The 288,358-nt window shown below is 37.6% G+C and overlaps 2 protein-coding genes and 21 gene segments (V, D, J or C); 22 read left to right on the top strand and 1 right to left on the bottom strand.

Annotated features, from left to right (window-relative positions):
- The window catches only part of LOC128612729 (AT-rich interactive domain-containing protein 1B-like), a 226,431-nt gene extending 161,403 nt beyond the window's left edge, over nucleotides 1-65,028 (bottom strand). Inside the window, exons 1-3 of the mRNA XM_053633101.1 lie at nucleotides 63,068-65,028; nucleotides 31,553-31,744; nucleotides 12,057-12,194 (exon numbers count right to left, since the gene is read on the bottom strand). Of these exons, the coding sequence (XP_053489076.1) occupies nucleotides 12,057-12,194; nucleotides 31,553-31,744; nucleotides 63,068-64,153 (1,416 nt within the window). The 5' untranslated portion in view covers nucleotides 64,154-65,028. The remainder of the gene's footprint in view (nucleotides 1-12,056; nucleotides 12,195-31,552; nucleotides 31,745-63,067) is intronic.
- A 50,703-nt stretch (nucleotides 65,029-115,731) lies between these two features.
- Nucleotides 115,732-116,612, top strand: LOC128613229 (T cell receptor beta variable 24-1-like). The segment is given in 2 exon segments: nucleotides 115,732-115,848; nucleotides 115,982-116,612. Coding segments are annotated over 2 exon segments (465 nt in total).
- Nucleotides 116,613-116,965: 353 nt separating this feature from the next.
- LOC128612591 (T-cell receptor beta chain V region C5-like) lies at nucleotides 116,966-117,405 on the top strand. The segment is given in 2 exon segments: nucleotides 116,966-117,017; nucleotides 117,119-117,405. Coding segments are annotated over 2 exon segments (339 nt in total).
- A 4,678-nt stretch (nucleotides 117,406-122,083) lies between these two features.
- Nucleotides 122,084-123,091, top strand: LOC128613074 (T cell receptor beta variable 12-4-like). The segment is given in 2 exon segments: nucleotides 122,084-122,244; nucleotides 122,373-123,091. Coding segments are annotated over 2 exon segments (441 nt in total).
- Nucleotides 123,092-124,856: 1,765 nt separating this feature from the next.
- Nucleotides 124,857-125,574, top strand: LOC128612288 (T cell receptor beta variable 6-1-like). The segment is given in 2 exon segments: nucleotides 124,857-124,985; nucleotides 125,117-125,574. Coding segments are annotated over 2 exon segments (423 nt in total).
- A 539-nt stretch (nucleotides 125,575-126,113) lies between these two features.
- LOC128612269 (immunoglobulin kappa variable 4-1-like) lies at nucleotides 126,114-126,944 on the top strand. The segment is given in 2 exon segments: nucleotides 126,114-126,230; nucleotides 126,335-126,944. Coding segments are annotated over 2 exon segments (357 nt in total).
- A 3,084-nt stretch (nucleotides 126,945-130,028) lies between these two features.
- Nucleotides 130,029-131,021, top strand: LOC128612816 (T cell receptor beta variable 6-1-like). The segment is given in 2 exon segments: nucleotides 130,029-130,215; nucleotides 130,335-131,021. Coding segments are annotated over 2 exon segments (426 nt in total).
- A 7-nt stretch (nucleotides 131,022-131,028) lies between these two features.
- Nucleotides 131,029-131,761, top strand: LOC128612818 (T cell receptor beta variable 12-3-like). The segment is given in 2 exon segments: nucleotides 131,029-131,216; nucleotides 131,356-131,761. Coding segments are annotated over 2 exon segments (372 nt in total).
- A 2,988-nt stretch (nucleotides 131,762-134,749) lies between these two features.
- Nucleotides 134,750-135,636, top strand: LOC128612915 (T cell receptor beta variable 24-1-like). The segment is given in 2 exon segments: nucleotides 134,750-134,867; nucleotides 135,026-135,636. Coding segments are annotated over 2 exon segments (414 nt in total).
- Nucleotides 135,637-139,188: 3,552 nt separating this feature from the next.
- Nucleotides 139,189-139,924, top strand: LOC128612590 (Ig heavy chain V region-like). The segment is given in 2 exon segments: nucleotides 139,189-139,467; nucleotides 139,578-139,924. Coding segments are annotated over 2 exon segments (396 nt in total).
- Nucleotides 139,925-157,470: 17,546 nt separating this feature from the next.
- On the top strand, nucleotides 157,471-159,315 carry LOC128612913 (T cell receptor beta variable 30-like). The segment is given in 2 exon segments: nucleotides 157,471-157,964; nucleotides 158,205-159,315. Coding segments are annotated over 2 exon segments (429 nt in total).
- A 1,736-nt stretch (nucleotides 159,316-161,051) lies between these two features.
- LOC128612917 (T cell receptor beta variable 14-like) lies at nucleotides 161,052-161,930 on the top strand. The segment is given in 2 exon segments: nucleotides 161,052-161,305; nucleotides 161,417-161,930. Coding segments are annotated over 2 exon segments (384 nt in total).
- Nucleotides 161,931-173,530: 11,600 nt separating this feature from the next.
- On the top strand, nucleotides 173,531-174,633 carry LOC128612908 (uncharacterized). The gene is made up of 2 exons (XM_053633401.1): nucleotides 173,531-173,837; nucleotides 173,932-174,633. The coding sequence occupies exons 1-2, from the start codon at nucleotides 173,789-173,791 to the stop codon at nucleotides 174,546-174,548; spliced, it is 666 nt and encodes a 221-aa protein (XP_053489376.1). The 5' UTR covers nucleotides 173,531-173,788; the 3' UTR covers nucleotides 174,549-174,633.
- A 13,403-nt stretch (nucleotides 174,634-188,036) lies between these two features.
- On the top strand, nucleotides 188,037-188,987 carry LOC128612914 (Ig kappa chain V region BS-1-like). The segment is given in 2 exon segments: nucleotides 188,037-188,272; nucleotides 188,367-188,987. Coding segments are annotated over 2 exon segments (417 nt in total).
- Nucleotides 188,988-204,536: 15,549 nt separating this feature from the next.
- On the top strand, nucleotides 204,537-205,858 carry LOC128612916 (T cell receptor beta variable 29-1-like). The segment is given in 2 exon segments: nucleotides 204,537-204,610; nucleotides 204,691-205,858. Coding segments are annotated over 2 exon segments (411 nt in total).
- A 3,524-nt stretch (nucleotides 205,859-209,382) lies between these two features.
- LOC128612909 (T cell receptor beta variable 29-1-like) lies at nucleotides 209,383-210,792 on the top strand. The segment is given in 2 exon segments: nucleotides 209,383-210,135; nucleotides 210,220-210,792. Coding segments are annotated over 2 exon segments (534 nt in total).
- A 6,678-nt stretch (nucleotides 210,793-217,470) lies between these two features.
- LOC128612921 (T cell receptor beta variable 4-1-like) lies at nucleotides 217,471-218,125 on the top strand. The segment is given in 2 exon segments: nucleotides 217,471-217,527; nucleotides 217,615-218,125. Coding segments are annotated over 2 exon segments (384 nt in total).
- A 459-nt stretch (nucleotides 218,126-218,584) lies between these two features.
- LOC128612920 (immunoglobulin kappa variable 3D-11-like) lies at nucleotides 218,585-219,163 on the top strand. The segment is given in 2 exon segments: nucleotides 218,585-218,715; nucleotides 218,799-219,163. Coding segments are annotated over 2 exon segments (384 nt in total).
- A 2,348-nt stretch (nucleotides 219,164-221,511) lies between these two features.
- Nucleotides 221,512-222,872, top strand: LOC128612922 (immunoglobulin kappa variable 3D-11-like). The segment is given in 2 exon segments: nucleotides 221,512-222,147; nucleotides 222,239-222,872. Coding segments are annotated over 2 exon segments (378 nt in total).
- Nucleotides 222,873-223,094: 222 nt separating this feature from the next.
- On the top strand, nucleotides 223,095-223,943 carry LOC128612919 (Ig heavy chain V region 108A-like). The segment is given in 2 exon segments: nucleotides 223,095-223,476; nucleotides 223,563-223,943. Coding segments are annotated over 2 exon segments (384 nt in total).
- Nucleotides 223,944-226,501: 2,558 nt separating this feature from the next.
- On the top strand, nucleotides 226,502-227,429 carry LOC128612911 (Ig heavy chain V region 108A-like). The segment is given in 2 exon segments: nucleotides 226,502-226,656; nucleotides 226,743-227,429. Coding segments are annotated over 2 exon segments (429 nt in total).
- A 1,855-nt stretch (nucleotides 227,430-229,284) lies between these two features.
- On the top strand, nucleotides 229,285-230,258 carry LOC128612918 (immunoglobulin kappa variable 3D-11-like). The segment is given in 2 exon segments: nucleotides 229,285-229,791; nucleotides 229,878-230,258. Coding segments are annotated over 2 exon segments (384 nt in total).
- Nucleotides 230,259-242,865: 12,607 nt separating this feature from the next.
- On the top strand, nucleotides 242,866-244,336 carry LOC128612910 (T-cell receptor alpha chain V region RL-5-like). The segment is given in 2 exon segments: nucleotides 242,866-243,042; nucleotides 243,188-244,336. Coding segments are annotated over 2 exon segments (480 nt in total).
- Nucleotides 244,337-288,358: the final 44,022 nt, after the last annotated feature.

Genomic DNA, 288,358 nt, shown 5'->3' with positions numbered 1-288,358 from the left:
ATGGAAAAACTTTACACAGTAGTGAACCTTCCCAGAAGTGACCAGACCTTCCAAAATTCCTCCAAGAGCACAGCAACGACTCATCCAGGAGGTCACAAAAGAACCAAGGACAACATCAAAGAACCTACAGGCCTCTCTTGCATCAGTAAAGCTCACTGTTCATGTCTCCACTATCAGAAAGACACTGGGAAAAAATGGCATCCATGGAAGAGAGGCGAGGTGAAAACCACTGCTAACCCAGAACAACATTAAGGCTCGTCTGAATTTTACCAAAACACACCTTGAAGATCCTTAAACCTTTTGGGAGAATGTTCTGTACATTGATGAGTCGAAAGTGTAACTGTTTGGAAGACAGGGGTCCCGTTACATCTGGTGTAACACAAACACAGAATTCCACAAAAAGAACATCATACCTACGGTCAAGCATGGTGGTGGAGGTGTGATGGTGTGGGGATGCTGTGCTGCTTCAGGGCCTGGGCAACTTGCAACAATTGAGGGAAACATGAATTCTGCTCTCTACCAGAAAATCCTAAAGGAGAATGTCTGGTCTTCAGTTCGTAAGTTGAAACTCAAGCGCAACTGGATTATGCAGCAAGACAATGATTTAAAGCGTAGGAGTAAATCCTAGTCCTAGAAGTAAGTGAAAGTCTGATCTCCAGTTATCATAAGCGTTTGGTTGCAGTTATTGCTGCTAAAGGTGACACAACCAGATTTTAAGTTTACAGGGGCAATTAGTTTTTCACATGGCTGACAAGTGTTGGATAACTTTTTTTTTTTGCTTCAATAAAATAAAAAAAAAAAATAAGGACAGGGGAAATACTTTTTCACAGCACTGTATAAGCATTCGTTTCCAGATAAATGCCGATGATGTATGGTGTAATTCCTAAACCAGTGGCAGGATGTGTTTTCAAGGCTTCTACTGAGTTTGCTAGCTTCACATTACTGAGACAGAAAATGTAGTCAGGTGGTGTGTAAAGTTACAGTTGAATCAGTACACATCTAACTCATTCTTGCCCTCGAGGCAACGTCTCGGAGAATACACGGTGTGATGTCGAGGCTTTGTAAACGGCCCGCATGTAAATATTTGAATAAAGAAGTCAAGATGCCTCGAGGCCCGGTTTGTAAAGGTTACTTTTATCCTCAACAACAGTACAACACTACTCCTGGCCTCTGGCACAGCGTGTCAAAGATTTTCATGTATAACCTTACCTCTTTTATGATTTCCACGAATGATAGCTTTTATTAAATGATCATACACCCGATAATTTGTGAAGTAATGCTCTAGGGGGACGAAATGACACATAATGCATGTGCGCACCTGCAAATGTGTCCCGCTGCTGCTTATTGTAGAGGACTCGGAACGGGACTGGGAGAGAAATGGCACAAGTGGGTGGTGGGAATGTTAAAGGTAAAGAGAATTTAATCACATTATATGAGCACAATGACGGGGAGCAGTGTGATATTAGCTTATGTAAGGTCCCGTCAATGGGCCGATTTTCCAGCATTCACAGACGGAAAGTGCTTTAATGAAGGTATTAGGGGTGAAATGAGCGGAGGAAGTGATTCCTCTTTTATCATTTTCCCTCAGCTGTAAGTGTACAGTGTATGGATCGTTCATGAGGGCCTTTCCTCCCTGTATTCATCCATCTCTCTCCCTCTTTCTCTCTCTCTCTCTCTCCGTCACACACACTATACTCCTGTATCTCGCTCTCTCATGTCCCCTTGACAGGCGCCTCATGACTACCAAATGAATTAGTCATTCCGGTACCTTCCGTTGCAGATCCCAGCCAAATCTGCCACTAATTCCATTAATATTCATTAAAAATTAAGCTTAATTGCATGTCTTTAAAAAGCCCCGTGCCCCTTACTGCCCTGAAGCGCTGCAGGACAGCCATTTCTGATTTCCACTGGGCAGCTCAGCTCTTCGCCTGTCAGCAAGCAAGGGACTGCGGTGCCCTCTGTTTTTTTATTTTTTTCCTGAGATGCTCCTTCTGTGTGTGTGTGTGTGTGTGTGTGTGCAAGAGAGAGAGAGAGATAGTACGAAAACAGCTCAGGCTGAAACTGAGGAAGAGTGAGACTGACACGCGACGAGACACAAACATGCGTATTTCACACATGAAAGGCAAAGGAGCGATGGGAACGCGACGGAGTGCCGCGGCGCCAAAGCCGGCGTGCTGAGACGACACGTCGACCGCTCTCATCTCGCATTCAGAGCGGCGGCGCTCCTATTGAATGGCATATTTTTAGTGCGTCGCGCATTTAAGGGAGCAAAGGATGCAGGAAAAGTGGAGAGTTTAAAAATACAAATATGCGTCTGAAGAGAACGGAGCATCGGCGTCGGAGTGCGAGTGAGACGCCTGATAAGCAGGAGAGAGAGATTTAGCCCATTCATATTCATCCTCACGCTCCCTGGGTGTCATTAAACCAGACAACAATGCCACTTCAAATTGGGCTTTTATAATTAAAGCAATCAGAGGGTTGCCCAATATTACTGGGTGTCGAGAGGATACGAAACGAAAGGGGGGAGTAAAAAAAAAATAAGAAATCGCCGTGACTTATTAAGTCAGCAGTGTTGGGGATTGAGGTCTTCAAAATATGAAATGACACGTCGATATAACCTGGCTCTGCTGTGAGAGAAAGATTTTAAATGACTTGATAAACAAACTGTGTACTGAAGTAACATCCCCTCCTGCCAGATTCGCATTTGTTGTATTGATCCAGAGCTGTCAAATTGGCATACGCATATGCAGCATTTGTCAGATTAAGAGATTTCTGCTTCAATTTACATAAGCTGTCTATTACGTTCCACACTGCCTACAAAGTCCTGCTTATGGCATTTAAACCTCGGAATGCTTCAGCAGCTGTGTATCTTACTGAGTTCCTGGAGCAGTATAGCCCATGCTGAGCACTTTGCTAATCAGGCTCTTGAGGATCTCAAAGATAGTTTTTCTTACATCGCATCTAAAACCTGGAATAGTTTAACAGAAAGCACTCGATAGCTCAATTTTCATAGATTTGAGTTATTTAGTTGTTTCATTAACGAGTATGTAAAGTAGGGTTAGCTAATTGGATAAAATCAGTGTATTATATTAAGAAAGCTCTTCCACGTGAATGAATGAATAAGTTGACTTTTTTGTTCTTTGACGCTACAACGTATTAAGATAACCTCATCAAGAATTATAACTAGGACAAGTTAAACAAGTAGGTTAAACTATCTGTACATTTCAAATGACAGTAAAGCATAATAAATGAATTTAAATGTGTAATGTAATCTTTGTGTAGAATCAGTATAAACCATCCATCCGTTTTCTATACCGCTTATCCTACACAGGGTTGTGGGCGGAGCTTGGAGCCTTTCCCAGGGAACTCGGGGTACGAGACGGGGGATACCCTAGACGGGGTGCCAACCCATCGCAGACACCCATTCACACACTGTGGACGATTTGGAAATGTTAATCGGCCTACAGCGCATGTCTCTGGACTGGGGGAGGAAACCGGAGTACCTGGAGGAAACCCCCGAAGCGCAGGGAGAAAATGCAAGTTCCACCCACAAAGGACGAAGGCAGGATTCAACCCGCCAACCCTAGTGGCGCGAGGCAAACGTGCTAACCACTACGCCACCGTGTAACCGCATAACCAGACACAATATCTCAATGATTGCAGTACATACACTCATTAATACATGTACGTCTTGTAGAAAATACAGCGTACCAGTCAATAGTCCTCCTCTCACTAGTGTAGATGTGTGCACTCCTCTGGGTCACCTTAATGGCTACATCTGTACTGCCGTGTTCCAATACAATGTCTCACAGATTGGATTCTTAACCAAGCAATCCCCCTGACCTTTTACACGGAGCAGGTACAATAGTGACCCACTTCCCCCTGGAGATAACACACACCTCTTGACTCATGCCCGGAGCACGTCGAGAATAAAATCACATCATCACGTCACGGTCCCCTGTGCGCACGCCTGATAAAGAAACAATTGCAGCTCTTTCCGTTGTAATGCTTGTGCGTTTCTTTTCGTCCCGATCACGGGACTCCTTGCTCGTCTCTGAGAGAAGAGGAGTCCTGAGGAGTCCCGAGTCACGACTGTGCGCAGAGGACAGGACGTTATGACTAATTACCCACACACTTTCCAACAGGAAGCGCTTCACGTCACGCAAGACTAGAAAATGGGCACCGAACAATGTTTGAAAATCCTAAGTCTGGGGTGCGTAGACGCAACATCAAGCTAACAAAATGAAATTTAGCCCCTATTCAGCTAACATTTCCTAAATGAGGCCCCAGAGGAGAGCAGCTTGAAGCGCAACCCGCTTTCAGCTCCCTGCTTGATTAAGACTGGACAAACAATCAGAATTTGCATATGAAATGCATCGCAAAACAAATAAACATGCCTCTAGAAGCAGAGCAAATCCACACTGCAATTAGCAGGTGGCAGTTTGCAGAAGGAAATGAAGAAAAACAGAAAGAGAAGAACAAAAATCCTTCTATCAATCATCTTGCTTGAAGATTTTTTTTTTCTCCCTCCAGCCAATGGAAGCAGAGAGCTCGTTACCATGCGCTGTGTCGCATGGCAATCCGGCAGGACATTTAGAGGACTCTGATAAACTATGCCATTTAAAAGGTTATGACAATTAAAAGCAGCTCACGCAAATTACAGTGCCTGGACCTTTCACACGGATGGATCGCTCTTATCGCCTGGCGCCAAGCTCTCGGCACCGCATGCCCTCTATTTCCTGCTGCCTCCTCCTGCTCCCTCCGTCTCGCCTTCCCCTGCCCCTCTCCACTTCCTTCTCACTCCCCCCTCCCAGCTCAGGATGCTTTTATTATCCTGTTAATTAAGCCTGCTCTTAGCTAATATTCAAATGCTGACCAATTAATGACATTGAACTTTGGATGGTATTGCCTTTCCTCCCCGGTGCCGAGGTAGCAGCGTCCTCGTGCTGCCTCCCCCTGTCTGCTATCCTGGGGTTTTGATTAAAAACGCTGGCTCGGGGAGGATGATACGGCCGGGCGCCGCTGCCATTGCCACACCGTTTTAATTAACCTTGCGTGGTTTGAATACAGGAGGAAAGACGTCACAATGCGCAACTGTAAGGGGTAAGCAGACAGAGGCTGACTCAAAATAGTATGTCACTACACTCGAAATGTAATGTATGTTCACAGTCTATCTTTACGCATACCTATAAAGCAAGGACATTAAACAAAATGGCCTCCTGATTTAATCTGGTGTGAACCCATGTTTCATAGTGCAGTCTGGTGTTTGATTTACACAGGATATTTGGGCTGCAGAAGCAGAAAAAGGATCAGGATGAATCAGGGAGGTTTGGAGGTTGAAAGGAGCCACAGCAGTAGAAGTATGTCAGGATCTGGCACCAACATTACATCAAGCAGCAGGCGTACATGTACATGTCTCCAGAATAAGGAAATCAACAAAAAAAAATTGAACTTAGAAGCATTCAAGGCTGTCTTAAAATATCTTAGGTATCTGACATCAGCAGCAACATGTCATCAGGATCAGGCTGGAGTCTCAGCAAAGGCATCTCCATAATATTAAACCATACTAAAGACTAAAGAATCAAAGCAGGAGCCTAAAAGATCTCCGGAGACAGTACTGTACTGTAATTTGATTGGCTTACATCCTGCACAGCTAGTTCTTTAGATATTGCGAATTACTCCACAGCGATCATATGTGAAGGTTGAATCCTAACACACGTTTTCTCCAAGTCTCATGAAGTCTTTTTAAACCGCTGCTCGTGTAACACACAGCAGCAGTTGAACGCACTTGGAGGAGAGCACTAACTGCCCTCTTCCTCATTCCCTTCCACTAAAATATGCATGCGCAATGTAGATACAAAATCAGGAATGGTATTATCAAACAGGTTTAATAAGTGAAACATCAGCTGACACACTACTTTAATGACAATTAAGACTAGCATTTAACAGTTAAACTGATTTAAGCTAGCTTATACTGTAACAGACTAGGCCTTGACATGTAATGTTATTAACTTCTGGTTCTGTTGTTAAACCTCTCGGACAGGGCTTGTTTACGTAGGCAGTTTAGTTAGTTCCTTTATTTAGAAAGGAAAGGGTTGTTACAGATTTTCATAGATTTACTCTCTCTGGGATAGTTAGTGAAGTAATGAGCAATTGCTTGTTTAAAAACATCGACGGTGAAAACACAACATAAAGGATGCGGCTATGGCTCAGGTAGTAGAGCGGGTCGTCCACTAATCGTAGGGCTGGCGGTTCGATTCCCGGCCCACATGACTCCACATACCGAAGTGTCCTTGGGCAAGACACTGAACCCCAAGTTGCTCCCGATGGCAAGTTAGCGCCTTGCATGGCAGCTCTGCTACTGTTGGTGTGTGAGTGTATGTGTGAATGGGTGAATGAGACACAGTGTAAAGCACTTTGGATAAAAGCGCTATATAAATACAGACCATTTACCATTTAAAGGTGACTGGAAAGAGACGTAAGCAGTTATTCTCTGTTCCAAGTTTAAAACTGATATATGATCTGTTCAGAGTTTGTACCATTAGTCAAAAGTGGTAACATAATGTTTCCTCCTACTGTCCAAAAACATGCATGTCGGCAGATTGCCTATGCTAAAATGCTCCAAGGTGTGAAGGAGTGAACGAGTGTGTGAATCTGTGTGTGCACTGGACTGGTCTCCTATCTGGTCTGAGTTCTACCGCATCGTGCCCAGTGTTTTCGGGTACTGGCTTGGGACTCATCGCAAGCCTGATCAGGACGCAGAAGACGAATGAACGAATGCATGAGAAAAGCAAAGCAGAATTAAACGTAAACATAAATGTTTATGTAAAAACTGTGTGGATTTTAACAGAGCAATCAATAATAAATACAACGTTACGAAGGAAAAGTAAAAATAAATAAATAAATAAATAAATAAGAGAAACATAAAAAACCCGGCAGATTTCCTGCACCTGCACAACCTTCAGTAAAAAGAACAGTCTGATTGGTTTAACGCTGACAGTATGGTGATGCACCGTGTCAAATGAATTATTCCACCACTCACTCTTTAGTTGGTGGAGAGTCGGATCCAGCGTTTGTTAGATTACACTGGACAATGGATTTCTCCTGGCTTTCTGACAATTTACTCGTCCATTTCAGTCTCGTTTTGTGTATAATTCTCCACATTCCATGTTTCCCTGTTTTACTGCTCAGTGTTTGCTATCCATTAAAACCTCGAGCTTTTGTATCATCACCCCGTGCGTGAGTTCTTGACAGCTGGAGTGTGAGTAATGCATTTTGACTCGGGGTTGCGCATTTACTTGAAGTACTAGAACACAACAAGCTTATATCTGAAAGGACTTCATGCCTGAAGCCAAAAGCGTGGTTTATGGTGTATGGTTTGAAGATTCATGTCTAAAACAAGACAAGCATTTTTTTTTTTTTTTTTTTGTAGGACTTGCTCAATATATGACACTGATCAAGACCCTGTCATACAATCAGAAGCTGAACAAAACAGGTAATGATGTTCCTTGCATCCCAATAGCTTAATGAAATGCGTCTCGAGCGCTCGTCTGTTCATGTGATTGCCACGACTACAATAAGAGGACGCTTCTCAGGGAAGCCTACCTGTCATCAGAAAAAAAAAAGGCTGTCACTTCGTTTTTGTGGACTGTTGATGATTATTTTTTTTTTTTTAAGCTGACGCAACACTTCTCATTGCCGAGAACTCGTGTACGTTTGAGCGCTGACAGCTGAGGCTGCGAGTGAAGGAAAAAGTAAGGACACTCTCAAAGAGGTGGCTGATGCATGATGTGTGAGGAAGCCTGTGACAAGACATGGCAGCGCTCAGATAGCAGACGCGTACAAACACAAAGTCACTTTGTGAATTCAAACGCGCCGAACATGTCAGAGACGACACTCGTGGAAGCTCTGTGATTCCCGAGCGCCATGCCGAGCTGGACACATGAACTCAGGAACAAAGCTGCCCTGTTCCACCTCTCGGTTGCTTCCTGCCTCTGGCTATCGCTCGTTTTCTTTCTGTGTCTGCTCGGCACGGCCAAAAATAGTACAGCAAGGGCTGCAGAGGCCATCGATACGTCAATCAGAGAAGAAAAAAAAAGCCAAAGACTCTGGGTTTTTGCAGAGGAACAGTATTAAGACGGTAGCTCATATGGACACTGCAGAAAATGATACAATTAAACAGAGCCATAACGTTACATCAATGTCAATACAAGTTCATTAATAATCAATACACTGAAAATATAATAATTCAAATAAAGCTTGATTACATAACTGAGTGGATTATACGACTAATTATGATGAATTATGAATTTCTTTCCCCACTGGAATAAAATTACTGACATTTCACCGCAAGCACATGATACAGAGAAAAAGTCAGCACAGAGAGAGAGCATAGCAGAAATCAATACCTCAAAATGGAAGAGTTTGGCTGTGTGTGGAGCTTCACAGTAGAGATAAGAGTGGCCTCAGAAATAAACCTGTACCTGGCTTTCAATTCACACACGCAGCTTCCCGTGAAGATAAAGAAAGAAAGGTCAGGCTAAAAGCAGAGCGCCTTCACACAGCCCAGCGGCTCTTTGGAGAAAAGCTCCTAGTCCCCTGGCCAAGGCAGGGCTAACCTAATGTCTAATCTGGCCCAGCGCAATAGAAAGGAAAAAGTCACATTCCATATCAAGCTCTCTTAAGAGGTCGACTTTGGGAGAAAAGAGGAGAAAAGTTTAGCGCATCTGCTGAACCAATCCAGGAGATCAATAAGGATGTTTCTTAGCTCTTAGGAGCCCAAGCTCTTATAAATTTCTCGAGTGATGAATCCAGTGCTATAACCCATGCAAAACATACTTTTATTATACCATTATGCATTCAGGGCCATGAAAAAAAGGACATATTAAAAGGTCTGGGGCAAATGAAAACTTGTCAGAGATTGAGCCAATGAGCAGGGAGCCAGCCTACTACCACCCCACACACCCAATTCATCCACCCAGTAAGAGATGTGAAGAAGACGCTGAAGTTTCAAAATCACAACCTCCATGACAAGTGTGGCACGAAAGAAGCCCTTCAGAGCAACCTATACAATTATAGTTCCTGAACTTTGTCAAGTATCATCAGAGCTACACTTGAATTTTCATTTGGTGGTAAGACTGATGAAACCATGTGCACATTTGTCCAAATAAAGGAACTACATCCAAGGAATGCCTACTGTAAATGATGCCGGATCATTGCTGCTTTAGGGCTCTATATGGAACGATCATAATTTGGAGAAAACAGCGTTAACAGCATCCATGGGCCAAACCTGAATTGTGTCAACACTTCAGGCTGATGGAAGTAGTGTAATGGTGTGGGGAATGTTTTTTTTAGCACACGCCTCCCCTTAATATTGTTTGAAATATCATTTGAAAGCCAAAGCCTGTATGTGTATTACTGTTGACCATATGCGCCACAATTTGGCGGCTGTGGTTCAGGTGGTAGAGCGGGTTGTCCACTAATCGTAGGGTTGGCGGTTCGATTCCCGGTCCACGTGACTCCACATGCCGAAGTGTCCCTGGGCAAGACGCTGAACCCCAAGTTGCTCCCGATGACAAGTTAGCGCCCTGCATGGTGGCTCTCCTACCATTGGTGTGTGAGTGTGTGTGTGAATGGGTGAATGAGACACAGTGTAAAGCGCTTTGGAAAAAAGCACTATATAAGTGCAGACCATTTATGTATGGTTCACATAGACAAACTATGGAACTGTCTTGGCCCTGAGGACAGTACCCTCCCATGCCCTGCTGGCTTTGGAACCGCTAAGGTTAAAAAAGCACTATATAAGTGCAGACCAGACCAGACCAATTTTCATTCCAATTCCAGCATGATAATGCACTATGTCACAAAGCACAAGTTGTCTCAAACTGGTTCCGTTAAGTGACCTCCCCAGTCACCAGATATGAATCCAGTAGAGCACCATTGGGGTGTAGCAGAAAGAGGTATTCAGTGCATGAATGTGCAGCAGACAAATCTGCAGCAAGTTACGTGATGCGGTCATCTCATTGGAATGTTTCCAACACCTTGGGGAATCCATGCCACAAAGAATTGAGGTTGTTCTGAGAGCAAACAGTGGATCTTACTCAGTATTAGTACGGCGTTTCTAATAAAGTGGCCAGTGAGTGCAGATCTGTATATACAGAATAACTCATTCAATACCAGTCAACCATTTAAATCCCATTTTTGACTGCAGATGTATTTTATAAAGAGCATCTACCATAAAATTTACAATCTGCTCCCAACTTACAACAGTTGTCTAAAACCATTTGCCACAAAGTACCTCTATATTACTACTCCTGGGCGACAAGAACATGATCAGACACTGCAGACCAGGCATTAAGACATATAGGATGCGGATTTAGAGAGTGAAGCAGTCCACCTGATCTTCTGATTTATAGCTGGACCTTGGCAGGATCATAAAACTACTCATATAGGTCCATAATCCTCCAACACTTGTCGATATATCCACGTTTCAAAATGAGGTCTGGCTTTTCAGGCAGTGCGTGATCAAAAGGAGGGTGATGGTGGGAGATTGTCAAATATAACGCCTCCATCATTAAACTTGATGTGATTGTGGAGTAAAACTGTCCCCTCTCCAATTGAGCCTTCAATTTGCTGGCAAACACAAAAGCAGAGGAGCAGCTAGACAGAGCAATCAGACGAACAATGTCCCATATCTGAGGTTAATGGTGGTAGAGGAGGTCTAAAAATTGGGAGGCAGACTTCCAAAATGATATATATATAAAAAAAGACTTTTCATCCCAAGCTCACCCCGAAAAGACAGAGTAATAAACGTACTATAGAACCGACCCCCACATAAAGGGACAGTGTAATGTTTTGTTGTATCGGGGAGGGATAAAGCTGCTTTAAAGCATGATAATTCACCTCTTTCAGCTTAGAAAAAGGACAAACGCAATTGTTAACACTCACAATGGCTCACACCCAATTTGAATAAAGAGGATCAGTCCAAGGTGTTATCCAAAGGTCAAGTTTGCCTCTCTGCTCTCAGGACTCCTGTGGATAATTTACTATTCCAGAATACAAATAGCCTGGAGCCGACCTGACCTACATCAGCCTTCAAGTATGGGCAGCAAGAGCAGAGAGAGAGAGAAAGAGAGAGAGAAAAAACGCAGAGATAAAGAGCTGGACTTGATTAATGCAATCGCCCTTTGAGTAGGAAGGCAAGGGAGCACTAGCCTGGAGTCCGGCGTTGGGAAAGAGTCGGCTGCGTTGTGAAATAAGGAGTGGCTTGGAAACAAACCTAGCATCAATATAAAAATGCTTGCAGATTTCATCAGACCGATTTCTGCTGAAGATTACACATGATGGGGAAGTTGCATGATGTCTCCAGACCCTCCTGAATGTTACCAAACTTTGCCTTGAGCTTTCCCAAAGTCCCTGTACCTCCCACTCGCTTTCCTGTGACGCCCCGGAGACTGCATTTCTGCCTCCACCGGCCAAATTCCCCTCCGTCTGCAGCTGGAGCTCAGTTAAATCAGGCAGATTCCTCTCGAGCCATGAACGATGAGAACCACATGGCCTTCTCCCAGGCTTGCAGCACAACGGCACTTCTTCACGTCGCTCCCTTTTTATCGGCATGCCTGTTTTCCCAAATGAACTACATTTCTTTGTTCGCACATAACCCGTCAGTGAGACGTAGATTAAAAGAAAAGTAATTGTTTTTTTCATAGCTAATTTGGGTAAATTAACTGAAATTAAAGCACAAATATGAGCGTTTCCACTGGTTTAAAACAACAGATCTGCTATTAATGGGCTATTCATATGACTGATTTTTATTTTTTTTTTTGCATGTCTAGAAAATAAAACCACAACCCCTCAAGCCATGCCGGTGAGAGTCCAGAACCCTGAGGAGGCCAGTTCTGCCTACATGGTAGAAACTCGTGAACGATTGCAGAGCAGGAAACGGCAGAAATAGAACTCGCTCATAATCAGGACGACTAATCAGTAGTATCAGCCCACGGGCAGGCGACTCGGCAGGAGCCGCAGGGAAATAATGGGAGGACGGAGCAATGCTTTACCTGCTGAGTGGTAGTATGAGGCTGGCTGTAGGGTGCCTGCTGCTGAGGCTGCTGGGATTGCTGAGACTGGCTGTAGTACCCAGGCTGGCCCTGAGGACAGTACCCTCCCATGCCCTGCTGGCCAAAATGAGCAGGTACCTACACAGAAAAAAAACACATCATCATCAGAGATCGTCATACACTTACTTTTCAATAAAGGTACACACTAGGGATGAACGATAATATCAGTGCTTGAAGAGATTTTTTACAATGTTTAAGATTTCTGTTAGTTCAGTATTAATATAATTTACTACAGGTTCTAGAGAATTAGGGATGCTTGTAGTTTTGCAGAACAGATGAGTAGGTTACATTTCCATAAATATTGGAACACTTTTCTGCATCAGCCTCACTATAATACTAGTCTAAAATGTTTCTAAATGGAGTTTAATAATATCTCATTATCACCTTATTCTTTCACTCAAACAAATCACAGTTTATTTACACCTCCTTCAGACTAATCTCAGAGGTTGTACAGGAATATGTCATTATTATATTCTATTTTTGCCCACATCAATAAGAGCTATTCTACAATATGCCTCCATAATACCTACAGTACAAAGTCAAAACATTACAGTTTAACGGAATTTGGTATTTAAATTTAAAAATCCTTAACACACACACAGTAGGTTCTCAATCTTGGGGTCATGACCCCACACGGCATCTCCTGAGATATAGATTGGGTCTCAGGGTATTTTTACCAACCCTAATAATAATAATAATAATAATAATAATAGGAGTGTAACAATCAGAGAATTTGGATGGATTTAAAAGGTGACAGTTTAAATAAATCAGTTATAATTGTTATCAATTATAATTGATTATGACTCAATTACTATCGACCCTTAACTCAGTACCCCAGATTTTGAACAAACTTGATCAAATCTCACCATATCGTATCATATCATATTACACTGTATCACATCGCAGCAGATTCAGTGGTATTGTCAACTATCAAATCATTTACTTGTGAATCAATATATTAAATATATATATATAATATTTCTCATATATAATAATCTGAAGGTCAGTACAGATATCTCCACACTATATTTACTAAACCAATGTAAGAAAGCAGAAATGAATATTCCACACCCCGATGTGCATGACTCTAACCCAACAAACCCAACTGTTTGTTGTTTGTGCTGCACAGGGTTCAGTGCCCTCGTGTGTATTAAATCACACAGGTTGTTTGTAACAGCCGGGATTAAATATGCAATCTCAACGACGTTGTATGATTTTAATAAGCTGCATTGCGTCACACAAGCTCAGTCCTGTCATTAGACTCTGTGAGTGCAGAATGCCTGCAGTTGTGAGCTCTTCCATGCAGCCATTTATCAAAGCATTGTTAAATGTGGAACAAAAAAGAACACGTGTGCGCCGTTTCACTCTTGTGTGTAATGGTTGCAGGAGTGATACTGTATACGTGTAGTATAAGAAAGAAGTAATTAAGCTGATTTGTTAATAAGAAAGTAACCTATATTCTGCACACTGTCCAGTATTATACAGGGTGTCCCAAAAGTCTCTATATACAGGGGACTACAGGTATGTACACCAGCAAACATCGGTCGTGCCTTCGTTTGGTCTGTAACACTTCCAGTATTTTTTTTATTTGTCAATAAGGTGACTGTTGAAGTCCATCGCAACCTTGTGACAGCTTCCTGATCCAAACATGAAAATAATTTCAATACGTTCTTCCTCTGTTAAAGGCATTCTTAAAGGCTATCTGGTTATCTGGTTAAAGGCTATCTATATCTATCTTTCTATATACACATATACATATACATACATACATACATACATATACTTTATATATATATATATATATATATATATATATATATATATATATATAAACTAAGTATGAAAGACATATATCTAAAAAGTGTTAGTTTCCCCTATGTATAGTATGGAGACTTTTGGGACACCCTGTAGAGTAATGCAAAGTAAATTTCTAAAATAGCAGGCCTATAATTACAGGAATACTTAAAAAAAAAAATAATAATAATAATAAAAACATGTAGCGTTTTACCTGCCTTCCTTTTCTACAAAATTCCATTATTAAGCATAAAACAACACAGCAAAAACCCCAGTGGTGAATGAACACCTACAGTGTTAAATTAACCCCTGCAGTATTTATTTGTGTAGAAGCGCTGTAGGTGTTCTTTCAACACTGCGGGTTTTGCCATGTTTCATACCGCTCACTTCCAGCTGCACGCTATGTAAAAAAGAAGAAAAATCACTGTGATAACTTTTTAGCGAAACACATGATTATATGATTATCATTAGAAAAATGACGGTATTGATTACAAACTGTCTTTATTATCTAAGTTTGTAGCCACACACTGATTAAACGAAGATGCGGATTAACCAGGAGCAGATGAGAGATAAGCGGGTACCTAAAAGTGCCTTACAAATAAATACAATAGTGCAATTCCCTTATAGTAGATAATAATAGCTAGCTCTTTTTAATTCCTTCATATATAACCCAATGGTGAGTTTATTTATTTGTAATAAAACCTAAGGCACTATGGTAGATTACATCTAACAAATTGAGTGTAGTTTGGGAAGCATAAGCTAATATTTCCATAATCCAAGAACAGTTATTTTGGGCAATGTGTTTTCTAGTGGATGGAGAAAAACAAGGCTGATTCCTGTACAGAAATTCAATTTGAGCCTTTTAGTATTATAGGTAAAGTGGGTTTTAAAATATATGCACGTGAAAGAAATGATAGTCCTTTTGATCAGAAAATACAAAAGAAGAAATCTCCAACCCATTTGATATCAAAGTGAAGCCATGCGCAGTGATTTTCTTGATCTGCCTTATTCAGCTTCAATCAGCCACACGGTGAGAAACACTGCCGAACGATGTGTTACGGCACAGAAGTGGTCCAGCGGATCCAGAAAGCTCATGTTGTCTTGGGAACGTATGATTGCCCTTGCGGCCTGCTCACCATCACACGCAGCTGGGACCATTACACTTCACATAACCCCCCACCTCCCAACCTCTTCCTGCTTACGCAACAGCTCTTGATGAGCAGCTGCTGCAGCTCGGCATGGGCCGAACGCACTCTTTACTCTGGCAGGGAAAATGTGCTCTAGCCATGTGGCCAGGCTTCTTTTTCATTCTAGTTCAATGCTCCTCCGTGCGAGCCAAAACGTATGCTGTGACTCATTTGACATGGCAGAGGAGTGCGGCTGGAGCAATTGCAAAGCGCTGCTCAATGGAGCCTGTTACTGTAGATGGCTGAACGGCTCGTCTCTTACACAACGGCCAAACCACCAGGGCATTGAGAATTATTTTAAGAATGAAATTGCTGTGAAACCACTGATAGCCACTACGTTGCCAGATTTTACTCCAAGCATTTGCAAGTATTATTAGTACAGCGCACTTTCCTCATCAGTCATGGCCTCCATATGTTTCTGCTTATGCTCAACAATAATGGTTTGATCCAATACTGAGAGCTGATTAAAAAGAGCTATTATAACAATGTCACATGACTCTCTTTCCCTCTAGGCTAATTTCACTTAAACATTCTTAACCACGTTCAGGCGAATATATGACTGACGTATTGGGCGTGCAATCATCGCTCATGTTTTAATGTAATGATGCTGAGATTTCTTTAATGAAGGAGGGCTATTGTTAGCCATGATGAGCAATGCTGCTTGGCTGCATGCTGTAATGAATGAAGCCGTGCTGCTGGCATGAGCTGAGCGAGGCTATTAACCCCAATGCCAAGTCATCTGATTCCACAGCATCTCCTCCGCCTAATGAGACACTTGTTGGTCTGTCTGCTTTCAGCTGCAGCACTGATTCTCAGCATAAACACACAAGGATCAATATGCCAGGGGGAAAAAAACTGAATCTTGGATACCTTGAGAGAGGCATTTTTGAAGTTTAATGCTTAATAATGAAAACAGATAATTAAGCGTTACAGTAATACATGGATTTTATATTACTCCATATCATATTGTACTGGAGTACTGTTGGCACAAAATATGATGAAATATGAACAAGCTGCATCTAAAAACATCAGTTACCCCTACTGGCTTTTCCTAAACATCAGTGATCCTTATTGGTTATTCTGAGACATCGGTGATCCCTATTGGTTATTCAGACTCATCGGTGATCCCTATTGGTTATTCTGAGACATCAGTGATTCCTATTGGTTATTCTGAGACATCAATGATCCGTATTGGTTATTCTGAGACATCAGTGATTCCTATTGGTTATTCCTAAACATTATTGGTCCCTATTGGCTGTTCTGAAACATCAGTGAGTCCTGTTGCCTATTCTGAAATATCTTTTATCCCTATTGGCTATTCTGAAACACTGGTGATTCCTATTGTCTTTTTGTAAACATCAGTGATCCCTATTGGTTATTCTGAAACGTCAGCGATCCTTATTGGCTTTCCTAAACATTATTGGTCCCTATTGGCTATTCTGACACATCGGTGATTCCTATTGGCTATTCTGAAACATTATTGGTTCCTATTGGCTATTCTGACACATCGGTGATTCCTATTGGCTATTTTGAATCTTGCTGATGTGTTTGATTATTCGGCTTATTTATAATGTCAATAAATACGTTATTAACAATGAAGTGATATTTTGTTAATGTTATTTATGGTATATCAATGGTTCATAGTTTTTTCATGTTAACTAAAAATTGCCAGTTAAAGAAAACTTAAAGTAAAGTGTTACCAAAATATTATATAATCCTAGTGTGCAAAGACACTTCTGAGAAACTTACTAACCTTAACTTATGAATGATTTTTGCCAACTTAACTGGTAGCTTACAGTTATATTATTCGAACATCCTCCTCCTAAAAATTTATCTGCACGTGGTACTGAGGTGAAGCATTAAGTGTCCATCCGAGCCAAAGAACACAGTTTTTCATGTACACTTTGGTGGACTTAAAAATTGACGACTAGTGACCCAAATAAATAAGTAAATAAACAAAAGATAGTTACGAAAATCAACCGCTGGTCTAGACCTTAACAAACAAATTAGATGTGACAACAGCATAAGATGCCCTACAGCTACAAGCACTCACATTTCTGTTGTGTAATGGCAATGATTGACCCAGCAGGAGGGTCAGTTCCAAATGGACCCTCACTTCACCATCCAGGTGTGTTTCCTGTCCACGGTACAAAACACGGACAAGGAGATGATGGGCATGCTTCCAACTCAACTCATCAACATCATCATGGATGCAGGTGCAGACCTGACAAATGTGTTCCTATAGCATCAAGGAATATAAACAGCCTGTCATGCATCCCAGCTGCAAGGCAACAACATGACATGTCTGTTTTGGTGTTCTTTAGTCTGGTCGTGTGTGGAAAAGGTGGAGTTGCTGTGCTTTTAAATCGAATGAACCCAATGAGCAGAGACAGCCTTTTTTTAATAATTTTCGTATCAAGCATCATGGCCCGCTGCATGTCGGACTGGCTCCAGAGCACACACTCCATCTCCAAATGACATATGGGTCCAGCCAACCAGAGAGATGTTAAACATTAAACAGCCTAAACGGGCATGACAGGACTATAGAGCAGCATATTAGCATTCGTATGCTTGTGTGCTGAGCGTCTCATAGGAGAGACATTGCAAACAAATACATATGTGGTGGGCCAGAGTGTGTAATATTGATACTTACACAACTTACACAGACTGACATATAGTACGTTTACATAAACAGCCATTTTTTATTACGTTAATCCGATTAAAGTCATACTCGAAGTAAACACAATCGAATTAAGACGTGTGGAGTATTCCTGTTTTAGTCTGTTTTCACCGCATTTTTCGACAGGATACGTACACACACAGCAGTGCTCAACTGTTTTACTGCAAACAAAAGAGCACGGCTGCGTCCGAAACCGCGTACTTACCTACTATATAGTAGGAGAAATACATGTATGTAGTAGGCGAAATACATGTATTTCTATATAATATATAGTACGCGGTTTGGGACGCAGCCCACGGCTTCAAGCAGTCGTCTATTTGCACGTATAGCGTGACAAATAATTAACTGCACTTGAAGCTTTCATAAAATTAAAAATAAAATCAACGAAAACTGTATACGGTCCCATAACCGTATGCTGATACGTGAAATTCTGGAGGGAATGACGGACGGTGTGGCGCGGTGACGTAATGACGTGTGCCGTTACTCGATCTATGTCCTATAACATGTAAAACAGGAACATGAAAGGAATATTCTAAACGCAACTCATGTAAATGTCTTATTCAGAATATTGTCTTATTCAGAATAAGGTTATTAATTAGATAATTGTTGTGCATGTAAACATAGTCATAGTGTATAGTGATCTTCCTGCGAAGATCATGGAGCCATCCATCCATCCATCCATCCATCCATCTATCCATTTCCCATACCGCTTATCCTATACAGGGTCGTAGGGGAGCCTGGAGCCTATCCAAGGAAACTCGAGGCACAAGGCAGGGGACACCCTGCAACCAATTGCAGGGCACAATCGCACATACATTGACACACTACGTACAATCTGGAAATGCCAGTCAGCCTACAATGCGTGTCTTTGGACTGGGGGGAGGAAACCGGAATACCTGGAAGTAAGAGCAAAGCGTGCACTACTGAAACGGGTGTGGTTTTGAGTGCATGTTAACAGTGTGGCTTAGTGTCAGACATTTATTGCCATCTTCTACAACATAACATCTTGTGTTCCTGCTCTAGCGGTGAATCCACCCACACCACGACTGCTTACATGATACACGAGGTTATGAGTAGAGAACCCATTGTCACCTTCAGAGTTTCCTCATTCTAGATCTTTTCCAAGGCCACTGTTTATGTTGTACTTTTCAAATCAGCATCACACACACAAAAGCAGGAGGTCTGAATGAGATGCAAGCCGACGTGACGATAAACAGTCTCCGTTCCAGATTAAACGCAGGGAGAGATTACATCGCTGCTGGTGTGAGGTGACTGAGCCCAGACTGGCATGTTTGATCTCCTTTCCCCATACACACACACACACACACACACACACACACACACACATCGGCACTTGACACTTCAAGAATGTGCTGCCCTTGGAGAGCTTCATCAAACAAAGAGACGGCACGGGCACAGGCGAACACGTAGGCATGTTAACAAGCGACGCGGCTGCACGTTAAGTGGGACAGCGTTTCCCCTGCACACACGGCTCACCGCGCTGTCACGAGCAGCGCTCTCAAAAAATCATCTGTGCATGAGAGAAAACAATTGTAATATGTATGAATGGGGGAAAGGACTGTGGAGAAAAATGCCGCTATCATAATTCAAGCAGGCCGGGATCACGCCAGGGCATGGTGCACAGTGTGTGTGTGTGGGGGGGGGGGGGGGGGCGGGGTGTAATGGGGGATTGGGGGGAATTTTTCAGGTCAGGCTTTCTCACTAATGTGTCTCTCTGCCATTCAGTGACACCGTCCACTCAGGTAAACTGCGACAATGACAAACAAATGACCAGGAGGGACTCGAATCAACTTTAACCCGATGAATACGACCACAGACTTCATTTTAGCTCAGCTCTTCATCTAATAATGGCTCGCCTTTAATCAGAAGTCTCTGTTGTGGCCACGTCACAACCTCTTCACCAGCCCGGTGCTTAGCTCTGTTAACTCAGCACTCTGATGCATCAAGGCCACCGTGCCATTTACACAGTCCAATCAATGGCAACAAACGACAGCACTCTGCTCTCAAATGGCCTTTTTTTTCTTTTTCATCATTTCGACGCGAGCCGTTTTCGTTTTCAGTAGAGGCCGCCAAGGTGCCGAGGGTTAATGTGCTCTAAAATGCGCCAGCTCTTTCGCCGAGGCTCCGGTTTTAGTGCCACCGCTTCAAATGTTTTCCCCATTAAACTCCTGACCTCACTCCGAGGCCAAGAGCAAGCAAAAGGAAATAAATAAATAAATTTTAAAAATCAGAGGGTAAGGTTGATTCGTATTTTAAAATACAGACTGTTTCCCCAGACAAGTTTGAATACAGCAGCATGTCTGGGACAAAGAATTCTCACCTCTGCTCCTGAGCGCAGGCTTCCTCGGTCTCAGTTCTGAGGTCCCAGAGGATACGCAACCTGGACCTGACTACCAACCTGTCCCCTGTTCAAGAGAATTTAATGCCGATAATACAGGGTGTCCCAAACGTCTCCTTACACAGGGGACTACGTAGGCCAGCACCTCTTCTCGGGTTGGTCCGCAACACTTCCAGTCTTTTTGAATTTGGTCATACGTTTGTTGTGTGTGATGTCGCAATGTTTCCTGTTAAAGTCCAGCGCAACCTTGTGACAGCGCCCCGATCCAGGCGTGAGAATGATTTCAATACGTTCTTCTTTCGTCAAAGGCTCTCTTAAAGGCTGTGTGAAAAAATTCCAGGGTCCTGGGTTCGATCCTGAGCTCGGGTTACTGTCTGTAAGAAGTTTCACAGCTTCTCTCTCTGTGTTTGTTTGAGGTTCCTCCCACTGTCCCAAAACATGCTGGTAGGTGGATTAGTTTTTGCCCCAAGGGATCAGTGTGTTGTAAGATTTGTGGTTTTAACTGGCACAACATGGATCCTTCATCTTAAATCATTTTAAAGTGCACCACCTTCACCTGTGACACTTGGCACGATGCTTGCAGTGAATTGGTGCAGTTCCTGTGAGAATATTGGTATATGAACAGTATTGGAAGACACTTTGAGCTGATTATATCTGAACTGAACAAACAGGACTGGAGCATCGCTAATAACAATCTGAGGGCTAATTAAAAAAATAATACATCAAGGGTAATATTTGTAATCAAGCAATAATGTAACAAAACTGTATCAACACAAGAAAAATCCAGTGCTTAAACATTTGTTCTCTCTTTCTTTCTTTGTTTCTTTCTTTTATACCATGGCTCAGGTGGTAGAGTGGGTTGTCCATTAATCGTAGGGTTGGCGGTTCGATTCCCGGCCCACATGTCTCCACATGCCGAAGTGTCCTTGGGCAAGACACTGAACCCCAAGTTGCTCCCGATGGCAAGTTAGCGCCTTGCATGGCAGCTCTGCTACCATTGGTGTGTGAGTGTATGTGTGAATGGGTGAATGAGACACAGTGTAAAGCGCTTTGGAAAAAAGCACTATATAAGTGCGCCATTTACCATTTACATTTGTTCTTTCTTTCTTTTATACATTTTTTCTTTTATGCATTTGTTCTTTCTTTCTTTCTTTTATACATTTGTTCTTTCTTTCTTTTATACATCTTTTCTTTTATGCATTTGTTCTTTCTTTCTTTCTTTTATACATTTGTTCTTTATTTTATGCATTTGTTCTTTCTTTCTTTTATATATTTGTTATTTCTTTCTTTCTTTTATGCATTTGTTCTTTCTTTATTTTATACATTTGTTCCTTCTTTCTTTTATACATTTGTTCCTTGTTTCTTTTATGCATTTGTTCTTTCTTTCTTTTATATATTTGTTCTTTCTTTCTTTCTTTTCTGCATTTGTTCTTTCTTTCTTTTATACATTTGTTCTTTCTTTCTTTTATGCATTTGTTCTTTCTTTCTTTTATGCATTTGTTCTTTCTTTCTTTTATGCATTTGTTCTTTCTTTCTTTTATATGTTTGTTCTTTCTTTCTTTCTTTTATGCATTTGTTCTTTCTTTCTTTTATGCATTTGTTCTTTCTTTCTTTCTTTCTTTCAAAAAGGGTGCATTTTTACATAACCTCCTCCTCTGTGTGTGTGCGCGCGTGTGTGTGCGCGCATGCGTGTGTGTGTGTGCGCGTGTGTGCGTGTGTGTTGTGGTATGATCAGAATTTATTGGTCTGACATGAAGAAATATTAATATTATAAGACTTGGTGTGTAAATCTCATGAATGGAATTGTCATATATAAAACAAAAGCAATCTCAATATAACAGCATTAACCAAAAGGGGATAAAAAAAAAGAGAGATTCCTATTTTACAATGAGGATGACATGCACTCTTCATTTCTCTGTGGTTCAGGTGGTAGAGCGGGTTGTCCACTAATCGTTGGTTTGGCGGTTCGATTCCCGGCCCACATGTCTCCACATGCCGAAGTGTCCTTGGGCAAGACACTGAACCCAATGGCAAGCTAGCGCCTTGCATGAGTGTGCAGCTCTGTGTGAGTGTGTGAGTGTGTTTGAATGGGTGAATGAAAACAATATAAAGCTCTTTGTAGAACCGCTAAGGTTAAAAAAGTGCTATATAAGTGCAGATCGTTATCACTTACTAACGTATTAGTTACTTAGTAATTTACACTGTAATGCACATATAGATTATTTATCACTGGTGTAGTAAACACTACCCTAATAAATAAACATGCTTATCAACGGCTACACATTCCAATGTTGCATACATCACAAGTCTGGCTATCAGTATAGAAATGCAATACTTCCTTTAATATAATCCAACATTAACAGAGCGAATACATCTCATTATGAGGAAATGCACAGACACAGGAACAGCTCACTCGAGGCTGGTTCCTGCACTGGATCTGTATTAATCACCCTCATGCAATGAGCATTTTTGTGGCCACGTTTCGCTAGTCAAATACCACACCTTATAATTTGTGGCTTGAAATTAGGTGCATAATGACACCCTACTAAAAAATAACGACAACATGAGTTGTGTGAGCCGAGTTCACGGCACTGCCAAACAACTTTTCAGTCTTTAATGGAAATATTATGGTTTGAAAGCAGAAGGCGGACCGTGTTATCTGTACCGTATTTCACAGGGTTTGCTGTTTATCTATGGGGGAAGAATGTTATTTTAATAACCACATACCCATGAAACGCAGCAACAAAAGCATTTTTAAAGGTTCGGTTAGTTATCAGAGGCAACGACTTGGGATATAAATTGCATGCAAGCTCTAAACACAGCCAGTAACTTACTTACTAAAGAATGGGTATTTCTTTAATAAGATGTGTGCGAGACTTCGGAGACTTATGCGAGGTGATGGTGAGAAGTTCATTTAACTCAAAACATTTGAGGAAACTAATTACCTCAAAATTTTTAAGTTGATAAATCAATTTCTTTAAGCCAAATACACTTAAATATAACAAAAATGTATTTTAAATGACAAAGTTTGAGTTAAATTTTTGTTATATTTAAGTGTATTTGGCTTAAAGAAATTGATTTATCAACTTAAATATTTTGAGGTAATTAGTTTCCTCAAATGTTTTGAGTTAAATGAACTTATCCGGTTTTACAGTGCAGCAAAGCTATGTGTTGTCATTTTTATATTAGGCTAAATGTACTATGCCAATTTATTAGTGATTATATATTAACATTGGACCGAAACAATCTACTTATAAAACATATGCTATGTAAAACAATGCTAGGTAATGGCTTATTTGCAAGGATGTACACTGTAAAACCGGAGAAGTTCAGTTAACTCAAAACATTTGAGGAAAATAATTACCTCAAAATATTTTAGTTGATAAATCAATTTCTTTAAGCCAAACACACTTAAATATAACAAAAATATAACCCAAACTTGTTATATTTAAATCTATTTGGCTTAAAGAAATTGATTTATTATTTATTTAAAAATTTCAAGGTCATTAGTTTCCTCAAATCTTTTGAGTTAAATGAACTTATCCGGTTTTTACAGTGCGGTTTTTTCAGGGTTATCAATAATAGAGTAACACTAAATGGTCAAAAAATAAATTAAACTGCACCGATAAAGGTCTATGATGTGTACAATAAAATGTACGGTACAAATAAAATACAATTAATACTGAAGCATATCACACAAAAGCTAATAAAGTAAAGCTAATTCTTGAAAAATGATCATCAAACATCAACAAAAACATCCCTTGCAAGCCGTCATTGAGTGATTACAGGAATCCGTTCTGCTTCTAATAAATGAATCACGCTTCTTCAACACAGCTGATGGACTCCACCAACAGAAGTCCAAAGTAATAAAAGTTACAAATGAGAACAAGTCAATAGAGCCATTGATGCTCATTGGGTTTCCTAGTAATTAATTGATCCTGAAACTTCATCTATTCTGGAGCAAGGTGCTATCATTAATCAGTTACAATTTCAAGACTACGTATGTCCTCTATTTTCTTTCCTAATTCACTTATCTACTTCTTACCTCTGAGCTCATAAGGTCTGCTGTTGTGACTGTTTAGAAATTTCTGGGCTTTCTCCCTCACTCGTTCATGCAATTATTATTACCAAACAGGCAATTCTTTGGCGGTAATGCAATGCATAAAATCATGCAGATACAGCTCAAGAGCTCAGGTTAATCCTGACATCAAACCCGCTGTAGTCTTCATCGCAAACTTTGACGTGTTGTGCCTTCTGAGATGTTTTTCTTGTTCACCGTGGTTGCAAAGAGTGGTCATTTGAGTTACCTCAGCCTTCTTGTCAGTTCGAACCAGTCTGGAAATTCTCCTCTGACCTCTCTCATCAACATGGAGTTTCTGCTCGCCGAGCTGCCACTCACTGGATCCCCTCCCCCGAAACCCCCAACCCCCCAACCTCCCAATCATTCTGTGTAAACTTTAGAGACTGAATTGTGTGTGAAAATCCCAGGAGATAAGCAGATTCTGAAATACTCAAAGCAGCCAGTCTGGCACCAACAACCATGCCAAGTCACCAAGATCACATTCTTTCCACATTGTGATGATGGATGTGAACATTAACTAAAGCGCTTGACCTGTATCTGCAGGATTTCATGCACTGCGCTGCTGCCACATGATTGGCTGATTATATAATTGCATGAACGAGCACATGTACAGGTCTACAGGTATCTAATAAAGTGGCCAGTGAATGTATTTTTTTTTTTTAAATGCACACTGGAGACATGTCAACATTTTTCTCCAACTATCCTGCCTAGTATCAGTTATCTAATCAGCCTAGCTAGTTAGACAGATTACCTTTATTAGTAGTAGTAGGAAGGAAATCAAGAAAATTTGCGCTTCTTGTGCTACTGTATGTGACTGTATGCGGCCCCAGTTAAAGTGAGACATCACATAAATTCGGGTGGCTGAATGTCCCTGAAATAGCCAAAGTTGGAATATTAGCAATTATTTTCATGCATGACCAACTGACACATTTTCACAGTCGTCCATGTTTGTTTTTCTCATGACCTTATTAGTCAGGAGGTAATTTTGTTTTTTTTTTTTTAAATGACTTTTTGTCACTTTTCTCAAAAGTTTTTTTTTTTTTTTTTTTTTTTTCAACTTTGAATGCGTTCTGCAGTGGAAAAGCTATTCAAACGCAGACCCATTCTTCACACCTTGAGGCAACTTTCTCAAGGACGACGTTTAAAATGTGCTGTTGGTTGAGAAAAACAAGTGTTGAAGCACCCTTAAGTCCTTAAGTGGCTCCACAGACCCAGGGTCCAATGTTATTGTAAATGTTATGGAAAAGCAACGCAATCAATTCCATTAATTAAGCAATTATAAACCTGCTCGGTGTTCCTTTACACAAAATGGCAGGACTCTGTTCGTTTTGGTGCCTCTGAGTGTTTTTATGACAGCAAAAAACCCAGAACTATGATGCTCCAAGGTCACACCTGTGGAGAAAGAAGTGTGTACAAATGCACTCGCAGGTTTTCTTTCAATAAAAACCCATCAGAGATGGCCTCAGCCTGCGGACTCAAAGAGAATCAAACTAAAATGGCCCGGGCTGTTATTGTACAAGAACGGCGGAGAACAAGACAACATTTCCACTCCTGTGTAATGGTCGGATTCTATTAACTTAGGCGAATGGGCAAGAAAGAAGCAGCAGCAGCCAGTAATGGTCCCTTTCCTGGCTTGTTGACACATTTTCCCTCTTTCATTTCACAGGCCGTCTCTCTCTTCTCTGCACATCAAACGCTAATGTTGCCTTCAAATTCTTTTTCCTTTCTGTCTGCCAACACTGACATCACAGGAAATTGCACTGGAATTGGCAGGCCCTTTTGCTTTCAAGTTCATTCCACTTCCAAACAAAAAGCCCGACTCCTGTCATCAGCGCGGGCGCTCGTGTTGCTTCCCTTCTGCTTGCTCTCCATTTCCTGATCATTCTGACACAAACACGAGACATTTATCTAAATCAGAGCATCTTAAAAAATTTGCCCAAGGCCTAATTTTCTCTCCACAGATGACTGCATGGCTGGTGCTTGTATACTTCTTGAGCAGGCAGCAAAAATTAATGAGAAGGGGGAGAAAAAGAAAAAAAAAAAAACTGGGTAATGCTCTAATTGAGTGTGATGTCCTGCAGATTCTGCACTAAAAGCTTGGTGTAAGAACAGACTGTTGTCCTGTTGCAGCTCATAGCAGCTTTATTTACAGCAGTATGGATGGTGAGGTCTCCTCTGAGACTCTGTGAAAGCAGACTCACTGCATGCATGTCATGGTCTGGGAAAGACCAAAGTCTGACATGTTGCTGGAAAGAGCAGGGGGAAAGGTGAAATTTCTCCAGCTAGCGGATCAGTCAGACAAGAGGAAGAAACCTGAGGTAATACGGGTTCACGGTAGAGAGACTAAAACCTCAGCGTATACTATAAAATTTTTAAAAGCTGCATGAGCTGAATATAAGGCAGAGTGCTGAGAATATTCTTCATAGTAGTAAACATGGGATCGTGGTTATGATGTGATGTCGATATCCTGATAAATTACAGCTCAATACGGTTTATCGAAAGTATCATTGGTTTATAACTGATTGTCTCAACTGCTAGCCGGCGCCCGGTCGCATGAGACGTTTGTACGAATTTGAACGGGGCAACAGCGACGTAGTTTCGTTTCATTTATCTTCATATGAATGAAATCAAGCTGATAGTCACTGCGGAAGAAATGGAACAAATGATAGCCCCATCCCAACCGTGACTGCGATCTTCATAACTTTCCACAGTCAGTACGTTTACATGGACAACAAGAATCCGATATTAACCCGATTAAGACGATACTCTGATTAAGAAACTAACATGTAAACAGCGATTATTGATTACCTTAATCCGACTAAAGTCATACTTGAAGTAAACTCAAATCGACTTAAGACGTGTGGCGTATTCCTGTTGTACTCCTGTTCACATTATCGAAGTGCGTTATAGACATGTACACGCCTTAATCACACTATTAACATCGTGTGGGAGTTTTCACCGCATCGTGACAGGACACGTACACACACGGCAGTGCTCAACCATTTGATGGCAAACAAGAGAGCACGGCTGCATCCGAAACTGCGTACTTACCTGCTATATAGTAGGCGAAATACATGTATCTCAGCTACTATATAGTAGCTAAGTATGTGGTTTCAGACGCAGCCCACGGCTTCAAGCAGTCGTCTATTTGCACGTATAGCATGACAAATAATGAACTGCACTTGAAGCTTTCGTAAAATTAAAAATGAAACACTCAAGACTGTACACGGTACCATAACGAAGACGAACTGTATGTTGATACGTGAAATTCTGGAGGGAATCTTATTATTCAGAATAAAGTCAGTAATTAGATTATGGCTGTCCATGTAAACGTAGTCAGTCACCGCGTTTATCCATTCATCCTTAGGCTGGTTTAAATTATTACCTAATTTAGGTGGTGTACATTGGGCTACTAGTTTGTTTAGATTTTGGGAACAGAACCAGCTAAATATGTTTATACAAACAAAAATAATAACCACGTGAGATGCATTTCAAAAACAGTCCCGTGCGTTTCACGATTTAAGACCGATACTTGAACTCGTACTTGAATGATGTAGCGGAGTTTGAGGAACTGTCAGTTCACACACCATGCTGACAGTGCTGGTATTTTTCTACAGTTTTTCATGATTTCGATGGGCATGGTGGCAGCGCTCATATTTAACCCCCCACACCCGCATGAAAAATAAAACCTCAAAAATACAGCAAAAATAAATAAATAAAAACACCTTCTGGCTTAGGCCATGCCCATTTTGTGTTTAAATCTGAATACAGATGGTGGAATTGCCTCACACCCCAACATTTTAAACCTAAATTATACCTAAATATCCCAATACATCAGATTTTTAAAAATGTCTTTGAAGTATTGTCATAGTTTCCATCCCTACCCTTAACTACACGACCTTCCAGTTGATTATTCAGCTGTGTTACTTTCAAAGCTCTCCGCATATACATTCTCCTCCGAGCTAGCTTAAGTGCTAAACCTGCTTACTCCAAAGGTGTTGTATAAATTACGGCTTTGAGGAGGGAATTTGCATTCAGTGGCTGAGTGTCTAGCTTTGTCTTTGTGTGTGTCTTTTCTTGGCTGTGTCCCTGCCCAAGCTGAGGGGACACACACACACACACACACACACACACACACACACACCTACACACCTACACACACACACTACACTCACACAGCAGGCAGCAGGGAGGTCAGCAGGCAGCAGGGAGGTCACCGGGGTCACCGTCAGATGCCAGTGACGTAATCCGTTCTTGCAGGTCCAAGCGAATGTCTGAATGTACCAACCCGAACAAACACCCGTTTACAGCGCATCCACATCTATTTCTCACCAGATGCCAGCTCCATTTGAATAAATTCCCTAAAGCGCTGGAGCTCTTCATTTGAAAGGACAGACAGTATTCTTTTTTTCATCTTAATTCGCTTCATTCCGATGGTGCGCTTTTAATAACGCAAATAACAAAACGAATTTATGAACTAATGATTTTCTACGGCTGTAGCGCCACCGTATTCTCAAGGATTGTTCTCCCTAAATACAATACAAGTGTAAGACAATGGGTGCGCCAGTTCATTTTTCCTCAGGACTCCAATCTTACTCAATTTAAACGGTACAAACTGATGCCAAATGACAGCCTGAAGCAGTCTTTGTGAAGATCAGAGGAGAACCTCGAGAACACTGGCAAGCGCTCAATCCAGTCAAAGCCAAAATATCACTCATTAGAGGTCTAACTTTAATCAGAGATACAACGATAATCCTCCGGAGGGACAAATGCCAAACACACTGACATGAGTAAGCAAACATTGACATTATTCCAAGAACAGCAATGGTCTCGTGCCAAACTGCTGGATAAACCACATGCTACATTAATGTTACTTAAGCCGACTGTGTGCATGGATCAGGTTCCTCTTAGTTTTGTAGTAAGATATATATATATATAAATAAAATTTTCACAGTTTCTACTTTCTCTCATCTTTGTAGGGATTATGAGAGGTCAGGTTTTCTCAGGAGCAGGAGGCCTTGTGTGCCAACAGCTCTCTGGAGACACATTAAATCTATGAGCAACAAGCCTGGCTAAATATAGCAGTGTGTCAGGGGGACACGGAGCGAGGCTCAGAATAACCCAGACATCTTCAGTGGACCAGGCAGGCCAAACATAGCAAATTGGGTGACAGGACGTACAACCTCATGTAAAATAATAAAATTAAATTTTAAAAAAATCTGACAGGAAATGTTAAACAGCAATATATGAGACGTGTAGCATGTGTCAATGTTTCTGCTCTGCTTCTCATATATAAAGACAGAAAAAAAAAATGTCCCCTGTTGCCTGAGTGACAAGATGATCAACCAAATTATAGTATAAGTTACAGGCAAATTAATGCTCTCTTGAACAGTCTTGGACAAAGAACGAGATCTTCTCGTAAAAAATTGTAATTAAATAAATTATAGTATATGTGTGGAATAAAACACAATAAGTAGTAGTTAAGGAAAAGTATGACCAAAAAAAAAATGTTTGTCGACAACCTTTTTTCCCACGACGAAGAGGAGACGAAGACGACGCCGGCGTCATTAAACACTAACTGTGACTAAAATGTAGTTTAAAAAATAAAAACTTTACCAAAATCCCTCTATATTTTCGTCAACAAAAAAAGAAGAGGCAAAATATTACAGTCTGGTTTTTTTTTTTCTTCTTTTTTTTTCCCGAAAGCGAGTTCCCAACATTAATGCGAGTTCCACACATAAGCCTTGCAGGTATATTCTGTGTGTTGTTGCGCAATGTTGACTTTCATGCTTGGCCATAACAGCTACAGCCTGCAGCCAATGGGAACGCTTTTCAATCAGCGTGCGTCCTCACAGGACCGATCAGACCACCTCGGGGAAGTTAGCGGAGTCTTAATGGAGCTGAAAATGTTAACGGGAACAGTTATTTTAACAGATGCGATAGTAGAAACTTTGATATGGATAAAGCTGCGTGCACGTACCTGAAATGATCCAGGTTTAATCTATTTTGAATGCCCTTATTCATTTTAAATTATTTTCACTATCACAGCTTGCTAAGTTTTATATCCAAAGTTATGTTAGCCTGCATGTTTATTACAAATAGAAACTTGGTCAGTAGTTACATAAAGAGATATGTAATGTTTGTAAAGTGTTTTAAATGTCATTTATGCAGATTCTAAAGCCACTATGGGCTTTTATTGTAACAATTTCATTTGTTATTGCACTGACACAGGTTGTCACTCTTATTTTTGTTGATAGATGTGTACAGTTTTCAGTGACTAAAATGCTCACGGTTTTCACTGACCAGACTAAAATGCCCAGACTTTTAGTCTTCTAAAACTCAAATAAAAAAAATTTAAAAAACAGGATGAGTTTGACGAAAAATGACAAAAACTATCAAGGACATTTGACACTAGACTAAGACTAAGACTAAATTAAAAAATAACTGACAAAATGAACACTAACAATACAGCAAAATAATCAACGATGTAGTAGTGTGATGCAGCCTGACGTGACACGATGTTAATTATTTTTCAATAACAGTACATCCCGAAATATTTTCATTCCGCTTATATGACAGCAATTTGCTATCGATTACATTTTTTAATTTTAATACGACGTGTCAATTAGTATCCGTTTACATGGAATGTTCATGTTCAAGTTTTCTCTCTCTCGTAGTCGTGAAGACTTCCCCCATTACAAAGCGCTGACACTGGAGACTCCTTCCATAAATGGTAATAAATGATTCCTTGTGGAAAAACTTCTCCATATCAACAATTACATACTGTGATTTAACATACAGCTGAATCTACAGGCTGTTATAGGCTACGTTTACGTGCACATCAAATTCTGATTAAGGTCTATATTCGGGTTGCAGTCATATTCCGAATACGATGTTTATATGCGTACAGGCAACCAGTATACATGGTTGTTGTAAGTAAGCCTGAGTTGCCATTCCTAAAGACGTATCCCACAATCACCCATAATTCCTTGCAGACTGAGCAAGCGCATATATTTCCTTTCAGTGGATTTTCTGAATAAGATGTTTACATGCGACAAATTTCCGATTAAAACAGGCATATTCCATGGGTGGGAATCGGAATTTGGGGAATCAGAATATTGCCTTAATCTGAATCGGGCAATCGGATTGCGGCGTTTACATGACTCGATGCTAATTAGCATATTGCCAAATTCCCATTAATATAATATTGATGTGCATGTACACGTAACCAGTGAGAATTAATCCCCACCTTCCGTCCAATCAGAGTTGAGAATTCGACAGTGCTGGGGTAGAAACATTATTAACCAAACACTGAAACGATAAAAAAAAGCATACCTGTTGTTGAGGATATGGCATCGAACCCATGTTCATTTGCCCTCTGCCCTGCATGGCCATCGGGTATCTATGTGTAGAAGGAGATCCATATGGCTGGCTGGGATAGGGGACACCCTGCTGCTGCTGAGAGTATGGACTACTGCTCATCCCGTACATCTGAGAGCGCTTCATCACCATGAAGTCCATACCCACCTGAAAAAGACAGAGCACGAGACGCTGCTTTTACCTAACCAGCCTCGAACCTCTGCGACTCTGAATACTGAAAAGAAAAGGTGAAAAAAATATGAAAAGACAGTTCCTGCCTGGGGCGCTTTACTCCACACGAGCATTAGATTTATTTTAGGGTCCCCCCCATCAACCCCCCCTTATGACTTCGTGAGTCAACAGGAAAAATCCGGCATGTCGGGTTAACATTAATCTGTCACCCAAAGTGTGGAATCCACTACAGGGTGGATTATGTCAGGTCTGATGTTTCTGCGCCGTCGTGCTCGATCTCAGATGATTTACGGCATTTGTTCCCACTGTCTTTTTCAGTCAGAGTCAAAGTGCAGATCTTTTCCTGCATCCCTAAGCAATACCTGCACTCAATATGATGAATCCTGCTGTGCACGCAAAGAATGCCACATGCATTTCCATGTAGGAGATTAATCATGATCCTCAATCTTCTAAAACTTTTGTTGCATTTACAATCCTCCGTAGAGAGATTTTAGAAGAGAAATGTTAGATGTGCAGTGCGTGTAGGACAGCACGAATGATGGAGCTCTTGTATGCTCTGAATGCACTCAAGTACAGATCATCTACCAACACATACCAGTGACACAGCTTAGTAAATCAACTTATACTGTATTTACTCACATCCACATACTTTTAGACATACCAAGTTGTGGGTGAATCCCTTAATTAATGCAGCATTATGGCCAAAACAATAATACAGTTGTCCCATTTTCCCTAAATCTACTAACTCAAGCTTCTTTTGCTTCTTTAGTTTTGTACTGGAGCTGATGTTGGGACGAAACAAAGACACTAAGCTACCAGTTTAGCACTGTGCAAAATGCACGTATAAACCATCACCCACTTCAGACATCCACATTTTAGCCAGTAGCATTTACTGTTTAGCCAATTTCACCAGTAAGAACCATCAAACAGAAGCTATATTATCATGTGAATCAGTTCTAATGCACTCTCACCTCCCCTTTACACTTTAGGCCATGCCTCCTACCTAGGGCTGAGCGATATGGACCAAATCTTATATCACAATATGGATCATTTCATATTTTGAAATGATATGTATCATGATATACACCAATCAGCCATAACATTAAAATATATTGTTTAGGCCTAATATTGTTTAGGTCCCCCTCTGACCTGTCGAGGCACTGTGCGTTCTGACACCTTTCTATCATAACCAGCATGAACCTTTTCAGCAATTTGTGTTACAGTAGCTCTTCTGTGGAATCGGACCAGGTGGGCTAGCCTTCACTGCTCATGTGCATCAATGAGCCTTGGGCATCCATGACCCTGTCACTGGTTCACTGGTTGTCTTTCCTCAGACCACTTTTGGTAGGTAGTACCCACTGCATATCAAGAAAATCTCACAAGACCTGCCGTTTTGGAGATGCTCTGACCCAGTCGTCTAGCCATTGCAATTTGGCCCTTGTCAAAGTTGCTCAGATCCTTACGCTTGCCCATTTTTCCTGCTTCCAACACGTCAACTTTGGAAACTGACTGTTCACTTGCTGCCTAACATACCCCACACCTTGCCAGGTGCCACTTTAACGAAATAATCAATGACTGGTTTTAATGTTACGGCTGATCGATATATTACATTATCTCTAAAATTGACGAAAGAACTGATCTATACAAATTAACTGCATGCATTCATGACTGCTTTTTGATAATTCTGTGAACTGAACACTAACTAAAAGCCACATTATCTTTTCTTTTATTTGGAAGCGACACTGAACAGAATGATCACGAACGAGAACAAGAAAAACAAAATGTAAGAAGAATATATTAAAACACACTGTTCAACTTCATGTTTCAGGAATCCAATTGACAGAAGTACATCCCTTTTTAGGGTCCTCATGTTTTAGCTGGGCTGATATCTGTACTGTGACCGAGTATTGCGAGGTGTTTTGCTCTGCGTCATGCTCCTCTATGCTTGTTTTTGGTACAGTAACACCACTAGTAGCTCCTAGCTCCAACCTCAGTGACGTAAACTGGCTTTTTCAACATTGGCAGTATAGACAATATAAGAAAATATCTATCAATAGACATTTTTCAACTGTCCTATGATGTGTATCGACATATCACACAGCCTTACTCCCACCCAAGTGATGCTGAAATTATGAACAACTGGTTGAGGAATATGTGTGATTATTTAGAGTTTGCACGAAGCTAAACTGGTAGCAATAAGCAACATTAATCTAAAAAAAATGGCTGGTGGATTACAGTGGTGTACAAATGAAATATTCATTACCTAGCCTTAGCTGCATGTGGAATCTCCAGTGTGCTGCCCAATCTCATGTTTTGGTTGGCTAAGTGAATTCTAATTGGCTAAAAAGTGGTAGCTAATGTAATGTAATAACGCATAGCCTGTTAGCAAGTTAAGTGCATTAATACAGACTAAGAGAAATAAAAAAGTATATGAATTCCCGGGAAGGGTAACAACACTGTAGCTACAGTAAGTTCTTGATGTAGCATATTGTGTTTGTGACCTCGTTGTCGGCAGACATTTTGGCTACATGGAGTTGTCATGAAAACATATTATTTGAGTCTGGCTAGCATATATTGAAAATATTTAACAGTGAGATGATGTTGTGATATGTACAGGAGAGTTATACGTAAAACTCGTATATCATCAATCAGACTGCGCCTCAGGCGATGTGTGTAGTGCGGCAGGCAGTAGGATTAGAGACTAAACACTATAGTTCTATGTTGCATCATTGTAAAGTGCACTTTACATAATAAGTAACATATACGCACGAAATGATTTTTTGTTTTGTTTTGCAAAAGTCAACAGGAAGTAGAGTTTTATTCTTTTTTTCTCATGTTGTTAAACCTACTTGTCTGACAAAATCTGGACACGAAATTATCCAGGCACCCAGGCTTCAGGTTTGTCCGGGGTAAAGGCTAAATATGTGTCATACTAAGCCTTTATTTCTAAGCATTTGGATATTGGATATGCATTAATACATTACCAATGCAGTAGCACTGTTCTAATCCACCAGCTCTAAACAATTAGAAGTCATGACATAGTCAAGCGTGTAAAAATTCGGCTTTCGACAATCCATTCATATATGTAGCACCATTAATTAGTGAGGTATCAGCAGCTGAAAGGCAGCACTGATGAAAGACGGAATGCAGGGCACTGTGCCATTTGTAATATGGGACACGGCCGAGGCGTTTGCTCAAGAGGAATTGCGTTGCCAAAAAGAAGAAGAAAAAAAAAACATTAAGTACAAGCAAAACACAAGCACACAAGTAAATCTTATTGCGTCAGTACCAAGTTCCCAGTGTGACTCTGTCTGACGCCAGGCCAGGACATGAGCTTGGAAATCTCCCAGATTGAAGAAAGGGTTTCTGACAAGGAAGTGAGCCCCTATTTGCCTTTAGCATTTTCAAGCAGTCAACCAACACACAGGCTATCATTACAGAAGAAAGGAGTGTTTTTTGTGGAATATCTGTGTAGTTGAAGGGACTTCAGATACAGTATGTGAGATGAGGGCAATTGCAGGGAAGCAGCAGCAGAACCAATCTGTCTATTTGAAAATGCTTGGAAATCCCAGGTCTAATCTACTGCCACTTCAGCAAACCATGATACGGCCCTGCTGTAAAAACAGCTGGCGTAGCAAAGATGGCAACAGGATTACACCCGGATGACCGCTGTACAGATTTCAGCTATAAAACGCTATGTTAAAGGAGGCTTTGATGAGGTGTGGGGTGTTCTATTATTGTCACTTACAAAAGCCCAGAGACACCATGCATAATATATATTTTTTCTTGCAAGAACACAAAGGTTGATTATAGGACATAATAACTTACTTTTCTTCTAATTTAGAAATAAAAAAGGGGCTTTCTTAAGAACACATAAGCAGCATGAGCTTTATTGTGTGCTACCTGGCTAAACAAATAGCTAGCTAGTTAACTAGCATAATGCCTTATGCATGATTATCTGTATTGCTAACACAAAGGTCTGCGCTGTCTTTTTTTTAATTATTATTTAAACCAGCGTTTTAAATCATTGAATAAACAGGCAATCCTATATCAAATCTATCTAACAAGCTTTAGGTGGTTATTGAAAAAAGCTAGTTTGTGCTGCAATGAAGGGGTGTCCTGGAGTATGTTATCAAAAGGTATAAGCTAACATAGCTATACATAAATTGATAGCTATCTATGCAGTTACATGCATTCACTATATTGAATTAAATATTAAATAAGCTGTCAAATAGGCTATTCATGCAGTAGCTAAATAGTACCTATATAGCTTGACTAACTAGTAAGCTTGTAACAGGTCCACAAGGGTCCTTTTTTAAAGATGTCGTCAAGGGGGACTGACTTGGACACCACACCTGGTATAAACACTATAACTAATTACTCCATAATAGACGTTTTCTCCCTGTTTGCAATTATTGGGCAATTATTCAAGACTTGTCACATTCTTAAGAGGGTGGGGGGGCTCGCACCTCTGGGCTCAGGGGTTCGATTCCCGCCTTCACTCTGTGTGCGCAGAACTTGCATTCTCTTCCCGTGCCTCGGGGGCTCCACCGGGTACTCCAGTTTCCTCCCTGAGTCCAAATACATCCGTCCTAGGCTGATTGGCATTTACAAACTGTCTATAGTGTGTGAGTGGGTGTATGAGTGGTGATACAATTGTGCCCTGCGATGGGTTGGCACCCCGCCTTGTGCCCAGAGTCCACTGAGTGCATCTACAAGCTGAATCAATTCGTTCAATATCTTAATTAAAACCACGGTTATTGGTTAATAAATCTACCATCTCTGGAAAATATGTTCTTGAGCTCACAAAAAATCTCAAGATAATACTAACAAATGTCCCCTCTAGAGTTCCATAGTAACTACAATAAGCATCACACATATAAACAACCTCCAGTTTTGCAATGCACTTTTCCATAAAAAAAAAAAGAAGAAGAAGAAGATAAAATAAAGAAAAGCATTTGAGCAGATTAGGAGTGAATAAATCTGAAGCAGGAAGCCATAGCTCAAAATTACAAACGTGATCTCGGCTCTGCCTGAATAAGGAAGCCATCCGCTCTGTGTTTTAATGTAGGTCTACATAAGGCAGTAATAAAGCTCAAATTGAATTTATGAACTCGCTCTGTTTCAAAGTCTTGCGTGTATATTGCAAAATAAAGCTATTATCCAACAAACTACAAAATTAGGTCAGGAATGTGCCACCAAATTTGATTAAATTGCTTCTCCGAGTTGTTTCGACTCTGATTTTACGACTTCAAAACGCTTTAAATCTGTTCATTTTAATACGCAAAGTTGTTAATCAGCAAACAAGAAAACACTTGGTGCAAAAAAAAAACCCCTCAAAAAAACCAAAAAGCGAAATAGATTACGAGGTAGCAGACTGCATATTGAGATCAAATGAGCATTAAAATGGTAATCTGCAAACGGTTATTATCATAATTCCATTTGGACTCTACAGAAATGTGGCTTGATTGTATATCAGATTTTAGTGGGTGTCTTTTTCATGAAGCTGCTCATTCCAGCGCTGTAAAAACTGTGAGCCTGCGTGTTCACTCTGTGTTTTATAAGAGCCGGAAATTATCAGCTCAGAAAGCCGGTCTTCGGCTCGATCGACAGAGAACACACACGTACAGTACACAAGCACACACACACGTGCGCTTTTCCCATGAATGCTGGATGGCTGTGTATGGAAAGACAATAACTACTGTTATAGACGACTCATTGTATACCGAGATCAAATATCTATGTGTGTATCTATGTCGTTAGAGTTGTCTAACTAGAGAAAAGAAATAAAATTATACGTTCGTTAGAGAAAGCTAAATATTGTCTAACGACTCCAGGACCTATTTTGATTCCTGTTATCAAATATTCTGAATGAGGGGTAGATGATATGTAAGGAATGAAACGCTTGAGGGTGTGCTGTTATAGGACTACGTTTACATGGACAGCAGTAATCTAATTATTGACCTTATTCTGAATAAGACAATATTGTGATTAAGGTGTTTACATGAGTTGCTTTTAGAATACTCCTTTCATGTTCCTATTTTACATGTTATAGAACAGAGCTCGATTAACCGCACACGTCATTACGTCCCCACGTCACGCCGTCCGACGTTCACTCCAGAATTTCACGTATCAACATACAGTTCGTCTTCGTTATGGTACCGTATACAGTTTTGGGAGTTTCATTTTTAATTTTACGAACGCTTCGAGTGCAGTTAATTATTTGTCATGCTATACGTGCAAGTAGACGACTGCTTGAAGGGCTTGGGGCTGCGTCCCAAACCGCATACTTCTTTAGCACATTATTCTTTATATTGGATCTATTATTCTATTTCGATCCATTCATTTTTATCAATCAATGGGGTATCTGAGAAGTGTAGTGTGAAGTAAGTGTGTGTGTGTGTGTGTGTGCTTGGTGAGCTGATGACATTAGCATGGTTCATCAGCATCATGAGAAAATGGGTTGAGTAAATTGTAACAAGCACTGCTCGTTTTTTAAATAGCGACTCATAACTTAAAAATAAGAATACAGTTCATAGAACTATAACAATCATTCAATTTGAAATCTACCTCAGTAAAACTGTAATTCGCAATATTACCATCTACTTTTATTTATTTTTTTCCCCCATGTATGGCTCCTGTTGACATTTTTCCATCCCAGAAAACTTTCAGCTCTGTCCGTTTTTGTTTAAAAGACACTCCACGAGGCATAAATCATTTCAACAGGAGGTTGACGGAAAAGGGAAAGGATTGTCAATGTTTTAATTGCATTTGCGAATCATCTCACGTGAAGTAAAGAGCTATAGAAATGACAACGAGCTCCATTAATAAAAACGGGTTTAATAATAGTGATATGATTTCAAATCATTTCAACAGTACCTTATATTTTTTTTTAAATATTTTTCTAATATACACAAGGGTGACAAATTAAAGGAAAAGATAGTGGATTTATTATGCCGAGGCATTTTACCGGAATGCTTTGGGTCCACGTTTATCCCATTCCTACTCTTGTCTGCTGCACCCAAGCAAACGAATTGGACAATTCGCAACGTTAATACTAATCAAATGAAAAGGTTAAATGGAGAGAAAAAAAAAAAAAACACTTTCAAAAAAAACGTCATGAAAAGTAAACCACACAGTTGAAATTAACAATTCCTAGCAATCACACAGACTCTTTTTTAGAAACGAGGGCAGCTATTACCAAACGATCCTTGCAGCTCAATAGAAGCTAGGAAACAAAGATGAGGCCTAATTCATACACAAGCGAGAGAAAAATGAGCCACTGTTTCAAACGAACTGCGAGCACGAGACAGCATGGGGATGAGATATGGCTCGCTATTAAATCTGTGCAAATTCCATGCTCCTGCTGACTAAGATTAGAAAATTAATTTCATGGATGCAAAGGCAATACTGATGTCATCAAAGGGAATAGAAGGAGAGGTTTAACTCTTAGCTGGCAAAAATAAATAAATAAATCAATCAATGAATGTTGTCGTGTGTGTCACAATAACAAGATCTTCCATGCACAGTCCACTTTCTAAAATAAGAAATAAAAGAGAACCGGTAAGAAAAAGAACGAGCTTTAGTGACGCTGCAGTTAAGAGTTATCGGTATTCGACAATAGATTTGGACATTTCTTAGTGTTCAGGATATTGTGGATTCCATGATTGGGCTGCCTTGGAATTCATAAAACTTTATTCTAGTAAATAATTTTTCAACATTGGATCAAAGAAAAATACGCATTTAACTGTTCGACAAGGGTTTATTTTGTTTAAACAGGGTTGAAATTGTTAGCATAGAATTAACAAATAAACAATACGTGGTTAACTAGCATCCATGGACATTCCAATGACTGACTTGTTTGTGTAGTCAATAATTTACTTTCCATATCTATAATTTGACTAACAGTGTTGTACTTCCAAAAGTGTTTTCACACTGAACGTGTTTGCTGCGTTCACATTCACGGGAATCGCCGCTCGGACCGCCTCCTACAGGTCGGGTTCGGTACTATGGTGCGCTTCCCGGTCCGCATGACAAGCTTTTCACGTTATCAATTTTTCATGCAGACCGTGCTCTGTTTCGGACTAAACTGCCAGTGTGAAAGCCCACAAAGACGAGAAAACTTATATTTATTCAGGAAATTTGACTGATTCAGCTTCTGGTTGAACATGTGACTTGTGGAATGTTCCAAATATTTTATAATGGTGAATGTGTTCAGGTAACAGGGTTGAGGGAATGTTGTGGGACACTGAAATGTACGTTTTTACGACCTATAATGGATTTCTGGAAAAGAATGTTCCCGGTATGAGATTTTTTATGAAAACAAATATGATTTGTGAAGTATTTTAATGACTATATGTCAAAGTGTAATTATAGTGGCTGGGACAAGCAAGAATCATGTTTTTTAAGTACTGTAGAGGTTTGTATTCATTTCTTAAAAGATATCTATCCAAAATATGTTTTTGTGTAGGACAGTTTTACTTTGTGACTGTCTTTTACATTTACTTTACACATAAATATTTGTAAATGTAAGATCAGTGAGACACAAAATAACAGCCCAGTTGTGGAATCACCTATAGGTTTGTGCCTGTAGCTTGGATTGTCATTGTCTTTTTACACATCATTCATCCGCTGTGTTAAATGGTGGGTTTGCCGAGGTTTAAAACAAGAATGGTGTGTGTAACCTGCCAGTGTCATAGTTCCTGTCGAACGTCTCTCAGTAAATGTCAGTGCTCACATGCACGAGTCCGAAGAGACCTTCTGCAGGGGAAATTGCCTTCCTGCAAAACACTCCAGTCGGAGGTTGCCAAGGCAGCTATGCATGAAGGCCAGGTAGAGATGGGACAACATTAGAGAGAGACAGAGAGGGAGAGAGATGGAGAGAAAAGGAGGGCAAGTGTCACAGTCTCTCCTGATATTATACGCAGCAGTGTGTGCGTTTTGGTAGCAGAAAGATGAAGAATGACGACATGTTTAGTAGACATGTCTGGTGTTTACTACACATGACCTGTGTTTTTAAAGTGCTCATACACTTAGCATTTACTGAGAGAGTGTGTGAAAGAGACAAAAGACTAAGAGAATGGGAAAGACCTGAAAAAACAGAATTGTACAAGGGTTTTTGGGGTTGTTTTTTTTTTTTTTTTTAACTGTAAACCATTAAAAATGATATAAATTGACTTAGAGACAGATATCACACAAAGAATGTGAGACAGACACTGAGAAAGATACGGGTGAAAGACAAATACAGAGAATCAGGAAAAACAGAGAGACACATGAACAAACAGAGGGACAGACAGGTACAGAAAAAGAAAGACAGACAGACAGAAACAGAGAAGTAGAGAAAAAAGCTGAAGAGAGAGCAGCAGAGTGAGACAGGCATAGAAAAAGAAAGACAGGTCAGGAGAGGCAGGTATAGGAAGAGAAAAGCAGATAGAAAGGCAGACAGGTAGAGAGACACGGTATGCATAGAAAGATGGGATAAGAGACAGACAGGTACAGAGACAGGATAAGAGACAGACAGGTAGAGAGATACAGTATGTATAGAAAGACGGGATAAGAGACAGACAGGTACAGAGACAGCATAAGAGACAAACAGTTAGAGAGATACAGTATGTATAGAAAGACAGGATAAGAGACAGACAGGTACAGAGACAGGATAAGAGACAAACAGGTAGAGAGATACAGTATGTATAGAAAGACAGGATAAGAGACAGACAGGTAGAGATACAGTATGTATAGAAAGACAGGATAAGAGACAGACAGGTAGAGATACAGTATGTATAGAAAGACAGGATAAGAGACAGACAGGTAGAGATACAGTATGTATAGAAAGGCAGAATAAGAGACAGACAGGTAGAGATACAGTATGTATAGAAAGACAGGATAAGAGACAGACAGGTAGAGATACAGTATGTATAGAAAGACAGGATAAGAGACAGACAGGTAGAGATACAGTATGTATAGAAAGACAGGATAAGAGACAGACAGGTAGAGATACAGTATGTATAGAAAGACAGGATAAGAGACAGACAGGTAGAGATACAGTATGTATAGAAAGACAGGATAAGAGACAGACAGGTAGAGATACAGTATGTATAGAAAGACAGGATAAGAGACAGACAGGTAGAGATACAGTATGTATAGAAAGACAGGATAAGAGACAGACAGGTAGAGATACAGTATTTATAGAAAGACAGGATAAGAGACAGACAGGTAGAGATACAGTATGTATAGAAAGACAGGATAAGAGACAGACAGGTACAGAGACAGGATAAGAGACAAACAGGTAGAGAGATACAGTATGTATAGAAAGACAGGATAAGAGACAGACAGGTAGAGATACAGTATGTATAGAAAGACAGGATAAGAGACAGACAGGTACAGAGACAGGATAAGAGACAAACAGGTAGAGAGATACAGTATGTATAGAAAGACAGGATAAGAGACAGACAGGTAGAGATACAGTATGTATAGAAAGACAGGATAAGAGACAGACAGGTAGAGATACAGTATGTATAGAAAGACAGGATAAGAGACAGACAGGTAGAGATACAGTATGTATAGAAAGGCAGAATAAGAGACAGACAGGTAGAGATACAGTATGTATAGAAAGACAGGATAAGAGACAGACAGGTAGAGATACAGTATGTATAGAAAGACAGGATAAGAGACAGACAGGTAGAGATACAGTATGTATAGAAAGACAGGATAAGAGACAGACAGGTAGAGATACAGTATGTATAGAAAGACAGGATAAGAGACAGACAGGTAGAGATACAGTATGTATAGAAAGACAGGATAAGAGACAGACAGGTAGAGAGATACAGAACATATGGAGAGGGAGGTGGAGAGATATGTGTAGAAGGAGAAGGATTGACAGACTGAGAAAAAAAGAGAAGAAGAAAGGAGAAGGGGAAAAAAAGAAGGCAGGCAGAGAAGAGAGAGAGAAAGAGAAAGAGAGAGAAAGAGAGAGAAAGAGAAACACACTACATTATTTAAATAAAAAAAAAAGTCTACACCAATTTCACATAGAAGAAAAAATGTGTGTGTGTGTGTGTGTGTGTGCAGCATGGCGTCAGCACAAGCACAGAACAGTCAGCAGTTAGAGGCATCACGGTTCCGCCAGACGTACATGTCAACACTGCTTCTGCTGACCGGCGTCTGAGAACGAATCAGGCGACAGTTCTCCAGTTCCTAAGAAGAGGCGTCCCGCGTCAGCACGATGAAAATGAAGGCTTTCCACATGTATGAATTAAAGGGAAAAGGAGAGCTGCCGTGGTGTTTTTCCCCCTCTCCGAGGGCAACCACGGCACGCCAGGAATGCCTTCCAGTTGCACTTTAGTGCCGAGACACGTCCAGCTTGTACGATCGGCTCGTGAGAATGAAAACAATAATTCTCCTATCAATCAGACAAACACTCCTCCTCTGAGACCTCTAAGGTAATTTCAGTTGTTATTTCTTAACACACATTGGGAGACAACGAAATAGTTTCTCATAAATTTACATTCAGGACAAGCTATTAAGGAACCATACTCGCTTTATTAGTCGAACCAGTGTAATAACTATAAATGACGCCACACCATCGAATGCACTTGTGAATTAATTCGAGTCACCCTAACGCTTAAGGGAAAGAAACAGCTAATATTAGGTTTAATTAGAAAGCCAGAACACCCAGTGCAGGATTCATCTGGGCAATACTACTGGCATCTCCATTAACAGTCAGCTTTCGTCTGGTGGTGTAAAATAATAGTCAGTTCTCTGCGTGCCCACGGGATAAAAACACCAGGCAGAGCTCGCAGCCTTCTATTCAACATTAAGAGCCATTCAGAGCATTAAGATAAAATATGCAGCCACTGTGCCACGGGCAAGGCAGTCTTGGCCTTTGATGTGGAGAGCAGGCCGGCCTTGCAAACATCCACTTCATTTCACCGGCGCCATCTATCAAGTGAGCTGCAACAAACACATCTCCTGACCTTCAATCTTCCTCCGGTTATTAGATACTCATTTAAAGTCACCTGAAACAATCCAGACCAAATTGATTTCATTATTGGACTCTGTGTGACGACTCCCTGATTGCTCAGCAGGAAATATTAAAAGTTAATTAGGAAAAAAAATTGATTTTAATTTTTTTTTTTTTTTTTTTTACACTCTCTCTACCGCAGCTTTGACATTCAGTGTACAAGAGCATCAGATTTGGATTGTGGAAGAGTCTGAGTGACGACCTTCCTATTCGGGGACAGCGCTGATGAGAGATGATGGTGTGGTATAGTGCACAAGAACAATAAGACAGGCTTTGTGAAACCTAGAGCAGCCTGAGGAAAGCGCTCTCAAGGGTTGATTGGCCTTTAATGTCTTTGCTCCCAACAGAATGGGCCTGTCGACCTGAGGATATGGGCTGCTTTTGACCTCCTGACCTATCAAGGCCGGTTCATGGTAGAGTGCTGGGCAAAGGCCCTTTTCCAATCTTTTAAGATCTCCGAATCAATCTGAGTGCCAGATGTGAACATGTGGGGCCAGCACTGTGCAATCAGGAAATCCTGGCCCCGAGGGTAATTCATGTCCGGCATCAGACTTTGGTCTTTCACATCCCAATCACTGTGACTCTGTGGGTATAACTAAACAACAATTCTAAAATTCAAGGCCAAAAGCTACAGAACAGAGAAGCATGGTGGCACATTCACCTGGTCAGAGAAACCACAACCTGTTGTTAAATAATGCAGCATTTAATACAAAAATAATCACTGCAAGAGGTTTGATGCTATTTTGCTATTTAGACAGTATTTAAATGAGCCTTTTCCAATAAATATCCAATGGAGTGTTTAGATATCGTTCGTCTTGATCAGTTAATAAGATATTATACTTCTTTCAACATATTTCATACACACTTTATTAGGGAAATCCAGTACACATGCTCATTCATGCAATTATCCATTCAGACAGTTACGTGGCAGCAGAGCAATAAATAAAATCATGTAGATACAGGTCAAGTTCTTCCATTAATGTTCACATCAAACATCAGAATGGGATTAGGAAAAATTTAATCTCAATGACTTTGACCATGGCTACCGTGGATGTTGGTACTAGACAGGTGAGTTTGAGTATTTCAGAAACCGCTGATGAACCAATAATTTCACACACAACAGTCTCTAGAGTTTACACAGCGAAAAACATCCAGTGAGTGGTAGTTCTGTGGTCTTGCTGAAAAAGTCTTGTTGATAAAGGAGGTCAGAGAAGACTGGTTCTTGAAGTCTACAGTAACTCAAACAGCCACTCTTTACAACCGTGGTGAGCAGAAAAGCATCACAGAACGCACAACATGCCCCAACGTGAAGTGAATGGGCTTCAGCAGCAGAAGACCACATTAGGTTCCACTCCTGTCAGCCAAGAACAGGAATCTGAAGCTATAGTGGGCACAGGCTCACCGAAAGTGGGCAGTCAGGTTTCCTAGAAACAGCACAATTTTAAAGCCTCTTGTCCTTTCATGATCATAAAATAATTATTATACGTAAGGGTGGACAAATCACTAGCCTGGGTTCAAGGGATTTTTATGTCCGGTTAAGTTACTATTTAGTACAATTTTTTCCCTACTGGTATAATGAGTCCCCGACATCAAAGTTGTATACAAATGGCTATTTAACTTTCTATCCATCCATTTTCCATACCGCTTATCCTACACAGGGTCATGGGGAGCCTGGAGCCTATCCTAGGGAACTCGGGGCACAAGGTGAGTGGTGGGTGCCAACCGATCACAAGGCACAATCACACACACTACAGACAATTTGGAAATGCCAGTCAGCCTACGATGCATGTCTTTGGACAGGGGGACTAAACCCGGAGGAAACCCCCAAAGTACAGGGAGAACATGCAAGCTCCGTGCGCACAGGGTGAAGGCAGGACTCGAACTCCCAACTCCAGAGGTGCGCAGGAAACGTGCCAACCACTAAGCCACCCTGCTATTTAATGTTATATATATATAGATATATAGATATATATAGATATATATAAATATATATATATATATATATATAAAAAACAAATGAGGAACAGCTACCAAGACCTGTTCCGAAGATCTCAGATTCCTGCTGGAGTTATAAGGTTGCAACAACTCTTTTATATAAGCAGGAGCTTGGCAATGCAATGCTCTAAACACCATCCCAAGAATTTTATTCATAATGGTGCAATTGTAAATGGTGCATTTGAATGCAAATATTTCCTTATGACCATGCATGTAAGAAATAAAACCAAGGCAACAAATCATTTGTGTGTCCAAATATTCAGACATATAAGGTTTCGAACACAGACTAAACTAAACTAGACTACAATTACAAGTAGTTACATTACATTATTTAGTGTTACAAAACAGTGGCAGTTCATGTGTCAGTCAGTGCTGGATTGTAGACATGCTAATCAGCCACTGCTTTCACACTCCATTCAACACCGTGACAAACCAGGTCTGTTTTTCCAACAGCTGATCACAACTGAAATATTAGCGAGGCTGGTTGACTACAGCAGCAGCAGCCCCGGGACAAAGAATTGCTTCAAAACTCCAAATATAGACCATCTGTTATCCTAACCCAAGTTCACATCATCCCGATTGTGGAGAACTATTACCAGACCTCAAACCACAAAATATCTTTTTTACAAGGCTTCTTCATGAGTCATGGTGGAGGCAAAGTTTTATGGAGAGCGTATTTTTTCTAAAGCTTTGATCCATAGGTCTTCCTTTGCTGGAGATGCTTCAGCCTGACTCATCTGGCAAGCAGCATGTTTTAAATGAAATCACACTGCGCTGCTGCAGCACAAACTCTACATGGCCATGACTGTAAAGCTTCTAAAAAGCCAATTACAGACTTTTCGAGCAGGATAGTTTGAAGCCAGCTAAATAAACCGCACGACATATACATACTGTATATGGTATATGACACCCATTATGTTAACAAAAAACATTTTCTCTGTACCATGGGGTTTTGTTTTTTCCCTAGCATGGGTATGGTGCGTCCAAATTGGACATACCTTCAAACAGTCATTTTTTAAGTATGATTACACTCATGGCATTTGCAACTCATATCACAGGCCCAAATGACATTCCTGAAAGCACAACGAACTGAACATGGCAACATCAAGGACCCATAGTTACTAGGACTATAACAGACCGCCACTATCTATACAGTATCTGTACCTGTTTAGTGCTCCATATATCCATATTCGTATATAAACACAAAATGGGTGTGGCCTAATCAGGAAGAGTATTTTTTGTTGTTGTTACACATAACACAGTTATTTTTGTTTGTACCAGCCTGCGACATGTTCTACCAAATAAATTTCCCAAAATATAAACAAACTAGCACCACTGGGACTCTGACCAAGTCGTTACTAAGGATGAAGAAATGAACGATGTAAATGCATCAGTGGAAATACACCGTTCATGTTCACATCAACAAAAGTGGTCTGTCTTTGTCCAGTGAGCTTCGTATCAGACCTTTCAGTCTCACCCACAAGCTTCATATTTAAACACTCACTTGCATGAAAATAAGAGTGTCCTGCACACGTGACTTTTTTGTTGTTGTGTCCCATGGGATTCCAAGCCTGGTGCACACTTTTAGTTTTAACCAGATGCCCCCTTCAAACCTTTCTGGCAAGTTAAAACCTCCTCCTATTCATATCTGCATTTGTATCACATATCTAATGCTTTCTCATGAATGTTCGATTGAGCAAACTTCATTCAAATCCATAGAGACCAATTCTCATGACTCTTTTATAATATAATACCTTTACCTCCATTTGAAAATTGGCTCTTTAAAAGAAAGTGTGCAACAGTTCTGCTGCAATGGGAGGCTTTTTTTTTTTTTTATGAACATGTAATTGTTTTTTTTTTATTATTATTATTATTTTGGGTCGCTTATTATCAAAACATAACATATGATTTTGTTTCCCTCAAAATATACCTGGTTAATATTTAATATATTAAGTTATTACAAAATGGCAAAGTCCCCAGGCAATTGATAGGAAGTGTACATTATTAAAAAAGTTATTAAAGGCATTTGCTACTAATCAGTAAGAAAAACAGTTTAACACTTCTCATAACAGTTGAACATATAATTGTATTTTAGATTCATGTTCATTGCTTGAATTATTTTACTTTTGAAAGAGTTCTTTGAAAGATGCAGTCCCGTCCAAAAGTATTGGAACGGCAAGGGCAATTCTATTGTTTTCGCTACACATTGAAGGCATTTGGGTTTGAGATCTTACATTTCCTCATATATACATCTAGACGTGTTAAACCACTTAGAACATGGCACCTTTTGTTTGAACCCACATCAAAAATATTGGAACATGTGACTGTTAGGTGTTTCTCGCTGCCCGGGTGTACCCCGTTAGACTGATTGTTTAAAGGATGAATAGCTCTGAATGTCTACTCTTGGTTTGAGCCCTAGGTTTTACCTATGAAGACTGCATGTGTTATTAAAAAGGATAAACCAACATGTAGACCAGAGAGCTGTATATGTATATACTGTACTTAGCTGCTTTTTGCTAGCTGAGAAGATTGGAACAATCCTTTCTTTGGCCCAACAGATATATAACACAGTATATACAGTAGAGTTAAATTAGCTTTCAAAATGTACTTAAAAGCACTTTTAAAATCAGTGAAGGATTATACAAGTTTTGTATTTGCCTCTAGACCACAAAAGACATGGAGAATGATTCTGATGGAATTGACTGGAATTAGTTTTGCAAGAACCAAAACCAATCCCGTCCTAACAAAAGTTGATACCTATGTAATAAATAACATGAACATCAAATGATATTTAATATAAATTACATAATCAATTTTATCTTTCACGCCACTTAGCTTACACTTGATCTGGTTTATTTTTCTACTCTTGATTCAATCTGCTTCCACTGTGAGGAAAAAAAATGTTATTGATGGATTTATCTGCCTCGAGATATGTAACCACATGAGTTCCATTGCCAAAATGTCAAAGCATCCGTTCATGGACCCCCACTGCCTTCAGAAAAGCGCTGAGAATGAGCGCCGTGCCTATTGACTCATCCATAGAGTGCATACAGAGCGGATGAAAATGCAATACTCTTCCCTCGCACCGCTCCCTAGATTTTATGCCTCTGAAAGTATTCATAGCTTATGCAGGATTTATGCATTTCATTCTGTTTACTTTGTTACTCAACATTCTACACATTTGTTTACAAGGCAAAGAGGCCATATTGATGGAATTGCCTACTCATAGACAGATGCCTGACAGATCCTATCTCAGTCATCACAACATGGCATTTATATTCAAAGAAGAAAAATGAATTATAGATGCTTGTTTTTGTTTTTTGTTTTTTTCCCCCCCCTCACTATGCATATCATTTCTCTCTCAGCTGCCAATAAGCACGATTTTGGCTCCGAGAATGGGAACAGGCTCATAGTAAAACAGGACGTGTCCTCCTTCCCGGACCTAATTTAAGATTCAATTACAATACTCTTTAAAAGCGCCGACTTCTCAATTAATTATCTTAAGATTAGCCTGACAGTAATGGCCCTCCCACCATCTCGGGTTGGAACGACTCGGCGTGCCCCGACTGCTTTGCTTGCTCTCGAGGAAAGACAAATAAATCAGCTCTCCTCTTCTACATCCTGCATTTAGTCCTTTTTTTTTCCAAACGCTGTTGTTTTATACCACTTTTTGCCAGGCGTATTCTTTCCTTGGTGCGCGATTGATATTCATGCGCCACGGCGGGCTGCGTTTTTATGAGCCACTGGGGCCAGCACAGTCGCTGACTGATGGCTCTGCCGCCACCGCTGCTGGGTGTGAGTGAAAAAACACCCAGTCGTCGGGCGCTTTGATTGGAGCCAAGCGGAGCATTTCTCTTCACTGTGTCTAGCATTCCGCCTCCCTCTACCACACACTCACGACCGACCCGTATGCTGTCTCCCGCCGCCTGGAAATGAATGGCTCTCCCCTCCGGCAGCAGCCAGCCCCCCATTCTGTTTATTTAAATATTTGATATGTAAGCAGTCATAAAATAAGTGTCATAACATGCAGAGAATGACGTGCGTGCAGAAGGCCGTTATGTGTAATGGGTTCTGATGCGTACGGGACGCGGAGTTTAGCCCAGTGGGGACACGTGACGTGCTGAGAAAAGATGCCGGTGGGAATAAATGAGTGTGTGAGTGAGCATGGTACATGCAGAAATAATGCACAGCACAGCAAACACATCAACATGCCTATGCCAAAACTCAGACCGAATAATGGAAATGTATGCATGCTGGAACGGTCTCGTGAGAAATGCATTAATATGTAAAAGGGGATATAAGTCTTCTATGACAACTCACCACCGGCGTTGTCAAAAGAGCTAAACAAAACCTAACCTGATCCTCGTTCGGGAAAAACACACAAATGCTCAGATTTATTTATTTATTTTTTTTATGGCTGCACGTTTAACATCAAAAACTGAAAACTGAGTAGGTCTAAAACAGATCTATAGAAATTTCCATAGAGAAATATTTGTTGTGAGTAATACAAACAGTATGAATTGCAAATACATGTATTTACATGAATACATAGCTACTGAACATTACAGCAGTAATGTTTTTTCCAAAAATTAAATTTACAGAATTTTTTTTTTCATCACCCAAATGTAGTCGATCAGACAGAATGTGTTTGCTGTCCAAAGTCGGATTCTCATAGCACAGCTATGAGACTAATCTACAATAGCTACCAGGACAGGTACGTTTATAGCCACCAGGTAAGCAATGTGCAAATTCCACATCCTTTGCAACATCATCGTCAAGTAATCTCAAGTAGACAACAACACCCAGGGCATGTGCTTCCAAATACAGTACATTCAAAGGTGGCAGACATAACATGATTAAAATAAGAGGGTCTACACTAGGGGTGGACAATATGATGAAAATATCATACCACAATTCTCATAGACATTTCTACAATACGCAATATGTATCACGAATGATAGGTTTGCTAACCAACAGCCGGCAAAACATTAGCGTCACATTAAAAAAAAATTATACTTTATTTAATGTCTACAAAAAAAAAATTCTGTTCATAAAATCATAAAAACTTTTATTTAATTGACATGATTAAGAAAAAATATATACAATAATATATGACGATATCTTAGAAAAGCATACTGTGGATATTAACTTTACATGATATTGATATTATATCATCGTATCACCCAGCGCTATTCTGAACACTCCTAGTCTCCCATAAATATAATGTATTAATCACATAAAATTGTACATAATAATTTATCAGTAACGCACACACACCAACCAACAGGCGGTGAAGACCCGTAAATAAGCATAATGTCACATGACGCGTCCTTTGACTACAAAACGGTGGCTGTGGCTCAGGTGGTAGAGCGGGTTGTCCACCAATCGTAGAGCTGGCAGTTCGATTCCCAGCCCACATGACTCCACATGCAGTGGACCTTGGCAAGACAAGTGTCCTTGGGCAAGACTCTGAACCCCAAGTTGCTCCCGATGACAAGCTCCGCTACCATTGGTGTGTGAGTGTGTGAATGGTTGGGTGAACGAGACCCAGTGTAGAACCTCTAAGGTTCTATAACCGCTATAGAAGTGCAGACCAAAAAGCTGATGAACGTCAGGCCGAAATAACCTTCATAAAACTCTTAAAATAATAATAATAATAATAATCACCTTCATAAAACATTAAACTCTGGCTCACACTGAAATCACTCATCAATTATGAGTTCACTATCACATGTGATATTTTATCATGCTGCCCTAAAATAACCTAATACAGTAATTATTTATCACAGTGGTGTTGAATTCTTGATCCTGTTTAGTTTGAAGGTATTGATTAATCTTCTATAATAGCAACTCTGACGATAATTCAGGCTACAAGACAAATTACATGCTTATATCAATGCGCTCATTTTACATATGATCACTTCTATAATAACAAGTTATAAAGGGACCTGTATGGTGCACGAGCCACATACTCTACGAGCAATTATGTCATTTAACAAAGTATAATCATTGACATGTTGATGCTTTCTGTAAGTAGATGTTTATTTAACATTTATGGAAGGAGTCTCCAGAATCCAGCGCTTTGTAACAGTTAGTAGTTTTTCCACCATGGGAGAGTCTTCAGGACAGAGGGCTTTCCAGTTTCTGGGTAATGTCGAGATACTTTTTTTGTCTTATTAAATTCGAGAGGGTGAAAACAAAGGAAAGCGGCTAGTGAAGGTCAGACTGTGTATAGCTTCTAAAACTTAAGTGCCGTTCCATAACATTACATGAATTGATCAAAAGTATGTGTCATTTTATAATAAATAAAAATAAATGTGATCACTGACAATATGCTATGCACTGGAAGAAAAAAAAAAAAAGAAAAGCTGATTTAATTTAAAATTTGAGTTTATACAACTTAACTTCACTTAACTCAATTATTAACCTGAAATTTTAAGTTGAGTCAACTTCTCTTTTTTTTACAGTGTGGTATAAGAGCAATAATCAACTTTGGGATGGTAACTCTGACTTGCATGCCCTCGAGTTTTTTATTGCTTACTTATATTCATTATAATGGGAGTTTATTGGCTATTCTGATACTAGTGAGCACGGTGGCTTAGTGGTTAGCACATTTGCTAAGCGTGTGCACGTTTGCTAAGCACCTCTGTGGTTGGGGGTTTGAATCCCACCTCCGTCCTGTGTGAACATGTACATGGTAAATGGCAGATGCCCTTATCCATTTATACAACTGAGCAGTTGAGGGCTAAGGGCCTCGCTCAAGGGCCCAGTGGTGGCAGCTTGGCAGTGCTGGGATTTGAACTCATGACCTTCCAAGCAGTAGTCCAACGTCTTAACCACTAAGTTATCACAGAGTTTGCATGTTCTCCCCTTGCTTCAGTAGTTTCCTCTATGTACTCCAGTTTCCTCTCCCAGTCCAGAGACATGCATTGTAAGCTGGTTGGCGTTTCTAAATTGTCTGTAGTGTATGAATGGGTGTGCAATTCTGCCTTGTGATGGGTTGGCCTTGTGCCCCGGGTTCCCTAGGAAAGGCTCCAAGCTTCCCTGCGACCCTGTTTAGGATAAGCGGCACAGAAAATGGATGGATGGTTCTGATACTCAGAACATGTCGATTCAGAAATGCTCATCCTAGCATAGTAAACATACTGTATGTACAACATGGGAGGAAAAAATCCAAGACAAAATATCTTCTGTTTTGTTGCCTCTCGGATATGCTCTCAGATGTTCCTCATAAGCAGAAGGCACTGAATCAGAGAGCCTTCAGAACAGATCCCATGACATGCAAATCCATACTACCTTATAGAGCACCAGCATTTTTGGACCTGGGATCTGCTAGCACAGCGCACAGATGGGTTTTAATTCTTCTTGCTTCTACAGGTCTTAATTACCACTAATTGGACCAAATCACTTTTTTTCTGCTGCACTGACATAATGAAACAATTCATCATTAATGCTTAATGACTTGAATGATGGTTCTCTGCAGATAGGCTGAGGGAAGGTCAGCGAAAAGGACACGGCCGACAAGGAGAGTGAGGCGCTGACATTTAGTAGGAAATGTAAAAAAAAAAAAGAAAAAGAAAGAAAGAAAGGAAAAAAAAAAAAAGAAATGCTGAGGGGCTAAAATGAGTTAATTGGAGTTCTGTACTTTTACTCTGGCATCTTGTAAGATGGTGAGATCCAGTGCTGTCCATGATTTCTGCGCATTAGCATTGTGAATTGGTGGCGTAACCAAATGCACAGGGCTTAATTAATTACAGCACCAAACTTCAGAACGGCGAAGAGCTGACTGTGCAAGATCCCAGCATAAAAGCAAGTAGTAGGACAACAGGAAAGAGATAGAGAAATATATCATCGTTAGACAGGAGAGGACTACAACGCATTGTGCTTGGCGTGAAAAGCTTTTCTCTACGAGTCGTCTTAATTTAGCTAAAAGCTCACAAGTGTAAGAGCGCCGTCTCTCTGACACATCAATTTCAGCCCAAAATAAAGACGCAGCAGCAGTTTGAAAAAGAGGCACAATTTTCCACTGGGAAATAAAGAGTTCAGCTGGCCAAACGATTGATTATGGTAATGTGATCTACAAAACCGTAAACAGAGAAGCCACTGACATACAGTTGACATTATAGTAACCTTTGCATGCTTATCCTATAATGCAAGTGGATGTTCATCAAAAGACCATCTCATAGGTGAAATAAAAGGAGCATTTCCTCTTCTATTTACACGAATGGTTATTAAATGATCTAGAATCAATAAAAATATTCTATTGTTCATAATCAGTGCCTTGTTTCATTTTGTAAAAAAACTTTTTTAGCATAACCATGAAGATAGAAATATATCTCGAGACATTTATGGATTAGCATCCCCACTGATTAGTTCTAGCTGCCAGAAGCACAGGGGGAAAAGCTAATACAGTCTGGAAACTAACAACTTGGCACTGTGAGTGACTATAATTCTGCAGCCCATTAATTAGGTCATGATATGAGCTGAACAAAGAGGTGACACGTACAAGGTGTTACTCCGACTACTCGGCATTTGCATCATAAATGCAAACACTTTTTTTAAAAAAAAGGGTGCTAAAAGGAGTGGTAATCTGAAGGGTACATATTTTTTCCCTTTAGTACGTTTCTGTCAGCATATGATATAGATATGGTGCTCGCATGTTCTTGCTGGCTAATAAATGGTAGAAAGGTAACTGTAAAAAATTAGCTAGCTGACCAGCTAGTTACCAAATGCTACAAACATGGGCCTTATGTTTTAATTATATATCTTAAAAATGTACCGCCTTAGTGACGAGCAATGGTACGGTATGAAATAAAACCCCTAACTCTTAACTCTAGCCCCTAACCTGTAACCATAACCCCAACACGTAACCCGTAACCATAACCCTAACATGTAACCTGCAACCCTAACCCCTAAACAGTAACCTTAACCCCTAACATATAACCTGTAGCCCGTAACCCTAACCCCTAACCTGTAACCCTAACCCCTAACCTCAATATGTAACCCGTAACCCTAACCTGTAACCCTAACCCCAACATGTAACCCGTAACCCTAACCTGTAACCCTAACCCTAACATATAACCTGCAACCCTAACTCCTAATGGTTATTAAAAATGAGTGTAACATGCCATGAACTGTGCACATACAAAGGTATTCATGAGTGTGGTGCAACGAAGCAAGTGTGCAGAGAAACTGTTGAGTGTGAGAGAGCACTTCAGTTCTGCAAGCACTGAGCACTAGAAGCACGCATGCGTCCTTTACACTTGGCTTATGAGTCAAGATGCAAAGTATGGAATCTTATGTTAATAAGGGCCATGCTCACTGATACTGCTCTGCATGCTCAGCTCGGCCACCCTCACGCTCTCTGTTAAAGAAATATTTAAACACCATAAGATCTAGCATATAATACTCAGCAGGAGTCCATCGCTAGCAGCACATGGCAGCAACCAGTATATAAAGAGCTCAATAAAAAGTTCCATACCAACCCTGATTGATCACAAGTCCAGAAGGTTCCTCATTTCGGTATAAGTGTCACGGTATTACTTCATATACAGTTTAGTATAATTTTTGTCTAAATGTAAAACATATCGTATCTATTGGCGTTAAGGAATGTTTTCTATCTATGCTGTTTTCTGTGTTCCACCGGTAAAATGCACGTCAGTATAGTATTGCTGAAAATGAAAGGTTTATTGACACAGGTGGCTGACAGCCATGCTCATTCTCACACACAGCATCCGAAATCAACACCTTCATCCATGACCAGTCACACTAATCAATGCCTGTCATTCTAAAATTGCCCAATTTCGAGCTCAGATTCTGTGTCACTATTCTTGGCTGAAGATACAGAAAAGAAGATTCAGGGATGGGGGAAGGGGGGGGGGGCACACTTCAGACATGAAATATTACAGTATATAACCAGAAATAAGGAAGTGTGATGCACACTATCTATAGCATGATGCTACAAAAGAAGCAGATGTTCAAACACAAACCCTCTGGGCTTCAGAATACAGCTCTCTCCTTGGCTGCCCGCTGTGCACCGTCCTCCCTCTGGACCGAGGATGAGCTTTTCCTGGATCTGCCTCTCCTCTCCTGTCCTCTCTCCTTTTGGAGGACGTAAGGGCTTTAGAAACGCTCGTGGGAGTAGGAAAAGTGGAAAGGATGAAAAGAATTTTTCCTTTTCCTTCAGGGAGGTAGCTCCCATTCAACAGCAGCACGTGGCTAATTTCCATGTGTGAAGGTCAGAGAGTGACTGAGAGGTGAAGCCACAGGGCTGGCTCACTGCCAAACACACAAGTGACTGACAGAATCCAAAATCAAAGCAGAGAGACAGAGGGAGAGAGGGAACGAGAGCAGAGCACAATGTAGCCTAGTCTTCCTATGAGAAAATTACTCAAGTTGTGTAGGGCCTGCCTGTTTCCTGAGACACCACATGCCATTAACATAATGGTTTTTTTTTTATTATTATTATTTAGCAAGACTGTTATACATACTATATTTGTTTTTTTATTGAAAGAACATGACAGACAGAGGTTTCTCATGAACTAAATGTCATACAGCTACAATAGTACACCATTTGTCCCATGATATGAAGGTCATGTGGTGTCCAAGAGAAATTTCAGCTAACAGAGAACATTCGGTATTTCATGAAAGGTTCTTAAAATACAAAAATAACATTCTGCAATGTTCTAAAAACATGTACATTTTGCTCCAGGGCGTAAAAAAAAAAAGGCTCATGGAAATGTCAGTGTTAATGTTCCTACAGCTAAAAATGTTTTAGCAACACTATAGGAGCTTAAAATGTTCTGTAAAATGGTTCTCAGAGCTCCCAGAAAATCTGACAGAGTTTTAATTTTCTAGAACTGTAACATTTAAAAAAAAAAACATTTTGCTATCTGCTAACTTAAACTTGTTGGCTGTGTATGTTCATAAGATGTAGGGAAACAATAGAAAACGCACATTGAGAGTGAGATCATCAGAGAAAATCATACCGCAGGTTTTTAGTGTTTTTATAACTTTGAATCTGGCACCAAATAGCAAGTGAGATTCCAGCTGATGTTTCTAAATCATCTGAAAGAGATCAGTCTCACTTGCTGGTCAATGCTAGCTACAGAGTTCAGTATGAATTAGCTATGATGAGCTAAACAGCCTAGTGTTGCATGGCTATGGTAAATAGATATGGTGCTAGCTGGCTAATAAATCTCAAATTTTAGAAGGTTAGATGTAAAAACAACAACAACAACAACAAAAAAAAATTATATAACACTGGTTTCTGAAAATTAGCTAGCTAACCAGTTGGCTAGCATCTTGTATATAAAACAACTAAAACAAACTGTGTATAGTTTGCTTGTGAACTGTATATAGTTTGCTTTTGATATTGATATTTTCATATATAGATTAAGACTATTGCACGTTGCTAAATATTCAATTCAACTGTAATCAATTTTATTTGTACAGTGCCTAAGATACCTATTAATAGACATTGTCATAAAGCAGTTTTTACAGAAATCTGGATGTAGATCACTAAGAGCAAACCAGAGATGACAGTGACAATTAAAATTCCCTGAGGTCAAATGAGGAAGAAACCTTGACTGGAAAAAAGTCTCAAAAGGGAACCCATCCTATTCTTCATTAGAGTATACAGGTGTTGAAAAGTAAAGTCAAACAGTACTAAGTGTGCTGAAAGGATGTTCAGTATAAAACATATTGTGAATAAGAGTCCAAGAACGAGCACAAGACAGTCTTTATGATTACAGCAGGAACAAATCTACAGTGATATTATCTACTGAAGCAAGGGTGAGACTTGGGCATAGACTGTGTTTGGGAATTGCAAATCTTTAGGGACCATCAACAACAGCATAAAGAAAGGCCCTGTTTACACTAGTTCGTTTTTGTTTTAAAATGGCATTTTTAAATGAAAACGATCCTCGTCCACACGCATGTCACATGACCATCCATGCACACTGGGCATGCGCATACAAGTGTAAACAGGAAGTTGGTTGCTAGTCATCGGCAGGCACAACAAACTGGCGTTCCATGTAGGGCTTACGCCGCTTGAAATGAGAGTTGTTGCCGATTTCTCTAATCATAGCTCGCCTCTTGCGCATGTAGGCAGCTGCAGAATTATAAAATACAGAATTTAACTGTACAATGGCTACCTAGAATGACGACAAAGCCAGCAAAGCTTGCGGTTCATTCTCCGTGTTGTTGTGTAAACAATCAAGGTAGTGTAATGGTCATATGGTAGGGGCTTGACGAATCAGGGAAGGATACGCAATGATCCAGAAGACCCAATCAAGGGGGCGAACGTGGGCGAAGCCACGCCTTCATTTGCAAAAGTCTTCATTTTGGTTTGTTTATACGGAAACGTGAGCCCGGAGTTTTCAAACTAAAACGGTTCTTCAGCGTTTCCAAAAGTCTCCGTTTATGAGGGGCGAAAACACCGGAGTAGTGTAGACGACAGGTGTAACCGTAGCAAAAGTTATGTGTTTTAAAACGAAAACGCACTAGTGTAAACAGGGCCTAAGTCACAGGACTCATCGGGATGAACAAACAAGATAGATAAATAGACATACAAGATACATCAACTAACGGAAGGAACTATCACAAATGGCATTTTGCAATCTAGGTGCTAAAAACCATGGAGAAACCATGGCTACAAACCAGCAGGAAACATGAGGTGAAAAATGTCTGCCAGTGTGAATGAAGGATAAGGCTCCAGGAAGGCTAGGACTGGCACTGAGCCAAGTGCACATGGGCAATTTACTGCAATTTATTGTAAACACCTTTTATTGCACTCATTCCAATGAAACATGGAAGACCGTGTGATATTCTCAAACCCGTAGGAATTCAGCACTTTGGTTATGTGATGTGAAGTAAATGATAATACTTTATGGTGCATGAGGTCTTCCAGTGCGACTGCCCTCCAGAGTTCAAATACGAGCCTTTTTTCCATTACTCTCCACCATCAGCTCCCCAGAAGCAGCACTCAGCAGCTTCTATTCACACCCCTGTGGAGAGCAATAACCAGAGAGACACAGCACTGGCAGTGCAGGCCGGAGTGCTGCTCAACCACACACAGTCACAGACACATGCTCTCTCTCTGTCTCTCTTTCTCTCTCTCTCTCTCTCTCTCTCTCTCTCTCTCTCTCTCTCACACACACACACACCTTCTTTTTTTTTTTTTACAGTATCAGAGCACCCCAAAGTCAGTTTTTCAGCATGGCCGAGCTCTCTGGCACAACCTGCCAACAAGCTGTTACAACATGCAGGCTACCACAAAACCAGCAAAGAAATCACAGCTGGATTAATTTAGAGTGATTCAGAGCAAAAGGCAGGCAGTGTCTGGGTGGTCCATATAAATCTACTCCACAGCTCATTTCAGCTGTATATAAATAATTTGTCTTTGATAAACTACATTTTATGTTTTACTAACCAGCTTCATTTACTCTTATATCGCAGTGCTGTTGAATTCTGGATTCTGATTGGCCAGAACGTGCTGATTAATTTTCTGGCAGTAGCATCGGCTGCAAGGTTTGTAGTGATGCACTCGTTTTAATGTTGTAGTTTCTATGGTAACAGTTAATTTAAGGCTAAGCGATATGTTCAAATCTATACACAATAAACAGCAATATTACGAAACACAATACGTATCACAATATTTAGGTTTGCTCACAAACTGCCAGCAATACAGTAGTGTTGTTGTTTTCTTTTTCTATTTTAAATTATATCAAATGTTTGTTAAAATAAATGACCATAAAAAACTCAAACAAATTCTAATAATTAAAAAAAATTACAACAACAACAACAATAATAATAATAATAATAATAATAATAATAATAATAATAATAATAACAATAATAATACAATATAAATCTTGCAAGGTTCAAAGTAATGCACTCATATATATACACGAGTGTATTACTATACATGTACACACACCCACACACACATATGAAGGTGAAGGTGAAGGTTTCTGTAAGGAGAAGTGTAGCATAACATAATTAATAACATGAACTAATGCTCCACGACATTAATGTAAACATAAACTGATAAAATATAGGAATAATTATCTATTGCTTCAACAATTTATATTGGGTTGTGTCCTTCAGTGATTCATAAAAGTACTGCTTTATAATGCTTTATATTCAGACCAAACCTAAGCCAAGATAAGAAATAAAAAATGTCCTCTAATCACATTGTCATTCATTATGAAAAAAAAAGGTGGGGGGGGGGGGGGGGGGGGTGAGAATTGCTGTGATATAAGAGGAGTAAAACATCAGGAGGCATGCTGTTAAAAGAAAATAATCAACTTCTGGGTGACAACAGTAATTCCTATAACAGCATGCCCTGTCATGTTTTATCTCTTACTTATTATATTCACTTTTGGCAGTGGGAGGTGTATTTGTTCTGATATTGTAACAAACAGCACTGAGAATTAAGTGTCTGGATGGTCTATAGAAATAAGCAGTACCTTTGTAGCAGCTCTAAGCTTCTAATTGAAATTGGCAACCAAATACCCGATTTCTGCAGAATGCACAGGGTTCCAGTTTCACTCAGTGTTCAAAAACACTATTTTGACAGAGCTCTTAGCAGGCAATTATGAGCAACAAGTCTACAGGATTTCACTGATTCTAGTCACTGTCTCCAGGAACATATGGAGTTCATACGGTATATTATATGCCTGGCTAGGCCCATTGGTTGCAACCAATTTTAGAGAGTTCTGAAAAAAAAAAAACAGCAAACAACTATTAATTTCAAATTAACCATCTTCATTTTCAGTACTATCAGCTCTATTGTAATTGCTTTTTCCCCTCTGTAAATACACACTATGCAGATCATCTACGAGATCATTATGCAGAAAAATCAACACACCATGATCTTGTTATGCAAGAAAATGTTAATGCGAGCCTTAATTCTGCTGAGAAGGATCTTTCTGTCCCAATGTTTCTGCTTAACTAAAATAAATCTTCAATTATTTTATTTAATTTCTAGAGTAAATTGAAATTAGCTGGCATTTTAACAAAAAAAAAAAAATCATAGGCAATCCTGGGATAACCCATATGCCAATTACTCTCCGGCATTTGGCGTTTCATCCTGGAAGATGAAAACACTGCCGGCCCTTATCACGAGCAACGGAGCAAATTAAAATTTCACTCAGACTGCCTAATCAGCTAAACTGCTAGAGCTAGCAATGTAAACAAACACACACACACACACACACACACACACACACACACACACACACAAAGGCCGGGGCGCCTTTGGAGGTGTGCTGTGGCCCAGAAAAGAATTCAGCATCCTAACATAAGTGAAATAACGGCATGTATATTTACAGGCTTACATTGGTTATCGTCTAGGTCAGTGTTACAGCTAACGAAAAGGGAAGAATTCTCCATAGCTTCAATAATTTATATATAGTTATCTCCTTCACTAATTTATAAAAGCAGCACTAAAGAATCATTCCAAATAAACAATGCTTCCATATAGCATGCAGACTAACACTAAGCCATGCTAAGAAATTCAAATGCTCTAATAATCTGATCAGACCTACATTCAAAATTGATCAAATACATTTATTCCAATGTACAAATGATTTATGCAGGTCAGAAGATGACTGGTAAATAAAGAATATATATCTATAACTTAAACTGACAAACCCCTAACACGATCGTTAAATGTATCGTATACATCCACGTAATTGGCCTTTTAGTAATAAACAACAAACGGACATCTATCCTCCTGTCATTACAGAGACACAGACGTAGAAGACTCAGCCACGTTCTGCTGAAAGAAGGAGCACTCAGCAGTTTTTCATATTTCTATGTGGCCCATATGGAAACACATAGCCAGTCACATATCAGATTTGATGTGAACTCTGAGCAGTAGGCTGGCAGAGCGCCCATGCTGAGTTTACCTTCATTATTCACACTCCAAGCCTGGAGGGCAGAAGCGAACAAGTGCAGAGGCCTATATGACAGCCATCTGAGGATAATAGCAGTTAGTGTCGACTGTTACAGCAATTATAATGTAATGATCATGTAACTAGTTTTAAGGTTTCATGCAATTAAAATGACATCAGTCAATCTTTAAATACTATTGCTTCTGTCTTGTGTAAACACACACAAGACAACTTTGTTACCCTGAACACTAAATCACAGAATGGAAAGCCATTTAACATGCCATTTAAAGAATCTTTTCATTACATGCTGAAATACTCAGGGATGGTTATAGTAAACACCGAGGCCTAATAAACGATAGGTACACAGAAACATTCAGTGTAGAATTAACTTTTATAATGTAGCATTAGATTTACACCACCAAAAGAGACTGCATTATTTCATACAGCGATGTCCAGGTGAATATAGAAATGTATTTGCACGTCACAATAAAGCCTCAGAAATTCCTTTTCTGGACAACAATCAATATTTAATCAACATACTACATTGGGAGAATTTTCACAAGGCTTTTGTGTTTGTTAGAAAAGAAATACATTAGCCGTCATCACTTTATTCCCTTCACAAGGCAATAAAGTTCCCTATAAATTGCTGAAACACATTATATTATATTTTTGTTTTTTTTGTTTGCTTTTTTTTTGCTGTGTAAAAAGTAACACAGCATCAGCAGACTGATATTATATTATATTTTCTAATGTTGGTGTGTGAACAAGTGTGTTTACGCATTATAGTTGCATATATAAAAACATATGAATTTACACTGAATTGTACAATTTTACACCTTGTAAGCCCAGGCCTAAATGACTTAATATTATTACAGTAACACTTAACATATTAAATGTAAGAAGCAGACTATTCATTTTATTCTTATGAGTCACTTAATTAAAAAATAATAATAATGGGATTCAGGCTGTGCTGCTTGGTCTAACTTTATTTCATATATAATATATATATGTGTGTGTGTGTGTGTGTGTGTGTGTGTGTGTGTGTGTGTTTCCTGTGTTCATTGGGGGGGAAATGTAACTCTTGCTACATCCGTTTAGCTGCGTTCATGTTATTAGCGTTGAGCTAATTTCATTCAGACTGAACTGACTGATGACCCTGACCTTTCACCTTTGACACGTTTTGAAAACAAATGGCAAAAACACAGTAAAACATTCAGAATTATCAAAAAAATATTATACAGATTAGAAACCTGGCTACTCGTAGAGGTTTACGACACCCAACCCCTCCCCCCCCCCCCCCCAAAAAAACAAAAAACAAAAAACAAAAACAAAACAAAACAAAAAAACAAAAAAAAAACAAAAACAAAGTATAAAGTGAGAATTTACCTGGTTCCGGTTGGCGCTTTGAGCGCTGTTTGCAGCCCCGGGATTAGTTCTCTGTCCCGGCCACCCCGAGCCTCCACACCCGTACTGAGAGCTCGCATCTTTGCCGCTGTTGTATTCATAGTATCGCATCATTGGCCCTGGAGAAGTGAGCAGCTGGTTCAGGGTGGGCGTTGCGCCGGTAGGATGCTGACTCTGTCCCGGGAAACGTGCAAACCCCGCGGCGTTGTTCATGGACCCAACCGGGGCGCATTTGGCCTGACTGGAGGCCGGGTTACTGTATCCCGCAGCCCCGTAGCCCGGATACGCGCCGTACTGACTCTTCTGATGTCCTTCGTGGGAGTTTGGAGACGCGTCCACATGATTAGAAGTAGCGGGATACATCAAAGTGCTAAAGCCCTGCTGTGCGCCGTGCTGATCGAAGCAAGGTCCTGATCTTGAACTTCCAAAATAGTGATTGAAGTCAGAGACCGGTGTTTTCCCACCACCTCCTCCTATTCCCCCTGCGCCCTGGGCATGGGAGGCTTGGAGATTCGGTGCCAAGTTGCCTTGCTCGTACCTGCTGCCACTCATGGGCTCTGCAAGGGTTCTACAAGGCTGTTCTTCCGCACTTTTTCTCAACATGTGTTGCTCAGAATTGCCTCCTACAGCACTCTCCCTGCCTCCTAGTCTCTGGTTGTCGGAGGCGTCTTGGCTGCCGTGGTTACTCTGTACAGCGCGCTGCTGAAACTGGCTCAACTGAAGGTCTCCAGGCGCGTGCTTGAGCTTATGATTAGCCACAAAACCCGTTTCTACACCAGGAGAGCTCGATGACATTGATGATGATGATGATGATGATGATGAAGATGATGATGAGGAGGACACCGAAGTTGTCACGCTTCCACCGGTTCGGCTCAGGTCATCACAACGCCGATCCACATTATTATTATTACTATTAGCAGGATTAATATTTGTGTTGTTATTCGCGCTTCTGACGTCACCTATTCCTCCTGCGCGTTTCCCGGAGTTTAAGTCTTGTCCCAAAACCCCAGATAAAGTCTTGCTCTTGTTATTAGACGCGGCTGGGACTGATGCCACTTGCGCGGCCATGGTCACTGCAACATCCCGAAAAGCAAACACTAATATCAGTGTAAACTGGACACGCAAACACTGCGATTAAAGCGCTCCGTCTGCTTCCTGTGTAGTATCCGTGGTGCTGTTTCCGGCGGAGGAGGCTGTCAGTGCGGCTTCATGCTGAAAGTTTTTTGGCTCCAGGGTCTGAAATGAAAACTTTCTCCGCTTCTCTGTGAGTAAATCGTGAGCGTCTGGGCAGAAACCTCTGCGGCTCAGCATGACAGGAGCTCGCGCTGCTCTTATCCGCCTCTCCGCCTTCCTGTGCACGCGCTACAATCCGCCCTGGATCTCCGCGCTCGTGGACTGAACTCCGCCGGTCTCTGTACAGCCGGGTGGCGTCGCGTTGAACCGGATTCTGTCGTTATAACAGCACGCACCGAAGCGTTCTCATCATTGCACACCGCAGCAGTTTGCGATTACAATGATTTAAGCCGGGTTCACACTGACTATGTTTACATGGACAGCAGTAATCTAATTATCGACCTTATTCTGAGTAAGACAATATTCTGATTAAGGTGTTTACATGAGTCGCTTTTAGAATATTCCTTTCATGTTCCTGTGTTACATGTTATAGAACATAGATCGGTTAACCGCACACGTCATTACGTCACCGCGCCACGCCGTCCGACGTTCCCTCCAGAATTTCACGTATCAACATACAGTTCATCTTCGCTATTGAACCGTATGCAGTTTTGGGTGTTAATTATTTGTCATGCTATACGTGCAAATAGACGATTGCTTGAAGCCGTGAGCTGCGTCCGAAACCGCGTACTTACCTACTATATGGTAGCTGAGATACATGTATTTCGGACGCAGTCCTGCTGTCTTGTTTACCTTTAAGCACTGCCGTGTGTGTACGTGTCCTGTCGCAAAATGTGGTGAAATCTCCCACACGACGTTAATAATGTGATTAAGGTGTGAACATGTCTGTAATACACGTCGATAATGCGACTAAAACAGGAATACTCCACACGTCTTAATTCAATTCGTGTTTACTTCGAGTATAACTTTAATCGGATTAAGGTAATAAAAAATGGCTGTTTACATGCTAGTTTCTTAATCTGAGTATCGTCTTAATCGGGTTAATATTGGATTATTGTTGTCCAGTTAAACGTACTGACTGTATGAGTTTGGCCATGATTTGGTCGTCTGAGACACATTTGGAGAATCCTAAGAGATTCCTATAATCCTAGGCCAAAATCTGTAATCATTAATAATTCCTTACATTTATATATATATATATATATATATATAGCACTTTTCTAGACACTCAAAGCGCTTTATATAGGTAGTATGGGGGGAAATCTCCTCAAACACCTCTAGTGTGTAGCATCCACCTGGATGCTGTAGTCTTCCATCTCTAGTTTGACATGTTCCCCGACAGCCGATTAAAGCCGGGATCACGCTGTATGATTTTGGCCACGATTTGGTCATCTGAGACAAATCTTGTGAATCCTAAAAAGATTCCTATAATCCTAGGCCAAAATCTGTAGTCTCTGATCGCTAGTTTGACACGTTCCCCGACAGCCCATTAGTGCGATCGAATTTTTACATTTACATTTACATTTATTCATTTAGCAGACACGTTTATCCAAAGCGACTTACAAATAAGGAAATACAAGCAAAGTGATATATCGAGCGGAGAACAATACAAGTAGTGCTACCATAAAAGACATTTAATTGAGTTCTAGAAAAGCAAAGTGTGCAGAGTAGAGGTGTAAGAGCCAGAGTAAGTTTTTTTTTTTTTTTTTTAAGGATAATGTGGGGTTGGTGTTTTAGGGGTTAGTTAGGTGTTCACGGAAGAGGTGGGTCTTTAGCTGTTTTTTGAAGATAGTGACAGATTCTGTGGACCGGTTTGAGGTCGGAAGTTCATTCCACCACCGAGGGACAGTTAGTGTGAAGTAACAAAATTTTTCTTCAGATTAAATTCTTGCAGTGTCAGAGGATTTGCAGCACAGTCCTGTAGTGTGGCTTCCTCTACAACCGGGTGCACACTGTGTGATTTTTAATAGCCCTTTGCGAATGTTGCTTGTCAGACTGTACGAACATGATCCCCGCTGTAAGCCGTGTCACACTGTAGGATCTCAGTTGTCATTAATGTCGGACTGTACGACAGTCAAGACGCGAAATACGGACGCACGCAAGAAGACTCGTACGGAGTAGGAGACTACAGGACTGTGCCTCAGATCTTCTGACACTGGCAGAATTGAATCGGAGGACAAATGTGTGCCTTTAATGGGCTGTCGGGGAACGTGTCAAAATAGCCATCAAAGACTACAGATTTTGGCCTAGGATTATAGGAATCTTTTAGGATTCTCCAAATTTGTCTCTGACTACCAAATCGTGGCCAAACGCGTACATTGCGAACCCGGCTTTACAGCAGGGATCATGTTCAGTCTGACAAGCAACAGTCGCAAAGAACTATTAAAAATCACACAGTGTGCGCCCGGCTTTATTAATTGAAGAATGGGACGTTGTTGTTTTTAGCAGTTTTTAGTTACATTTTGTGGAATGTCCGGTAAACAAGTTAAGTTCCTGTTTAAGGTTACGCCATTTAGCATTACATTCATCTCATTTATACAGTACAGCTGAGCAGATGAGGGTTAAGGCCTTGCTCATTGGCCCAGCAGTGACAGCTTGGCAATGCTGGGATTTCAACTCACGCCTTTCCAATCAGAAGTCCATCATTCACACTTGGGGGCAATTTAGAATAGCCAATCTGTACGTTTTGGGAGGTAGGAGGGAACCGGAGAACACAGAGGTAACCCATGCAAAACTTTGGCCACGTAGAAACCGCAGCTTTTTTTTATATGTTTGTTACTTGCCTCTTCTCTTGGTTTACACCACAATCTGATGGTGACCTTAAAGTCCTTTCTCCTGTTATCCTCTTCTCTGACATTATTACTGTGTCCCAATTCACCTACTATCCATCCTAAATAGTATCCGAGATTAGATTTCGTGTGTCCCAAATCGTCGTATGTTGAAATGAGTATATCAAAGGTACCCAGATGGTCTACTGTTTCCGGTAGATTTTCAAAGTGTGGATCCTTGGACACTTTTTCAGCTAATATTGCTCTCACAACTCTTTGCGTGATGGAGGAGGAGTTTCGTGTAACGTCCGTGATGCATATATTAGAGAGGTGTAAATGGAATAATGAATGAAGGAAAGCTGAAATACAACAATGAGTTTGTTTACGGCGACAGTGTGCGTAACTAGGCAACAACGTTCTCTTCAGTTACATGGCATGTTAGGACGTCCCAGTACTTGCGTACTCTTTTGCTAGACACTGATATGTATGTATTTTTGTTCACAAAACGAGGACATACTTTTAGTGCATAGTATAGGTGAATTGGGACACAACACACGTGTTTCTCCACTGGTTGCTTCATGCTGTTGCACATGCTCAAGATTCTCTTGATTCAGTTAAACAGGTTTGTTCAAAAGAGTTGATTTAGTAGAGGGAGTCATAATGAACTGTTACTACATGCGCCAAATAAAACCACTGCACAGGAAAACCATACAGCTGTTACTCCCATAAATGTCACTAAGCTCATTCAGCCTAATTTATGGTTAAACCAGACTTCTGTTCACTCTAAATATGTGGATATGTGTTAAGAATACTTTTACACATATTTTATGTACATTTTTAATACATCAGTTTTAAGCATGTACTGACCGGTCAGATTTGAGAATTCAACAGCTCTGTGGTATAAATGTGTATTTAGTGAAAAGACCTTTTCTGAGTATTTTAGGTGCCTGAGTTAAATGTGTATAATGGCTCTTAAAGGAACAGCAGAAAGTCCATGTCTGGATTTGTATTGGCTCAGCAGTGCTTATGCAGGTCTGTGGATGCTCAAATCACACACAGTCTACCAGCTAGGTGTTGTTATTATTATGTATCTCCTATAGAATAAGTGAGTAAGGTATACTGAACAGCATTATGTATTTGATTAATATTTAGTTAATAATGTACAACTCTGATTTTTTAAAAATTGCATTTCTTTACTGTTAAGGATGAAGGGATGTTTTTTTTCCTCCCATGCATATTCACCAGTGTGGTATTTCTTTTCACTATTGTATCACTATCCCAAAATAAGTTTTAAACTGTTTAAAATCAGTCGTTTGAATTTGATGCACTCTGCGTGGATGTGGTCTGCTGTACAGTGTCTCTCACTTGTTTCCCTTTATAATATTTTGTTTAAACATTGTGTCATGTGAAGTAACTTACTGAGAAAATTCACTGCACGCTTCAGATCTTCTCATCTGGCTGAGTGAAGCTTTTTTTAATGGGTGGTGTCATTGAAAGAAAAGGCCACTAATGTTAAAATGGTGAAATTAAAAGCAAGCCAGAAAGGGACATCTAGGGGTGTAAAGACTTCCCATACCAGATCAGTGCTTCCATCTCAATATGTACTGGCAAAAGTTGAGATTTAAAAATGTATTCAAATTTTCTCTCTTTGTACTTCTGTTAGTCCCAGTGAAGGAGGTGTGGCCTCTATGTTGGTCAGTTCCAGGGAAGGAGGTGTGGCCTCTGTATTTATTGGTCCCACTGAAGGAGGTGTGGCCTCTGTGTTATACAGTTCCAGTGAAGGAGGTGTGGCCTCTGTATTTGTTGGTCCCACTGAAGGAGGTGTGGCCTCTGTGTTATACAGTTCCAGTGAAGGAGGTGTGGCCTCTGTATTTGTTGGTCCCACTGAAGGAGGTGTGGCCTCTGTGTTATACAGTTCCAGTGAAGGAGGTGTGGCCTCTGTATTTGTTGGTCCCACTGAAGGAGGTGTGGCCTCTGTGTTATACAGTTCCAGTGAAGGAGGTGTGGCCTCTGTATTTGTTGGTCCCACTGAGGGAGGTGTGGCCTCTGTGTTATACAGTTCCAGTGAAGGAGGTGTGGCCTCTGTATTTGTTGGTCCCACTGAAGGAGGTGTGGCCTCTGTGTTTGTTTGTCCCACTGAAGGAGGTGTGGCCTCTGTATTTACCACTGAAGGAGGTATGGGCTCTGTGTTTGTTTGTCCCACTGAAGGAGGTGTGGCCTCTGTATTTGTTGGTCCCAGTGAAGGTGGTGTAGCCTCTGTGTTATTCAGCTCCAGTGAAGGAGGTGTGGCCCCTGTATTTGTTGGTCCCAGTGAAGGAGGTGTTTCCTCTGTGTTATTCAGTTCCAGTGAAGGAGGTGTGGCCTCTGTATTTATTGGTCCCAGTGAAGGAGGTGTGGCCTCTGTGTTATTCAGTTCCAGTGAGGGAGGTGTGGCCTCTGTATTTGTCCCAGTGAAGGAGGTGTGGCCTCTGTGTTTGTCAGTTCCAGTGAAAGAGGTCCATCTGTAAAGAAGGTGTGGTTTCTGCACCTGTCAGTCCTAGAGAAGAGGGTGTGGTTTTATTCTTGCATGTCCCAGTAAAGAAGGTGTGGTCTCTGCACCTGCAGTCCCAGTAAAGGAGGCATGGCTCTGTTTCTGTCAGTCCCACTGAGTGAGGAGTGGTTTTATTCCTGTCAGTCTCAGTAAAGGAGGTGTGGCTTTGTTCACTTTATCATTTCAGAAGGACAGCTATACTACTCAGCCCTAACACTGCAGAAAACACTGCAGTGAACAGAACACATATAGCTGATTTATTCCCTATAAACCAAAGAGAGAACCAAAATGTTTCCAGGTATTAATTGTTGAGTGCGAGTAAAATAGACCTGTGTATTTAAAAAAAAAAAAAAAATTCTACAGTGGGGGTGTTCTGTGCAGCCTACTCCCTAGTGGCATACACTCCAATGTCCCTGAATTAATCTAGAGACATGCTGATCTTTTTGAATAGGGAAAAAAGAACAATGGCACAGCTCATTTGCATTAATGTTTAATTTATAACTGTAAGCCTCTTCTGATTGAGCTGGGCAAGAATTTAAGACCAATTTTACTTACTAACAGTGGAGTAGGAACAAACACATGCGCACACACGCGTGCACACACACACACACTGCAGGTGGAAGTGTGGAAAAAGAGAACAATCTAGAAAGGAGCTGCTAATATGATGTATTATCGTGTACGGTTATGTAAATTGTTGTGCTGCTTTTGATAAATTCGATTGGGATGGGGCGTGCGATGCCACCATGCCACTCTGGTTGTGTGTTAGAGGGTTGTGGAGGATCTCGGAGGGGAATCTGCAGGGAATCTCCCCAGCAGCACACATGTACTCGGTTAGGCAGAGAAAGTGGGTCAGCTCAAAAAAGCTCTGGATGCACACTGAGGCCCTTTGCAGCAGCAGCAGCAGTGTGTGTGTGTGTGTGTGTGTGTGTGTGTGTGTGTGTGTGTACTGCATGTGTGAAGAGGGGAGAGCATCCATGTGTTCTATCTGTGTAAAAAAAATCCCAAACAAAACCATATGTAATCACTCATTTATGCCAGTTTAAATTAAAACTGGAAGTCTCATACCTGATGTCCAGTAAAGCAGGAAAGGCAGATGATTATAACACTGATCATACTGATTGATGCTGGCTGCAGGAGTAAAGAAGAGCCCCACCAGATACTGTTGAAGATCAGCTGGAGTAAATGACATCAAAACCATTTCAAGTCTTCCTGTCACATGCTGAATTCTGAATTATTAAGCTTTCTTGTAATTAAGCCATATGTGACTAGGAACAGGAAATTGTTCAACCATGACTTCCTGTTTCACAGAGGTAACACATAGGTCAAAGTCCCTTAGTCATTCATCACAATGGGTAAGACCAAGGAATATAGCTGTGATGTGCGGCAAAAGGTTGTTGAGCTTCACAAAATGGGAAATGGCTATACTGAAATAGCACAAGCATTGAAAATGTCCATTTCTACCATCAGGGCAATAATTAAGAAGTTCCAATAAAATGGAAATGTTGTGAATCAACCTGGAATTGGACGTGTGTCTATATTTTCTTAACACACTGTGAAGAGGATGGTTCGAGTGGCCAAAAAATCTCCAAGGATCACAGCTGGAGAATTGCAAAAGTTTGATGAGTCTTGGGGTCAGAAAGTCTCCAAAACTACAATCCAAAGTCACCTACATCACCACAAGTTGTTTGGAAGGGTTTCAAGAAAAAAGCCTCTACTCTCATCGAAATACAGACTCAAGCATCTTCAGTTTGCCAGACACTACTGGAACTTCAAATGGGATCGAGTTCTATTGTCAGATGGTTGGATCTTCCAGCAGGACAATGATCCAAAACATACATCAAAATCAAGACAAAAATGGTTTACTGACCACAAAATCAAGGTCCTGCCATGGCCTTCCCAGTCCCCTGACCTGAACCCCATAGAAAACCTGTGGGGTGAACTGAAAAGGAGAGTCTACCAGCGTGGATCTTGAAATGTGAAGGATCTGGAGAGATTCTGTATGGAGGAACGGTCTCAGATTCCTTGCATGTATTCTCCAACCTCATCAGGCATTATAGGAGAAAACTCAGAACTGTTATCTTGGCAAAGGGAGGTAGCACAAAGTATTGACTAAAAAGATACCAATCACTGTTGCACACATATTTAACAAATATATATATATATATATATATATATATATATATATATATATATATATATATATATATATATATATATATATATATTTTATAAACCTGTGTTGTGTTTCCAATTGTTTGATATCCATGAGAGCAGAGTATTTTTGTGAATTGTTTGAACAAAAGATCAAAAGGTTAAACAATAAAGACAAATGTTCACAGCTTTCTTTGCTCATATTTACCAAGGGTGCCAATATTAGTGGAGGGCACTGTATATATGTGTTATATATGTGTGTGTATATGTGTGTGGGTGTATCTACTGTTTTTTTTGGTCTCTTATGACTCATACGCTACACAAGCAGGCTGTCACGAGTCCACCTTGTTGTGTGTAAGTGCATCCAATTGATCCAAAGCCTTTTAATTTCAGGCTTGGCTAAATAACAGCATTTGAATTGATCAGTGTGCAAGGACAAGCAGGGAGACTGGGAGGACTCGGAGAATGAGGAGGATGGCAGCCTCAGGGAGAGACACAGGAGCAGCCATGCGCTTATATATATACACTACACATAGCATGAAAAATGACATGAATGAGCCTATATAGATGTATAGTGAAATCAAGGATTGGCAGGATTGGATCTTTATTGTAAGACATGTCGAAACCCTGGTGTGATGTGTGTTTATGATTAATATTGCTCAATACTTTAATACTGGCTAGTATGTATGGCTGTCATGGTGTGATTTATTTATTTATTTTTTCATACTGTCCTATCTAACAGAGAACAGACAACATTAGGGTACTTTCACAGGTAAGGCTGCCACTTCCAAACTTCCTTGGGTAAAAATTTGACTATCTATGTGTTGAAAACTTGGTTTCTTTGGGGGTTATGCACATATCTGGGAGCATAAAATAAGACATTTCAGAGTTTAATCGCTTAGTGTTTTCTTTTAATATCAATGTAAGTAACTCTCAGCAACAGAATTACTAGGTATAACTTAACATAGAAGTGCTGTGCCAGGAGGAATGTCCATCCATTTATCCTACACAGGCTCATGGGGGAGCCTGGAACCTATCCCAGGGAACTCGGGGCTGGTTTTTTTTAAAAAAAAATTTTTGTGCTTTTTTTTTTTAACTTAGAAAACTAAACAAGAAACAAACAATGTTGTCTTTTTGATCTAACATCACTGAAATGCTACTTACTCATTTTTTTTCTTAACTGAATGCCTGTGAGAAACAGGTTTGTTTTCTCTGGTGACAAATTTATTAGAATAAGTGACTTTATTCTTAAAAAAAAGATTGTGTTCTAAAATCAGTATCAAGAAAAAGTGATGTTCGTGCTTTACAAAGTATTATTATTATTATTATTATTATTATTATTATTAATCTCCACTGTCATACATATGCTATGATTAGGCGAGGACATTTTAGTTAAACATTTTATATTTCACATTAGTGCTCATCTATATACAGTATACATGGGTACAATTGCTCTGCTCTAAGATAATATATACAGCACTCTGTTACAGCAACATACTCTTGTACAATAACTTTCCAGCTTCAGGAGAGGACACTTTATAACAGAAATTTTGTTTCCCTTTGTCATTTGTACATTCTAGTGTGTTTCCGGGTTATCCGATCAGTGTCTTATCGTTACAGAAGATAAGAAAAATTTACCCATTAACAGTTTATCACTGGCCAACAAAGATCTGTCTGATCATAGGTCAGACTTTTAATTCAGCATTTTAGGATTTTATAAATAACTGGTCAAATTTAGGCTATCCTATGCATAACCTGTACTTTTCACTATAAAATCATACTTTTTGGGTTGTTTTTATTTATTTATTATTATTATTATTATTTTTTAGCATTTTTAAGCTAAAGATAATTTAGCTTAAAAATGCAATAATGTATGTAATATTGCAACAATCTCTTTATACTGTATAGCAAATGCATTATTTTACTTTTTACATGCAATCAAATATAATTTTCTGAAGTAGCAACCTGGTGAAAGTGTCCACTATTAGAACGTTCAGTAAGTATTTGGGAGGTTCTGAGAAGGTTAAACTGGAACATTCCAGAAATAACGATCCTACAACATCTTAAAAAGCTTCTGTAATAATGGTTTGCTTTGTAAAGAATAAAATGCAATGTGGCATTCTGCTGTAAGAAAAATGATCAACAAGGGGGTGGTGTGATGTGGCCCGAGGTATAATTTTTTTTTTATTAGTTTCTCGTTACATTTAATGTCGTGGAACATCTGCAAAACAAGTTAGTTCCTGTTATTAATTATATTACAGCAGCTATAAATAGTCATTCCCTTATCCGCCTTAATTTAGTTTTTTTTTATTTCTTGAAGCTATTAATGCAAAAAAAAAAGAAAAAAAAAAGGAAAAGAAAAGAAATGCAGCTTGTCATGCTACAGAGAAATTGCAAAATGCAATGTTCTCGGTCCTGACTGATGTCTGAAAAAGTTACAGCTTTACGTCTGTTTGACACTGGAGACTCCTTCCATTAGTATAAAATAAACATCTCCTAATAGAAAACTTTACCATATCACTGATCATATTCTTTCTTTTTTAAATAACATCACATTTTAAATTGGTTCATTACTAGCCTTAGATTATGTGGAGTGTCCACCATACAAGTCCCTGAGATATTAGATGTTACTATAGAAACGATAATGTAGTACATTATAAACCTGTGATTTGCTGTGCAGCCAGCACTACAGTCACAGCAATGCTGCTATAGAAAATGAATGAACGCCTTCTGACCAATCAGATTTGAGAATTCAACATGTGATTTAAATGTTTGTTTGTTTGTTTGTTTTACAAATATTATGCCGTCACAGTATTAGCAGTTGGACCAAAAAAACCACCATGAGAATGTTATATAAAATGTTATACGTGTTATATAAAACATTCACAGAACACAAACAACACATGAAAGTTTCAAATGTTCATTCATAAATGATTCAGCTAACCTAAAAGTGGCATCAGTATCTGCTATCAACACATTTACATCGACTGCTGGCATACATGGGGTCAAAGTTCACCAACTGCCTGAAGCCTGTACATATTATAGCTAATAAATATTGCATGTTTTTATTTGTACACTTTGAACATGTGCACTTGAATGGTGCACCAAAAACATATCTACCCAATTTTCCCAAATTTTCCCATTTACCCAAAATGTTCTTCCCAAAGGTATAACGTGCTGGATCACGTGCCATTTTATAAGCTGTGTGAAATAATGAGGGTGGAACCCATAAAGTTAAATTAAACCAGATTTGCAGTGATTGATGTGATGATTACGACTAGGACTGTTCATGTAGCTATTTGTTATAGATCTGCATTAGACGACAAGACAATTCCCAAAAGCGTTCCAGAGTTTGAAGGTGAAATTATACAGGAAAAATGAAAGTTCAGTGACTGAGAATATAGTTCCACTTAAATTTGTAAATATGCCCCAATTTCCAAAATGTTTTATTTAAAAATAAGCTATTGAAGCTTTCTGAAGTCATTTGAAGCAAATAGTTAATTGATAATTTGTGCGTGTATTATTCATGGAAATGATTTTGGTTTAGACAGACTTGTTAGGGAAATTAGCAACATTGCTCTTTAAAAAAGAAAACGCCGGACACAAAACAAGTCTTGTGAGCACTCGTTTCCTTGCATGTAAAAAAAAAAAAAGGTATTTAAGCTAATAAAGCATTTCTGGTTCTTAAATGGGTTTTGCGAGAGGAACTAGTGGGAGTGGAACCAGAGGCCGGCGTGAGTGAGTGTGTGTGTGAGTGAGAAAGCTCTCCTGTGGTTTGAGTGCTGTAGAGTGCAGTCTTCCTGATGCCTGTCACTGGCTCAGCTCTTCACACAGCCCTACTCTGCTGAAGTGTGTGAAGTGTTTCCCCCGAGAGGCACGACTCCAACACTGCATTTACAAGATACACAGTGAGACCGCGTTTAATTGTTTGTGCTGAATTTAACTAAATCCCTTTGACGTGAAAACTTAATGGTAAGAGCTTGCCGGAAGTCACTACTAATGTTAGTAGATGAATGCTAATCTCCGAGCAGAGCAAGGCTGAGTGTACAGGAACACTCACACCTCCTTTATATTCCTTTTTACGTAAGGAAGAAAGATTTCATGAGTAATTATGTATGAGTTTAGTACAAAGACTTATGAAGGGCTCTGTACAGGAAAAGTACATAATTACCCGAACTAAAGTCACACTTAGGTTTTACATTTGAGCTACAAGGATGAATTAAATGGAATGCCATTCAAAGCCTATATTGAATACATAAATACAACATTATTAATGAATTGATTCATTCAATTAATTAATTACTTTCTTACAGCTGAAAGCCACATCATATTCTATTCTTTACTAAGCAAACCATTATTAGCTTTTTAGGACGTTGTAGGCACATTATTTCTGTAATGTTCCTCTCTGAATTGTTTATAAATAAAATATGAACACTTACTTATAGTGAGCTTAAAACATAGCAGCTGAGTACTCGGTCAGTTTATCCTTCAAACAATGGGCACGTTTTCTTTACAGGAGAGCGTATCGAATTAACTAAAAAATTTGCCATTATTTTAACTGCGACACTAAAAAAAAATTGTATGCAATATCATTTTTGTTAAATAATAGCATGTGCTGGATCAAGTGCTATTCTATAAGCTGAGAAATAATGAAAGTGGAGCTGAAAGGGAAGTTACTTACTAGGCAATAACTTAACCGATAACCAAATCCTGCCATTCAACTGTGTGAGGAACTCACACTGAGGAAGGTTTTAGACATCTTTAGGCAGACTAAATGCAATTCCTGCTGAGTGTGTTAAATGGGCTCCTTAGCTGATATAAATCAAGGTTAGAAACAGGTTTAAATAAACATTTCTGTGTAAATTTGGTTTTCTTGAAGTACATATGTCAAAGAATTTTATCGACAGAAAAACTAAATTTGGTCTTTTTTCTAGAATCCAGCCACAGCGATATCTGATGGGTTTTCCCAGACCGCCACACATTTAATAGTGTAGCTGCTTTACAAATGCATTCTTAGGTATCATGTTACAGGAAAGTATCCTTTTATTATACGTAAGACTCAGAATGGATGGGCCAATAATCACCCGGATGTAACTATGAAGCACATGAGTGCATATGAGGAATAAGTAGGGGAATAATTAGTATGATGACTGATGGACCGCAGCCATTTAGACACACTTCTGTTCATACGTGCGTGAATTAGAGAACGCTTCCTGTGCATTTAGTCTAGATATTCTGCAGCTATTTTAATGTCTTCCATTTGAAGTAAGTTTTACAGCTTTTTTTTTTCATCCCTCTTATTTAATCCTTTTAGCTTTAGTGAGAGTTACCTTACTGATAACGTTGAATAATAATGAACATTTTAAAATGACAAGGGGGAAAATGTACTAAAAATTATTCCTGTAAAAGAAAGGCTAATGGAACACCACAGTCAGCAGTCAGAGGCAAAGTGTCACATAATAGAATCGTACAGAAATGTTCAATGAGAACACCAATGTGTTGTTCTTTCTTTTGTTGGCGCTCCCTTTCTAGCATGCTGGCTACTGGGATGTGTTTGAACTAAGGTAATAAAGTCTGTCTTGTGTTATTCTCAAGAACAGTGTCATTTCTCTTAATTTAGACTATGATGAGGAAAAACTTCTCTTGAAAGATGTCTTATACTTTCCTTAGATCAGACTTAATTCTTTGAGAACATTGAAAACAGCATTATTTTCACCCTTTATTAAAATGAGCAAATATGAGCATATAAATGTGACAATAAGTGCTATTTTAAGTCCAAACATAATATAGTATAGTATGGTATAGTATAGTATAGTTTTATTTTGACACATTTTCTAAGTAAAAATGTAACAAAAAAATACATTCTTTAATGTTTATCATTATATTACATTAGTTCACTAATACTAAATAAAGCAAGATTCAAAGATTTTACCTTCACGTTTGCCTCACACCTCCGGTGGTTTGAATGTTTGAATCCCGGGCTCTGCCCTGTGTGCGTGGAGTATGTCTGTTCTCCCCGTGCTTCAGGGGTTTCCTCTGGGTACTACAGTTTCCTATCCCAGTCCAAAGACATGCGCTGTAGGATGATTGTCACTTTCAAATTGTCCATAGTGTGTAAATGAGTGTGGGATTGTGCCCTGCGATGGGTTGGCACCCTGTCCAGGGTGTTCCCCGCCTTGTGCCCCGAGTTCCCTCAGATAGGTTCCAGGCTCCCCGTGACCCTGTGTAGGTTAAGCGGTATGGAAAATGGATGGATGGATATAGTGGGGTGTAATGCGGTGGCACTGTTTAGTGCTCCAAATATCCATATCTGTGTTTGGAGTTTTTGAACTTTCTCACAAACACTAAGTGTTTACAAAATATATATATATATAAAATTATTATTATTATAAAAAAAAAAAACACTGGAAGAAATAACACCATCAGCACTGTGTGTGAATCCTGGCTCTGACAGCTTGTCAAACTCAGCTACATCACTTGATTTACAAATTATACACATAATTTGTTTCAACTAGATATGTGCAAGACATTTTTTCCCCAATAATTCCGTTTATGCTGTTATTACAATTTGTACCAGCCCACTATATATTCTAAAAAAAATTAGTTGGTTCTATCTCCCAAAATATAAACAAAGTAGTAGCCTAATTTAAATCATCGTCACCTTGACCATGGCCTGACATGGCTTTTCTTTGTCCTGCGAGCTTCATATCTTGCCTGCATGAAAGTAAATACCTTCCACTCATGCGACTTTTTTTGGTGGTGTCTTGTATTGATGCACACTTCTAGTCTCAACCAGATGCCAGATTTGTATTTGTATCCATTTAGAACACATTATTTGGTCATTCCAAGTAAAGTATTCATATTCGGTTACATTCCTATTATAAAAGCTGCTGTTTTTGTCCCATTATTCACTGGATTTATGTCTAGAAATGTAGCAAAAGATAGAGAACGCTGACTAAAGTTTGAGTAAGTATTCAAGAGTAAACCATCCTTTTATGAACCATATAGCCCCATATAGCCACCTAGTACTGGTTTTCTGCAATTCAAGCTGTCATGCTCTATAATGGTTTCAGATTGGGAAATATTGCTCAATGAAAGTCAAGTGTGCGCCTCATTATTCACCAAAGTGGCCGGATTGTGTGGACCTTTTGTTGCCATAATGGATCCAACAAGACACCGATATTGTAATTACACACAGACGGCTCGTCTGATGATACTGAGAGCCAAGTGGATAATTCCATGTGGTTTTGTGTGTGGTGGTTGCTTTTCCTGTCTGAAATGCCCATTATCCCTCTGTAGACCGCTCCTCTTGGTTGCTGCACTGAGAGGAGCCACAAAATTGGCTCAGGCACTGAAGACAAATCACTCGCCTTTAACATTCACTTCTCAGCACTCAAGCTCAAAGAGTTTTAATAAAGTGAAAACAGGTTTAAAATGGTGGCCATAATAACAGCAAATCACGGAATCAGTGCTTTCTAGCATGTTCTTGGGTATGGCATGGAGTTAATGTTAGTCTAATAAGCTGTATAAAAGCACTGTGGGTTCTACTGTTATTTCTAAAACATGTTTTACAGCACATGAGGATTATACTCAATTCCAGAATTATTAGCACCCTTCGTATAAATGAGGAAAAATTAAAATAGAAATAAGAATAACAGTGAATGATAATGTGTTGTACAATTGTTGTTGTTTTGTTTTTGTTTTGTTTTTTTTTCAAAAAAATATATTTTTATTTTAGAAATATTGGCACACCCATAATTAACATGGGTGAAATATAATCTGTAAAGAATGACTTTTGAAATATATTAAGGTTGGATTTCTCCATACAAAACATTTTAAGCTCCTTTGTAATCTTATGTTTGTACTCGTCAATTTATATCAATTTCATATTTTATTACAATTTATTTGCATTTATTTGAAATGTTCTTTAGGGGTGTGAATAATAGTGGAGCTGTGAGGCGGCAATGCTGTCTACCCGCTGTTTCACCATGCCGCTGATAAACCTAAACAGTGCCAGTATTTCTGAAGTTTACTGTAGATGATTGGTATGATATCAAAGAAACATCATAAACATGTAAAAAAAAAAAAAAAAACATTAGCTTGTGTTATGAACATCATCAACACAATCAAGGACCAAAAGACTGCAGAATGAACTGCATCTCGGCATGAAAGGCAAGCCATCTTTTATTAAAATGCATCATCATTTTTGATGGACATGAGCTCATACATCATAATCTCTGCTTCTAGCCTCATCTCTAATTGATGTATTGACAAGAAAATACACCATAATCTCTGATGAACATCAATTCCTGTTTTCATAGCCTCAAGGGGGAACTAGATTTAAATGTTAAACTAATCAGCGTCTGAAACGTGAAGTATGGTTTTGCTTCGAGCGCCTGACTAAGAGGCATCATAGAGCCGGGACGAGAGAAAAGATGGTGATTAGAACACAGCAAGGCTGTGATCACCTGCATTTACCACAAAGCTGAAGTCCTACCCCCTGCCCCTTTAAGAACCTGCAATATCATCCCCTGTCCAATTAATGCTGCAGAGCTCAGAAGCTACCTAATCCATTTGATCACTCCACTTCAAAACATCTGCATCCGATATTTCATCCCTTGATCCGCTGTGTCCTTTACGACAAAAAAAAAAAAAAAAAAATCCAAAGTCCTGTTCTGAAGCTTTAGGGTGGGAATAACTTCCATTTATTCTACAACAGATCTCTGAAATCTCTTTGAACATTCTCTCCCTCTGTTTGCCCCTGACCCCCACTAGCTGATGATTCACGGCTGTCTCTGGCCTCCTCCTCCTCCTTCTCCAAGCCCTGCTCTCCTTTCCTCCACTTTCCCTCTCTTGGAGGTTTTCTCTGGATATTAGAACAAGCTCGTAATCTGCTGAAAAGCAAGTTACTCAGCATTTTGTTTAAGATCTTGCAAGGAAACATATGTTTCCTCCGGGTACTCCGGTTTCCTCCCTCAGTCCAAAGACATGCATGGTACGCTGATTGGTGTCTAAAGTGTCCGTAGTGTATGAATGGGTGTGTGAGTGTGTGTGTGATTGTGTGCCCTGCGATGGATTGACACCCTGTCCAGGGTGTACCCCGCCTTGTGCCCGATGCTCCCTGGGTTAGGCTCAAGGTTCCCCGTGACCCTGAAAAGGATAAGCGGTATAGAAGATGGATGGATGGATGGAAAAAGACCCACTTACAGGGTTGTTGTTTTCTTTTTTGCATAAGTTCTTAGCTTCCTAAAAGCTAAACGGAACTCTTTTTGAGAGTAAATACTCGATTATAGGGTTCTTTATACCATGGACTGACCAAATACTAGATTTTGATTGGCTAGAGGGTGTGCATTAAAACCGTATATGCCACATGTAGTTCTGGTCAGTTTAATCACTGTTCTAAATTAATGTGCATCCTATAAACACCTGTAACCATAGTTACATACAGTTACAGTTGCAGATACAGTAAACTCACAATTTCATTATTAGTAGAGACACGGCACAGACGCAGGTAATTCACACATGCACAATCTCTCTCTCTCTCTCTCTCTCTCTCTAATAATTATTTCATTTAATTTAATTTCATTCAAATATATGTCATTTTACCGCACTACTTTATCTCTGTGTATGATTTAGAGCGGGCAGAATTCTAGATCTAATGACCAGTATATAAAATAACTATCGAAAAATAACTTATTTTTATCTTTTCAGTCAAATTTTGCACTGCAAACATCAGTGTCAGCTTTAACTTGTCAATGCTGGCAAGTGACCATGGTATAAGCAGGATAATCCACGGCCAGGTGTGCGTTACATGATTTGAATGCGTTTCGGAAATCCCAAGTTTGTATTAACGTGCTCACTTTACTACATTATTGTTTCTATAACAACACCTTACACAGGAACTCTTATGGCGGACACTCCACATAATCTAAACCTAATAATGTGTTCTTGTAAAAATATATAACTATTGGTATGGTGAAGGTTTCTGTATGGAGATGTTTGTTTATGGGTGGAGTTGATACAGTCAGGGCTTTGTAACTTTGTAATATTTTTCCACAACGTTAAATGAAAATATAAACTGAAAAAAGTATGACGTGTCATTGTTTAATTAATGACAAAAATGTAATCTTTAGCAAATTGCTGTGGTATAAGAGTAATAAAACATGACAGGGCATGTGGTTATAGGAAAGTGGTCAACGATGGGATGGTGATTTATGTTATATTATTTCCTATGTGTAACATCTCTATTTTTATTGTAAAATGTGGAAAATTATTATTGTTATTTTTTTTAAAATAAAGAAATCATTCAGTGAATAGTTTGGACTTATTTATATCACCTCAAGATACTGTTTGCTATGAAAATATTACCAATAAAATGACACATTTCAACATATTCAATCCTTTGAATATTAGCTCTGTGACTATAATTCTGGTAATTATACTGTTTTATTATTTGAAGCAAAGTTATTTCAAACTGCTTTCATTTTGAAACAGAACAAAGGAGTCATCTTATTTTCCTGTGCCTATTCTGTCAACAAGCCTAAAAAAAAAGCTCATTTATTTGTTTAAAAAAAAAACAAAAAAAAAACTTTGCAAGTTTCTCTTGGAGTATTAGACAGCTCCAGCACACAGGTCTGAGGTATTCTAATATAAAAATCTTTAAAGCTTTAAAATTTAATTGTCATTTGCAAGTTTCTAGAGAAGTTTCCAATATACAAGATATCAACACCAGAGCAAATAATATTGACAATATGCATTCAAATATAGAGACTGTGATGATGTGTATACAGCATCCAGTAGTCTGTATCTGTGATGTTTTTACATTTACTAATGCTGTTTTTTGTATATAATAATACCACAGTATTCGCCAAAGCTTATACACTTTTCTTCTTGAGTTACAAGATATATGTATACTGGCTGTAGCAGAAAATCCATCATAATCTCCAGTTGACATTAAGTAATGCCTTAAATCTTGTAGACAAGTGGTTTTGGGGGTTTAAATGAGCCATAGTGTATGTGGCTATAGAACTGTGAAAAAGATCTCTGGTTCAGCCATCAGACTACGAAGCAGCGCTGCACTGCAGTCTGACGTGATGGACACTGAGCTGCTCAGTCAGTCTTTCAGTTCAAATATCTTTAAATTGTCCATCATTGAAAAACCTCTCCAACTAAATGAACAGGCTAAATGCCATGTCTGCCATTTTTACAGCAAAAGGCTTTTAGCATGATAAATGCTCTTTCTGTACTAATAAGCCCAGAAATAATGGGAGAGAAGAGTGCAGTTTCATGGATTTCTGCTGGGCTGTAATCCAGAGAATTAAATTCATAATCTACTGGGGAAAAAATGGAGAGAGTTTTTAAAGTAATACCTTAATTATGGAGCTCTGCAAATTTGGAGTTTCCATTGCACTGATTGGTTTAAATAGGAAGTAAAAAGAGCAATATGAAAAAAACAAAGGATGGCCAAAATATAAAATTATCCTTGAAAAAAATAATAGTAATACAGAAAATGATCTCCCAAAATGGAGGAGTATAGTGATGTTAAGAATGAGCCGGAATACTTTGTGCATAAAAATAAAGGTCTGGGTTTTACATTTAACCCTTGTGTTGGTAGATGTACTGTTCACAGGTCATACTAAGTTTGGGCAGCTGAGACAGAAAATATTATTTGAAACGACCGACCTTGTATACATTTATGTTTTTGGGGAACAGTAATGATAGAGAAAATTACATCCCTTGCCCCAGGCATTTTTATTCTCTGGTCAAAATGTGCAGAATATAACCTGTGTAATATAAAATATAAAGCATGAAATATGAACTTGTCCTTTTTTATGTTCAAGAGAGAAAATGAAGCAAGCACACAACAATTCGTGTGTGGTGGGGGGGTTTGGTTTCACCTTAGGTTAAACTTTTAAACAGGTTGTTTTGACCCAAGCAGAACACAAGGGTTAAAACAAGAAAGAAAGAAAAAAAATCAGCAAATATTCAAACACAAACATGAGCACTCTGTGAACACAATGAGGTTTGGGATCCTTTTCAATTGAATTAATTCCCTGTAATCTAGTTCACTTGAGACCTACCAAGGCATAATAATTATTCAGTTTCATAATTCAAACCACAAAATATCTCAGATTTTCATAATTTATGCCCTAAAACATCTCACATCCAAGGAATAAAGCAATCCATACATTTGTACACATTCTGGTTATGTTTTATAGGTCCTCAAGGTTTTGCAACAGTTTTAATTAGTAATTTCCACTATTCTTTGTGTTCACTTCACCATGTTGACTTAATTTTCAGATAATATTCTTTGATTAACAGCATTCAAATGAGTTCACTGTATTCAAATAAAATACAAATATGCAGTAAAAAGATACAAGCTCAAAATACATCTCTAAGACCCTCATTTTCTCTGTGGTACCATTGTTTTAAGCTTGATGACCGATTCCCTTGGGCAACTTTAACAGAAATGGTCAATTACATAAGCATAGCACAGTAACTAACACTTCCAGCTGCCTTTGAATGACATTTCAATTGAAATGGTTTTATAGTGTAGTGGAGTCGATTAGCTCCCTAATAGCTAGCAGCTTAGCTGGTGATGTGGTAGTTGAACACTTGTGCTTGTGTTATATCATGGCTGAGTGAGTGAGGTTAGAGTTAAAGCTATGTTCATCCGTATCTGACCTTGCTCACTTGGTGACAGGGTCAAACATTTCTCATTAGAGGTGAACATACGTTCCAGAGTATCAAAATCATACATCAGAAAGGTCACCAGCTGCATAATGAACTGTGAAATGTCAATTCTATTACTTCACATTTAAATATTGTACTTTTTGTTGCCGGGGGGAACACAAGTGATATTTACTCCCTTCCTGAAGGCCTAAAGCAAAGATTGCTCTTCATCTGGCTGTAAATGTAACCCATTTCTGGGAAGTAAAGTGATTATTAGAGTAATAAACTTACTTCCCTAGTCATGACCTTAATGTTGCCAAGACCACAATCCTTAAATCCTATCATCCAAATGCAAACATTACATATTAAACCAACATATTTAGCATAAGCAGAATTTTTTTTTTTTTTTTTACAAGAGTGGGGGATTTGGGAAAAAAAATTGGCCAATTTTCTGCATAATAATTTATACTTGTTCATGCAAAGAGAACTACATATCCTTCCTCCCAGAAGATATGTCTACCCGACTAAGGGTGGTGGGGGAAGCATGGAAGCCACAGCATTATATCAAAAGGGCATCCAAAGGAGAATGTTAATAATGATCCCTCTAAAACAATTTCCATTAATTTTCGGCCGCATCACCAGGGAGTAATATCTACATGCCCGAGGCAGGTTTAAATTGCCCAGACAGCCTGTGAAAAGTACACTGCCTCCCTAGTGTCCACCAGCAGCAAAGCATGAGCAAGGCCTCTGGAGAACACACACTATCCGAGCCTATTACCACCAAGCAATGACACTGAGGAGGCGGAATGGAGGAGTCTCCAGCAGAAGAGCCCCGCTGTTTGTCAATGAGGGATGGAAGCCAATTATAGGAAAAATATGAAGTGCCTTGTAAATGCACTGGGACAAAGAGAAGAGTTGTTTATTATGAGCAACAGAAAGTGTCCTACATTTAGTATATGTGCTTCTCAGTTAGCAAGGGATCATTAAAAAAAATACACCACATTAGTGCACAAAGATACATTTGTGGCGAACATTGGATTCAATGCATAACTGATATAAAAGGGAAGACAATTTTGTTATGAAAATGTCCATCTAAAAAAAAATAAAACCAAGATCTAATTCAGAATTCAGCACTCATCTGATCTAATGTACTGCTGGAGAGCAAAGGGAGCACTTCTTCCAATACAATGTCACAGCTACGACCGATATGATCTAGACATTTAATATTCTGAAGCTTTGCCAAAGTGCATCTCCCAAAGACAACGGGTCACCTACTTAATCTGAACAAATGCTGGTCTGAGCGATAGGGGCTTCGTCGAGAGGAGCAGGATGCGAGCCAGCAAATGTCATCAATCAGCAGGGGGATCTTCATAGACTACAGCCTGATGACAAGTCATCCTGTGGCATGGTGGCACTCGTTCTTTAAAGGCAGATCATGCAGAATGGTCGGTCAGAGTGGGCACATCTCCTGGGCATCGGCGCACCTGCCGACCTGTCTGCAGTCACGGCTTAACGGGAGCACTTTCAGTGTTTGTCCTTGCATTTGGCTAGAAATACCAGTTATGATCAAGGGAACTGTGAAGCTAATGAACTTATTGAATTGAAATCATATCTTTGTAGGACACTCGCAGTTAAACATTTCTTGGTTTAAACCTGATACGCTTACCATTTACGTCTTGAGAACTCTGTTGCTAGGCAACTGAGGAAATATGGATGTCGAATATGAGCTAGCTAATGACTGAGGCTGACAATTTATCTATACCTAGTCTTTAAAATAAACAATGCAAAGACCCAGTGATGATGGAAATGATGGAGAACCATCGGGAATACCAACATTTCTCTCAGATTTGCTGGTAAATTGCTAAAAAAACAAAAAAGACACAACATACTTACACTTAGCATTGACTGTACACCAAGCTTCCTGATATATGGAGAAGGGTCAACATTCCGTCACAACTCAACTTTTAAAGTCATGAATATATGAATACCATATACCAAGTGTGGAGTCTTCTTAAAAACAAACAAACAAACAAACAAACAAACAAACAAACAAAAACCCTATCTTATTATTATAATAGTACTATATAAAATAAAGTATTCTAACTTCCATTCACTGTAACTAGGCCCATTTTCGAATCTAGTTTCCAGGGAGATGAGAGCTGGTGGAGGAAATGTCTGTGACTAGTGAAGGGGGGAGCAAGACATAGTCTGGCTCAGGCTGTCTTTAGAGAGAGGACACTCATGTCTTTATGGCTGTCCAGGGAGCAGCCTGTCCATGTCAGGGGGGTAATGAAGCAGAACAGGGCCCAAGGACAACACGAAATGTGCACACTACAAACAAAGCACTGTGCCTTTCCTCTGCCTCCTTCACACCATCTCTCTTTTAGGCAGGAGTCCTTTCAACCAAATTGCTCTCTGTGTCTCCTGGCTTTGCCCACCATCTCTGTGACTCTGTCTTGAACACTCACAAATAGCAGCACACAACCTGAATATGTCTCATCCTTCGTCATTCAGACAGCCTCTGTCATTTAGCGTAATGCAGGACAATAAGTCTCATGCCTCTCCCTCTCTGCGGGCCATGAGATGACATGTCCCGTGAATGGAGACGCACATTTGTAAGTAACCATGCAAGAGCGTGATTTCTCAGTCTTCCACAGCCAGAGCCAGGAAAGACAAAAGCGCAGCGGCTAGGTCTAAAAAGGACATTTTAGCTGGGGATAAGAGTGAGCAGGAGCGGCTTAATGGGGCCGGGCCCCTGGCAGCGGGAGAGTCAGGGCAAGTCGAGCGTCTGAGAGGATTACGCTGCAATGAATTTAGAGAATCGCCCCAGTGAGCCTCCCCTCCCTGGATGGGATTTGCTTCTGGATGTCAGCTCGGCGGATGCATCCATAGAGAAGCGAATAGAGTGAATATGGGGAGGCATTCGAGCAATTACCAGACTCTGCCCTCTGAAAAAAAAGGTTGAAGAGAGAAAACAGAAAATAGCGGAGAGCATGAAACCCCAAGATGGAAAAGGAGAGTGCGAGAGAGAATGTGTGCAAGGGCAGATTTCTCACCCGCAGAGCCATGTCCTATTTACCTCAGTGCGGCTCTGCCTCACATCTGATTACATCCTGCCCCGAGAGACAATAAAATCCTTCTGTCAAAGGTTATTTAACAGGAATGCGACACTGAACCATTCCTTGTCCTTGTCACACCTAACCTCAGGCAACTGTACAGCAGGACATATGTCTACCGATGGTTTCAGTATTTATCAATCAAATGTCTTAGAGATTTCAACACACACATGAATGAATAGTGACTGCTATCTATTCAAATGTTATGGAAAACAAGTCAGCATAATTCATATGATAAACCTCTCATAAATCATTATTCAAAATAGATTCAAATGATGGAGTGGTCTTAAAATATTCAGCGTGAGAATATACAGGGAAATACAGGAACCCTCCTGAGAGACAACCAATTAAATCAGTTATTAAATTCTTTTTAATTTCAATTGTCACTTTAGGACACTCAAGCACACAGACAACCAGCATATGGTAATTTAAAAGATTGTACATTTGCATGTCGATACAATGTACATGGTCATTTACTTTTCATCAACAATCCCTTGGAAAATGTGAAAAGCGGGTGCTATGCACACATGACTGTGCATGGAGAGTCACCTCCATAGAAACAAATGGAGGTGTTGAGCTCATAAGTCAGAGAAGTGGCGTTGCTTTGGGCAGTAATGACAGGACTGTGGCAGCCTGAATCCCCAGTCATGGCTGCCTGATGTGATGAATGGCTGCCGCTGCCAGGGAGTGTGAGACCTGGGCAGCTTCAACCAATCGATACGCACCACAGGAAACACCTTGCATTTTAAACAGGACCTGTCTTATGTCTCCAGGCCCCAAATGTGTAAGGAAAGACTGAGACGAGAAGCCTGTGCATGAAAGTGTGTGAGCATGGCTGAGCTAAGGGACCTCATGTCAGCAAAATCAAGGTCGACCAGCCTCAACAAGTAGCCAAAGGGCTGAGCAAGATGCATTTTGAATCCGCTCTTTAAGGATTCGAATCTATTCTTCGACTAGTCCTGTTAGCAGAACAAGCTAAGTTGGAAGACCCTGTATAATGAGGCCTGTAATGGAGATATTGAATACTTTGGGTCCTGTGTGCTCAGGACCTTCATTAAGAGTCAGCATAACCATCTAGGCTAAAATATACAGTAAGGAGAATAGTTGTAGAGTCAGGCTTAGTCAATACAACTAAATGGATTTGCATCATTGGGTTGGTGATTCACAAAAATCACTGACCATAAATAAAACATGAAGTCAAAAGGCAAAGAATTACGGTAATCTTGAATTCCCTCCTCTCAGAGCGAAAAAAGGAATTGTTAATGTATTCAATTTGAGGAGCCAAAGTGAAATATAATTCACTGGTTTAGTGTGAACGAATGAATTAATCTAAGGCATGAGGGAGAGCAAGAAATAACCAAAATAGCAAACCGGAGAAGCTAATGGTCGGAAAAGGAATTACAGTTCAATTGCACTGTCTGATCCATGCTTGTTAATGCAACAGAGGCCTTTCACTGAGGTGGACAGCTCCCAGATTTGATCTGATTCCTGAGAGAGGCTCATTTTGCTCCTCGTCTTATGCATTTAAAACTCCATTCACCAGTCGCACTTAATGGAGGAGGACAGTAGAGGTGGATAATAGAGGTGATTAAGAACAGTCATTCACTCTTCTATTTAAGAAAAGGCAGGATAAAAGAGTAAAATAAAATCAAACTAAATTAAATTACATTTTTGGAAATCTATAGATCGAGATTGCATAACAATTAATTAGGTTATCACAACAGATGTCAAAAGTGATTGCCATATTTAAAAGAATGCATGTGTATCAAATGAGTATCAGCTGAGTCAGTGTGCTCCATTTATAAACAAACCCCCTCAGGAGCTTATCTGCCAAAACAATCCCAGTTCTGACAGAAATGGAGCGTTTTCATTTTGGTACCCCATTTATTTTAGGGAGCTGGGTCTTGGCAGAGAACCAGGCGACAAGCAAGCGTGAGGGAAGTGATGCTGATTGTGTTTCTTCTAATTAAACCTTGGCTGACCTTGGTGTTGGGAAACCATTAGTTTTCAGTTGTAATCATCCCACCACAGCAATTACATCCTATTTGGTCCCACTTGCATTTGCGAGATTGCCCTGAACAATAAGGAAGTGTGCTGGAGAAAGCGTGGAAGCAGAAAAAGGGGTTTTGGACTGCAGTGTCTAAAGCCTGAACGGTGATGTGCCAGTCATACAGCCTAGCACAGGAGGAGTAGAAGTGGACAGACATGATGGAGACCATATGACACAGAGATTAGATTGTGATCAGTGGAACTACTTTGACTTTACAGCATAAATGCTTGATAAAATACTGTATGTATGTCTTATCTATAGATGACTTTTGCTTACTCACATCTGTCTGTTTATGAACAAAATAAGTTGCTTCTTATATAAGGACAAGCTGTTTTAGGAAAATAATCAACAGTGGGGTGGTGTGATGCAAAACATCCATGTGAGGGCCATTACCACCCTAAAGTTAATTATTTTCCTATTTTCCTATAAAAGCAAGTGTTTTAATCCTTGTATACCACAGCAATTTGCTAATGCTAACAATTTTTTAAAAAACATTTGTTAATGAACAGCACATCATATATTTTTACTATTTAAAGTTATATTTAACATTGTGGAACATCTGTTCCTGTTGTCATGTATGTTATAGTAGCTATAAACAGCCATTCCCTTAGCAGCCTTTTTTGTTTCTCTCAAAGTTAGTAATACAGAAAAATACAGTTTGGCTAGTTACTGAGAAATTAACAAAATAAACAAAACACAATATCCTCCATCTTGAGGGCTCTCCCATGGTGGAATGCTTCACCTTTGACTGTTACAAAGTGATAACACTGGAGACTCTTTCCATAAAATATAAATAAATATTATGGCAGATACACCACAAAAAGATTATGTAGTGTTTCAGCCATAAAAGTCCCTGTGAATTAGTTGTTGTGGTTGTGGGGATTCGTGTTCATTCAGCCACAAGAACATTAGTTGGGTCAGGCACTGATGTTGGGCGAGGAGGTCTGGGGTGCAGTCAGAGTTCCAGTTCGTCCCAAAGGTGTTCAGTGGGGCTGCGGTCAGGGCTCTGGGCAGGACACTCGAGTTCTTCCACTCCAGCCTTGGCAAACCGTGTCTTCATGGAGCTTGATTTGTGCACGGGAGCATTGTCATGCTGGAACATTTGGACCCCTTTGTTCCACTGAAGGAAAACTGTAATGCTACAGCATACAAAGACATTTGAGGCAATTGTATTCTTCTTACATGGTGGCAACAGTTTGAGATCGCTAGGGGGTTAAGACGTTGGACTACTGATCGGAAGGTCGTGAGTTCAAATCCCAGCACGTGAGCAAGGCTCTTAACCCTCAAATGCTCAGTTGTATAAATTGGAGAAATGTCAGTCCCTCTGGATAAGGGCGTAAGGATAAGGGCATCTTCCAAATGCCATAAATGTAAATGTAAATGCCACGTAGTTTATAATCATACTAGACGCAGGAATTGTGGTCATAATACATAGCGCAGGCTTATCCAAATACATTAACCACATAAAAAACATTGACACATTTGATGAAACTTCAAACTAACAATGTAGCAAACACTGAACAGGTGTGTGCAGTTGATTAACACACCAATGACAGGACAGAGTAGCGACAGGACTAAAACAGAAAAAAGAACATACCATAATAAACAAATACAACACGGAGAACCCAAAAGAGAACACATGACACAAAACAATGGTTGTCAAGGGAGAATTCCTGACTGACACTGACTTAATCAGAAGTAATACAGCGCTGTGTTATAAATTTTAGATATCTCTCAAAATCATATCCATTACCTCTACTACAAAGCCAAACAAAGGTGAATAAAAGTTTTGTTTGGAGTCCTTCTAATTGAAAGAAATGCTGAATGATTTACAATGGAAAATGGCAACCAAGCATTTTAGTGAACCCAGGCAAAACTCTGGGCTCTGCCCTATGCTCTCAAAAATGCACATGATCCAAGCAAATATCTGCAGGCCGAGACCACCTGTGTGCCTCTGGGCTCTCTTCATCGTCTGATGTTTGCTCTGAGCTCTGTGCTTCAGGGAACTTTGCAGCCAAAAACAGCAGCACACCAGGGTTTGAGAACCATTAGAGATAATGACTGCATATTATGTAGGCGATAAAACTTGAAGCTCAGCAGTTCTGTGTAGGCTTTCCAAAACCCAGTAACAGGATCCTACCTCAGAGCCCCATCGGTAATCTGAGCTCTTTCTCCCTCTCCTCTCTTGTGCCAGTGAAGCTGCCACTATGGTTAATGAGAGGTGCTCCATCATTCCTAAGCAGGTGATAATGTGTGTCATTTAAGAGGCCTTGGAGTGCACACACTCTGGGGTTTAGCGGTCCTCCACCCCAAAGGGCCTTGAAAGCGGAGGATTATATTGTATAAGGACAAAAGTAGAAGGGGATTGCAATTGCAGTATTATTGAGAGTGGGTATAATACGTGCCATGCAGTGCTCATTTTTACATTTAATGTAAGTGGGGTGCTCATTTTTACCTTTAAATCTGAAACCTGCTGATGTTAGTCACCTCATTCAAGAGAAACTCCTTGCCATAGTTCAATAGGAGCAAGGTTTCCACTGCTTTTATACTTTTTGATTTAAATCGGGAGGGTGAAGGCAAACACATTTCATTTGTAACATGTGAAGCCAGTCAACTTTTCAGACTACTGCTCATGCAGCTAACACACATGGAGGAAAGCGCTAGCTGCCCTCTTCTGCATACAGGATCTTACAGATGCCCATGTTTGGTTAGTTTCACTATGATTGATAGGGGAGAGAGCGTATGCCATCCCTCCCACACGGAGAGAACTGCCAATTTTGCTCCCTTGGCTCCTGGCCATAGATGGCTGTGGCACTGTCAGATTCAAATTGCGATCTCCAGATGCAACAGATGCTTCTTGTGGCATGTGGGACCTGAGATGACAGTAAAGAAAAACTCCCTGAGATGACATGTAGGAAAAACCTTGATTGGAACCAGACTCAAAAGGAAACCCATACTCCTGGGAGACACTGGATATTGGGATTATAACTCATTAGAGGATACAGTTGTAGAACAGTAAAGACAAACAGTATTGAGTGTGTTGAAAGGATGCTCATTATGAGGATAGTTTGTTATTTGCATTTGCTGGTATTTAAACACTCCCGTTTGTAATATCCCATTTGTAATATTGTGCAGAACAGAAAACAGCTCGATTCACGAAATCCACAAGACTTCTGAAGGTGTGCTGTGGTATCTGGCACCAAGACGTTAGCATCAGATCCTATAAGTCCTTTAACTTGCGTGGTGAGGCCTCCATGGATTGGACTTGTTTGTCCAGCACATCCCACAGACGCTCAATCGGATTGAGATCTGGGGAATCGGATTGAGATCTGGGGAATTTGGAGGCCAAGTCAACACCTTGAACTCTTTGTGATGATCCTCCTGAACTATTTTTGCAGTGTGGCACATTATCCTGCTGAAAGGGGCCACTGTGTGTTCTGACACCTTTCAATCATAGCCAGCATTAACTTTTTCAGCAATTCTTGGTAAATGGTCTGCACTTGTACAGCACTTTTATCCAAAGTGCTTTACACTGTGTCTCATTCACCCATTCACACACACACTCACACACCAATGGTAGCAATGGTAGCAGAGCTGCCATGCAAGGCGCTAACTTGTCATCGGGAGCAACTTGGGGTTCAGTGTCTTGCCCAAGGACACTTCGGCTTATGGAGTCATGTGGGCTGGGAATCGAACCGCCAACCCTATGATTAGTGGACAACCCACTCTACCACTCTACCACCTGAGCCACAGCCGCCCTGGTACAGTAGCTCTTCTGTGGGATCGGATCAGACAGGCTAACCTTTGCTCTCCACGTGTATCAGTGAGTCTTGGGTGCCCATGACCCTGTCCACCGGTTGTCCTTCTTTGGACACCTTTTGGTAGGTACTTACCACTGCATACTGGGAACACCCCACAAGACCTGCTGTTTTGGAAATGCTCTGACCCAGTCGTCTAGCCATCACAATTTGGCCCTTGTCAAAGTCACTCAGAAACTTACGCTTGCCCATTTTTCCTGCTTCCAACACAACAATTTCAATTACTGTTCATGTGCTGCCTAATGTATCCCACCCCTTGACAGGTGCTACTGTAACGAGATAATCAATGTTATTCAAGTCACCTCTCAGTGCTTTTAATGTTATGGCCAATTGATATACACCTAATGGTATTTAATTACTAACTACAAACATCTTAAAGTCATTATCACACCGCAATACCTGACAATGCATTATATCCCATTTTGGATTATTATTTAGTTATTAAATTTAAAGCATATTATTTAATAACTACAGTGAAATGAATAAATTAAATACCTATCAAGAATTGAAGTGGTTAAACTATTCAATAATAAAATATTGACTAGTGATTATAGTTAAATCTCAACACAGCAAAATAAAACACCAGCTATTTTGAATAAACTCTGCTGTTATTTACCGAACAAAAAGGACTTGTGATCAATGAGAAGGAATCCATAAAACTGCTGCATAAAGTTCACGCTTGAGCTTGTTCATCAACAAGAAGCTGAAGAGAGACGTATACGCATAGTGCAGTCTGAAGAAGAGGCTCTGGCTCTTAGCCAACATGCTATTATCAAGCCGCATCTTCAGAGATGGATGGGAAAGCTCTTGTACCGGCCGTCAGATTCTCACTCGCCACTCAAAGGAGAGACAAAACGCACCACTTGACCTTAATCTGCCCAAGTGCGAGCTACTGAGAAATGACATGCAACCTCAAAGGTAAAGGACAATGGGGTTTCTTCTCTGTTTCTGAAAGCCAATTTATAGCCACAAGAGAATATTTCAACAGAGAGAGCACTCTGCTGCTTTTATTTTCTCACTTCAGCTGAGATGAGGAGTGGATAGTAGCCTTCAGTATTATAATCCTCTGCTGAATATTGTCCTCTGTGATTTGAATGGTGAAACTATATAAGGCATATAGCTCCCTGAAAAGTAGTATATGAGGCATTATGCACTGCAATATCAACTAGATTTCATATAACATTTGAACTGCACACAAGCCATAAAATCAGATAGTGTAAATATCTAGCAGCACATACACTTCTCTGCTTGGTTGTCAGTGTTTCAGCTGCAAAGTGTATCTATTAATGGCCTAATTACATATTTAACTACTAATTGTCACAACATAACTGCATTTTTCCAACAATGAAAGATTAAGCACCTCCATAAAGCCATTGATTCATATAGAGTTTCTGCTAGTTTGTGATACTGAGATATTATAAAAGCGATATTACACTGCGCATGTACAGAAAGTGTATAGCGAGTGATGTGTGAAGATATGTGCGAGAGTGCTGTGTAAGTCTATGGTGAGAGTGAAACATCCAGTGAGCAGCAGTTCTGTTGATGCCGGAATGTCTTGTTGATGAGAGAAGTCAGATGAGAATGGTTCGAGCTGACAGGAAGGCTACAGTAACTCAAATAAGCACTCTTTACAACCATGGTGCGCAGAAAAGCATCTCAGATCACACAACACATTGAAGCTTGAGGCAGACACGCTACAATAGCAGAATGGCACATCAGGTTCCACTCCTGTCAGCCAAGAACAGGAATCTGAAGCTACAGTGTGCACAGATATGCCGAAATTGGACAGTTGAAGATTGGAAAAAGACACAATGAGGGGTACAGATGTTCCTATTAAAGTGACTGGTGAGTTTATCTACTAATAGGCTTTATGGCACAAATCAACACAATCTAATAGAGTTCAAATACCTACAGTTTAATGTGTATAATTTGATCTTGCATCTGTCTACTGTGTATGAGTTCAGCCAGTTTGAGTAACTGTACATCCTACACAATGTCAGGAATTGGAAGTGGAGTGGAGTACTACAAATGACAAAAACAAAAGCTTGACATATAGGCGCAGAAAAACCGGAACTAAAATAGTGACAATAATTAGGTGAAGCAGGAAACAGGTGTGACTGATCAGTGAACATGTGGCAAGATCATGTGACATGCAGGGGCTGATGGGTAGTGTTGTTCTGACCCATTAGGCTGTTGTTCTGTTAATAGAATGAGGACATGCATATTTAAGGATTGCAAGCAGAGACACTGCACATAAATAAATTATTTGCTATTTAGTTATTTGTTAACAATGAATATTCAGATAGTGTCCCTGGACACAATTTTCTTAGATTTGAGATTTTTAAATTTTAATGCTCTCGGTAAACGCTAGTGCTTAGCTTTAATTGAATCCTTGAGGAAAGAAATGTCAAGAGTAAAACACAATTGAGTGTGATGTACTAGGAAAATTATTAATGATGGGGTGGTGTGATGTGGGTCAAAACAAAGCGAAATTACTGTGTCCAATACACAAGTCTCTGTTAAAGTTGCTACTATGGTAACAATAATGTAATCAACACCTTTTGACCAATCATAATTGAGAATTGAACAGTGCTGTGGTATGAAATAATTATAATTAGTTAGCAGTATTTAGCCTGGCTTTAGGATTGCTACATATCCAGCAGCCCAATAACACCAGCTCGCACAACTTACCCCACTGAAAGCTACCTTATCTTACCTAACCTTACCTTAGATTACCTTACATTACAGTACCTTGTGTTTAAAGGATGTGACATTATATACAATACTAATCTTGAATTATAGAGATGCTGTTAATATTAACCAACATAACTGTCAGGCAGATGTTTTTTCTATTCCGGGTAAACATTATAGTCGAACATTCAGTTGACTAACTGTAGATTCAGGAGCTCATTTTTTTTCTTTCTCCATTAGGCATGACATACAAAGATATATGAACTAATGCATTTTTTTTTTAAAGTTATAAACACACACCATAAGGCACAGGTAGAAAACTGAAGGCTTTAAAGCAGGCTGGCAGGACGTGTTGTCAGCTCTTATAGCTTAACACTAATGGAGGCTCAGCAAGGCCATTTCATCTCGCCTTTGTTGCAGAGGCGTCTAGACCCCAGACACTCGAGCCAGCCGATATGTAGCTGCGTTTTTTTCCCCTTGCCACTCATGCAATTGCCTCCATTTAGCCTGTCAGACTGCCTAGGCGAGTGCTGTTTCTCCTTTGGTTAAGATGGAGTGTTCTTTTGCTTTTCTCTGATAAAGTGCGGCCATTCACAGGTAGGGGTTGTCTGAGGTGTTTCTGTGTGACAGAGCAAGCAGCTCAGTAGGGGTTCTTTATTCTACTCTCAGCACCTAGCGGTAGCACATTCAAAACCAGGCCAGCTCTGGGACACGCAGAGGCCAAAATGATAATTTTACTTATATAACCTGTATTTATGTATTCAATATAACCCTGCCAAAACAGCAGGAGGGTAAACATTTGAAGTATATGTGGGGCTCACTAACACACACTAGATAGCATGTCCAAATTTTAATTGTATAAAGTAATAAATAATTGTCAGGGCCACGAACGATCTGGAACAACATTCTGGCACACCCTGTAACCTTCTGTAAAAAAATAAAAATAAATAAAAGATTGTGTTTCACAGGAAAAAAGTAAGAACCAGTCATGTTTCATCCTTCACAGTTGTTGCCCAGTTTATTGCCCAGAGAGAGTATAGTCTGATCACTTCAAATCAAATTGATTTTAACAGTGCTGGTGATTTACTGTCCATGGTCATTAAAAAAATAATAAAAATCTTAAATGTGAAAATCTGACATTTAATGAAGCTCTCATTGTGTCCAAATTGGTTTATCAGATTATATAAAAAGTAACTAGCTTGCTGGCTTGGTGATTAGGTTAACTAGCCAGCTAGCTAGTACATAGCGTAATCTGATTTTGTGAAGACAAATTCAGTGATAGCTGTGTGGAAACCACTAGCTAAGTGAATTCTGCCAAATGAACACAAACAGTATTCTACTGCTACGTGTTATTTTCCTCCAACAATATCACAATGAAATCCCTATGCTTTGTATCTTGTGGACTATATGTAAACATCTGCTATGTGAAATAGCTTATTCGAGGCAGTACTAAATAAAAAAAAATAAATAAAAAAATGCGATATCTATGATCCCCTTATTATTATTTTTTAAATTATTAACATTTTACAGATTCTGCAAGGCATATGTAAATTGATGACCTCAACTGTATCATATAATTGTGAGTTTCTATCTTGCAAATACTTTTGAATATCACATAGTTACTTAGCTACTTAATGCATCCAATAATGCATTTCCAATAATCAAACCACAACAAAACTCAGCAGTGTGTAAACGAGCAGTTTAACCTACCTGAATCTGGGAGCATGTTTTGGGTTTGGAGTGGGTGTGGCTTTTTTTTTTTTTTTAGGGGTATGGGATCGCCTAATAAACGGGAGTATGAAGTCACAGTAACTAACAAATGTGAGTTAAAAAGTCACAAGGTAAATCAGCATAATATTTTCTCACATGACTTAAACAAGCTTCCATACAACTGATGTCCCAATTGATTGGCTTGACTTCAGCTTGATGTTAGTGTGGAGAGTCTAAATGTAACCTATGTACAGTAGGTTAACTCTATGTTCATGTTAATGTTAACTCACTGATCATTGATGTGAGATCTAAGTGAAATGGCAAACTTCCTTCTCAATCACTGCCAGAATTTCACCACTTTCCAGATTCCACTTTAACCCCTGGTCAAGGCACATTAACTTGAACTATATGCATGACCACATATGGTGAACAGTGTTTATTCCGTGAAGCCAAAGGATGGAGCAGAGTCTCCAACACACACACACACACACACACACACACACACACACACACACACATTGAAGATCATACAAGTAAATGTAACCAGCTTTTATTATTATTAAAGAATTTTAAATAATATCTTACAAAGAGAGCATTGCTTTAAAAAAAAAAAAGTAAGTTGCAAAGTAATTAAACAGCACAAACTTCAATGACGCTTCAGCTTTGAGAGAACACTGGACTCTAATTAGAAGCTTGTCACATGTGCGCTTCCAGTGAGCGTGTAACACCGGGACTGATTCTATCATTAGAGAGGACCGTCCCTTTGAGCTGGCAACTCTTTCAAGTTCCCCTCTATTCCACTGCATGCCAGCCAACAGGTGTTTTCACAAGATTGTTTAAACTTCATTAAAATCAAGCATGTACACTCTGTAGTCACCCTAAAACCTACAGAATTAATGAACACTTCCAGATGGATCATGTGCATGCTAGACTGCTTTCATTTCTAGTCACACAGAGGAAAAGCAGGTGAGCATTAACATGGACTTATTGGATGTGTGTGCATCAGGAGAATCATATTGATCTGATTTACTGAAAGCCTGCTCCTCTAGACTCAGGATAACACCATCATACTATGGTATTAGGAGCTCAGCAGAGGGGTATAGACTAATGCAGTGGTTTTCATAGTGGGGGCTGCGGCCCCCTAGGGGGCCGTCCGGGGGGCCTCAACGATTTGGTGTGAAAAATAAATAAATACATGATTTTCTCTTTCTTACTCTCAGACAACCACACACACACACAATCAGTTCCTAATCTAATGTAATGTAAGGATGCAAGATGTAATTATTAATAAAAAAAAAAAAAGGGGGAATACAGTATATTTAAAAGTATGTATTTTTAATGTGTTTTAAAGACATCTTGCAAAAGGGGGGCCTCGGTCAAATGTTAATGCCATTTGGGGGGCCTTGCCCTGGAAAAGTTTGGGAACCCCTAGACTAATGCATAATATCTGATACATAAAAAACAACAACTGGCAGATCTGACAAAATTTAACACAGATCTTCATGGGGTAGCACCATGTACAATAATCATATGAATTTCTTCAATATATTTCCTTGTACAAAAGTCAAAAATATAAGGCAGAACTTGTCTTCAGAAAAAATAAAAGATTTTGCTTCATTCCTTCTTCTGTCTAAAATGACTATTATTAACTCTGTATATATTTATTTATATAATTATATTACTATTATTAACTCTAATTTATTAAGTAACAAATAAAAGACGGCAGGGTTTGCTGTTATAGGAAAATAATCAATGACAGGGTGGTGTGATGCAGTCCAATGTGAAGCTGAGTTATAATTAAAACCCCAGTGTTGATTATATATATAAAAACATCACATTCTGAAGTGTTTTATTCTTTTTATACCACAACAATTTGAAAATTCAAAAAAAAAAAAAATACTACAATGTACAGTTACATTTAACACGGTACAATCACGATTCGTTCAAGATCATCTCCATCATCGCTTATGTTATTGCAGTTATAAACAGTCATCTTTTGCTAAGTTAATAAAACAAAAACACAAACAAAATAATAAGTCATAAATAAAGCAACTTGTCATGTTAAAGAGAAGCTGGAAAGCACAAATTCCCCTCCCTTGGCAGAAAACTTACTGTCTGTTACCGCTGCTCCTTCCATAAATGTTAACAACATATTATTCCTTACAGAATGCTTCACCATATTCACAATTATATCTTTATCTTTGTTAAATAAGAATGTTTTTTTTAAAATACAATTGTTACTAGGCAAGCCCATAATTTTAATTAGACAGCACTATTGTCAGAGCTGCGATCCAAATATTTCATTGTTGTCTTTAACTAAATATGAGGTTGTAAAATTTTCTTTGTCATCCATCATTATGGACAAAAAAGAAGAACTTTCAACACAAGGAAGATAGATGTTGATTGGCCTGCACAAATGGATATGAAACATATGAATAGCTGAAATTTGGAATTTTCCAGGAATTGGAAAAGTATTGTGGACTTGAGCACTATTACTAGTATAGTTTGGCTCAATGACAAGCATATAAAACATAGCTGTATATGGACCTTTCAAAAATGCAACTACCCAAATTACTGGCTTATAAAACAATGGCCCCAGTTTTACAGACCACAAATGCAAATTTCAAAATACAAACAAAACAAAACAGGACCTTCATCCATAATGCTAGCAGTAGCAAATTCATGGAAAGCTCCTGTGTGGATGACAGTGTGCAGGCATATGTGTAAGGAGTGAAAAAGAGACTTACAGTAGTTATGATATCTGATATAATGTAGATCAGCCTGAGTAATTGTCTCATGAATCATGTGTCATATATCCGATACATACAGTGTTCTCCCTGTATACCTGTCATCAATACATATGGTATTTAAGTGTCAGCGTCATATCTGAGAGCTGTTTCAGTCTCTTGTTTGGACTGTTCGGATCTGAGCTTTCACCACAGGGAAGCAACACAGAACTTTATTACATTTGTCCACACAGAGGCAGTAGAGGCTGTGCAGTGTCAGAGCCAACACAATGGCTGTGTGTTTCATATCAGGGCTCACCAAACACACCTTCGAGTAGAGCACAAGTAGTATCATTTCTTTAGATAACTGATTATTTAGGAATTTCTGTAACGTTACTGTAAAGCACTGTAAGCACTGAAAAAAATAAAGAAAATAAATAAACTACAGGATAATGATGAAGTGAAACTGACTGTATTTTTTACTCCAGATCTCAAGGCCACATGGATGATCAGAAATGTTTTACCTAGCTAAAGCATCTCTTCTCATTTTGGAGTAATGTTTTTTTTTATTTTTTGGTCCATGAATAACTGGACTGCAAAAACTGGCATCTTAGCAAGTGAATATACAGTCTATATCTTTAATATAGTCAAATGTGGTATCTCCTATTATAAGTTTACAGTAACAAGTATAAAATTATTAAACCTATTTCTAGTATTTAAAAAAAAACTAATTTCAAGCTTTAATTGTCTTTTTCTATGGGCAGATAATTTTGCTAATTTATTTCAGGAAAGAAGCTCAATTATCTGCCAATAGAACAAAACTATTTATGCAGATAAATAGGTTTAGTACTATTATATTTGGTTTACTGTAATCTTATAATATGGAAATTAACTCTTTTTATGAAAATGTCTCAAATGCAAAAAATTGAAAGACATTTTGATAAAAACTGTTAATTTCCATATTATAAGATTACAGTAAACCAAATATAATAGTATTAAACCAATTTATCTGAATAAATAGTTTGGATTGGGAAGCTGTTGCAAGGTTGCGATGGACTTTAACAGGAAACATGGCAAGCACATCACACACAATACTGTTGCCAAACCTATTAACGTATTCAAAAAGTCTGGAAGTGTTGCGGACCAACCGCGATGTGGACGTTCACGGACGTCCACTGATGAATGATGTCATACATAGTCCCCTGTGGATACATTTGACTATATTCAAGATAGTTTCCCTTGCTAAGATGTCATTTTTCACAGTGTGGTTTCAATTAGACCCTACATCTGGTCAATTGTGAAAGGTGAATTTTAAACCTGTGTACACCCCAAAAAAAACAGCTCTAGGCTCCGAATATCCTTTGACTCTGACCAGCATGAATCAGTTACTAAAGAGGAAAGAATGAATGAACAAAACCAGTGGTCTTAGTTTCACTTCAGATGAGCTCAGATGAGCTCAGATATAGACCCCACCACGTGTTGATGTTCTTAATATAATTATAATACATGAGTGTATAATATAGCATAGCCAATTCACCTCACGTGTTTTTAGGAGCTAGGAGGAAAGCAGAGAACCCAAAGGAAACTCATATGGACACAGGGAGAACATGCAATTGTCCACATAGACAGCAAACCGAGCTCAGGATTGACCCGAGGACCCTGGAGCTGTGAGGCACCAATGCTACCTGCTACACCAACATGCTGCCTAGTAAAGCTATGCTAATTAAACAAATAGTTCATTAATGAAATAGACAATGATACGAAGTGTAAATTCTTCCTTTTTTTTTTCAGACATTGTGCATTCAACCAATTTTTCAGAGGAAATTTCTGGGAAACCAGAACAAGTAATGACTATGCCCAAAACAAGTCCATAATTGCTCCAGTATTCGGGTCAAAATCAACCTAAGACTCATAAAAATCGAGGTATCTTCTATTCGAAAGTGCTAATATATTCCCATGCTTAATTATTTTTAATATTGGCATTTCTAATTAAGCACCATAATTGGAAACCCAGTACCAGCAGTTACCATTACAGCTGTGAATGATTAATTCATACAAAAATTATTAATGAACGTGGTCTATTTTAATTGCTATGTAACCACATTTATAATTGCTCACACCTCCTCCCCTAAACTGACACGATGACAAATAGAAGTGTCATCTCAATGTTTTAGCTGCTTATGTCCTTCCATCAACGAAAACCTCATTGAACCTCAAAGCCAATCTCATTGCAACCATGTTCAGCACAAAAGAAATTAAGCCTGCATTTCATTTTCGATCTTAATGAATGCATCTGTTTTCAAGGTTATCTTTTACTGGGACTGTCACAAAGAAACTTCTGGAAAAAAAAAATTGGATTGGGAGGATGATACACATACACAGCAGGCCAAATTCTATTTCATTAATAGAACACTAAAGGAAAAGTAATTAAAGTATCAAACTTCTGGATACATCGAATAATTGCAGTCATGTTTTGTATGCTGTTTGTTGGATTATCGAATATTTCTCAGTTTTCTCACGCTGGCCAAACAGTCGGTCTGTCTGGCCTATAATCGCTGCTGAAGTTTTATATTCTTTAAGGTCTTTTATCTTTTTAAAGAACGGGAGCATCTTTTGAAAGTTGTATGAGTTCACAGAGGTTGTCTGAAGGAGACTGTAATTAATGCTTTCAGGGAGTGTAAAAAAACTCCCCGAGTGCACTCCAACCTCTGCTGCCGTTAAAGTAATCTAAGTGCAACTCAAACTGAGACTCAACCTGACACCCTGCGTCAACTGTAATAAGAAGGTCTTCTATTTTATCTTTATGTTTCACCAGAGTGTGCATCTAACATGCTTTTGCAAAAACAATGCTTGACTTTCTCTGAGAGTTTGAGAGGTGAAAATCTCACTGGCATTAAAACAAATGACAACAGGTCAGTACACACAAAATCACTGGATAAAATAAAGTAGACAAATTCACTGGAAAAGAAACAAAAAGAGTAAGTCACACATACATCAAATGTAATCAGGGCTGTAAATCTTACAGCCCTGATTACAGATGTCAGATGAACTTTGAAATTATATGTTTCACAAATTATGGATTCATACCATGTGTTTAATTTTTATTCAAGTTTTTTTTCTAATGTTTTTCTACTGATTACTGGATTTTAATGGGATTTCTGCAATCATTCAGTTATTTTCGCATGGGAATTTTGCAATTATTTATTTATTCTCATTTGTAAGTTTGTCAAATGATTCATTTATTTTCACATGATTTTGCCATGATTTGTTTTCTACAGTTGATTTTTGATTCATTTATTTTTCACATTTGATTTTTCCCATAATTCATTTATTTTCACATTTTCAACCGAAGATTCATTTATTGAATGTGATTTTTCTAAAGATTCTTATATTCTCACAAGCGATTTTCCCCTCATTTTCACATGATTTTTCGGTGATATTTTTTTCATGCATGATTGTGCAATGATTCTTTATTATCATGTGATTTTTAATTCATTTATTTTTCGCATGTGATTTTTGCAGTGTTTCATCTTTCACATGTGATTTTGCCACGACTGATTCATTTCATGTGTGTTTTTTTCCCAATCATTCATTTATTTTTTCGTGATTTTTCTAATGATTTGTTTATTTATATTTTGTTTTCCCAATGATTCATTTACTTTCACATGTGATTTATCCAATGATTCATTTATTTTTCTACATGATTTCCCCCCAAATGATTCATAATCATTTTCACATTTTCATTTTTTCATGGGTTCATTTATTTTCACATATGAATTTTCTAATGATTCAATGGTTCGTGTACGTCAAAATTAAAAAAACAAATACAAATGATGACGTGTTGATTAAGTTTTTGTTTAAATATTAAAAGTTAAATTACGAATTAACTTGGCCTATGTTTAAAACCAATTGTTGCTTAAAAAAAGTTAAATACTTCACATATGCCTCATTTATACTTTCTTCCTGTCTTATTTTTTTAGTTGGAGTTATTTATTTTTAGATTCGATATTCACTGGATCTTCACTTTCCCCAGCTCTTGTAGAGGTGACAGTCTTACACATACCACTACCATCATTACTTTGAATAATATTCAATTATTATACATGGACATAAAACAATTACTCAAAAACACCAGCATGTATTACAGCTGCATATTTACACCTGAGAATGTTCTGACTATTATCACAGAGCAAGTTGCGTTAGAGACCGTCAGGCATTTCCACCCACTGAGTTAAAACCTCAACAGGCCCGGTTCTTGCCAGCTAAAGAAGGTGTGCAGACTGAAGCCGCCTCATGAGTGTAGAACGCGCCGTTGCTTTCAGCCAATAAAAACATAGAAAAATACTGCAATTTCCTGGCGTTATTTTGTGATTGGTTGGGGCAGTCTACAGCCCATCCTCAAACTTTTCAACACACAGCCTGGCTCAGATTGCTTCTAACCAATACGCAAATCATTAAAATATTAAGGATTAATGTTGTCTTTGCCTATGTACTGCTTGAGTGAGCAAGACAGATGTTTGGGCAGGCTAAGACCACCCCTGCCCATGCATAGATCTGTCCCGAAATTAAAATGCCATAACTATTAACACACTAAAGTAATTGTAAAACACACATTTTACATTCTAAAAGCTGTAGCCGGCTCACAATGACATGTCTGACCTATTAAAATAATTTAGTATTGTATTTGTATAAAGGGAGGTATTGGTAAAATCTCACTTGTAGTACATCATTCTGGCCACTAGGAACCTACTACAACTTTTGAAATGTGAAAAAAAAACACAAAAAAAACATTTAGGTGAATTATATCTCTAAAACAGTTATGTGAGGTGCATCTCATTGAGAGCCTGCTACAGCCTTTAGAATGTAAAAAAAATGTGTTTTTAAATGAATTTTTTAATGTTAAAACTTATGTCATTTTAATTAATGCTTGGACAACTTCGACGTTTTAACTCAGTGGGTGGAATTGCCAGATGGTCCCTTAGGCAATTTGCGCTGTGATACCGGGTCAGAACATTCTGCGAGCAAAATAACTCCACAAATAACAAGTCAAAAAATAAGATGGCAAGAAACTATAAATGCGGCATATTTAAAATATGTTGAGCAAAAATTTTTTTAAACATAGTTAATTAGTCATTTGTCAATATTATATTGAAAAAATTCATGAACGCATATTTTGATTTTCGATTTTGAAACCAAAAACGAATGAACACACACGAACCTTCAGTTAGTTTCACGTGTGATTTTATCATGATTCAGTCATTTTCACATGTGATTTTTCCAATATTTCTTTTATTTTCACATGGTTTGACCAATGATTCATTTATGTTTATGGTCAAATGCCATTTTTACCACTCACTCATTTAATTTCACATGTGGATTTTCCAAATGACTTAATTCTAGTTTGTTCTATTTTGTTCTATTGCTCCATCTTTAATGATTCATGATTCATTCATTTTCACTGTTTTTAATGATTCATTTATTTCAACGTGTGATTTTTGCTTTGGCTCATTCATTTTCACATTATTTTTCAAATCATTCATTTATAACCCCCGCCCAGTGTCATTTTTCCAGTAATTCATTTATTTTCACATGTCAGTTGTTCACATGATCATTGACATTTAATGAGTACTGGAGTAAAATGCTGAAATGCACCTTTATGTGTTTTTTCATGTGATTACATGTTACTCACATATACAATCACCCGAAATATATATATGATTTTTCTGTAATCAGCAATGGCCTAATCACAGCACAGGAACTGCATGTACAGAAAGCCTTGTGTGCTGTAATAATTCACACTGTTCATTACTGACTTCAAATCTCAAACAAATTGAAATGTTTATAGGGATGAAATAACACTTCAAATTTCCATTTGGCTCCCTCTCCTTTAAAAGGTATAAAATGTAACACTAAATGTGAAAATGTGTTACCATTCTGTTTAACAGGATTGCATAAAACCATCCACCTATAGTAGAATTTCACACATCTAATGAAACTTTGGTCAGATTTTAAATATAAATAGTGCTTTCTCTCCTGGCACAGGTTTAAAAAAAAATTAGAGAAATAAAAGGAGGTGAAAACATGCAGCAGCAAGGAGAGAAAATGATGAGCTTTCAGCCTGGCCTCTTTTGCATGCAAATCATATCTGAATTTCTCATTAGCATAAATGCATGAGCAACTCTAAATGCTTTTAATTTCCAATCTCAGCGAGCGGAGGAGTAATTTGTCACTGTCAGGGCAAAAATCTAGAAGGGGGAGAGAACTGAAGGCAGCCAAGGACTCCACACCAAATTGGAATCATAGGCACATTTCTGATTTGTTAATTGACTGATGTGCAGTTCAAGCAAGCTGCCTTGAAGGTATAAATAATCACATGAACATTCAGATCCAAATGGGTAGGCTTTACATGCACTGAGACTCCGGGACATACTTTGCACAGCATTTTGCAAAATCAGACATTGAGAAGAAGAAAAAAAAAGAAAGAAAAGAAAATAATCATTTTCTGGCTTTAACCAACAACATGCTTATACAGTGTAATTCCTTACTTATTAGAATCAAATGTTGAGAATTTGCAAAAATTGAGGACATTTAAACCAATCCAAATGGTTTAGCTACAGCTTAGAACATTCACAAAGTAAAATAGTATCTACTGAAAAAGATCTCCTCAGCAACCCCCTTTTCACAGCAGGACTCCTGCTTGTGTTTGTGAAGTGTAGAAATGTGTCAAATGACATTAAACAGTAATACACACCAACAATCTGTCTTTCACAAGGGTGCTCAAATAAGTACTTAAAGTCTGCTAAGCATTCTACTACATGAAGGCCTGTTAAAGTAACAGTTTTGGGCAAAAATAATATCTAAACAATTTTCCCCTTATACCAAGCAGCTTGTTTTGCACTGGAGCTACGAGACTAACTGTAAGCGTGTGATGTTTCTTACTAATAATCATCATTATGTTCAGTAACACCATATTTGTACATAAACAGTTTTGTACATACACAGTTATATGAGATCACTCACTTACCAATGCAAGTTGATTTGAACCAAGTGTTTTATTGTGCATTTAAGTTAGTATGATGCTAAATTGGTAGTCATAAACTTCTGTTACCTATTAGCTACTTGAGTGCAAACACTAAAGTAGCAGACTTTTGACACCAAACATATCTTGGCTGACTACGAGAAGAAGGCTTGATTTAATTTTTTTTTTTACATTTATGCTGAAGGTAGGAGTCTGGACCTCCTAGAAGTAGTACATACAGTTGTCCAGAGCTTCCTTGCAGATGATGAAGTTTTCTTTGTCACAGACTGCAAATGTCAGCAAACACCAGCAGCTCACTTACAATAAGCAATATCAGAATAAGTGTGTGTGTATGTGTGTGTGTGTGTGTGTGTGTGTGTGTGTATGTATATATATATATATATATATATATATATATATATATATATATATATATATATATATATATATATATATATACACATGCACACACACACACACACACACACATACATATATATGTTTAATGAATCTAGAAAAAAATATATATAATCTAGATTCATTACACATCATTAAGCCTTTTTTTTTGTTTTAATCTTGATTAGTACGGCTTAAAGCTCAGGGACATCAAAAAATCAGTATCTGAAAATATTATAGAAAAGAATTTATAATACAGAAATGTCGACCTGAGAAAAGCTCTAATCAGCTCATTAACTCAAAACACCTGCAAAGGTTTCCTGAGCCTTTAATCTCTCAGTCCTGTTCAGTACACACAACCACAATCATGGGGAAGATGAAAGTAAATGTTCCATTTCATTTGGAAATCAAGGTCCCAGAGTCTGGAGGAAGAGTGAAGAGGCACAGAATCAAAGTTGGTTGAAGTCCAGTGTGAAGTTTCCACAGTCAGTGATGATTTGGGGTGCCATGTCATCTGCTGGTGTTGGTCCATTGTGTTTTCTCAAGTCGAGAGTCAATGCAGCGTCTACCAGGAGATTTTAGAGAACGTCATGCTTCCATCTGTTGACAAGCTTTATGGAGATGCTGATTCCCTTTTCCAGCAGGACCTGGTACCTGCCCACAGTGCCAAAACTACTAGTAACTGGTTTGCTGACCATGGTATTACTGTGCTTGATTGGCCAGCCAACTCACCTGACCTGAACCCCACAGAGAATCTATGAGAGACATCAAACCCAACAATACAGATGAGCTGAAGGCTGCTATCAATGCAACCTGGGCTTCCATAACACCTCAGCAGTGCCACAGGCTGATTGCCTCCATGCCACGCCACATTGATCCAGTAATTCGTGCAAAAGGATTAAAGCCCTGACCAAGTATTGAGAGCATAAATTAAAATACTTTTCAGAAGGTCGACATTTCTGTATTATAAATACTTTATTCTAATATTTTCAGATACTGGATTTTTGATTTCCATGAGCTGTAAGCTGTAATCTTCAAGATTAAAACAAAAAAAAGGCTTGAAAATTTTCACTTTATGTGTAATGAATCTAGAATATTTGAAAGTTCCACTTTGTGAATTAAATTACAGAAAAAAATGAACTTTTCCACAATATTATTTTTTTTTTGATGCACCTGTATGTGGTGCCTGCATAGGCCCTACATAGTCATACTTTTGTTATAATAGTATGACATAGGAATATATAGTCATACTTTTGGGACATATAATATGTATATAGTCACAGTACTATGAAGTCGCCAGTTGGTGTTCCTACTACTGGTTGCCATAGTAACATTTATCACTGGGTGGCGCAATTAGCATTCCACTTTTGTTAACAAACCAGTTTTCTTGCATCTAAAATGAATTTTTCTGGAGGGAGAGCGTTTGTATATAAAGTTCACCAGTGTATGTATGCATCATATCCTACGATCTGAATGAGAAGAAGTGTGTGCTCTTTGACATTGAGTGATTTACAATCAAATCTTCTTAAACTCAACAGCAGTAAAATTGAAATTCTTCTGGGTTCAAAAACCAATCTGGCCAAATCTAAATGTGAATACTGATCATCATTGATCATCATATTCATCACAGGTTAAAAGTTTAAAGGGTTCCATCTTTGACAGTACTTTATCATTCGAAGCACATGTAAACAGTGTAATTCGCCCTGCATATTTCCACATACGTAATATTAATCGACTTCGTCCGGCTCTCTCATTAAAGAACACTGCGATTCTTGTTCATCCTTTAGTTACTTCTCGTATTAATCAGTGCAACGCTCTTTTGTATGGCCTGCCTTCAAAGCTTCTCTATAAACTCCAGCTAGTACAGAATTCACCTGCTCAAATTATTTGTAGAACTCCTCTAGCTGAACACATTACTCCCATATTACAAGACTTGCATTGGCTCCGGGTTGAATATCATATTGAGTTTAAAATCCGTCTTCTTACCTACAAGGCACTCAATAATCTTGCCCCTTCATACTTGTCTGACCTTCTTCATATCTACACTCCTACTTGTACTTTAAGATCATCTTCTTCACTCACTCTTGTTACCCCTTGAACTCGCACTACAAGCCTTTAGTCATGCAGCCTCTTATTTATGGAACTTGTTGCCACAAGATGTGTGAAACAGTGAAAGTCTTCTTGTTTTTAAATCTCGCCTTAAGACCCATCTTTTTAGGCAGGCTTTTATGTGATTGCTTTTATGCTTGTATCCAGTCTGTCCAGGCTGTAATAATGATTACTGTTGTTAATGTTGATTGTTTTATTGTGTTTCTAAGGTGTCCTTGAGTGTCATGTAAGGTGCCTATAAATAAAATGCATAATAATAATAATAATAATAATAATAATATTTGATATCTAATAAAATTGCTATCTGCAGCAAAAGTGCAAGTGCCAGACTGTTTGTGTCCACAAAACAATTCGGACTCACAGGCAACATGGCACATCATGGATCGCGTGTCTTCACTACTCTACTGTCTTCACTCCCATTGGTAGTTGCTGCACAAAGTTGCTCCAAATGTGCATAAAGTTAAACTATTCTCAACTTTGCTTGACCCGCCCACATCTAATTACCAACGGTCACTGTTGCTCATGACGCCGGAAGTCACCAGCTCTCATTGAAAATGAATGTTCTCTGGTCGTTTTGTCTCTGGGAGACACTGTAGGCTATGTGTGAACATACCTTTAGGCACATGCAAAGAAATGCTGTAAATTAAAAATGTCTTCAAAAATAATTTGAAACAACATTTAAAAAACTTCTATAAAGAGCAGTAAACAGCACTAAATAAAGTCAGTATTTGGTGTGACACTTTATTCTTTAAAAATGCATCAGTAGTCTTAGGTACACTTTACATAAGGTGCAGGTACATCAGGAAATTGACTGGTACATTTTTGCAAGCATCCTGCTGCATTTCTTCACATTTCTTCTGAAAATGAAATATATTACTATGCACTTACATGCATAGGTGGCTGTGGTTCAGGTGGTAGAGCGGGTTGTCCACTAATCGTAGGGTTGGCGGTTCGATTCCTGGCCCACATGACTCCACATACCGAAGTGTCCTTGGGCAAGACACTGAACCCCAAGGTGCTCCCAATGGCAAGTTAGCGCTTTGCATGGCAGCTCTGCTGCCATTGGAGTGTGTGTATGTATGAATGGGTGAATGAGAACCAGTGTAAAGCGTTTGTAGAACTGCTAAGGTTAAATAAGCGCTATAAAAGTGCAGACCATTTACCATATATACATGTGTTACAATGTCCTGTACAGGGATTTAAAAATGAAGCATAAAACATTTTATTTAGTGATGAAAAAAGGCCTATACTGTGCATTTGATTCAAACAAACAAACAAACAAACAATCCTTGTTCCAAACCATTTTAAGCTTAACACCACTGTGGTTACACTCTGCATTTATGGCATAACCAATAAAAAGCTGTAAAGAGCATAAATGTAGACCGACACTGCCTTCAAGTGGACTATTTGACCATTACAAATCCAGGAAAAAGAAACACATGGGGTTGTATATTGATAAACACACACAAACAAAGACAAGGCACATTATGTATTTTTGAAATCTTTCTGACTAGAGATGGCAACATGGTGCAGATCAACACTAATGTAGAAAATGGTTAGGTTTGAGTGAATAAAGAGGTGGGTGGTATACTGGTATAGTGGTTAGTGTCACAGCCTCCCAGCTCTAGGGTCCATTATTTGATCCTGAGCTCAAGTTACTGTCTGTGTTGAGTTTTGTGTGCCCTCCATATGTCCACGTGGGTTTCCTTGGGGTTCTTTTATTTTCTCCCATCTCCCAAAAACATGCCAGTGTATGAATTGGCTACACTAAATTGTCCCTATTGGCATGAATGGTGCTCTGGATAAGCTCTGGATCCACTGCAACCATGATCAGGATAAAGTGCTTACTAAAGAAGAATAAACAAATGAATGATCAAGTGGAAGAGTTAACCATGCTGCAGCAATATTCAATAAAAAATTTGTTCCTCTCAATCAAGTAAATTTTAATACATCATAAAGCATAAAAGCCAATCATGTCTAATATGCCATGTCACTGTCATAGAATCTGTATTTCTTGATGAAGAATATTTCTTGATCAAAGAATGCCTCTTTGCATTCTTTGACACCCCCCAGCACATTGTGCCAATCAGGAACAACAGAACGAACCAAAAGAGGGCAGTATAGCACACCAAATGTACAATCTCTGAGCATGAACTCTGCTACTGTAATATTTTGATATGGCTACACCCTATTTAATGTATAGTTTTAATCTAAAAACTATGTTTGTGAAAAGGTTCAATAACATTGTTTGTGTTTATGAATAGCATCAATAAGTTTCTGGCAAATGAAAATTAAAAACACGTATCAATATCATCGTAGTGTACAATCTGAATCTTTACAAATGTTCATCTTAAATATATACACACTGTAAAGCTTTTTCTAGAATTCAAGATTAATTTAGATTAAATTAACAATATATAAATACACACTAATCCTGATTGACCATTTGTAAAGTGAGCAGTACGAAATAAAATACAACAGGGTGTGTTTTTATACGAAAATAATCAGTGATGGTTGGTGTTTTAGGAATGTTTTATGAATTATTTTATGAATGTTGCTATAAGAACATAATCAACAACTACCTGACCAATCAGAACTCAGCATTCAACAGAATTCATCTTAATTGTTTTGGTCAATATTATTGTATAACACTCAGTGTCATTGCTTATTATGGGTCGATTGTGTGTTACATGCCATTTTACTTGACTCTCTTCTACGGTTTGAGGTGCTGTATCTGCTCCTCCCATAAACTGTGACATCAAATTGTATTGTTTCCTCTATGAATTAATGCTGAATTTCCCTTGAAACATATAGTTACTAATATTGCTTCTATCAGACTGATCTCAGCATGAATAAACTGTTGAGAACATTTCTTCTCATCACTAGCATCCATTCTTTAATCTGGATAACAGGTAAATTTTGTTTTTTGTTTTAAGCTCAATCAAATATGGAAGTAAGGTTACTTGTCACACCACACTATTCAGTATACAATGTGAAATCCTAATTATTTTTTTTTTGCAATTCTTCTTTTCTCCCACACAGTTTATGCTGCTAGTGCAGACGTTTTCCAAACTCCTAATGATCTGCTCAGGAAGCATGGAGACTCTTCAGAGCTTCATTGTTCTCACAGCATTTCAGGCTACAATACTATTCAGTGGTACAAACAAACTCGAAACTCAGAGTTCCAGTTCATGGGATATCTTCTTGGATCACAACCTCAGCTGGAGCCTGAATTCAGGAATATAGTTACATTGACAGGAAATGGATATTCTAATGGTACATTAACCATAAAATCCCTAACACCAAATGACAGTGCAGAATACTTCTGCGCAGCATTTACACATCGCTTTATATCTTCTCATTCCTCTACAAAAACCACTCTGGTATAAACTGATGTTTTTAACAACATAAAGCTTATCAGCTTCTGCACACCTGCATTCAGTCATTCTTACAGCGAGACATGCATTTTAAAACATATTAGTTTATTGGGCATTAGGCTAACTGTGAAATTTACAGTATTTTATGGTGAATGTGTGTCATTGACTGACAAGAGCATTTTACATGCTGGCTTCTACAACATGAATTGCTACTTTCACTCAGAATTAATATTGCTATTATCACACTGTGCTCACAAATACATTATTCATGGTTTCCTGGCCAATGTCAGTAATGGCCACTTCTCCAAATCATTACAGTCCTCACTTATTTAACCATTAGCAGTACACAACAACACAATATTTCCAAAGATTTTACTTAACATCATGCAGTGAGAGAGAGAGAGAGAGAGAGAGAGAGAGAGAGAGAGAGAGAGAGAGAGAGAGAGACCTTTCAATAAAAATGGTAAGGTAACAAATAAATAACAGAGCACCAATATGTTTCAGACAGGAAGTAAAAAAGAAGTGACACTTACACATCGTTGTTTTTTAATTAAAGCAGATCTACATGCAAAGTACAGAGAGTCAACATGGTTCAAGTTGTCATCATATTTCCTGCCACACTATTGTCTCTCACAAGTAATAGCACATACAAGTAATAATATTTTAAGCTCAAATAAACAGGGACATAGTGTCATTTATGTATAGTATTTTTAAGCAGTACAGTTTGTTTCTATAATACACTGGTTCCAGAATGATCTGCACTCGTACAAAAAATAGTTTCTGACAGCTGCCCTGGAATGAATTGCAGAATCATCCTGTAATATCCAATAAGGTTGGAGACACTTGTAGAGGGATCTTACATGCACTCCTACATGTAGAACTTGTTTTGCTCCTTTACATTCTTAAGTTTGTACAATACATGTAGACTTCGCTCTTCAATTCAGACCACAGCTTTTCATTAGGGTTCAAAATCCAGAGATTGAGATGTTTATTGCAAAAAATCATTCTGTTCATAATTTGTGAGTATGTTTGGTTCATCGTCTTGTTGAAAATAAGATCTGTCTATATCCAAGTCTGAACCTCCTGGCAGAGGCAACCAGGATTTGGGCTGGTACACTGTACGTATCCTATTAATCTTCACAACAGCCCAGGATCCACCAGCCAGAAAACAGCTCCAGCGCATCAATAATCCACCAGCATGTTCTGCACTGAGTATCAGAAGTTATTTTTCTCGTATGAAGTCCCATTTTGTCACCAAACGTAGAACCAAACTGATGGTATGTGTAGATGCTAATTCTAATGATGCTTGGTAGAAGCTGCATTTCTGTGAGATGCTCTCAGAAATGCCTTCAAAATTCTAAATTCTTCTTATGAAAGCGGTGTTTAACAGTTGATTTTGAAACTTGACAATCACAAGAATCAACTAAACTGTGCCATTATTAAACTCGGAAATTTGGGCTCGGCCATCCATTTTCCATACTGCTTATCCTATACAGGGGTGCAGGCAGCCTGGAGCCTGTCCCAGGGTACTCGGGGCACTAGGTGGGGGACCTCCTGGACAGGGTGCAAACCAATAACAGGGGACACTCTGGACAGGGTGCAAACCAATCACAGGGCACAATCACTCTACGGACAATTTGGAGATGCCAATCAGCCTATAACGCATGTCTTTGGACTGAGGGAGGAAACCAAAATACCCAGAGGAAACCCTTGAATATGTAAGAACATGTAAGCTCTGTGCACACAGGGTGGAAGTGGGATTCAAATCCTCAAACCTCGAGGTGTGAGGCAAACGTGCTAACCACTAAGCCACCGTGTCCCCCCTTTGGGAGCTTTTGATTTATTATCCATTGTCAAAGGATACTTTGGGAGCCAGGATTAGTAGCTGGAATATTATTTATGAAATGCTCAATAAAAGTACATAAAATGTCTGCGTCATGATAAGAGCTGATTTGAATTCACATTATACAGACGTGTTTTTTTTTTAGACTTCCAGTATAAGGGGGTTTTGATTGAACAGGTTTGTCATTCATTTCTCAGTACAGAGAAATCACACAGCTACCACAATTCACATTTAAAATGTTTTGCTACTTCAGTCCTTGAAAGTTTAGAGCAATATGGATTTTCACGATTGGCTTTATTTTCATCTAAGGGAACACATTATTTCTCTTACTAACAGACATGATAATAAGCCTTTGTTAAATGTTGTTAATAGTAAAGTAAAATTTTTGCACAGTAACAATCTTAGAAGCATCTCCGCAACCACAATTTCAACGATATACATATGCATCCGCGTAAAATATTTTCAGGTGTTGTCACTTGAGGGATTGATATGCAAAGAGTATGAATGATATGTCTATGTGGGTGGAGTTACAGTATGATCATCAGTGATGAGCATGTGAATAACCTTACACAGTATTAGTTCAGTCTTTAGCCTCGAGTCAAGTCACCATGATCAGAGTTCTAGTCTTTTTTCAGTCACTTTACTGGATACAAGGTAACTAAACAAACTCTTCAATGCACCTGCATGATTATCAGTGTAATGATCTAACTGTTGTACATGCTTAAAAACCAAATTAAGACTTTTTATTAATAAAAAATGCATAAAACTTTTTATTATTTATCTACAGGAGTTGCAGGGGTGAATGATGTCTCTCAGCCCAATATACTCTGGGCTAAATTCGGCCAATCAGCCACAATAAACTGCTCACACACCAAGGGTTCATCTTACGATCGGATGTACTGGTTCCGTCAGCATCATGGAGAGAGCATGGACCTCATCGTGTACACTGGCACATTCATCACTCCAGACTTTGGAAAGTTCAGCCAAAGTAAATTCTCAACAATTAACACAGTAGCTCAGAGCGGCTCTTTTACAGTGAACGACGTGGATTATAATGACAGCGCTGTGTATTTCTGTGCTGTGAGTGAACACAGTGTTATAACCATAGGGCAGAGCTGTACAAAAACACACTGTGTGTCAAGAAGAAATGGAGATGCCCAAAGAGGGCAGTATGACACAATAAATCATTCTGTTAAGGAGTCATAAAGAGTTTGATTTATATTTCCTGAATGGAGAGTCTTGCAGGATTTTGGATGTCTTATCAGTCAATTGTGATAATAATAACTTGTCAATATTATAGAATTTCTGAGGTAACGTTTTACTGCAAGTCAAGCAGTGCAATAAAACCATGGTTTTCAATGATTCCACAAACTCTTATGGCTAATTGAACAACATGAAGCACATCCAAGGAGTCATTTCATTACAGTGATAGAAATGACCAGCATTACGAAAATGATTATATTTATTATTGACTCTTGTAGTTATTTTTCTATTTGACTACTTACCTGAATTAAACAGATTTCATCCAAATATCAGTAAAACACATTTAGATATAAGCTCAATAATTGTCTACAAAATGTGTGTGCTGATGAGCTGATTTTTTTTTTTTTTTTTTTGAGTTAAAGGTGTCTTTGGCTGTAAAAGGTTTGCGCTAGAGGGAGCCCATTGATCAGGACTGGCATGAACGTATGAAAGAAAAAGAGGAGTGACACACCTGCATTGTCTCTTAGCTTAATGCAGAGCAAACACACACACAAGACATAAAGCCAACATGATCAATGTTCTCATCATCATATTTCCTGCCATACTCTTGTGTCTTGCAGGTAAATATATCAAATTTGTACTATTTTATCAAATCTAGAGCTAACAATGTCAGACTTGACTGTTCTTTTTCTCTCCACAGGTTGTGGTGTTTGTTCTGTAGTCCAGAATCCTCCTGATGTCATAAAATATCAAGACGAGTTTGCTGAGATCAAATGTGCACACAATGTAAATAACTATGACCGCATACTGTGGTACAAACACAACCAGGACACAGGATTTACACTCATGGGATACCTATACACTGTTTCTTCAACGCTGGAGGAAGAATTTGAAACCAAAATCAAACTGAGTGGTGATGGGAGAAATAATGGTTCTTTGACCATGAAGAGTCTTTCAGTGAATGACAGTGCTGTGTATTTCTGTGCAGCTTATTACACAGTGCTGTAGATCAGCTGACTTAATAACAAAAACCTTCATCTGATCCACGTTACCCCCAAACCAGATACCTGCAGCTGTGGGCTGGATTTGATTTAGTGCCAATTAGCAACATAAAGATGCTCAGCTTTTAACTATATTCAAATATTTTTATTTGTATTTTATATACAGTAATCATATTAGGAACTTGATTTAGTTCAAAGAACAAAAACCAACAATAAGTTTTATTGGCTTTTCTTAATAACAGATGTAAAATAACCCTTTCTTCAATATTATATACAATAATACCATATGAATGTATTTTTGAATGTACCATATGAATGTATACCGTCTGTGTGGGTGGAGTTATGATGCCACCTCTTACATCACTGACTAGACTCTGAATCTTACACAATCTAAATCCTTAGTTCAGTCTCTAGCCTTGTTAACAAGCATCACCATGATCAGAGTTCTAGTCATTTTTCAGTCGCTCTACTGGATTCAAGGTAACTAAAAATACTTTGTAAAGCACCTGCGTGATTATCAGTGTAATAATATAACTGCTGTACATTCCTATAATCCAAAATGAGACAATAAACAATCTCTTATTTATCTACAGGAGTTGCAGGGGAAAATGATGTGTTTCAGCCCAGTATACTCTGGGCTAAAATGGGTCAATCAGCCACAATAAACTGCACACACACCAAGGGGATATCTTACGATCACATGTACTGGTATCGTCAGCATCATGGAGAGAGTATGGAGCTCATAGTGTACACTCCTACATATGGCACTCACGATTTCGGAAAGTTCAACCAAAGTAAATTCTCAGCCATTAAAGCAGTTCCTGCAAGCGGCTCTTTTACAGTGAAAAATGTGGATTATAATGACAAAGCGGAGTATTTCTGTGCTGTGAGTAAACACAGTGTCATAACCACAGGGCAGAGCTGTACAAAAACACACCATGTGTCTCAGTCAGGAGCAAAAGTAAACAAACCAAAGGGGGCAGTATGACACAACAAATCTGCAGACTCTTAGACATATATACAGTATATGTACCGACAGTGTAGTAGACGTAATCCCATGTGAATTCTTACACAATTGCTGATAATATCATGAGTATGTACGTCATGATGATATGATTAGTTTTCTCCAAACATCAGTCATAGTGGTTTTGTTACTGCTTCTGTCAAAGTGAATAAACTTCTATGTGATGAAAACATTCATTATACAATGTGAAACTTTTATTCTGCTTGACAGAAAATGGAGACAGTAAAGGCATATTGAGCATTAAATCCCCAACACCTAATGACAGTGCGGAATATTTCTGTGCAGCTTTTCCACATTGTCTCACTTCTTGTAATTCCCTTCATTTTTACATGTGTTAGTGTATTTTGTAGCAGGCTAAACTCAGACGTCCAGAGCATGGCAGGGCCGTTTATTTTACATAGTATATACAGTATGTGTACCGATAGTGTAGTAGAAGTAATCCCATGTGAATTCTTACACAATTACTGTTAAAATAATCATGAGCACATCCCTCATGATTATGACAGTTTTGTACCTCACCAAAAGGTGGCAGTGTTGTGTCTGAGCTGTGACGTCATGTCTAATTGATTCCTCTAGACAGTGTAATGATTTAAACTTCAATCATACTGGCTTTGTTACTGCTTCTGTCAAACTGATCTAGACATGAATAAACTCCTGTATATATTTACTCTCCTCATCACCATCCATTCTTTAATCTGGCCAGCAGGTAATTGATTGATTTTTTTTTTTTTTTTTTTTTTTTGCATTAATCCTGTGAGTAACTTTTCATGACCTCTTTTAGAATGAATAGAAACATTCATTATACAATGTGAAACTTTGATTTATTCTGCAGGTATTTTTCTCCGTTTTCACACACAGTTTTTGCTGCCAGTAAAGAAGTTTTCCAAACTCCTCATGATCTGCTCAGGAAGCATGGGGAATCCAGAGATTCAGTGCGCTCACAAGATATCAGGCTACGATCGCATTCTGTGGTACAAACAAACCCAAGACCGAGAGTACCTGTTCATGGGATACAATGTTCTGACACAATCTCAACTGGAGCCTGAATTTAACAATCAGATGACCTTGACAGGGAATGGAGACAGTAAAGGCATATTGACCATTAAATCCCTAACACCTAATGACAGTGCAGAATATTTCTGTGCAGCCTATCCACAGTGTCTCACATCTCCTCATCCCCTAACAAAAACACTGTCTTACAAACTGCTTGTTTTGACCACATTAAGCTTATCAGCTTCTGCACACCTGCATTCATTCATTCTTTCCTCAGTAAGACAAAACATGACTGTAATTTCTATGCATATTTACATGTGTTAGTGTGTTATGTATTAAGCTAGTCTGTTGATGTTCTGATGTTACAATAGATGTCTTATCTTGTGTCATTTGCATTAAAACAGCTTTGTCTTCTTTTTTTTTTTAGTGTTGTCATGTTAGTGCTCTTGTAGATGCAGTATTTCAGTTTTCATGCACTTTGTATTTCTTAACCAATGTTAACAATAACCACTTCTCAAAAATCATTATATCATGAACTTATTTAACCATTAGTATTTCTGAGGTTGCGTTTAACTATACATCGTGCAGTCCATTAGAGCCATAGTTGTTAAAATGGGCTCTGAGGGGAGGGGGGTGTCCATTTATTATTATTTTATGTTAAAATGTGTTAGTGGTGCAAATCACAACACAGCATTATCAAACTGATTCTATTAATTATTGACTTTGTATAGGAATTGATCTATTTGGCTGGTTGTTTGAAAAAAAAAAATCAGCTTCATTCAATCTCAAAAACGTAAAAAACAATGGAAGCCATACATATGATAAATTATTTCTTTCTCGTTTTCTCATGATCATGACTTAATTTTCTCACAGTCTCCACAACAAGCTGTTTCACGCCTCACGACGTAATTATATCATGAAAAAATCTTGCACCTTGTGAATGGGACTGGTGCTGCAAGTACTTTGGCATCTTCACCATCGCCCTCGTACATCATAAATGTTCAGGGTCGCTATATTGTCTTCGATGATAAAGTTATAGACCTGACAGCCTCCTTCTCAAATGTCAGACATTAATGTGGAAGTTGTCAGTCACTGACAGACATAGAGCTATTCCAGCTTGCGTGAGTCCCTGATCAAAGTAAAAATGAATCTGTTCATCCATGAAGCTGTGGTTATTAGCATTAACATTAGCTTGTGCTAAGCTTTTGCTGCCTCCAGAACAATAAAACAATGTTATGTCGAGTACACAGAAAAATTAAGTCGTGATCACAAGACAACAACTTTTTGTTATGTCACGATCACGAGAAAATTAAGTCGTGATCACGAGAAAACAAGAAAGAAAAAATAATTTAAAAAATGCAATGTCTCTTAGGGCTTCTGTAAAAAAACAAGTCAGCCTATTAATAATTTCTAGTAACAATTTTAACAAAAAAAGTGTTCTCTTTTTTTTTTCTTTTTTTTTCTCCAAGTTAAAGAGGTACCTGGCTGCACAAAGTTTGCACTAGAAGGAGCCCACTGAATAGAAATGGCACGGCGACAGTATTACTACTACACCAAGGACAAGGACGAGTGACACCATTGTGCCTCTTAACTCAATGCAGAGCAGAGTCTCACACACAGCACAAAGAGCCAGCATGTGTACTGTTCTCATCATAGTTTCTGCCACACTATTATGTCTTGCAGGTAAGCATAATATTTTCTAAAAATCTAAAACTAATAATGCCAAGATTCATTTTCCATTTTATATAATCTTTCCTGTTCTCTCTTTTTCTCTCTCTCTCCAAAGGCTCTGCTGTTTTTACTGTAGACCAGAACCCTCCTGATCTCATAAAATATCAAAATGAGACTGTTGAGATGAAATGTGAGCACAGTGTAAATACCTATGACCGCATGCTGTGGTACAAGCACAGCCAGGACACAGGATTTAAATACATGGGGTATCTGAACACTATTTTTCCAAAAGAAGAGGCGGAATTTGGAACGAAGATCAAGTTGAGTGGTGATGGGAGAAAGAGCGGCTCTATGACCATAAACAGTCTTTCCGTGAACGACAGTGCTGTATATTTCTGTGTAGCTTATCACACAGTGCTGTAGATCAGCTCACATCACTACAAAAACTTTACCCTGAAACCAGAACAACTGCAGCTGTGGACTGGATTTGAGTTAGTGTCAATAAACCACACAAAGACACACAGCATTTAAAAATGTGAAGATGTGTTTATACAGTACTGTATGTACAAAGTGATCACACTGACTACCACAAATCCATATTAAAACTTACAGCCGCAATGTTCCCATCTTCTTTTATATATAGTGATATGGTTTCATTATTAGTTTTATTATTGCTTTTTTTTCTGGAACACAATATTTCTCACATTTGACATAAATGAACACTTTCTACAGATTTGGATAGTCCCACATGAATACCTTAAAGATTTGCACTTCCAAAAAAAAAAATAAAATAATAAAAAACAGTTTATGCCCAAACCTCAGTGGATCTGAATAATGTAGATTTATAACCTAAGAACTGCGGCTGTAATCATAAATCTTGCCATATTCTTTTCCTAATATGAATCCAATAAACAGAAAATAAATTTCAGGTAACTCTTACAAAAAGAGTTTGTTAACTGTTTATTCTCAGACTGACATGCAAAGCCGTATGGTGTATTTCGACACTGTCTGTGTGGGTGGAGCCATGATATCACATTATACATCACTGATGAGAATCTGAAAAATCTTATATAGTGTTAGTTCAGTCTGTAGCCTCGTCATCAAGAATCAACATGATCCGAATTATAATAGTGTTTCAGTCACTCTATTGGATTCAAGGTAACTAAAAACTCTGAAAGGAGGTGAAGGATTATGACTGTAATGTAACTGCTTTGCAAAAACAAGACAATAAGACAGCAGATATATATTTCTTACTGTAACACTTTATTTACTTTATTTATTCACAGGAGTTGCAGGGGGGGATGATGTCTCTCAGCCCAACCTAATCTCAGCTAAAATGGGCCAGTCAGCCACAATAAACTGCTCACACACCAAGGGTTCAACTTATTATCTGATGTACTGGTTCCGTCAGTATCATGGAGAGAGTATGGAGCTCATAGTGCTCACTAATGCCTTTGGCACTCCGGACTTTGGAAAGTTCAACGAAAGTAAATTCTCAGCCATTAAAACAGTTCCTGAGAGCGGCTCCTTCACAGTGAAAGATGTGGATTATAATGACAGAGCTGTGTATTTCTGTGCCGTGAGAGAACACAGTGTTATAACCACATGGCAGAGCTGTACAAAAACACACCGTGTGTCTCAGTCAGGAAGAAATGGAGACATCCAAAGAGGTGTTGTATGACACGACAAATCTGGAGCTTCTTATTAATTGTGAAACACTCTTTGCATGAATTATACAGAGTTTGATTGACACTTTTGGACTTTACAGCAAATAATATAAACATGGCCTGTGTAGTAGAAGTAATGCCAGTAGCACTTTACTTAAATCCTGGTGCCTAACAGACATAGCCATGTCATACAGTAAATATGTGAAGCATGACTTCATATGAAAGTTGTTGTCCAGTAATATAACAGTGTTATGTTACTGTTAAGTGTAATTGTCTTGACAGGCATCTCTTAAAATTATAGCTTCACCTCTGATGTTACAAAGCCTAGTCTAGTAACACTAGAGACTCCTACAGGTGTTAGATAAACATCTCCTTACAGAAAACATCATCACATCAACAATTACACACAGTTTTGATCACTTAATGTGGAACATCTGCCATACAAGTCCCTGTGTGTGTTTTTACTATTGAAACAATACTGTATTAGAATGAGTGCATTCATATAAACCTTACAGCCGGAACTAGTGCCAGGCTCTTATAGAAAATGAATCGACACCTTCTTAACAATGAGAATGGAGAATTAAACAGTGCTGTGTATAAGACAGATGTTTCCAGTGCTGGGGCTTGAACCCACCACTGCCCCACGTGTTCTATGTTTGTTCTATTATCAACTTGTTCTAGGATTTTATGTATTTTTGATATGTTAGTGTATTGTATATAATGCTAAACTGCCAGTGTATGTCCCCTGCTAATAAATGAATTTTTCCCTGTCATTTGCATTTTTTTTATTTGTCTTTTATTTCATTGTTTAGAGTTAGCCTAGATTATGCACAGCACTTTCACTGAGACTCTATATAACTAAATCTTCTCTCATTTACCCAAAAATGCTTCCACTTTAATATCAATCCTCATCAACTAGAATTTAAATTCTACTATTACATTAATGTTCTCACAAATATATTGCATTTCCCCCCCAATCAATATCAATAATAGCCACTTTTAGAAAATATTACAGCATTCACTTATTTAACTAATCACATAGCACACCAACAAAATCCTGCCCAATATTTGATTGTAATCAGCTAGAGGGAGCCATTTCATTAGAAAAAGGCAGTGTAACAAACATAGAGTACTGCCATGCCTCAGACAGGAAGTAAAGGAAGGATGTTTGCACTCTCTTTTATTTTAATTCAGAGCGCAGCAACACACACAGTACAGAGACAAAACATGCGTTCTGTTCTCATCATATTTTCTGCTACACTATTGTGCCTTCCAGGTAAATATATCTCTACATACAATATGCTATAAAATCTACTCCCAATATTGAACAGATGACTTCATTTTGCGCACCTGGAATGCTGTCTTTTTTCTCTCCACAGGATCTGGTGTTTGTTCTGTAGCCCAGAATCCTCCTGATCTCATAAAATATCAAGACGAGTTTGCTGAGATCAAATGTGCACACACTGTAAATAACTATGAACGCATTCTGTGGTACAAACACAACCAGGACACAGGATTTACACTCATGGGATACCTTTACACTGTTTCTTCAACGCTGGAGGAAGAATTTGAAACCAAAATCAAACTGAGTGGTGATGGGAGAAATAATGGTTCTTTGACCATAAAGAGTCTTTCATTGAATGACAGTGCTGTGTATTTCTGTGCAGCTTATTACACAGTGCTGTAGATCAGCTCACTTAATAACAAAAACCTTCATCTGATCCACGTTACCCCCAAACCAGAACACCTGCAGCTGTGGTCTGGATTTGATTTACTGCCAATAAACCACACAAAGTCACTCAGCATCTAGGTGACATGTTTCTATTTACATTTAATACACTGTGATCTCACCGGCTACAGCAATCTCACATCATGTTAGCAAGATTTATCACTAATAATACCATCTTCATTACATCAATAACAGAAATGGTCGTACACGCATTTAAATCAAAGCAGAACAATAAACAAACAGTCAATAACCTTATCATAATGGTTTGTGTTACATATTTATCCTCAATTTTTTCACTTGAGTGAGTGATCATCATTCATGCAAAGATTATGAATGATGTATTTTTACACTGTCTCTGTGGGTGGAGTTATGATGTCACACCATACATCAGCGACTAGAATCTGAATAATCTTATACAGTCTTAGTTCAATCTGTAGTCTCATTATCAAGAGTCACCATGATCAGAGTTCTAGTCTTTTTTCAGTCACTCTACTGGATTCAAGGTAACTAAAAACATCTGAAAAAGCCTCTGTAATGATAGCACTGCTATACAGGCCTATTAATCAAAATATGACACTAAACAGCTGATACGTATTTGTTAAAAATAAACTTTTTATTCATTGTTTATTCACAGGAGTTGCAGGAACAAAGGATGTCTTTCAGCCCAGTATACTCTGGGCTAAAATGGGTCAATCAGCCACAATAAACTGCTCACACAGCAAAGATGCAAATCATAATCAGATGTACTGGTATCGTCAGTATCATGGAGAGAGTATGGAGCTCATAGTGTTTACTACCAGCTTTGGCACTCAAGACTTTGGAAAATTCAGCCAAAGTAAATTCTCAGCTATTAAAACAGTTCCTGAGAGCGGCTCATTCACAGTGAAAGACGTGGATTATAATGACAGCGCTGTGTATTTCTGTGCCGTGAGAGAACACAGTGCTATAACCACAGGGCAGAGCTGTACAAAAACACACCGTGTGTCTCTGGAGACACCTAATGGGTGCTGATTGACATAAAAGTCATTGGAATAACAATAGGAACACTAGCAGATGTTTAACATGTCCTGTAATGTAACATGTTATGACATGCAATATTATGACATCTATCATGATCAATACTGTTATATTACTTCATATGCATTGTAATGATAACTCATGTTATGAGCATTTGAGACATGTTTATGACATAGTTATATCTTTGTCATAACATAGGTTTAAAGTTACGTATTTTTATAAGCTATAAGAATTCTGGTATAATATTGATTAATAAAATATTTTCTCCTATTTTTGAATCTGGTCAGCATGCCACATTAAAAAATCTTATTGGCATATGAGTGACTGTAAAATCACACTGTATACTACACTATACTATCTATCTAGTGTTATTTATCCTTCTGCCTCTTGGATTCTTCAGTATCTTTCATCATCACTCAGAATTAACATGCATAGCTCAATGTTTTGGCAAAAGCATTATTTCTGGTTTAATTTAGCTTTTTTCAGTAAGTGTCAATACTATTACTGTACATCATGCAGTCAGCTAGAGGGAGCCCTTTCAATAGAAATGGTAATGTAGCAAATAGATAACAGAGTACCGGTATGCCCCAGACAGGAAGTAGAGGATGGAGGACATGCTTCCACTCCCTTTTATTTGAATTCAGAGTATAGAAAAACACACCGAGTGTCACAGAGTGTCAACATGTGTACTGTCCTCATCATATTTTCTGCCACACTATTGTTTCTACCAGGTAAGTATACTTATCTCTCTACGCAAGATTTTAAAGAAAATCTATTCACCAAATGCTTTACATGTTCATTTTGTGTATCTTGATTGTTCCTTTTCTCTCCACAGGTTCTGGTGTTTGTTCTGTAGTCCAGAGTCCTCCTGATGTCATAAAAAATCAAGACGAGCTTGCTGAGATCAAATGTGCACACACTGTAAAGGACTATAATCAAATACTCTGGTACAAACACAGCCAAGACACAGGATTTAAATACATGGGATACCTTTTAAATGCTTACCCAAAGCTAGAGGAAGAATTTGAAACCAAAATCAAACTGAGTGGTGATGGGAGCAAAAACGGTTCTTTGAGCATAAAGAGTCTTTCTGTGAACGACAGTGCTGTCTATTTCTGTGCAGCTTATTACACAGTGCTGTAGATCAGCTCACTTCATAACAAAAACCTTCATCTGATCCACGTTACCCCCAAACCAGAACACCTGCAGCTGTGGTTGTGGCCACAATAAACTGCTCACACACCAAGGATGCAAATCATAATCGGATCTACTTGTTTCAACAGCATCAAGGAGAGAGTATAGAGCTCATACTGTACACTACCACCTATGGCGATCCAGAATTCAACCAAGATCAATTTTCAGCCATTAAAACAGTTGCTGAGAGCGGCTCTTTCACAGTGATGATGTAGATTATAATGACAGTGCTGTGTGTTTCTGTGCTGTGAAAGAACACAATGTCATAACAACAGTGCAGAGCTGTGGAATGGAAATGTTTAGAGCTGCAACAACTAACCGATAAAATCGATAATAACCGATTATGAAAATCGTTGTCAACGAATCTCATTATCAATTAGTTGGTCTGCGCGGTACATTTACTCATTACGTTACTTCTGTTCCGAAAACACGCGTTGGAGAGTAAATACTGAAGTTGTGTCCCAAATGAAGTATTATACACTTACACTATGTACTGTGTACTCTACCCTCTAGTGCAGTGTTTCTGCGGACCCGTAGTGGTCAGTGGTGTAATTGCAGGGGGTCCGTTGGAAATTTTAAAAATGTTTAAATAATATTATATATAGATTTTTGTTAAATGTATCAAAATATATTCAAATGAGATTTTAAAAAATTAATCAATTTGGTTATTTGCGTGCATTCACAAATATCACGTTAGCTGAGCTGACGATCGCTCATTGATGGATTTATTTTAAATTTATTTATAAATGAAATGATAATTTGCAAAAACCTGTGAGTGGTAGACACGTCGCATTGATGGATAAAATAAACTAAAGATAATTCACAGAGTCAAATTAAATGTCACACTCACAATAAAATATAATTGAACCTGGTATTTGTACCAATGGTATCTGAACCAATCCCTGGGGAAGGACACGTTCTACCAATCAACCAGGGATTGCTAGGACTGTAGAATTTTGTGCTTTTTGTGCATCCATAAAAAGTAATGCATAAATACTAATATATATATATATATATATATATATATATATATATATATATATATATATATATATATATAAGTTTATATAAGTATTTATGTATTACTTTTTATAGATGCAAAAAAAAAAAAAAAGCACAGAATTAAACTACAGTCCTAAATTAATAATATTTATTCTGGTGTATGTGTATATTTGGTTCTTTTCAGTCTTATATAATTGGACAAACAGCTGTGTAAAGTTTTAGTCTTAAGTTTATAATTGTAACACTCAGTTTGGGGGTTTTATTTTAAATAAATGAAAAAATGGTACTGAAACTTTGCCCCCCCCCCCCCCAAATTAATTGATTAACTAATTGAATAATCGGCCAACTAATCGATTATGAAAATAATCATTAGCTGCAGCCATAAAAATTTTATAGAGTTTGATTTTCATTTTTTTTTTGGTGCAGTGTGTGATTAGTTTCTATAACACTGTGAGTCATGGATGCAGACAAATACATTAATTTCAGATAAACATTAATGAATATATTAACCTTACTGATTGAATGAATGGGAGCAGCCATTGGGAGACCTTTAATTAGAAATGTCAAACAAATAAAGAGAGATAAAAGATTACATCCATACCATGAAGAGGAAGAAGGCGTACAATCTTTCCATTTATTCTCTCATTTAATTATAGCAGTACCACACACACACACACACACACACACACACACACACACACACACACACACACACACACTGTTATAATTATCGGCACACTATTGTATTGCACATGTGGATTCAACCAGTGTATAATTTAATTATAATAATATATATATTTTTATATAATCTAAAAACCATTATTCTTTTCTCTATTTTTTTTATTTGTCTTGAATGATCTTTTTGTTTCTTCACAGGATATGTTGATTGTCCTGTAGTCCAGAATCCTTCTGAATATGCACAAACTGTATCTTTATATATATATATATATATATATATATATATATATATATATATATATATATATATATATATATATATATATATATATATATATATATAGGTACAAACACAGTCAGGACACAGGATTCACACTCACGGGAGACTGTTGATTCTTTAATTAAAGAGGCAGATTTTGAAAGGAAGACCAAGTAATTGTGTATAAGATGAAATAGAGACACCTAAAGAGGGCAGAATATGATGCAAAAATCATTCTTTTCAGGAGTCATGAACATTTACATTTACACAAACTCTAGTTGTGTTTAAAGCATTTACGTTTAAAGCATTTACGTATTTTACTCGTACTGTAGACCATGCGGTAAGCTAGAGGGAGCCCTTTCATTAGAAATGGGAATGTAACAATTAGATAAGAGAGTACCATCTCAGTCAAGAGGATGGATGACACACTTTCACTTCCACAGCACAGAGACTCAACATGCATACTGTTCTCATCACTTTTACTGCCACACTATTGTGTCTCCCAGGTAAATATAATATAAATATAATGTAAAATACAATATTATTCTATAATTTTTTTTTAATATGAAATAATAGTATTATTTAATATAACATTTGAGAAGATCTACTCCCCAAATTGAACGGACTACTAAATTTTATGCACCTGAAATGCTCTCTTTTTCTCTCCACAGCTTCTCTTTGTTCTGTAGTCCAGAGTCCTCCTGATGTCATAAAATATCAAGAGTTTGCTGAGATCAAATGTGCACACACTGTAAACAGCTATAATCAAATACTGTGGTACAAACACAGCCAGGACACAGGATTTACACTCATGGGATACCTTTACACTGTTTCTTCAATGCTGGAGGAAGAATTTGGAACCAAAATCAGACTGAGTGGTGATGGGAGCAAAAACGGTTATTTGACCATAACCACAGTGAATGACAGTGCTGTGTATTTCTGTGCAGCTTATTACACAGTGTAGATCAGCTCACTTAATAACAAAAACCTTCATCTGATCCACGTTATCCCAAACCAGAACACCTGCAGCTGTGGTCTGGATTTGATTTAGTGCCAATAAACCACACAAAGACACTCAGCATCTAGGTGACTGGCTTCTACTTACATTTAATACACTGTGATCTCACCGGCTACAGCAATCTCACATCATGTTAGCAATATTTTCTTTTGGAAAACTTTGTTAATTGTTTTTAATTAACAAAGGTAAATATAGCATATTATCGGTTAATCTTATAAACATCGTCTTCATGTCATACATTTAATAAATTAAAAAAAAATTTAATGCATGCCTTTAAATCAAAGCAGAATAATGAACACTAATTAACCTTTTCATAATGGTTTGTGTTTATGAAAGTTTATCCTCAGTTTTTTTCTTGAGTGAGTGATCATCAATTTATGCAAATACTATGAATGATTTATTTTTAGACTGTCGCTGTGGGTGGAGTTATGATGTCATGTCCTAGATGAAAATTTGAATAATCTTAAACAGCATTAGTTCGGTCTGTAGTCCTGTCATCCACGATCCATGAGAGTCACCATGATCAGAGTTCTAGTCTTTTTTCAGTCACTCTACTGGATTCAGGGTAACTAAAAACATCTGAAAAAAGCCTCTGTAATGACATATACATGCTTATCAATCAAACTAGAACAATAAACACCTCATACGTATAAAGAACACTTTTTATTCATTTTTTATTCACAGGAGTTGTAGGAGCAAATGATGTCTTTCAGTCCAGTATACTCTGGGCTAAAATGGGTCAATCAGCCACAATAAACTGCTCACACAACAGGGATGCAACTCACAATCAGATGTACTGGTATCGTCAGTATCATGGAGAGAGTATGGAGCTCATCGTGTACACTACCAGCTTTGGCACTCAAGACTTTGGAAGATTCGACCAAAGTAAATTCTCAGCCATTAAAACAGTTCCTGAGAGCGGCTCATTCACAGTAAAAGACGTGGATTATAATGACAATGCTGTGTATTTCTGTGCCGTGAGTAAACACAGTGCTATAATCACAGGGCAGAGCTGTACAAAAACACACAGTGTGTCAGCCAGGAAGAAATAAAGACACCTAGAGAGGGCAGTATGTGACAACAAATCTGCAGTGTCTCAGGATGAATTCTGAATTTTAGTATGACTAAATGTCAAAATCACATAGTTCTTTTCGTGTAGTGTGTGTGTGTGTGTGTGTGTGTGTGTATGTGTGTGTGTCTGTGTGTGTGTGTGTTTGCTCTCATTATAGCCACACTATTGTATTTCATAGGTGAATTTAACCCATGTATAATTTTATATATTGTAATCTAGAAACCATTATGTCAGGTTTCTTGATTTTTAAACCGTTTAATCCATAACTGTTTAATGACAGTTTTTGTCACGTTGGTGAGTGATCATTGTACATGCAAACAGTATATATAATGTATTTATTACACTGTCTGTGTGGGTGGAGTTATGATGTCACATCGTACATCTTTGAAGAGAATGTGTACAAACGTACACAGTCTTCGTTCAGACTCTAGTCTTGACATTACGAGAGATGATAAGAATTATTATAGTGTTTCAGTCACTGTACTGGATTCAAGGTATAGCTATTTTTCTTTTAAAGCTTCTGGATGCTTCTGTAATACTGTAACTGCTGTACATGCCTGTGAATCAAAATAAGACAATAAATATCAAGGTTATATTTGTTATAGTGACAATGTATTTGCTGTTTATTCACAGGAGTTGCAGGGGTGAATGATGTCTCTCAGCCCAGTATACTCTGGGCTGAAATGGGCCAATCAGCCACAATAAACTGCTCACACACCAAGGGTGCATTTTACAATCAAATGTACTGGTTCCTTCAGTATCATGGAAAGAGTATGGAGCTCATAGTGTACACTACCAGCTTTGGCACTCTGGAATTTGGAAACGTCAACCAAAGTAAATTCTCAGCCATTAAAACGGTTCCCGAGAGCGGCTCTTTAGAAGTGAAAGACGTGGATTATAATGACAGAGCTGTGTATTTCTGTGCTGTGAGAGAACACAGTGCTATAACCACAGGGTAGAGCTGTACAAAAACACACCGTGTGTGTGTGTGTGTGTGTGTGTGTGTGTGTGTGTGTGTGTGTGTGTGTGTGTGTGTGTGTGTGTGTGAGAGAGAGAGAGAGTCAGGAAGAAACAGAGATGCCTAAAGAGGACAGTATGACACAAAAGCCATTGAGATAAAAATGTAATAAAAAAATTGTCACGATGTTTACAATGCATTCTAATGTCATGCTACATGTTATAGCAAAATATATATTTGGCATATGGACATTAAATAGCTGTACTGACTACTGATAATGATCTAATCATTTGATGCGGTGACATTTCTATATCTTTAAAAATTAGCTGAAATAAAAAAAAAAAATGACATGTTGCATGACTTGTCATCTGCATGGTACATTCTTTAAGTTGTTATGCGTCATGTGTCATGGCATAAAATGTTATGGAACCTATCATGATTATTACCAGCAATACTATTATATTACTTGGGCATGGTGGCTTAGTGGTTAGCATGCTTGCCTCACACCTCTGGGGTTAGGGGTTCAAATCCTGCCTCCTCCCTGTGTCCAAAGACATGTGCTGTAGGCTGATTGGCATTTCCAAATTGTCCACAGTGTGTGTGATTGTGCCCTGCAGTGGGTTGGCACCCCATCCAGGGTGTCCCCCACCTTGTGCCCCAATATCCCTGGGTTAAGCTCCAGGCTCCCCTGCATAGGATAAGTGGTATAGAAAATGGATGGACTATTATATTATTGCACTTTCAATGTTAAGACAGCTCATGTGAGCATATGACCTGTATTGTCATACAGCATGCCTGCATTGTCATATAGTTCCCTGGTTTAGACCCTTGCCTTTTTGTTTGGTTTCTCATCATGAACTGTCCCTGTGGGTCCTTGTCTGCCAGTATTCTGACCCAAAATACGGCCTTGGATTATGATTGTGGTTTGCTTATAATAAAGTACAAGCTGAGTTTTTCCTGCTTCTTTACCCTGCTCTATGTTACATTAGACCTTGCTGCTGAACAGAGCATGTGAGTAAAGGGGAGTAATGTGACACTCCGCTCAATATTCTACTCTACCCATCTTAATCGCTCACGGCCCAAGTGAATGCTCCACTCATGTATCGCTCACGATCACCCGTAAAGCAAAGTTCGCTCAAATCTGTCTCCGACCTGAAATATCTCTGTAGTATACTTATTTCTGTTTGTATAACACTGCTTGAATAAATACCTCAATTACAGTAGTAGAGATAATTGTTGTTTGTGGGTGACATTCTGGTACAGGATGAGCCTTTTATTAATTTTTTATTCATTTTGAATACTTATTTCACAGTTTTCTCAAACAAGCATTTCAAAAGTGCATTCTGGGTTTAGCAAGAGCGGTTAAAAAAGGCGCTCTCCTGTCCAGTGAATTTATCAGCACTCCTCGCTCAGCTCTGCTCAAATGAAGGACATAGTGATTAAATGCACAATGAGAGGTAAGCCATGCCCTTCCTTTCTCTCTCTTTCTCTCTCTCTCTCTCTCTCTCTCTCTTGCTGCTGCTGTATGATTTTATGGAATTCCTGCTGACGTGCCACATTGATATTCTGGCAACATATGATGGCCAACAATTCCCACCTGATGGATTCCTCCTGCAGGGCAATCTGTTGTCACTAAAGACTCATGAAGGCAGCATATGGATCCATAATCGGGAGGTTTATTGGTAGAAGGAACAGTATAATAACATTCATGGATAGGCCATTACGCACTGGTAGTTACGCACTGATAGTTCATGGAAATAGCACACCACACTTTCCAAAACACAAAGCAATATCATAAACACAGCAGGGTCAAAACACCAGAGATCAGAATGACAGACAAATTCAAAGGGTAAGGCAGAGTAAAAAAAACGAGACGAGACAAGGCAAGGCAAGATGATACACAATAGTGGGGCAGGAAATTAGACGGCTCAGAACTCACAAGTACTGCATGCAGGGAAAGTGTAAGGCTTCGCAAAGTGAATAAGAGTCCATGTGCTTATATACTGAGAGAACAGGAAATGAGTGGGATAACCAAAGCAGAGATTCAAAACTAGGGTAGGGCGCCAACTAATGGCTTGGTGAAGAAATGTCTGTGATAGATATTACAACTGTATGTCCAGTTTACAGAAGATCCTCAGCCTGACGAGAGAGAGAAAGAGAGAGAGAGAGATTTACATTATCATGGCTTGCTGTAAAGGGACACCCTGGCCTGAAGTTCAAGGTGGAGTTTTCTGGTCTCATGAGGAGGCTGTTTCAGATGACCAGAGACAAGCTTCCCTTGGAAGACTTTTTTGGGGGAGGGGCCCCAGCCAAGCTCAAAGCCCTTGTCGCAACTTTGCCTTCCTCTTCCCTGTATCCTGCCACTTCACCCAACAGCACATGACATGCGTGCCATGCTTATGAGAGAATTATTGTATTTGTTTTTTCCATGACACAAAGTTAAAGCAAATTGTTACTGCAAGCCATTCAAAATTTGGTATAAAAGTCTTAAAAATAATTAGCATATGAGACAACACATGACTAAGTTTCCATTTGAGCTATATTAGTGTATTAGATATAATTCTAAACTGTCAGTTTACAGTATATCCTATTGTAATATAAAGTACATTGGATGTAATATAATACCTTAAAAATGCAGCCTCCCTTCAACAGAAAGCCCTTTCATTAGAAAAAGCAGTGTACCAAATGCGTAACAGTTTATGCCTCAGACAGGAAGTACAGTTAGGATGACATGCTTCCAATCTCTTATTTTAATTCTGATCACAGCAACACACACCCAATCACATTTACTGCCACATTGTGTCTTCTAGGTAAATATATCCAAAATATAATCTTTCATACAATTCACTGCCAAAATTGAACAGACTACAACCTTTTATATTTTTTAAATGAACAAAATAGCATTATTTTATTAACAAACGTGAATGTAGAGTCTTATTAATGAAACGATCTTGAATCACAGTAGAACAATAGCAGTTTTTGTCACCTTATTGAGTGATCATCGTTCATGCAAACAGTATGAATGACATTTTTCCACTGCCTCTGTGGGTGGAGTTATGATGTCACATGATACATCACTGAGAAGAATGAGTGTAATCTTACACCGTCTTAGTTCAGTCTGTAGCCTTGACATCTAGAGATATGATCAGGATTATAATAATCTTTCAGTCACTTTACTGGATTCAAGGTAACTACAAAACACACTGAATGCCTCTGTAATAATAAGGAGTTACATTATTATCATAGTAATACTACAAATATTATACATGCCTAGGAATCAAAATATAAAATGAACAGCTAGCTTACATATCTTAAATCAACCCTTTACTTACTGTTTATTCACAGGAGTTGCAGGGGCAAATGATGTCTTGCAGCCCAATATACTCTGGGCTAAATTCGGCCAATCAGTCACAATAAACTGCTCACACACCAAGGGTTCAGCTTACAGAGAAATGTACTGGTTTCGTCAGTATCAAGGAGAGAGTATGGAGCTCATCGTGTACACTACCAGCTTTGGCACTCCAGACTTTGGAAAATCCGACCAAAAGAAATTTTCAGCTATTAAAACAGTTCCTGAGAACGGCTCATTCACAGTGAAAGACGTGGATTATAATGACAACGCTGTGTATTTCTGTGCCGTGAGAGAACACAGTGCTATAACCACAGGGCAGAGCTGTACAAAAACACACCATGTGTCAGTCAGGAAGGAATAAAGACACCTGAAGGAGGCAGTATGTGACAACAAATTTATTCCACTGTGAGTCATGGTTACAGATAGTTATTTATTTTATTACAGACAAAAACTAATCCAGACAAGATTTTTGTGTGATGTTATAAAGGTTTTTTTTTTTTTTTAATAATCCCAAGGAGAAAGAAATCATTGAGCATGAGTCTCTAAACAACTTAAAAGGTTGCAACATTATACTGTAATTACATGATTAATGCAACCTGTTTGAATTAATGGGATCAGTTTATTGACACATGAACATTAAAAACGACAAAAAGAGTAAAAAAAAAATGATTAAATTTACAATCAACAGTAGCATTGATAATGAGGCAAAATAAGATTGTACATGATGCAATCAGCTAGAGGGAGCCATTTCATTAGAAATGCCACATCAACATACATAGACAACAGAATATCTATCTACTGAAAGAAATTGGGTAATTTTCCAAAAACAAAGGCATCACGCATGTCTGTTTTCTCTTAGCTTTATTCAGAGCAGCACCCCACACACACATACACACACACACACACACACACACAGCACAACTCAACATGGTTACTGCTCTCATTATCACCATATTATTTTATTTCACAGGTGAATTTATCCAGTGTATAATATTTTATATAATCTAAAATCAATTGTTATATTTTTCCCCCAGTTTGTCTTGAATGCTGTCTTTTTCTCTCCACAGATTCTACGGTTAGCGCTGTACTCCAGAATCCTCCTGATCTCATAAAAAATCAAGATGAGTTTGTTGAGCTCAAATGTGCACACACTGTAAAGAGCTACAACCGCATTCTGTGGTACAAACGCAGCCAGGACACAAGATTTACCCTCATGGGATACCTTTTCAATAATTCTCCAAGGCTGGAGGCAGATATTAAAATGAAGATCAATTTGACTGGTGATGGGAGAAACAACGGTTCTTTGACCATAGACAGCGTTTCAGTGAACGACAGTGCTGTGTATTTCTGTGCAGCTTATTTACACACAGTTACACACATTAGATCACTTAATAACAAAAACCTTCATCTGATCCACGTTACCCCCAAACCACAACACCTGCAGCTGTGGTCTGGACTTGATTTAGTGCCAGTAAACCACACAAAGACACTCAGCATCTAGGTGAATAGTTTTACTTGTATTTGACGCAATGTGATCTCACGGGCTACAAGAATATCCTAAATACCTGCTCTAATGTGTCCATCATCAATTGATCACAGTGCGCTTTTCATTATCAGTGTTATTTTTATCTACTAAAAATACTTATCACATTCACAACAGAATGACAAAATGTGAACAGCTAATTCATTCATTCATCTTCACCATTTGCATCATCATACTCAGTGTCATGGTGGATCCAGAGCCTATCCCAGGAACACTGTCTATCACAGGGCATCATGCACACACACATTAACACACTCGGTCGCACCTACAGTAGGGACAGGTTGCTAATCCACCAACTAGCATGTTTTGAAGAAATGAGAGAAACCTGGAGAACCTGGAAGTAACCCACAGGGAGAAAATACAAAACTCCAGTCAAGAGGACAGATCAAGACAAGCAGAGCTCAGGGTTGAACGAGGAATGGTGAGTCATATGTATGAATTGTGTTTTCTATACTGTTGATGTGGATGGGGACAAGATGGCACATCATACATCACTGATGAGATTTGAATAATCTTACTCAGTCCTAGTTCAGTCTGTAACCTCAACATCAAGAGTCAACATGATCAGGAGTATAAATAGTGTTTCAGTCACTCTACTGGACTCTACTGGTCTTCTGGAGTGTGTGGACTTAAAGTTGAAATTCACTTTTTTATCTATAGCACATCAGAATGTATTTCCTTTCTTATAGGACTTACAGAAACCAACTGCTTAACTAACTCTAGTCAGAGATTTTGGTCTGATGGGGCAGTATGATCCCATACTTTCATTTTGTTACCCACTCTATTTTTATTGTGCATGTCAGGTGTTCCAGTGAGTGAGAGTGTGACTGACTCGAGATCAGACTGAGCAGATCATATCACTCTTACACACCAGCTCGCAACGATGCTTGGAGTTTTCTTCAAAATAATCAGTCTGCTGCTTATGCACACAGGTAATAACACTATCGTTGTGAAAAATAAGAGTTTTATGTTTGTTCCTTCTTTTAATTAAAGCATCTTTCTACACAGGTCTCACAAGTGGGATGGTTGTTGAGCAAACACCTCATGACCTCATCAAGAATCAAGGAGAATCAGCCAAGATTAGATGCTCCCATAAAATCGAAAAGTACGATCGCATAATGTGGTACAAAGAAACCAAGAACAAAGAATTCGTCTTCATGGGATATCTGATATCCAAAAATGCAAATCCAGAGACCGATTTCAAAGACAAAATCAGAATTGGCGGGGACGCATTTGACGGTTTTGGCTCTCTAGAAGTCATCAATCTTTCACTAAAGAGTGAAGGGGTTTATTTTTGTGCAGCATATTACACAGCAGTTTGAGGCCCCTCTCTTTTCTACAAAAACTAATCATCAATTCTCACTAGCCTGTCTTCTGAGCTCTGTACGCACCACTACAGCTGATGTTATCTCTTTCAAAACACAGCTGTCTTTTGCTCACTAACAATATTTGACTGTTGTGTTTTAAAATGCACTTTATACCACAGTTCTGTTGAATGCTCCAATCTGATTGGTCAGAAGGTGTCGATTGACTTTATATAACAGCAACTCTGACAGCAAGTTCGAGATGAATCACAGGTTTATGTTAAATGTACTCATTCTAATATGTTAGCAATTGTCTAGTAACAATAAATCGATAATAAAAAACAGATTAAAAATGTGTTGTCATCTAACAAAGAAAAATGTTTATCTGTTGACATGATGAACTTTTATGTACAGAGATATTTATTTAGCATTTTTGGAAGGAGTCTCCAATGTTAGAGCTTTGTAATACTCAGGGCTAAAGCTGTCACTGTATGTTTACCAACACGAGAGAGTTTTTAGGATGGAAGGCTTTGCAGGTTCTCAGTTTCAGGGTTAGCTCCGTTTTCTTTCATATGAACTTCAAGAAAGAGAGAGAAAAAAGAAAAGCGGGTTTTAGGGAAGGACTGTTTGAAGCTGTTCTAATGTAAGTGATATCACAAATGAACTCAATTCTGGGATCTTTCACAACAAATTCAACAAATAAAAACAAAAAAAGTACAGTGTTTTATTGTTTACTGAATAACAAACTGTTAGCATTGGCATATTATAATGAGTCTTTATTAGTCACATATACATTACAGCACAGTAAAATTCTTTTCTTCGCATACCCCAGCATGTCAGGAGGCTGGGGTTAGAGTGCAGGGTCAACCAGAGTGCAGAGAGGGTTAAGGGCCTTGCTCAAGGGCCCAACAGTGGCAGCTTGGCAGTGCTGGGGCTTGAACCCCTGACCGCTGGGATATTGCTGTCTTATATGTGGAATAAAACACGTCAGGATGTGCCGTTATAGAAAAAATAATTCGTTTCAGGCTGGTAACTCCACTCTGTGCTGGGCCACATCACATCACCTACAGTAGTCAGGACATTTGAGTTAAATTCATGACATTTCTTGAGATTCATGAGAATCTTGTCTCCCCTGAATAGAGGTGATAAATGTCTATTTCATCTCGATAACCATTCATTCATTTATCAGGAAATGCTTTATCATAGTTAGGGTCAAGGTTGATTCAAAGCTTAACCCAGGATCTCTGGATGCCAGATAAGACTACACCCTGGATGGGACGGCAGTCCATTTCACACACACACACACACACACACACACACACACACACACACCAGGGGCAATTTAGAACAGCCAATCCACCTTTAAAGTTTTCAATCTGTGGGTGGTGGTGTTAGACTGAAACTCACAAGAGGGAGCTCATGATCCACCTTAAAAATTTTCCCAGTACAAGAAATGCAGCAGCACAACAGTGATCTTTCTTTAAAAGCACGAGGAGGCTGTTTGTGCTTCAGACGCTTCACTGAGCCCTAAGAGGCAACATGATCAAAGTTCAGCTCCGCTTTATTGTCTCCCTGCTCTGGCTCACAGGTATTTATTTCAGTTGCAACAAAATATGGGTTTGACAAAACTATTCTGATTTTCTGAGAATATCTGAAATCACTGTAATCCACTGTTATCCACTCTTTTTCTCACTATAGACGCTGTCTTCAGCAGCAAAGTCCAGCAGAGTCCTTCTGATCTAATTCAATCCAGAGGAGCTACAGTGGAGCTCAAGTGTCTACATAGCATAGAAAGTTACAACATCATACTGTGGTATAAAAGCAATGCAAGCCACACATTTGAGTTAATGGGGTATCTCTGGAATAAAAAAGACTATGTAGAGCCTAATTTTACAGAGAAAATTGAACTGAAAGGAGATGCGAGTAAGAACGGTGCTCTCATTATTAAGACGCTTTCATCAGATGACAGCACCGTGTATTTCTGTGCTGCCAGGTTCCACAGTGATACAAATCATTTCACCTCGGCACAAAAAGTTTCCCTGTAAGTTTACTTAACAGTTCTTTCACACCTGTGTATGAGTGTTGAACAGGTGCCAACATGATTATTAGAAATGGTGTATAAGATACATGCGCACACACATTTAACAAAAACAAGTTATATTACAAGTACAATTTGCTATATTAGTTCATTTTGTTTAGATGTTTTTAAGGTTTAAATCAGAATTCCCAGGTCTGTACTAAAATGTTCACTATATGAGGATTTTAACATACTGCATAATGTCCCATCCTATTATAGCTTTTATTGTATGTATCACAGGTAACATAGAGTATGGTGCTTTATTTAACGCAATAATAAACTTTAGTAAAGAGACAACTATGAAAAGCAGCCTGAGAATCTCATGCCATTTTACAAACCTTTGGAGAAATACACCATCCACTGAGCTAGAGGGAGCTCTTTCACTTCAGTAATGTAAATTATTTCTGTTACTCTAACACACCACAGTAACAAAGTAATGTAATCTGATTATTTTTGGATTACTTCAAGGTCACGTATGTAAATAAAGTCAAGAGAAAAGCAATATGATCTAAAATACTTCTATTTAGAGCTTATTTTAGAGCTTAAAAACATGTTCAGTGTTTGGATTTGTTTTAATAACATAAATAAATTTGTAGCTCATGTGGGCCACGACTGGCGAGAGAGAACCAGAACTATAATCAAGCAGCTGCCTATATTGTGTTATATCAAAAGATCAATTACTTTGGTTTTAAATAATAATAAAAAAAAATAATCCTGATAGTATTTCCATTTTTTTTTTTTTTTACAAAATGTACCTGTAATCTGATTACTTTGTTTTTTGAGGTAACTGTACCGGATTACTGTTAACAGTATCCTGATTACGTAACACCATTACATGTATTCCGTTACTCCCCAATCCTGCTAATATAAGACCGATGTCACATGCGAAAAATGCACTGTGGTGTTCAAATCTGTTAGTAGTAAATTGTCACATTCCCCTCCTGTCTCTGAGAGTGGGAGGGATTTAAAACCCTATGATTATGAAAATGGATTTATCATGTCATTTCCTGGGTCAACAGCTACAGACCGAATAGAGTCAGTGTAGCTCACTGAAAACATTATCAACCAACAGTATGATCTGGATTTTAATGCTGGTACATTCACTAAATTGTATCCAAGGTAACCAAAATATGACCAATTGTATAATTGTCATAGAAGCTTATGAATCAAATTAATAATAGTATATGAATAGGAAATGTTTCTTATGATACCATCTTATGTATTGTTTCTTTTACCAGATTTACATTAATGACTTATTAAATGTATTTTTTTATCCACAGGAGTTGTAGGAGCGAATGATGTCTTTCAACCCAATATACTCTGGGCTGAAAAGGGCCAATCACCTACAATAAACTGCTCACACACCAAGAGTGTGGATTATAATAAGATGTACTGGTTCCGTCAGCATCAAGGAGAGAGTATGGAGCTCATAGTGTACACTACCAGCTTTGGCACTCCAGACTTTGGAAAATTTGATCCGAATAAATTTTCAGCCATTAAACCCAATCCTGAGAGCGGCTCATTCACAGTGAAAGATGTGGATAATAGTGACAGCGCTGTGTATTTCTGTGCTGTGAGCAAACACAGTGTTATAATCACAGGGCAGAGCTGTACAAAAACACACTGTGTGTGTGAATGACTAGTAGAGACCATCCAAAGGGGGCAGTGTACTGCAGTAAATAGGCACTCTTTTGGAAATATGTACAGTGAATACATATATATATATACATATATATATATATATATATATATATATATATATATATATATATATATATATATATATATATATATATATATTCAGAATTTACAGCTACAATAAATGCAACAATAATAATGCAATATAATACAACATTCACAGATATTTTAGAGAGTGATTGCAAGACACAATGCTCAAAATTTATATATGTACAGTGTCCTCCACTAATATTGGCACCCTATTGGCTATCAAGGTCTATAAAAAATATATCTTTGTTAAATATAGGTGTGCAAGAATTATTGGCACCCTTTTAGTCAATACTTTGTGCTACCTCCCTTTGCTAAGATAACAGCTCTGAGTTTTCTCCTATAATGCCTGATGAGGTTGGAGAATACATGGCAAGGGATCTGAGACTGTTCCTCCATACAGAATCTCTCCAGATCCTTCAAATTTCGAGGTTCACGCTGGTGGACTCTCCTCTTCGGTCCACCCCACAGGTTTTCTATGGGTTTCAAGTCAGGGGACTGGGATGACCATGGCAGGATCCAGATTTTGTGGTCAATAAACCATATTTGTCTTGAATTTTATGTATGTTTGTCCTGCTGGAAGATCCAACTACGGTCCATTTTAAGCTTGCAAAATAAAAAATGCAAAATACCAATGGGAATATACTTAAAATATATTTTTCTCATATGAATTCGTAGGGGTGCCAATAATTGTGCCACACCTATATTTAACAAAGATTTTTTTTAATAAACCTGTATTGTGTTTCTAATTGTTTGATATCCATGAGAGCAGAGTATTTCTGTGAATTTTCTGAACAAAAGATCAAAAGGTTAGACAATAATGACAATCTTCTTTGTTCATATTTACTAAGGGTGCCAATATTAGTGGAGGGCAACTGTACATGAGTGATAAGAAGCATGTATTTGGATACAGACAAATATTTGGGTGCAACTTAAGTTCTCATAGTCTCATGGTATATTATATCTGCAAATCAATGAATGATTGAAAATCATAATGCACAATAATTATCCACGGTAATTATACTGATAAAATAAAAATATCCAAATGAAGTCAGTGCTCTCATACTATTGACATAACTATCAAAACACACTCGTCATTGTGCAGTACAGTGCAAAAATGCAGTGCAAATTCCTCTGAAAAATGAAACACTGCTTTCTCCTCATACAACAGTTAAAAAAAATCTCAATCTTCCAGACTTGTCATCTTTTGATTAAACAGTGCATTGAATCCTGCTGAATGCTATAATCACACAGACACACATTCACACTAAAGATAAAACAAAAACAGAATGACTTTTTCCTCCTACATACATTAGTTTTCTCTACTGTATATAAAATACAAATTTATAATATACAAAACAGTAACAGTAATAGTTTTATAGTCGATTTAATGGTTTTAGTGCATTTCAAAGTGTTGGTGTAATACTGTTTGTGCCTAAAAAGAAAAAATTGAGATTGAAAAATAGAAATTTTATTTAAGGCATTTCTCCCAAACCATCTCAAACCACCTTAATTCCAGATATTCCTGGCTTTGCGCTTGTGAGACAAGCATGCCATTGATGATTTTGACAAAATGAGAAAGTCCTTTTGTAAGTTATGATAGAAACAATAATGTATTAATGCAACCTGAACTATTGTGAGAGTTGCGGTTATAGAAAATACAATTTTTCAATTGACAATTTGACAATTCAGCAAGCGCTGTGGTGTACATTTGTATAATATAAATATATAAATATAAATTGTTTCTATGATATCAAAAAATGAACTGCAGTTTATATTATGAGAACCACAGCTGTATGGTGAGTGTTGTGGGTGGGACGTTTGCCTTATCACAACAACTATATACTGTAACAGATGCTCTGTTCATTTCTGAGCTCCTCTAAAGCAGTACTATATACTTATATTACACCCTGTTCCACTTATTTACATCTCTGAAACCACTGAAGATGAAGGTACACATTCTTATTATTCTGATGGTGTTACATTCAGTACTGGGTAAGCAATCTGCATAATACTCTAAATATACTAAATATTCTGTTTGACTACATACTAAAAATCATGTTTTGACTTTATGCTTCAGGACAACAGCAAAACTACGACATTCATCAAAGTCCCTCTAACCTGATGACATTTCCAGGAGAAAACACTGAACTGCACTGCAAACACAGTGTCTCACTATTTTATACAATATTGTGGTATCAACAGTCCCTTAACGATATTTCCATGAAACTTATTGGATATGTATATTACCGGCAGGTAAATGTTGAAAGTTCATTCAAGAGTCACTTTAATGTATCTGGAGACGGTCAAAAACAATCTACACTCCATCTTGTCAAAGTGAGAGCAGCTGAACACAGTGCTGTGTATTACTGTGCAGCAAGCAGAGCACAGTGCTCCAAGTCCCCTCACTCTACTACAAAAACTTCAGCCACTATGCTACATTGTACGGAAACCCTAAGAGGCCATTTTCTCATAATCTCCACATAATAAATAGAAGTTGCAAAACAAAAGTTGTTTTCCCTTGATCACATTATCATGCATCCTGGATGAACAGATTCGTTTTTGACTTTAATCAGGGACTCACTCAAGCTGAAATAGCTCTGTCAGTGATTGACACCTTCCGCATTAGTGTCCGACACTCGAGAGGAGACTGTCAGGTCTACAACTTTATCATCGAAGATAATATAGCGACCCTGAACACTTATGATGGTGATGGCCCGTTCAAAAAGCGCAAGATTTTCTTGTGATAAAAGAGCTTTTTGTTATGTCGAAATGACAAGAAAACAACTTTTTATTATGTGGAGATCACAAGAAAACAGGAAAGAAAAAATGTACGACCTCTTAGGGCTTCTGTAATATTGTATGTGCTATACAGTACTTATTTTAGCAATAATCAATATACATCTCTTCTCTTTACTATGAAGTCCTTTGCATGATTTTTTTCATGGTTTATTTTTATTAGAGTCCTAACCAGGAACAGCTTTATCTCATTTGAGATCACCAAGTCTGCATGACAAAATGAACAAAATATTTGAAACCAATCCCACTACTAGCTCAGCTGACAAAACTCCAAACGTCAAAAGCTGACACTCTAAAACCATATATTATATTCCAAATACATGACTACCACTGTTATAACTTAACATTACAACTTTTAATAAAGCATTTTTAAAATCATGTGGTTCTCCTGAACATTTGGAAAAAATGATGATTGTTCTTTTTCCAATCTTCAGCAGTCCAGTTTTGGTGATTCTTTGCTCGATATAGCCTCAGATTCTTGTTCTTTGTTGACAGGAGTGGAACCCAATGTGGTGTGAAGGTTTTTTGTTTTTCATCCCATTCTGTGTGTAAACTCTAGAGATTATTCTTCACCCCAACACTCACATAGAAAATAATTTGCCTGTGACAACATGCCAAAAGTAGCCCAATTTTGCATGAAACAGTATAAACACAGCCAATGGGTATATTACAGTGATCATAAGCACATGTCTGCATACTAACAGTGATGTCGGTGGAACGTCATAATGTGAACAAGCTGTAAGTGTTTCTGTAACAGACTGGGGAAGCTTCTCTTCATTACTTCAAATGTAAGCCACTCTGGATAAGGGCGTCTGCCAAATGCTGTAAATGTACTGAGCTCCTCTGAAGCAGCATCATGCTTTGAGTTGTTTATTAATATATTTTATAATAAACGATTACATTTGTTTACATCTCAGAAACCCTTCAAGATGAGGACACACATTGCTGTTATTCTGACTGTCTTACATTTAATACTGGGTAAGTTAATAACATAATATGACACACATACAAAACAATAGGAACGCTCTATACTAAACTCATGTTTTGACTTCATTTTCCAGGACAGCAGCAAAACTATGACATTCATCAAAGTCCCTCTGAAGTGCTGAGTTTTCCAGGAGAAAACACTGAACTTTATTGCAAACACAGTGTTTCAGCATTTTCTATGATATCCTGGTACCGACAAACCTTTAAGGATACTTCAATGCAACTTATTGCATATGTACGTTACAAGAGTGGAAATGTTGAAAGTCCTTTTGTGGGTTATTTTAACATATCTGGAGATGGTGAAAAACACTCTACACTCCATGTTGTCAAACTGAGAGCAGCTGAACACACTGGTGTGTATTACTGTGCAGCAAGTAGAGCACAGTGCTCCAAGTCCCCCCACTCTGCTACAAAAACTTCAACCACTGTATGCTACATTGTGTGTGCTATACAGTACTTATATAGTACTATATAGTAATATATAAAATAAAATATATTCAAATATATTTAAATAAAATATAGTAATATATAAAAAATAAAATATATAAAATATTCAAAAAGATCCCATCTGAGCCTGCTGAAACTAGACAGCTGACAAATCTTTGTTCTGTCTTTTTCCAATCTTCAACCTCCTCATTTCGGTGATCCTACACCCACTGTAGCCTCAAATCTCTGTTCTTGGCTCACAAGAATGGAACCTAATGTGATCTTCTGCTGTTGTAGCTCATCTACCTCAACATTCAACATGTTGTGCATTCTGAAATGCTTTTCTGTACATCACAGTAGTAAATGCTGGTTATTTAAGTTACCATAGCAATCCTGTCAGCTTGAAACAGTCTATCCATTTTCCTCTGACCTCTCATCAAGAAGGCATCTCCACCGACAGAACTGCCGCTCAATGAATGTTTTTCACACCATTTTGTGTAAACTCTAGACACTATTGTGGGTGAAAATCTCAGGAAATCATAGCTGGTTACCTGTATTTACATGATTTTAGGCATTGTACTCCTGCTACATGGTTGGCTGATTGGATAAATAAAGTACTTGAATGAGCAGGTGTACAGGTATTCTTAAAGTGGTTGCTGAATGTATATTAGAATTAGGAAACCAAAATCACTCATGCATTAATACAGTGAAAGTAGCATATATCTTTTTATTTTATATGAAATTTCCATAGTTATAATATATCTCTACTAAATATAATACGTGTATTATATCCACAGCCCACATACAAACATAACCGCCTATACATTTACTGTATTTTGTGTGCAGAACATTAAACCACACACATCAACACACACACACAAAATATTTAATCTGTGACAGCATGCCAAAATAGTCCAATTTTGCAGTAATTCAGCCAGTATGTATATAATAGTGATCACAAGCACATGATAGCATGCTAACAGTGATGTGGGTGGAACAAGCTATAAGGGTTTCTGTGACAGGCTCGGGGAGCTTCTCTTCATTACGGAGCTCCTCTGGAGCAGAATCATGCTATGAGTAATTGATATTTTTCAGTTTGCATTCTATAATACTATTCATTTACATCTCAGAATCTCAGAAAATGAAGGCACACATTGTTATCATTCTGACTGTGTTACATTTAATACTAGGTAAGTTAAAAACATAATTATATGACATACATACCACACAATATCAATGCTCTATACTAAACTTATATATTGACTTTATTTTCCAGGACAGCAGCAAAGCTATGACATTCATCAAAGTCCCTCTGACGTGCTGAGTTTTCCAGGAGAAAACCCTGAACTTCAATGCAAACACAGTGTTTCATCATTTTATATGATATCTTGGTACCGACAAACTTTTACTGATACTTCAATGCAACTTATTGCATATGTACGTTACGAGAGCGCAAATGTTGAAACTCCTTTCTCAAGTCAATTTAATGTGTCTGGAGATGGTGCAAAGCACTCTACACTCCAACTTGTCAAACTGAGAGCAGCTGAACACACTGGTGTGTATTACTGTGCAGCAAGTAGAGCACAGTGCTCCAGGTCCCATCACTCTGCTACAAAAACCTCCCAACATCATGCGTGCTATTAATGCTGTTGTATTCTTTATAGCTTTATTCCTCAGGGCTGTTGAGCATTCAAATCGATAGTGTTGATTCATTTTGTATAAGAGCAGCTCTGACAATAGTTCTGACTGTAATTCAAATCACAAGTTTATATTAATGTGTCTGTGGTAATGTTATCGTTTCTATAGAAACGGCGTATACAGAGGGATTTGTATGGTGGATGCTCCACATAATCTAAAACTAATAACAAATATATTTGTATTAAAAATGACATAAAGAAGTCACCCAGCACTTTAATCCATGTCATTTAATTGAGAACATGTTCTGCAGTCACAAATTCTCTTTTTAGCACACCAGCATTGTCATATGGTCTCTAGATGGTGGTGTTGATTTATTTATTTGTTTAAGTGAAGGTAGATGGGAGAGTTTGTATTTCTCTTGACTCACAGGTGTCCCACAAAACAGTTAGGTTTTAGCAGCTAATTAAGAACATTTTAGTAGCATTTTTTTTTCTTGTTCTGCTAAAATGGCTCTGTTTTCTATTGAGTTTAGTCATTCCCTATTTTAAAAGGACAACAAAAATAAATAAACAACACTATAATATCCAGTATTTTGATTCTGTGAGTAATATTGTTAAATTGATTTAGTGTAGTATTAGTAGTAACAGCATACTAAGTGCGATGTCTGATTATTTTTATTTCACCTGTTAAGATCTCAACCTTAGTTGCTGTTCTCTTACAGTTTTCTGGGATTAAATGCTGTATTACTCTTTTTTAAAAAATTTACTCTGATTCAAAATAAATGTAGCAGAGTTGAAAGATTTATTTGTTAAAATGTAAATATTATTTGATTTAAGAATTCTCAAAATACTACTGTTACAGTGAACCATGTACTCAAGTACTGTAATGAGAGTACACAGTGTTTGTTACTTTCCACCGCTGGTTATAAAATACTGTATGTGTACTGACATGCCATGGCCACTTGTAATACACTATGCATAAAATATGCATTTACTATTCTTTATATAAAAATTAATTTTTTTTAAAATAAATTTTAGCACATTTGCCTTGCACCTCCATGCTTGGGGGTTTGAATCCTGCCTCCTCCCTGTGTATGCGGAGTTTGCATGTTTTCCTCGTGCTTCGGGGGTTTCCTCCGGGCACTCTGGTTTCCTCCCCCAATCCAAAGACATGTGTTGTAGGTTGATTGGCCTTTCCAAATGATCTGTAGTGTGTGAATAGGTATGTGAATGTTTGTGTGATTATGCCCTGCGATGGGTGGCACTCCATCCAGTGTGCTGCCCACCTTGTTCCCCGAGTTCCCTGGGATAGGCTTCGGTATGGAAAATAGATGGATGGATGGATTCAAATGTATGCATAACATCCAACTACAAACCCCAAACCACACACACACACACACACACACACACACACACACACAGATTACACAGTTACTATATATGTTATGGAGATCATATGCACATGCGTACTAACAGTGACGTGGGTGGAACCTTTCAATGTGGAGAATCTGTACGTGTTTCTGTAACAGACTGGAGTTCCTGTTCATTACTGAGCTCATCTAAGGCAGAATCATGCTATGATTTTGTTGTTTTGAATTATAAACTATCCCATTCATTTACATCTCAGAAACCCTTCAAGATGAAGGCACACACTGTTGTCATTCTGACTGTCTTACATTTAATACTGGGTAAGTTAATAACACGATGTAGCACACTTACAGCACAATGTTAATGCTCGACACTAAACTCATGTTTTGACTTTATTTTCCAGGACAGCAGCAAAGCTATGACATTTATCAAAGTCCCTCTGACATGCTGAGTTTTCCAGGAGAAAACACTGAACTTCAATGCAAACACAGTGTTTCAACACTTGATATGATATTATGGTATCAACAGTCCTTCAATGATACGTCAATGAAACTTATTGCATATGTACGTTACAAGACTGCAAATGTTGAAACCCCTTTCTCAAGTCACTTTAATGTATCTGGAGATGGTCAAAAACACTCTACACTCCATTTTATCAAACTAAGAGCAGCTGAAGACACTGCTGTGTATTACTGTGCAGCAAGTATAGCACAGTGTTCCAGGTCCCCTCACTCTGCTACAAAAACCTCCCATGCACTCCATATATACCTTCAACACTGCATCAAGAACACTTGCATCCTTTATAACCGTATTCCACAGAGCTGTTGAATTCTTGCAGTTGATCGCTCAGAAGGTGTTGATTAACTTTCTATAACAGCAGCTTTGACAATAATTCTGGCTGTAATTCAAATCACAGGTTTAAACTAATGCGCTTTTTCTAACATGATATCTTTTAAATAGTAACGGCTAATTCACAGGGACTTGTATGGTGGATGATCCACAAAATAATAAAAAAATATTTGAAAAGAATTCTGCAAGTGGACATTTGTTTAACATTTAAACAAATACTGGAGGGAGTCTCCAGTATTAGCACTTTGTAATGGTCTTTTGTAGAGTTGAATTTGTACTTTCTGATTTCTCTGTACCCTGACAAGGCTGGTAAGGGTACGATTATTTTGTAGCTGGTATAATATAAATAATAAGAGAAACTTCTAGTTTAAATGTAACTAAAATTGTTAAAAACATTGTTTGTTGTTCATTAATTAAAAAAAAAATTAATCGCTGGCAAACAGCTGTGTATAAAATGAGTAAACTACTTTGGGGTGTGCTGTTATTGGAAAATAATCAACTTTGGGGTGGAAAAAGTAATGGTAAATGGTCTGCACTTATATAGCGCTTTTTTAACCTTACTGGTTATAAAGCATTTTACACTGTGTCTCATTCACCCATTCATTCACACACTCACACACCAACGGTAGCAGAGCTGCCATGCAAGGCACTAACTTGCCATCGGGAGCAACTTGGGGCTCAGTGTCTTACCCAAGGACACTTCGGCATATGGAGTCATGTGGGCCAGGAATCAGACCACCAACCCTACGATTAGTAAATAAGTAACATCACGATGGGCCACCTCACACCATGCCATTGTTGAGTATTTTTCTATAACAGGATGCACCATAGTGTTTAATTTCTTATGTAATTCCTATATTGTCATTAAGCCTGAAGTTCCACTTTCTACTTAGTTAACTTCCTATAAAACCCCATCTCTCTTTTTATGCATTAAGTTTTAAGTTTTGGCACCCACTACTGACTGATCAACAACTCCTACACCAGAGTGTTCAGTGAAGGGGCTATCTATAGCAAAGCAGAAACCACTCAGTACTCTACTCCAGGTTTTCAGATATCACTGCACATTTGACAGTTCCACAATCACTCTCCATGCCATTTAGGTGAGGGCAAATGCCACTCTCACAAATTCCCTTTTTGCACACAAGCATGGTCTTATGGTCTCTAGATGGTGCTGTTGATTCATCCATTTGTTTAATTGGGAACTATAGATTTTGTACATCTCTTGCCTCACAGGTGTCCCACAAAAACATTTTTTTTTTTTAGCAGATAAGCAGGAACATTTTTAGTAGCATTTTTTTTCAATGCTTGTTCTAAGATGGCTTCCTGTTTTCTATTGGGTTTAGTTGTTCCCTATCTACATAAAGATCATCAACAATAATACCCCAGTATTTTAATTAATACTGTGTAGTATTATTATGTTAAATGCAATATCATATAATTTTTAGTTCACTTGTTAAGACCTCAGCTTTAGTTGTTGTTCTTTTAGACTCAATTGCACAACAATGATATCAGAACAAACAAACAAACAAACACACAAAATAAAAAAAAGGGTAGGAACAGTATAAGCTGGTGGTGTATGGGGAAACCACTATTTAAAATATGAAATCTGCATGCCTGGAGATCTCACAACCCATCCTGACAGTGTATAATTTTGTAATTATTATTTTCACTAATAATTTTGCACTGTAAAGACTTTGTAGAAAGTCTAGATGCCTCAAATGGGTGTGAACATTCTACATACTAATGCTGTGATGTCATATCCTGCCTGACTGCTAACCTCAAATAGTCTTGTCATCTACCTCAGATGCCATGATTGTTTTCCATTAGTCAAAATCAACATGATCAAATTTCCCTGTTAATTCATACTCTTCTTGTGGTGTTTCTCAGGTAGCATTTCTATATACACATGGAGTACATTTTATTAAATAAACAACAGAACTAATACTAATCTAACAAAAAAAATCTAACAATTTTTTTTAACATAGGATCCTTGATTTGTAAAGATGTTAATCAGAGCCCTCCTGATATCCTGTGTTTGCCTGAGGAAAATGTAACTCTTAGCTGCAACCACGGCATCTTCAACTATGACACAATATTGTGGTATCAAAGGACACAAGGAGACACCAGCCTGAAACTCATCGGATATGTAAGATTGACCAGTGTTATAGGAATAGAGAAAGATTTTCAAGGCCATTTTTCAGTGGCTGGAGATGGGAGCTCATCAGTTTCTCTACAAATTCCCAAAGCAAGACAAGTGCCACACAACGGTCTCTACTTCTGTGCAGCTTACTACACAGTGTTACACACATCCTCTCCTATAAACAAAAACCTGTCTTTAATCAACTGTACACCTGTTTAACCACATCACAAACGACACTAAACACAGATCACAATAACACAAATAGAGATGTTATTCCTTACATTATACGCTTAAAAAAAGCTGGGTTATTTTTTTCTACCCAAACGACGGGCTGAGCCTTTTGGGTCATTTAATTGTGTTATATTCTCAGTCTCGGGTAGTTTTTGGGTAGTTTTGTGTAACCCAATGTTGGGTTAATTTTCACTGACAGTTGAATCAATGCACCCCTCTCCCACCCCGACGCCTCAGCCCAGCTCCTTGGGTCAAATTGTTTGAATTCTCCTCAGGTGGAGTTAGCGGTTTTTGAGGTGAGGAAAACAAATGAACACAGGTAAGTTTAGGCAGGGAGCTCTCGAAAGTGTATCCATTGGAAAACAGTAACTCAACGAGTGATAATTAACTTTACCTTTCGCTACGGGTTCAAAAGTGAATATCATGTACTGCTTCCTCAGTGATGGCATTACACTACTATGTGTTTATGTTGGCGATGAAATATGGACTGAAGCTATTCTATAACTCTCTGGGTCTGAATCTTATCCCAGGCTCTGAGTTAGGGTTAGCTAGCTGGATGCTGTCACCAGTAGGGATCAGTGATGCTATTCCCATGATCTTTTTGAAAGTTAATGATAACGTAGCATTACAGCTATTCACATGATGTAATACCAGAGTCAAAACCAGAACAGCAGTCAGAACACAGAATATTTATAGAAACAAGGGTAAGCAACACGAACTAAACACAATCTCCTAACACTAAATAACACGTAACCACCTCCAACATCCCCTTCTCTCTCTTCCCTCTTCCTCTTTAAATATGGGCGCCATTCAGTGATGTCATACGGGGAGGAGGGAGCAAGGCAGGCTAGGGCAGGCTGGAAACTCTGGGAAGGAATTCGGACCTGCACACAAAATATGCCAGAAAAAACTTCCCATCCCAAAGATTAGCCGCTTGTAACAAGAGAGTGGGTTAACAATAACTAGATTTAGCAGGTGTTTTGGACAAGGCAAGCTGTAGTAATTAGCATTAGGAGGATGGGTTGGAGCCGTGTTTCTTCATGTATTCGGCGAATGTTAATGCTGGTTAACAGGTGCAGACAGTCAGTGGCTAACAGAACTTAGCTAGCTCAGTAATGTCAAGGTCAAAAGTTCTTCACAAGTTCTTCACGTGACAAAAAGAGAGGATAGGGGTTACAGTAGATTGTAATGTTTTCCACTATCTCTGTAATGTTGGTTGACTTCGGTTGTGCAAAAAAATTGGTGGTGAGGTGCTAAAGGCTGGAAAATAAATATTCGCAAGTTAGCTAGATTTTCCTGGTGAGTCTACAGTGACATTTTGTTCATTAGGAGAGCGGAGGTTGGGCTAAAAAAAAACAAAAAACAATTTGGGTTGTTTTTAACCCAGAGTTTTTTTTTTTTTTAAGTATACAAAAGAGGAGATGAGCTCAAATCGGTTTAATGTGCTAAACAAGGCAACAAAATTGCTTATAGGAAAAAATACATTTCCTTTTTTTCTGTAAGACCTGATAACTCACCAGTTTGTATGATGGAAATTGGTGGTGGAGGATGTGGAGTAAATTACCTCCACATCATTTTTATCTTCTTTTTACAATCTGTTTCAATTCATATTAGGACACCTAATGTTCTCATAGTCTTATGGTATACTAATAATGATTAAACTGACAAGCAAATGGTTATTTCTTATTTTCTCCATTTTACAACTTAGCAATACTAGTGCTAGTTCTTAGATAGACTATTCCTAGGGCAAATTGATAGGTGTATTACGGTGATCATAAGCATGAGGGTGGAACCTCACTATGTGAACAACCTGTAGGTGTTTCTGTAACAGACAAGTGGAGTTTCTTTTCATCACTCAGCTCATCTAAAACAGTCAATTATATGAATTCTCTACCTGCTGCTGCTCAGAAATTATTTCAATATGTGGACACACGTTCTTATCTTACTGACTGTGGTACATTCGGTACTGGGTAAGCTATTATCACACATGCAGCACATACGAGTACCAAATACCAAAACTCTACATTAAAATCACGTTTGTCTTTATTTTCCAGGACAGTTACAAAAATATAGCATTCATCAAAGTCCCTCTGACCTGGTGAAGTTTCCAGAAGAAAACACTGAAGTGCACTGCAAACACGGCGTTTCTGAGTTTTACGTGATGATGTGGTATCAGCTTAATAATACTTCGATGAAACTTATTGCACATTTATATTTCAAGCAGGCAACAGTTGAAAATTCTTTCTCCAGTCACTTTAACGTATCCGGAGATGGTGAAAAACACTCTACACTCCATCTCATCAAACTGACAGAAGCTGAACACAGTGCTGTGTATTACTGTGCAGCAAGTAGAGCACAGTGCTCCAGGTCCCTTCACTCTGCTACAAAAACTTTCCCATTTATTGATATCATTGGATCAAACCATATACGTAAACTTGCAGTTACATTTAATGGAGTGAAACAGCTACAAAACAAGTTCATTCCTATTATTAATTATGCTATAAAAGCTATATGCAGTCAAATACCAGTTTGACTGCAATACCACTAACAAATACCAGTGTCTCTTTTTTCTTTCAAAAATTTTAAAAGACCATCTTGCCATGCTACTGAAAAACTGCAAAGCCCTCCATCTTGAAAACCACTATATCCATGACTGCATACATTTTTTTGATTAGTTTATGAGGACCATCGAAATGCAAGTCCCTGTGTTAGATGTTACAATAGAAACAATAACATATTTGGGCACATTAATATGTATAAGCCTGTGATTTGAATTACAGCAGGTAATAGCCATGTTGTTGTTAATCAACTCATTCCTGCAAACTCAGTATCACTCTCTATGAACTGTAAAAAGGTTTAAAAAAAAAAAAAAAAAGAATAGTAGAAAAAAGTTTTAAGGTGGGAATAAATTTAAAACGAAAATTGTTTATAACATAAACACCATATTTACATATTTCAAGGTTAAGGCTCTGGGTTACTGATCAGAAGGTCGGGGGTTCAAGCCCCAGCACCGCCAAGCTGCCAGTGTTGGCGAGGCCCTTAACCCTCCCTGCTCCAGGGGCGCTGTATCATGGCTGACCCTGCGTTCTGACCCTAACAAACTGGGATATGCAAAGAAAAGAATTTCACTGTGCTGTAATGTATTGTATATGTGACCAATAAAGGCTTCTTCTTCTTCATTGCTTTGAATCTTTTATGAGCCTAGCACATTACAGTAGGTTAAGGTTAAGGTTAAACTGAACCCTTTCGTGCATAGTGTCCACACTTTTGGACACTCAGTATAAGGCTCTTTTAAATATTTTAGGAAAATCCATCCATCCATTTTCTGTACCACTTATCCTACACAGGGTCTCATGGAGACTGGTACTCGGGGCACAAGGCAGGGGACACCTTGGACGGGGTGCCAACCCCCCGAAGGGCATAATCGCACACACATCCACACACTATGGACACTGTAGAGATGACAATCAGCCTACTGCACATGTCATTGTACTGAGGGAGGAAACCCGAGTACCCTCAAGTACAGAGAGAACATGCAAACTCCTATTTTAGGAAAATCCATCCATCCATCCAACCATCTTCAACCGCTTACTCCTTTTCAGGGGCACGGGGGGCATCGGGCACAAGGTAGGGTACACCCTGGAGAGGGTGATAGTCCATCACACACACATTCACACACCCATTCATACACTACGGACACTTTAGACACGCCAATCAGCCTACCATGCATGTCTTTGGACTCGGGGAGGAAACCGGAGTACCCGGAGGAAACCCCCGCAGCATGGGGAGAACATGCAAACTCCGCACACACAGAGCCGTGGGAATCAAACCCCCGACCCTGGCGGTGTGAGGCGAACGTGCTAACCACTAAGCCACCGTGTGCCCTATTTTAGGAAAATATCAAATATAAATCATCCACAAATTATCAAAAAAAGAGCATTATTGTAATTTAACAAAAAAAATTTTTTAAGCTCTCTAGACTATCTGTATTAACACTTTGCACACAAAAATAACTCTTAAATAACTAAAATAACACATTTTATGAAAATACTTTTTTGTTCCAGACACAACTGAGCACCTTCGATTTTTTTCCCATAAATCTCAATTTCATAAATTTATAATTTGGGTCTTTAACATGTAAATATTTTAGTTTTAGGACGTTGGAGGATTTTATTATTATTATTTTAATTTTAACCATTCATGTATAATATTTCATAATTTTTTACTCATGGCATTCTTACACATGGACAATCCATTTACTTTTTAATATAATTGATACAAAGGGTTAAGGTTGGTCACACCTACTCCATCTACTTTAAATGATTCTACAGCACAAAATATTAAAACTGCCTGCAAATTTTTCAAATTGTTCTGTGAGCTAAGGATTCTTGTCTGATGGGGGCAGTATGCTTCCACATATACACTCTATTTTAAACTGTATTTGTGCTACACCACTATAGATAAGAGAGACTGTTACAGATTAGATCTCATTAAATTTTTGTCATAGCTAGCTGTCTACCCACAATGTTTCAAGCTTTCCTCAAACTAACCAGTTTGGTGCTCATTGTCATAGGTAATACAAGACTGATTAATATTCTGCTCATAAATTAAAAATCTCATTTGCCACTTCTCTAATGAAAACCCTCTTTCTTCACAGGTATCTCAAATGGAAAGATGGTTCAACAAACGCCTCATGACCTCTTCAAGAGTCAAGGAGAATTGGCAGAAATTAAATGTTCCCATGATATTCAAGGCCATGATCGTATTCTATGGTACAAACAATCTCACAACAAGGAATTAACCTTCATGGGATATCTAATATCTGAATTCGGAAGCATAGAACAAAAATTTAAAGACAAAATCATAATCAGTGGAAAAGCAAACGAGTACTACAGCTCTCTGAACTTGACAAACATTACACCGGAGAGTGGTGGAGTTTATTTCTGTGCAGCATATTACACAACAGCGCAAATCCTCTTTCTTCATTACAAAAACTGAATATCAGTTCTCACCATCTCTTATGAGTTCTGCACTAACCACTACAGCTGAGTCTTAAAAAGACATTGTAGTATTAATATAGTGTATATGGGCAATTACTGTTCAATACTAGTTTGTCATCTATTTTTCCCCCAAAATGCATTTGAGGTGATACTAGAAGTACATAAATAGACTAAGGTGTTATCTTCCAACCAAAGTACAAATCACACAAAGGAACAATATACTGTAACAATATAAATAAGACTATATACTGTAATCATAGGTTTTATGCCTATATCTATATGATAAGACTTTGTGCTGTAAGCCTCAACCCTGAAGGTTTCATAATAGTAATGAGTTTCTGATGATTTAGGCCTCACTGGTCCCCTCAATTTAATAATCCATATATTCAACATACAGTACATGTACTGCCAAAAAAATAAAAATAAAAAGGGGGAAAAGTAACCATATATACTTCTGGTTGTACAGAATCAAAGTAATGTTCAATATGATTTATTTTACTTTTATTTGTATTGCAGTTTTTACAATTGAGCAGATCACAAAGCAGTTGAATGCATCCTAAGACCATACTAGTAGTATTCAATACACTGATGATGACGAGATGAGATAGCATGGCAGTTTCTACATCCAAGTCTCAGCTCACCCGAGAGCAAAGAATATAGTGCCAGAGTGAAAAAAAACTTCAGATCAAGGCCAGGAGAGAGAGAGAGGTGTCGCAGATTAGATCGAAACTGAATCCCTATAGAGGTCACACTTCAGCAGAGCTGCTGTTATTAGTATTTGGTGTGTATTATAGAGGGCAAAGATCATGACTGGCATTATATTATTAATTCTGTTTTTACCTGCTGGTAAGGACATATAAACTTTTTTAATATGTATTTATTTATAATGCTTATGCAAAAATAATGATCTCAAATTCTGTGGAATTCTTCTTGAAACCATTCCCCCTTCTTTTTTCAAAAGTAACTAAAGTAAATAGTCTGTGTAAAATTGTGAATTGACTTTTTTTTCTGAAAAGACTTTAGACAGCAATACAGTACATGCATTCTACCAACTACTGCTCTAACGATTTTTCTCTTTGTTTTCAGGCTTCAGCGTAAGACAATCTCCTGATCTTTCTGCTTACGAGGGTCAGAATGTGACTCTTCAGTGTACTCAGATCGGTACTTCCTATAATGGAATGTACTGGTTCAGACAGAGACCTTCTGAATCCCTGGAGCCCATTGTATTCTACTATGTTAAAATGGGCACACTAGAAGATCGATTTCAGCAGAAAATTTCTGCCATAAGGAACGGCAACTCTCTGGATCTAACTGTGAAGGAGCTGCAGATCACAGACAGTGGCATCTACTTCTGTGCAAAACAGGATGCACAGCATGACAACCTAATCTTTAACCTGAACAAGAACTACACCACCCCCACAACAAACACATACTCAGCACCTGTTAACTGTAGTGCACAAATCAAGTACTCATGACCAAAATACACAAGAGACAGATATATCAAGTGGTTGTGAGGTCATTTCCTGTCATTTGGAATTTATATTAGCAAGTGTTGGTTTGCTTTCTATCAATGACAGGAAACAAATAAGCATGATGATTCTGCTCTTTTTATCTCAAATCATGCTGGCTGGTAAGTGTCTAGTGTGTAGCTCTCCCTCGCTATTTCTGTCTATAATTTATTTGTTTCATTTTTATCTCAAAGCAGTTTGAATTCTTGATTCTGATTGGTCAGAAGGTATTAATTAATTTTCTATAACAGCACCTCTGACAGTAGTGTTGACTGCAAATATAAACTGGTTTATATTAATGTGCTAACTCTAATACATTATTAGTTCTATTGTAACAACTTACACGGGGGCTTAGATGGAAAACTTTCTATTTTATCAGACTTAAAAAAAAACAAAAAAAAAACATGTGTAATTGTTGATATGGTGAGGTTTCTGTGAACACATGTTTATCATTGTTGGAAGGAGTCTATAAATGCCAGCGCTTTGTAACAGTCAGAGGTGAAGCTCTAGTGAAGTAACTATGTTTTCCACCAAGGAAAAATCTTCAAGCTGCATTCTTAATGTATTAACATTATCAAGAGAAAGAGAAAAGACATACTGTCGGACGGTGAGGGAATGACTGTTTACAGCTGCTATAACGTAAGCGATAACAGGAACTAACACGTTTAGTGAATGCTCTATAACATTTAATGTAACTATAAATGGATGAAAATGATGACCTCATTCGTTCATTGATCGATTAATAAAAATGTAATTGTTGGCACATTGCTGTGGTATAAGATGAATAAAACTACAGGACATGCTGTTATAGGAACATAATCAACTTTAGGGTGGCAACAGTGACTCTAGTTCCTATCTGGCAGCGTGACACCAGCACCCTGCCATTGATTTTTTTCCTATAACAGTAGAATCAGTACTATTTTATTCCATATAGTAAAAACTTATTTCATGTGCTTCCCTGTGCTCTCTTTAGGTCTTGTTGCAAGTCATCAAGTTGAACAATCTCCTCCTGACATGATAAAAAATTACACAGATTCTGCTCAACTCTACTGTTCCTATGTAGTCAAGAGCTTTGAGCACATACTCTGGTACAAACAGTCTAAGGAAAGGAATTTAATTTATCTTGGATATAACAATCTCAAATATACCTATTCTGAACAGGACACCAAAATAAACCTTGATGAAGACATGACCAATAATGCCACACTTACAATAAACAATCTGATAGCAAAAGACAGCACCGTTTACTTCTGTGCAATACAGATTCACAGTGTGTCAGTGTCCCCTCCTCCCCGTACCAAAACACATATCTCAGGATATATCTACCACACGTGCACTACAGTAATGGATATTATTGTTCATACAACTGTAACAATAGCTAAAGTGGTTCATTTAGTAAATATGAACATGTTCTATTAAGTTTAGTTTACTTCCCCATTTGTATGATCTCATATGTGTACATAATGTATATAATATTGTTTAATACCCAATAACGGGAATTGCTAATGAATATGTTTTACAATTTGGCAGGATGGTATAAATAAAATACATGTACTGTACCTTAATTGGCTAAAGCTGAAATGGTTTTGATGTCATTTCCTTCATGGGCCTACACCAGAATGCTTTTTTATAATGGCCTTCAACTTGAAATTTTGGAGATTAAAGCATGGCAAATTGAACTCTCACTGATCAGTGGAGCTTGACAGAAGTCGCACTATTATAGGCTATTATAGACACACTATTGTGTCATGTAATCTGTGCATTGGAAATCAGTGTCTTGCTTTCCTACTGAGTAGGAAAGTAGGTGTGTAACATGATGTCATTATGTGTATCTGTATCTGTTTTCATATTCAGATTTGAGCCAGCATTGGGTGTGAAACAAAACATGATGAAACAAATGTAAATCCCACCAATAAGCACACAAAAAAGGTTTCATACACAAATTATAACAACAAAAAGCTAGTTTCATCCATCCATCCATCCATCTTCTGCACTGTTATCCTACACAGGGTCGTGGGGAGCCTGGAGCCTATCCCATGGGACTCGAAGCATGAGGTGGGGCGCACCCTGGATGGGTGTCACACACTAAACTGGACTAGGGGAAGAAACCGGAGTGCCCTAAGGAAACACCCAAAGCATGGGGAGAACATGCAAACTCCATGCACACATGGCTGAGGCGGAAATCAAACCCGCAACCCTGGAGGTGCGAGGCAAATGTGCTCCTGAACAAGATAGCTTGTGGAACTTTCTACAAGTTTCAAAACAATGATAGCTTCACCAAATCAATAAATTATTTACAGCTATTTATCATTGACAACAATAGCCATATAGTAATTGTTTTAGATTATATTCTAATCAGTTTGTAATGCATTGTGGAAACCATGTTCAGCAATTTATGTAAAGACTCGTATTAATTCTGCTGCATTTCCCCTTTTGCAGGCCAAAAAATGCAACAAATCTATAATATTTGAAATGAAGGTGCAAGCACAGTAAAATTTAGTCAGAATTCAGCATGTGAAAGGAGGAGCTGAAATGGTTTTGATGTCATTTCCTTCATCTGATCCTCAGCAGGATGCTTTTGCAGCAGTCTCTGGTCCTCATCCCCTCTCTTGCCATTATTATGAATCAATATGATTAGTGTTAACATCTTCCTGCCTTTCTTGCTTCTCTGGACTCCAGGTACTAATTTTTCTATGAAGTGATATGAACTTGTGTAGTGCATTGAATTAACAAATAATTCATGATGCTTCACATTTATATGCTATTTTTAACTTATTTGCTATCCTTTAGTTTTAGCAGGAGAGAATGGAGTCAGCCAAAACCCCAGTGTCGCCTGGCATCTGAAAGGAGAATCTGCTGAAATGAAGTGCAGTCATAATAAAGGTGCTGGCTATTTTCAGATGTACTGGTACAGACAGCGCCAAGGAGAGAGTATGGAGCTCATCGTGTACACAACGCCTAGTAGTGAACCAGACTTTGGCTCAGTTGATAAAAATAAATTTTCAACTGTTAAAAAAATTGCTGCAAATGGATCATTAACTGTGAAGGATCTGGATACAGAGGACAGCGCTGTATATTTCTGTGCAGTAAGAGAACACAGTGTTACAGATCACCTGCACTGCTGAACAAAAACACCTGCACTGATATTACTGCAGTAACTAATACAACAGACAGAGGCAGTCCTCATCTATGTAATGAAGTGAATAATGTTCTCAAATGTACTGCATCTAGCATAAGCACACTTTTAAAAGTAATTTCTCTAAAAATCTGGTTTCTCCAAGCACATGATACAATTATCCATCTTTTAACAACACTATACATGAGGATAGTTTTTTTTAGTAAACATTCTGTGGGTGTATTACATTACATTATTACATTAATGCTATATTTGCTTACTTAAGTGTTTCATTTCATCATTTTCTCTATTGCATTTAATGTGCATCCTTATTTGCATAGCAATTTTATCATGAATAAATCATCTTTATAACATCAACATTTTCTTTTCCTTTCTTTTTTTTTTTTTTTTTTTTTTTTTTTTACAATTTGGCAGGCGGGTGTAAATGAAATAAAAACGCCTTAATTGGATGAAATGTACAGGCCAGGCAAACAGACAACTCATTCAGAATGCAGCATGTGGAAGGAGGAGTTGAAATGGTTTTGATGTCATTTCCTCAGTGTTTTTTTTTTTTTTTTTTTTTTTTTAAATATTTTATTAAGGACAGTTCTCCTGCTTAAAATCAGGGAAATCAAAACTCTCACTGATCAGTGGAGCTCAACAGATGTCACATTATTTCAGGCTATGACACTTTATTGTCATATACTAAGCTGTGCAGTGGAAATAAACAGATGACCTACAGATGATTAACACTCAGTTGTAAAAATGTAGACATTTATATTTACATTTACTCATTCAGCAGATGCTTTTATCCAAAGCGCCTTACAAATGAGGAAATACAAGCAAAGCGATATATCAAGCAGAGAACGATACAAGTACTGTTACCATACAAGATTTATAATGGAGTTCTAGAAAAGCAAAGTGCGCAGAGTAGAGGTATAAGAAAGGTTTAAGGTTTAATAAAAGAGGTGTAAAATCATCCAAAGAAATAGAAATCAATTAATATTGTGCCTGCCTTAAGTTCATTCCATAATATAGCAATAAGCCATGCTAACATTTACTTAAACATTCATGTCAATATTTCATTGATGCAATTTGTTTGTCTCAAGGGGGCGTTTCACACCTTTAAAGATGGAGCTATTACTATAACAGACTAGGAGAAGATTTAAATGCTGCTATTGACTCAGAAGAAGAGCTGAGATGATGATGATGATGATCATCATCATCACTTTTACTGCATCTGTGATCTGCCATGCAGGTAATGCTACACTTTTGTGATATATATTCTAATCAATATTTAAAGCATTGTGGAAATTTTGTGGCAGTGTGGAGTTCATATATAGAGTAACTGCTGATATTTTCCTACAGGATGGTCTTCTGCTGTCAACGATGTTCACCAGACTCCTCCTGATCTAATCAAGACTATATAGGAATCTACCGATATTAACTGCTCTCACGCCATACCAAACAATGAGCTCATTCTATGTTATAAACAATCTGACAGCAATCATGTACAGTTTCTTGGATATTTGAATTTAAATTTCCCATATCCTGAAGATTCCCTGAAAACCAAGATTGATTTAAATGGAGATGGACGCAATAAAGGGAAACTTACCATCAAGAATCTGCAGCCAAATGACAGTGCAGTTTATTTCTGTGCAGCACGTAGACACAGTGCCTCAAATCCCCTCGTCCCTGTACAAAAACACATATCTCAGGGTCTTAAACACATGCACAAAAATAGTATACAGCTGTTTACACACCTGTAACAACTGTTTAAATGTTTGCCGAGAATTACATTTGTACTCATTCTGCTGCGTTTCCCCATATGTAAAAAATTAAATAAAGTAATGTATATTTTTTTTTTACATTTTAATGTCAACAAAAATATTTCCATATTTAGAAGGAAGGTGTAAATGCAATAAAGGTTCATTTGAAACTATGAGATAGAGGCAAAGAAAATAGAGACCGGTTCATTCAGAATTCAGCATGTGAAAGGAGGAGCTGAAATGGTTCTGATGTCATTTCCTTCATCTGATCCTCAGCAGGATGCTTTTGCAGCAGTCTCTGGTCCTCACCTCCTCTCTTGCCATTATTATGAATCAATATGATTAGTGTTCTCATCTTCCTGCCTTTCTTGCTTCTCTGGACTCCAGGTACTATTCATCTATGAAGTGATATGAACATGTGTAGTGCATTTAATTAGCAAATAATTCATGATGCTTCACATTTATGTTATTTTCAACTTATTTCCTATACTTTAGTTTTAACAGGAGAGAATGGAGTCACCCAAAACCCCAGTGTCACCTGGCATCTGAAAGGAGAATCTGCTGAAATGAAGTGCAGTCATAATAAAGGTGGAAGCTATTATCAGATGTACTGGTACAGACAGCGCCAAGGAGAGAGTATGGAGCTCATTGTGTACACCACAGCCAGCAGTGAACCGGATTTTGGCTCGGTTGATAAAAATAAATTTTCTACTGTTAAAAAATTAGCTACAAATGGATCTCTAACTGTGAAGGATCTGGATACAGAGGACAGCGCTGTATATTTCTGTGCAGTAAGTGAACACAGTGTTACAGATCACCTGCAGTGCTGAACAAAAACACCTGCACTGATATTACTGCAGTAACTAATACAACAGACAGAGGCAGTCCTCATCTATGTAATGAAGTAAATAATGTTCTCAATATAATGCATACAACATGAGCACACATTGTTTTTTCATAATTTATCTAAAAATCTGGTTTCTCCAGGCACATAGTACAAGTATCCATCTTTTAACAACATTATACATCATTGTTTTTTTTTGTTTTTTTCTTTACCAAATGTTTTGTAGATTTATTGCACTAGAGGGACTCACAGTGTAATGCAACTACTGCTTAAGTGTTTCATTTAGTAACTATACACATTTTCTTTCATTTTCTCTATTGCATTTAGTTCGACTCTGCAAACAGACAACTCATTCAGAATGCAGCATGTGAAAGGAGGAGCTGAAATGGTTCTGATGTCATTTCCTTCATCTGGTCCTCAGCAGGATGCTTTTGCAGCATTCTCTGGTCCTCATCCCCTCTCTTGCCATTATTATGAATCAATATGATTAGTGTTATCATCTTCCTGCCTTTCTTGCTTCTCTGGACTCCAGGTACTATTCATCTATGAAGTGATATGAACTTGTGTAGTGCATTGAATTTGCAAACAATTCATGATCCTTCACATTTATGTTATTTTTATTTATACTTGTTACATACATGTTATTTTCAACTTATTTGTTGTCCTTTAGTTTTAACAGGAGAGAATGGGGTCACCCAAAGCCCCAGTGTTGCCTGGCATCTGAAAGGAGAATCTGCTGAAATGAAGTGCAGTCATAATAAAGGTGCTGAATATTATCAAATGTACTGGTACAGACAGCGCCAAGGAGAGAGTATGGAGTTCATCGTGTACACCACAGCCAGTAGTGAACCAGACTTTGGCTCGGTTGATAAAAATAAATTTTCAACTGTTAAAAAAATCGCTGCAAATGGATCTCTAACTGTGAAGGATCTGGATACAGAGGACAGCGCTGTATATTTCTGTGCAGTAAGAGAACACAATGTTACAGATCACCTGCACTGCTGAACAAAAACACCTGCACTGATATTACTGCAATAACTAATACAACAGACAGAGGGAGTCCTCTTCTATTTTCTTTTTTCTGCACCTCCCCTTCACTCATCCTATAAAAAGAAATATTCTGCATTCCCCATTTTTTGTACACTTTTTCCCCCCCATGATGCAGTTCAGTTTTCTGTCATATGGGGGTGCATTAGACACTACTGCAACAGACTTCAGCAGATATCATTAATTCAAAGGAAGAACCAAGATGATCATCAGCCTCTTTGCTTTTACAGCATCATTCATCTGTCATACTGGTAATGCTACAGTTTTCTTATTACATTAAATCAATTATGAATTATTCCACTGTGGAAACCGTTCTCTACACTTTAGATAGAAAATGTTGAGTAATTTCAAAATTGACTTAATCTTTTACTTTCACACAGGGTGGTCTTCAGCCATCAAAAATGTTCACCAGACTCCTCCTGATTTAATTAAGAAACTACAGCAATCTACAGAGCTTAACTGTTCTCACTCCATACCAGGCTACGATGTTATGCTCTGGTATAAACAGTCTGACAGCAACGAGTTACAGATTCTTGGACATCTCAATATGCATTTGAAAAACCCTGAGAAATCCTTGACTAACAAAATCAGTTTGGAAATGGGGAAAATACTGGCAAAATAACAATCAAAAATCTGCAGCCCAATGACAGTGCAGTTTATTACTGTGTGGTACGTAGACACAGTGTCACAAGTTTCCTCTTTCCTGTACAAAAACTCTTATCTCTAATCTAAAACACGTGCATTATAAGAATAAATAGTCATGTTCAGACACCTGCAACAACTGCTTAAGAGTAGGCTTTAAGCTTTGTATTCCACAAAATGAGCTCAAAAAACTAAATAAAACAAAAGAAAACAACAATCCGGGCACATTTTAAAATAGCCTCAGTACATTCTCAATAAACTCTGCTCACAAAATCCATGTGTGAACTCATCTCACTAATTCAAGTCTGGATGTAGTATTTGAGGTTTATACACAGACATGCAATATTTATGCAAAAAATTAAAAATGGCTTAGAAAGACTATGCTAGAATTTTCTTCCACGTTATAATAATTGAAATGGACGCAGTATTGTGGCAGAGCATTGTTCCTAGCTATTGTTTCAGCCCGGTGGAGTCTTCGCATAGCTTGTCCAGTTAAACTAAGCCTCAGCTAAGCTTGACACGTACTGTAGCATGTTTGTCCAAAAGCCAGTTTTGTCATAATAACTGAGCAGGGATTAAGATAAGACTGCTTTATAGAACTGAAATTGACCAAAATGTTCTGGACTTGTTGAAATAAGCTGACATACTCAGCTAGCTTGCTTTGTGTAATACTCCTCAGAAGCCCTTCTGACAGACACTTCTCCAACTGTCCTTCACTTCTCCTCTATGTTTAGAAAATGGCCCGATACTGTTGTTTTGAGAGAAACAATCGATCATGTGGGGAAGAAGTGTTTACAATTCAAGAAGAAATAAAATGAAAGTGGAACAGCTTTTACAAGATGGAAAAAAACAACCTTTCCATTGTTGGGAATGAAGTGCTTTTCTCTGGACAGATAATGCTACCAGTCATGTTGCAAAATTGATGGAAATGCAGTTAAAGTGCTTTGAATGTTGCTAGCTGGGATAACACTTGAGTAACAAATCTAACAAAGGTTGCTATTTTACCAGCTAAATTCCATTTTTACACTAGAATCAAAATGACATGGATGCCATGGGTAAACATGTAGTATGAACATGCACTATAATAACTAAATATAAAATTAATTTAAATTAAAGTGCTATTTTATTGAATAGAATATTGTTCTCATTGTAATACATACCACTACTATTTTTGTTTACTAGTATATGGTACAATTAACCATCATTTAATGAAACTATACATGCATGATGACTGATTTTTTTTTTGTTGTTGATTGATCATGTTTGATCATCAAGAGTGACAAACTATTACTGAAGTGTTGGGCTCATCAAATGTCATACTATTACAGATGATGATGATGATGATGATAATGTCGATGATGATGACGATGATGATGACGATGATCACGTAAAAAAATTCAAGTGCATTGCCTTTCAATTTCTTTCTAATTTTCCAAAGTGACTAACCTTTAGTTTTGCCATAGTGTTTACAGACAAAGTCTTGTTCTGAACTTCTCCAGGAGCTTCTGTGCCTCAAGACAGGTACAACGTGATTGAGGTAGCAAGAGAGGTAAGACAAGACAAAACTGTTTAGCCGAGTGGAACGACATGACATTAATTCAAGGCCTTTAGACTTCAGTGAACAGAGTGCTTACCTCAAGAAAGGGACACAGTGATTGAGGTAGCAAGAGAGGTAAGACAAGACACAGTCATTTAACACGTTGGAATGACATGACATTTTTATTAAAAGTTCACGTGACTAGCCTTTAGACTTCCTTGATCTTGAACAACAAGACTAACCTTTAATTTTGCCGGTGGTTTTGCTGTAGTCTTCATCACCAAGTTCTGAACTTGTACAGGAGCTTGTGTGCCTCCAGTCAGGTTCCCCATCATGGAGATACCAGAAGAGATAAGAAAAGGTTTTAGCATAGTGGAGTGGCATTACTTTTGTAAAAAATTCAACTGCCTTGCCTTTTGATTTCTTTGTAATTTACCAAAGTGACTAACCTTTAGTTTTGCCATAGTGTTTACAGACAAAGTCTTGTTCTGAACTTCTCCAGGAGCTTCTGTGCCTCAAGACAGGTACAACGTGATTGAGGTAGCAAGAGTGGGAGGACATGACATTTTAATTAAAGGCCTTAAGATTTCAGTGAACAGTGTTTACCTCAAGACAGGGACACAGTGATTGAGGTAGCAAGAGAGGTAAGACAATACAAAACTGTTTAATAACACAAATTGAAAGGTAGTGTTTCCACATTGTTGGCAGCCATGAAATCCCAATTTAACACAGTACGTCCAGGATCATAAAACATAGAGCAATTAACTGCACATGCCATTATGCTCCCACGACTAAAACTTTACACAACTTTATATATATATATATATATATATATATATATATATATATATATATATATACATATATATATATATACATACACACCTATATATAAAATTTATTTTATAGTATTTATGCATTATTTTTATGGATGTGCAAAAAGCACTGAATTAACTACAGTCCTAAATAAGTAATAAAATCTCACTTTCACTGCACCTTGTGGTTTCTGTTACTCACTGCCTTTAGGAATATTATTTTACTTGTGTTTACTTTTGATCATAGTGTTTGTGCATTGCGATCTTGATTTGTGGATCTCATTCTATTTATTTGTGAATTTGCTTATTTTTTGTGAATCTACCTACATTTATTTGTGGATTGTAATTTATTTATTTGGAAATATGAAATAATTTTAACCCCATAATTGTTTGCTTTTGTTAAATATACATAAAGATTTGCGAAGACAATTCTGTACAAAGAAAAAATATTTCCTTCAGTTTTCACCACCTGTGTGTTTTTAAAACCGATTAAATACCATGACCCCGACCACAAAACCAGTTTAAACTTACTTATTACACTCTGAACATTTCTATAAATGTTTTACTAAATGTTTAAACTCTTTCACATAAAACTGTTTATAATTTAATTCCTGCCCACTTTAACACAGTTTTATTTCCTATTAGTTGTACAGCAGTTTCTGAACCACAAAGATGAATAACTAGATAATAAGCTAGGACACGTTTCATGTTATTGTTAATATTTATAGCTGTTTTAACACGGTTATTACTTTCCCGAGTCTCTATTCACTCTTTACAGCCAGATAAAAATCACACAAAAACCCTCAACACTGAAAAACTATTATTTAGCAACATTAGCCATATGCTAACCGGCTTAGCCGGCTTGCTAACCTTAACTTCGCTAAATATCGGACTTTTTTTAACAAGATAGCAAACACAAGCCCTATATAAATTATATATATAATATATATATATATATATATATATATATATATATATATATATATATATATATATATATATATAAAATTATCGTATATTCTATATATATAGAATATACATTCGCTTATACATTCGCATACATACGTTGCTTACCTTTGCCTAGTGTTAAACCCTTGACTATAGTAAGGATAATGTATTAGAATAATTAAGTACATATAAAACTTGCCACTGGCACTGCTGTCAATATCTTCTGACTAATCAAATTCAAGCATTGAACAAAACTGTGATTTAATGCATGGTCGGAACCTTATTTTGTGATAACCACCATTAAGCTAAGGACTATGGCTATTTTCTGATAATCTGTACAAGTAATCAGACCCTGACATGCATTATTAAATTTGAAAAACTTAAGCAAGTACAATATTCTTTCCATTTTGGCCTAATTTCTATACTTCTCAACAGAGATGCAGTTATTATTTTCCTCATATGTGGGCGCTGTGCTGTTAAAGTGTGGGAGGAAAGTGATCACATGTTTTACTACATCAGTCACATACATGCAATTTCACCTCAGTTTAAAACAGACATTCAGGCGTCCAACATGATCCGAGCTGCCAGTATTCTATGGGTTTTAATGATATGTCACAGAGGTATACTTTCATTTATATTGATGTTTCTTAAGCACTCTTACTGTATATGAATTTAACTTGATATTGTTGCAATCAATATTCTCTCTCATTGCAGGGTTTTCTCAGAGTGATCTGGTCTTCCAGACTCCTCCTGATCTCTTTGGCAACCATACACAATCTGTTAAAATCCAGTGTGAACACAGTGTAAAAAATTATGATCAAATCAACTGGTACAGAGAAACTCAAAACCAGGGACTGACCTTAATTGGATATCAATTAGGAAAGTCATCAACACGAATTGAAAATGATTTTAAACTGAAAGTGGAGATCGCTGGGGATGGAAACAACAATGTCTCTTTGACCATCAAAAATCTTTCATCCGATGACAGTGTGGTGTACTTCTGTGCTGCGTATTACACAGTGCTGCATCTCTGCTTTATTCAGTACAAAAACCCTCTGTGTAAATATTCTCAGCACCTCATTAACACCTGCTCCTGTGGCCTGGAATTGACACATTGCCAGAGTTTTTACAGAAAAGTCACACGATTACAGGCAATTATAGCTATATAAACTATAAGCATCTCTATCAACTTCAGACATACATTTAATAATGAATATCACTTGTAAATGTAATAATTTACCACATTTCCTTTTATACAAGTAATTTACAGGTCAAGCAGAGACCAGTCTAAGCACATTACTGAGCTTATGGGTTAAGGGCTGTTCTTAAGACAAGATGGTGGCTTTCTGTCTGTCATGGGTTTAGAAATTATAATCTTACAATCACAAGTGCAGAGCCTAAATTGATGAGCTACCATGTTACTGGATCACTTAAATAACAGTATTCATGTCTAAAGCCAGGAATAATCCTGTGTGATCCTCACAAACTTTTAAAACAAGGTAAAATCATTTCCTTAAAAAAGCCTTTAATCAGTGATGACTGCAGGTGATATTAGATGGGAGGGCTGAAATCTAATATCAATCAATAGCTTGACAATGAAACTATCAGTGTTGTGAAATTTTCCTTTATCCTTTTGCGGGATTGAATTACAAAGAAGTGCTTTGTAATCCACCAGAAACATATCCTCATTCTAGTACAAATAGGTCACGGGCTAAAGCTAAATCCTGTTATTGAGGAGTTATTATAATAAATTTCAAGACAAATATGCAATTACAGCAGTTAAGACTGTAACACTCACTACAGCACTGAACAAAGAATGATCACAATGTGTGGATATTCATCTGGTCTTTAGGTGGTGCTGTAGTTTCACTCATTTATTTAGTGGGTGGAGGATGTGAGCTGTTATTTCTCATGCCTCACAATAATCTTCTACATGTGTCTTATAGTTGTTTGTTTGTTTATTTATTTTTTTCCTCCATGGTAAAAAAAAAAAACAAACAAAAAAAAAAAACCCTGACCCTTTGAGATCTGTGTAATACAGTCATGATCATGATCATGATCAGGACATGTCTTTTCTAATGCTGTCATGTTATGCTCATTTAACTTTTTTGTGATCATGTTTCCTTTCCATATTAAGTACAATATGCATTCTAGTAAGTGATTTGTTGATGCTATTTACATTTTCAGCAAATGAGAATCCTCCCACATACATGTGACGTTGTGTGATGGGCTGATATGTCCTGTGAATATATGAACTTCCTCTGACTTGTACTGCATAATTAATATGGATGCCATTCATACTCATGATGTAGTGCTCTACTATATGACATTTGAAACAATTCACAGTAGTGGGTGTGATCATTGTGTTCATCTATATAATGACATCACGTCCTTTATCACCACTGTTAGTGTTCTACGAGATCCTGTGTCAAATTGTAAGAACTAAGATCATAGTTTACCAGCTTACTGTATATCATACTGAATATGATCAGATTTTCCTATAAATTCATCATCAGTGTGTGCTTCCTGTCAGGTAATTTTATTAATATATGAAATACGTACAGTATATCAACAATGTACTCTGTGTAATACCAAAATATTGCTTTGTTAATGTGACTTGGCTAATAAAGCTGTGCTTAAAACTTTTTTAGGTTCTTTGATATGCAAAGATGTTCATCAAAGTCCTGCTGATGTGCTGTGTTTACCTGAAGAGAGTGTAACTCTAACCTGTAACCACAGCATCCCAAATTATTACACAATATTGTGGTATCAAAGAACACAAGAAGACACAGGCCTGAAACTCATTGCTTATATTTCTAATGCCAGTCCACAATATGAGGAAAATTATGAAGGTAATTTTACAGTGAGTGGACATGGGAGCTCATCAGTGTCTCTACAGATTCCCAAAGCAAGACAAGTGCTGCACAGCGCTCTGTACTTCTGTGCAGCTTATTACACACAGTGTCACACACGTCCTCTCCTTAAAACAAAAACCTGCCTTTAATCAACACTACAGCCTCATACACCTGTTTAACCACATCACAAGTCACAATAAATGAGAAACTGCTGACATTATTCCAATATTAAACCACTCTGTCAATAAGATAATAGTTTGTGATGTAATTTTTTCTTTATTTAACAGTAACATAATGTCTTCATTGGAGAAATCTTACATGACAGAAAAAAAGAAAATGGAGGAAAATGTAAATGTCTATAGAAAACATCTTATTTCATGTAATATTTATAATAAAATATATCACAATATGATTAATGGTTATATGTAAAAATACATACAAATAGCTTATATCTAATGTATTGCTATTTCTCAGGTTCTTTAAAGTTTATTTATTTATTTTTTTAAAGTCAAAACAGCACCATCAGTGGACCACCAGTCACAAACAGTCAGAGAATCTCTCTCTTTAAACCCCCCCATCCCCCCTCTGGTGAGCTACACATTGCTTCTGCTGACTGAAGAGATGTTGGTGATCCCTCATAGATAGCCTAAAAATATTTCATTAATTAATTCATATTATCATCTCTTATATTGTTTTTTTAATGTATAAAAAAGATTGCTTAATTAAAGGATAGTACAAAATCAGAATTCAGCATGTGATACGAAGACTTGAGATGGTTTTGATGTCATTTCCTCCAGCTGATCCTCAACAGGATACATTTGCAGCAGTTGGTGGTGCTCTTCTTTTCTCCTGCAACCAGCACAAACCAGTATGATCAGTGTTATAATCAGTCTGACTTTCCTGCTTTACTGGAAATCAGGTATGAGATAGTTTACAAACTGAAATTGACTTGTGAATACAAATGAAATCATTATTTGAAATAATTTGTTGTCCTTTAGTTTTAGCAGGAGAGAATGGAGTCACCCAAAACCCCAGTGTCGGCTGGCATCTGAAAGGAGAATCTGCTGAAATGAAGTGCAGTCATAATAAAGATGCTGGCTATTATCAGATGTACTGGTACAGACAGCGCCAAGGAGAGAGTATGGAGTTCATCGTGTACACAACGCCTAGTAGTAAACCAGACTTTGGCTCCGTTGATAAAAATAAATTTTCTACTGTTAAAAAAATTGCTGCAAATGGATCATTAACTGTGAAGGATCTGGATACAGAGGACAGCGCTGTATATTTCTGTGCGGTAGGAAAACACAGTGTTACAGAGTTACAGCACTGCTGAACAAAAACACCTGCACTGATATTACAGCAGTAACTAATACCACAGACAGAGGGAGTCCTAATGTAACAAATAAGCAAGGACAGTATTCTTTCCACCGTGACTAATTTCTATACTTTTCAACAGAGGTGCAGTTCTTATTTTCCTCATATGTGGGCGCTGTGCTGTTAAAGTGTGGGAGGAAACTGATCACGTTTTACTACATCAGACACGTACATGCAATATGAGCTCAGTTTAAAACAGACATTCATACGTTCAACATGATCCAAGCTGCCAGTATTATATGGGTTTTAATGATATGTCACAGAGGTATATTTTTATTTATATTGATGTTGCTTAAGCACTGTTACTGTATATAAATTTCATTTGATATTGTTGCAGTCAATATTCTGTCTCATTGCAGGGTTTTCTCAGAGTGATCGTGTCTTCCAGACTCCTCCTGATCTCTTTGGCAACCATAAACAATCTGTTAAAATCCAGTGTGAACACAGTGTAAAAAATTATGATCAAATCAACTGGTACAGAGAAACTCAAGACCAGGGACTGACCTTAATTGGATATCAATATAGGACGTCATCACCACAGATTGAAAATGATTTTAAACTGAAAGTGGAGATCGCTGGGGATGGAAACAACAATGTCTCTTTGACCATCAAAAATCTTTCATCCGATGACAGTGTGGTGTACTTCTGTGCTGCGTATTACACAGTGCTGCATCTCTGCTTTATTCAGTACAAAAACCCTCTGTGTAAATATTCTCATCACTTCATTAACACCTGCTCCCGTGGCCTGGAATTGACACATTGCCAGAGTTTTTACAGAAAAGTCACAAGATTACAGGCAGTTATATCACTTATAAATGTAAATGTAATAATTTATCACATTTCTTTCATCCAAGTAACTTACAGGTCAAGCAGAGACCAGGAGTTGTTGAGGAGTTATTATAATAAATTTCAAGACAAATATGCAATTACAGCAGTTAAGACTGTAACACTCACTACAGCACTGAACAAAGAATGATCACAATGTGTGGATATTCATCTGGTCTTTAGGTGGTGCTGTAGTTTCACTCATTTATTTAGTGGGTGGAGGATGTGAGCTGTTATTTCTCATGCCTCACAATAATCTTCTACATGTGGCTTATAGTTTTTTTTGTTTGTTTGCTTATTCAGTTTATTCCTCCCTGGTTAAAAACCCCTGACCCTTTGAGATCTGTGTAATACAGTCATGATCATGATCAGGACATGTGTTTTCCAATGCTGTCATTTTATGCTTATTTAACTTTTTTGTGATCATGTTTCCTTTGTTCTGATTGTGCTGTAAAAAAAAAAAAAAACCCACACAAAAGAAGATTAAGTACAATATGCATTCTAGTAAGTGATTTGTTGATGCTATTTACATTTTCAGCGAATGAGAATCCTCCCACATACATGTGACGTTGTGTGATGGGCTGATATGTCCAGTGAATATATGAACTTCCTCTGACTTGTACTGCATAATTAATATGGATGCCATTCATACTCATGATGTAGTGCTCTACTATATGACATTTGAAACAATTCACAGTAGTGGGTGTGATCATTGTGTTCATCTATATAATGACATCACGTCCTTTATCACCACTGCTAGTGTCATACCAGATCCTGTGTCAAATTGTAAGAACTAAGATCATAGTTTACCAGCTTACTGTACATCATACTGAATATGATCCGATATTCCTATAAATTCATCATCAGTGTGTGCTTCCTGTCAGGTAATTTTATTAATATATGAAATACATACAGTATATCAACAATGTACTCTGTGTAATACCAAAATATTGCTTTATTAATCTGACATGGCTAAAAAATATATATTGAACACTTTTTCTAGGTTCTTTGATTTGCAAAGATTTTGCAAAGAGAAATCTTACATGACAGAAAAAAAAGAAAATGGAGGAAAATGTAAATGTCTGTAGAAAACAGCTTATGTCATATAGTATTTTGAATAAAAATATCACAATATACTGAAGTTTTATATGTAAAAGTAAATATAAATAGCTTAAATCTAAGGTTCTTTAAAAGTGGGATTAGCCTTTTTTTCAAAGGCAAAACACCACCACCAATGGACCACCAGTCACAAATAGTTGGGGGCCTACCTTTCCCCCCCTACCCCACCCCCACCCAAATAGCATACACATTGCTTCTGCTGACTGAAGAGATGTTGGTGATCCCTCATAGATAGCCTAAAATATTTCACTAATTAATTCATATTATCATCTCTTATATTGTTGTTTTAATGTATAAAAAGATTGCTTAATTAAAGGATAGTACAAAATCAGAATTCAGCATGTGATACGAAGACTTGAGATGGTTTTGATGTCATTTCCTCCAGCTGATCCTCAACAGGATACATTTGCAGCAGTTGGTGGTGCTCTTCTTTTCTCCTGCAACCAGCACAAACCAGTATGATCAGTGTTATAATCAGTCTGACTTTCCTGCTTTACTGGAAATCAGGTATGAGATAGTTTACAAACTGAAATTGACTTGTGAATACAAATGAAATCATTATTTGAAATAATTTGTTGTCCTTTAGTTTTAGCAGGAGAGAATGGAGTCACCCAAAACCCCAGTGTCGGCTGGCATCTGAAAGGAGAATCTGCTGAAATGAAGTGCAGTCATAATAAAGGTTCTGGCTATTATCAGATGTACTGGTACAGACAGCGCCAAGGAGAGAGTATGGAGCTCATCGTGTACACAACAACCAGTGAATCAGACTTTGGCTCAGTTGATAAAAATAAATTTTCTACTGTTAAAAAAATTGCTGCAAATGGATCATTAACTGTGAAGGATCTGGATACAGAGGACAGCGCTGTATATTTCTGTGCAGTTAAAGAACACAGTGATACAGAGTTACAGCACTGCTGAACAAAAACACCTGCACTGACATTACTGCAGTAACTAATACCACAGACAGAGGGAGTCCTAATGTAACAAATAAGCAAGGACAGTATTCTTTCCCCTTTGGCCTAATTTCTATACTTTTCAACAGAGGTGCAGTTCTTATTTTCCTCATATGTGGGCGCTGTGCTGTTAAAGTGTGGGAGGAAACTGATCACGTTTTACTACATCAGACACGTACATGCAATATGAGCTCAGTTTAAAACAGACATTCAGACATTCAACATGATCCGAGCTACCAGTATTCTATGGGTTTTAATGATATGTCACAGAGGTATATTTTTATTTATATTGATGTTGCTTAAGCACTGTTACTGTATATAAATTTCATTTGATATTGTTCCAATCAATATTCTCTCTCATTGCAGGGTTTTCTCAGAGTGATCGTGTCTTCCAGACTCCTCCTGTTCTCTTTGGCAACCATAAACAATCTGTTAAAATCCAGTGTGAACACAGTGTATCAAGTTATAATCAAATCAACTGGTACAGAGAAACTCAAGACCAGGGACTGACCTTAATTGGATATCAATTAGGAAAGTCATCACCACAGATTGAAAATGATTTTAAGCTGAAAGTGGAGATCGCTGGGGATGGAAACAAAAATGTCTCTTTGACCATCAAAAATCTTTCATCCGATGACAGTGTGGTGTACTTCTGTGCTGCGTATTACACAGTGCTGCATCTCTGCTTTATTCAGTACAAAAACCCTCTGTGTAAATATTCTCATCACTTCATTAACACCTGCTCCTGTGGCCTGGAATTGACACATTGCCACTATTTTCTACAGAAAAGCTACACTTACAAATCTCAAGGTCTTAAAAGTATCTAAACTGTGAGCAGCTATATTAATTTCAAGCATACCATTAATAATGAAGTATCACTCGTAAATGTAAAAATGTATCACATTTCCTTTTATTCAAGTAAATTACAGGCAGGGGCAGACTTAGCACTAGGCAAAGGTAGGCAACCACCTTGGGCCCTCAGAAGCCAAGGGCCCCCTAAAAAACAAACAAACAAAAAAAACCCCAAAAAAACTATATATATATATATATATATATATATATATATATATATATATATATATATATATATATATACATATATCAGCAACCAGGGGACATCGCATCACAACAGAGAAATTAAGCTCAAGGATGATAAAAATATTTTGCCTAGGGCCCCCAAAATCACTAAATCTGCACCTGATTTCTGGTCTAGCAGAGACCAGTCTAAGCACAGAACTGAGCAGTTATGGGTTAAGGACTGTTCCTAAAACAAAATGGTGACTTTCTGTCTGTCATGGGTTTTGAGATTATAATCTTACAATCACTAGTGCAGAGCTTAAATTGATGAGCTACCATGTAAGTAGATCACTTAAATAACAGTATTCAAGCCCAAAGCCAGGAATAATCCTCTGTGATCATCACAAACTTTTAAAACAGATGATTTCCTTAAAAAGCCTTTAATCAGATGATTGGACATGATATTATATGGGAGGTCTAAAATCTAATATCTATGATAACTATCAGGGTTGAGAAATTTTCCTTTATCCTTTTGCTGGATTGAATTACAGAAGTGATTTGTAGTCCACCAGAAACATATCCTCATTCTAATAGGTCAGGAACTAAAATACTATCAAGCACAATCCTGTTATTGAAGAGTTATTATAATGAATTTCAAGACAAACATGCAATTACAGCAGTTAAGACCGTAAAACTCACTACAGCACTGAACAAAGAATGATCACAATGTGTGGATATTCATCTGGTCTTTAGGTGGTGCTGTAGTTTCACTCATTTATTTAGTAGGTGGAGGATGTGAGCTATTATTTCTTATGCCTCACAATAATCTTCTACATTTCGTTTGCATGTTTTTGTCCCCCCCCCACCATGGTTAAAACCCTTTGAGATCTGTGTAATGGATTCATGATTATGATCAGGACTGAATAATGTTTCTTTGACTTCTTTCCTTTGTTCTGATTGTGCTGTAAAAATTATACGTCGCTATTGTTATTAACCTAATTTAATAATTTAAAAAACAAAGAAATCATTTACATTTTCGGTTTTTCAAACACTCTGAATGTAACACCTCCAACATACATGTGACACTGTATGATGGTCTATTATGTCCAGTGAACATCTGAACATTCTTTAACTTATAGTTGATAAGAAACTCTGTCTTGAACATAAATAATATGGATGCCATTCATACTTATGATGTCATGCTCTCCTATAAGACATTTGAAAGAATTCACAGTAGTGGGTGTGACCATTGTGTTCAGCTATATAATGACATCACGTCCTGTATCACCACTGCTAATGTCATACCAGATCCTTTGTCAAATGGTAAGAAATCGCTGATCATAGTTCACCAGCGTAAATCAATTAATATGATCAGATTTTCCTATAAATTCATCATCAGTGTGTGCTTCCTCTCAGGTAATTTGGTTAATATATGACATACATACAGTATATCAACAATATACTCCATGCAATACATAAATATTGCTTTATTAATCTGACTTGGCTAATAAAGCTGTATCTAACACTTTTTTCTAGGTTCTTTGATTTGCAAAGATGTTCATCAAAGTCCTGCTGATGTGCTGTGTTTACCTGAAGAGAGTGTAACTCTAACCTGTAAGCACAGCATCCAAAGCTATTACACAATACTGTGGTATCAAAGAACACAAGAAGACACAGACTTGAAACTCATCGGATATGTTTATATGACCAGTCCACAATATGAGGGGAATTATGAAGGTAATTTTACAGTGAGTGGAGACGGGAGCTCATCTGTGTCTCTACAAATTCCTAAAGCAAGACAAGGACTGCACAGCGCTCTGTACTTCTGTGCAGCTTATTACACAGTGTCACACACGTCCTCTCCTTAAAACAAAAACCTCTCTTTAATCAACTCTACAACCCCATACACCTGTTTAACCACATCTCAAGTCACAAGAAACACCAAACTGCTGACATTATTCTAATATTAAAACATTCTGTCAATATGATAACAGTTTCTGATGTATTTTTTTCTGCATTTAACAGAAACATAATGTCTTGATTATGATATTCTCAGCAGCAGTATGCTGTTGTGTTGTTCTTCTAAAGATGAACATTTCTTAAAATAAATAATGGGCGGAAAATTATACTGATAATGAGCTGTCAATATTTCACAGAATAATTAGATTTTTCACAAACATGGTTACTGTATTTAATTATGTGCTTACTGTCTGGTGATATTTGAGCTGTGATATTTATTTTATGTATGATGCCCCCCCCCCCCCCCCGCTTCTCCTCTCGTTATTAAAAACACACATTGAATATGTGTCGTATGTTTATGACTATTGTCTGAGCTGTGACAGCACTTAGGATCAGAAAGAGATGAAAATAAACATTTACTTGATCAGAGAAACCTGGCACGACAGAAAAAAATTGGAGGAAAATGTAAATAAGGCTGTGGATGGAAAGGAATATTGGCGCCTAAGGAAACAACTTGTGTCATATGCTATTAATGATAAAATATAGGACAATATAATTAATTATGTTATCTAATTTATCTAAAAATAGACACTACTTAAATCTCAGTTACAAAAAAATTCAACCTTTTTTTAACGGTGGGATTTTTCTTATGTGTGCTTATATCGTTTATTATTTGTTTGTTTGTTTGCATTATTTGCTTAATTAATTAGTATTATCATCTCTTTTATTGTCTTTTTAATTTCTTTGTGCAGCAGCTTGAGCCGCATTTTTTATATGAAAGGAGATCACATTAAGGACGATGATGATGATGATGATGATGATGATGATGATGATGATTACATATGCTTTGGCAAGATTATAACTCATAAAACATTTTTATTTGAAATATTATTAAGTCCAATAATCCTAAAGAGCAAAAGAGTAATAGAGATTTAGCACTGTACATCAAAATACTGGCTTTACTTTGCATGAAGTTCATCCTATGCATTATCACCTTTTGCACCACCATTTGTTTAGATTTTTTAGTGATGCTGTTTCACCCTCTCCCATGTGGGGGCGTTTTTCAGCTTAAACCACTGACAAAACTCTGTAAAAGATCATCAGAAGATACAAGTGCTGCCTTTGATTCACATGAAGAGCCAAGATGAGCATTGTTCTGGTTACTGTAACTGCATTATTCATTAGCGATATCGGTCAACACTGACCTTTCACAATTGGATGCATTATTACAAGCATGTGTACAATACAGGCAGAAAGCAGTGATTATTTCATATGTACAATAATTGCTGAATTAATCTTTTCATACAGGAAGGTCTTCTGCAGCTAAAGATGTTCACCAGACTCCTCCTGATTTAATCAAGAATATACAGGAATCTACAAATCTTTCCTGTTCTCACTCCATACCAAACCATGAGTTGATGCTGTGGTACAAACGATCTGAAAACAAACAATTACAGCTTCTTGGATATCTAAATTCAAAATTCCCATATCCTGAAGATTCCCTGAAAGCCAAAATCGAGTTGCATGGAGATGGAAACAATGAAGGGAAACTTACCATCAAAAATCTGCAGCCAGATGACAGTGCAGTTTATTTCTGTGCAGTGAGATTAGACACAGTGCTACAGGACTCTGTGATCTATGACAAAAACCTCTCCTTCAGAGCAGCACAAATCTTCCACATGCTGTAGGCTTTCAAACTACATGTTTACTGAAGATATGATCATATCAGCCTTTTGTACAGGTTCTGTAATTTGTTTCCTGACATTTATTATCTCCTACATTTATATATTTATATATGTTTGAATAAAACAAAAAAAAAAAAACATGGAAAAACATGTTGGGCCACCTCAGGCTTCTATGGTGTATCCCTTGTGTCATATTAAGCTTAATAATTAATACTTAATACATACTTAATACATAATTAATCTGTTATTGCCTTTCACACAATTATTTGACATCAAAGCCAAAGTATTTACGTGCATTTTTTTTAATAACCTGTGTTTAGTATGACACTATGATTAATGAAATTCAGTAGCTACTTAATTATGTGCACATGTACACAATTCCTCTAAAATACATTCTATTAATTTGGTATATCCATCCATCCATCCATCTTCTACCGCCTACTCCTTCTTCAGGGTCGTGGGGGAACCTGGAGCCTAATTTGGTACAGTTAAAAAAATATATATAATATTGCCAAAATCTATCTGTCACGATTTCCCCTCGAGCTAAGCGCTGTAGCATGCAGTGTGCTTGGAATCCTGACACGTGAGCTCGCTTCTGGGTTTTCAGAGACCTTAACTTTGTTTACATTTGACACGTGCATGTGTGATGGTTTCTGTCCTGTCTCGGAACCTGTATTTTCAGTGTTTTTTTCCCGTATGTGTGAAATCATTGTTGTCAGCGGTTTTGCATTTCACCCCTGATTATGTTTGTTATTTAAACCCCTCATGTGTCTTTGCTCTTTGCAAAGTATTCCGTGAGTTTCCGTTTACCAAGCCGTTGTTCATCGTGTTTTGTGTCCTCGTTTTAATCCTGTTCTCATCCACGTTTCTCAATTCCTGTTTTGCCTAGTTTGTGCCTGTTTGCCAACTGCCTGACCCATTGCCTGTTTTTTTTGACCATGCTATTGTCTCATGATTTGGATTTGTCTGCCTGCCTCTCTTTAATAAAAGCTTTTATCTGCACTTGCCATCATGTGACACTATCACGTTATATAGTTGACATACTGGTAGCTGGTTGATGACAGCAAAATATTTAGTATTCAAATGTTTACTATAATGAGTAATGCTTTTTCTATTTGACTTTTTTCTGTTTCCTAGGGTAAACTTGATGTGTACATTACATTATATCTTAGCTTGTAAAGATGCCTTCATTATTGTAAAGATGGCTTAAGTACTGTAGAAGAAAGAGTGCTAAATCAAAATTCAGGAAGGAAGACTTGAAATGGTTTTGACGTCATGTCCTACAGCTCATCCTCAACAGGATGTATTTGCAGCAGTCTGTGGTCCTCAGCTCTTGCTACATCTCTTGCCACTACGAACCAGTATGATCAGTGTTATAATCAGTCTGACTTTCCTGTTTTACTGGACTGCAGGTATGATGTAATCTACAAACTGAAGAGGAATTGTAAATATAACATAGTCATTATTTGAAATAAGATGCAGGCTACATGTATTATCAGATGTACTGGTACAGACAGCGCCAAGGAGAGAGTATAGAGCTCATCGTGTACAACACGGCCACTAGTGAAGAAGACTTCAGCTCTGTTGATAAAAATTAATTTTCTACTGTTAGAAAATTTGCCTCAAAAGGATCTGGGTACAGAGGACAATGCTGTATATTACTGTGCAGTTAAAGAACAGAGTGTTACAGAGCTACTGCACTGCTGAACAAAAACACCTGCACTGATGTTACTGCAGTAACTAATCAAACAGACAGAGGGAGTCCTAATGTAATAAATGATTAGAATAACTCCTTTTTTTTTTTTTTAAATGTGGCAGTAGAACTCAACACATATTTCACTGTTCCAGACTATCACACAATATTATTATATAGGCTGTTCACTGGAAATGGAGCAATAACCCTGTTAGTAACTCAAATATTATTTAAGTGCAGTGAAATCCATGTGTACTTTTCAGCTGAGTACATGTCAGAACATGACTGTATAAAACTGTACAATAATTCAAAAAATAATTGTTATAAACCTTTACTATTATCCAGAAAAATTGCATTGTATAAACAGTACAGCTGGCTTAGGAAAATCCCATAATATAATAATGATTTCTGCCCTCATTTCTTTGATCACTCATTTGACATTGCAGCGATTTAGCTCTATTTCAAAGGGAGGGATTTTGTACATTACTGTTGTTACTAGAAAATTGTGTTAATTTTACTGCAGTCATACCATAGCATATCATACCAGTAATCCTATACTTTTTGTTAATCTTAATTTAGGAAAAATAATATGTCAAGGCTGTTATATAAAAATGCTAAATAAATATCTCTCTTCACAGAAACCTTCATGATCTCAACAATTACACATTTGTAACCTGTTGATATGGAGCATCTGCCATACAAGTACCTGTGTAAGCTGTTACTATAGTAACGATAATTACTGTCAACACCTTCTGACTTATCAAAATCAAGCAATAAACAATGCTGTAATTTAATCATTTTTAAGGCATTGTTGGAACTTTTTTTTTGGGCAACCACCATTAAGCTACATTTGGAAAAGGACTATTGCTCTTCTCCGATAATCTGTACAAGTATTGTACATCATGCATCGACTGTGACATGCATTGTTAAATTTGAAAAACAAGCAAGGACAGAATTCTTTCCACTGTGACTAATTTCTATACTTTTCAACAGAGATGCAGCTCTTATTTTCCTCATATGTGGGCGCTGTGCTGTTAAAGTGTGGGAGGAATCTGATCACATGCTTTACTACATCAGACACGTACATTCAATTTCAGCTCAGTTTAAAACAGACATTCAGACATTCAACATGATCCGAGCTGCCAGTATTCTATGGGTTTTAATGATATGTCACAGAGGTATATTTTTTATTTATATTGATGTTGCTTACATGTTTAATTTAATTAGAAATCGTTCCAATCAATATTCTGTCTCATTGCAGGGTTTTCTCAGAGTGATCTGGTCTTCCAGACTCCTCCTGATCTCTTTGGCAACCATAAACAATCTGTTAAAATCCAGTGTGAACACAGTGTACCAAATTATAATCGAATCATCTGGTACAAAGAAACTCAAGACCAGGGACTGACCTTAATTGGATATCAATATGGGACGTCATCACCACAGATTGAAAATGATTTTAAACTGAAAGTGGAGATCGCTGGGGATGGAAACAACAATGTCTCTTTGACCATCAAAAATCTTTTATCCGATGACAGTGTGGTGTACTTCTGTGCTGCGTATTACACAGTGCTGCATCTCTGCTTTATTCAGTACAAAAACCCTCTGTGTAAATATTCTCATCACTTCATTAACACCTGCTCCTGCACCTTAAGGACCATTCTTAAGGTTAAACAGCTGTTCTTTGGTTAACAATCACAAGTGCAGAACCTAAACTGATGAACTGCTATGTTTCTAGATCACTTAAATACAAGCATTCAAGCTCACAGCCAAGATCAATCATCTGTACTCCTCAGAGAAGTTTTAAAACAGATAATTTCTTGAAAAAAATAAATAAAAACAAAACTGCTTAATCAGTGATGGCTGGACATGATATTAGATAAGAGGGCTAAAATGTAATATCTATGAACAGCTTGACAATGAAACTATCAGGGTTGAGCAATTTTCCTTTATATTTTCCCCATAATGACTTACAGAAGTGCTTTTTAGTCGATCAGGAACATATCCTCATTATAGAATAAAAAACTCCTCTTGTTAGTGAGGAGTAAGTATAATGAATTTTAACCCAAATATCCAATTAAGGCAGTGAAGGCTGTAAAACTCACTACAGCACTGAACAATGAAGTGTGTATACTGGTCTGGTCTTTAGGTGGTTCTGCCATTTCATTCTTTTAAGTGGGTGGAGGATGATCTATATCTGGCTTTTTTGTTCATTAAATGTACATTACTGAGCAATATGTAAATGTTTGTAAATGATAGAACAATGTATAATCTTTCATCTCAGGAGCAATGTTGCACACCTCAGTCTGCATCAAGATATGTACCACTCTTTTTTTTTTTTTTTTATTGATGCAGTTTGCCTCTGTCTCATACGGGGGCGTTTTGTACCAGTGTAACGTTACTGTGACAGTCTAGCAACAGTTTCACACTCAGAATAGGAGTCAAGATGATCACTGCTCTTGTGACTTTTACTGCATCATTCATCTGCCATATTGGTAATCATACACCTTGCACATTTTTATTTTACATTGTGTGACCATGCTATACAATTTAGGTGGAAAGTGGTGAGTTAATATTGGATGAGTTTATATATACAATAACTGCTGAATGAATTCAATCTTTTATTGAATTATTATACAGGAAGGTCTTCTGCAGCTAAAGATGTTCACCAGACACCTACAGATTTAATCAAGGATATACAGGAGTCTACCAATCTTTCCTGTTCTCATGCCATACCTAGCCATCAGGTTATGCTGTGGTACAAACGATCTGAAAACAAACAGTTACAGCTTCTTGGATATCTAAATTCAAAGTTCCCATATCCTGAAGATTCCCTGAAAGCCAAAATCGAGTTACATGGAGATGGACTCAATGAAGGGAAACTTACCATCAAAAATCTGTAGCCAGATGACAGTGCAGTTTATTTCTGTGCAGTGAGATTAGACACAGTGCTACAGGACTCTGTGATCTATGACAAAAACCTCTCCTTCAGAGCAGCACAAATCTTCCACATGCTGTATGCTTTCAAACTACATGTTCAACAACCTCCATTAAACTACATTACAGACATAACCTCTGATTCTGTAATTTGGTTCTTGACATTTATTTACATTTAGACAACTGAAATAAGGCCTGGGGTCACACTTTACTTTTAGAGTTATCATTATCATGAATACATGCATTTTGAACTATTAAGTTGAACTTGTTTTAATGCAAAATTTTCTGGTTTATTTATTTATTTATTTGTTTTACTTTTTATTCAAAAGAGAATATCTTTACTTTGAAGAAAAAATATCTACAAGTACAGGTATCTACAGTATGTTCTGAGTAATATTAAACATTCTGTGATATAAGCCATGGAATTTACCAACCCCAACAATGCAATTCACACAATTATATTTAATCTGATTTGTTTATTGCATTATTATTATTATTATTATTATTATTATTATTATTATTATTTTTTTTTTTTATTTTTTTTTTATTTATTTTTTTACAAATGCAGTGCCACATATTGATTACTCACAATATGTTTACTTACATTAAGTAAAAACTTTTTTTTTTTTTTTTTTTTTTTTACACAAATAAAGCTATCAAATCTTGTTGATATTTTGCTTTCCTTTTTCTACAGTTGTACAGTGGCCCAGAATGGTAAGGTACCAAAAATAGGCAACTTAAATAAATAAATAAATAAATAAATAAATAAATAAATAAAGTGACATTTAAATAACAACGTAAACGTAGAGCTTAATTACAAGAAAAGGTGCTAATTCAGTATACAATATGTGACCGGAAGAGTTGATCACAAAGAAAAGTTTTTGATGTCATTTCCTCCAGCTCATGCTCAACAGGATGTATTTGCAGCAGTCTGTGGTCCTCAGCTCTTGCTACATCTCTTGCCACTACAAACCAGCATGATCGGTGTTATAATCAGTCTGACTTTTCTGCTTTACTGGACCCCAGGTACAATATACTGTACAAGTCTAGAAATGTAAGAGGAATTGTGAATCCAAATGAAGTCAGTGTTTTTAAATAATTTGTCCTTTAGTTTTAGCAGGAGAGAATGGAGTCACCCAAAGCCCCAGCGTCGCCTGGCATCTGAAAGGAGAATCTGCTGAAATGAAGTGCAGTCATAATAAAGATGCTACTTATTTTCAGATGTACTGGTACAGACAGCGCCAAGGAGAGAGTATGGAGTTAATCGTGTACACAATGCCTAGTAGTGAACCGGAGTTCGGCTCTGTTGATAAAAATAAATTTTCTACTGTTAAAAAAATTGCTGCAAATGGATCATTAACTGTGAAGGATCTGGATACAGAGGACAGCGCTGTATATTTCTGTGCAGTTAAAGAACACAGTGTTACAGAGTTACAGCACTGCTGAACAAAAACACCTGCACTGATGTTACAGTAACTAATAAAAACAGACAGAGGGAGTCCTAACGTAATAAATGATTAGAATAATTCCTTTTTCAAAATGTGGCAGTGAATGCAACACATATTTCACTATTCCACTTGTATTCCATAATATTATCATACAGGCTGTCCACTGGAGATGGAGCCATAACATTCTTTTAAAATAAAACAGTCAAATTTCACTGGAATAAATGCCAGGACATCACTGTGCAATACTGAGCTGCAAGGATGGTGATAAAGGTTAGAATTGCATAAATATTGCAGATGACTTAAGCCATGATTTATGATTCATACACTCATTTGTTTGATCACTTATTTGACTTTGCAGTGATGTCATTTTCAAAAAGTTTTCAAAAAGGGGAATTATGTACAATGTTACTGTAATGGACTGACTGACTCAGAGTGAGCTTGTTTTTTTGTCACATTTACTGCATTCATCATCTACCAGTAATACCAGTAATCAGATACTTTTTGTATTTTAATTAAGGAAACATAACATGATGGGACGTACTGTTATGAAAATAACCAGTGACGGGATTTCATTATTTTACAATAACAACCTGTCCTAAAGTGTTTTGTTTCCTTATACAACAGCAACAATTACTATTCTTACTTAATTAAAGAACATCATCATACCTTTCATTTGTTTATACAATAATGTTGTGGAATGTGATCGAAGCAAGTTAGTTCCTGTAATCACTTACTTTATGTTTATAGCAGCTATAAATAGTCATCCCCTCACCAGCCTCTTTTTTTTTTCGGTGTCTTATGTTGTGTCTTTGTCTTAAATTATTATGACTTAAGCAAGGCCAGTATTCTTTCCACTTTGAACTAATTTCTGTATTTCTTTACAGAGATGCAGTTCTTATTTTCCTCATATGTGGGCGCTGTGCTGTTAAAATGTGGGAGGAAACTGATCACGTTTTACTACATCAGACACGTACATGCAATATGAGCTCAGTTTAAAACAGACATTCAGACATTCAACATGATCCGAGCTGCCAGTATTCTATGGGTTTTAATGATATGTCACAGAGGTATATTTTTATTTATATTGATGTTGCTTAAGCACTGTTACTGTATATAAATTTCATTTGATATTGCTGCAATCAATATTCTCTCTCATTGCAGGGTTTTCTCAGAGTGATCGTGTCTTCCAGACTCCTCCTGATCTCTTTGGCAACCATAAACAATCTGTTAAAATCCAGTGTGAACACAGTGTATCAAGTTATAATCAAATCAACTGGTACAGAGAAACTCAAAACCAGGGACTGACCTTAATTGGATATCAATATAGGACGTCATCACCACAGATTGAAAATGATTTTAAGCTGAAAGTGGAGATCGCTGGGGATGGAAGCAAAACTGTCTCTTTGACAATCAACAATCTTTCATCCGATGACAGTGTGGTGTACTTCTGTGCTGCGTCTTACACAGTGCTGCATCTCTGCTTTATTCAGTACAAAAACCCTCTGTCTAAATATTCATCACTTCATTAACACCTGCTCCCGTGGCCTGGAATTGACACACTGCCAGTGTTTTTTTATTTGTTTTTTACAGAAAAGTCACACTGCCAACGTCTTAGGTATCTAAATTGTGAGCATCTCCATTAACTTCAAACATACCTTTAATAATTGACAACACTTGTAAATGTAATCATTTATCACATTTTATTATATCCAAGGTGACTTACAGGTCAAGCAGAGACCAGTCTAAGCACAGAGCTGAGCAGTTCATAACACCAACTTTAAACCAAAGTTCTCCGACTAAAACCAAGATCAATCACCTGAGCTCCTCACAGAAGTTTTCATTTCTTCAAAAAGACCCTCTAATCAGTGAGGCTAAAGAAAAGAAAGTTCCAATGTTGCTTCTTTATGCCATTCTGTGGATTTTTCTTCTTAGCAGTGGTGGTGGTGCTGCAAAAGACCAAAAATAATCTAGTTTGAGATTTAAGAGTCTACTTTGACAGTGTTGGGTCAGAGATCAGGGTTCTGGACTACTAATCAGGGGGATCAGTTGTGAGTCAGAATCCTGGTACTGCCTAGCTGCTGCTTTTGAGCCCTTGAGTCAGATGCTTGACCCTTATGTGCTCAGCTAAATTGGTTTGTATAAAAGTGTCTGCCAAATGCATAAATATAAATGCAGTAAACCTTTATATTGGAAAGTATAAAGTATAACCTTTCTATAAGCACTTCTTGTTCAGTGTGACTGAACAAGAAGTGCTATGTAGTCTTCATCAAAAACATATTCTTGGGCCCTTGATTAGCACAAAAAATTCATCTGAAAGTTGTGAGATCAAAATCATGATGATGCCACAGCCATCCATGTACACTAGCCAATCATGGGTGGCTGTGAGCACATGCATCATGCATGCAGAAGGGGATAGTGCTTTCCAAGTATGTTATGCCATCCCCTGACATTACATAAGCAGCAGTCAAAAAGATGCAGTCGGCTGGCTTGGAGGTGATAGCCTTCACCCTCCCTGGTTGGAAGCTGTCATGTGATAGGTGAGAGATACCTGTGTCACGGTTTCCCCTTTAAGCAGCGCGCGGTGGAGCATGTGGGCGTGTGTGCACAAGCAAGGTACGCGAGCACCTGCTTTTCCTTTGTTGACAATCGTGACATTTGGACACGTGCTTTTGTTATGTTTCTGTTATGTCTCCTCCCTGTTCTGTCATTGGCTGTTATTTCACGTGTGTCTGAAGTGCTGTCAGCCATCAGCAATTAAGACGCTGATTATGTTTGTATATATACCGCGCAGAATATTGTATTGGTATAGATACTTACGTTAGATATAGATAAGATTCTTACGTTGTATTAGATTAGATTACTTTAGTTTAGATTCCATACATAGTGAACCACAGTCATAGTCTTGGTTATTGTCCATGTCACGTTTCATGTTTAGATTCGTCTGTTTAAGTCAGTGGTTTTCAAAGTGGGGCCCCCCTTGGGGGCCGCTAGGGGGCGCCCGGGGGGCCTCAACAATTTGGTGTGAAAAATAAATTCTCACTCTCAGACAACCACACACACACATACACAATTAGTAATTATTAATAAAAAGGGATATATATTCAGAAGTCTGTATTTTTCATGTGTTTTAAAGACATCTTGCAAAAGGGGGGCCTCGGTCAAATGTTAATGCCATTTGGGGGGCCTTGCCCTGGAAAAGTTTGGGAACCACTGGTTTAAGTCACGCTGGTTTCTCCGCTCCCAGTTAGTAGTCATAGCTTATGTTTCATGTTTTGTATATCGACCCTGTATTCAGTGACCACGACATTGTTTCCTGCCTTGCCCCGTTTATGCCTGTTTGCTGATCACCTGACCTTTTGCCTGTTTTGGATTACGTTTATGGATTACGATTTGGATGTATCTACCTGTGTCACTCTTTAATAAAACTGTTGAACTGCGCTTGCATCCGTCCTATCTGCGTTACGTCTCGACACGTGACAACCTGATGGGTGGGAATTGGCCATGATTAAATTAAGGAGAATATCTCATTCTCATTGTAATATAAATTCTCTTTCTAATATAAATAGTTCAGGCTCTAAGAATATTCTCATGCTAAAACCCTGTGGTGAGGTGTATATTCATTCAATTTTCAATTTCATTCATCTGGTCCTTAGGTGGTGCTGCAGTTTCATTTACTTACTTAAGTAGGTGTCTAACTTCAAAGTAATGGGTGTGATCATAGTGTTTGTCAGTGTAATGATGTCACATCCTGTCTCCTCACTGACATTATGAGATCTGATCATATTTCACATTTTACCGTTTTGGATCAAATGTAAATCGTTTGTTTCTTTCACTGGTTTGAATAAATCAATATGACTAGATTTCCATTTAATCTAATCATCTGTGTGAGCTGTCTCTCAGGTAATATTAGAGTTGATATATATGTATACAAAAAAGAAAATTATTACAAAAAACATTTACTAAAATGTAATCTACATCCATTACGGAGGATGTACTGCAATGTCTTTATTTTCCAGATTGGGTTAAAATAAATCAATGTTTATCACTCTTTTTTCAATCTAGGTTCTTTCTTTTGCAAAGATGTCCATCAAAGTCCTGCTGATGTGTTGTGTTTGGCTGAAGAGAGTGTAACTCTAACCTGTAACCAAAGCATGCTGACCTATAACACAATATTATGGTATCAGAGAACACATGGAGACACAGGCCTGAAACTCATCGGATATGTTTATTATACCATTACTAAACAAGTTGAGAAAGATTATGAAGGTAATTTTACAGTGGATGGAGATGGGGAGTCATCAGCTTCTCTACACATTCCTAAAGCAAGACAAGGACTGCACAGCGCACTGTACTTCTGTGCAGCTTCTTACACACAGTGTCACACACTTCCTCTCCTTAAAACAAAAAACTGCCTTTAATCAACTACACAACCCCATACACCTGTTTAACCACATCACAAGACACATTAATCACCAAACCCTGACATTATTCCAATATTAAACCACTCTGTCAATATGATGACAGTCTGTGATGTCATTAATTCTTAATTCAACAGAAACATAATCTTATTGAGCAGTGTGTTGTTTTCTTCTTCTAAAGAGCTAAATTTATGAACATAAAGCACATTTTAGAAACAAGCTTTATATGTTTAATTGTGTGTTGCCTGTCTGGTCATTTTTTTATGTATCTTTTTGTTTTTTTAAGTAGATTTGTTAGAAGATCAGAAAAACTGCACATGACAAGCAAAATGTAAATAAGGCTGTTGAAGGAATAAAATATTGGAGACTCAAAAAATGTATGTAAATTTAGTGGATTTACAGATTGCAGATTACAAATTTTGGCCTTCAAGTCAATCAAAAAAAAGACAGACTACCTTTACCAACCCACACCTAGCCTCAAGCAAGCCAAGTCTATATCTATCTGTGGAGCAGAACTGGAGAGCGTTAGACATTTCCCATACCTTGGAAGCACCATCACAGAGGACAGCAAATTGGACATGGAGCTCCAAACCTGTATCTCTAAAGCCACTGCCTCATTAGGCCAACTCTGTCAGAGATTGTGGAACAACCATAATATCAACCTTAAAACTGAATGCCAGATCTATCAAGCATTTGTCCTCTCGACCCTTTTGTATGGATCTGAGACCTGGACAATCTATGCCAAACAGATTCGCAAACTGAATGCTGTGATGATGCAACACCTGCGCTCTATTATGGGCCTGAGTCTGATGGATCATATTCCCAACCAGATAATTCTTGAGTATGCAGGCCTGGATGATATGGCGACAATTGTCTGCTAGAAAAATCTTCACTGGACAGGTCATGTGGTGAGAATGCAAAATGATAGGCTTCCAAAACAGGTGCTCTTCTCCCAACTGCAACAAGGCACCCAAAGTGCTGCCCGCCCTTGGCTCCGCTTCAAAGATGCGGTCAATAGAAATCTCAGGAGACAAAGGATACCAACAGATACATGGTCCCAACAAACCCAAATGAGATCTTTTTGGAGACAAGTCATAAGGACGTCAATGTCAGTCGTGACAGCTGAGAGAGAGAGACAGAGAGAGAGAGAGAGAGAGAGAGAGAGAGAGAGAGAGAGAGAGATTACAGAACTCAGCGTGCCAGGGCTATGATTTTTCAATACTGCAGACTTACAAAATAAAAGTCGTCTGTCCTCCTTTGTCCTGTGAATGATATAATCGTTGCAACACACCCTTAATTGATTTTTGAATGAGCAGCCTTATATTTCACATTATATGGTGTGATAATAGGGCTTTGTCACTTTATAATGTCATATACTACTTAGAATAAGAATGTATAACTATATAATAAATTTTTATTAGCAATATGAAATCCAAAACCTAATTAAATCTGTTTTAGGTTCTTTAAAGGTACAGGCTCAGCAGTTTTTAAGTCATTTTGCAAAATTTGCTCTGTGAAATGAAGTAAAACAAATGTTATTAACCACCAATCACAGCCAATCAGCACAAGGACCTATCGTTTGAGTTGATCTACCTCTTTCACTAGCATTAAGGCGGTCTGGCCTAGTCATATCCTTTCAGTACATGTATTTAAATGAAATATTAAGGTGAGATGGTTATAATTACAGTATTATAGTTTTGAGTATCAAAAACAGCTCACTTCTGCCAGAATTTGTGATTATAACTTTAATTTGCAAAGATGGGGACAGGCTGTGTTGGTCTGAGGCGTGTGTAACACCTACCTGTAGGTGGTGGTGTAGTTTTAATAATTTGTCTTTACCTGAAGCTCTTTTCAACTGTGGCAGAAAAAAACCTCAAGCCTACATATGAACATGTTTAAAATAAAGAGCCCTTATTCAGTGCAGTCATATGATTTGAACATATTACCTTCTGGTTGTAAGCACAAAACTTAACCACTAAGCGCTGTCATTTTAAGTGTGCAGCAAATATGAGCATATATTTCTTTTGGTATCACAATGAACGGTTTATTCAGTGTGCATTCATTTCTTCAATGAAAACCAATGGAAAGTAATGTAGAAGCATCATAACTCAGCATGACAGCAGGCACTTATTTCAGAGTACTGGGGGTGATCATAGTGTTCACCAACGTAATGATGTCACATCCTGTCTCCTCACTTACACTCTATGAGGTCTGATCATGTATCACATTTTACTGATTTGTATCAAATGTAGATCATTAATCTCTTTCACCGATCCTAATAAATCAATATGATTAGATTTCCACTTAAACTCATCATCTGTGTGAGCTGCCTCTCAGGTAATAACAACGTTGATACAAACACTTGGAAAAAAAATGTTTATACTGAATATTTACTAGAATGTATTCTACAGTATATTAGTGAGTATATATTGCAATTTATTTAATTTCCATACAGGATTAGATAAATTAAAAACACTCCTATGAAAAATCCAGCAATGTTTAACTTTTCTTTTCCAATCTAGGTTCTTTAATTTGCAAAGATGTCCATCAAAGTCCTGCTGATGTGTTGTGTTTGCCTGAAGAGGGTGTAACTCTTACCTGCAAACACAGCATCCCGAGCTATAACATAATATTGTGGTATCAGAGAACACATGGAGACACCAGTCTGAAACTCATCGGATATGTAAGATTCACTAGTGCTCAAATGGAGAAAGATTATGAAAGTAATTTTTCAGTGAGTGGAGATGGGGAGTCATCAGCTTCTCTACAAATTCCCAAAGCAAGACAAGTGCTGCACAGCGCTCTGTACTTCTGTGCAGCTTATTACACACAGTGCCACACACGTCCTCTCCTTAAAACAAAAACCTGTCTTTAATCAACTCTACAGCCTCATACACCTGTTTAACCACATCACAATTCACACTAAAGACCCAATTGCTCACATTATTCCAATATTAAACCACTGTGTCAATATGATAACAATGTTTGATGTCATTTTTTCTTTAATCAACAGAAACAAAATGTCTTCATTATAATATTCTCATCAAGCAGTATTCAAAAATGAATTCATATTCTGTGGAAGCTTAAAAAAATGTTTTTCCTCTTCTAAAATCTGGAGTGTTTTCAGTCTGCCAGCGTTCTGCGTTTCAGAGCTCCATACTAATCTCTGAAAATATTCATTTGTGTTATGGCATGTGAATGTTAGAGTGTTGCCAGTAATCTGTTCTCTATTACAAACCCATCACTCAGAGTTCTCCTAGTTGATATTTTAACCAGCAGCTTTATATTTTACATTAAATGTGTGATAATAGGACTTTGTCACATAATATTGTATTCTACTTATAATAAGAATGTATCACAATATAATAAATTTTTATATGCCAAAATGTAACACTTTTTTCAACCTGAATTATTTAATTGTGGAATCAATTTTTTCATTAAAACACTTTAACACTGTAATGTTTGCTCTGTGATAGGAAGAAAAAAACAAAAGTGAAATTAGATAGGTGCATTTTGATAAGTGATTTATTAATGTTATTTGCTTAGTTTCATGTATAAGATAAACCCAAATCCTTTACCTTTTCAGCTTTACACACAGAGAGAATGTAAATAATATTTTTTGTGATTTTTGAACTTTCTATAATTTCTACAAGAAACTCTGTCGTGTACTGCATAATTAATATGGATGACATTCATACTCATGATGTAGTGCTCTTCAATATTACATTTGAAACCATTCACACTAGTGGGTGTGATCATTGTGTTCTTCTATATAATGACATCACATCCTGTATCACCACTGCTAATGTCATACCAGATCCTGTGTCAAATGGTAAGAGCTTGCTGATCATAGTTCACCAGCTTAAATCATTGAATATGATCCGATTTTCCTATAAATTCATCATCAGTGTGTGCTTTCTCTCAGGTAATTTTGTGAATAAATGAAATATGTATACTGTGTAATACATACAGTAAATATTGCTTTATTAATCTGACTTGGTTAATAAAGCTGCGTCTAACACTGTTTTCTAGGTTCTTTGATTTGCAACGATGTCCATCAAAGTCCTGCTGATGTGCTGTGTTTACCTGAAGAGAGTGTAGCTCTAACCTGTAACCACAGCATCCCGAGCTATAACACAATATTGTGGTATCAAAGAAGACATGGAGACACAGGCCTCAAACTCATCGGATATGTTTATTATAGCAAGATAGAATATGAGGGAAATTATGAAGGTAATTTTACAGTGAGTGGACATGGGAGCTCATCAGTGTCTCTACAGATTCCCAAAGCAACACAAGTGTTGCACAGCGCTCTGTACTTCTGTGCAGCTTATTACACACAGTGTCACACACGTCCTCTCCTTAAAACAAAAACCTGTATCTAATCAACTGTCTTTAGTCAATTACACAAACCCACTGTTGAGAATTCTTACTGGCTCAGATGAGGTAGTCTGTCTGGGGGAGGAGCTAGATCTCCAGAGCTGCAGTGAATCATTGATTAACCACCTATGTGTGCAGCAAACAGTTGAGGCAAACATTTCTTTCCTTCTGTCATTGAAAGCTTTTTCATGGAGTTGCATGACTTTGTAAGTTCAGTATTTTGTTTCTATGCTTTGTATATTGTTATTTGAGATTGTGTCTGTTTAGATTTAACTTCTGATGAATCGTTTACAGCATTTCATTGTTCTTAATTTGTTGAACTGTTACTCTGTTCAATTGTTTGACTTTTAAGATCTGTAATTCATTGTGTGATCAATTTTCATGATGTTGATTGTTTATTTGATTTAATTGATGGTGATATTTGTGTTCTATTGTTTCTTGAGTATTGTAGATACCATGTAGCTCTGTGATTTGATTGCACCACTGCTATTGTCAAATAAATGATTACTGGATGAGAATGGGATTTATTGTGTTTTAATGGACACACCATCCTGGTGGCACCTTATCTGAACCAAATCCTTCGAACATAACTTTGACCACTGAACTGAACAGCCTCATACACCTGTTTAACCACATCACAAGTCACAATAAATGCCAAACTGCTGATGATATTCCAATATTAAACCACTCTCAATTAATAACAGTTTGTGCTGTCATTATTTCTTCATGTCTTTATGATATTCTCTGCAGCAGTAAGCTGTTGTGTTGTTCTTCTAAACATAGACATTTCTTAAAATAAATAATGAAAAAGCTGACACTGATCAAAAGCTGTCAATATTTCACAGAATGATTGCATTTGTCACAAACGAGGCTACTATGTTTAATTGGGTGCTGCCTGTCTGGTAATATATGTGCTATGATGACTAAATTAGTGAATAAGAGTTTCTCTTTTGTTTATAAAAACACTCACATTGATCTTGTGTTGCATATCTATGACTTGACTGAGCTGAAAACCTCATATCGCAGAAAAAATGGAGAAAAATGCAAATGTGGCTGTGGACAGAAGGAAATATTGAAGCATCAAGAAAAGAACGTACTGTACCTTCTGATTATGAATATTTCAGATTTCTTAATTATATTCTGTTTTAAATCTGAGTTCTTCCAGATCACAGAACTCAGTCTGCCAGTGTTATGAGTTTCAGAGCCGCCGACTAAACTCTGTAAAAAGCCATCTGTCTTCTTCGGCCTGTGAATATTATAGTGAAACAGATAATAGATTCTGTATTGCAAACCCATCACTCAGAGCTCTACTAATTGCTAGTTGAACCAGCAGCCTTATATTTCACAATAAATGGTGTGATAATAGGGCTTTTTAACATAATGATTATTTAGTATTATACTTTTAATAAGAATGTATCACAATATACATAACTTTTACATGAAAAAGCTAAACTAATGTTAAAACTGCTTAAATCTGTGTTTTATAAAGATGAGATTCATTTTCAGGACATAACACTAATGTTCGCTTTGTGAAAGGAAGAATTGACTATGTGGGCCACCACTCAACCAATCAGGACATCTCTCTCTCTCTCTCTCTCTCTCTCTCTCTCTCTCTGTCTCCACCTGCATTCTGATAAGTGATTTATTCATGTTATTTTATTAGTTTTATAATTATAAGACAAACCAAAATCATTTACCTTTACACACACACACACATTGAAGGGAAATTACTTTTTTTGTGATAAAAAAACAGTCTACAAGAAACTCTTCATACGCATGATGTGCTCTCTTATATGACATTTGAAACCATTCACACTAGTGGGTGTGATCATTGTGTTCAACTATATAATGACATCACATCCTGTATCACCACTGCTAATGTCATACCAGATCCTGTGTTAAATTGCAAGAACTTACTGATCATAGTTTACCAGCTTAAATCAATGAATATGATCCAAGTTTCATATAAATTCATCATCAGTGTGTGCTTCCTGTCAGGTAATTTTGTTAATATATTAAATACATACAGTATATCAACAATTTACTCTGTGTGATATATAATTATTCCTTTATCAATGTGACTTGGCTAATAAAGCTGCACCTAACATTTTTTTCTAGGTTCTTTGATATGCAAAGATGTCCATCAAAGTCCTGCTGATGTGCTGTGTTTATCTGAAGAGAGTGTAACTCTAACCTGTAAGCACAGCATCACAAATTATGATACAATATTGTGGTATCAAAGAACACAAGAAGACACAGGCCTGAAACTCATTGGATATGTTTATGCTACCAGTCCAAAATATGAGGGAAATTATGAAGGTAATTTTACAGTGAGTGGAAATGGAAGATCATCAGCTTCTCTACAAATTCCCAAAGCAAGACAAGTGCTGCACAGCGCTCTGTACTTCTGTGCAGCTTATTACACACAGTGTCACACACGTCCTCTCCTTAAAACAAAAACCTCTCTTTAATCAACTGCACAGCCTCATACACCTGTTTAACCACATCTCAAGTCACAATAAACACCAAACTGCTGACATTATTCCAATATTCAACCACTCTGTCAAAAAGATGACAGTTTCTGATTTAAGTTTAGTCTAAAGCTAAAGAGGCCTAATGGCTGAATAAGCTCATCAAGATGGCAGGCTCTGTCATAGGTGTGGTCTTGGACACCCTAGAGGTGGATTGAGAGTAGAATACTGTCCAAACTACGGACCATCATGAACAACACTTCTCACCCCTTACATGACATGCTTGCTGGAATGAGGAGCACCTTCATCTGTAGGCTGAGTCCACATCGGTGCAACAGGGAGCACTACAGGAGGTCATTTGTGCCTACTGCCATAAGACTGTACAAGTCATCACCCATGTGCAGAGGCACCATTTGCTTTTTAGCAAACTTGCTGATAAACTAATACAATACGCACTGCTCTCCAAAAAAGACACTGCTGCAATCTGCAGTTTGCTAAAGATCATATGGACAAGCCAGAAGGCTATTAGAAAAATGTTTTGTGTAATGATGAGACCAAAATAGAACTTTTTGGTTTAAATGTGAAGCATTATGTTTGGAGAAAGGAAAAGCATTTGGCAGACTACTTTATCCAGAATGACTTACAGAAATGATTTGTAGTCTCCATCAGAAACATATTCTCTTTCTAGGATAAACAGGTAAGGGTCTAAGAATAGGCCTACTATCAAGCAAGCCCTGTAAGTGATTATGTAGTTTCCTGAAGTTCGACAGGTATGATGCAATTAAAGATGTAGTGTGAATGGCTCTTTAACGGTGAAAAACTTGGATCCAGGAGACACTGCTCTGTATTTCTGTTCTGTGAGTTAACACTGTGGTGCAAACTCATTACACTCAGCAAACACTACTGAACAAAAAAAATGACAATGTGTGGATATTCGTCTGGTCTTTAGGTGGTGCTGCAGTCTCATTCATTTATTTAAGTGGGTGGAGGATGTTATTTCTCATGCCTACCAATGATCTACATCTGACTTATGACTCATGGGTGATGTTCTGATTGCTCTAAAAAATTATATGTAAAAACAGATAGAGTGCAACTTGCATTCTGATAAATGATTAAATAATGATATTTGCTTAATTTCATTTAAAAGTTCAACCCCAATCATTTACCTTTTCAGCTTTACACACACACACGGTGAATGGAAATATGTTCTGTGAATTTCTGAAGTATAGCTTTCAGCTTACAAGAAAGTGCATAATTAATATGGATGCCATTCATACTCATTCACAGTTCACAATAGTGGGTGTGATCATTGCTTTCATCTACATAATGACATCACATCCTGCATCACCACTGCTAATGTCATACTAGATCCTGTGTCAAATTATAAGAGCTTGCTGATCATAGTTCACCAGCTTAAATCAATTAATATGATCAGATTTTCCTATAATTTCATCATCAGTGTGTGCTTCCTCTCAGGTAATATCATTAATCTATGAAATGTAAACAGGATATCGACAATGTATTCTGTGTAATACATAAATAATGCTTTATTAATCTGACTTGGCTTCTAAGACTACTTGGATACACTTTTTCTAGGTTCTTTGATATGCAAAGATGTCCATCAAAGTCCTGCTGATGTGCTGTGTTTACCTGATGAGAGTGTAACACTAACCTGTAAGCACAGCATCCCAAACTATAACACAATATTGTGGTATCAAAGAAAACAAGGAGACACAGGCCTGAAACTCATCGGATATGTTTATTATACCAAACCAGAATATGAAAACAATTATGAAGGTAATTTTACAGTGAGTGGAGAGGGGAAATCATCAGTTCCTCTACAAATTCCCAAAGCAACACAAGTGCTGCACAGCGCTCTGTACTTCTGTGCAGCTTCTTACACAGTGTCACACACGTCCTCTCCTCAAAACAAAAACCTGTATCTAATCAACTGTATACACCTGTTTCAGCACATCACGAGTCACAATAAATACACTGCTAACCACAACATTATCAGCATAGTGAACATCCGCGATGTCATTTTTTTCATTATACACAAGAGAAGATGTCGGATGAGTTCAGTTCAGGTCACTGTGTCCTTCTTTAGAAGCAGAGTCCATAATCAACTTTACAGCCTCATGCACCTGCTCATACACCAAACTGCTGATTATTATTCCAATATTCAAATATTCTGTCAGTAGAGCAACAATGTGTGATGTCATTTCCTTCGTCATATAGAGAGGGAGATCAATTCAGTTTATTTCATTCTCCTCCTACACTCAGATGAGTTCAATTCAGGCCACTGTGTCCGTGTTTAGCAGCAGAAGTCCAACATGATCATAGCTCTCCTTATTCTGGCACTTTGTCTTTTTTCTGGTGAGGCTTCAAAACTACAAACACATTTTTATCTTTAACTTGATTTCATTACTTGAATTTATTTGATCTATTTCTCTCTCACAGGTCAAGTAGATGGAAGTGGTGTTTTCCAGATGCCTGATATAATCTGGGGTTCTCTAGGGAACTCTGCAGAAATGAACTGCAGTCACAATAAGGGTATTAACTACAGACAGATGTACTGGTTTAAACAGCTTCCAGGGGAGGGAATTACACTCCTCGTATTCACATCAGTTGGTGTTGAACCAGATTATGGGAAATTCAGTAAAGACAAATATGAAGCAATTAAGACTGTAGCTGACAGTGGTTCTTTAACCGTGAAGACCTTGGATCCAGGAGACGGTGCTCTATATTTTTGTGCTGTGAGCCAACACTGTGGTGAAAACTCACTACAGTGCTGTACAAATACCGAAAGAACTAATGAGAAAGTCTGCATATTCATCTGGTCTCTAGATGGTGCTGTAGTTTCATTTAGTCAGGCAAAAATAAATACAACAGAGGTTTTTTACTGCATGAAGCACCTTAAACTTGCATCAGAATGCAATTTAATTACACATTTATAATGGTTCAGGGTAAAGTTCAAAATGACTAATTTTCCATAAAAGCTTAAACATCTTCATAATGATCCAAGGAGAGAGAAATACAGATGCAAGAAAAAGTTTGTGAGCCGTTTAGAATTACCAGGGTTTTTGCATTGATTACTCATAAAATGTGGTCGGATCACCATCCAAGTCACAATTATAGACAAACACAATCTGAATAATCTAATAACACACAGTAGTAGTTTTCAGGTCTTTATTAAACATATTGGGTAGCCATTCGCAGGCTGGAAAAAGTAAGTGAACCTCTGTGATAACAACTCCAAAAGCTGATAAAATAAAGACATACAAAGTATGGATACTGACAATTATGTTCTTCTGAATAAAAATTGATTAGTGTGAACCATTCCTTGATCCCATCAACTTTCACAGGACCCAAAAAAGATGCATTATAGAGATGCACAAAGCTGGAAAAGGAAACAGGAGCATTTCTAAAGACCTGGGTATTCAACAATCCATGATAAGACAAATTGTCTACAAATGGAGGAAATTCAGAACCATTGCTACTCTCCTTAGGAGTGAGTGCCCTACAAAGATCACACCTAGAGCACAACAGGTCATTTTGAAAGAGGGCATAAGGAAACCAAGGATAACAGAAAAAGACCAGCAGAAAACTCTACTGGTTGCATAAGTCTTTGTTCATGTGTGCACCATCAGAAAAACACTGAACAGGAATGGCATTAATGGAAAGACACCACGAACAAACCCACTGCTGTTCAAAAAAAACATTGCGGCATATCTCATGTTTGTTACAAACTACCTGGATGTTCCACATAACTTTTTTTTGGGACAAAAGGAAAAAGGGCACAGTACAGCAACACCAGAACCTCATCCCAAGTGTGAAGCATGATACAGGGAGCATCACTGATTGGAACTGCTTTGCTGCCTCACGGCCTGGACACCATGTAATCATTGAGGGAACAATGAATTCATAACTGTATCAAGGCATTTTACAGGAGAACGTCAGGGCAACAGTCCATGACCTCAAACTTAAGAGAGGTTGAATGACACAACAAGAAAATGACCCAAGTATATAAACTAAAGAATGACTGAAAAAGAAGAACATTTGTGTTTTGGAATGGCCATGTCGTAGTCCTGACCTTAACCCAATTGAGATGTTGTGGCATGTGGCATGACCTGAAGAAGGCTGTTCAATAAATGATCTAAACCGGTTTTGTTGAGAGGAATGGTCCAAAATTCTTCCTCATTGTTGTGCCAGTCTTACAAGCAGCGACAGGAAACATTTGGTGGAGGTTTTTGCTGCTAAAGGAGGATCTACAAGTTACAAAATTCAAGGGTTCACTAACTTTTTCCAGCATGCACTGTGAATGATTACTCAGTGTGCTCAATAAAAACTTAAAAGGTACTACTACTTGTGTGTTATTAGTTTAGACAGATTGTGTTTTTCTATAATTGTGACATAGATGAAGATCAGACCATTTTGTATAAATAACCAATGTAAAAACCCTGGTTAATGTATAGGGTTTATAAACTTTTTCTTGCAATACAGTTTGTGGACATGTATTTTTTTTACTTGTTCTATGATGATTCTTGCCTTTTTTCTGCCTCTGTTTCATCAAAATTCAACTGAGAAATAAACGAAAAAGGGTATGACATGAGATCTATCACAATTATTTCTATTATTTATTTAACTGGTGGAATATTTTGATCCTGAGCTTAGGATACTGCCCGTGTCCCTTCCAGGGTCTGCGGTTTCCTTTCATCTCACAAAAACAGGATGGTAGGTGGACTGGCCAGGCTAAATTGCCCCAGATGTAAATAAGTGTACAGATGTGTTTGTACATGGACTGGAGTCCTATTCAGTGTAGATTCACACCTCATACATATGAATTAATTAATTTAAATTCATTTTGTTATAAATGGATCTTCATTGTTCATTTACTGCAATTTCAGGGTGCCTTTTTTTTTTACTGAAAAAACTGATTAACTATAAACTACAACATAATATTATATCAGGATAAATTAAAAATACAACTTATAGGAACATAACTTACATTTACAATTTATATTCTACAAAAAACACTCTGTCTTATGATAATTCAGGACTATATGCTTGTTTTAGAGCTTTCCTTTCTGATTTCCAAACCAGCAATCTCTAATTTCAGAGTAATGGGTGTGACCATAGTGTTAATCAGAGTAATGATGTCACATCCTGTTTCCTCACTGACACTATGAGGTCTGATCATTTGTCACATTTTACTGATTTGGATCAAATGTAGATCATTTGCAACTTAGAGCAGTTTTAATCAAAACCAATATGATTAGATTTCCATTTAAACTCATCATCTGTGTGAGCTACCTCTCAGGTAATATTACAGTTGATATAAGTCCATGGAGAATTTGTTACACTGAAAATGTGTTATAATGTACTCTACAGTCACTGCTAAGGACGTGTTGCAATTTTTTTTCATTTCCACACATATATATATTAATTAAATATATATATTAAATATACTCATATAAGAGAAATCTAGTTTTAACTTTTTTTTCAATCTAGGTTCTTTATTTTGTAAAGATGTTCATCAGAACCCTGCTGATGTGCTGTGTTTGCCTGAAGAAAGTGTAACTCTTACCTGCAACCACAGCATCCCGAGCTATGACCGAATACTGTGGTATCAGAGGACACGTGGCGACACCAGTCTGAAACTCATCGGATATGTTTATTATACCAATCCAAATTATGAGGGAAATTATGAAGGCAATTTTACAATGAGTGGAAATGGACAGTCAGCCGTGCCTCTACAAATTCCCAAAGCAAGACAAGGACTGCACAGCGCTCTGTATTTCTGTGCAGCTTATTACACACAGTGTCACACACATCCTCTCCTTAAAACAAAAACCTCTCTTTAATCAACTCTACAGCATCACACACCTGTTTAACTACATCACAATTCACAATAACTGAGAAACTGCTCAAGTTATTCCAATATTAAAACAATCTTTCAGTATTTCAACAATGTGTGATGTCATTTCCTTCGTCATATAGAGAGGGATCAGTTCAGTTTATTTTATCCTCCTCCCACTGTCAGATGAGTTCAGTTCAGGCCACTGTGTCCGTCTTTAGCAGCAGAAGTCCAACATGATCACAGCTCTCCTTCTTCTAGCACTTCATCATTTTTCTGGTGAGGCTTCACAACTACAAAAACACCATTTTAACTTTAACTTGATTTCAGCACTTAATTAATCAATTTCTCTCTCACAGGTCAAGTAGATGGAAGTGGTGTTTTCCAGATGCCTGATATAATCTGGGGTTCTCTAGGGAACTCTGCAGAAATGAACTGCAGTCACAATAAGGATTTTACTTACAGACAGATGTACTGGTTTAAGCAGCTTCCAGGAGAGGGAATTACACTCCTCGTATTCACATCAGTTGGTGTTGAACCAGATTATGGGAAATTCAGTAAAGACAAATATGAAGCAATTAAGACAGTAGCTGAGAGTGGTTCTTTAACAGTGAAGACCTTGGATCCAGGAGACGATGCTTTGTATTTCTGTGCTGTGAGCCAACACTGTGGTGCAAACGCACTACAGTGCTGTACAAATACTGAAAGAACTAATGAGAATGTGTAGATATTCATGTGGTCTATAGGAGGTGCTGGAGTTTCATATATTCACTCATTTAAAAGAGGTTTTATATGAAGCACATTATGTTAGCAGTAGAATAAATCCAAGGCATGCGTGTGACCAGTTTAGAGAGCTTGCTTAAGACAGTGCTAGGTTTTGAACTCACCAGAGGTTTTGAAATTACCCAGACCTTAAACAAAGAGCTCCACTGTGTCATATAAAGTGGCTGGAGACTATGAGTTGGTATAGCTTTTGCCTTAAGTCATATAAACCATTACATTTGGATTGTGAGGTTTTATATATAGTTAATCTTGTGCTATTTTGTGACAGACAAGCTCTCTGTGCAGTATTCAATGACTTATTTTCTGTATAGGCTTAAACATTTTCATAATGATCCCAAAATAGAAAAATACAGTTTGTGCACACGTTTTATTTTACTTGTTCTGTGACGATTCTTGCGTTATTTTCTGTTTTGTCTGGTTCATCAAAATTAAACTGACAATTAAATGAAAAATGTATGACATGAAATCCAATCTATTTATTTCTATTATTTATGTAACTTATGGCATTGATTGATCCTGAGCTCAGGTTACTGTCTGTGGCAAGCTTTATATGTTCCCATGTCTGTGTAAGTTTCCTCAGGTTTCTCTAGTTTCCTCACACTTCACAAGGACAGAACTTCTCTGATCTCAGAGCAGTTCAATCTACAATACAGTATTAGAGTACTTTGAGAAATAAGGTAAATGAAAAATCTAATTATAGGGTATATCACATGCAGAAAACTGGAAAAGCAATAACAGAAAATGTAAAAAAAAAAAAAAAAAAAGAGAGAGAGAGAGAGAAAATGTAGAAAAATAGAAAATGTAAATCTTTCAGGATTTGGACCTTACTGAGAGGGAACAAAATCACAAGCCAGGAGATCACAGTTGAATTTACACTCTGAAAAAAGCAAAACAAAAATAAACAAAAAACAAATAAAACAACGTCATGCTCTGATGATAATTCTGGGATCATGGGTGTGATCATAGTGTAATGATGTCACATCCTGTCTCCTCACTGACACTATGAGGTCTGATCATGTGCTACATTTTTACTGATTTGGATCAAATCTAGATCGTTTGCTTCTTACACCAGTTTAAATAAACCAATATGATTAGATTTCCATTTAAACTCATCATCTGTGTTAGCTGCCTCTCAGGTAATATTAGAGTTGATATAGAACTATGAGAATGCATTACACTGAATATTTATTATTAACGTCCTCTATATACTTTGCTAAGGATGTATTGCAATTTATTTAATTTCCAGATGGGATTAGATATAAGTTCTCATATAAGATAAATCCATATTTAACACTTTTCTTCCAATCTAGGTTCTTTATTTTGCAACGATGTTCATCAGAGTCCTGCTGATGTGTTGTGTTTGCCGGATGAGAGTGTAACTCTAACCTGCAACCACAGCATCCCGAGCTATGACCGAATACTGTGGTATCAGAGGACACGTGGCGACACCAGTCTGAAACTCATCGGATATGTTTATTATACCAATCCAAATTATGAGGGAAATTATGAAGGCAATTTTACAGTGAGTGGAAATGGACAGTCAGCCGTGCCTCTACAAATTCCCAAAGCAAGACAAGGACTGCACAGCGCTCTGTATTTCTGTGCAGCTTATTACACACAGTGTCACACACGTCCTCTCCGTAAAACAAAAACCTCTCTTTAATCAACTTTACAGCCTCATACACCTGTTTAACCACATCGTAAGTCACAATAAACACCAAACTGCTGACATTATTCCAATATTCATACTGGAAATGGAATTACACTTGGTGGTGGTGGATCAGATTACTGAAATTTCAGTAAAGTGATGGCATTTCATCCATTTCATATGTCATCATTATTTCTTTACTTTAATTTTAATATAAAGGTTAAACTGTATCATACATTCCTTCACTTTCACTTTCACATTCATTTATCTTCAGTAACCACTTGATCCTGCTCAGGGTGTTTACATGACAGCCAAAATAATTAAATAGTAAAGAGAAAGACTCTGAAGGTGGATTAGGCTAAGTATGATGGAGGTTTAATGAATCAATAGCAACAAATGAGTCTGTATATAGTTCATCTATTGTCCATAATTAGGTAGCGACTGGGGCACAGGAAGTATGTGTACTAGAGCGAAGGGTAGGAGCCCTCTGTTGATATGGAGGTCTAATTACATGATTTGGTGTTGCAAAGTTTGTGTGCTACAACTTTCACTCCCACATTGCTTATTACACTCATGTAAGTTGTGGTACATGTGAAACATGTGAATATTTACCTGGTGTCTAGGTGGTGCAGTAGCTTCATTCTCTCATGAATAGAGACTTTCATCTGAAGCGCCTTATTCTAGTGGCAGAATGCAATCTAAAACAAAACCTAAGTCCATCATTTACAGTACAACTTCCTCAGTTTAGGTAGGTGGAGGAAAACCTAGACTGATATTTCTGTAACTTCATACTGGACTCAACAGAAAATAAGGTCACTCAACCATTTAAATTTGGATTAGATATAGTGTTATTTGATGTTTTTGAAAATTCACAAGGACTCCTGCACTCTTCCATGTTATTTCGTCTCTCTAGTGATTCTTCAACAATATGTTTTTTGTTTGAGCTTAAACATGGGTGTGACCATAATGTTTGTCAGTGTCATGATGTCATATCCTGTCTCTCTGCTCACAATAGGAGGTCTTGCCAAATGTCACATAGTGTATTTGATAACCTGTAGATCATTTATTTCTTACACTAGTTTAAATGAATCAGCATGGTTGGATTTTCATTTAAACTCATCATTTGTGTGAGCTGCCTCTCAGGTAATATTAGTGATCATATGATATATAAAATGATTAATTAAAAATACAGAAAATAATTAAATCATGTTATATTATTATGACATTATGAACATTAAAAATCTGTTGTTTTTTTTCTAGGTTCATTTAGCAAAGACGTTTATCAAAGTCCTGCTGATGTGTTGTGTTTGCCTGATGAGAGTGTAACTCTAACCTGCAACCACAGCATCAATAACTATGATACTATATTGTGGTATCAGAGAACACATGTGGACACCAGCCTGAAACTCATCGGATATGTGCGTTACAGCAGCACAAAAAAAATCGAGGACAATTACAATGGAAACTTTACCCTGACTGGAAATGGAGAGTCTTCAGTTTCCCTACAAATTCCCAAAGCAAGTCAAGTGCTGCACAGCGCTCTGTACTTCTGTGCAGCTTATTACACACAGTGTCACACACGTTCTCTCCTTCAAACAAAAACCTGTCTTTAATCAACTCTACAGCCTCATACACCTGTTTAACCACATCACAAGTCACAATAAACACCAAACTGCTGATATTATTCCAATATTAAAACATTCTGTCTGTAGAATGACCATATGTGATGTCATTTCCTTCGTTATATAGAGAGGAAGATCAGCTCAATTTAATTTATTTAATTTAAAATAGTTAAAAAATATCTGTGTCCTCTGGGACGCAAAGGCAGCTTTTCATCCTTTTGACCACAAGATGTCATTAGTGCGCACCATGTTGAAAAGCTTCGAGTAATGAATCCTTTCAGGATACAGTTGAGGGGAAAGCATCAGTGCTTCTCAAAGCTTCATTTCACCATCACTAGTATATAGTCCTTCTATTGTCCATAAATAGGAAATGACTAGGGCACAGGAAACATGTGTACTAGAACCCAGGTAAGGAGCCCTCTGTTGGTGTGGAGGTCTAATGGCATAATTACAATGTTTGTGTACTAAAACTTAGAATTTTTTTTTTTTTCTTATAATAAAAAAAATCCAATAATCAGTGACAATATGTGAATATTCATCTGCTGTCTAGGTGGTGCTGAGAATTTGTGCTTGCAGCAGAATAAAATCTAAAACAGTGATCTCCTATTTGCCTCAGTTTAGATGGATGAAGGAGACTTAAACATCTTTGTAATGATTTATTTCTGTACTTTGTGCTTTCCTGTTTTATATTTAAACATAAGTCTCTAATTTCAGAGGGTGTGTTCATAGTGTTCATCACTGTGATGAAGTCACATCCTGTCTCCTTATTGACACTACGAGGTCTGTTCATGGGTAACATTTTTTCTGTATGAAACCAAGTGTTGATTCTTTGTTTCTTACACCAGTTTAAATAAATCAGTATGATTAGATTTTCATTTAAACTCATCATCTGTGTGAGCTGTCTCTCAGGTAATGTTACAGTTGATCTGTCTCTATGGAAAATGGTTTAAACTGAATTTTTATTATAATGCACTCTCTCTCTATAGACACACACACACACACACACACACACACACACACACACACACATCTCTAAGGATGTATTGCAATTTATTTGAGTTCTATATGAGATATATTAAAACACCCATATAAGAGAAATTAGAATTTAACACTTTTCTTTGCTTAATTAATCACTTTTCTTACCATCTAGGTTCTTTATTTTGCAAAGATGTTCATCAGAACCCTGCTGATGTGCTGTGTTTGCCTGAAGAAAGTGTAACTCTTACCTGCAACCACAGCATCCCGAGCTATAACATAATACTGTGGTATCAGAGAACACATGGAGACACCAGTCTGAAACTCATCGGACATGCTTTTTTAAGTACTTCAAAATATGAGGGAAATTATGAAGGCAATTTTACAGTGAGTGGAAATGGAGAGTCAGCCGTGTCTCTACAAATTCCCAAAGCAAGACAAGGACTGCACAGCGCTCTGTATTTCTGTGCAGCTTATTACACACAGTGTCACACACGTCCTCTCCTTAAAACAAAAACCTCTCTTTAATAAACTCTACAGCCTCATACACCTGTTTAACCACATCTCAAGTCACAATAAACACCAAACTGCTGATATTATTCCAATATTAAAACATTCTGTCTGTAGAGCGACAATGTGTGATGTCATTTCCTTCCTTATATAGAGAGGGAGATCAGCACAGTGTAATTTATCCTCCTCCCACTGTCCTAACTCCTAACAGCAGAAGTTCAACATGATCACAGCTCTCCTTATTCTGGCACTTCATCACTTTTCTGGTGAGGCTTCAAAACTACAGACACATTTTTATCTTTAACTTGATTTCAGTACTTGAATTTATTTGATCTATTGCTCTCTCACAGGTCAAGTGGATGGAAGTGGTGTTTTCCAGATGCCTGATATAATCTGGGGTTCTCCAGGGAACTCTGTAGAAATGAACTGCAGTCACAATAAAGATATCAACTACAGACAGATGTACTGGTTTAAGCAGCTTCCAGGGGAGGGAATTACACTCCTCGTATTCACATCGGTTGGTGTTGAACCAGATTATGGGAAATTCAGTAAAGACAAATATGAAGCAATTAAGACTGTAGTTGAGAGTGGCTCTTTAACAGTGAAGAACTTGGATCCAGGAGACAGTGCTCTGTATTTCTGTGCTGTGAGCCAACACTGTGGTACAAACTCACTACAGTGCTGTACAAATACTGAAACAATTAAAGACACTGTGTGGATATTCATTGGGTCTCTAGGTGGTGCTGTAGTTTTATGTATTCATTCACTAAAAGAGGTTTTATATGAAGCACCTTACACTTGCAGCAGAATTAAGTTATGGCATTCATCTGAGCAGCTTTAGGGTAAAGAACCTTGCTCGAGACTTTTTTCAACTCAAAGAACGTACACAGACATCAAACCGTGCTGTCATATGAATAGGAGACTATGAGTTTGTATTTCTTCTGCCTCGAGTCATCCTATCATTTACATTTAGATTATGGGGATCTACATATATCGACGAAGCCAAATGTGCTATTTTATGATAGGCAAACTCTGTGAGCATTGATTTATGTTCTATATAGACTTAAACATCTTCATAATCCTCCAAGAGGAATATCATTTGTGGAACACCTGTACACCTACTCATTCTTGCAAATATCCAAGCAGCTAATCATGTGGCAGTGTCACGTAAACAGGGTGGAGACGGATGCAATCACAGTTAAAGGTTTTATAAAGAGGCAGGCAGACAGATCCAAAAGGATTTGGCAAAAATGTAGTCAAAAACAGTGAGAGGAAATTCCTCACAGACAGCAACACAATGCATCAAATCCTGCAGATACAGGTCAAGAGCTTCAGTTAATGTTCAATTCAAACATAATAAGTGAAGGAAAAATTACTTTGGCCATGACATTTTGATGGTGCCTGAAAGAATGGTTTAAGTATTTTAGAAACTGCTGATCTGACTCGGGGTTTTAATGGGTGTTGTTGTAGTGTTCACCAGTGTACCAATGTCATATCCTGTTTCTCCATACACAATAGAAGACGTGTCACATACAGATCATTTATTACTTAAACTAGCTTTAAAAACACAATATGATTCAATTTTTACTCATCATATGTGTGAGCTGCCTCTCAGGTAATTTTACAGTTGCTCTACTTAGTGCTCAGCAGAATCAGATTTCAAACAATGGGTGTGTTCATAGTCTGGATCTCGTCACATAGTGTGATGATGTCATATCCTGTCTCTTCAGTTGTCATGTGTCAAATGTTACTGATTTGGATCACTTTTTTGATCATTTCTTTCTCACACCAGTTTAAGTGAATCAATATGATTACATTTCCGTTTAAACTCATCATCTGTGTGACCTGCCTTACAGGTAATAGAAGTGTGGCTACAACATCAGGAATATTTATCACATTGTGTTCTGCATATATGGATCATACCGAGGGTGTATTTTCCTAGATACATAAAAAATGCTTAATTAATCCTTTTCTTACCATCTAGGTTCCTTAGTTTGCAAAGATGTTCATCAGAACCCTGCTGATGTGTTGTGTTTGCCTGAAGAAAGTGTAACTCTTACCTGCAAACACAGCGTCCCGGACTATGAAACAATATTGTGGTATCAGAGAACACATGGCGACACCCACCTGAAACTCATCGCATATGTTTATTATGGCAATCCAAAATATGAGGGAAATTATGAAGGTAATTTTACAGTGAGTGGAGATGGGAGATCATCAGCTTCTCTACAGATTTCCAAAGCAACACAAGTGCTGCACAGCGCTCTGTACTTCTGTGCAGCTTATTACACACAGTGTCACACACGTCCTCTCCTTAAAACAAAAACCTCTCTTTAATCAACTCTACAGCCTCATACACCTGTTTAACCACATCACAAGTCACAATAAACACCAAACTGCTGATATTATTCCAATATTAAAACATTCTGTCTGTAGAGTGACATTGTGTGATGTCATTTCCTTCGTTATATAGAGCGGGAGATCAGCTCAGTTTAATTTATCCACCTCCCACTGTCCTAACTCCTTACAGCAGAAGTTCAACATGATCACAGCTCTCCTTATTCTGGCACTTCATCGTTTTTATGGTTAGGCTTTACAACTACAAACACACCGTTTCACCTTTAAGTTATGTCAGCATTTCAATTAATTTGATCTATTTCTCTCTCACAGGTCAAGTAGATGGAAGTGGTGTTTTCCTGATGCCTGATATGATTTTTTTTTTTTTAAATCACATTGTGTTCTGCATATATGGATCATACCAAGGGTGTATTTTCCTAGATACATAAAAAATGCTTAATTAATCACTTTTCATACCATCTAGGTACTTTAGTTTGCAAAGATGTTCATTAGACCCCTGCTGATGTGTAATTTTACTGTGACAGGAGATGGGAGATTATTTATTACTTAGACTAGTCTTTTTAACTCAATATAATTCAAAGAATAGTGCAAAAAACAAAAGAGATCACATGGAGACACCAGTCTGAAACTTATTGGATACATGAGATTTGACCATACAAAAATGTATTCTATTAAGCCACATATTAAATCACTCTGTCAGTACAGGAGCAATATGTGCTATTAGTGCTCAGCAGTATCAGATTTCAAATAATGGGTGTGTTCATAGTCTGCATCTCATCACATAGTGTAATGATGTCATATCCTATCTCTTCAGTTGTCATGTGTCAAATGTGACCATTTGATCATTTTTTTCAGTCATTTCTTTCTCACACCAGTTTAAGTGAATCAATATGATTACATTTCCATTTAAACTCATCATCTGTGTGACCTGCCTCACAGGTAATAGAAATGTGGCTACAACATCAGGAATATTTTGCATTGTGTTCTGCATATATGAATTGTATTGAGGGTGTATTTTCCCAGATACATTAAAAATTTCTTAATTAATCACTTTTCTTACCATCTAGGTTCTTTAATTTGTAAAGATGTTCATCAGAACCCTGCTGATGTGTTGTGTTTGCCTGAAGAAAGTGTAACTCTTACCTGCAAACACAGTGTCCCGAACTATAACACAATACTGTGGTATCAGAGAACATATGGCGACACCCACCTGAAACTCATCGCATGTTTTTTATACAACTCCAAAATATGAGGAAAATTATGAAGGCAATTTTACAGTGAGTGGAGATGGGCAGTCATCAGCTTCTCTACAGATCTCCAAAGCAACACAAGTGCTGCACAGCGCTCTGTACTTCTGTGCAGCTTTTTACACACAGTGTCACACACGTCCTCTCCTTAAAACAAAAACCTCTCTTTAATCAACTCTACAGCCTCATACACCTGTTTAACCACATCTCAAGTCACAATAAACACCAAACTGCTGACATTATTCAAATATTAAAACATTCTGTCTGTAGAGCGACATTATGTGATGTCATTTCCTTCATTATATATAGAGAAAGATCAGCTCAGTTACCATACAGCTAGGATGGTGAAAACATTATGTCTCTTCAACTTCTTCATGCAAATCAGAGTTAGTACAATAATATGTATGTCTATGCAGCCTCTATCATACCCTGCTGTGATATAAGCATCCTCACTTACAGCAACCTAGGATTATTATAAGTAGCTACATCAGTAGGCATGACTCTGCAATGATTTCCAGCTCACTGCTGTACCAGAAATACTTTTGCCCTTTTCATATCTGATAAATTTATTTAATACATAATCATCATTGTGACGGCATGATGAAGTAGATAGTAGCATTGACGCCTTACAACTCCAGCGCTCACTGAAGATGAATGAATGAATGAATAATCAGAAAGGTATTTCTTCAAAAGGGAACAAACGTACAGTGAATTTCATGCACAATTAAGTCTGACAAAAAAATATAACTGAGTAAAAAAATATACCAGCTAAAAGTCCTGCTTGCACACTTCTATCATACTGAAATGAATGAATGAATGAATGCCTTTTATTGTCACTATACGCATGTACAATGAAATTAAGAGCCACTCCTTTTTTGTTCCGTGCCAACATGTACTTTAAATAAACAAGAAGAATAAACAAGATAAATAAGATAAATAAACAGATAAATAAACAAGATAAATAAACAAGATAAATAAACAAGATATTGGGGCGGATGGGGGAGGTACTATGAAATGCACAGTTTTGAGACACTATATACATATGCTGTGAACTCAGTACATGTATGTGTTTAGAATGGTAATAGCTTTTGGGAAAAAACTATTCTTAAATCTATTAGTCCTTGTTTTGATGCACCTGTAACGTCTCCCTGAGGGCAACAGATTGAACAGATCAAAGCCAGTGTGCACAGATGTGCATGTTCAGCCAAATCAAAAATGAGGAAATGAAGTGAGATATAAATGACTGCTTGTAAAAGGGACAACTGTGATGAACCTATTTCAGTATTAACCATATGTCATTTAAAATATGGCTGAAAGACATTGATTATAATGATCATATAAAATAAGACATTTTACATTAGCTATGATTCCTCTGCCTGAAAGTAGATTTTGCACTTTTATTTTAGAAAGCAGGCAGGATGATGCCATTTAGACTTGTGTTTATGCAGCTGTATCTGAAATGTTTCTAAGATGACATATTAATAAAGAAAATATAAGGTTTCACTTCAACTTAAGCGTGAATCCACGGAAAAATACAAAATGCGTCAGGTATGTCTTGCCTCTGTGCTCCACCCCTCATCATGGACCCTGTAATGAACTTTATGATCACAATGATCACATGATTACAGCATCACTTTTTTAGAACAAACACTTCTGTAGTGTTTGTTCTTGTAGTATTTCAAGTTGACACAAGAAGACGGAATTATTAACATGATTGATTTTAAACACCTTATTCTCTCTCTGGTGCTGACTGGTGCGTTGTGTGTCATTTTTAGATCACGTTGATTATGATCATGGTTTTATTTATTGTGAAATAATGTTAATATGCAGCATGTGTGACTCCTTTTAACAGGCTTGTCTATGGCTATACATGTTAATCAATCTCCATCACACATGACGAAGACGACCGAGGATTCTGCTGAAATAAATTGCTCACATGATAATCCAGTTTATGATCGCATCCTCTGGTACAAACATTGTGACCAGAGGTTTAAACTGATGGGAAATCTTTATGCCACATTTCCCAGTACAGTGCCTATTTATGGAGGCAATATTAAAGTTGACAGAGATGCAGTCAAAGAATGTTCATTAACTATAAGGAATCTTTCCTCTGCGGACACTGGGTTGTATTTTTGCGCTGTCAGAAGAGCACATTGATCACTGGTGCACACATCACTATTGTCTAACAAATACCTCATCTCACCTGCTGATTGCAACTATGAAACCACAGCGTGATGTCATTTCCTGTCGCTGTATATCATGGATCCATAGCTGAGAAGAATAATATGCTCTCTCTCACTCCAGATGTAGAACCATGATCAGAACCATCATTGTCATCATCACTGCCTTTGTGATTTTTATGACAGGTATGATTTTTTTAAAGGCATTATAATTGATATATATATATATATATATCATGGCTTGACACATTCCTTCTTTAAAAACAACACATTTTATGTTTTAGTCCAAAAGTGATCATTTTGAACATGTTTAACTTGTGTAAAGAAATTAAATAAACCGTTACATTTTGTTGGTTTAACAGGAATGTCATTAAGCTTCACTGTCCATCAAAAGCCTCCTGATTTGCTGGTGAATGAGCATGACATTGTCAAACTTGAGTGTTCACAGCGTGTCCCAAACTACAATGTCATCCTCTGGTACAAGCAGTTTGGGGACCAAGATCTGCAACTACTTGGATATCTATACAGAAACAATATAAATATAGAACATTTGAATAGAGAAATTAAACTGGATGGAGATGGAGCAAGTGATGCCTTTCTGATCATGGAAAACGTGTCCACAAGCGACAGTGCTGTGTATTACTGTGCAGCTCGAACACACACAGTGTACAAGATCCCTGGTTAGCTCTACAAAAAGCTCACACTGAATCACTATCACATGCATGCAGTATGGCATGGGGAGTTATAGTATAAATATATGTGTGTTGGTTTGGGATAACCTGCTGGATGTCAATGTGGCCGGATGAATTCTGTCCAAAAACAAATAAACAAACAAACATATAAATAAATAAAGAATAAAAATCAGGCCAAAATTGTGCCTTTTCTGCCTTTAACATATTTTGACACCTCAGCTCAAAAAAACCTTAAATATATTTCACTGTAATGACATGGAAAATTTATTTACTTTCTTATCTTGCCTACGCTGTCTTCATGAAAAAGGAGCCAATTTAACAGATATGGTGGTAAAATTTGAGATGACATGGGGTATCAGAAGAGGTCCATAAGGGGGCAGTAGTGATACATATAATATAAAGCAGCACAGGGCTTCATCCAGATTCCTCATCAGCACAGTATTCAGATCAACTTAATATTTTTATTATGCTACTAAGCACCATGATCTTTAGAGCTAGAGCAACATATTTTCTATTACATTGGTTTATAGGTGAGTGAAAATGTGATATCACATACTTCTTTGAAATCTAACTTTTTAAAAAAATTTGTGACAGCTTCTAATTGTTTTTTCTCCCTAATATCCCTCTAGAGAGCTGCATGTGTTTAACTGTTTCACAGTTCCCTGCTGTCATATTCCTGCAACCTGGTGAATCGTTAAAGATCACATGCAGCCACCATGACAAAAAATATGACCAAATATACTGGTATCAGCAGGTTAACCAGCAAAGTCTCGAGCATATCGGGTTTCTCAACTTCAAGAATCCCCAGATAGACAAAAAGGGGTTCAACATTTCAGGAGACGCAGAGAAGGAAGGCTATCTCACGGCACAGTCTGTGACCGCAGACTACAGCGCTCTGTATTTCTGTGCTGTGAGTACCACAGTGCTATATACACACTAAACCATGCACTGAAATCCCCTCCTGTGTCACGTGACACCTTCCTGTGTCACATCATGATGATTTTGCAGCTGTACTGAGCCAGAAGATATACATTCAAAAGGCAGGCGGAGTCACTGATATTTGATCATTTAAAATAGCATACAATAAGTTAAAAATATGAGTACAGCCTGGAAAGACTAGAGAACACTTGACAAGATGGCTAAAATTATTATATTAAGTATAATTCTCCTGAGTCTTAAAGGTAAGCAGGATTACACCAAAATTACTCAATATAACTGCTAGCTTTTTAACTTCTTCTAATGAATATACGCATCACTTTTCTTTAAAGCAATGGCGATATCTTCTCTCAACATCCAGCAATCACCAAAACATCTACTAATGACACCTGAGCAGAATGAAGCGAAGCTCAACTGCCGGCATGGTGATACCAACTATCCCTACATGTACTGGTATCAACAAAAGGCAGTTGGTGGCATAGTTGAGCTCATTGGAATGCTCCATTATGAAAAATTCACTCCTGAGGAGAAGTTTAAAGCACGATTCAACATTTCAGGACACTCAAAAGAGGATGCATTTCTGCTCATATCCAGTATAACTCCTGAGGACAGTGCAGTATATTTCTGTGCTGCTAGTAAGCACAGCCACACACTTTCCCTCTCTGTTTAACAAAAAGCTTCACACCAAACACCTGCAAATAAGATCTGTTCTGTGATTAGTACCGTCTGTAATAGTACGCAATATAGGAAGTGTACAGTAGAGGTCACTGATAAAACTGGTAGCATGTTGAAGATGTGAAGACCATCTCCCCACACAATCCCGCATGATCTTTACTTATGAGAATTCACATTTCAAACTTCATTCATATGAAAATCAAATAAATCATCCTCATTCATAAGATTGCTGCTTCTGAGGAATATTATGCTTCTGTTGTCAATGCTACTGTAAAATAGAGTTTTATAGTATGTATTGTTGACAGTATAGTTTTTTTTACTGAATTGTTTTCCATATATTTTTATAGGTTATTGTGTAGTCTATGGCCTGTATTTATTGTACTTATTTATTGATGATAAATGATAAATGATGATAAATTGATGATTATTGAATGTCAAGTATTCATCTAGAAAAAAATCTGATTCAATTGTAATTCATGTTGCATTTTAAGGTTTTCATTTGACTAGCACTCGTCTATTTTATTCCTAATAATAAAGCCAATGGACGAGAAGTGACTTTAGTAATTAACTAATTACATTAGCTAACACTTAAGTAACATTCGAGTTGTTCCAATAGAGGGCAGTAAAGAGAAATAAAACTGTATATACAGTGTTGACTTTCAGTCTTACGCACACTATTTACAGAGTGGAAGCCTGGAGAACACTTGACAAGATGGCTAAAATTATTGTCTCAAGTATAATTTTGATCAGTTTTAAAGGTAAGCATGATTACACCAAAATTACTCAATATAATAACTTTGTTCTAACTTCTAACAAATATAAACATCATGTTTCTGTGTAGCCACAGTGATCTCTTCCCTCAACATCCAGCAAACACCACAACGTCTACTAATGACACCTGAGCAGATTGAAGCGAAGCTCAACTGCCGTCATGGTGATGCCAGCTATCCCTACATGTACTGGTATCAACAAAAGACAGTCAGTGACTCCATTGAGTTCATTGGAATGCTTCAGTATGGAATATCCATTCCTGAGGAGAAGTTTAAAGCACGATTTAACATTTCAGGACATGCCACAGGGGATGCATTTCTGCTCATATCCAGTTTAACTCCTGAGGACAGTGCAGTATATTTCTGTGCTGCTAGTAAGCACAGCCACACATCTTCCCTCTCTGTTTAACAAAAAGCTTCACACCAAACACCTGCAAATAAGATCTGTTCTGTGATTAGCACAATTTGTAATAGGACGCAATATAAGAAGTGTACAGTAGAGAACACTGCTAAAACTGTGTGCTTGGAACTATTAATAGAGATAATAGTCCAATAATACTACTGAGTTTATATACTGTTTATTGTCTACTGTATAGTTTGCTTACTATTATGATTATATATATATATATATATATATATATATATATATATATATATATATATATATATATATATATATATATATATATATAGTATAATTAATAAGTTATTTTTAGTCTACACCCTGTTTTTTATTGTATGTATTAACTTTGCACTGTCTGTCACCGTGTTACTACACCTCTTGTTAGTCACTCTTTCATATTAAGTGTAACAGCATGATTCAGTGGGAACTATATTTGACTTGATTTGACTTGACAAGTTCCCTTAGCTAACCTTTAAGGAACATTCTAGTCATTCCAATAGAGGGCAGTAGAGAGAAATGGAACCGTAACAACAGCATTGATTGGCAGACTTATGCACTGTGTTTACAGAGTGGAAGATCACACTGAGCACTGAATCGGCCTTTCAAAATGAGGCATGCAATTATATTCATAACTAGATTCTTGACCCTTAAAACAATCATACTGATGTTATTAACAGGTGAGATATTGTGCTCATTTCATTTTGAGATATATTTCCCATGAAAGCAGGGATATATTCACGTCAAAATATCATATGCAGTATATTTGCACTTTCTTTTTTACTGTCTCTCAATAGCATCAATTATGAGTAAAGATGTTTTCCATACTCCTTCTGATCTACTGACAAATCTGAGGATGGTGCTGTGCCCCACTGCTCTCATAACGTATCAGGCTAAAACCATATACTTTGGTACAAGATGAACAGCTCTGGAGGTGAGATGAAATATTTTGGAAATGTTGTTCTGGAAACTCCAAACCCTGAGGATCCAAGGTTGAACCTGAACAGGGATAGTAGGTCTAAAGTATCACTGAGTATTCCCAGCCTCTGTCAAGATGGTGTCTTCATGAAAAGTCATAAGCCAATTATTGAATTAATTAGGTTGGCAACATTTAAAACATTTGCCTGTAGTTGCTTGTAGTAGAACGAGAGCTTTGCAACATGGAAGTACATCTGAAAAATCTTCAGGAATTGTGTGATCCATTTGGATTTGGATTTGCCAATAACCACTTGACAAGTCTAATATGCTAAACACGGTAGCTCCAGAAAGGGCATCCAAACTGATATCAACACATGAAAGAGGATCAGCACCTTTGACAGTAATAGAGTTTAAACACCTGTAACCAATGCAAAATCTGTAGGAACTGTCCTTCTTATGAACCAGTAGGACTGGTGAGGCCCATGGGTTATGGCTAGGCTCAATTAAGTCAGCATCAAAAAGTTTCTGTACTTGTTTATGGATTTCATCTCTTAAGACAGGTAAGCTATTTTATGCTCTCTGATGCACCGGGGATGTAAAGGATGCGTGTATGCTATGGTTGATCAAGTCTGTTCTACCTACATCAGTAGAGCTAGTGCTGAAAACTTCACAGTTCTCCTGTAGGAGGTAATTAAACTATTTCTATCTCATCAAGCGTAAGTGTCTCTGTACCCATGTGAATGTCAGGTATTTTGCATGGTGGGCTAGAAAGACTAACCTGAGCTGCAGAGCTTTCTACAGGGATATAGAAATCAGAATAGAACTGACCTAATTGGGTCTGCTTGGACAGCTCAATGTCTTGGTGAGTAGGATTAAGCAGATGAACTTCAGTGAGGCAATATTCAAAGAGAAATTCGATCATTCTTAAACATGGAAACACCAGAGACTGTGTCAATTAATGCACTATGGTTTTTGAAAAAGTCCCACCCAAGAAGGGCATCCTGTCTAGAGTCCCTTACAACATACTTACAAGTTACTGTACTGTCCTGTGTTTTTAGTACACGTCTGCACGTGCACTTTATGTAGAATGTTTGTAGATCTTATTTAGTTCTGTGTCTCATGTAGTTAGTGTGTTGTTTTATGTAGCACCGGGGTCCTAGAGGAACGTTGTTTCGTCTCACTGTGTACTGTACCAACTGTATATGGTTGAAACGACAATAAAAGCACTCGAACTTGAACTTAAACATACATAATGAATATGTGTGAAAGAAGTCACAATGAACAGCTGTATTGGGCAGGTTGGTGGACATAAAAAAGTCTCATGTGCAGTGCATTCTCCTTTTTTCTCCTGATTTTTTCATCTAGACGTGCTGTGCAGTCTCAGGAATGAACTCTGAACCAAAGCAGTTCTCTGCTAAAGTCTACCACAAGAGGTGACTGAGGGTTCAGGAGTTCTATTAGAACTCTGCAATTTCAATAATGACAACAGATTTGAAATATCAAGGATATTTAACTTTGTATTGGGTCCAGAGTGAAAAAGTAGGGAAAGTAGCAACTCCACTACATCCCCACACTCTTCCCCATACTCCAACTCTTATCCCAGTAATTACATAATATTCTCTCTATGAGAGACAACACAAAAATAAAAGTTCTTCATGAAATATGCAAAAATAAAATGCAATATAAAAATATAAATTATATAAAAATAGAAATCAGTTTCAGACTTGCATGTACATGTAAATAAACCAATGAAAAGGCTATATTTACATGCAACAAAAACTGAAGGATTAAATCTCATTATGTGCACAGTGACATCCAAAGAGTGGGGTATCAGGAGAAGAGGTCCATAAGGAGGCAGCAGTGATACGTATAACATAAAGCAACAATCCCCTTCTGTGTCATGTGACACATCATGATGATTTTGCAGCTGTACTGAGAGCCAGAGGATATACAATCAAAAGGCAGGCGGAGTCACTGATATTTGATCATTTAAGATAACATACAATAAGTTAAAAATATGAGTACAGCCTGGAAAGACTAGAGAACACTGGACAAGATGGCTAAAATTATTATCTTAAGTATAATTCTCATGAGTCATAAAGGTAAGCATGACTACCAAAATTACTATAATATAATAGCTTTTTTCTAACTTCTTCTACTGAATATACACATCACTTTTCTATGTCACCGCAGTTATCTTTTCACTCAACATCCAGCAATCACCAAAACATCTACTATTGACGCCTGAGCAGAATGAAGCGAAGCTCAACTGCCGGCATGGTGATACCAACTATCTCTACATGTACTGGTATCAACAAAAGGCAGTTGGTGGCTTAGTTGAGCTCATTGGAATGCTTCAGTATGGAAGATCCACTCCTGAGGAGAAGTTTAAAGCACGATTCAACATTTCAGGACAGTCCACAGGGGATGCATTTCTGCTCATATCCAGTATAACTCCTGAGGACAGTGCAGTATATTTCTGTGCTGCTAGTAAGCACAGCCACACGCTTTCCCTCTCTGTTTAACAAAAAGCTTCACACCAAACACCTGCAAATAAGATCTGTTCTGTGATTAGTACTGTCTGTAGTAGGACGAAATATAGGAAGTGTACAGTAGAGGTCACTGCTAAAACTGGTAGCATGTTGAAGATGTGAAGACCATCTCCCCACACGATCCCGCATGATCTTTACTTATGAGAATTCACATTTCAAACTTCATTCATATGAAAATCAATCAAGTAATACTCACTCATAAGATTACTGCTTCTGAGGAATATTATGCTTCTGTTGTCAATGCTCCTGTAAAATAGAGTTTTATAGTATGTATTGTTGACAGTATAGTTTTTTTTTTACTGTATTGTTCTCCATAGAATTTTATAGGTTATTGTATAGACTATGGCCTGTATTTATTGTACTTATTTATTGATTGCACTGTCACTTTGGAATGTGTAGTAGCATGATTCTTGGGGATTTACAAGGGTGTGCCAAATGAAAACTTTTTATTTTATTATGCATAGTTTATAGCAAATAGGTGTCAGGAAAATAAATAATTTTTATACATAATATACACTTCATTCAACACAAGTGTTCTATCACCTTATGAATGTCAAGTATTCATCTAGAAAAAAAATCTGATTCAATTGTAATTCATGTTGCATTTTAAGGTTTTCATTTGACTCGCACTCGTCTATTTTATTCCTAATAATAAAGCCTACTGGACGAGAATTGACTTTAGTAATTAACTAATTACATTAGCTAACACTTAAGCAACATTTGAGTTGTTCCAATAGAGGGCAGTAAAGAGAAATAAAACTGTATATACAGTGTTGACTTTCAGTCTTACACACACTATTTACAGAGTGGAAGCGTGGAGAACACTTGACAAGATGGCTAAAATTATTGTCTCAAGTATAATTTTGATCAGTTTTAAAGGTAAGCATGATTACACCAAAATTACTCAATATAATAACTTTGTTCTAACTTCTTCTAACAAATATAAACATCATGTTTCTATGTAGCCGCAGTGATCTCTTCCCTCAACATCCAGCAAACACCACAACGTCTACTAATGACACCTGAGCAGATTGAAGCGAAGCTCAAATGCCGTCATGGTGATACCGACTATTATTACATGTACTGGTATCAACAAAAGACAGTCAGTGACTCCATTGAGCTCATTGGAATGCTTCAGAATGGAAGATCCACTCCTGAGGAGAAGTTTAAAGCACGATTTAACATTTCAGGACACGCCACAGGGGATGCATTTCTGCTCATATCCAGTATAACTACTGAGGACAGTGCAGTATATTTCTGTGCTGCTAGTAAGCACAGCCACACATCTTCCCTCTCTGTTTAACAAAAAGCTTCACACCAAACACCTGCAAATAAGATCTGTTCTGTGATTAGCACAGTTTGTAATTGGACGCAATATAAGAAGTGTACAGTAGAGAACACTGCTAAAACTGTGTGCTTGGAACTATTAATAGAGATAATAGGCCAATAATACTACTGTTTATATACTGTTTATTGTCTACTGTATAGTGTGCTAACTATTATTATATATATTGTATAATTAATAGGTTATTTTTAGTCTATGCCCTGTTTTTTATTGTATGTATTAACTTTGGACTGTCTGTCACCGTGTTACTACACCTCTTGTTAGTCACTCTTTCATATTAAGTGTAACAGCATGATTCAGTGGGAACTATATTTGACTTGATTTGACTTGACAAGTTCACTTAGCTAACATTTAAGAAACATTCTAATCATTCCAATAGAGGGCAGTAGAGTGAAATGGGACTGTAACAACAGCATTGATTGGCAGACTTATGCACAGTGTTTACAGAGTGGAAGATCACACTGAGCACTGAATCGGCCTTTCAAAATGAGGCATGCAATTATATTCATAACTAGATTGTTGACCCTTAAAACAATCTTACTGATGTTATTAACAGGTGAGATATTGTGCTCATTTCATTTTGAGATATATTTCCCATGAAAGCAGGGATATATTCACGTCAAAATATCATATGCAGTATATTTGCACTTTCTTTTTTACTGTCTCTCAATAGCATCAGTTATGAGTAAAGATGTTTTCCATACTCCTTCTGATCTACTGACAAATCTGAGGATGGTGCTGTGCCCCACTGCTCTCATAACGTATCAGGCTAAAACCATATACTTTGGTACAAGATGAACAGCTCTGGGGGTGAGATGAAATATCTTGGAAATGTTGTTCTGGAAACTCCAAACCCTGAGGATCCAAGGTTGAACCTGAACAGGGATAGTAGATCTAAAGTATCACTGAGTATTCCCAGCCTCTGTCAAGATGGTGTCTTCATGAAAAGTCATAAGCCAATTATTGAATTAATTAGGTTGGCAACATTTAAAACATTTGCCTGTAGTTGCTTGTAGTAGAACGAGAGCTTTGCAACATGGAAGTACATCTGAAAAATCTTCAGGAATTGTGTGATCCATTTGGATTTGGATTTGCCAATAACCACTTGACAAGTCTAATATGCTAAACACGGTAGCTCCTGAAAGGGCATACAAACTGATATCAACACATGAAAGAGGATCTGCACCTTTGACCTAATTGGGTCTGCTTGGACAGCTCAATGTCTTGGTGAGTAGGATTAAGCAGATGAACTTCAGTGAGGCAATATTCAAAGAGAAATTCGATCATTCTTAAACATGGAAACACCAGAGACTGTGTCAATTAATGCACTATGGTTTTTGAAAAAGTCCCACCCAAGAAGGGCATCCTGTCTAGAGTCCCTTACAACATACTTACAAGTTACTGTACTGTCCTGTGTTTTTAGTACACGTCTGCACGTGCACTTTATGTAGAATGTTTGTAGATCTTATTTAGTTCTGTGTCTCATGTAGTTAGTGTGTTGTTTTATGTAGCACCGGGGTCCTAGAGGAACGTTGATTCGTCTCACTGTGTACTGTACCAACTGTATATGGTTGAAATGACAATAAAACCACTTGAACTTGAACTTAAACATACATAATGAATATGTGTGAAAGAAGTCACAATGAACAGCTGTATTGGGCAGGTTGGTGGACATGAAAAAGTCTCATGTGCAGTGCATTCTCCTTTTTTCTCCCGATTTTTTCATCTAGACGTGCTGTGCAGTCTCAAGAATGAATTCTGAACCAAAGCAGTTCTATGCTGAAGTCCACCACAAGAGGTGACTGAGGGTTCAGGAGTTCTATTAGAACTCTGCAATTTCAATAATGACAACAGATTTGAAATATCAAGGATATTTAACTTTGTATTGGGTCCAGAGTGAAAACTAGGGAAAGTAGCAACTCCACTACATCCCCATACTCTTCTCCATACTCCAACTCTCCTCCCAGTAATTACATAATATTCTCTCTATGAGGAGACAACACGAAAATAAAGGTTCTTTATGAAATGTGTACAAATAATGATTACTGCTTCTGGGGAATATTATGCTTCTGTTGTCAATGCTACTGTAAAATAGAGTTTTATAGTATGTAGTGTTGACAGTATAGTTTGTTTTACTGTGTTGTTTATCATATAGTTTTATAGGTTATTGTATAGTCTATGGACTGTATTTATTTTACTTATTTATTCATTGCACTGTCACTTTGGAATGTGTAGCAGCATGATTCTTGGGGATTTACAAGGGTGTGCCAAATGAAAACTTTTATTTTATTATGCATAGTTTATTGCAAATAGGTGGCAGAAAAGTAAATAATTTTTATACATAATATACATGTTATTCAACACAAGTGTTCTATCACCTTATGAATGTCAAGTATTCATCTAGAAAAAAAATCTGATTCAATTGTAATTCATGTTGCATTTTAAGGTTTTCATTTGACTCGCACTCGTCTATTTTATTCCTAATAATAAAGCCTACTGGACGAGAATTGACTTTAGTAATTAACTAATTACGTTAGCTAACACTTAAGCAACATTCGAGTTGTTCCAATAGAGGGCAGTAAAGAGAAATAAAACTGTATATACAGTGTTGACTTTCAGTCTTATGCACACTACTTACAGAGTGGAAGCCTGGAGAACACTTGACAAGATGGCTAAAATTATTGTCTCAAGTATAATTTTGATCAGTTTTAAAGGTAAGCATGATTACACCAAAATTACTCAATATAATAACTTTGTTCTAACTTCTTCTAACAAATATAAACATCATGTTTCTATGTAGCCGCAGTGATCTCTTCCCTCAACATCCAGCAAACACCACAACGTCTACTAATGACACCTGAGCAGATTGAAGCGAAGCTTAAATGCCGTCATGGTGATGCCAGCTATCAATACATGTACTGGTATCAACAAAAGACAGTCAGTGACTCCATTGAGCTCATTGGAATGCTTCAGAATGGAAGATCCATTCCTGAAGAGAAGTTTAAAGCACGATTTAACATTTCAGGACACGCCACAGGGGATGCATTTCTGCTCATATCCAGTATAACTACTGAGGACAGTGCAGTATATTTCTGTGCTGCTAGTAAGCACAGCCACACATCTTCCCTCTCTGTTTAACAAAAAGCTTCACACCAAACACCTGCAAATAAGATCTGTTCTGTGATTAGCACAGCTTGTAATAGGACGCAATATAGGAAGTCTAGTATGCTAAACACGGTAGCTCCAGAAAGGGCATCCAAACTGATATCAACACATGAAAGAGGATCTGCACCTTTGACAGCAATAGAGTTTAAACACCTGTAACCAATGCAAAATCTGTAGGAACCATCCTTCTTATGAACCAGTAGAACTGGTGAGGCCCATAGGCTTTGGCTAGGCTCAATTAAGTCAGCATCAAAAAGTTTCTGTACTTGTTTGTGGATTTCATCTCTTAAGGCAGGTAAGGTATTTTATGCTCTCTGATGCACCGGGGATGTAAAGGATGCGTGTATGCTATGGTTGATCAAGTCTGTTCTACCTACATCAGTAGAGCTAGTGCTGAAAACTTCACAGTTCTCCTGTAGGAGGTCATTAAATTATTTCTACCTTATCAAGCGTAAGTGTCTCTGTACCCATGTGAATATCAGGTATTTTGCATGATGGGCGAGAAAGACTAACCTGAGCTGCAGACTAACCTGAGCTGGTGGACATAAAAAAGTCTCATGTGCAGTGCATTCTCCTTTTTTCTCCCGATTTTTTCTTCTAGACGTGCTCTGCAGTCTCAAGAATGAATTCTGAACCAAAGCAGTTCTCTGCTAAAGTCTACCACAAGAGGTGACTGAGGGTTCAGGAGTTCTATTAGAACTCTGCAACTTCAATAATGACAACAGATTTGAAATATCAAGGATATTTAACTTTGTATTGGGTCCAGAGTGAAAAACTAGGGAAAGTAGCAACTCCACTACATCCCCACACTCTTCCCCATACTCCAACTCTTATCCCAGTAATTACATAATATTCTCTCTATGAGAGACAACACAAAAATAAAAGTTCTTCATGAAATATGCAAAAATAAAATGCAATATAAAAATATAAATTATATAAAAATAGAAATCAGTTTCAGACTTGCATGTACATGTAAATAAACCAATGAAAAGGCTATATTTACATGCAACAAAAACTGAAGGATTAAATCTCATTATGTGCACAGTGACATCCAAGGAGTGGGGTATCAGGAGAAGAGGTCCATAAGGAGGCAGCAGTGATACGTATAACATAAAGCAACAATCCCCTTCTGTGTCATGTGACACATCATGATGATTTTGCAGCTGTACTGAGAGCCAGAGGATATACAATCAAAAGGCAGGCGGAGTCACTGATATTTGATCATTTAAGATAACATACAATAAGTTAAAAATATGAGTACAGCCTGGAAAGACTAGAGAACACTGGACAAGATGGCTAAAATTATTATCTTAAGTATAATTCTCATGAGTCATAAAGGTAAGAATGATTACCAAAATTACTATAATATAATAGCTTTTTTCTAACTTCTTCTACTGAATATACACATCACTTTTCTATGTCGCCGCAGTTATTTTTTCCCTCAACATCCAGCAATCACCAAAACATCTACTATTGACGCCTGAGCAGAATGAAGCGAAGCTCAACTGCCGGCATGGTGATACCAGCTATATCTACATGTACTGGTATCAACAAAAGGCAGTTGGTGGCTTAGTTGAGCTCATTGGAATGCTTCAGTATGGAAGATCCACTCCTGAAGAAAAGTTTAAAGCACGATTTAACATTTCAGGACAGTCCACAGGGGATGCATTTCTGCTCATATCCAGTATAACTCTTGAGGACAGTGCAGTATATTTCTGTGCTGCTAGTAAGCACAGCCACACACTTTCCCTCTCTGTTTAACAAAAAGCTTCATACCAAACACCTGCAAATAAGATCTGTTCTGTGATTAGTACAGTCTGTAATAGGACGCAATGTAGGAAGTGTACAGTAGAGGTCACTGATAAAACTGGTAGCATGTTGAAGATGTGAAGACCATCTCCCCACACGATCCCGCATGATCTTTACTTATGAGAGTAAGTACTACTTATGAGTATTCACATTTCAAACTTCATTCATATGAAAATCAATCAAGTAATCCTCACTCATAAGATTACTGCTTCTGGGGAATATTATGCTTCTGTTGTCAATGCTACTGTAAAATAGAGTTTTATAGTATGTATTGTTGACAGTATAGTTTTTTTTTACTGTATTGTTCTCCATAGAGTTTTATAGGTTATTGTATAGTCTATGGCCTGTATTTACTGTACTTATTTATTGATTGCACTGTCACTATGGAATGTGTAGCAGCATGATTCTTGGGGATTTACAAGGGTGTGCCAAATGAAAACTTTTACTTTATTTTGCATAGTTTATTGCAAATAGGTGTCAGGAAGGTAAATAATTTTTATACATAATATACATGTTATTCAACACAAGTGTTCTATCACTTTATGAATGTCAAGTATTCATCTAGAAAAAAAATCTGATTCAATTGTAATTCATGTTGCATTTTAAGGTTTTCATTTGACTCGCACTCGTCTATTTTATTCCTAATAATAAAGCTTACTGGACGAGAACTGACTTTAGTAATTAACTAATTACATTAGCTAACACTTAAGCAACATTCGAGTTGTTCCAATAGAGGGCAGTAAAGAGAAATAAAACTGTATATACAGTGTTGACTTTCAGTCTTACGCACACTATTTACAGAGTGGAAGCCTGGAGAACACTTGACAAGATGGCTAAAATTATTGTCTCAAGTATAATTTTGATCAGTTTTAAAGGTAAGCATGATTACACCAAAATTACTCAATATAATAACTTTGTTCTAACTTCTTCTAACAAATATAAACATCATGTTTCTATGTAGCCGCAGTGATCTCTTCCCTCAACATCCAGCAAACACCACAACGTCTACTAATGACACCTGAGCAGATTGAAGCAAAGCTTAAATGCCGTCATGGTGATGCCAGCTATCAATACATGTACTGGTATCAACAAAAGACAGTCAGTGACTCCATTGAGCTCATTGGAATGCTTCAGTATGGAATACCCACTCCTGAGGAGAAGTTTAAAGCACGATTTAACATTTCAGGACACGCCACAGGGGATGCATTTCTGCTCATATCCAGTATAACTACTGAGGACAGTGCAGTATATTTCTGTGCTGCTAGTAAGCACAGCCACACATCTTCCCTCTCTGTTTAACAAAAAGCTTCACACCAAACACCTGCAAATAAGATCTGTTCTGTGATTAGCACAGTTTGTAATTGGACGCAATATAAGAAGTGTACAGTAGAGAACACTGCTAAAACTGTGTGCTTGGAACTATTAATAGAGATAATAGGCCAATAATACTACTGTTTATATACTGTTTATTGTCTACTGTATAGTGTGCTAATTATTATTATATATATTGTATAATTAATAGGTTATTTTTAGTCTATGCCCTGTTTTTTATTGTATGTATTAACTTTGGACTGTCTGTCACCGTGTTACTACACCTCTTGTTAGTCACTCTTTCATATTAAGTGTAACAGCATGATTCAGTGGGAACTATATTTGACTTGATTTGACTTGACAAGTTCACTTAGCTAACATTTAAGGAACATTCTAATCATTCCAATAGAGGGCAGTAGAGAGAAATGGGACTGTAACAACAGGACTGATTGGCAGACTTATGCACAGTGTTTACAGAGTGGAAGATCACACTGAGCACTGAATCGGCCTTTCAAGATGAGGCATGCAATTATATTCATAACTAGATTGTTGACCCTTAAAACAATCTTACTGATGTTATTAACAGGTGAGATATTGTGCTCATTTCATTTTGAGATATATTTCCCATGAAAGCAGGGATATATTCATGTCAAAATATAATATGCAGTATATTTGCACTTTCTTTTTTACTGTCTCTCAATAGCATCAGTTATGAGTAAAGATGTTTTCCATTCTCCTTCTGATCTACTGCAAAATCTGAGGATGGTGCTGTGCCCCACTGCTCTCATAACATATCAGGCTAAAACCATATACTTTGGTACAAGATGAACAGCTCTGGGGGTGAGATGAAATATCTTGGAAATGTTGTTCTGGAAACTCCAAACCCTGAGGATCCAAGGTTGAACCTGAACAGGGATAGTAGGTCTAAAGTATCACTGAGTATTCCCAGCCTCTGTCAAGATGGTGTCTTCATGAAAAGTCATAAGCCAATTATTGAATTAATTAGGTTGGCAACATTTAAAACATTTGCCTGTAGTTGCTTGTAGTAGAACGAGAGCTTTGCAACATGGAAGTACATCTGAAAAATCTTCAGGAATTGTGTGATCCATTTGGATTTGGATTTGCCAATAACCACTTGACAAGTCTAATATGCTAAACACGGTAGCTCCTGAAAGGGCATCCAAACTGATATCAACACATGAAAGAGGATCTGCACCTTTGACCTAATTGGGTCTGCTTGGACAGCTCAATGTCTTGGTGAGTAGGATTAAGCACATGAACTTCAGTGAGGCAATATTCAAAGAGAAATTCGATCATTCTTAAACATGGAAACACCAGAGACTGTGTCAATTAATGCACTATGGTTTTTGAAAAATTCCCACCCAAGAAGGGCATCCTGTCTAGAGTCCCTTACAACATACTTACAAGTTACTGTACTGTCCTGTGTTTTTAGTACACGTCTGCATGTGCACTTTATGTAGAATGTTTGTAGATCTTATTTAGTTCTGTGTCTCATGTAGTTAGTGTGTTGTTTTATGTAGCACCGGGGTCCTAGAGGAACGTTGATTCGTCTCACTGTGTACTGTACCAACTGTATATGGTTGAAACGACAATAAAACCACTTGAACTTGAACTTAAACATACATAATGAATATGTGTGAAAGAAGTCACAATGAACAGCTGTATTGGGCAGGTTGGTGGACATAAAAAAGTCTCATGTGCAGTGCATTCTCCTTTTTTCTCCTGATTTTTTCATCTAGACGTGCTGTGCAGTCTCAGGAATGAACTCTGAACCAAAGCAGTTCTCTGCTAAAGTCTACCACAAGAGGTGACTGAGGGTTCAGGAGTTCTCTTAGAACTCTGCAATTTCAATAATGACAACAGATTTGAAATATCAAGAATATTTAACTTTGTATTGGGTCCAGAGTGAAAAACTAGGGAAAGTAGCAACTCCACTACATCCCCACACTCTTCCCCATACTCCAACTCTTATCCCAGTAATTACATAATATTCTCTCTATGAGAGACAACACAAAAATAAAAGTTCTTCATGAAATATGCAAAAATAAAATGCAATATAAAAATATAAATTATATAAAAATAGAAATCAGTTTCAGACTTGCATGTACATGTAAATAAACCAATGAAAAGGCTATATTTACATGCAACAAAAACTGAAGGATTAAATCTCATTATGTGCACAGTGACATCCAAAGAGTGGGGTATCAGGACAAGAGGTCCATAAGGAGGCAGCAGTGATACGTATAACATAAAGCAACAATCCCCTCCTGTGTCATGTGACACATCAGATGATTTTGCAGCTGTACTGAGAGCCAGAGGATATACAATCAAAAGGCAGGCGGAGTCACTGATATTTGATCATTTAAGATAACATACAATAAGTTAAAAATATGAGTACAGCCTGGAAGGACTAGAGAACACTGGACAAGATGGCTAAAATTATTATCTTAAGTATAATTCTCATGAGTCATAAAGGTAAGCATGACTACCAAAATTACTATAATATAATAGCTTTTTTCTAACTTCTTCTACTGAATATACACATCACTTTTCTATGTCGCCGCAGTTATCTTTTCCCTCAACATCCAGCAATCACCAAAACATCTACTATTGACACCTGAGCAGAATGAAGCGAAGCTCAACTGCCGGCATGGTGATACCAACTATCTCAACATGTACTGGTATCAACAAAAGGCAGTTGGTGGCTCATTTGATCTTATTGGAATGCTCGTGTATGGAAGATCCACTCCTGAGGAGAAGTTTAAAGCACGATTCAACATTTCAGGACAGTCCACAGGGGATGCATTTCTGCTCATATCCAGTATAACTACTGAGGACAGTGCAGTATATTTCTGTGCTGCTAGTAAGCACAGCCACACATCTTCCCTCTCTGTTTAACAAAAAGCTTCACACCAAACACCTGCAAATAAGATCTGTTCTGTGATTAGCACAATTTGTAATAGGACGCAATATAGGAAGTCTAGTATGCTAAACACGGTAGCTCCAGAAAGGGCATCCAAACTGATATCAACACATGAAAGAGGATCTGCACCTTTGACAGTAATAGAGTTTAAACACCTATAACAAATGCAAAATCTGTAGGAACCATCCTTCTTATGAACCAGTAGAACTGGTGAGGCCCATAGGCTTTGGCTAGGCTCAATTAAGTCAGCATCAAAAAGTTTCTGTACTTGTTTGTGGATTTCATCTCTTAAGACAGGTAAGGTATTTTATGCTCTCTGATGCACCGGGGATGTAAAGGATGCATGTATGCTATGTTTGATCAAGTCTGTTCTACCTACATCAGTAGAGCTAGTGCTGAAAACTTCACAGTTCTCCTGTAGGAGGTAATTAAATTATTTCTACCTCATCAAGCGTAAGTGTCTCTGTACCCATGTGAATGTCAGGTATTTTGCATGGTGGGCTAGAAAGACTAACCTGAGCTGCAGAGCTTTCTACAGGGATATAGAAATCAGAGTAGAACTGACCTAATTGGGTCTGCTTGGACAGCTCAATGTCTTGATGATTAGGATTAAGCACATGAACTTCAGTGAGGCAATATTCAAAGAGAAATTCTATCATTCTTAAACATGGAAACACCAGAGACTGTGTCAATTAATGCACTATGGTTTTTGAAAAAGTCCCACCCAAGAAGGGCAACCTGTCTAGAGTCCCTTACAACATACTTAGAAGTTACTGTACTGTCCTGTGTTTTTAGTACACGTCTGCACGTGCACTTTATGTAGAATGTTTGTAGACCTTATTTAGTTCTGTGTCTCATGTAGTTAGTGTGTTGTTTTATGTAGCACCGGGGTCCTAGAGGAACGTTGTTTCATTTCACTGTGTACTGTACCAACTGTATATGGTTGAAATGACAATAAAACCACTTGAACTTGAACATACCTACTGAATATGTGTGAAAGAAGGCACAATGTGACACTTAATGAACCCAAAATGTCAAACTCTTTGGCCTGTAAGTGTGGGTGCCACCTGAAAACTTTTCAGCAAGGGACAATGTTTTAGTGCAGGGATGTGTTGACATAATGTCTCACTGATGAATGACAAACCAGCACCAATGTCCAGGAAAACACTCATTTCTTGGTCCTTGATGAGTCCGTTTATGTGCGGTGTCCAGGCTGTGGTGTCCACTGAAGGGACTGTGGTGTTGTTATGGGCCACTGACAGTTTAGCTGAAGACAGGTTCTCGCCCCAAACTACCATCCATTTCCCAAGCACTGATGCTTGATGAAGTATAAATGCCATGAATGGGCTCACATTGGACAAGGAGAGTAATTTCTGTAGTACTGCCCACCTCTCTGCCAGGCTTGGTCCTCACCTGGGCTGACATTATCCTTCAAATGGTGTTTGTAGATGGGTTGAGAAGACACAAAGTCATCGTATGAAGCGTATCACCACTGAAGGCTGGAGTGATGATATGTTGATAGCAGGGAGATGCAATATAATGGTCGTCTCTGGCTCTCTCTAGGGAACGTGACATCAGACAATAGGTGAAATGACTATCAGGAGATGGGGAAGCACAGCTTTTATGTCATTTGACAGACTATCCCAGTAACTGAATGCAGCACCTGACAATCTTGATGGAAGTACTTTGGCATACCCAAGGTCTCACGGAATACTTGAAAATGGCAAGCCCATTGAGAAAAGATTTCCCTGCTTTCTCCAGTGAAATCTTGGGGTAAAACAGCTCAAAAATTGCACACGTGGGATTGTCACACTTTCCTCTGCCATATTTGAAATGACCAATGTCAATGCCAGGCACTTATTGCAGCACCATACCAGTTCATTCCAGCAAAGTCTCCTACTGTTAAAGGAACTGATGTGTCTGTCAGTTGGTCTCGCACTTTAACAGCTGTAGTGGGCAGGTTGGTGGACATGAAAAAGTCTCCTGTGCAGTACGTTCTCCTTTTATCTCCGTATTTTTTTATTTGCACGTGCTGTGCAGTCTCAGGAATGAATTCTGAACCGAAGCAGTTCTATGCTGAAGTCTACCACAAGAGGTGATTGAGGGTTCAGGAGTTCTCTTATAACTCTGCAATTTCAATAATGACAACCGATTTGAAATATCAAGGATATTTAACTTTGTATTGAGTCCAGAGTGAAAAACTAGGGAAAGTAGCAACTCCACTACATCCCCACACTCTTCTCCATACTCCAACTCTCCTCCCAGTAATTACACAATATTCTCTCTATGAGGAGACAACACAAAAATAAAGGTTCTTTATGAAATGTGTACAAATAAAATGCAATATAAAAATATAAATTATATAAAAATAGAAATCAGTTTCAGACTTGCATGTACATGTAAATAAACCAATGAAAAGGCTATATTTACATGCAATAAAAGTGAAGGATTACATTTCATTATGTGCACAGTGACATCCAAACAGTGGGGTATGAGGAGAAGAGGTCCATAAGGAGGCAGCAGTGATACGTATAACATAAAGCAACAATCCCCTCCTGTGACACATCATGATGATTTTGCAGCTGTACTGAGAGCCAGAGGATATACAATCAAAAGGCAGGCGGAGTCACTGATATTTGATCATTTAAGATAACCTACAATAAGTTAAAAATATGAGTACAGCCTTGAAAGACTAGAGAACACTTGACAAGATGGCTAAAATTATTATCTTAAGTATAATTCTCATGAGTCATAAAGGTAAGAATGATTACCAAAATTACTATAATATAATAGCTTTTTTCTAACTTCTTCTACTGAATATACACATCACTTTTCTATGTCGCCGCAGTTATCTTTTCCCTCAACATCCAGCAATCACCAAAACATCTACTATTGACACCTGAGCAGAATGAAGCGAAGCTCAACTGCCGGCATGGTGATACCAACTATCTCTACATGTACTGGTATCAACAAAAGGCAGTTGGTGGCTTAGTTGAGCTCATTGGAATGCTCCAGTATGAAAGATCCACTCCTGAGGAGAAGTTTAAAGCACGATTCAACATTTCAGGACACTCTAAAGGGGATGCAGTTCTGCTCATATCCAGTATAACTACTGAGGACAGTGCTGTATATTTCTGTGCTGCTAGTAAGCACAGCCACACACTTTCCCTCTCTGTTTAACAAAAAGCTTCACACCAAACACCTGCAAATAAGATCTGTTCTGTGATTAGTACAGTCTGTAATAGTAGGTAATATAGGAAGTGTACAGTAGAGGTCACTGATAAAATTGGTAGCATGTTGAAGATGTGACGATCATTTCAGCTGATAAACCCATATGTTCTTCAATTGTGAAAATTCATGTGAAATTCAATGAAATCTTTCTCAATTATTTTACATTACCTAGTGTGCTTAGGACTCCTAGCTCCACTGGAAGCTTCCCCGTGGTGCAATTAGCGAATTAATATGTCCTTCAAGATGGTTGATGTCAATCGAGTTCCAGGTCAGAGTTGGAGGGTGGCAGGGCAAGGAAATGAGGAGGCATCAATGCTCCAGTGCACTGGAAGGTTTTTGCAATTGAAACAGCCCTTAAAATGGCTGAATCCCTGCTCACTGCCCTAACTACTGAACAAGGGAGCTTATTGAGACATGCCCTCTGTCACGTTCACAGTCACCGAACTTTTACTCATGCATACCTGTTTACAATTACACATTTCCAAGCCATTTATTGTGTCTCTGTTTTTTTCTTATCTTCTTTTCTACCTGGTTTTCGGATTTTTTTTTTTTTTTTTTTAGTGGTTTACACATCACCTGATCTTTCCCTGATTTTGATTAAAGCTTTGAAAATATCACGCCTTGTGAATGGGACTGGTGTTTCATGCACGTTGGAATCTTCACCGTCATAAATTTAATAACTGCCCACTGTAGAGATGGACTTTATCTCCGCATTAAGAGAGAGGGGGTCCCCTTCTCAAGTGTCGGACACTAATGTGGAAGTCGTCAATCCTGCAGGGATGACGTATTTTTGTAGGCCACACCAGAAGTTAGCATCACCCTGGTTCCGTTGACAAAAAGCCAATAGGAGTTTTCCATTGGCTTTTGGATTATTGCAGAAAATATGAGACCAACAAAAGTTTATGATTCTGTAGTAGATGAGTTTTCCTGTTCGGTGTGATGAGGTTTAATGTCCCTGAAAACCTCTGCAGTCCCATTTAGCCACTTGTTAGTAAACGTCTTTTTCAAGACACGTAAAAGCTTAACAAAATCACAAGTGGGGTATTACTGATGTATTTTATGTCATAGTATAAAACGTGAACATATCTTGAGATTGTGTTAACCTCAGACCTTATTTCAGGCATTTAACCAAAAAACTCAAAAAACCCAGTGACTTCGGGACGAATTTTTACACAGAAAAATTAAGTTGAGATCATGAGAAAACAACTTTTGGTATGTTGAGATCACGAGAAAACAAGAAAGAAAACATTAATAATGAAAACTTTTATTTTATTTTGCATTGTTTGTTGCAAATAGGTGTCACAAATGTGTAGATTTTTTGGTACAGTCTCCATCTCATTCAACACAAGTATTTCATCACCTAATGAGTGTCAAGTATTCATCTAGAAAAAAATTGTATTTCATGTTGCATTTTAAGGTTTTCATTTGACATGAACTCGTCTATTTTATTCCTAACAATAAAGCCTACTGGACGTGAATTGAATTTACTACTTGACTAATTACATTAGCTAAACTTAAGCAACATTCTAGTTATTCCAATAGAGGGCAGTAAAGAGAACTGAAACTGTATAAACAGTGTTGATTGTCAGTCTTATTACATTTAAATGTCACAAAATTTACAGAGTGGAAGCCTGGAGAACACTTGACAAGATGGCTAAAATTATTGTCTCATGTTTAATTCTTATCAGTCTTAAAGGTAAGCATGATTACACCAAAATTACTCAATATAATAGTTAGGTTTCAAATTCTGCTAATGAATATACACATCACTTTTCTTTATAGCAACAGCGATATCTTCTCTCAACATCCAGCAATCACCAAAACATCTACTAATGACAACTGAGCAGAATGAAGCGAAGCTCAGCTGCCGGCATGGTGATACCAGCTATCGGTACATGTACTGGTATCAACAAAAGGCAGTTGGTGGCGCATTTGATCTCATTGGAATGCTCTTGTTTGAAAGATCCACTCCTGAAGAAAAGTTTAAAGCACGATTTAACATTTCAGGACACTCCACAGGGGATGCATTTCTGCTCATATCCAGTATAACTCCTGAGGACAGTGCAGTATATTTCTGTGCTGCTAGTAAGCACAGCCACACACCTTCCCTCTCTGTTTAACAAAAAGCTTCACACCAAACACCTGCAAATAAGATCTGTTCTGTGATTAGCAGAGCTTGTAATAGGATGCAATATAGGAAGTGTACAGTAGAGGTCACTGATAAAACTGGTAGCATGTTGAAGATGTGACGATCATTTCAGCTGATAAACCCACATGTTCTTCAATTGTGAAAATTTACATGAAATTCAGTGAAATCTCTCAATCACTTTACATTATCTAGTGTGCTTAGGACTATTAATAGAGTTAAAATGCCATTAATACTACTGAGTTTTTATTGCGATTAGTGCTTACTGTATAGTTTGCTTACTCTACTGTTATATACTGTATATTATACAGTATATTAATATGCATATTAACAGTTAATGTATAGCCTATGGCCTGTTTTTATTGTATTTATTCACTTTGGATTGTCTGTCACTGTGTTACTATGCCTCTTGTTAGTCATATTAAGTGTAGCTGCAGGATTCTGGGAACTATATTTTGTTCCTAACAATATAGCCTACTGGACATGATTTGTCTTGACTAGTTCCCTTAGCTAACATTTAAGTAACATTCTAGTCATTCCAATAGAGGGCAGTAGAGAGAAATGGAACTGTATAAACAGTGTTGATTGGCAGTCTTATGCACACTATTTACAGAGTGGAAGATCACATTGAGCACTGGATCACCTTTTCAAAATTTTGCATGCAGTTATGCATATAATTAGATTCCTGATCCTTTAAACAATCTTACTGATGTTATTACCAGGTGAGATATTGTGCTAATTTCATTCTAAGATATACACCAATCAGCCATAACATTAAAACCACCTGCTTAATATTGTGTAGATCCCCATGTGCCACCAAAAAAAGCTTTGGCCCGCTGAGGTATGGGCTCCACAGGACTTCTGATGGTGTGCTGTGGTATCTGGCAGGAAAGACATTAGCAGCAGATCCTTTAAGTTCTGTAAGTTGCAAGGTGATGCCTCCATGGATCAAATTTGTTTGTGCAGCACATCCCACAGATGCTCCATCGGATTGAGATCTGAGGAATTTGGAGGCCAAATCAACATGGGAACTCTTTGTCATGTCCCAATTTTTGCATTGTGGCAGGGTGCATTATCCTGCTGAAAGACTCCATTGCCAATAGGGAATACAGTTACCATGAAGGGGTGTACTTGTTCTGCAACAATGTTTGGGTAGGTGGTTCGTGTCAATGTAACATTCATATGAACGCTTGGACCCAAGGTTTCCCAGCAGAACATTGAACAGAGCCTCACACTGCCTCCACCGGCTTACCTTCTTTCCACATTGCATCATGGTGCCATCTCTTCCCCAGGTAAGCAAAGCATATGCAGCTGGCAATCCACATGATGTAAAAGAGCATGTGATTCATCAGATCAGGCCACCTTCTTCCATAGCTCAATGGTCCAGTTCTGATGCTCATGTGCCCATTGTAGGAATTTTTGATGGTGGACAGGAGTCAGCATGGGCACTGACTGGTTTGTGGCTACACAGCCCCATATGCAGCAAGCTGCGATGCACTGTGTTGACACCTTTCTATCATAACCGGCATCAACTTTTTCAGCAATTTATGCTACAGTAGCTCTTCCATAGGATTGGACCAGACAGGCTAGCCTTTGCTCTTCATGAGCTTGGGCACCCATGACCCTGTCACTGCTTCACCAGTTGTTCTTCCTTGGACTACTTTTGATAGGTACTAATCAATGAATACAATAAATATACTGTACATGCAAGTTAGCTGATGAATAGTCTATATTTACATGCAATAAAAAAGAAGGATTAAGTTTCATTATGTGCTCAGTGACATCCAAATATTGGGGTATCAGAAGAAGAGGTCCATAAGGAGGCAGCAGTGATACATATAACATAAAGCAGCACATGACTTCATCCAGATTCCTCTACAGCACAGTACTCAGATCAACTTAGTAGTGTCAATATGCCACTACGCATCATGATGCTTAGAAATTCAGCAACATATTTTCTATTACATTGGTTTATAGGTGAGTGAAATGTACTATACCATACTTCTTTGAAATCTTTTTTATTATTATTAATGACTGTTTCTAATAGTTTTTTCTCCCTAATATCCCTCTAGGAAGCTGCATGTGTTTATCTGTTTCACAGTTCCCTGCTGTCCTATTTCTGCAACCTGGTGAATCAATAAAGATCACATGCAGCCACCATGACAAAAATTATGACAAAATATACTGGTATCAGCAGGTTAACCAGCAAAATCTTGAGCTTATCGGGTTTCTCAACTTCAAGAATCCCCAAATAGACAAGAAGGGGTTCAACATTTCAGGAGACGCAGAGAAGGAAGGCTATCTCACGGCACAGTCTGTGACAGCAGACTACAGCGCTCTGTATTTCTGTGCTGTGAGTGCCACAGTGCTATATACACACTAAACCATGCACTGAAATCCCCTGAGTCACGTGACACATTAGTGCATCACATCATGATACATTTGCAGCTGTACTAAGAGCCAGAGGATATACATTCAAAAGCCAGGCGGAGTCACTGATATTTTCTCATTTAAGATAACATACAAGTTAAAAATATGACTCCAGCCTGGAAAGACTAGAGAACACTTGACAAGATGGCTAAAATTATTATCTCATGTATAATTCTTATCAGTCTTAAAGGTAAGCATGATTACCAAAATTACTCAGTATAATAGCTAGGTTTTAACTTCTTATAATGAATATACACATCACTTTTCTTTATAGCAACAGCGATATCTTCTCTCAACATCCAGCAATCACCAAAACATCTACTAATGACAACTGAGCAGAATGAAGCGAAGCTCAACTGCCGGCATGGTGATACCAACTATCCATACATGTACTGGTATCAACAAAAGGCAGTCGGTGGCTCATTTGATCTCATTGGAATGCTCGTGTATGGAAGATCCACTCCTGAGGAGAAGTTTAAAGCACGATTCAACATTTCAGGACAGTCCACAGGGGATGCATTTCTGCTCATATCCAGTATAACTACTGAGGACAGTGCAGTATATTTCTGTGCTGCCAGTAAGCACAGCCACACACCTTCCCTCTCTGTTTAACAAAAAGCTTCACACCAAACACCTGCAAATAAGATCTGTTCTGTGATTAGTACAGTCTGTAAAAGGACGCAACATAGGAAGTGTACAGTAGAGAACACTGCTAAAACTGGTAGCATGTTGAAGATTTAAAGATCATTTCAGTTATAACAGCCCCATGATCTTCATTTGTTAAAATTCACATAAATTTCAGTTAAATCATTCTCACTCAAACATCACTTTACATTATCTAGTGTGCTTAGGACTTAATAGAGTTAATATGCCATTAATACTACTGAGTTTGTATTGTGTTTAGTGCTGACTGTATGGCTTGCTTAGTCTACTGTTATATATTATATCGTTTAATTGTTATTGTATAGACTATGGCTTGTATTTATTTTATTTACTGACTTTGGTCTGTGTTACTACATCTCTTGTTAGTCACTCTTTCATATTAAGTGTAGCAGCAGGGTTCTGAGGAACTATATTTTGTTCCTAACAATATAGCCCGCTGGACTTGATTTGTCTTGACTAGTTCCCTTAGCCAACATTTAAGCAACTTTCTAGTCATTCCAATAGAGGGCAGTAAAGCGAAGTGAAACTGCATAAACGGTGTTGATTGTCAGCCTTATGCACACTACTTATAGAGTGGAAGAACACATTGAGCACTGGATCACCTTTTCAGAATGATGCATGTAACTATGCTTATAATTAGATTGGTGATACTTCAACCATTCTTACTGATGTTACTAACAGGTGAGATACTGTGGTTTTATTTAACAAGGAAACATATGTTCACTTCAAAGAACATATAACTTTACTTTGCACTACAGTTTTTTACAAACTTTTTTACTCTCTCTCTCTCAATAGCATCAGTTCTGAGTAAAGGTGTTTTCCAGACTCCACCAGATCTACTGAAGACTCTAGAGGATACCGCTGTGCTCCACTGCTCTCATAATGTATCAGGCTATAACCGTATACTTTGGTACAAGATGAGCAGCTCTGGGAGTGAGATGAAATATCTTGGGAATCTTTTCCTGGAATCTCCAAACCCTGAGGAGTCGAGGTTTAGCTTGAGTGGAGATGGAAGGTCTACAGGATCACTGAGTATTCCGACCCTCTCTCTACAAGACCGAGCAGTTTATTTCTGTGCAGAATATTTACACAGTGCTTCCCCTCTGCTGTAACCACAGTGCAAAAACTCCACCTCATACTCCACCTCAAAAGAGAAGGCATTTAATGAACATGAGAGGGGGGTGGTGATTTGGGTGGGTCATTGTACCGACTCCTGTTACTCCTGTTGCAACAGAAATTTAATTAGGCTTTCTTTTAACATATACTCTATCATTTTTTTCCCCCAACTTAATTTTAATAACTCTAGATTCTACACCTTATTTTCGCAAACAAATATTAGTTTATGACACAGGATGGCGCATTATGTACTGATTGTTCATTTTGTGCTGCTCTGGTTCACAGGTAATTATTTACAAATTTTCCAGAGTATGCAGTAATGCACATAAAGACTTTTAAAAAATCTTATAGGATGGTTCAGATCACATTCACAATATATGTACTGTATATTCTTTTTAACATATGTTATTCATTTTGTTCTTCTCTTCAGATCGTTCATTAAGCAGCAAAATCATTCAGACTACTGATGTGATTGAGAATCCAGGAAATAATGTGAACCTCAGTTGCACTCATACTTACAAGGACTTTTTTTACCTTTTCTGGTACCAACAAACAAGACAAGACACATCACTGAAGCTTACTGGATATCTCTACACAACAACCTTCAATAAGGAGACGGACTATGAGAAGCGCTTTCATATTTACGGAGATGCAAAAAGTGAAGGGATCCTGCAGATCTCCAACCTTAATTCACATGATAGTGCAGTGTATTTCTGTGCTGTTAGAGAAAGCACAGTGTCACGGTTATCTGCTATGTACTTCAAAAACTCCCTGTATTATAGTTATGTATGCTATCTGCACATCTCCAGCTGCTTCTGCTACAGAACGAAAAAGCAACAACTGATCTTACTCTACACATAGTGTTCCATGAATGTATTACACTATGTTTAATATTACATTTAATTTGACATTTTCTGATATAATGGGAGTTTGCATGTTATCCCCGTGCTGCGGGGGTTTCCTCTGGGTACTCCGGTTTCCTCCCCCAGTCCAAAGACATGCATGGTAGGCTGATTGGCATGTCCAAACTGTCCGTAGTGTATGAATGGGTGTGTGAATGTGTATGTGAGTGTGCCCTGTGATGGATTGGCACCCTGCCCAGGGTGTACCCCGCCTTGTGCCCGATGCTCCCTGGGATAGGCTCCAGGTTTCCCCGTGACCCTAAAGAAGGATAAGCGGTATAGAAATGGATGGATGGATTTTCTGATATAATGTGTGTGAACTAGAGATGCTTCATGTGACAAATGTATCATATTGCAATGCATAAAGACATATCACATAATTTCATAATTTATATCACAGCTGCATCGCGTGAAAACAGCTTCTCATTGCGCAGACTTGCTTCTTGCATTTCTGGCACATTCCTATGTTCTAGCTGTATGTTTGTATCTTGCTTATTATAATAATGTTTTCATAATAAGCTAGAGATAATGATATGATAGTATCTCTTGCCTTCCTAGTCTAGGCTGGTGGCTTAGTGATTCCACAATTGTGGTAGCATTTGTGTTATGTTTGCAAATATGTATGTAAAAGAAAGGCAAAACACATTTTAAACAAATTTTAATTTTCTTTCACAACAACCTATGTGCATGTTTCAGTAATACAAGTTGAAACATTAATAAACCTATCGAATCCTAAGCACTTTTTGACAAAAGAATTTTTGCCTGTCCCATTCCACTATAACTACACTTTACCTTGGAATATAATCATTAAAGTATTTTAGTTCATGTGTGAATTCATTTAATATCTCATGTCTGAAACATCCTTTTCCATGAGTCATACGTGCATCCTCAATCCATTAGCAGGGATGCTAATTAACCACACATTGTGTATTTGCTTAATCTATCTTAACTCAACTCTGTTACTTATTTAATAGCAAAATTCCAAGAAACCTTATAAAAATGAGATATTGTTGCCAGAAATGGGTTAGCACATTTAATAATAGATAAATGCTTATTTTCACATATTTAATGTTGAAAAATATATTTTAAATAATAAATAAATACATTTCATTTTTGATTTATGTGTAAACGTCACCCATGGAACCATTTGCCCAGTCTTTACTTTTGATATATCTGCTGTTAACATTATGTTAATAATGAGTCTTTATTGGTCACATATACATATGCACAGTGAAAGTCTTTTCTTCACATACCCCAGCATGTCAAGAAACTAGGGTCAGAGCGCAGGGTCAGCCATGATACAGTGCCCCTAGAGCAGATAGGGTTAAGGGCCTTGCTCAGGGGCCCAACAGTGGCAGCTTTGTAGTGCTGGGGCTTCAACTCCTGACCTTCCAATCAGTAACCCAGAGCCTTAACCGCCAAGCCACCACTGCCCACATGTTAGCTCTTTGTTCTGCTAATTCCTGTGAATAAACTATTAATTGCTTCTCGGTTCTCCTGATATTTTATTGTGACATCCTGTTGAGTGAGTAAGGAATAAGGACTAAGGAGGCAGGCTTAAGAGAGGGTGGTGCTGAATGATGTTGTTATACATGTCAAGCTCAGACTTTTTTCCACCTGGTTAATACTAAAGTAAAAAATAAAAATTCTCAACTGAAGTCACTGATAAATACCCAAACACAGAATCACACTGCTCAACATCGTCTGGTTTAAAAAATCTCACCACAAAACAAGAGCATATAAATAATCTTCTCATTAAGCACACACAGGTGTAAACACTCACTTGTTGCCTGTTTGTCCTTAACCACTCCTCCTCCCATAATAACCAGCACTTGACCACGCCCCCTCTGTCAAATGTATGCAATTGTTTCAGGTTATTTTCTTAATTAGTTCATCTAGTTTGTTTGTAAGGTTTTTGCTGTATAATTGCTTAGCTTAGTTTGGTGGTTTTCTGCTAATCTCAGCTTACTTTGGTGCAATTCCCTGCTATTAAATTAATAATGTGCTTTAAAATAAATACCTGGCTAATACATCTTAATTAAAACTCCAGCTTTTATCTTTAGAATTGAGATTTGCTTTACTATTCGCCGCTATCAATGCAAGCTTGGTTAAAGTATTTGTCTATGTTGTTACTAAGAATTTCACTTTAGGTATAAAAATAAGATCAATATGCTATTAAGTTTAATTGACTATCTAAACTAGAATGCACACTATTTTTGAGACAGAGAAGGTGAGAGAGTATTAGAATTACGCCTGAATAACGTTGCCAGAGCAACTGAAGATGTTTATTTGCATTGTGTGCCAACAGGGGGTGATAGAATTCAAGAGGTTTTGGTCAGATCATGAAGTTTTTGAGAGAAAACTAGTTTGTCCTTCTGCTTCTGCTTCCTACAGCTTCTGTCACTCTGTCGCATTCTGAACAGAAAAAGGATGTTTGATTTGCTTTATGGTCTCTTCATTCTCCTCGAGCTCTTATCCAGTATGGTACCAAGAGTTTCAAAATGTGTTATGTAGTATTTTACTTAGCTCTTAATAATGTTGATATGTTTTTGTATTTTTATTTACCTACAGGTCTGTCAGACTGTGTGCGGTTTGAGCAGCCATCAGACCTCATAGCAAATCTCACAGATAATGTAAAAATCTCCTGTAAACATGATGACAACAATTTATATGTCATGTTATGGTATCAGCAAAGGAGAGAGAGCACAACTATGGCTTTGATCAGTTATAACTATGACACAGCAACACCAAACTATGAGGCTGGATATACAACGCGGTTTGACCATAACAGGATTGACACTGTAACTGGAGATCTCACCATCTCTAATCTCAACTTGTCCGATTCTGCTGTGTATTACTGCGCTGCCAGAATGCACAGTGCTTCTGTTTCATCACCTGCCTGACTTAAAACCCAAGCATACAGGAAATTCATGCAGCAGCACTGCAGCTCAGTACTACACATCACATGGTTCAGGTGAATTGAGTCAGAGACACATCAGCAAGTCTCTTCTGAACCAATTCAAGATCAACATGACTGGAACTCTCATATACACACTGTTCTTCATTTTACTGAAAGGTATGCAACTCTAAATTACTAACAAGATATTAAATTACATTTAAGATATCTGGTTAATCCCATAATCTTTCTGTGTCTCTTTTAGGTTCCAGTAAGGGTGTATTAATCACTCAGTGGCCTAAATATATATCCAGTTTTAAAAGCACCTCAGTGGACATGCACTGTTACCAGAATGACACAGACTATCAGTACACTTACTGGTACAGACAAATCGAAGGCAAAGAGCCAGTACTTATAGCCACATATATAGGTCGTAGTCCCAGCTATGAGACAGGTTTTGGAAAAGGTTTCAAGGTTTGGGGATCAGAGACAAAGAAGTGGTCCCTGACAGTGGATGTTGAAGAGGACAGTGATGCAGTTTATCTGTGTGCTGCACGTTTCCACAGTGAACAAATACTGTTAATCTGTGGGACAAAAACATACTGGAAGGCCGCCAGTGCTCACAGCTGACTCAACCCCATGAATGTTCATTTCAGTGCAGTATTACTGAGTGTTGATTACTGATGTTTGTCTCTTGGGAAATGAAATCAAATTTGATCTCACATGATAGAATTTTAACAATTGACAAATCTGCTTAAATAGAATAGGAAAAAAGAATCAATAATTATTTTCTCCTTACATTTTGGTTGCTAATGACCAAATGAGAGCAAAATAGAACTTTTTGTCCTTGGCACAATGTCCTACTGTTCATTTGGCAGAAACTCAACACTGTTCATCATCAGAACACTATCCCCGTAGTGAAGCATGATGTTGGTAGAATCATGCTTTTCATCAGCAGAAACTGGGAAACTTGCCAAAGTTGAGTATAGGATGGATAGAGCCAAAGACAGGGCAATCCAAAAAGAAAATCTGTTCTACTTTGCAAGAGACCTGAGACTGGGATGGATGTTCACTTACCAACAGGACAACAACCTTAAGAACACTGGCAAAGCTACACTGGAGTTGTTCAAAACTAAGAACTTGTTGAAATGACCTAGTTAAAGCCCAGACCTTAAGCCATGTGAGAATCTTTGGCAAGAATGGAAAACTGTTAACCAATGGTCTTTGTCCAATCTGACAGAAACATTGACATGGTAATTTGTGTAGCACTGGTACAAATGTATCATGTGGAAGCCTTTAGTTTGTGGTTAGCTTGAACTTCAACACCACATAAAAGTGTATTATGTCAGACAAAGAAAATAACAGTTACCAATTTCTACATAAAGTTGAAAAGAAATTGAAATAAGCAGCTGTCATCCAATTAACCATCCCAAAACCATTTAAACCACAATCATTCATGAGTGTTTTGCCAATAGGGGGAGATGTCTACAGCTGTAAAGGTCCCAAAAATCATTGCGCTCTTTCAGTATTTGCTCACTCTGATGCTCAGTCATTCTAAATCTCTCTGTTTCTAACTATATAAAGGCCTTTTGTATGTGAATGACTGTCGCACTCAAGATCTACAAGAGAAGAATGTATGCAAATGTTTCTAAGTTGTGCCTGTTCTTGTATTTGTTTACAGGTAATAAACTTTTAAAAGATGGTATTATAACTCATTTAAAATACTATGTTATCTTCTGTGTATATTTTGGAATAATCCTGATTTTCTTTCAAATTGACTTTTTTTTTCTTCTACAGGGAGGACAAACTGTGCTAATATTCAACAAAGTTCTTCACTCCTAGTGAACGAAACACAGAATGTAACGATACAGTGCAGCCATGAAAACAATAACTTATATGTTATGTTATGGTATCAGCAAAAGACTAACAGTGGAATGGCGTTGATTGGATATAGCTATGGCATGAGTGAGCCAAACAACGAGGAAGATTTTAAAGATCGGTTCGAACAGAGCAGACAGAGCATAATGGCAGGAAAACTTACCATCTCTAATGTACTTCAGTCAGACTCTGCTGTTTATTACTGTGCAGCACGTGAGCACAGTGCTACAGATTCATATCATCTCTTTACTAAAAACCCCAAACACACAGAAGTACAAACACAGCCTCTGCAGTAAAGTAAGCATTTGTCTGTCTGACTTGTTATCTTTTGAAATTATACTATTATTTCGTGCTTCCTGTAAAAATACAGAAACAGTCAGCTGTATTTTACATGCTTCAATAATAATCCTGTTGGTACCCTTTCCATGGTTTAAATCTTGGTATTGCCAGCTTTGGTATCACCAGTACAAAGACAGCACAAAAAAAAAATCAGCTTTGGCAAATTTCATGAAACAGCATCTTATGGGTATGGATTTACTGAGTTGTTTGAACTGACCTGATAGGATGTGTTTTCTGACTGACTGACGAATTGTGCAATTGGGCTTTGTCAGTAAATATGTACTTCCAAATCACCTACAGTATATGGCGGTGTACTTAAAAAATGGCAGTGATTGTATCTACATGGTGTAACTACAGTCTAGTCTGTTTTACTGATTGGACCTATTAAAAGGACAAACATGCATAAATAAAGCGAGTAACAGCACACACGCAAATTCAAATTTGTATCCTTACAAACATGTGCTCTTTATTTAAGAGCTTCAGTTTACTTCACTGTATAATTTATAGCTTGAACAATTTGATGGTACGTTAAATGATGCAGAAAGAAAAGGGCTGAAAACATTCTTTGCATTAGGAGCCAGTAGGGGGTGATATAACAGTTTTTTTGTTGTTGAGGCTATAAGATTGTCCGTGGCAAGACAACTGGTGTTTCTCCTTTATGTAGCTCCTTTGCAATAATCGGTTTCGTCAAAAAGATGTGGATTTGGGCTTACTGGCTCTGCATTCTTCTCACTCTGTTATCCAGTATGATATCGATTTGACTTTCATAAAAATCTGTATAGTCTTACTTTACTTTGCTCTTATTATTATCATGTATCTTTTACTTACCTCTACATTTTTTTTCCCCTACAGGTCTCTCAGACTGTGTCCAGTTTGAGCAACCATCAGATCTGATAGTAAATCTCAAGGATAATGTTAAAATCTCCTGTAAACATAATGACAACAATTTAGATGTCATGTTATGGTATCATAAATGGAGAGAGAGCACAACTATGGCTTTGATCGGCTACAGTTATGCCACAAGTCCACCAAACAATGAACCTGGATACCCAGATACAAGGTTCAAACAGACCAGGATTGACACTGTAACTGGAGATCTGACCATCTCTAATCTCAACTTGTCCGATTCTGCTGTGTATTACTGCGCTGCCAGAATGCACAGTGCTTCTGTTTCATCACCTGCCTGACTTAAAACCCAAGCATACAGGAAATTCATGCAGCAGCACTGCAGCTCGCATCACGTGGTTTGTACAAATACTGTAAAAGTAAAGGTGAACTGAGTTAGAGACGCATCAGCTGAACCAAGTCAAGATCAGCATGACTGGAACTCTCTTATACATACTTTTGTTCATTTTAATGAAAGGTATGCAACTCTGAATGACTTGTAAGATATTAAATCAAATATAAGTGTAATGCTACAGATATTTAAACCTTTAACCTTCCATTGTCTCTTTTAGGTTCCTGTATGGGTGTATTGATCACTCAGTGGCCTAAATATATCTCCAGTTTTAAAAGCACCTCAGTGGACATGCACTGTTATCAGAATGACACAGACTATGACTACACTTACTGGTACAGACAAATCGAAGGCAAAGAGCCAGTACTTATAGCTAGATATGTAGCTGGCAGTCCCATCCAGGAGAAGGGTTTTGAAAATGGCTTCAAAGCCTGGGGAACAAAGAAGAAGTGGTCCCTGACAGTGGATGTTGAAGAGGACAGTGATGCAGTTTATCTGTGTGCTGCGAGTTTCCACAGTGCACAAATACTGTTAATCTGTGGGACAAAAACATACTGGAAGGCCGCCAGTGCTCACAGCTGACTCAACCCCATGAATGTTCATTTCAGCGCAGTAGTGCTGAATTCTCAACAGGAAATCAAAATCTGTAAGAATCTGTGCAAGTTAACTTTTCTTATTTTTGATATAAAATCAATAATTAAATGAAATTCTGCTTCAGTTTAAATTGAAATGCTAACGAATATACACTGACCATTTTATATAAAAAAAAAAGAAGGTACACCTGCACATTCATGCAATTATCCAATCAGACAACCATGTGGCAGCAGTTCAATGGATAAATTCATGCAGATACAGGTCAAGAGCTACAGTTCTTGATGTCAGAATGGGGGAAAAGGTGATTTCAGTGACTCTGAACATGGTGTGGTGCTGGTGCAAGACAGGATAGTTTGAGTGTTTTTTTTATTATTATTCTAAATGTAACTATAAACAGTTAAAAGTATGACTTGAAGTTCATGGCCAAGAAGGGAAGGGATACAGTATGTGTATTCAATTGTCATGATATATCAGAGAAGGAACTCTGGACTACAGTTCCCAGCAGCCATCACACCATACAATCATGTCACATGACCACCTGGACCTGAACTTCATTCAGCTACACTGTAAAACCAGATAGTTCATTTAACTCAAAAAATTTGAGGGAACTAATTACCTCAAAATTTTTACACTGACAAATCAATTTCTTTGAGCCAAATACACTTAAATATAACAAAAATTTCACTCAAACTTTTTGAGTTAAATGAACTTATACAGTTTTACAGTGTACAGTTTACACTACACTGGTTGTCTTACGTTTGACTTTCTTTGCTGTTGCTTCTGTTGCTGTGTTTATGGTCTTTGGTTTATGTTTATTCTTAGCCTTAGTGTTTTTCCACAAGGTCACAGTGTATTTTTGTGTTTTGTTTAGGTCTTTATTAAAACTTACAATCTGCACTTGAGTCTGTCTCCACCTCCAATTGTGACATCAGTACTGTTACTCTACTTAGTCAGAGTAATTGAACAATGGCCAATTTCCAGATAAACTACAAAAGAATCTTCTTATATCTGCAACTAATCCACCTCCCTAAAATGATTTCAAACACAACAATGCCTGAGTGTTTTGCCAGTAGGGGGAGATGTCTACAGTAGATCAGTAGTGCTGTACAGGCCACAAATAGTTATTGTGCTCTTTCAGTATTCACTCACTCTCATTGTGAGTCTCTCACTAAAGCTGTGCATCAGAAGGATGTATACAATTGTCTGTATGTTGTGCCTGCTTTTACTTTTGTTTATAGGTAGGACTCTAAAATACACTATTTTAAATACTTAATTTACATAATTTTTGCACTTTTTTCACAGTGCTTTTTTCTAAATTGACAGTATTTTTCTTCCACAGGGAGGACAAACTGTGCAAAAGTTCAACAGAGTTCTTCACTCCTAGTGAATGAAACACAGAATGTAATAATTCATTGTAGCCATGATGATGGGGACCTGGATATTATGTTATGGTATCAGCAAAAGATTAACAGTGAAATGGCACTGATTGGATATAGCTATGGCATGAATGAGCCAAACAACGAGGATAATTTTAAAGATCGGTTCAAGCAGAGCAGAGAGGACACACAGAACGGAAAACTTACCATCTCTAATGTACTTCAGTCAGACTCTGCTGTTTATTATTGTGCTGCACGTGAGCACAGTGCTACAGATTCACATCATCTCCTTACTAAAAGCCCTAAACACACAAGCACATCTGAATACAAACAGTGCCACTGCTTCAAACTGGAATTTTATGTTTCCTGTTTGTTATCAGATGTCCTTTTTAGTATTACAGTGGTAACTCTCAGCTGCATTTTACCAATGTAGTGAAACTGTCAGTGCCATTTGTGTCATCTGAACCCATATGAGGTATTTTAGAAACTAGATTGGGGCAACAGGGGGAGATGTTGCTCAATCTGACTACGCCCGCCCACCCCACTTTTCTCACTTCTCTCTCTCTCTCTCTCTCTCACTCTCTCTCTCTCCCCACTTATCTGCTTTTAGTTTTCATCAAATGAACAACTCAACCTCAACTCATTTATTTTCAGAAGGATGTATTGCATGACTTATGCACTTGGCTTTTATCTTATTGTTTTTTCAAGTATGAATCTCTCATGGAATGTTGTGTATCTATATTTAGCCTACATATTTTATATTGTTGTTAATGAAATGTGCAATTAAAATAATATTACTTTTATGTTCAACAGCAATGGTGGATAGCGTAAACTTTCAACAGGATCCACATTTGATTGTCAGCCAAACTGCCAAAGCAAAGATTTCATGTAGCCATAATGACAGAACATTAACCGTGATGCTTTGGTATCGCCGAGAGAGAGCAAGCACACATCTAACCCTGATCAGTTATGGCTACAGTACTGGAACTCCATTTTATGAGCCTGGATTCAATGAGCGGTTTGAAATGACCAGACAGGATGCGTTATCTGGAGAGCTGTCCATCTCTAACCCCGGCCTGTCAGACTCTGCTGTTTATTACTGTGCAGCCAGTGCACACAGTGCTACATTTCCAATCATTTGCTTACTAAAATACTCACTAAATCTGATAAGTAACGTCGCAGTTAGAGACTGGTATCTGACAGTTTGAACATGGTTAGCCACAACCAGGTGCTCTGTATTTTTACTAGTAAGAACTTTCATTAAGAACCATTTGTTCCCTTTGCCTTATAATTTTGTTTTAGTGCACTATATTTTTACCTTAACCTTAGTGATTTAGAAGCGAAATAATGCTAGACTAGTATTCTTTTCTGAAATATCCACAAGAAGGAATCTATTATTTCAGACATATGACCTTGCTGGGATCTTGACCCTGTTTGAATCAATTCCAAAATCAAATCAGTTCATCCTCTGGTTACAATGATAATTTCATATATGGAAATCCTACAAACATTCAACCACTTGTTCTTGAGAAACTGCATTAACAAAAATCTCAGACTTCTACACAGAAAAGCAAAAACATAATAGCTCCACTACCTATCTGGAGGTTATGTTTTATTTTAATGGTTTACTAAAGCAGTACAGATAAAAATAACTATTTTAAATTAGGATAACATGGAGCCCTACAAATATTGTAAATGATTTGTCGGAGCTCAACACACCCCTCCCACCTAAAACTGTATAAATGGGGTATGAATGTGTGCATCATCAGATGTTCGAGCTGTGTATCATAAGGATGTCCAGGCTGTTTGAATTCTGTCTGTTCTTCAGTTTGTTTTTTGGTAGGACATTTTTAAAATCATATTGGCTATTTAGATATAATTTTTTATTTGTGTTTGACTTCTTTCGACTTATTTCAATTACGGTGTTTCTTAAAGTTGATTTTTTTTTTTCAACAGGGAGGGCAAGCTGTGTAAAAGTTCAACAGATCCCTAGATCACTTATAGCCAAGGAACAAGATAACATAATGATCCAGTGCAGTCATGATGACAGTAGCTTACTGCTTATGCTGTGGTATCAGCAAAAGAGTGACAGTACAGATTTGTCCCTCATCACTTATGCCTATGGTACGGGTCAACCAACCAATGAAGATGGATTTAAAGATCGGTTCAAACTGAGCAAAGAGAGCGGGCTCAAAGGAAACCTTACTATCTCTAACCTCCTCCAGTCAGATTCTGCTGTTTATTACTGTGCTGCCAGTAAACACAATGCTGCACACTTATACACCAGCCTTACTAAAACATCACACACACACACACACACACACACACACACACACAGGCATTACTTCTGCTTCAGTGGGCTTTATGTTTCTCACTCTCCAGTATTTTATAATATGATGTATTATGTACATACGTTTTAATGTACTCAAAGTATTTTAAGTATTTATGTAGCTCATACAAAGCAATAAATTCAAAATAGGGGGAATGTGCTCTATATATTGGCATTGATTGGTAAAGATATATAAAATATCAGTGTGTCATAAAGGAAAACATAAATGCAATAAAATACAGTAACAAGCTCAACATTTCATGCTTTATTGTGTCATATTGATTTATTTTTTTAGTTATAGCTGCACATACCTAACAAACCTAACAAACAGCGTTATTTTGTCCCATATGGTCTAGCGGTTAGGATTCCTGGCATTCACCTGAGCTACCCAGGTTAATTTCCCGGTATGGGAAATAGTGTTTATACCCCTAAAATGTCAATCCCAGATTATCCTTAAGAAAAAATAAATAAATACTTACTCTGGCTCTTACACCTCTACTCTGTGCACTTTGCTTTCCTAGAACTCAGTTAATAGATCTTGTATGGTAGCACTACTTTTATGCTCTGCTTGATATATCGCATTGCTTGTATTTCCTCATTTGTAAGTCGCTTTGGATAAAAGCATCTGCTAAATGGATAAATGTAAATAATATTGTCAGAATTGTCTTTCAGTATTGTCTTTTGCTTAAATCTAAAGGTCTTCATCTGACTGATTCCAGCTGTTTTTAGAAAAGTCTCCCCAGAGGTCATCCTTGCAGCACTGATTATGTTCAAACATCATGGTCTTGTGCTGGTTCAGCTCTGCCTCAGTGATCTGGTCAAGGTCTTCCTCAGATGTATGGGAACAACACCGTTTTCTCCTCCACTCTGAAGTGATCCTCGATAACTGTGTGTAACCTCACCAGCTGCTCTAATGACACTGACTCTAGGCAATGTCTATGGTGGGGATGATGTTTCAGTTTCTTTGCAGGTATTTCAGGTAATTCCAAAGAGTCTACAAACCTTTTTCTTGCAACTGTTATTGGATATGGTGTAAGTAAGGAGAGGATGGAAGTGCAAGGCTAGAGTGGTAAGGCTAAGTAAGATCTGGGTAGTAGGCAGACATTTTTGACAAATGCATATTATAGGAACATACTATAAGCTGTTTATGATTGGGCAAAGTGCAAAGTACATGTTGGGAAACAGTGTAACACTGTATTTTGGATCATAGACAGGACTATATGAACTTTACATCCACATTGGCTTATACAGTAAAATAGCATATGTATAAAATATTAAAATTGGAAGGTCATTGGAATGCTGTCATTTGGAAATGTTGCAGGTATGTTGAAATTAATATAATTAGGACTACTACGCTTATTTCGTCTAACTGAACCATTAGTATTACTTCTGGTTTGTTATGAGTTGAAGTTGTACTTGGTATTCTTATAAAACTTTACTGTATTAAATCGATTATCGCAGATGGGGGCTGGGGGGGGGGGGGGGGGGGGTTCTTGTGGTCTGAGTCCAAATCAAATATTACATAAGCAGTGTATATGATGTCTTTGTTAACTTACATGCCTCTAAGGATAAATTTAGATTTGGATCAATAGGGGGAGATATTTCTCAATCAGAACAATTAGACTGACTCTCTCTCTCTCTCATGCATGAGTTTTATGAGTTCTACAGTGAACAATTTAATAATTATAACAACAACAATAATAATAATAATAATAATAATAATAATAATGTTTGCAAATAATATTTAAATAATGTTTGCAAACATATTTGGAGATGTAAAAAACAGGGCTTCCTGGTTTAAATGAAGCTCATGACACCCCACCCACTTCCAGTAGTACAGTAAACATGCATCGTGAATGCTTTAAGAAATAAAAGCATTCAGACTCACTCTAGCTGTGCATCAGAAGGATGTATGGTACTTGTGGATTGTGTGTGTTCTTCATTTTGTTTTTTGGTAGGACTTTTTTTTTTAACAAGATAAGGCACTTACTGAAGTTCACTGAATACATAAATGAATGAACGTTGACTGATACTGATTTTTGAAATTGATTCCAGTGAAATTTTAGTGTGTTTTGTTTTTGATTTTGATAACTTGTTCTTTTTTTTCCAACAGAGAGGACAAACTGTGTAAAATTTCTACAGACACCTTCGCTCATAGAAAATGAATCAAGCAATGTAACAATCCAATGTAGCCATGATGATAGTGGCTTACCTCGTATGTATTGGTATCAGCAAAACAGCCGTACTGTTATGGCACTAATCGGATATACTGCTGGAGTGTCGAGTGACCCAAGCTACGAGGATGGATTTAAAGATCGGTTCAAACAGAGCAGACAGGGCACACTTAAAGGAAGTCTGACCATCTCTAATCTCCGCCAGTCAGACTCTGCTGTTTATTACTGTGCAGCCAGTATGCACAATGCTGCATACTTACACAACATCCTTACTAAAACATCATACACACACACACACACACACACACACACACACAAGGTTTGTTATCTGATGAGGTTTTATATATTACCATCTGGTATTTTATATGAATATGGTGACTGAACTCCACTATGATTATTTGAGTTTTTATACAAATAAAGCAACTGGTGATCTTAATAGCTGTTAACATTTGTTCAAAAGTTGTGTGTAATCATTTGTAGGCATATTGTGTTACTCTTCCATTAATTTGTGCAAGTTTTCTAAAAATGTGCTCTTTGTATCTCATGTTCAGCAGAAATATATGGTATATAGTGAAATGTTTCAGTATCTGCACTCATGCCCCCATGCTCTGTATTTACAGTATGCCGTTCTTAATCATTGGATTATTATGCTTTGTTGGAAGACATTTGATATTATTTATTTATGTGCATGTGAAAACAAGAAAGTTCTGGAATTCAGAATTGTAGCTGCAACCCCTGGCAAAAAAAAAATTAAAAAATAAAAAAATGATGGCATCACCACATTTAGTGCATGTTCACCAAGCTTTTTTACTTCATAGCAAATAAACAAAGTGGTTGTTTAAATAGGGGAAACATTAAAGGTACAGGACCAGGGCTGGAAACCATGGTGTTTCAGTGCCATTTAGTTTCTTCTAAAACTTTATTTGTTTCTTATAAGACTCAGCTCTATTTCACTAATTACTGCATGAAATTAATTAATATAGTTATTGGGAGAGTTGTTGTGGTTTGAGTCCAAATCAAGTTTTGCCTAAGCAATTAATTTTGCTGTGATATTTTCAGGTTCTGCTACATATGTATCTAAGGATCAGTGTAGTTTTGGCTCAACAGGGGGAGATGTTTCTCACTCAAAACATTTCCTGGTTCTGGTTTAAATGTGGATGTTTGTCACATCCTCAGACCCCACCCACCTCTAATAGTGTAAATGAAATGTAAATACTTTAAAATGAGTCAGACTCACTCAGGACGTGCATGAGAAGGATGTATGGTGCTTGTGGACTCTGTGTGGTCTTTATATTGTTGTTTGGTAGGACATTTTTAATGTATATCACTGTGACTCTGAACAAGATAAAGCAGTTGAATGAATGAATGAATGAATATAAACTCATATTGACTTTAGTTTATTGAAATTATTGTGTGTGTGTGTGTGTGTGTGTGTGTTTAAACTATTTCTTTTTTTGTTTCAACAGAGAGGACAAACTGTGTCAAATTTGAACAGACTCCATCGATCCTAGCCACTGAAACAAGCGAAATAACGATCCAGTGTAGTCATGATGATAGTAGCTTATATACTATGTTATGGTATCAGCAAAACAGCCATACTGTTATGGCACTAATCGGATATACTGCTGGAGCGTCGAGTGATCCAAATTATGAGGATGGATTTAAAGATCGGTTCAAACAGAGCAGGCAGGGCACACTTAAAGGAAATCTGACCATCTCCAGTCTCCGCCAGTCAGACTCTGCTGTTTATTACTGTGCAGCCAGTATGCACAATGCTGCACACTTACACAACATCCTTACTAAAACATCTCACACACACACACACACACACACAAGGTTTGTTATCTGATGAGGTTTTATATATTACCATCTGGTATTTTATATGAATATGGTGACTGAACTCCACTATGATTATTTGAGTTTTCATACAAACAAAGCAACTGGTGATCTTAATAGCTGTTAACATTTGTTCAAAAGGTTGTGTGTAATCATTTGTAGGCATACTGTGTTATTCTTCCATTAATTTGTGCAAGTTTTCTTAAAGTGTTCTATTTGTATGAATCTCATGTTCAGCAGAAATGGTATATAGTAAAAAGTTTCAGTATCTGCACTCATGCTCCCATGCTCTGTATTTATGCTGCTCTTAATGTGCCATTGGATTATAATGTTTTCTTGGAAGACATATGATATTTATTTATTAATGTGGTGCATGTGAAAACTGGACAGTAGAAGGTTCTGGAAGACACATGCAGTATTTTAGCTAAAAAGCCATAAGAAGCAGCATACAACAGCAGATTGTGTTCCTTTTCATTTTCTGTATTTCCCACAATTAAGGTCTATATTTAACATGCATTACACATTGCACAATGAAGGTTGTAGTGAATAACACAGTATTTCAGGAAAGGGATCACAATTTTTTTTTTTCTTGAAACTATTAGTGGATGCAACTACTGTATATGAATATATGAAGTGTACTACATTATTAATTGCAATATATTATATTCTGGATCATAGATAGTACTCAGTATGAGCATCGCATTCATGTTGGCTTATAAAATAGTATCTATGAAGCATATACAGATCCTAGCATTCAAAAATCATTGAAATGGCAACATATGAACATATTTAGGACTACTAAGCCTATATAGCCTAGCTTGACCATGAGTGTTACATAATTGACCATAAGAATGTGCTCTTAAAAAACATGCATGTTAAAAATACAGATAAACTGTAGCTAAATGTCTTTCTATGTGACAGAATTTGCTTCGGGTGTGTTAATGCAAAGTTTCCCGACCTGCTGTCCTTCACATTTTAATGTAATCCCTGCTCTCAGCACACCTGATTTTACTAATCACCTAATTAACACTCCTTCCCGAGTTAAAATGATTTTGCAGGGAAAACATTAAAGGTGCAGGACCAGGGTTGGTAACCATGGTGTTTCAGTGCCATTTAGTTTCTTCCAAAACTTTATTTGTTTCTTATAAGACTCAGCTCTATTTCACTAATTACTGCATTAAATTAATTAATATAGTTATTGGGAGAGTTGTTGTGGTTTGAGTCCAAATCAAGTTTTGCCTAAGCAATGAATTTTGCTGTGATATTTTCAGGTTCTGCTACATATGTATCTAAGGATCAGTGTAGTTTTGGCTGAACAGAGGGAGATGTTTCTCACTCAAAACATTTCCTGGTCCTGGTTTAAATGTGGATGTTTGTCACATCCTCAGACCCCACCCACCTCTGATAGTGTAAATGAAATGTAAATACTTTAAAATGAGTCAGACTCACTCAGGACGTGCATGAGAAGGATGTATGGTGCTTGTGGACTCTGTGTGGTCTTTATATTGTTGTTTGGTAGGACATTTTTAATGTATATCACTGTGACTCTGAACTAGATAAAGCAGTTGAATGAATGAATGAATGAATATAAACTCATATTGACTTTAGTTTATTGAAATTATTGTGTGTGTGTGTGTGTGTGTGTGTGTTTAAACTATTTCTTTTTTTGTTTCAACAGAGAGGACAAACTGTGTCAAATTTGAACAGACTCCATCGATCCTAGCCACTGAAACAAGTGAAATAACAATCCAGTGTAGTCATGATGATAGTAGCTTAAATGCTATGTTATGGTATCAGCAAAACAGCCGTACTGTTATGGCACTAATCGGATATACTGCTGGAGCATCGAGTGATCCAAACTACGAGGATGGATTTAAAGATCGGTTCAAACAGAGCAGGCAGGGCACACTTAAAGGAAATCTGACCATCTCAAGTCTCCGCCAGTCAGACTCTGCTGTTTATTACTGTGCAGCCAGTATGCACAATGCTGCACACTTACACAACATCCTTACTAAAACACACACACACACACACACACACACACACACAAGGTTTGTTATCTGATGAGGTTTTATATATTACCATCTGGTATTTTATATGAATATGGTGACTGAACTCCACTATGATTATTTGAGTTTTCATACAAATAAAGCAACTGGTGATCTTAATAGCTGTTAACATTTGTTCAAAAGGTTGTGTGTAATCATTTGTAGGCATACTGTGTTATTCTTCCATTAATTTGTGCAAGTTTTCTTAAAGTGTTCTATTTGTATGAATCTCATGTTCAGCAGAAATGGTATATAGTAAAAAGTTTCATTATCTGCACTCATGCTCCCATGCTCTGTATTTATGCTGCTCTTAATGTGCCATTGGATTATAATGTTTTCTTGGAAGACATGATATTTATTTATTAATGTGGTGCATGTGAAAACTGGACAGTAGAAGGTTCTGGAAGACACATGCAGTATTTTAGCTAAAAAGCCATAAGAAGCAGCATACAACAGCAGATTGTGTTCCTTTTCATTTTCTGTATTTCCCACAATTAAGGTCTATATTTAACATGCATTACACATTGCACAATGAAGGTTGTAGTGAATAACACAGTATTTCAGGAAAGGGATCACAATTTTTTTTTCTTGAAACTATTAGTGGATGCAATTACTGTATATGAATATATGAAGTGTACTACATTATTAAATGCAATATATTATATTCTGGATCATAGATAGTACTCAGTATGAGCATCGCATTCATGTTGGCTTATAAAATAGTATCTATGAAGCATATACAGATCCTAGCATTCAAAAATCATTGAAATGGCAACATATGAACATATTTAGGACTACTAAGCCTATATAGCCTAGCTTGACCATGAGTGTTACATAATTGACCATAAGAATGTGCTCTTAAAAAACATGCATGTTAAAAATACAGATAAACTGTAGCTAAATGTCTTTCTATGTGACAGAATTTGCTTCGGGTGTGTTAATGCAAAGTTTCCCAACCTGCTGTCCTTCACATTTTAATGTAATCCCTGCTCTCAGCACACCTGATTTTACTAATCACCTAATTAACACTCCTTCCCGAGTTAAAATGATTTTGCAGGGAAAACATTAAAGGTGCAGGACCAGGGTTGGTAACCATGGTGTTTCAGTGCCATTTAGTTTCTTCTAAAACTTTATTTGTTTCTTATAAGACTCAGCTCTATTTCACTAATTACTGCATTAAATTAATTAAAATAGTTATTGGGAGAGTTGTTGTGGTTTGAGTCCAAATCAAGTTTCAATGAATTTTGCTGTGATATTTTCAGGTTCTGCTACATATGTCTCTAAGGATCAGTGTAGTTTTGGCTCAACAGGGGGAGATGTTTCTCACTCAAAACATTTCCTGGTCCTGGTTTAAATGTGGAAGCTCATCACATCATCATACTCCTCCCACCTCTAATAGTTTTAATGAAATGTAAATACTTTAAAATGAGTCAGGCTCACTCAGGACGTGCATGAGAAGGATGTATGGTGCTTGTGGACTCTGTGTGGTCTTTATATTGTTGTTTGGTAGGACATTTTATTTAAAAGCATATCACTGTGACCCTGAACAAGATAAAGCAGTTACTGGAGTTGAATGAATGAATGAATGAATATCAATTCATATTGACTTTAGTTTATTGAAATTATTGTGGGTTTTTTTTTGACTATTTCTTTTTTTTTTTCAACAGAGAGAACAAACTGTGTCAAATTTGAACAGACTCCATCGATCCTAGCCACTGAAGCAAGTGACATAACGATCCAGTGTAGTCATGATGATAGTAACTTATATAATATGTATTGGTATCAGCAAAACAGCCTTGCAATTATGGCACTAATTGGATATACCGTTGGAGCTAATGGTGATCCAAACTACGAGGATGGATTTAAAGATCGGTTCAAACAGAGCAGACAGGGCACACTTAAAGGAAATCTGACCATCTCAAGTCTCCGCCAGTCAGACTCTGCTGTTTATTACTGTGCAGCCAGTATGCACAATGCTGCATACTTACACAACATCCTTACTAAAACACACACACACACACACACACACACACACTAGAGGTTTGTTATCTGATGAGGTTTTATATATTACCATCTGGTATTTTATACGTAGAAGGTGACTGAACTCCACTATGATTATACTTACACAAATGAACTGGTTCTTTCTGGTTGCTCATTTGGAGTTTTAGTTTTATCTTAGCAACTTAAAGAAATTAACATTGCAACCTCTCCTAGTGCATTACTATTCATATTTATTCTAGTTGTACATACTACTAAATAAATATCTAATGAGCTATTGTAAAATACTAACTAACATACATTTTTGTGGCTAACCTAGACATATCTAGCTAAGCTATTGCTCCTTAGCCTACTGATGTAACTAGTATTATTACTAATAAACCAGGCATGCATAATGCAAAAACAGATACAGTATAATAAGCTTGATATGTAGATTAATAATATAATATACATAGCATTGATAAGTGTTGACTGGGTGCAAATATATTCAGTTCAATGCCACATTACCTTGGAAAAGTTTTACCTGTTGCAGCAGGGACTGTGCATACAGTGTTAGTCTGTTTCGTTCACCGGCCATTTTCAATTCAGATCGGTTAAGTGTTAAGTTAGTATTAAACGTTTATGAGCTTAATGAGCATAAGTATTCAATTTCAAAACATGTTTTCAGTTCCGATTCAATGGCAACACAGTGACGTGAACCTTATGAAACATTTCCAAACATATTGAAATTTCTACACCACTGTTATATTAGTGTCAGAGATCATTTGTGAATACTTAAGAGGCGTGACTCTAAGAGCGTATATCTCCTCCACAGTTGCATTTCTGCAACACTGGCACCAACAGAAGGCTTTCCTGTTTAATGTACAACTCCAAACATTATTTAATATGATCGTTAAACCTTACTCAATAATAAATGGGGCGAAAATGACCCAATAAAAGTGACTGAAAATTACTGCATTTGATAGACTGGTGCAGGTAGAAATAACTGAACTGCAAAAGTCGTCCCTTCAGTGCTTTTAGGGGATTTCCTGGTTTATATGTAAAAGCTCAACACACCCCACCCCTCTGTAATGGTATAAGGCTCATGTCAGTGTGCTTACTCAAGCTGTGCCTCATAAGGATGGATGGTGTTTATGAACTCTGTGTGTTCATCATTTTGTTTTTTGGTAAGACATTTAAAAAAAACACGCCATCATATTAGCCTTTGTCTTTCCTTTAGAAATAAAGGAAAAAAAAGTATCTTATTGATGTTTGATAACTATTTCCTTTTTTTTTTCCAACAGTGAGGGCAAATTGTGTAAAGTTTGAACAGATCCCATCTGTACTAGCCAATGAAACAGGAGATGTAACAATCCAGTGTAGTCACGATGACAGTAACTTAGAAGTAATGTTATGGTATCAGAAAAAGATCAGCACAGTTATAACACTGATTGGATATACCTATGGAGCTGCCGGTGATCCAAACTACGAGGATGGGTTTAAAGATCGGTTCAAACAGAGCAGACAGAACACACTTGCAGGAACTCTGACCATCTCTAAACTCCTCCAGTCAGACTCTGCTGTTTATTACTGTGCAGCCAGAAAGCACAGTGCTGCACACTTACATAACAGCCTTACTAAAACATTACACACATCAGACGTTTCTTTTTTGTTGTTGTTGTTGTTGTTGTTCTTTATCTCAAGTGGTTTTTCTATTACCATCTGGTGTTTTATATGCATATGGTGACTGAGCTACATTAAGATTATTTGAGTTTTTATACAAATTGAGCTAATGGTGTTATGTTGTAAACAACAGTTTTGTTTTGTTTCTATTCTCTGGCTTTAGTTCTTCTCCAAAAATGTAGGTCTGCAAGCAAACTTCCTAAATGAATACTTACATGAGATGGACATCAATTACACTGTGAATAGGTCATAACATCCCAATAGCTATCCTTGCAACTTATTGCATTATTTTTTGATAGATATCAGACTTTAAGGTCCTTTGCTTCAGGTTCATTCTTAGAAATCTTAAGAATACAGATAAATTGCAAGAACGGCATATTGATTTTAACAAAATTACAATTTTAATACTAGGAATTTGTTTGAGGCCTCAAAAGTTTTGCTTCTAATGCTTTTAGGGGATTTCCTGGTTTATATGTGGAAGCGGAACACACCCCACCCCCTTTTAATGGTATAATGTCTCATGTCAGTGTTCTCACTCAAGCTGAGCCTCATAAGGATGGATGGTTCTTGTGAACTCATCGTGTTCTTCATTTTGTGTTTTGGTATGAGTTTTTTTTTCTTTAACATTGTATTTTATTGACTCGTGCATTTGATTCAGAATTAAAATATCTGATTGATGTTTGACAACTATTTCCTTTTTTCATCAGGGAGGATAAACTGTGTCAAATTTCAAACGATCTCATCTCTCCTAGTCAATGAAACAGAAGAAGTAACAATCCAGTGCAGTCACAATGACAATACCTTACAAACAATGTTATGGTACCTGCAAAACAGTAACACAGTTATGGCACTGATTGGATATACCTATATGGCTACGAGTAAGCCAGAGTACGAGGATGGATTTAATGATCGGTACAAACAGAGCAGAAAGAGCATAACTGAAGGAAGTCTGACCATCTCTAAACTCCTCCAGTCAGACTCGGCTGTTTATTACTGTGCAGCGAAAATGCACAGTGCTGTATATTCACACAGACCCTTGACTAAAACCTCAGATACACTGAACAACAAGTGCAGCATCTGTTTCAAACAACAGTGTTTTTATCTGATTTTTTATATTACCATCTGGTGTTTCATATGTAAATGGTGAGAATGAGTTAAATTAAATATTACAGCAGTATTTAAACAATGCAGCTACACTAGTTTCAACAGCTATTATTGAAACATTTCCTTAGTTAGGATGTCTCTGCTCAAACTCTAAAGCATATCTTTCTAGAGTAGCAAAGTAACCGATTATGAATACATTATTCAGAATGAACAGATAATGTGTTCAAAACAGGTACAGATACTGACCAACACAGCAAATTTGCCCTCACTGCAAAACTTAAAACACAACAGCTCAAAAAATAAAAGGCATGAGGCTGCAGGTAATCACAGTTGTTCCGATAACATAAAAACATGTGCTTTTATTAACATGCAAAAAATGCTAGTATGCAAAAAAAAAATGCTAATATAATAAATCCTAATGCTAGTATCTGATGTCTTTTTCTATGTGACAGAGTTGCTTCTGATTTGTTAATGCAAAGTTTCCCAACTCTAATCCTAGAGTACCCGCTGACCTTCACATTTTAGTGTTTTTCCCTGCTCTCAACACACCGAATTCTACTAATTAACTAATTAACACACCTTCCTGGGTGGAAGTGAATGTGTTAGAGCAGAGAAAACACAACAATTTGTAGGACAGCGGATTCTTTAGGACCAGGGTTGCTAACCATGGTGTTAATAGCTGAGATTTCATTATCATTTAATACTTCTTATAAACCTCATCTCCATTTAAATTGATTGTTCTAGTTATTAGGAAAGTTGCTTTGGTTTGAAACCGAATCAGGTTTTCCATAAACAATGAATGTTCTTTATATATTCAGGTTCAGTTACATGTCTCTAAGAATCAATGCAGGTTTGGGTCAATAGGGGGAGATGTTTCTCAATCAGAACACTCACTTTTTGAGGACTTCCTGTTTCTCAATCAGAACACCAGATCACTAGACCCCACCCACCTCTAATAATGTAAAGGAAGTGTAAATGCACTAAAATTAGTTAGATTTAGTCAGGCTGTGCGTCAGAAGGATGAATTGTACTTGTGGACTCTGTGTTGTCTTCATTTTATTTTTTGGTAGGACATTTAAAAAAAAAAAAAAAAAAAAAAAAAAAAAAAAAAAAACATATCAGCCTGAACAATATAAAGCAATTTCTGAAGTAGTTAACTGAGTGAATGAATGAAAGAATATTAACTAGTGTGGTTTTTTTCAGTTTTGACAAATGTTTCTTTGGTGTTTCAACAGGGAGGACAAACTGTGCTACAGTTCAACAGACTCCATTGATCCTAGTCAATGAAAAAGAAAACATTACAGTCAGTTGTAGTCATAATGACAATAGCTTAGATCGTATGTTATGGTATCGGCAAAACAGCCGTACAGTTCTGGCACTGATCGGATATACCTTTACAGCTAAAAGTGAACCAAAGTATGAGGAGGAATTTAACGATCGGTTCACACTGAGCAGACAGGGCACACTTGCAGGAACTCTGACCATCTCTAATCTCCGCCAGTCAGACTCTGCTGTTTATTACTGTGCAGCCAGTCAGCACAGTGCTGCACACTTACACAACATCCTTACTAAAACATCACACACATCAGAGGGTTGTTATCTGAAGGGTTTTTTTCTATTACCATCTGGTGTTTTATAAGCAAATGGAGACTGAGTTTATTCAGGTTGTAGTTTTAAATACTATTTTGTAGTTTAAGAATCTATTTCTTATCCAGTGTGTAGTTTTAAATACATGTCTGATGACACATACACACTTTATGTAAAAAAAATTTTTTTAATAATTAAATAAATAAATAAATATGTCCAGTAATGAAGATTTTATTTATTTATATTCAGCTTTACTGAATACGCAGTGCAAATGCAGGAATTTACATGACCATAATTTTTTAACACTAATTTTTTAACACTAACACTTAATTTTACAAATTAAGCAAATGATGTTATGTTGTAAACAAAACACTAAACAGTTACTACACTATTTTATTCTGAATATTTGCTCAATAGCAGCTTCCATTTCTCTGGGTATCACACAATCACATAAGAGAATCTATTTCTTATCCAGTGTGTAGTTTTAAATACATGTCTGATGACACATACACACTTTATGTATAAATAAATAAATAAATAAATAAATAAATAAAAGAAGCTGTGTAATGGGGCTTTTATTTATTTATATTCAGCTTTACTGAATACACAGTGCAAATGCCGGAATCTATATGACCATAATTTTTAAACACTATCGTAATATTTTAATTATTTGCCGACTTAAAAATTGTCTTCTGTTCCTTTTTGAGGACTTTCCGGTTTAAATGTGGAAGCTGATCACATCACCAGACCCCACCCACCTCTAATAATGTAAAGGAAGTATAAATGCACTAAAATTTGTCAGATTCACTCAGGCTGTGCATCAGAAGCATGAATTGTACTTGTGGACTCTGTGTTATCTTCATTCTGCTTTTCGGTAAGACATTTAAAAATATATAATAAAAAAAAAGTGCATGTCACTCTGAACAAGATAAATCAGTTACTGTAGTTGACTGACTGATGACTGTATGAATGAATGAATTAATTAATTAATTAATGAACGAACAAACGTCAGATCGTATTGACTCTAACCCATTGAAATAATAGTGTTTTTTTTTTGTTTGTTTGTTTTTTTTTCAATTTTGACAAATGTTTCTTTTTTGCTTCAACAGGGAGGACAAACGGTGTAACATTTCAACAGACTCCATCACTCCTAGTAAATGAAACAAAAAATATTACAGTCAGTTGTAGCCATAATGACAATAACTTAGATCGCATGTTATGGTATCGGCAAAACAGCCGTACAGTTCTGGCACTGATCGGATATACCCTTTCAGCTAGGAGTGAACCAAAGTATGAGGAGGAATTTAATGATCGCTTCAAACTGAGCAGACAGGGCACACTCGCAGGAACTCTGACCATCTCTAATCTCCGCCAGTCAGACTCTGCTGTTTATTACTGTGCAGCCAGTAAGCACAGTGCTGCACACTTACACAACATCCTTACTAAAACATCACACACATCAGAGGGTTGTTATCTGAAGTGGCTTTTTCTATTACCATCTGGTGTTTTATAAGCAAATGGTGACTGAGTTCCACTGTGATGAATTTGTATACTAATTAAGCAAATGATGTTATGTTGTAAACAACAGTAGATCTTGTTTTGGTTTTTTTTTTAATTCTCTGACTTTAATTCTTCTCCAAAAATGTAGATCTGCAAGCAAAACTCCTAAATCAATACTTACATGAGATGGACATCAATTACACTGCGAATAATTTATAACATCCCAATAGTTATCCTTGCAATTTCTTACATTTAATGTAATTACATTGACTTTTTTCTGTTGACGTATGTTGCTTATAATGTTGTTACATATATAAACGCATCTTAAACACACATATTGTACCAAGAAACATATTTTCTTTATTTTAGCTCACAGGAAAACACTAAACAAATACTACACAATTTTATTCTGAATATTTTCTCAAAAGCAGCTTCCATTTCTCTGCATGGTTATCACACAATCACATAAGAGAATCTATTTCTTATTCAGCTTCACTGAATATGCAGTGCAAGTGCAGGAGTCTATATGACCATCAAATCCATGTTGTCATATAAAATAGTATCTATGTAACATAGGAAGAATATCTCTGGAAAGTTGCTGGAATGTTATCACTGGAGAATGTTACTGAAACTGTGTCAACATTTGAGCATATTTAAGACTAGTGAGCCTATATAACCTGTACCATAACCCTTACATACAGTTGTTGACCATAAAAATACGCTGTTAAAGCCATGTGACAAACATGCATGTCAGTAACTGCTGAGTTTGTTCACAGGTAGCTAACTTTAGTTGCTAAGAGTAGAAGTAGGTTAGCTAAAGTTGTGTCATTTCACAAGGGTTTGTATCTATGCTTGAAATATTATTGTAGTGAATAACTATTCATGAATGGGGTGTAATGATGTACTTGTACACCCCACATCTTGAATACCCCACAAATGCTAAATACCCCACAATCACAAATGTCCTCCTACAACTAATTGCCACCACTAATATGAATAACCCACATAACTAATGGCTCTCCTCACACTCCTACCAATTACCCTCACTGTCAATTGCCCTCACATCAACAAATAACCAAATCTCTAATGCCTAGAATACCATAGCAACCACACACAAACTATACATTATATGGGGAAAAAAAGTATATGTGGATCTTCCCCAAACTGTTGCCACAAAGTTGGAATCACACAATTGTGTAGGATGTCTTTGTATGCTGTAGCATTATAATTTCCCTTCACTGGAATTAAGGGGCCCAAACCTGTTCCAACATTACAGTACTCCTGTACACACAGTGAGGTCCATGAAGACATGATTTGCCAAAGTTGGAGTGGAAGAACTCGAGTGACCTGCACAGAGCCCTGACCTCAACCCCACTGAACATTTTTGGGATGAGCTGGAACACTGACTGCACCCCATGCCTCCTCACCCAACATCACTATCTAACCTCACCAATGCTCCTATGGCTAAATGAGCACAAATCCCCACAACCACGCTCCAAAATCTAATGGAAAGTCTTCTCAGATGACTGGAAGCTTTTATAGCAGCACAAGGGCAACAACTTATAAATGATGCCAGTGGCTTTAAAATGTTCAGTAAGCACATGAGTGTGATGGTCAGGTGTCTACATACTTTTGACCATAGAGTGTACATGCTTTCCAAACATGATGTGTAAAGGGAAACTTGTTCATTCATGTTCCACTTTATTTAAAATGCAATGCACTGTAAAGGTCACATGAATAAATGAGCATCCTATTCTATGCCGGCTTACAAATTTGTATATGTAGCATATGAAGATCCTATATCATTCAGCAATCATTGGAATGTTAACATATGAACATATTTAAGAACACCAACTATACAGCCTAGCTGAACCTTGAGTGTTACATAGCTGACTATAAGAAAATGCTGTTAAAAATACATTGAATATTGAAATAAGTTGTAACAAAGTTGGGTTTTTTTTTTTGGAATGTTAACACATAGGTTTTCAACCCTCATCTTAAAGTACCCACTCCTGCACCTGGTGTTTCCTCTGGTTTCAACAAACCTAATCAGCTAATTGACAGCCCTGCCTGAGCAGGAGAAACACTAAAAGGTGCAGGACAGGCAGTTCTCCATCCATCCACCCATTTTCTATACCAGGGTTGCGGGGGACCTGGATCCTATCCCATAGAGCATAAGGTAGGGTACACCCTGAACAGGGTGCCAATCCATCACAGGGCACAATCACATACACATTCACACACTATGGTATGTGTTGGTATGGGTATGGTATGGAATGTTATGGTATCAGAAAAAGATCAGCACAGTTATAACACTGATTGGATATACCTATGGAGCAGCTGGTGATCCAAACTACGAGGATGGGTTTAAAGATCGGTTCAAACAGAGCAGACAGAACACACTTGCAGGAAGTCTGACCATCTCTAAACTCCTCCAGTCAGACTCTGCTGTTTATTACTGTGCAGCCAGAAAGGACAGTGTTGCACGCTTACATAATAGCCTTACTAGAACATTACACACATCAGACGTTTCTTTTTTGTTGTTGTTGTTGTTTTATCTCAAGTGGTTTTTCTATCACCATCTGGTGTTTTATATGCATATGGTGACTGAGCTACACTAAGATTATTTGAGTTTTTATACAAATTGAGCTAATGGTGTTATGTTGTAAACAACAGTTTTGTTTTGTTTCTATTCTCTGGCTTTAGTTCTTCTCCAAAAATGTAGGTCTGCAAGCAAACTTCCTAAATGAATACTTACATGAGATGGACATCAATTACACTGTGAATAGTTCATAACATCCCAATAGCTATCCTTGCAACTTATTGCATTATTTTTTGATAGATATCAGACTTTAAGGTCCTTTGCTTCAGGTTCATTCTTAGAAATCTTAAGAATACAGATAAATTGCAAGAACGGCATATTGATTTTAACAAAATTACAATTTTAATACTAGGAATTTGTTTGAGGCCTCAAAAGTTTTGCTTCTAATGCTTTTAGGGGATTTCCTGGTTCATATGTGGAAGCGGAACACACCCCACCCCCCTTTAATGGTATAACGTCTCATGTCAGTGTTCTCACTCAAGCTGAGCCTCATAAGGATGGATGGTTCTTGTGAACTCATCCTGTTCTTCATTTTGTGTTTTGGTATGAGTTTTTTTTTTTTCTTTAACATTGTATTTTATTGACTCGTGCATTTGATTCAGAATTAAAATATCTGATTGATGTTTGACAACTATTTCCTTTTTTCATCAGGGAGGATAAACTGTGTCAAATTTCAAACGATCTCATCTCTCCTAGTCAATGAAACAGAAGAAGTAACAATCCAGTGCAGTCACAATGACAATACCTTACAAACAATGTTATGGTACCTGCAAAACAGTAACACAGTTATGGCACTGATTGGATATACCTATACGGCTACGAGTAAGCCAGAGTACGAGGACGGATTTAATGATCGGTACAAACAGAGCAGAAAGAGCATAACTGAAGGAAGTCTGACCATCTCTAAACTCCTCCAGTCAGACTCGGCTGTTTATTACTGTGCAGCCAGAATGCACAGTGCTGTATATTCACACAAACCCTTGACTAAAACCTCAGATACACTGAACAACAAGTGCAGCATCTGTTTCAAACAACAGTGTTTTTATCTGATTTTTTATATTACCATCTGGTGTTTCATATGTAAATGGTGAGAATGAGTTAAATTAAATATTACAGCAGTATTTAGACAATGCAGCTACACTAGTTTCAACAGCTATTATTGAAACATTTCCTTAGTTAGGATGTCTCTGCTCAAACTCTAAAGCATATCTTTCTAGAGTAGCAAAGTAATCGATTATGAATACATTATTCAGAATGAACAGATAATGTGTTCAAAACAGGTACAGATACTGACCAACACAGCAAATTTGCCCTCACTGCAAAACTAAAAACACAACAGCTCAAAAAATAAAAGGCATGAGGCTGCAGGTAATCACAGTTGTTCCGATAACATAAAAACATGTGCTTTTATTAACATGCAAAAAATGCTAATATGCAAAAAAATGCTAATATAATAAATCCTAATGCTAGTATCTGATGTCTTTTTCTGTGTGACAGAGTTGCTTCTGATTTGTTAATGCAAAGTTTCCCAACTCTAATCCTAGAGTACCCGCTGACCTTCACATTTTAGTGTTTTTCCCTGCTCTCAACACACCGAATTCTACTAATTAACCAATTAACACACCTTCCTGAGTGGAAGTGAATGTGTTAGAGCAGAGAAAACACAACCATTTGTAGGACAGCGGATTCTTTAGGACCAGGGTTGCTAACCATGGTGTTAATAGCTGAGATTTCATTATCATTTAATACTTCTTATAAACCTCATCTCCATTTAAATTGATTGTTCTAGTTATTAAGAAAGTTCCTTTGGTTTGAATCCGAATCAGGTTTTCCATAAACAATGAATGTTCTTCATATATTCAGGTTCAGTTACACGTCAATAAGGATCAATGCAGGTTTGGGTCAATAGGGGGAGATGTTTCTCAATCAGAACACTCACTTTTTAAGGACTTCCTGTTTCTCAATCAGAACACCAGATCACTAGACCCCACCCACCTCTAATAATGTAAAGGAAGTGTAAATGCACTAAAATTAGTTAGATTTACTCAGGCTGTGCATCAAAAGGATGAAATGTACTTGTGGACTCTGTGTTGTCTTCATTTTATTTTTTGGTAGGACATTTTTTAAAAAAAAACATATCAGCCTGAACAATATAAAGCAATTACTGAAGTAGTTAACTGTGTGAATGAATGAATGAATATTAACTAGTGTGTTTTGTTTTCAGTTTTGACAAATGTTTCTTTGTTGTTTCAACAGGGAGAACAAACTGTGCTACAGTTCAACAGACTCCATCACTCCTAGTCAATGAAACAGAAAACATTACAGTCAGTTGTAGCCATAATGACAATAGCTTAGATTGTATGTATTGGTATCGGCAAAACAGCCATACAGTTCTGGCACTGATCGGATATACCATGACAGCTAAAAGTGATCCAAAATATGAGGAGGAATTTAACGATCGCTTCAAACTGAGCAGACAGGGCACACTTGCAGGAACTTTGACCATCTCTAATCTCCGCCAGTCAGACTCTGCTGTTTATTACTGTGCAGCCAGTCAGCACAGTGCTGCACACTTACACAACATCCTTACTAAAACATCACACACATCAGAGGGTTGTTATCTGAAGTGGTTTTTTCTATTAACATCTGGTGTTTTATAAGCAAATGGTGACTGAGCTACACTATGATTATTTTACTTTTTATACAAATTAAGCAAATGATGTTATGTTGTAAACAAAACACTAAACAGTTACTACACTATTTTATTCTGAATATTTGCTCAATAGCAGCTTCCATTTCTCTGGGTATCACACAATCACATAAGAGAATCTATTTCTTATCCAGTGTGTAGTTTTAAATACGTGTCTGATGACACATACACACTTTATGTAAAAATAAACAAATAAATAAATAAATAAATAAATAAAAGAAGTTGTTTAATGGGGCTTTTATTTATTTATATTCAGCTTTACTGAATACACAGTGCAAATGCCGGAATCTATATGACCATAATTTTTTAACACTATCGTAATATTTTAATTATTTGCCGACTTAAAAATTGTCTTCTGTTCCTTTTTGAGGACTTTCCGGTTTAAATGTGGAAGCTGATCACATCACCAGACCCCACCCACCTCTAATAATGTAAAGGAAGTATAAATGCACTAACATTTGTTAGATTCACTCAGGCTGTGCATCAGAAGGATGAATTGTACTTGTGGACTCTGTGTTATCTTCATTCTGTTTTTCGGTAAGACATTAAAAAAAATATGAAAAAGCATGTCACTCTGAACAAGATAAATCAGTTACTGTAGTTGACTGACTGATGACTGTATGAATTAATTAATTAATTGATTGATTAATGAACGAACAAACGTCAGATCGTATTGACTCTAATCCATTGAAATGATAGTGTTTTTGTTTTCAATTTTGACAAATGTTTCTTTTTTGTTTCAACAGGGAGGACAAACGGTGTAACATTTCAACAGACTCCATCACTCCTAGTCAATGAAACAAAAAATATTACAGTCAGTTGTAGCCATAATGACAATAACTTAGCTCGTATGTACTGGTATCGGCAAAACAGCCGTACAGTTCTGGCACTGATCGGATATACCCTTACAGCTATGAGTGAACCAAAGTATGAGGAGGAATTTAACGATCGGTTCACACTGAGCAGACAGGGCACACTCGCAGGAACTCTGACCATCTCTAATCTCCGCCAGTCAGACTCTGCTGTTTATTACTGTGCAGCCAGTAAGCACAGTGCTGCACACTTACACAACATCCTTACTAAAACATCACACACATCAGAGGGTTGTTATCTGAAGGGTTTTTTTCTATTACCATCTGGTGTTTTATAAGCAAATGGAGACTGAGTTCCACTGTGATGAATTTGTATACTAATTAAGCAAATGATGTTATGTTGTAATCAACAGTAGATCTTGTTTTTTTTTTTTTAATTCTCTGACTTTAATTCTTCTCCAAAAATGTAGATCTGCAAGCAAAACTCCTAAATCAATACTTACATGAGATGGACATCAATTACACTGCGAATAATTTATAACATCCCAATAGTTATCCTTGCAATTTCTTACAATTAATGTAATTACATTGACTTTTTTCTGTTGACGTATGTTGCTTATGATGTTGTTACATATATAAACGCATCTTAAACACACATATTGTACCAAGAAACAAATTTTCTTTATTTTAGCTCACAGGAAAACACTAAACAAATACTACACAATTTTATTCTGAATATTTTCTCAAAAGCAGCTTCCATTTCTCTGCATGGTTATCACACAATCACATAAGAGAATCTATTTCTTATTCAGCTTCACTGAATATGCAGTGCAAGTGCAGGAGTCTATATGACCAACAAATCCATGTTGTCATATAAAATAGTATCTATGTAACATAGGAAGAATATCTCTGGAAAGTTGCTGGAATGTTATCACTGGAGAATGTTACTGAAACTGTGTCAACATTTGAGCATATTTAAGACTAGTGAGCCTATATAACCTGTACCATAATTCTTACATACAGTTGTTGACCATAAAAATACGCTGTTAAAGCCATGTGACAAACATGCATGTCAGTAACTGCTGAGTTTGTTCACAGGTAGCTAACTTTAGTTGCTAAGAGTAGAAGTAGGTTAGCTAAAGTTGTGTCATTTCACAAGGGTTTGTGTCTATGCTTGAAATATTATTGTAGTGAATAACTTTTCATGAAGGGGTGTAATGATGTACTTGTACACCCCACATCTTGAATACCCCACAAATGCTAAATACCCCACAATCACAAATGTCATCCTATAACTAATTGCCACCACTAATACGAATAACCCACATAACTAATGGCTCTCCTCACAGTCCTACCAATTACCCTCACTGTCAATTGCCATCACATCTACAAATAACCAAATCTCTAATGCCTAGAATACCATAGCAACCACACACAAATTATACATTATATGGGGAAAAAAGTTGGGGTTTTTTTTTAATGTTAACACATAGGTTTTCAACCCTCATCTTAAAGTACCCACTCCTGCACCTGGTGTTTCCTCTGGACTCAACACACCTAATCAGCTAATTGACAGCCCTGCCTGAGCAGGACAAACACTAAAAGGTGCAGGACAGGCAGTTCTCCATCCATCCACCCATTTTCTATACCAGGGTTGCGGGGGACCTGGATCCTATCCCATAGAGCATAAGGCAGGGTACTCCCTGAACAGGGTGCCAATCCATCACAGGGCACAATCACATACACATTCACAGACTATAAATGCAAACTCCACACAGGGCCATTGCAGGAATCAAACACCTATCCCTGGAGGTGTGAGGCAAACGTGCTAAACATTAGGCTACCATGCGTCCAGGGTGTTCTCTAAGAACTCATATAAACTCAGCACCATTTTACAAATGGTTGTATTAAAGTAATTACACAAGTTATTACGAGAGTCCTTTTCATTTGAGTCTTAATCAGTTATTTTGTAAGTAATGCATTTTGAAACGAAAACTTGCAGGTTCACTTGCACATCTCTAAAGATCAATGCAATTTTGGGTCAATAGGGGGAGATGTTTCTCAGAATACTGAGTTCTACTCTCTCTCTCTCTCTCTCTCTCTCTCTCTCTCTCTCTCTCTCTCTCATGTAATTTCTACAGAGAACAAAGTTCTTGTTCTTGTTCTTTAATAAACTGCCTCCTCCTGCCTCATGTACTTATACTTGCAAATACCTCACAATTTTTTTTTTATAACTATTGTAAAACTATAATTATTCAGAGTTCTAAAAATTGATTTTTGTTGCTTTTTGTGGATTACCTAGTTTAAATGTGGAAGTTCATCACATCGGCACACCCCACCCACTTGTAATAGTGTAAAGGAAATGTAAATGCCCTAACACGAGTCAGACTCACTCAGGCTGTACATCAGAAAGATGTATGGTATTTGTGGACTCTGTGTGCTCTTCATTTTGTTTTTTGGTAGGACATTTTTAAAAAAAAAAAAAAAAAAAAAAGCATATAACCGCAACGCAGAAGCAATTACTGAAGTTGACTGAATGAATGAATGAATGAATGAATGAATGAATGTCAGTTTGCAGTGACTTTAATCCATTGAAATTATAATATGTTGATCTTTTTAAAATTTTGACAACTGTCTCTTTTTTGCTTCAACAGGGAAGGCAAACTCTGTAACATTTCAACAGACTCCTTCGACCCTAGTCAATGAAACAGAAAACATTACAATCGATTGTAGCCATGATGACACTAATTTAGATGGCATGTTATGGTATCAGCAAAACAGCCGTACGGTTATGGCATTGATCGGATACACCTTTACAGAAGCGAGTGTTCCAAAGTACGAGGATGAATTTACCAAACGGTTCAAACTGAGCAGACAGGGCAGGACTAAAGGAACTCTGACCATCTCTAATCTCCATCAGTCAGATTCTGCTGTTTATTACTGTGCAGCCAGAAAGCACAGTGCTGCACACTTGCACAAGAGCCTCACTAAAACATTACACACATCAGAAGGTTGTTATCTGAAGTGTTTTTTCTGTTACCATCTGGTGTTTTGTAAGGATATGGTACTTGGTACCTGAGCACCATTATGATTATTGTTTTTGTACAAATTAAGCCAATGATGTTTTGTTGTAGACAACAGTATATCTTGTTTGTTTTTTTTTTGTTTTTTTTGTTTTTTTGTTTTTTTTAATTCTCTGACTTCTCAGATCCTTCTCAAAAATGTAGGCCTGCAAGCAAACCTCCTTAACAAAAACTTACTTGAGAGGGACATCATTTACCCTGGAAATAGTTCATAACATGCCAATAGCTATCCTTGCAATTTATTGCATTATTTTTATTATAGATATAAGGCTTTGCAAGAACTGCAAGAATGGCATATTGATTTTAACAAAATTACAATTTTAATACTAGGAATTTGTTCGAGACCTCAAAAGTTTTGCTTCTAATGCTTTTAGGGGATTTCCTGGTTTGTAAATGGAAGCTGAACACACCCCACCCCCCTGTAATGGTATAACGTCTCATGTCAATGTGCTCATTCAAGCTGAGCCTCATAAGGATGGATGGTTCGTGTGAGCTCTGTGTGTTCTTCATTTTGATTGTTGGTAGGACATTTTTAAAGTGTTGCATCGCACTGACTTTTGTCTTTGATTTGGAATCTTATTAAAGTTTAACAGCTATTTTCTTTTTTTAACAGGGAGGGTAAACTGTGTAAATTTTCAACACATCCCATCACTGCTAGTCAATGAAACAAAAGAAGTAATTATCCAGTGTATTCATGATGGCACTAATTTAAATAATATGTTATGGTACCAGCAAAAAAGCATCAGTTCCATGGGTCTAATTGGTTATATCTATGGGGCGACCGGGAGTCCAAACTATGAGGATGGATTTAAAGATCGGTTCAAAATGAGCAGAAAGAGCATGACTGAAGGAAGTCTGACCATCTCTAAACTCCTCCAGTCAGACTCGGCTGTTTATTACTGTGCAGCCAGTCAGCACAGTGCTGCACATTTATACAACTGCCTTACTAAAACCTCAAACCCTACTTCAAACTGTGCATTGTTCACTTAAGACAGTTTGAAATTTAGAGAGAGAGATACCAGCCTGTAGTATTCTCTGGAGAGCTTAAGATGCATATATTGTCCTTTTTCTTTTTTTTTTTTTTAATTGTCTGATTTGGTTTTGAACTCCTGAAAAAGCTATATGAGAGGGACCTAGATTATATTAGAATCAATCAGTCCAGAACTGCATACTAATTTTAATAAAAATTACAATTGAATTGAGTCGCAAAAATGGATTTTTGTTGCTTTTTGAGGACTTCCTGGTTTAAATGTGGAAGTTCATCACATCGGCACACCCCACCCACCTGTAATAAAGTACAGGAAATGTAAATGCTCTAAACTGTGTCAGAATCACTCAGGCTGTACTTCAGAAGGATGATTGATACTTGCGAACTCTGTGTGTTCTTCATTTTGTTTTTCGGTAGGACATTTTTAAAAAAGCAAATAACCGCAACCCTGAAAAAGTTAATGCAGTTACTGCCATTGGCTGACTGACTGACTGACTGAATGAATGAATGAATGAATATCAGCTCGCACTTTAATCTTTAATCCACTGAAATTATAATGTGTTGATCTTTTTAAAATTTTGACAACTGTCTCTTTTTTTTTTTGCTTCAACAGGGAAGGCAAACTGTGTAACATTTCAACAGACTCCGTCGACTGTAGGCAGTGAAACAGAAAACATTACAATCGATTGTAGCCATGATGACACTAACTTAGATTGCATGTTATGGTTTCAGCAAAACAGCAGTACATTTTTGTCACTGATCGGATACACCTTTACAGATATGAGTGATCTAATGTATGAGGATGAATTAAATGACCGGTTCAAACTTAGCAGACAGGGCAGGACTAAAGGAAGTCTGACCATCTCTAATCTCCATCAGTCAGATTCTGCTGTTTATTACTGTGCAGCCAGAAAGCACAATGTTGCACACTTACACAAGAGCCTCATTAAAACTTTACACACATCAGAAGGTTGTTATCTGAAGTGGGTTTTTTGTTACCATCTGGTGTTTTGTAAGGATGTGGTACCTTAACACTATTATGATTATGATGTTATGTTGTAGACAACAGTATAGCTTTTTTTTTTGGATACATGTCAGACTTTAAGGGTCTCTACTTACTAACTGTGTATTGTTCACTTAAGACAGTTTGAAATTTAGAGAGAGAGATAACCAGCCTGTAGTATTCCCTGGAGAGCTTAAGATGCATAAACCAGCAGATATTGTCCTTGTTCTTTTTTAATTATTATTCTCTGATTTGGTCTTGACCTCCTGAAAAAGTTATATAAGAGGGACCTAGATTATATTAGAAATAATCTACTATTTCATGCATTATTAGGACTTAATTTTGAAGAGTTGTGCTTTTCAAACTGTTTCAAAAGCCTTTTTATCTGATGAAGATTTATATTATCATCTGGTGTTTCATATGGAAATTGACTACAAGCTCAAGCTAATATTACAGCACAGTAGTCTAAACAGCTTTTCCTGAAACATTTCCTGGGATATGATGTCCTCTAGGGGGCCACGGTGGGTAAGTGGTTCGCACATTTGCCTCACACCTATGGGGTTGGGGGTTTGCATGTTCTCCTCGTGTATTTGGGGGGTTTGTCTGGGCACTCCAGTGTGCCCCCTGCCTTGTGCCCCCAGTTCCCTGGGTGTGTTGGATACGCAGTATGGAAAATGGATGGATGGATGACGTCTCTGCTCAAACTCTAATGTTTAGAGAATAAAGTAACCTACTCTAGTGTTCTACTACTAGATGCTAGGACATTTTATCTAATGTATTCTAACCAGATATAAATACAGCTATGAATACAAATGTTTTAATGTAAACATGACATCTGGTTAATATTAGTTATCATCTTCATTCACTGATTCTTAGTAACTGCATGGTCAGAATTATGGTGGTTTAAAATAATAACTGCACAAGTGGGAGTGCCCCAATACCCAACAACCACTCTCACAGGTGGAACTCCCCACATCCTCCAATTATCCCAACAGCCAATTGCCCTTACACCTACAAATACCCAACTTCTTATTCCTAGAACACTGAAGCAACAGCCAAGCACCCCGTAGCAATCACATGCACAATATACTGTATATGATTTTTTTCAAATTATTATTGAAAGGGAGTTTTGTTCATTCACTGCTGTATTTAACATGCAGTGCACTATGAAATTTGCATGAATTCATGCAGTTTTTAAGGTAAGGGTTCTTTTTTTTTCATGAAGCAGTTAGTAGATGCAACTGTTGGCATGGCAGTGCAAGGGTAGATCAGGTAAAGTTTCCCAAATTGTATCTCAATGTCTTTTCTTTTTTTCTTTTTTTGTCTTTATGACAGAGTTGTTTTCCTTGCTCTCAGCACACATGATTCAGCAAATCAGCTAATTAACACTCCATCTTGAGTTGACGTGAGTCTGTTAGAGCAGAGAAAACACCAAACGGTGCAATACAGGGTTTGTCAGGTGTAACATAAGAAATGGATTCTGATGATATCTGTAAGGATCAATGCAGTTTTGGGACAATAGGGGGAGATGTTTCTCAATCAAAATACTGAACAACTGAACAACTCTCTCTCTCTCTCTCTCTCTCTCTCAGACTTCCTGCTTTAAATGTGGAAACTCATCACCTCACATCCAACCCACCTCTAATATTGCAAATGAAATGTGAATGCTCTAAAATGTCAGATTCACTCAGGCTGTGCATCAGAAGGATGAATGGTACTTGTGGACTCTGTGTTGTCTTAATTTTGTTTTTTGGTAGGACATTTTTTTTTAAGAGAATATCACCCTGAACACGTTAAAGCAGTTACTGAAATTGATTGAATACTTGAATTAATGATCTACTCATGTTGACTTTAGTACATAAAAAATATACTATAACTATTTCCTTTTTTTTTTTTCTTTAACAGGGAAGGCAAACTGTGTGACATTTCAACAGACTTCATTAATCCTAGCCAATGAAACAGGAGACATAACAATCAGTTGTAGCCATGATGCTAGCACCTTACTAGTAATGTTATGGTATCAGCAAAAAAGCCACACAGTTATGGCACTAATCGGATATACTACTGGTACCACTAGTGATCCAAACTACGAGGATGGATATAAAGATCGGTTTAATCTGGGCAGAAAGAGCATAACTGAAGGAAGTCTGACCATCTCTAATCTCCGTCAATCAGACTCTGCTGTTTATTACTGTGCAGCCAGTCAGCACAGTGCTGCACACTTATACAACAGCCTTACTAAAACATCACACACACCAGAGGTTTGTTATCTGATGAGGTTTGTAATTACTTTCTGGTATTTTATATGGATAGTTACAATATTGTAAAAGAATACAATGAAAATAAGGGAAAATTGGTGAACTGTGTGGATAAGAGGAGATTACTGTAAGTGCGATACAGAGTAGCTGTAATTAATCTTCCACTGAATTATTCATTCACACTAGGGTCTATTGCAGAACATTTTATAGACCAGATGCAGGTAAGAAATAGAAAATATCTGCAATAGTGTAGCCCACACGTGTTGTGCAGAGTTATGCTGTAAGTGTTTTATTTTTTAATCTGATGATGTTTAATATCATCATCCAGTGTTTCATATGGAAATGGTGTGCTCCACTAAACACTCCAACAGTTCAGTAGTCTGCACAGCTATTTTTAACCTTTCCTTGGTTATGATGTCTCTGTTCAAATTGTAAAGCATACAGCCTAATCCATAAATAGTTGGACATTGATAGACATTGATAACTATCTACCCCAGTATATTGGAGTTGTCAGAATAAAAAAAATTAGTTCATTTACATCCAAATCAGGTGAATTCTGTAGGGATTACAACACCTTTAATGGGCCACTTTCTATGGCCATATGTGTGTTATTCCCTCATTATTTAATTCTAGAGTTGATTTCAAGTGTGGCATTTGCATTTCCAATCTGGCATTTGCATTTGGAATCATTATTAAGCTGAAAAATCCAAACAAACCCATCAGAGAGATAGCAAAAACATCAGGTGTTGCCAAATCAACTCTGGTATGTACTTAAAAAGAAAGAAGGAACTGGTGAGCTCAGGAACACCATAAGTGTGGTAGATGACAGAAAATTTTGACAGTGCAGATGGACAATGACCCAAAGTATACTTTGGAAGCAACCCAAAACTATTTTTTAAGGCAAAGAAGTGGACTGCAATGGCCAGGACAATTACCTGACTTGAATCCAATGCATTTGCTGAAGGAAAAACTGAATGGAAAACACAACAGCAACAGGCAGGAACTTAAGACAGCTGCAGTAAAGATCTGGCAGAGCAACACCAGGGAAGAAATCCAGTGGCTGGTGATGTCTATGGGTTCCAGGCTTCAAGCAGCCATTAACTGCAACGCGCGTGTGCCCAAGAAGTAAAATGACCATATGATTAGGTTAGTTTTTCCATTTGGTTAGTTTTAATTTTGGTCCCGTAAAAAGTGAGGGGCCATATATAAAAAGTGCTGTAAAATTGCTACATCATTTTGGATGTAAATAGTCTCAAATTAAAGCTGAACATCTGCACTTTGAGCTCATATTAATTCTTTAATTTCAACTCCAATATACTGTGGGAAACAGCTAAAATAATAATAACTTTGTCAATGTCCAAATATGTAGCTAACTATATCTGTCTACGGTGGGGAAGTAACCAAATACAAATACATTATTCAGAATGAAGAGATAAAGTGTTCTAAATAGATACAAATACAGATGTTAATAAAAATTATTTTACGTGAACTTGCCAGAAACCTGACCATTGTAAAGCTACTGTAATTTGGGGACTTCCAAATTATGACTTTTGTTACTTTTTGAAGACTTCCTGATTTAAATATGTAAGCTCATCACATCATCAGACTCCTCCCACCTATAATAGTGTAAAGGAATTGTAAATATTTTAAGATGAGTCAGACTCACTCAGGCTGTGCGTCAGAATGATGTATGGTACTTGTGGACTCTGTGTTTTCTTTGTGTTGTTTTTAGGTAAGGTATTTTTTTAGAAAGCATCTCACTGTGACCCTGAACAAGATAAAGCAGACACTGTAGTTGATTATCTGATTATCTGAACAAATGTGTGACTGTTGTCACTCATATTTGCTTTTGTAAATTGAAATTATAGAATGTTTTTGTTTTAAATTTTGACTTCTTTTTCCTTTTTTTTTTTTTTTTTTTTTGCTTCAGCAGGGAAGGTGAACTGTGTTAAAGTTGAACAAACTCCATTACTCCTAGCCACTGAAACAAGCGACGTAACAATCCATTGTAGGCATGATGATAACACCTTTCTAGTAATGTTATGGTATCAACAAAACAGCCGAACAGTTATGTCACTAATCGGATATACTTCTGGAGCCAGTGGTGATCCAAACTACGAGGATGGATTTAAAGATCGGTTTAATCTGGGCAGAAAGAGCACAACTGAAGGAAGTCTGACCATCTCTAATCTCGGTCAATCAGACTCTGCTGTTTATTACTGTGCAGCCAGAAAGCACAGTGCTGCACACTTATACAACAGCCTTACTAAAACATTACACACACAAGAGGTTTGTTATCTGATGAGGTTTTGGACAAAAATAACATCTGGTATTTTATGTGTTTATGGTGACTGAATTCCACAAAAACTGACTTTTTATAAAAATGAAACTACTAATGGTCTTAAGGATTTACACTATATGGCCAAAAGTTTACAGGTACCTGACCATCACACCCATATGTGTCCATTCTAAAACCATGGACATTAACACAGAGTTGGTTTCATATATAGGTTTATTATTATTATTATTATTATTATTATCCATCCATCCATCCATCTTCTATCCTGCTTATCCTTTTCAGGGTCACAGGGAAACCTGGAGCCTATCCCAGGGAGCATCGGGCACAAGGCGGGGTACACCCTGGACAGGGTGCCAATCCATCGCAGGGCACAATCACATACACATTCACACACCCATTCATACACTACGGACACTTTGGACATGCCAATCAGCCTACCATGCATGTTTTTGGACTGAGGGAGGAAACCGGAGTGCCCGGAGGAAACCCCCGCAGCACGGGGAGAACATGCAAACTCCGCACACACAGGGTCACGACGTGAATCGAACCCCCAACCCTGGAGGTGTGAGGCGAACGTGCTAACCACTAAGCCACTGTGCACTATTTTTATTATTATTAATTTTTTTTATTTATTTATTTTTTATTGATCATGCTAAAGCTAAAATGACAGACATGACCTCAAGCTACTTTAGCTGTTATTATGTCATGTTGAACGTATCAAAAAAATAATCATACTCAATAACAAATCCACAAAATCTTATCTAGCTCAGCTTTCACTTGTAAAATCTGATTAATATGAATTAATCAAAAATCACTGGTGCAATAAATGTGCAACTGAGCAAATCTAATCTAAACGATAATAATTACCAAAACCTATCATTAATAAGAGAGTCACAAATTTTGTTTTAATTGTTTTTAGATAGTTCAATACTTAAATTATGTTACGTTAACAGACCCCACCTCCATGATAGTATAAAGGCAATGTGAGTGCTCCGAAACAAGTCAGACTCACTCACACTGGTTAACAGAAACATGGTTGGCGCTTATGAGCATTTTGTGTTGTTTATTTTGGTATTTGGTAAGATACTGTATATTGAACATACATTTATTGACTCTCCATGATTTGGAGTTAAAGTAACAAGTTTGACAAATATTTTCTTTCTTTTTTTTTCTTTTAAAACAGGGAGGGCAAACTGTGTAAAAATTGAACAGATCTCATCGCTCTTAGCCAACGAAACAGGCGAAGTAACAATCCAGTGCAGGCATGATGACAATAACTTAGCAGTAATGCTATGGTATGTGCAAAACAGCCGCACAGTCATGGCACTGATTGGATATACAAACACCGCAATAGGTCAACCAAATTATGAGGATGAATTTAATGATCGGTACAAACAGAGCAGAACGAGCATGACTGAAGGAAGTCTGACCATCTCTAAACTCCTCCAGTCAGACTCTGCTGTTTATTACTGTGCAGCCAGTCAGCACAGTGCTGTATATTCACACAAACACTTTACTAAAACTTCAAATACACTGAACAACAAATGCAGCATCTGTTTCAACCTGAGGGCTTTTTTTTTTAAATCTGATGAGGTTTTATATTACCATCTGGTGTTTCATAAGGAAATTGTGACAGTGAGCTCTGTCTGCTGCCGTCACTGATGCTATTTTCAGACATGTGGCATTTTAATGTAATCTACTATAAAGATATATTCTTCATATTACAGCTAACAGTGTATTTACCTTATAAACCCTTTCTACAGTATAATTTGGTGCTGTCTATTTTTTACCAGCAGGGGGAGATCTGATGTTGAGGATCTTCACGCTCTGTAAAATGCAACATATATTTCAACTTGTTTTTTTTTTTTTTTTTTTTTTTTTTTTAATATTATAAAATGTACCCTACCCTGAGAATGTCACTATATTGAAAGTTTTTTTTAGAATTGGTATTGTAAATTATATTGTCGTCTCACTCTTATTATCATCACAGTTGTTCTGTATTTTCATTTTTTAAAATCCTACAATTAAAACCTACAATTTATAGTTATTCCTTTACTTGAAGAGTGCCTACATTAGGCCTTCATAATATATTTATAAGCCCTGTATAAATTTATAAAGCAAAGTGGTAGGATTTGTGTAGGATTTATGTAGGATATATGTGTAGAGAGCAAGTTATGTGGCTATTAAATAAAAGAGGAAAAAACAGGACACGTCAATTATCATCATACACTATATAGCCAAAAGTTTGTGGACACCTGGCCATCACACCCATATGTGCTTCTTGAATATCCCATTCTAGATTTAGTCCCCTTTGCTGTTATTATAACCTCCACTCTTCTGGGAAGGCTTTCCACTAGATTCTGGAGCATGGCTGTGAGGATTTGGGCTCATTCAGGAACACAAGCAATAGTGAGGCCGTGTTGGGTGAGGAGGTCTGGGGTGCAGTTGGCATTCCAGTTCATCCCGAAGGTGTTCAGTGGGGTTGAGGTCAGGAACCTTGGCATGGTTTGCAACCTTGGCAAACTATGTCTTCATGGAGCTCACTTTGTGCACAGGGGCATTGTCATGTTGGAACAGGTTTGGACCTCTTAGTTCCAGTGAAGGGAAAAAGCATACAAAGACATTGTATGTGGTGTGATGGTCAGGTGTCCACAAACTTTTAGCCATATAGTGTATGTTGACTATTGGAGACTGCTGTATATGTAATTTCTTATATTTATATTACATGTTATAATTTTGTTTTCACTAATTACACATTCACAAAGCCTTGAGAAATGTTGAATAAGTTTCTACTCTGTCATCTTAGCTTATAGTGTATTTACATTATCTGCATTATATAACATAGAATTGTATGTTCATCAACTGAAGTGCTGGTGAATGATTTACATTAACTCTATTAATAAACACCATTCCAGTGCAGTTTTACATATATATAAAGCCAGGTTAGTGGATTTCATGCCATCAGATTAAAGTGATCATTACTTTTGCACTTGCATTTGTACATTCTACATAAAACCTCAAATGTCATCTTATGAATTTCGTCATAACCTGAGATTAGTCTGGCATTCATTCTTCACCCAGATAGAATCTTATCAATGAATGGTCATAATAGAGTGCTGCAGGGATGATGTATTTTTGTAGGCCAACCCAGTAGTTAATGGTAAATGGTCTGCACTTATCTAGCACTTTTATCCAAAGTGCTTTACACTGTGTCTCATTCACCCATTCACACACTCACACACCGATGGTAGCAGAGCTGCCATGCAAGGCGCTAACTTGCCATCGGGAGCAACTTGGGGTTCAGTGTCTTGCCCAAGGACACTTTGGTATGTGGAGTCATGTGGGCCGGGAATCGAACCGCCAACCCTACCACTAGTGGACAACCCGCTCTACTACCTCAGTCACAGCCGCCCACAGCATCACTCTGATTCCCTTGACAAAAATAAAATAGGAATAGGATTTTTCCATTGGTTTTTAGATTATTGCTGGAAATAAGCTGTATGACAAACAAAAGTTTATGATTTGTACACATTGTGTTCATAAAAATAATCTTCACAACTGAACACAAGCTTTATGAATTTTGAATCCTACATACAAGCACCAGAAGTAAAAAGATAAAGATAGGCTCTAAAAAAACTACACCATGTTTCATGACTTCAACATCACCACCACTAAGCTTCTGACAACTGTTTCAACCTTCACTTAAAAAAAAAAACACTACAATTGGAAGATATAAAAGTTGGAATAGTTTGAAACAGTGCAGGTATAAACACAATAAGACTGCGGTAGATGAGTTTTCCTGTTTGGCGTGATGATGTGTAATGTCCCCAACAACATCTGTAGTCCCATTTAGCCACTTGTTAGCAACCGTCTTTTTCAAGACACATAAAAAGTTTTTTAAAAATTACAAGTGGGGTATTACTGTTGCATTTTATATCATAGAAAACGTAAAAATATCTTGAGCTTGTGCTAACCTCAGACCTTTTGTCTGGCATTTAACCAAGAACCCATTCAAAAAACCCATTAACTTTGGGACGATGGAACCAGAATTGCTAAAATGCTAACTCATTTCCAGCTTTTAGGAGCCATTCCTGCACCACTCTATAATCTATAAATCATCCAGCATTACTTTATGAAGGATTTATATAATGCTTATAAATGTGTTATGAAGGCCTGTTGTAGGTGCCCTTCAAATAAAGCATTACTCAAACTTTAGTGCAGATAACATTATGACTGAACATATATTCTCAACAGACAACAGAAAACGTTGATTTTTGTTGTTGTTTTTTTGCTAATGGTGTACTCAAATAATAATGTTTAAACAAACAAACAAAAACAGATAAACATCTAATCCATGTATACTAAGATAATTAAAGATAATTAATT

Source organism: Ictalurus furcatus, chromosome 9 (genome assembly GCF_023375685.1).
Source record: "Ictalurus furcatus strain D&B chromosome 9, Billie_1.0, whole genome shotgun sequence".
Classification (NCBI taxonomy): Eukaryota; Metazoa; Chordata; class Actinopteri; order Siluriformes; family Ictaluridae; genus Ictalurus; species Ictalurus furcatus.
Note: the sequence above shows the minus strand (reverse complement) of the source record. Positions and strands in the feature narration are given on the sequence as shown.

Coding starts and splice junctions, on each gene's coding strand:
- LOC128612908 (XM_053633401.1), top strand. CDS start 173,789: ATGATCCAAGCTGCCAGTATTATATGGGTTTTAATGATATGTCACAGA. Junction 173,838..173,931: donor TTTAATGATATGTCACAGAG/GTATATTTTTAT, acceptor GTCTCATTGCAG/GGTTTTCTCAGAGTGATCGT.